Genomic DNA, 288358 nt, shown 5'->3' on the forward strand with positions numbered 1-288358 from the left:
AGCTAAACTTGATTGGTTTGGATTGATAAAAGTAATATTGATCTAAGATCAAGCAATAGAATATTGATTGAGAACGCTAGATTAAGATATGAGATAAGACAGCAGAGCAGAACAGATGAATTTTTGCGGTGAATAATCATTTGATTATGCCGGATATTCTAGATATGGAATATCAGATTCTGAAAGAGGCATATGACAACAGATGAATATCCATTCAGTTGTCTAAACATGTATGATTTACATGTAGTATTACTTGGAAATAAGTATTAGTGAAAGAAATGAAAGTAGATACGACAGAATTGACGTTACCAATATTAGAATTCCAGTAAAAGAAGCAGAAAAGAAGAACTCAAGTGAGTTATGTAACAGATTAGTTACATAAAAGTTGAAAGAAGATCAACTTTACGAACAACTTTAGTTCAAATCTACTTGAATTGTCATGATTGTGCAAATTTAGATTGTAGTCGATTTCGACATATTCAAGAATATGGTGTATTAGATATGATACAACCATAAAAGATAATGGTTATGCATTTAGCAAGATGATCAAATTACAGGAATGAGTGAAATCTATTGTCCAGATAGAGACTTTAGATTGGTTTTCTAGATTGTGGCAGTGATTGTCAGATGTTCTGAGTGTTGGGTTGTATGAGATTTCAGTATACCATCCTCTGATTAGTGGACTATCAGATGTGATTATCCAAATTTTCGAGGATATGCTCAGAACTAGAGTACTAGATTCGGTACTAATTGATTGATTATTTGCCACTTGATTACTATGATTCCTGTAAGAGCTCTTGAATAGCTATAAAGACAGTATTTTGATGATTGATTGATCAAAAACACAGAAATGTCTTTATATGAAAACAATCTTACAGAATTATCAGCTATCAGACCAGATAACAGAATAAGAATAGAGCAGCATTAACAGAGCTAGTAGATGAGTAATAGATATAGAGAGTTGAAGCCTGAACAGAATTATCAGTTAAGAAGTTCTTTTCGGAGCATCATTAGGTTCAGAAAGAGATTTCAGAATTGTTTCTTGTGAGTATTTGATCTAGCTTATTGAAGCATGAAGTATCAGATAGATGAATTGTTATCCATATGCATTGGCTGAAGAATATCAGCTAGAACATGTATGTGTATTCAATTCAGATGCAACAGAAGTTGATAAGATTGTAAGCAAGACAAAGTAATTGATGCAGAGTTAGATCACAAGAAAGAGCAACTTAGATATAAGTTGACTCAGTGATTATATGTGAATGCGAATAGATATGATTGCAGAAACAATCAGAAATAAGATTAAGCTATGATAGAAGAGAAGATATCAGAATAGATATCGATATCTCAGAGAATTGAAGTTAGTATTACTTCAGTCAGCTACACAGCCTACAAGAATCAGCAGTAAGATCGATGCGATTTCGAGGACGAAATCATTCCTTAGAGGGGAGGAAATGTAAGGCCCGTAAATATTAAGTTCTTAATGACGGGATTTAAGATTTAAATTCCGGATATGAGAAAATATTTATTTGAAGAAGTTAAGAAATGTGGAATTGCAATTTCGGGTCAGAAATATTTAATTTGAGGATTTTCGGATTTTAAGAAGTTTATTATCCGGAATTCTTAAATTAAAAGATTAAAAATATTTGCAATTGATATTTATGGAATTTAAGATGTGAATTCCAAGATGATAAATATCAAGAATGAAGTTTGAGGATAAAATCCGAGAAAGGGCCAATTTGCAAATATTGAGCAATTCAGGGACTAAAGTGCAATAATGTCCGAAATGATTTAATTTTAATCCAAGAATATTTAATTTGAGAATATTTAGAGTTTAGACTTGAATTCTAATATTCTTAAATTATTTAGGATTGAAATTGAATTAAATCGCTTGTCCAGGGACTGAATTGCAATTAGGCCAAAGTTTAAGGGCCAAAATGCAAATAAGTGGATATATATTTATGTTTAAACGTGGGAATCAGATTAAGTCACCCACAAATCCAGAAGTGGCCGAGAGAGATGAGAAAAGGGTTCCCAAAGCCATGTTCAACCCTTTAAGCTCCGATATCTTTTGATCCGCCCGGTAGAATTTCCGATTGATCATATATTTGCGATCACAGCTCCGAGTGCTACGTTTTGACGTAAGTTTTATGAAGTTCTACCATGTTTGAATTTTATGTTGTTGTTAGAATTAAGATTTGATTGTATAAACATGTTCTAGCATATACGACGATAGTATATCTAAGACGGATCGAGAAAAGATCGTCGTTTGGACATGTTTTGGAATATTGAAAGAATTATAGCAATTCTGATTTTTAGGGGATGATGTTCACGTTATTTGCTGCTAGAAGTGGTGATGATATGTGATTGATATGATTGTCTAAATGATGTTTAAGCTTTTGGATAGACCGAAATCATATCGTTACGCCGTCGGTTCAAGATTTTGAATTGATATGTATTATCAATGTCTAAAGATCATCCTTAAGTGTTTAGTGGATGACTTGAATATGCAATTGAGTTTAGAATGATATTTGAATCGAAAGAATTATCGAAGTCGAATAGTTGCGACGTCGGTTTGAATTCCGATTGTATTAGTCAGATTTGAAATGTATCAGCTTTAAAGAAACATTGATTCAGATTGGAAATTGATGTTTAGATATGTTATACATTATTTCAGATTTGACTTGAAGATTATCGAAATTGAATTGACGATTTCGAATTCGAATGACTTGAAGTGTTTGAAGTTGAATCAAGAATACCTTCAAGTGGCACTGATTGAAATAAGCAGAATTTGATGTCAGATTTGGACAGCTTGTAGTTGATCAAGAATTAACAGAGTGTCAGCTATTTGAATCAAAAATGCAGGTATGAATAGACATTAATAAGATGGACAGAATAACTTGAGATTGTTTTGCTTATCGAGTTGCCTAAAATCACATACTTGCCTGTTTTTATATATGTTATGGTTTACGTTTACATAAATGGGATAGATTATTCAGGATAGCTATTTTCTTGAATTTTCCATAACATTTATGTAAATGTTTACCTGTGTAAGCTTATTTGTATTATTTGCTGTATTGAACATGTTTTACATGTTTTATGATATGCTTGCAGATTTATTGCTATCTTTATGTGATTAGCTGCTTTGTTTTGCTTAGTTTGTTATTGAGCAAGTGTTCAAGGTGTTTTATAGCTTTTAATGCATACAGCTTATGTTGCATTCATCTTGAACTCCAGCCTTAATAGCACAGAGGGCAGCCATCGCCTAGAGTGCAGATGACATTTGGAGAGCTGTAGTGAGTGACATGGAATGTAGATTTATTTTCAGAGTCAGCTTGACTCATGGCACATAATATGGATTTATGTTCAGAGCCAGAAGACTCACTATAGTTGCACCAAAGTCAGAGGAGTAAAATACTTGATGCTGCCTCGAATGGGCGTGTCGGTAGTTTGAGAGCTATTTTATTCCTTGGGATCCCAAAGAACCAAGCTTTATTGGTATCAGCTTTGCTAGCCTATTCCTTGGCACATGCATTGCATTTATGCATTAACCTAGAGACTTCTATGGTTTAGATTATGCGTTTATAAATGCTAGCATGTTATGTTAATTCAAGATGTGAATTAGTTATATGTTTAAATGATGTATATGCATGCTATTTATACTGAGATTTATTCTCACCGGAGCTATCCGGCTGTTGCTTTGTTTGTATGTGTGCATTGCATCAGGTTGGGGGCATGATCAAGCTAGAGTTGGCTTGGATAGCAGCAAGAACAGTTTTAGCAAGTGAGGACTCGGGTTTTAAGTAGATGAAATGTATTGTATGCCAACATGTTAGAAAACAGAGATTTTGTACATGTTGTTAGTTGATAAATCCTAGTTTATATTCTCTTGAATTGATGTATTTATGAGATAGGATTTATTTGCCAATGCATGTATATTAATTGATAGCCTTTTTGATGCAGCAGATTTCCAGTATTTTGGAGCCCGCTCGATTGGTTAATATCGACGGATCGAGCGAGGCCTTATTTTGAAAAACAGAGGCTGAGCTTTTTGTTGCTCGCTCGATCGGTAACATTTCACCGATCGAGCGAGGCCATTTTTGTTCAGACCCGAGAGCAGAATATTTTGGCTCGCTCGATCGGGCAAGTTTTACCGATCGAGCGAGGGCTCATTTTAAAAAAATAAAAAAAAAATTTTAGCTCTTGGTTTGAATATTCTTTTATGCTATGATTAATTGTTTATTAATCGTTTATTGCCCTAAGATGAGATTAGCAACCCGAGGTCCCCACATTATCTTTATCGATGATATTTTGATATACTCTAAGAATCTGTGTGAACATGCTGATCATCTCCGAACTGTATTAAGAATATTAAGAGAAGAGATATTGTATGCCAAGTTATCCAAATGTGAGTTTTGGTTGCAGCGAGTTGTTTTTCTTGGTCATATAATTTCAGGAGATGGTATTTCGGTTGATCCGAGTAAAATTGAAGCTGTGATCAGTTGGCAGAGACCGACATCTATGCCAGAAATTCGAAGTTTTATGGGCTTGGCCGGTTATTATCGTCGATTCATTCGAGATTTTTCCTCGATAGCGAAGCCTATTACACAGCTTACACAGAAGAATGCACAATTTCTTTGGTCTGAGGCGTGTGAAAGAAGTTTTATCGAACTTAAGAAGAGATTGACGACAGCGCCGATTTTAATAATCCCTACAGGTACTGGTGATTTTGTTGTTTATTGTTATGCTTCTCACCAGGGTTTGGGATGTATTTTAATGCAGAAAGGACATGTTGTCGCTTATGCTTCTTGAAAACTGAAACCACATAAAGTCAGGTATCCGATTCATGATCTTGAATTGGCTGCAATTGTCTTTGCATTGAAGATCTGGAGACATTACTTATATGGCGAGAAGTTTGAAATCTTTTCTGATCACAAAAGTCTGAAGTATCTGTTCTCACAATCTGAATTGAATATGAGACAACGACGATGGCTTGATTTATTGAAGGATTTTGATTGTGAAATCAAATACTCTCCGGGAAAATCTAATGCAGCAGCGGATGCCCTAAGTAGAAAGGTATGTGCTTTATCCTTGTCTACGATAGGTGTATCTAATTTGATTGAAGATTTTTGTATTTCGGGGTATGTATTTGAGACAGATAGAAGGCCGATAAGAGTGTATGCAATCAGTGCTGAGCCAGAGTTATTGATTCGTATCAAAGAAGAACAAAAAGCTGATCAGAATGTACAAAAATCGATTGAAATGATCCGATCAGGACATCAGTCTGAGTACAAGGTTAGTGACGATGATATCTTGTATGTGAATGACCGAATAGTTGTTCCCAATATTGCAGACTTGAGACAGAATATTTTGAAAGAAGCCCATTGCAGTCGCTATAGTGTTCACCCTGGAGGCAGAAAGATGTACAACGACTTGAAGAGTCAGTACTGGTGGAAACAAATGAAGTCTGATGTGACTGAATTTGTATCTAAATGTTTGAATTGCCAACAGGTGAAAGCTGAAAGAAAGAAACCGGGTGGCTTATTACAGAGTTTATCGATTCCTGAATGGAAATGGGATCACATTTCCATGGACTTTGTAACAAAGTTACCACGATCATCTCGAGGATGCGATGCTGTTTGGGTGATCATCGACAGATTGACGAAATCTGCGTGCTTTATTCCTTATCGAATGACTTATCGTCATGATCAAATGGCGGATCTCTATATTCGAGAAGTGGTAAGACTACACAGTGTGCCAAAGTTGATAGTATCAGACCGAGATCCGAGGTTTACTTCACACTTTTGGCATAGCCTACAGGAAGCTCTAGGTACGCGTTTACATTTGAGTACTGCTTATCATCCTCAAACTGACGGTCAATCTGAATGAACTATTCAGACGCTTGAGGATATGCTTAGAGCTGTAGTACTTGATTTTGGTGTTACATGGCAAAATTCTATACCACTCGTGGAATTTTCGTATAACAACAATTATCAAACGAGTATAGAGATGGCACCATTCGAAGCATTATATGGAAAAAAAATGTCGATCGCCTTTGTATTGGGATGATGTTTCTGAAGTACCTGAGTTAGGGCCAGATATGATCAGACAGATGACTGAGAAAGTGAAATTGATACAGCAGAGAATGAGAATAGCGCAGCATAGACAGACGAGATATGCAAATATACGACGATGACCATTATCTTTTGATTAGGGATATAGAGTGTTTTTGAAGATTTCACCGTTGAGGGGAACAGTTCGATTTGGCAAACGAGAAAAATTATCTCCGAGGTATATTGGGCCGTATGAGATTCTCGAGAAGATAGGCAATCTAGCTTATCGACTCACTCTTCCTATGTCTTTATCTGGAATACATGATGTCTTTCATGTATCGATGTTGAGAAAGTATATATCTGATGCGTCTCATGTGATTCGATCTGATGAAGCTGAGTTGGATGATACTCTTTGCTATTTCGAACGACCTATTCAGATTCTTGATAGGAAGACGAAGCAACTCCGATCGAAGACCATTCCATTGGTGAAGATTCAATGGAGTCGGCACGGAGTTGAAGAAGCGACGTGGGAAGTTGAAGATGATATGAAGCAACGATTTCCTTATCTATTCCACTGATGTGAGTTCTTATTCAGTTTTCAGTTATTCTTTATTCTTATGAGCATGCAGTCTGCATATCTATACTGTTTATGAATTCGAGAACGAACTCATGTCTTAGTGGGGGAGAAATGTAAGGCCCGGGATTAATTAATATTAATTCGAATTTATTTAATTTTAATCCGAGTATATTTAATTTGGGAATATTTAGAGTTTCGATTAAAATTCTAATATTCTTAAATTATTTAGGATTGAAATTGAATTAAAATAAGGGCCGAGGACCAAATTGCAAATATTGAAGAATTTAGGGACTAAATTGCAATATGGGTTGAAGTTATCTGATTTGAAATATATTACTCAGCATATCTACGTGTGATATGTTAAGCAATTCAGAAAATTGAGAGAAAGTTGAACAGAGCAAGCCGAGATCTTTCTTTTCTTTTGATTTTCCGATCTTCAAATCCTTATAACTTTTGCACCGGTTATCCGATTTTGATTCCGTAAATTGTTCTGGAATCCTTACAAATAGGGCTTCGATCTAGTGTAAGTGTTTATATCTTTCAGTATGGTTTGAAGCTCGAAAGTTGACAGATATCAGATGTTGAGTTTTTGATTATGTTTATCGACGTTTTTGCGATTCTATATCGAAACCGGATTGATGAGTTTGTGTTATTTGTATTCAACTTTGATTCCAGCATGTATATCAATTGTTATGGCTACTGAGATGAGGTTTGGAATGATATATCAGTTGGTTTGTTGAATTGAATACACGTATAATTGGTTTTGAAGTTAGAAATGATTTCGGGATTACGTCGGTTACCGATTTTCAATCGCTACGTCGTTTAATCGAGTTTTGGAACTGTTTTGATAGCCGATATTTGAGTTGAAGTTTTTGTTGAGATGTTTTGAATGTTATAGTATTTTTCTTATTCAGTTTCAGTTAAGTTTGAAGGCTAAACGACACAAGACGCTGACTTGAACTAACGAAGAAAGAGTTGAGGTTTGAACTGAGTTTGATTGACGATCGATTAATGGTTTTGATTCGTTTCTGAAATAATAATCTTGAATGAAGTTTGATATGAGTATTTTGGTTGTTATATTTCAGATTGAAGAGTTCAGAACCGAGATATTAGAAGGTATAATGACGACATCGCGAAGTAGGGAATTTGAAACTCAAGAACGACTAATCTTGAGTTGGCCCGCAAAAACCACATACTTGTTTATGTTTTTGATTTGATTGTGATGTTGTCGATCCATCTCAGGTAGTGGATCTTTATATTCGAGTTGATATGATGCTATATTGAATCGATTCTATGCCAAGGTTGCGGTTAACCTTATTTGCGAGTCGTTTACAAACTCGTTAGATGGATATCCATGTCAAAATCGTTTACGAATCTTGATGGCACGAAGTTATATGAATCAATTCTTAGTCGAAGCGTTATTTACTCTATTTGTTGAGTCGAGTTTAAATAACGTCGATATGATTTATTTAACACTTTCTATATGTTGGTTATACTGAGAATCGTTTCTCACCGGAGTTTATCCGGTTGTTGTCTTATTTTGTATGTGTGCATGACAACAGATGGGGCAGGAGCTAGTAATCGACGTCATTGACAGCTTGGAGAGAGTCTAGCACGTGAGGACTTGGGTTGTAGATGAAGTCTTGTGAACTAGAAGCGTCAAGAAATTTAGAATCTGTTGGTTTTAGAATACATGTATGAACTTGAGATAGTTCTGTCGTCTATCGTTTGTTTATCAACTTGTTTGATGTATCAAATTCATGTATAGATGCTTAAGAGGTTGTTTATGATTATATGCAAAACTTGGATTTGATATATCATGTGTTGTTGATTTAAAATAGATGGAATCAAGCTTGACAGCAAAATGAATTGCTGATTTTTCTGGAAACAGAGGGCACGCTCGATCCTGTGAAAATCCAGGATCGAGCGCGGCCATCAATTTTGCAAAACAGAAAATTGGATATTTTGGCCCGCTTGATCGACGGAAGTTGCCCGATCGAGCGAGGCCAAAATATTATCGAACAGTGAGCAGAGCATTTGTGCTCGCTCGATCGGGTGATTTTCACCGATCGAACGAGACACTGATTTTTTTAAAAAAAAAATTTTGCTTTACTTTGCTATTGGTTTCTTACTTGATGTTTAATGAATGTTAATTGTTCATTAATTGCCCTAAGATGAGATTAGCAACCCGTGGTCCCCACATCACGCCTCTTAGGCCCCTGGCTTTGGTTCAGCTCATTACCTTAGTCACGCCTCTTAGGCCCCTGACTTTGGTTCAGCTCATCACCTTAGTCATGCCTTTTAGGCCCCTGACTTTGGCTCAGCTCATCACCTTAGTCACGCCTCTTAGGCCCTTGACTTTGGTTCAGCTCATCACCTTAGTCACGCCTCTTAGGCCCCTGGCTTTGGTTCAGCTCATCACCTTAGTCACGCCTCTTAGGCCTCTGACTTTGGTTCAGCTCATCACCTTAGTCACGCCTCTTAGGCCCCTGACTTTGGTTCAGCTCATCACCTTAGTCACGCCTTTTAGGCCCCTGACTTTGGTTCAGCTCATCACCTTAGTCACGCCTTTTAGGCCCCTAACTTTGGCTCAGCTCATCACCTTAGTCACGCCTCTTAGGCCTCTGACTTTGGTTCAGCTCATCACCTTAGTCACGCCTCTTAAGCTCCTGGCTTTGGTTCAGCTCATTACCTTAGTCACGCCTCTTAGGCCCCTGACTTTGGTTCAGCTCATCACCTTAGTCACGCCCTTAAGCCCCTGACTTTGGTTCAGCTCATCACCTTAGTCACGCCTTTTAGGCCCCTGACTTTGGCTCAGCTCATTACCTTAGTCACGCCTCTTAGGCCCCTGGCTTTGATTCAGCTCATTACCTTAGTCACGCCTCTTAGGCCCCTGACTTTGGTTAAGCTCATTACCTTAGTCACGCCTCTTAGGCCCCTGACTTTGGTTCAGATCTTTACCTTATTTACGTCACCTCGACCCTGACTTTGGCTCAGCTCATTACCTTAGTCACATTTTAACTGAAACACATCTAGTACTTGGCACATCAACCAGTACAGGTCGGGAGCTCATTCAAGCTTTCGAGCAACATAAGCCAGGTCAGGTCGGGAGTTCATTCAAGTTCTCGGGTAACCTCAGTCAGGGCAGGTCGGGAGCTCATGCAAGCTCTTGGGAAACATCAGTCAGGTCAGGTCGGAAGTTCATTCAAGCTTTCGGATAACATAAACCAGGTCAGGTCGGGAGCTCATTCAAGCTTTCGAGCAACATAAGCCAGGTCAGGTCGGGAGTTCATTCAAGTTCTCGGGTAACATCAGTCAGGGCAGGTCGGGAGCTCATGCAAGCTCTTGCGCAACATCAGTCAGGTCAGGTCGGAAGTTCATTCAAGATTTCGGATAACATAAGGCAGGTCAGGTCGGGAGTTCATTCAAGCTCTCGGGTAACATACGTCAAGTCACATCGGGAGCTCGGCCAAGACTCCTCGGCATATTTACCAGCTCGGCTCGGGAGCTCAGCTCAGCTCGGGAGGTCAGCTCAGCTGACCTTTGGATGTTAGTTTATTTTTAAGTATTTATCTTGCCTCCCTTCAGGAGCTCAGCTCAGCTCACCTTTGGATGTTAGTTTATTTTTAAGTATGTATCTTGCTCCTCTCAAGGAGCTCAGCTCGGCTCAACACTTTCGGGTGTTGGTTTATTTTTAAATGATTATTATGCCTCCCCTTAGGGAGCTTAGCTCGGCCACCTAGAGCTCAGCTAAGCTCAACGCCTTTTGAGTGTTAGTTTATTTTTAAGTGTTAATTTTGCCTCCCTCTAAGGAGCTCAGCTCATTTTAAGGTGTTAGTAATCGCAACTCAAATTGTGATAACCTAAAAGAATAATAATATAACTGAGCTTGCATAATCTGACAAAAATCTAAGTGTTTACATCAACAATTACAAAAATTAATTTTCATTCTCCCCTTCACCCTCTCCTCCCTCGGCCTCAGCCTCGTCCTCCTTGGTTGCCTCCCCTGAGGTGAGGGAGAGGGCAAATCCATCCAAGTCTAAAAAATCTACTGGGATCCCTTCAGGAGGATAACCTACTGCCCTGAACTGCTGCCTACAACCCTCGAACCCTTTGGACAGGTAGCCATAGGCTTGGACAGCAACCTCATCCATAAACTCGTCCGACTTTAGGAAGCTTTCTTTGAAGCCTTCAGCTCCTTTGGTCAGCTCGGTTCGGGATAGCTCTAGCTCTTGGAGGGCTTGAGAAAGCTGATCCTAGGAGCCTTTAAGTTCACCCTGCAGGGCTTCCTTCTGCACCTCAGAGACTCGGAGGTCGTTCAGCTGCTTCAGCCGGTCAGCCTGGAAGCCCATCCGCATCTCCTCCATTTGGGCTCGGAGATTGGCCACCTCCTTTTCATGACCAAGCTTGGTGTCCTCCGCTAACTGATTAAGCTCAGCAAAATGAGCTTCGTAACCTCGGGTAACCTTGGAAAATTACTTGCGAGCCATGGAAGCTCGGAGGGACATCTCAGCGTTCAGGACGGCGGCCTAAGAAAGAAAAAGAATAAGTAAATGAGAACATAAAAGAGGAACATGAAATAATGGAGAAATGAAAGTTACCTCAGTAGAGGCAGTGTTAGAGCGTTGCATCAGTTCAGCCCATCCAAGGCTCTTCACATAATCGGCGTCAGCCTGGGAGATCATATCTCGGAGGACTGATCCGGTCGTTGGAGTAGGGCCGACCCCCACGATGCGCAGAGCATCGTGGTACATTTCAAAGAAATTGGTCCTGTATCGGACCACGGGAGTCTGAGGTTTATCCGCCCTGAACTGGCGGAGGGGCACCACCTCAGGAATAGAGGACTTCCCTGAGTCCAGCTCTACCACTTCAGGGCGAGGGCTGTTAGTGGCCCGCCTTTTTGAGCCCTTAGAGTGAGGGGCAGAAGGCTCGGACTTACTAGCAGCTCGGGGTGAAGGGGCTTTAGGCTTGGCGGAGCTCCCTTCAGTCCTGCTCCCAGGGGGGGCAGTCGTTCTCTTCTTTTCCAGCATTCTTTTCATGGCAGCGTCCATGACTCTTTTTTCTATATATATAAGAAATAAGAGAGGTTAGTTCAGGAAATAGTGATAGTAATATGGCTAACATGTTGGAGCAAGGGCGGGGGAAGGGCCATACCTAGATTTCCTCGGACCGAGACATCGGCCGAGCTGAGCCCATGGTGGCAGAGCAGATCTTCTGCCAGAAGGGCAGAAGTATCAAAGCACCTTCCCCCTATAGCCCTTTGGGCTCCAGTAAACAATTCCCCTTGACGGAAGCCCGGGGCGGGAACAGGTAAGAGGGGGAGAGCATCCCTCCAAGTTGAGCATATATCCCAATCATCGGAGGGATGAACAAAAAAGAAAGAGTTTTTCCAATTTTTGTTAGAGCTGGGAGAGCCCTTAAAAAACTTGCAATTAGGTCGGTAAGAAAAGTAGAAGGGGCCCTCCTCAGAACGTTTGGGAAGTAAAAAATTACAAATAGTAAAACAATTTACGTCATAGCCTAAAGTCCTAAAGAGGACAATGAAACTACACAGAGTGCGAAAGGAATTAGGAGTGAACTGCGCTAAATGAAGCTCATAGTAACGGTTGAGCTGTTGAAAAAGGAGGGGGAGAGGAAACCTAAGATCGGCCTCCAGCTGATCTAAATAAAAGGTATAATACCCCTTTGGAGGATGGTCAGCTCGGGCTTCAGGGTCAGGAATGATGAACTCATAATTCTCCGGGGCGTGAGAGAGAGCTCTTATCCTGTCCTCATCCGAAGCATCTAGCTCGGATGGGTATTGCTCAAACCACGGCACCACGGGGATTTCGGGGACATTGCCCAGGTCATATTCCTGAGCAAAGGTTGAAGCATGAGCAGGGTCTTGGCCTGAAGGCTCTCCTGCGGGAGTAAGAGCGAGGGAATCAAATCGATCCACCTCACGGAATACTTCGTCAGAGCTTCCAGAATGAGCTTGGGAAGAAGTAGCCATGAAAGGAAATACTTACTTAGGAAGCTCGGAAACTTGGGAGAAAGGGAAGAAGGCGAAAAAGCTTGGAAGAGGGGAATTCAAGAGAGAATTTACAGAAGTAAGAAGTGAAGAAAGTGAAAATGAAATTTTGACAGCAAGGGGCTATTTATAGAAAGATCGGGTTAAATCGAGCCGTTGAATTTGGACAGGTGTACGGCTCAGATTCGTTGGAATTCAAAAAGTTACCGTTAATTATTGTCAGAATGACAGGAGGGCTCAGCAGGCACCTCAGGTCGGCATTCTCTTAGGGTCATCTCATAATCAAAAACGAATTTCGAGTCTTTGACCTCAATTCGACTTTCATGGGAGGGACTTGTGATACCCGGAGGAGGAAACCACCTCAGCTCATGGATGATCCTAATATAAAAGGAACATCCCTAATCAACCAGAACTGGTTCAGGAGCTCATCTCGTGAGCTCAACCAAGCTCCTCCACCATCACCTCCAGCTTGGGTTGGGAGCTCAGCTCGGGAGCTCAGCCAAGCTCTTCCACTATCACCTCCAGTTTGGGTCGGGAGCTCAGCTCGGGAGCTCAGCCAAGCTCCTTCACCATCACCTCCAGCTCGGGTCTGGAGCTCAGCTCAGCTCAGCTCAGCTCCTCCACCGTCACCTCCAGCTCAGGTTGGGAGCTCTGGAGTTCATCTCAGCCCCGATGTCAGTAGGGAGTTAGCTTAGTAGAGGGGTTGGACAACCTTGATGAGCTAGCTAAGATGTTAGGATCAGTGTTCAGGTTGAGTTCAGGGGTTCAGCAATAACTCACTCATCCCTTTTCCATATGACCCCAGGGAGAGCAGCAGTATAGCGTCCTCATGATGACAGTTCAGCTCAGATTAAGTGTATTATTATTTTCTTTGTCAGACAAGATTCGGGCGAGATCTCAGCCTAAATATTCGGGATTGTGATCCCGGGATTCGCGGATTCTTGATAAGGAAGGTAGGCGCTAAATCCGGAGCTCTTTCCTATAAATATCAGGTTCACTTTCATTATTTGGATTCAATCTTTACTTGTGCGCACACACCACTCTCTATATTTCGCTATCCGCTATCCTAGCATCTGACTTGAGCGTCGGATTTAAAAAAATCTCCGAACCCGAATGTAACGCCCCACTGTATCAAGACGAGTCTTTTCAGCGTGCTTATGTCCTCACTCACACGCACCCTGGAAAACTTACCAGGGGGTCACCCATCCTATAATTGCCCCAAGTCAAGCACGCTTAACTTTGGAGTTCTTATTGATGAGCTCCCGAAAAGAAGATGCACCTTCTTGATATGAGTAGCACATATGAAATCTTTTAAACTCTCCTCAACTATGCAGTCTCATACCTACACAGTCTCAGAATCCCTCATTCAGGCAAAATCGGTTCATTCATGTCTCCCTCCGCCTAGAAGCCTTTCAGGAGCCGCTCATTGTCCGTGCAAGCGTGCTTATGTCCTCACTCACACGCACCCTGGAAAAATTTCCAGGGGGTCACCCATCCTATAATTGCCCCAAGTCAAGCACGCTTAACTTTGGAGTTCTTATGTGATGAGCTCCCGAAAAGAAGATGCACCTTCTTGATATGAGTAGCACATATGAAATCTTTTAAGCTCTCCTCAACTATGCAGTCTCATACCTACACAGTCTCAGAATCCCTCTCATTCCGACAGAATCGGTTCATTCATGTCTCCCTCCGCCTAGAAGCCTTTCAGGAGCCGCTCATTGTCCGTGCAACCTCTTGGCACCGGCAATCACTCTCTGCCTCCTCAGCCACGCCCATACATATATTTATAAACATAAAAGAAATAATATTACTACATAAAAATAACTTAAATACTTGCTGAAAATATCATTATGCATGAAATAAAAATACTAAGTTGATAATGCGAAATTCCCATAAATAAAAAAAATGAACTTGTTTAAAAACTCAACATAATAAAAATAAATGTTTCTTAAACATCAACTAAAATCTGCGACGATCACGGGGTCCACTGCCAGCTCGCTCATACGTCCTCTCCACCGGTAGGAGAACATTATAATCATCTGACTCACCTGCACCATACAAGCGTAGTGAGCCTAGGGGCTCAACATGTCTAACCCTTTATAGCAAGGTTAAAAATAATGCATCACATAATTATACTAATACATATACATGTACATGAATGCATGCTAAAACGACCCTAACTCTTTAATTATAAATAAATATGCGGAATTTTTTTTTTATTACTTACTAAATAAAAATATGTACATACATGCCCATACATATATGCACAGAATAAATAGATTTAAAAATAAATAAGTTAAATAAAAAATGCAACCTTTAATAAATTAAATATCTGAGTCAAACATTTAATAAAATACTGTCATAAGCAAAATAAATAAAGTTTGCATGCACTGAAAAATGTTAAATAAAATGAGTAATACTTTCAACCACTGGAAATAAATAAAATGTATAATATGCAAAACTATTCGAAACATGCAAAACAGACTCAGACGTCTATCACGGTCACGGGGTCACTGCATGTCCGCTCATATGTCCTCGCCGCCGGTGGGTACTACGTCATCCTCTACGTACTCACCTGCATCATACCAGTGTAGTGAGCCTAGAGGCCCAACATGCTAACATAACAAGGGTTTAAAATAATTTAAATCACTTTAATACTAATACATAACATATACATGAATGAGCATGCTTAAAATAATATCATGACATAACATAACTTAAATTAACTTAAATATCATAATCATACATAATACATAAACATTGTTGAGCTAAGTATTTTCTAACATCGCATGGTTGTATCCATAGTGTAACCTTAAATCATACATCAAATACTGATCAGCGTGGAAACCAACGTACGTGGCGGTGACGAATCACCTCTTAAATTGGCAGTAAACTGCCCTTCAATAGTTCACATATGGGGACGAGTCCCCCTGGAATTGTCACACTACTTCAACTTCCAACATAAAATATTTTCTTTTGCTCAACCTTAAACATTAAATCATGCAAAAGATTATTTCATGAATGCATGTACTTAAATAAAATGTGTGTCCTTCATTTATATTTAATTTAATTTTATACTAACATATAAATATAAAAATAACTTCCATGCATAAAAATAATTAAATATATATTCAGGACACATGCAATTTTTCATGGGTTGTACTGAACTGCTGGCCCTAATCTCTCAAGCCCATTACTTAAATCTGGCCCAATAACACTGAGACTGGCCCATTAACATACTTAAGTCCAACATTACATTTCTAAGCCAAATTAATTAATTAAAGCCCATTAGAACATTCATGGCCCAATGACAACCTATTCTGGCCCAATGGGCTCAAAAGCCCAAAGACTGGCCCAATAACTTCCATGGGCCCCCAAGGCCCATAAAAATTAGTGAACTCACTTAATTAATTTAATTAAGCCCAATTAATAATTAAATTTAACCCAAATAATTAAATGGAACCCAAATCATTTTATTTTTAATTAATTGGCCCAAAAACCAATTAAATCATAAAATACTTTAAAATTAAAAAGACTCGAGCCCGGCCCACCTAACCCAGACCCGGACCAACTTAACCCGACCTACTACACTACTGACCCGACCCGGACCACCCAGACCCCGAATCCAGCCCACCCCGTGACCCCCTCCCTTGCTTCCTCTCGGCCGCGAGCAGCAGGCCTTCTTGGCCTGCTGCCGGCCAGCTCCGGCCGCCCCTGGCCGGAGCCCTGCCGCCCAGACATAGCCCACGTCTGGGCGGTCTAGACCTGCCCCTAGCCCTGACCCCATGCATCTCCTAAACCAAGCCCGAACCCCACTTCCCTCGAACCCTAGCTGCGCATCCATGGAGGCCGATCTGAACATTGTGGTTTCCTGGGCTCATTTGGCTCAAACCACTCGAGCCACTCGAGTCCAGGCCACTCACACACACCCTCTGAACACCTACCAGCAGTCGTACAAGGCATGGAGGAAGAAAAACATGAGCATGATGGAAGGAATACATGAACAAAGTGCATATCAATCAAAAGCCAACGTTTTTCTGAAAATTTCTTGGAACAATCTGATGTCTACACATTCACACATATAATCCCTGATATGGCACGAAAATAAAGAGAAAGAATCATGCCTTGCACCGAAGTTTGATTGAAAATATGATACGTGATGCGTATACGATGTCCGGGACGAACAAATCTTTAAACCAAGCCAAAAACTTCAAGGTTTCGGGTATGGAGGCTGCTACAATATGTTGGAACGTGAAGATGGTGATGGAGAAAGGTTGGAGGCGGCTAAGGGAGAGGGAGACGTGAGTTTAGGGTAGATAGGATAGATTTTTGGTTAATTAGAATTTAATTAGGATAATAACTTATTTAGGAAGATAATATACCATAAAACAAATATTTAAAAACCCCTAATAATAATAATAATCTGATGGGAAAAGCTAAATCCCGAAATATTAAAATAGGGAATTTTTAAAATTTAATAAAAGTCATTAAAATGACTTATTTTGGCTAAAAATAAACTCCTAAATAAATATATAATTAAATACTAAAATTTTCTTGACAAAATACCTTAAAATATTATTTTAAGGCTCATAAACTCATAAAATATTTTTGGCTAAGAATTTTGGTATCTAGTCCGTCCACGGTCCCGTCTACGCAATCAAAACAATTAAATTTTCATAAATCATGAAAATCATTAATTATGGGTTAAATGCTTAAAATAACTTAAAACATGCACAAATAATTTCACATAATTATTTAACCCATAATCTAAAATTCTAAATAAATAAATTTCCTAATTATGCATGCGAATTCACGTATTTAAAATACCGGGTGTTACATATGCTCTTAAAAATATACAATGTAACTTATTACATGCAACGACTTAATTTATAACATAGCCTCATCATACTAATCATAACATACATACATAACTAGAGCATGACTTAATCATAAATAACTGTGAAGGTTATATCCGTAAATGTGGCTCGTAAACATGAGCGACTGATCAGTCTGAGAACCATCGTACGTGGCGGTGAATAATCACCTCTATGCTGGTAGTAAACTACCTCTGTGCCAGTGGTAAAACCACTTCTATGCCGGTAGTAGAACTACCTCTGTGCTGGTGGTAAACCACCTCTGTGCCGCCACATAACTTCAATTTCCATAACAATATTTTTCATGTTCGATTCATAGACTTAAACACATCATAAAAAAAATTTCATGTATGCATGCACTTAAAATATGTTCGTAATATATATTTAATTAATTTTAATAATAAATATACTTTTACTTAAAATAGACTTCATGCATAAAAATAATTAAATATATATTCCGCACTTAGTTTATTTTCATGGGTTGGTCCAAACTGCTGATCACTCACTCTAAGTCCAATAAACTTAATTAAACTTAATTGGGGCTAAATAAAAATATTTAAGCACATTAACTTAATTAAACCTAATAAAACTCTAGACTGGTCCAAAAATCCACTGACTAGCCCAAAAATTGTCATGGGCTCCCAAGCCCATAAAAATCATTGGGCTAACTTAAATAAATTATTTAAATCCCTAATAAAAATATTTGGAAGCCCAAATAATTTTCTAACTATTTATTAAAGCCCAAAAACCATTTAAATTCATAAACACTTAAAAATTAAAATACCCAGCCCGACCCACCTAATCCGGACCCGAACTCTACTGACTTGACCCATGACCCTACTAACCCGAACCGGACCCAAGACCCAAGCCCGGCCCGCCTACAAACCATAACCCGAAATAATAAAAAAAAATAAAAATAAAAAAAATAACCCAATTTCCCAAACCCATCGTACAAACTACCCTCCTTCAACCTTTATCTTCGGCCGTGCAGCAGCAGCCCCTTTATGGCCTGCTACCGGCCAGCTCCGGCAACCCACCGGCCGGAGCTCCACCGCCTAGACGTAGCCCACATTCGGGCGATTCCAACGAGCCAAGCCTCGACTAAAACCGATCCCTACACAGGCCTAGCGAAACACTTTCGGAAATCCCGAAAAAAACTGCCGACTTGAAGCAACCAAAGTAAAAGGCTTCGGCCTTCAATCTCTTAGCCCCAAGCGACCGAACCAACATGAATCTAGACCTCTAGGGACCCTAGTACAACCCCTAACCAGTAGCAGCAGTCATGGTCGATCACATGACAAGAAAAAAAACAGAAAACGTGAGGCTCTAACATGGAAGAACATGGAACCGTAAGTATTACACGAAAACATTCAAGATCAACAAAATAATTTACGTTCAACATGCTACATCAAATCTTTTATGAGTGAATCAACAAATCAATAAAAATCTTGCATAAATGAATTAAATAGCTTATATGGTGTTAAAGGAAAGGAATTAAACATGCCTTGATGATTTATTTGAAGCTAAACGTGCGTGTATGGGTTCCGGGGCGACGAACTCCAACTTTTCTGAGGAAATCGGCTATGGAGGATGTTGGGAGGTGGCTGATCGTGAAGAGAGAATGGAGAGGAGGATGGAGTCTGCTGAATGGAGTTTAGGGTAAGGTAGGATAGGTTTTTGTTTTTTTAAAAAAAAATTTTGATAATTATAATTAATTAGGATAATAACTAATTTAGGATAAAATCATATCTAAATAAATATTTAAAAACTCAAACCCAGCCTATTAATCTGATAATAAACCAAAAATCCCGAAATAATAATTTAGAGGATTTAAAATTTAATAAAAGTCATTAAAATGACTTATTTTGGCTAAAAATAAACCCTTAAATAATTATATAAATAAATACTAAAATTTTCTTGACAAAATACCTTAAAATAATATTTTAAGGCTCATAAAACTCATAAAATATTTTTGGCTCAAAAGTTGGTATCTCGTCCGTCCACGGTCCCGTCTACGCGATCAACTTAATAAAATTTTCAAAAATATAAAAATACAATAACTGCGGATTAAATGATAAAATAAATTTAAATCATCCATATAATTCATATAATAACACATATAAGTCATTTAACTCAAATAAATTTTTTTAAATAATTATTTTTTCTAATTATACATGCGAATTTACGTATAAAAATTTTTTGATAGATAAGCCGCACCCGAAACTCTCCTCGGAACCCCGTTTCGGGTTTTTCATGGGGGAAAATTGTCATCCCTACTTCCCCATTATTCACAATTTCATACAACAATACAACAATAATGCTATTTGCATAGCGTCTCAGATCCACTGCATTTTGATTTTTCCTCGGCAGCTCAAATCTATTGCTCATTCCTATTTTTCAACGAGAAGTTTGGAGTAGAAATGGAATCGTCAACCGCGCTTTTCAATCAGCTCAAGGTGCGATGTCTGAATTTCGATCTTCTCTGTTCATTTTTCGCCATTTTGATGCTAATTACTTTGATATTTTGATGAACAGGCGGCGGAGCCATTTTTCTTACTAGCAGGTCCGAATGTGATTGAATCGGAGGATCACATTCTCTACATGGCGAAGCAGATCAAGGCTATCACTTCTAAGTAACGTCGTATATCAGAATATCGGTGTAGTTTGCTTCAAATTAATTTGTTCGAAGAGTTCATAAAACTGAGCATATGATTTCTGTCCCTTCCAGACTTGGATTGCCGTTGGTTTTCAAGTCGAGTTTTGACAAAGCCAATAGAACATCTTCTAAGTCGTTTCGTGGACCTGGCTTGAGTGACGGCTTGAAGGTAGGTATCTGTTGATATTACCATTTTGAGTGTGATTTGTTTCGTATTCACGTGTATTGTTGTCAAAGTTTAACTCAATTTTATGTAGGATTGTACGAGATGCACGTTATAGTGAGCTCTCCCGTTTTTGTGTTTGCAGATTCTCGAGAGAGTGAAAACCACTTATGATCTTCCAATAGTTACTGATGTACATGAGACAACTCAGGTTTGATTCAACAATGGAGATTTTCAATCGCTTTTATCCAATTGAGTTATTCAGTGCAGAAAAATGTTGATAAACTTTGTGCGAGCAAGCTCAGAGGAAAAATATGATTCTGTCATATTTAGTATTTGTTGAGAATTACTGAACGAATTTTCTGTGATACAGTAGGTGTTAGACATACTCCTGTAAGGCAACAGATCTCATGACTCATGAGTAAATTTCGAGCTTGAGGGAGTGTCCTTCCATATCTAGAAAGCATTAGGTTAATAGAGACATTCTTTGAGAGCCTAAATCTGTTATAGCCCTAATGGCAAGGTCCCACACTGTTAGTTGGTCCATAAAATCTACAAGCCTATTGCTTCCCTCTCGATATTCTTTCATGAACCAAACTTTTGATGAAGAACTCACTGAGCTAGCTGGCTTGTGAGAAGATCCTCTCCAACTAGCCGATGAAGGAACTTGTGCTGCTATGCTATTGCTATTACAAGAATGTTGTCCTTACTAGCTTGCCCGGAAAAAAGTGCTCTAGTCCCTGCCACAAACACCGGAACCTCCTTGGATAAGGATTTAGATGAAATGCCGTTACTGGATTCTTTTGGCAGCTGAACTACTGCCACATTTCCCATTTTCACAAGCATTTGAGTTATTTGAGCTACAATTGGCCTGGCTTTGAGTTAAATAAGGGGATGCTCCAGTAACATTTCTGTTTGCATTCCTTGTCTTGCGTCGGATTTCCTTGATGTTTCTTACTGTCCTGTGGACCACTGTCAGATTGATTTGGCACCGTAGTTCCTGATTGTCATGAATGTTTATGATTTCCTGCTAATATCTTTCAACTGTTATGTACCTTCCTTTTAATAACTGATTTTTCTCAGTGTGAAGCTGTTGGCAAGGTTGCTGACATAATTCAGATTCCTGCTTTCTTGTGCCGGCAGGTAAATTTTACTCTCCCTTGTTGGACAACCAATTATTCCTTGCTACTGTACATAATTTTGGTAATATCTAGCACTAGCCTGTAATTCAACGCGGTAAACATTATGCCTCAAGTGTCAATTGGACTTCTTGCTTCTTGGAACAGACAGATCTTCTTGTTGCCGCTGCTAAGACTGGGAGGATTATTAATATCAAGAAAGGGCAATTTTGTGCTCCTTCTGTAAGCAATCTCATCCCTGGTTCTTTCATTATTCCTCCAAACTGAAGTGGCCATGTTTTGATGTCATTTTTCAGTGCTGTGTATTATGGGCAGTTGGTTTTGTAGGTCATGGCAAACTCTGCCGAAAAGATTAGGATGGCCGGAAATGAAAATGTTATGGTTTGCGAGAGAGGCACAATGTTTGGCTACAGTAAGTTCATTAACTTCATGAGTTCCTGGTGTTCGATGAACAGCTAACATATTCATTTTCGTGTGATTGATGGATATGAAGCTTCGCTCTGGGTTTGATCCTGCAAACCTTTTCTCTAAACAAAAGCTAATCTCATCAATAAAATTTCCTTGAATCATGGTCTAAAGTATAAACCTTTTCAGTTTTGTGATAGATTGTTTGATTGTGATGGAGAAAGGTTTCTTGCAAATTTTTTTAGAATGGCCTGCGATTGAAATTACAGTGGAATTAATATGTGCATCACAGTATTGGACTAATGTCATTTGGTCTATTAAACAGATGACTTGATTGTTGATCCACGAAATTTGGAGTGGTTAAGGGAGGCCAATTGTCCTGTTGTAAGACCGTCAAACCATGTGTATATATGTACATGACACTACTTTTGGCACATTAAGCATACACATTCTCAAGAATCATTTCCTTTGTGTCACATCTTGTTCCTGCAAGAGTGTGTGTGTGTGTGTGTTATTACTTCATAGTCACTAAATTGAATAACTCTGTTTCAGGTGGCCGACATAACGCACTCATTACAACAACCCGCAGGGAGAAAGGTATGTATTACAGGCAACATTTGCATTGATTGGCACAGTCATCGACCATGGATTATTTGACTCATGTAGAACGAGTATTTCCAAACCAAATGCTTAGATCTTTTTGGCAAGCTCTCTCCCTTTCAAATCATGGCCACAAAATTTGTAGTCATTCCAGATACGTGCAACTAGGAAGTTATTAATGACATAATACAACATAAATTCAAATTATCGAATTCCTACCTAGATTTTCAATGACAATTTATGAAGAATTTTTATGCTATAACAAAATGAAAGCCTTGTACCAGTCCTCTTCGCATAGCAACCATTCTTATTTTACCATGAGCTTCATTACCCCATTGATGATTAACATTTCTATTATGTGTGCAGCTGGAAGGTGGTGGTGTTGCTAGTGGTGGTCTTCGAGAACTCATACCTTGCATTGCCAGGACTGCGGTAGCTGTTGGAGTGGACGGTATTTTTATGGAGGTATAGAACGAATCCTTTCTGGCATGGATTTGTTTCCCGGTGTTAAAATGTATCTATACCCTATTCTGATAACAGAAAAATATTTTTTATATGCCATTTTTGCATTTTAATATTTACTTTTTGATGAGTATGCTTTTATAATTTTATAATGTATCTTTCTAGGTGCATGACAACCCTTTAAATGCTCCTGTTGATGGTCCAACTCAGTGGGTAAGTTTCATGCGTTCGAAATATCTGTTATGCTCTTTTAATTCAATCCACAGAAGAATCCAAATTTAGGTATGCTGGTTGGAACGGTCTTAACTGTTTCCCATGTTCATTTATGCTATTGTAGCCTCTTCGCCATTTGGAGGAACTGTTGGAAGAACTCCTAGCCATTGCTGTAAGTTTCTTTACACTTGCCTTTTATGTCCGCGATTAGATAACCTATCGTATGGTGGGGTTAATTTATATTTATTGTGGTGTATATTACTTAAATTTGAATTATTTGTCATTTGAAATAGCATGACTACTCTTACTAGTCATGCTCCCGTTTGGTTCCACTTCCTGTCAAAATACTGACGATTTTTCAACCAAAACTCCGTTCGATCCAACAATTTCTCCCCCACACTGAATCATCTTTTATGTGGGTTCTGCAAATAATTTTTTGAAACCATTTTTGTTTTAAATTTTATTTTTGTTTATCCTCCCATCAATTGGATGTCTGGTGATGTGGCAAAAAGCTTATCCTTATCTCATACATGCATTTGTCTTCATAGAGGGTTAGCAAGGGGAAGCAACCTTTTCAAATCGATCTCACTCCATTCCGTTCGTGATTGGGACCACGTTTTTTCGGTAATATCTTATATCATAATTGTCTTACCAGCAATTTCTTGCAGTGTGGGAATTTTTCTGTTGGATAGCTCGTTTTACGTTCAAAAATTCTTAGATGCTAAGTATTTTGATTATTGGGTGATTTAATATTCCTTGATTTTTAAAACAAAAGGCTTCGTCTGTTGGTGAATCCAAGTAGATTTTCGCTGCAAAGATCTGTAGCTTTGTTAAGTCATTGTGACTATGTCATTCTAAATAAATATCTCATAAACAAAAATATCAACTTTCATGATATCTACAGTAAAAAATACACAAATTTGTTAGATATGAAATATTGTGTCAGTTTCCGGGTTTGAAAATAATTTTTTCAAGTTTTCCGTTTGTAATTTTTAAGTTGAACTTTCCATGTTAGTTTCTGGGTGCATATGTATTAGATAAAATATGTTTTATTTTATTGAATGATTTGATTTTGGAAAAGAATTTAAAAATTGATGCTAATATTAGGTGCATTTTAACATCATTATTATTATTATTTTTTTAAATAAATCATTATTATTGTTCACGTTAGAACTTAAATTTTAAGGGATCCAATTTGCCATCCTCGTTAGTTCAGTACCATAAAATATCCAACTAGGAAGTATTTGAAATATCAACTATTCAAGTCGAACACAATCTTAAATACTTGTATTTGAAATTTTTTCCAGTATTAACTGATTAATTTATACACACAAAATTCTCTCTTTTGCTTTTTCTTCTACATGAACTGTGCGCATGATCAAATATATGAACGATTTCCTTGAATTTAAACAAAAAACGTGATGACGTCTTAGTTCTTAAATAGCTCTCTAATCATTTAGTGTTCGCAAGCAAACTGACAGTTGTTATTTCGTTATTGAATTATATTTCAGTTTGAGCACAGAATTATTTCAGGGCTTAGATATTTGTTGAGTCTAATTTGATCTCAACATTACAACGGCACGATAATAAATTTGTTGATTCCATAAATCATCGAACCAATATAATTCCCCTCCTAAGTTGGGTCTCTTTTGCTTTTGGTCTTGGTTTTGCTTTTTCTTCTGCTTCAATTGTGATTAAAACAGAAAGAAAATTTACGAGACACTATTCATTTTACTACATTTGAAATTTATCATAAAGTACAATAGCAAGATAGAAAATCTTGGGCGTAATTAAACAAGTAATCGTACATGAATAGTAGTACCTTATTCGATGCCCCTGCTCGGCTAACTCTAATCCTATATTTAATAATATAAAATAGAACAAAAAATTCAGACACAGAAAAGCACCAAACTTTGTGCACCCCAATCCAATTCTCATTGCTCCCACATAAAACTGCAGCAGCATCTATTTATTGGTTGCCGCCACTAAGGCCATATGCTCTATTAGATCTAGCACACGGTTGCTGCACAACGAAAGACCAAGATAAGAGTCATTCTCAAATATCCTTATAAACTATTAAGTTTTTTTTTCCCCAAAGTTTAAAATTAAATCATTATTTAAATTTAAAATTTCAAATATCACGGTTCAAAACAGACCATCATACAATCACGCATTCATGCTATCTCAAGTTTTCTCAACCAATCATTACTTTATCTCATTCTTCATTTAATTGTGAGCCCATTTGGATGGAGTCAGGAAAGCAAAAGCACCTTTTTATTAAAAAAAATTATTTTTCTTAAAAATTGTAGAGTTTGATTACAAAAGTGGTTTTAATGAAGCACTTAGAAAAATGTTTAGAAGTTAAAATTTATAGTTTTTGGGTTTTTACTTCTAATTTAAAAACAACAAAAATAAAAACACCTTTCAACATTTATTAAATGTCAAAATCACTTCTGTTTTTTTATTTTTTTTAATAAAAGCACTTTAAAAAATGAACTTAATTAAGTGTTTTTTTTAATTACAACTTCTTTATCTAAACTGGCTCGGCTCTGCATATCACAACTTTTAAGTTTTATTTAAACACCATTTCAAAAATACTTCCAAACAAAACACCAATTTTTCGCAAACTTTGGTGTTAGATCAAGTTTGAAACCCAATGATTGAACATCAATAGTTAATGCAGAGTGAGAGATGGGAACCGCAGGTGCAATCCTGTCTGCCAGGATATTTGTCATTTGCTCCAAACAAATATCATGGCACATTCATATGATCCAGACATGCGTTCAGTTGTGCACAAATTTAACACCAAGTACCGTACAGATTCAAATAGAGAAAATGTACCTGTAACCCCATTCATTATCATACCAAGCAACTAGCTTCATGAACGACTTGCTGAGACCTATGCCAGCCTTGGCGTCAAAAATGCTTGACCTGAAATGAAAATATTTTTCAAACTTGCGACAAGTCAGTTCAAGTAATATGCACAGCTATACACTTGCAAATAATGAAAGAGATAACGAGGTGGTGTAATTATGCTAGTGAGACTATATATGAAGATTAGAAAGAACGGTCCGACGGAAAATTTTTACCTAGTGTCACCGACAAAGTCATTGGAGACAACATCCTCTTCAGTGTACCCAAGGATGCCCTTCATTGGACCCTCTGCAGCGTATCTGAAATTTTAACCCCAAATTAAGCATGTAACGAAAATTATCAGTCATATTCCATTCAAACCACGGAGAAGCCTGAAGGACTAAAACGAATTCACGTACTTAATTGCTGCTTTCACATCTTCATAGGAAGCATCCTTTTCGAGTCGACAAGTCAGGTCAACAACAGAAACATTAGGAGTTGGAACACGGAAAGCCATTCCAGTGAGCCGACCATTGAGTTCTGGAAGAACTTTCCCAACAGCCTAAAATGTCAAGTCAGAAGATAAATCCACACGTCACAAATTTTGGAGTCATTAAGGCTTTACTGTCTAAGACATTTTCATACCTTTGCAGCACCAGTAGAACTAGGGATGATGTTCTGCCCTGCTCCACGACCACCTCGCCAATCTTTCATAGAGGGTCCATCGACAGTTTTCTGCGTGGCTGAAACAACAAAAATCAGCGTAACAAAAAGTTGATTTTAAATATGCCATGTGTCAACGCATGTTTATTAGTGCTGTGATGCATACCAGTTGTTGCATGGACGGTTGTCATTAAACCCTCTAAAATACCAAACTCCTCGTGTACAACCTGTCAAGGATAACTGCTGTCAAAAACAGTGTGCAGATGTGGTGATTAAATTGCCATCGGACATTGAGGGAGTACTTTGCAATCTCAAAAAAATAGTTATTATTCACTCACTTAAAAAAGATCAGTTTTTGTATTTCTTAACTCCAATTTCGCCTATGCTTAATTTAATCAAAATCCAAAAGTTAGTCAAATGGTGCTTCTGATTTTTCAAAAGTGATTATGATATTTTGGTAAACAAAAACATTTTTCTGAGCACACTTCTAATATTTTTATCTAATCCAAAATTACCCTTTACATTCATCTCCACCATCAGACCCTATCTTTTGCAAACACTTCGATAAGGATATTTTTGGTATTTAGTTAAAAAAAAACTAGTATTAGAATCACTTATTTATCAATCACTTCAATTTGAAAACTTTTCAGCATTTATCTTTTATTTCCAAACCCTACGCACTTTGATTTTTCTCTACTTCTTCAATCTATAAACATAATCACCTCCCTTAATGTCAGATAAACTAATTCTTGATGAAATCAAACTATCCAATTGTAAGAGATCACTACTTCTCATACGATATTTTGTGAGATTTCAGTCAAACCTTGGCCACTGGAGCAAGGCAATTGGTGGTACAGCTAGCATTGGAAACAACGTCCATGCTTGGTTTGTAGTTAGTCTCGTTAACACCAACAACGAACATTGGGGCATCACCTGATGGAGCTGAGATCACAACCTTCTTTGCCCCACCCTACAAAACAAGCTCTAATGAGAATATTGGTTTAACAGGACACAAAGGATGGTGTTAAAAGCTAACTGCTTATTTACCTTTTTGTGTTCTGATGCCTTCTCAATTGAAGTGAAGACCCCAGAAGATTCAACGACATACTCAGCCCCATAGTCACCCCAAGGAATCTCTGCTGGATTCCTATACGAAACATTGGAGTTAGCATGCGTCTTCAAATGGTTAATCAAGTCACGGATAGTATTGTGATACCTTTTGCTGCTAATTTTAATCAGCTTTCCATTTATTTCCAAAGTGGATTCATCTACAACCGAGATGATCCCCTTGTATGGTCCATGAGTGGAATCATACTTGAACATGTATGCCTGAAAGAAGCAAACAGCATATATCACAACCATGATCCTTATGTAATTCATACCAAGAAACATGCATCAGCAAGCAAGTATTTTCCAGGCCATGGAAGAGATCCTGTATGCATAATGAATAATGAGGTTCGGGGTTCCAACGTCAATACTCTGAATCCCTCTTCTCAATTGTCAAGATTACATAATTCATAAAAGCAGCTACTAAAAGAACATGCATAAAAGCAGAACAAACACACTGACCATGTACTTAGCATCAATAAAAGGATCGTTAACTGCCACAACATCAATGTCATCCCTGAGGGTTGCTATGCGCAGAACAAGCCTCCCAATACGCCCAAAACCTGCAGGATAACCATCTCAGTCATGTGTGGCCACAATGTTTTCCAAACACATACTAAATCTGCTAATCATGATTGGATTCATGCAGAGATGTATATTAGAATATAACACACTCAAAACATAAATATTTACATTCCTGGATAGAAAAATAAAGTTAAGAGATATTGATAATGTTGTGATGCTTACAAAGCAAACCGGGAAAATACTGCCATACTTATTACATACCATTAATCCCAATCTTTGTTTTCCCTCCGCCTCTTGACTCTGATTAAGAGAAATGTGCAATAGAGTTAGTCAGGATCTGAATATAGAAATTACCCAAAAGCAGTGAAACATGCAAGGACCATATATTTACTTGGTATGGTTGGAGGAACTTCTGTAGCTGTTGCTTTTATAGGCTTTATGCCATGCGCAGTAATCCTCCTGCACATTTGAATATTACTCCCATATGAATTTAGGATAACACAACGCTTCCAACAGCATTTTGAATAACAACTATTGATTATTGACTCAACTGTAATGAATGCAAATCAACTTGAACATTAGTGCCACCAATGCTGGATCTGAACTTCACTGTTTTTACATTGCCGCTAAAACTCCCATAATAAGATACCTGAAATAGGTTGTTTATCAAATGCCTCAACATTCAATAAAACTTGTCCACGTTATTCATCCAACTTAAACAGATGCAACAAGAAAGGAAGAGCACTAGATCGTGGAATAATTGTTCTCTTATTTCGGAAAAATGTATCTAGTCCTGGAAATTCTATTACACATATAATTTGGTCACAATTAAGCAAAGTCCAGTAGCGAATCTGCACTACTTTCAGAAACAATTGATCTGAAAACTAAAAAAAATTCAAGATAAAATTACCACCACTATGGTGGTCGTATGACTCTCGATCAGGATTGGACTACTAAATTTCATCTATTAATACAACGAATGGCAAGTCCAGTCCCACTAGCTATTTTTTTTAAAACATAAATCGTATTATTAGTAAAAACATAAATCATGTTATCAGTAAACAGAGGAAAACTCTGGAAGCACTACACGATCTTCCGCAACGGAAAGATTCCATAAATTGCTCGAGTCTCGATTTTGCAGTACATGAACGGCCGCAGATCAGATCCGTTAACTTCTTCATTTGCGAATATTGTTCGATATACTAACAAATGGAAACACGGATTAAAAAAAACACACGCAAACAAAATTTAATGTTAGGTGAAAATGCAAGCCGCGATGTAAAAAAAAGAAAAAAGCAAAAACACAGAAAATTAGCTTATCAAACTCATCCAACCATAATAAAAGCAAAAAACACAGAAATTAAACAAAAAAAGGCTAGAAATGCAACAAAAACAAAAAAAAACAAAAAAACAGCTGATCGGTGCTCTCTCAAATTTTCGTCATTCTCGACGGATCAAAACTCTAAAAACTCCATTAAAAAATGCGAGCAACACAGTAACACACCACAGATCGATCGGATGGACGGAGTGCGTCGGAATCGAGACCAAGCGACGGCGCAGATCCGATAAGCGAAGCAGAGAACGCCGCCATACTTGAACGCCAAGTGCACAGTAGCTAATTCTCTCAGATGCACTAACTTGACTTGAATGAAAAAAAATGAAATGAAATAGAGAGAGAGCAAAACCCTAGAGAAAGAGGTGATTTGGCCTTCGAGTGAAGGAAGAAGGCGGCCTTTGACGAATATTTAAATGCTCGCGGATTCAGCAGCTGGCGGAGTTTCTCACGAGAACGTCACACCAACCACGACCACGCCATGTTGTCGTTTAAGGTGTGGGGAGGCGTCGTTTTATGCAGCTAATGTCTTCGGTAGCCACGTCAGACTCGGGTATTCCCTAGTAAATGGAAGTGGCGCTTTTTGATTTTTTTTAGGGGCCCATCGATTCTTGCGTTCATTTTTGTTTATATTATTATTATGTTATATATAATACAATTAATTATATTTATTCGCACTCGCGTAGGATATATGATATAGACGAATTATGTGAATTTTCTTGATGGCAAAAGCAATAAAACATAGATATAATATTTGATAATTTGTTTATCATACAATGCCACTCTATAGTTGGGGTAATTTGGAGTAGATTTTATCCGATTCGGCTAGCTCAGAGGAAAATGAGTAATTTTGTTGTGTTGGTGTTCTACATGATTTAATGATTTTGTCTTAAGGTGAAATATTGAAGTAACCTCATGTTATGAAAAATTAAAGTATGTATTTATACAATATTTTTATGCTTTTTTTCTCTTTATTCTGTTGCATACACTTATAGTGATAGTCTAATAGAAGCCCGGGTACATTTTAATATCAAATGTTTCATTCTATCAATTGAGTATTGATTTAATTTTGAATCTTCTATTAAATTTTTTTATTTTTTAAAAAAAAATTATTTCATCCCTCGATAGTTCATATGCGATATACACGGACTTCCATGATCCATCCCTTCCGTGCCGATTGTCATGTCTGGTATATGTTATGGTTTGCCCCACACACACATAATTTTACATATTAATTTAAAACAAAACTTTTTATAAAACATTTCAAATAATAATATAATATTATGATATTGATCTCTTACTACATCCGATCTATAAAAAAAAGTATGATTATACCAAAATATTAATTTTCGTTCTAGATAGCAATTAGTTTCATCATTTTACAAATATAATGTTAAATTGAAATCATTTTTTTGGGGGGTAATATTTTTATTTGAACCTTCTAGAGTACGCCGTTAGGCGTTCGTGTCATGCGCCAGCGCCGATCAGGTGGAGAATTTGTGTTAGGTAGACAAGGGACCAAGTTAGCACGTGTTTCAACGACCACATTTTGATACTTTTTATTTATTTATTTATTATTTATTTAGAAAGTTGACCACACTTTATTTTGCCTTGCCATCAAGTCACGTGTTTTGCGACTTCTATACAAATATTATTGTGATTATTTCCATTAATATTGTATATTTAATAGAGAATAACATCATAAATGATAACTATTTTGATCTTGTGATTTATTTATAGTACTCATAAATATCTTATTTTATAACTATCGTATTTGACATAACTAGTTCTCAACCTTTACGTACAATTTATTCGGTTCTTGTTTTCTTCACAATTTGTTTATCGAGTTAATAGATAATGTCGCCACTCACCACTTATATCTAAATTCCACGGATTTAATTTGATCAAAATTTAGTTGAATTTTACAGGAGGACTTTCAATTTTTATAGGTTATTTTCATATTATTCTATTTTTCAAGAAGTTTTATTCAATCGTTTGTAATTACCGATCATGAGCGGTGAAATATTTGAAATTTTATATTGGTTACATGCAAGTTATACATGTGATTTTGCTGCTCCAAGCCTCCAATCATATGGTAGGTCCATTTGGTACAGACTTTGCTACCCAATAGGCATTCAACTGAATATAATTGAGCCAAACTCATTAATTAAATGGGCCTGGAAATGGCCCGACTTATAATGCATACGAAAATTACATGTCATTTTTTTAATACTGAAAATTACTTATTAATTCCGAATAAATGGCATTCATTGCAGATCTTGTGTTAATGAAATCGATATGTGCCAAATATTGTTTTATTTCTCTCTGTCTTCTTTTTTTTTTTTTTTTAAATTAACATCAACTTGATTGCAATAAATCAAATACAATTAAAACAGAAAGAAAATAAGGTGATCAAAGTATAACCTGGCCTTTACAAACAATCATCTAATAAAATGCTCTAAGTGAAACATGAATAACTTGATTTACTTTATCGACGAACAAAAGTAAAAGAGCATGAGTGTAACTTAGAAGGTTTAGGGAAGCCGCAGGCCCGCAACCAACTTACATTTTGGTGAGCAAGTCATGACTCGTGAACAGCATGTGGGGGATTTCTCGGGCCATTAATAAATAAGAGGATTTATTAGATGGAGAAGTTGGAATCTAAGGTAGTGTTTGAGATAGTTTCTAAGAAACATTTATCAGTTATCTTCACAAAATTTATCAGTACACTAGACATCATTGAGTTCGGCCTCACCTTCGCAACTTGCCAGTCAATAATCCGGAACAAGAACTCGTTCAAAATCGAACATGTTAGGAGACAAGCAAATACAGCCGCTCACACCTTGGTTAAATCAGCTCTCTACAACGCTTGTTTTGGTACTTTTAATGTAATTCTGCAGTCTATTATTAATATTGTTATGGATGATTGTAACTCCTCTATTGATGATTAATAAATTATTCGGGAGTTGGTTTAAAAAAAACAAAAAAAAATCTTAATGTTGCGATTGCCAACGTAGTAAAGGAAACGACCAACACAACCTCGGCCTACTCGACACATTATTCAATATACTCTTTAGGAAATCACGATAAATAAAGGATTAGAAAGTCGCAAAAATTATTTATTGAACTACTGAATCTTCAAGGGCAACTTGGAAATAGGTACCTAAGCCAAACAAAAGTTTGAGTTTAGTACTTAGAGTTGCATTTTTCAAAAATGCCCTTGTCTTATCTTGAAGCATTATTATTTTCGAAATCATCAGATGTAGAGTTGGATTCAGATTCTGATTCACTTGATTCATCAAGGTAATAAATATTTTCATCGTCTGATGAAAATTCAATTGTTTCTATTGGATAAAATCCAAAAGTGTATAATTCTTCTAAAAGTTTAACTTTGTTTTTCTTTTCATTTTGTTTTGGACATTCATTTGCATAATGATCTTATTCATTGCACAACCAACAAGTGCAGTTCTTTCCTTTACCTTTTGGGCAAGGTGGTTTTTTATTATCAAACTTTTTATAAAATTTTCTTTTATAAGGTTTTCTGAAGAAATTCCTTCTAAATTTCTTTTCTTATAGGGAATAAATTTCCTGTTAAAAGATTTATAAGGTTTATTAATTTTATTTTGTTTATGTCGTTTTAAATTTTTGTGTGACATGTTTATTTTACAAACGTATTCTTTTACTGTAAATTTCATTTTGTCACAATAAAGTTTATTGTTTTGTTTGTAAGATTTGGATATTTTTTTATTTAATGTTACTTCAAGACATTTCTTTGTTATAACATCTTTAATAAATTTAATAGCTCCTCCTAGTGTTTTGGCATAAGCGCTAGTTAAGAATTCATCTTTACTATTTATTGGTATATTAGGTATTTTATTAAAAATACTTAATTTATAATGTTCTTTTTTATCAGCATCTATTAACTGATAATAGTTTGTTTCATAATCACATATAAATTCTTCTAGATAACATAAATTACATAATTTTATATTATCCATAATAAAGATTACTCTATTTTGTTCTATATTTTTGGCTACTAAATTAGCGTCATTATTATAAACTCCTAAAAATTATTGGTACAAGGCATCAACAAATAGTTCAAAATATCGATATCCTGTCATTCCTTGTGGTAGATTAGTAATTACTAGGTTTTCAGCCCAAGTTCTTACTGCTCCTACCAATGTCATTTTTATCATCCCATGAGTTAACACTTGAATATTCTCACTTTTATCTAATAATGGTGTTAATTGAATTTGTACTGATAGTTCATTTTCTCACTGATCTATCTTTGATTTTCTTTCTTTAGCTGTTGAACAACTTAAATCTAAGATATTCTGTTTCACAAATCCTGATGTTTTTGATTCTCTAAAAATATCTCTAACATCTTTATAAGATCCAGAGTATTGGTCTCTGTTATATTTAAATTCTTCATCATCTCTTCCACCACTACCTTCTACATTCGTTTGTAGATTTAATCATGGTCTAGAATCATCTTCAGATTCTGATTCTGAAATATCCATATCTCTGTATTGTTCTGATTTCTGATGTGAATGATATAATTCTTCTGTATTTACTCCTATTTGTTCAAAATCAGATTGGTCTGTTTCACTAAACATCTTCATACTTATGTTTGCCATAACTAAGGAGATTTCTATACCATGATTCTACTTTGAATGGTGGTTCTTCTTCCATTTTCCTTTTTCCTTTATCTATTGGAAGAACTTCCTTAAGAAAGTTTAATATTTTATTACTATGTCTTTCTTGTTCAATTATTAATCTAGTCGTTGCTAAATCAATATATTCTTTGAAATTTTTCTCTAATTCTTGTATTGATAGATTGATCTTATTAATATTATTTTCTAAATCTCCTAGATATTTTTCTAATTTTATTAAGGACGTCATTGCGATGAGGTTGACTCATTAACAATAGCTTGTTTAATTTTAAGAATATTTTGATTCATGGTTTCAATCTTTTCAAGAATATCTTCATCATTTCTAGCAAATGATAATGATCTTCTTGGTACAAACTGTTTTGTGATTTGGAGGTCATCTGAACTCCATCTTTTATAGGGATTTATTTATTCAATAAATGTTTTTCGAGGGTGTTCAATCCTTGTAATATTTTCAAACATTCTTTCAACAGGAATAGTTGGTTTTGTTGAAATTATTCATGTTTGATAATTATTAATTATTGCTAAACAACATAGTTTATATTGATTGGATGGTTTCCTGTTAACATAAGATTATTTCTATAAAAGTAATAATCTATTGTTAAAACGTTATTTATGTTTTTATCAAAAAAAGATATATTGTATTGTGGATAAATACAAAATTTCATCTTTTTGTAACATAAGTTTCCTTCAATTTTTCCAATGATAGAATCCTCAAAATTACGTATCCTTTTGTCACGAACTGTGATTTCAATTGGTGTATATATTCCTTCTCGGTAGTGAGCTGATACTATTATTTTAATTCCTCCGATATGAACATATTTTAGTTCAGATCGTTCTTTTTCACTGGTTTTTGCCATTATGGTATCAATATCTTGAGTTGTTAATAACTTCAGAGTATTAGACCTTAATTCATTGTTTATTTTACAAGATCGTTCTTTTGTACGAATCGAATAATAAATTAAATTTTTCCTAGGATTAATAAAATTTGAAATCTTGCTTAATATTCCTGGTTGATCTATTAGATTAGTTTTTGAATTAGAAAATCTTGTTTTCTGTATTTCAGCAAACTTACTTTGATTAAATATAATATTCAAAGTTTATTCTTATTCATAACAGATTGTTATGTCTTCAATTTCTTCATTTTCATAAATTTGTATTATCATTTTTCAGGTGCTTGAAAAATGTTCCTTTTTATGATTTTTGAAATATAGGGTTTGTAGATCTTTTATTCTATTACAGTATTCATTTATTTGGCGTGAATCTTTTAATAAGATTATTTTATCAAATAAATTTTTAATCTCAATATCTAAAGTTAATTCAGGCATTAATAATCTGCTTTAACCGCTCTGATACCAGGTTGCGGAATTCTTATTTATTGGTTTACAGATCTGATTCATTTATAACAGATAAATGATTTAATTCCAATTTGGTCCCATTCGTAAATTACTATTACAAAATTTAGTTGATAAATTGATTCGAATATGGTTAAATTAGAATTATTTAAACGATATTCATGAAATGTATCATATTCATGATCATCCTCTGTTTCAAACCAGTTTTTAATTATTAATCTTTCATTTCTTATAAAGGATGATGACATGATTATTATATTTTGAATATTTCTTTAATTATTATTTTCATTATCGATTTCATTATATATCTCATTTATGCTATGTTCACCAAATCGAACAATTATATATGTTTCGACAATGAATAATCGTTGATTTATTTTATTCATTTCTTTAAAGATCTGAATGTAGAGTGGATCTGTTTTTTCTAGATTTTGAATTTTGTTTCGTAGATCTCGAAACTTTTTATTTAATATGAGTACTTCTTGCTTCAGAGTCATTCCAGGCATGATAGAGTTTTTAATAATTTTAAATTAAGGGCAGCAGGAGGTTCAGGAAGGTTACCTTAATTGATTGATTCTTGGTTTTGAGCAGAGACCAAATCTTTGCTTTCCCTTAAGGATCTCCTAATCGAATGGTATTTGCTTTTCAGATCTTCAGGTTTACTCTAACCATGGATCTTCAATTATCAGCTTCCAGCCTTGTCACTCTTTTTGCCCTGTTTGTTTAGTTATTAGCCATAAGGCTTAATTTTATTTCTCATTTTATGTTTTTTAGTTTCTGATAGTTTTCATACGTCTTGTATGAATCAGATTGTAAGAAACTTAAGAAGAGAGAAAGATACTCAAACTTCACTTATCCATTTACAACACAAACGTCTCCTTTTTATAGGCGTGGAGAAACGCATACAAATTTTTAAAAATAAAGGAAGAGGGGGACCACCTCGACACTACATAATGGAAAACAGCTCATTTTACATCTGAGTGGATGTCTTTTACATGTGGTGTGGTCCACGATTTCTTTTGTTTGTACATTGTGTCACTATCGGAATCACTGGCACATTCAGACCATTTCTTTATTGGTTTATCCTCTTTGACATCTTCTTCTTCTGTCTGAATTGGTTGGAAATGTCCATATTTGTGAGTGGAAATTATTGTTCTTAGTCTTTGACATAGCATTTGTTGAGTTTCTCTGGTCATGTCAACTCTGGCTTCGTAGATCGGAGCTTCGAATTGAGCTAACAGGGCTTGATCTTTCTTTTGGATTGTCTCCTTGTGTCCATTGGTTAATAAAATTTTACTGGTTGCAAAATTTATTTTAACCTTTGAGTTTCCATCAATCTTTCCTTTCTTTGAGATCATGTCAATCAATGTCTTTATTCTTATCTCAGGAAGTGTTGAGATATCCATTACTGGTTTCTCTTCATTTGATCATTTGAATACGAACTTGTCTTTTTGTTTTCGACATTGAATATATATCATTGGTTGATAGAATTTGTTATTATCCCAATCTGGAAGGGTTGAGTGAATACTCAATGTTAATACTGGATCGTCCTTAAAGACTGTTTGCTTGAACTGGATGATACTATTTCTTAATTGATATGGAAATAGTTCTATTTCTTGATTGTTGTGACTGACTTCCAATCCACTTAATAATCCATTTGAAAATAATCTTGCAACTTCATGCGCTGGAGCACCTTGCAGTGTTCTTGCTCTTGATATGCTCTGTGTGTCACAAGTTTGTAGCCAAGATCCTGCAGATGGTTTGGTCATTCTCAAATAGTTTAATGTTTCAAAGAATTCAGTCCTATATTTTTCTGAAAAATTTGTTTTTTTCAAAAATTGGATTTTGTGGTCGTAAATTGACCATCTTTCTTTCTTTCTTTCTTTTCAAGGGCGCTTTTAAACGTCCTTTCTTCTTTTTTATTTTTCTCGGTGCTGGCTGTGTCCACCGGTTCTTTTTTATTTTCTTTTTCTTTGTCAGTGTTGGCTGTAACCACTGACTGTTTCTCATTTATCTCCATTATTTTGTCAAATGGAGTGGTTAACTTGATTGGTGTGCTTGGTGAGGATGATGACGACGAGGTTGTCATCTTTTCTTTTATCCTCTGAATTTTTCCATTTATATTCTTTTTCCTTTGTTGAAGAATCTGAATTTCTTCATCCATGTCAATCAATTGTTCTTCTAATTGATTTAATTGATCCATTCTGCACAATAAAACAAATATATAGATAAATGGTTAGAAATTTAACTCTTTATCACGAGTAACTCGGATAGTTTTATTATGCGTATCATTGCATTTATGAAATTCTTTTGCAAGAATTGAACAAATCTTCATAAATGAGATTGATTGTTTTACTCATAGAGTAATTCATGTTTCTGAATATAAATCTCATTTTCATCGATTTATATTCCCCATGCTTTCTGAGGCATGTTCGGATGACTAAAAGTCATAAAAATAATTCATGTTTCTAAATATAAATCTCATTTTATCAATTTATATTCCTCATGCTTTCTGAGGCATGTTCGGATGACTCGCAGTCATTTTCTGGATCACTTATGATCTCTTTTGTTATTTCGTTACTACGGATAGTATAGTTTGGATGAAGTTCTCTGGTTAATGCGTCGGGTAATGAATTATCCGTTCCTTTGACATGTTGGATCTCGAATTGATAATGGTTCAATTCCAATTGCCATCTAATTAACCTTGCTGCATTTCTTGATATTTTCCTTGTCTTGAAATATGTTAAATTCATATTATATGTTCTTACTAAAAACGGTTTAGAAATAAGATAAATTTCATAAGTCCTAATTGTGAATATTAAAGATAATAATTCTTTTTCATTTGAATGATAATTTAATTGTGCACCTTGAAAGTTCCTGATGTATAATTACATAATTCTTCGTTATTCCTTGTAGCTGTTTTAGTAAGTTCTTCTAAATTTTTTTCTCCTGTATAAGCTTTCAAACATGCTCCCCAGTATTCATCTAGTAACGCCCCAAATTATCTTAATTGACTTTATTTGAGATAATCAGTGATTTCAGAATTCGAAAGCCGACTTTTTATTGATCAGGGTCCATTTTGCAATTATCGGAAATTTCAGGGACTAAAACGCAAAGATGGATTTTGTTATAAGGTTGAGACTTTGACTAAGTCTTCACTTCATCCCTTCATCACCTCCAACCGTCCCCTCTTCCATTGAAGCGACAAAAGCTTCCCCAAGCTTTTGTGATTTCATTTTTAGTTCGATCCGTCCGTTGGAATTCAATCTCGAGTAGATATCTGCGATCACAGCATCGAGTGCTCCATTTGGAAGTAAGTTTCTCTTATTTCTAAGAGGTTTGAAATTTTGGATGTTGTTAGAATTGATTTAAATTCGGAGAGGATGTTCTTGAGGTGGCTGTGTTAGTATATCTAAGACGGTTCGGAGAAATTTCGACGATCGGATTTGATATGATTTTTCTTATGATTTTCGAAACTTAGATTTTTGAGATGTGTTGGGTTTGACTTGGAAATGATGTTAGATGATTAGTTTGAGTATTTGGAACTGATATTCTGCTGTATGCGATTTCGGTTTGATCAGTTTATAGCCGTTATGCCGTCAGTTTGAGTTTAGGGTTATCGTTTCTATTGATTTGATTATACCGAGTTTGATGAGGTTTTGCTATCGATATTGATCTTATAACTTCTTTTGTTAGATTGATTCGAAGTCCTTGGAGTTGCAAGATTGCAGCTTCGATCAGTTTGGAAGATTCAGACGGTATAGTATCAACTTTCTTATTTATCAATCGAAGAAGTTTGATTGAGTTTGAATTGAGAATTGTTGTTTTACAGATTGAAGATTGTGAAATGACGAGAAGGTATAAGACGACTTTGGAATGAAATAGGACGATTAACTTGAATCCGGATTGATTCGAGTGTCCTAGAGAAAATCACATATTGCATGTTTATATGCTTGTTTGAGCTTATGATGGAATTACTATTTGAGTGCACTAGATTTCATATGCATTCATATTGAACCGATTGATTATTCATTTTGAATTAGACGATCTGGAGATTACAGTTGAGTGGCCTTGGTAGGCGATTTACTACAAGTGTCGATTAACTCACTATAATGCCCTAGAGTCTAGAGGATTAAAATATACCTCGTCCACCTCGAAAGGGAAGTTTGGTGTGATTGTGGGATATTTTAACCTCGGGATCCCAAACCGAAGAAAAAAAGAAAGAAAAATTCCTTTTGATTATCTGAGTCTGTCAATCCAGAAGTTTTAAAGTCACGCATATCATTTTATTCCGCAGTAAATGAAATACTTGAAGTTTATGTGGAACTTGATTATATATCATGTTTGATATATTACATGATATTGTATGGTAGCCTCTTTTACTGGGAATATTATTCTCACCGGATTATCCGGCTGTTGTCTTTGTTTGTATGTGTACTTGGCAGCAGGTGGGGCAGGACCGAGTCAGAGGCAGCATGACTAGATGGTTGAGAGATAGAGTGAGGCTAGGATGTTAGGAGTCGTTTATGTATTCGAACTCTTTTTTGTATTGAATAAGTCCGAACTAAATGGAATTTTTATGCATGTTATATTGTGAGATTGTATAACTCTAGACCTAATCCTTTGTATCTTGTTGAATGGGTTTTTATGTTATCATTGCATGGTTTGAGTTGAGTTGGTTTTGGAGTAGAGACACCAGAATTTTTCTGGTACAGAGCACCTCTCTCGATCGGTTGAATCTTACCGATCGAGCGGGGGTCCTAAAATTTTGGGCAGAAACTTGGATTATTTTTGGCCGCTCGATCGGTAAGATCTTACCGATCGAGCGAGCACCCCCTTTAAATTTTTTTTTTATCTTTAATCCTTTTGTTTAATTGTGTTAATCATTACCCTAAGATTAGATGATTAGAATCGAGGCCTCACACATCTGAAGCGTCTGTTTCAATTATTATTATGTCTTTATTTGAAGGAAAATATAATTCGGGAATATTACTAATTATCTTTTTTTTAATAGTGTTAATATAATTAGTATCTTCTTTAGACCATTTTCACTTATGGTCTTGTTTAAGTTTTGCCTGAATAGGTTTTCTGATTTCTGCAAGTTTCTTAATGTAATTTCCAGAATAAGTTAATAATCCTAAAAATCTTCTTAATTGATCTTTATCCTTGATTTCACTAGGAGAATCGTGAATTTTCTTAAATATATGCTGTTGTAAACAATGTTTTCCATATTTTATTTGTAATCCTAAATAATTTATTTTTGTTTTAAACAATTGTGCTTTCTTTTCAGAAAGTATAATTCCATCTTTATGACAAATATCTAATACTGTCATGAGGTCTTTATAATGTTGATCTAGTGTTTTTGAATAAATTAATATGTCATCACAATAAAAATCTACATATGATTTAAAAGATTCATCCATATATCTTTGAAAGATACCTGATGCTTGTTTAAGTCCGAAAGGTAATACAGTCCATTGATATTGTCCTTTTGGACAACTGAATGCTGTAAGTAATTGTGTTTGTGGTTCTAGCTGAATTTGTCAGAATCCTGATTTACAATCTAAACTGGAAAAATATTTCATTTCTCTTATATAAGATAGTAAATCATTCTTATTTGTGATATAATATCCGTCCATAATTGTTGTTTTATTCATTTTTCGATAATCAATTACCATTCTTTTCTTATAAGTGTATCTTTCTTACTGACATAAAAGGCTGGTGAAGAGTGTGAACTTTTACTAGGGATGATTATCTTAAGTTTTAATAATTCTTGAACTTCTTTTTCGAATATTTTTACATCATCCATGTTGCATCTTCTTGGTGCTTCACGAATTGTGATATTAGGGTCTTTGAGTTTTATTGAAGCAATGAATTGTTTTCTTTTCTTAATTTTGTCATGAGAATTTTCAGAACAAATATCATGAAATTTCTTCATGATTTTTTTTTCAGGATTAATCGTTAAAATATTTTATATTTTTAGTTCTATTGGATTTGTATTTCGTTTATGAAAATTCTTTGTAAATCCTTCATTTCCTACACGAAATGCTGTTCGTATTTTAGGAATGTAAATCATTGATGATCCTTTGTTTAAATTTATGTTATCTTCAAACTGTGTAAAAGGAAGATATTCTCTTAAAAAGTTATTTCCTATTATAATGTTCATTCCTGATTCTATTTGGTATATAATGGGTATTACAAATTTTGTTTCCTCAATTTCTATTTTTAATTTTTCTGCTACTGTATCAAACATGATTATTGATCTATCTCCTATTCGAACTTTTAATCATTTATCGTATTTCTTCCAATAATGATTTGGGAGTATGTATTTACTTGCTAGACACATACTTGCTCCTGTATCTACATAAGCATGTATATGATATGATTTTTGTTCTTTAATTTTAATTTGAATTTTTATATAAATACTATTTGGGTTTGTTTTGCTTTTAGAGTCCATTCTCTCATCTTTTTTGTTTTTTTTTTGTTTATTATTAGCATCGGATTTTGTATTTTAATATTGATTGAAGTGAAAGATAATGGATAAGGGTAGAAGTGTCATTTTTAAACAAAATATTCAACTCTCATAATATTCAACTCTCATAATAATAGTGAGTGCGTCACACATGTGAAGGCACAACCAGGATAGAGTTCAACCTACCTTAAGGGTTTTATCCGAATCATAAATCCAATGTCTTATGATTTGTCACATCAACAATATCTCATTAATTATGATCATGTGTAAAAATATTGACCATCGGATGCATGATATGGGTAATACCATGGATAGGATCTCATTAACCAACAACCAGTCAGTAATCACTCGACACGTGTTAGTCTCTAGCACTGTACCTGGGTGCCCCACGCAGTGACACGTGTCTCAGGTGCCTGATTCCCCCAGAAGTCTCCTACATTCAAAACCTCTGCCCCCCTCTGCCCCCCTCTTGTCTCTTAACAGTTATCTTTACGGATATGAATATATATTGGCAGCCCGCGCTCTGTTAGGGTTTGGTTCTCTGCACGCGAGGAATCTTCCGACTGGGTATATCTTTGCTTAAGTGATTTCTTTTAATTCTTGATTTTTACTTTTTTTTGTGTTATCGAGTATTCTGCCCTGAAACTTTGCAATTTACTGCTTTTTTTAAAAAAAAAAAGAAAAAGAAAAACTGGGTTCTGTGGGTGATAATGCCACGATGTTGGTTTTTTTTATTTCCTTTGATGTGCTTTGATTCTTGGGTTGACCTTATTATGAGCTGAATTTTAAATGAGATGGGGATGATTTTAAAGCTTCGAACACGATATGCACCTCTAATATTGGATTTAAGCAGAACTTTTAGGATTCTTTTATGTAATCAGTTAAAATTTTATCTTTTCTTAAGTTTAGTCACCATATGTACCTCTAGTTTCAAGCCGTTTCATTTTTCACTATCACTTTGTGTTTGTTATAGGTTTCTTTATTTATTCAATTTTTCATTTTCATAATTTTATTATTATTAATATTATTTTTGTATGTATTTTATTGAGCAGGCAAAACTTCCATTCAATGACAAAAGGTTTCACCTCGCAGATGTTCATCTGTTTTTAATCTGTCGTCCACTGGCTGATTGTTAATTGTTATGTCTCATAACATGTAAACTTAAGTTTAATAAATAAGGTGTGTAGGAAGATTTAGTTCTGCATTTGGATCTATAGATACACGAGCTTCTTGGAATACCTCATGAATTTTTTACTAAAATCAGAATTGAAATTCATTCTTGAAATTCAAGAAAATTCTAGAGTATGAATTCGAAAGTTCTATCAAAAGTAGTCACTTAATATTTATTTATTTATTTATTTCCGAAACTTCTCCTCAAATACGTTTTCAGATCCAATTTCATCAACCCAAACATAACGGAGAGTGTATTTCAAATTATATATAGGCGTGGTTGATACTTGGAGCCACAGTGGGATTTGCTGTGGATGTTGGACGATTTTTTTAGTTTCCATCATAGTTAATACATTCTCGGTTCGATTCAATTTGCAGCAATCTGCTTACTCCAATTTTTTCTCGCAGCTCGAAATTGAGAATTGAAGCAGAAGTACTAACGCCTACAGCCATGAATAGTTCGGATCAGCAACAGCTGCCTGTTCACCAGAACCGGCAGCAACAACTTGCAGCTGCGGGAGGTGTTGCAGTGAGTGGTCAAATGGCTTATGCCACTTCTTATCAAACAACACCAATGGTGGCCACGGGCACTCCAGCCACCGCCGTTTCTTCTCCAACTCAGCTTCCAACTACTTTCCCCCCTCAACAACAGCTTGGTAGTTATCATCAAGCTCAGCAGTTCCATGGTCAGCAGCAGCAGCAGCAGCAGCAGCAGCAGCAGCAACTCCAAGGTTTCTGGGCCAGCCAAATGCAAGAAGTCGAACAAACTATCGAGTTCAAGAACCACAGTCTTCCACTAGCTCGCATAAAAAAGATAATGAAAGCTGATGAAGATGTCAGGATGATCTCTGCTGAAGCTCCGGTTATATTCGCTAAGGCTTGTGAGATGTTCATCTTGGAGCTGACTATGCGGGCTTGGATACACACAGAAGAGAATAAGAGAAGAACCCTACAAAAGAACGATATCGCCGCTGCAATTTCAAGAACAGATGTGTTTGACTTTCTGGTTGATATCATTCCTAGAGATGAATTGAAGGAAGAGGGTCTTGGAATCGCTAAAGCTACTATTCCATTAATGGGATCTCCTGCAGATGCAGTTCCATATTACTATGTTCCCCAACACAATCCACAGCTTGATCAAGCTGCACTTTATGGGGGTCAACAGTCGAGACCACCTCTCTCTTTCATGGCCTGGCCACAGTTGCATACTCAGCAGCAGCCACCAGAGCAGCAGCCAGGTGATCCATAACTTGAGCTCTTCTGAGTTCTCGCTGAGAGATGTTTATTACACTGTTTGGAAGTTTGTGCAGTATATCTAGCAGAGGCTCTGTATGATCTTAGCTGGTGGATTCAGGTTGAGGGAGTGTAATATGTAATATGTGATGTTCGGTCGTAAGAGGAACTAGAAAATCAAGAACAAGAGTGAAGATGTTTGTGTCTTGTAAATAGAAGCATGTTTTTTTGCAAAATTTGCTTGCGAATAAATTGGAGAATTACGACTGTTCTATAATTTTCCGAAGAGATACCTACATGGTAGGGCACGTCTCTAAACCGCAAGAATGGCAAGAAAATCTTGTTTTCATATCTGTAGTTCTTTCATAAAGTCTGTGTGTAATGGGTGGCATCAGCCAGATGTTGTGTAAAGCATTTGCTGATGTCTTTCATTCAAAGATCTGCAGACTTTATATTATATATTGTGATTCAAAACTATTTTAGACAATTTAAAGTATTATGTAAAACTATTTTTACACTTAGAAGTGAATCTGGCGGGGGAGATCCCTGTTCCTATGTTGTACTTTTGATCAAGGAGAAAAAGGAAAATACTTTGATGTAACCAAAATTTTTTCAGGTTGGGTCTAGTGAGCAAATTTTTAACACTTTCGAGCTCGGGTCAGCAATGGTTGTGAAATGAAGTGGGCTATGAGAAAAATGTTGAAAATAGAAGGGCTCGTAGGTAAAACCCATGTGTTTAAAAGTGTGTTTTTTAGAAAAAAAACTTTTTGGTAGCACCATATCTCTTTAACCCTGATTTCCCATTCAGACGATAGAAACGTGAAGGCCGAGATGTTGAAGTCCTCGCAGAAGAAAAGGCCTGGGGATTTCTCTGGATCTCCTCTTACTGATGATCCCAAGAAGAAATCATCAAAGAAACATGCAAGCTCGGATTTTGGGACAGCTTCAAACAAGGCGGCTCCTGACCTGTCCAAAGGAAAGTGTAAGATGGAGGAGCCATTCGTGTGCTCGGCTAGGGAGGAAAATGACCTCCCCAAGAGCCCTGGTGTCTCTTTTCTGGTCAATCCTTGTGGCCGCACTGCCCTTGACTTTCTTAAGAATTTCGCTTCTGCTAAAGATTTGGCTGTAATGCAGCAGGCCTCAGATACCGAGGTGGAGGAATCCTTGTCCAATCTATCGGGCTGGGCCTGATTCTAAATACAACCATTTATTCAAATAATAATAACAACCATTATGATCCCCATCGGGGTCAGGTCAACCCCTTTTGGAATAATAACAAGTTAACAACCATTATCTTTTTTTGACTCCGGTTAAGGCGTGTGCTATAATTGAGTTTCAATTTGTTTTATAAATATTTCAAATTTTTTCTTTCTATCTACGCAAATTATTTAAATTTTAATTAAGTTATCAGATTATTTTTAAAATATTAGGTTGAATACAAATTTTAAAAAATAAAAAATCTTTCCAGCTGTTTTTTTTTAAAAAATATCTTGCCAAGATATATATATTTCAAGATTTTATCGATCCATACAAACTTTCAAATAAACTTCCATATATATAATAAGTAGCACATATAAATGGAAAATATTTATTTCACGATCTAATGATCTGTTTTAAACTCCGATCCAAAATGTAATTAGTTAAATAAAAAAAATACGGAATTTGAAATAATTAAATTAAAATTCAACGAATTGTAATTAAATGATTTGTTCCCGGATTCTCTAGGATCCCAATTACTCTTCCACAAATATTTAAATTTTAAATTAGGAAACTTTTATATTTCATTCAGATAATTAAATAGATATTTATGGAAACTCTGAAAAACTAACATATCCTAGTAGGACTCGAAACCGCACTTCTATAAATATAACATTGATCATACCAAAATAAGTTATTATATCTCAACAAATATATTTTTTTTGCATGAATGGCATTCACCGCTTCTTCTTCCGGAGAAGAGAATCACCGCGGCCAAGCTTCTCTTAATGTTTCCACCTCCGATGCATGTTCGACAACTATCGTACTGTTCGGAGTAGCGATCACCGCCCCGATTTCGGATAGTCAAATCGACGATCATTGGACGATCAAGAAAAAGCTGCACAAGAGCGACGTGGACGGATCGTCGAGGCTTCTGCTAGGAATGAAAGCTGTTGAAAAGCATGTGTTGCCTCACGTGGGAGATTTCGACAAGAAGATAGGTGTGGATATTGTTTTCTACGACGTCGATACGAAGACGGAGCACAGGCTTACGCTGAAAACGTGGATAACTAAGAGCTACACCCTCATCAAAGGTTGGAAGAAAGATTTCGTTAAAAGACGAGGACTCAGAACGAACGACGAAATCGGGCTTCGCTGGGAAGAACAACATGGAAGATTCGAGTTTACACTACTCAACAAGGCAGAGATCGTTTTCTTTTGAAATTATATATATATTAATCATCGAATTTAGAACCAACGAATTGTTTGTATTAGGGTGTGCGTTTGATTAATCTTTCTGATCTGTGTAAATATATAACACAACATGCATGCATATGCAGGCGGCTAGCTAGTGAACTTGTTCTATATATTAATTGTTGAAATATTATGATAAAAGATTACAAACTTCCATATTGGACCACAACTTTATCAATCTTAATATATTTAATTTGTTTAATTCTTGTCAAGATCAAAAAAGAATCCAAGTTCTAAATCATTAAAAAATACCACGGAGGAAGCGGACATGGTTTACGAGGATGCTTTAACCAACTTCTCCACCGGCTACGACTCCGTCGAAGAGTCGCAAATCCTCGCATCAAAATTATCGAGAAACTACATGGAAGATAAAATAAAAAATAATAATAAATACATAAATAAAAGAAGAGCTCAAGATTTTTCCCATCCCGATTAATATCGGGAGAGGGATCGGGAATAAAACCTTATCCCGACGGGATTTCTGACCCATCCCGAAATAATATAATAATATATTTTATTAAGGAGAAATTGCATATATCACCCTTGTGAAATCCCGGGTTTGCTGATAACCCCCTATGAAAATTTTTTAAGCTAATAACCCCATGTGATTCTAGATTTGTAGCATCTACATCCTTTTCAGCTAAAAAATGACGAAAATACCCCTACATAAAATAAATGATAAATTAAAGAGTTCATAAAAGTCAAGGGTATTTTCGTCATTTTTTAATCAAAAGGGGTGTGCATGCTATAAATCTAGAATCACAGGGGGTTATTAGCTTAAAAAATTTCATAGGGGGTTATCAACAAACCCGAGATTTCACAAGGGTGGTATATGCAATTTTCCCTTTTATTAATAACTTTATTAATATAATAAGCTAAATATTATTCGGCTTCAACTCATATTATCACTTAATTGTGGACTTAATTCACATAATTTTTATTGTTGGAACGATAAAATTGTAAAATCACGAAATAACATTTTATTTTTGTGTATTTTTTTTAAAAAATAAATTAATAATTTAATTAATTCATATTTATAATTATCTAATTAGAACAAATATATATGTAGAACAAAACTCAATAAATTAATTTGACAATCTATTTAACAACATTTATTTAGTAATTGTATCCGAACATTTTATTAATAATTATCCGATACATTTTTTCTCTTAATAAAACCTTGAAACATTATCCAAAATATTTTAATATTATATGTTTTAAGTTAAATATTTATTTTTATTTATAAAATAAGTTTCTAAATAGTATATTTAATAAAATAATCACACATTTTTTATAATTCGGGATTTTCTTTTCCTACCCGACGGGATCCCGAATGTTCGGGATCCCGAATAGTCGGGTTCCGAAATGTTTCGTATGGGATCGGGAGAAAAAAAAAGTTTCCCGATTATTTTCGGGACGAGAGTTGGGTAGAGGGTTTTCGGGACGGGTCCCGACCCTATTCCACCCCTAACTTGAATGCACTATGAATGGTCACAAAATTGTGCAAATGAACGTTATACGCAAATTTTTTCATCTTTTATTCAACTATATTAAACAACCGTGATTTTTCAAACATTTTTGTTTAATTTTCTAATCATTCAATTTTTTTATCTTTTATTTTTATTTCTCCTACTTTATTTTCGATTAAATTCACAAATCCTATCATTATCTCTTATTTTCATGTGTTTTTTTCATTATCGAATTTGATGTTATTTAGTATCTTTGACACTTACCTGTTTTTTTAATTGTGATATTATTGCTTTATTTATTTGAGTTATTGTAATATACTTTTTTTTTATTTAAGTTAATTTTTTGGGTTTCTTCCCTCAAAACGAACACCCGTCCTTTTGTCTTTTGTGTTTTATTAAGAATCACTCGATTTTATCATTTTTCTCTACCGTAACTAAAAATACATCATTGTTTTTAGGTATTAATTTGTAAAATTATAAAAAAAAATTATTGTGTGATTTGTTGTTTGGTTCTTTAAAGTTTTTTCATGTTTAGACAAATAAATTTTCAACCGTCTCTTTCGAACATTCTGAACTTTTTTTACGCGAGATATATCTATGTGCAATATTATTATTATTATTATTATTATTATTATTATTATTATTATTATTATTATTATTATTATTATTATTATTATTATTATTATTATTATTAATGTATAGTTTTTCGTGTAATGACATTTCCTAATATATATATTTATTTATTTATTATTATTAGTACTACTAATACTAATACTTATTATATGTATTTATAATTATTATTTTTATTTTTATTATTATTATTATACATTAATTAATGTCTATATGAAGCTATTTTTTTATGAGAACAAACCATTCCATTAGATATTAATCTTTATTTCTACGTGCAATCATATTTTCTTATTTATTATTATTAATATTATTAACTATTATATTTATTTATTTATCATTATAATTATAATTATTATCATCATTAATTGGTTAATATTGTATAGATTTTCGTGCAATGACATTTCCTAATTTATATATTTATTATTATTATTAGTATTACTAAAATTTATTATACTTTTATAATAGTAATAGATATATTTATTTTATTAGACGAACAATATACAATTAAACTAATTTACACTTTGTTTTTAATGAGATATATCTACACGCAATCACATTTGTATTTATTTTTATTATTAGTATCACTAATAATTATTATATGTATTTATTATTATTATTATTATTATTGTTGTTGTTGTTGTTATTATTATTATTATTATTATTATTATTATTATTATTATTATTATTAACATTATCATCAATTAATTAATGTTGTATGGGTTTTCATGCAATGAAATTTCCTAATTATTATTATTATTATTATTATTATTATTATTATTATTATTATTATAAGTATTACTAATACTTATTATTATTTGGTAGAGTTCAACCTAGTTTAATTGTATGGATTTTTCATTTATAATAAATTTTATATATAAATTTGGCTAAAAACTTTTTATATACAAATTTTGTAGTTATATAATAGTTTCACATTTTATATTAACCGTTTTTATGTTCAATCATGCACACCAAAATTTATTTTTATTTTATCTCTAAATTTAATACACGTCTCTTTTAGGTTAGCTCTTAAATGAATAATTTATCCTCAATTTTCTCTACCATTCTTATCACATTTTCTCCCCATCTTCTATTTCAAACTCATCATTTATCAAGTTTTATTAAATTATCAACTTATTAAATGATCCACATAAATTTATACAATGTTTTTCTACTTTATCTCAAAGCTCACGTGTTTTTCTCAGTAATAATTTTTTGCATTGTTTTTCAAATAATTAATAACTTATAATTTTAATAAAAAAATAATATAGTTACCTAAATATTATTAAATAAAAATTCGATATATTATATTGTAAATATTAATTTTAATAATGCATGTATTTTGTATATGCTGACATTTTTTAAAATAAAAAAATTGATAACATTGTCATCATTATTTTAATTATTTTTATGCTATCACTATTTTTTATCCAATTAAGTTTCAAATGATGACTACCAAATTTATAATTTTGCATTCTATCTCCATTAAACATGATTAAAATCGAACAAATAATTTTTTAATTTAGTGAAAATAAAATGAAAAAATTTAGTAGATACATAAAAAGTCACGAATGTGGATACAAAGATCAATTTAAGAGAATAATTTAAAATTTAAGACAATTTGGATAATAAAAAAAATTATTTAGACATTGAACTTAAAAACACAATTTATTTTATATTTACACAATAAATCAAAGAGAGCATGACAAAAAAAAATTAATTGAACAATGAGAGACAAAATATATTTGTAGGATAAAAATTCATCTAACAAGACAATAAATTAATAGGAAAGCATTTAAGAGGAAGACTCACAATTAAACTCTCACCATTTTAATGTTATTATACTCACACCTAAACTCTCATCGTTTTAATGTCCACGCAAGTACAAAGTGGACATTTAACAATTAAACTCACACTTTTTAATAGAAAAAATTTATTTAGACATTGAACTTAAAAACACAATTTATTTTATATTTACACAATAAATCAAAGAGAGCATGACAAAAAAACTTAATTGAACAACGAAAGACAAAATATACTTGTAGGATAAAAATTCATCTAACATGATAATAAATTAATAGAAAGACATTTAAGAGGAAGACTCACAATTAAACTCTCACTATTTTATTGTTATTAAACTCACACCTAAACTCTCATCATTTTAATGTTCACACAAGGACAAAGTGGACATTTAATAATTAAACTCACACTTTTTAAAATATATATTAGATTTCGTGAGATGAATATCTTATATGAGTTATCGTTAAAAAATATTATTTTTATGTAACAAATATTATTTTTTATTGTAAATATTTCAAATCCGATTCGAAATCGGTAATTTTTTTGCAAAATTTGAGACTTTTTTAAAATAATTTTATATTAAATATTTTAAATTTATGTGTATGAAGCCGGTTGACAGGAATCGGTCTATAACCTATAGAATCGGACCGCGGTTCGGATTGATTCCAAGGTAATTACTTCGGATCTAGAATCGATTCCCGATCCAACCGATCCGGAATCGGAACATTGGAATCGATTTTCGATCCAACCGTTTGATTTGAGGTATGGTATAAGTAATATATAGATAAGTAGTATAATGTAATAAAAAATAAATAAGAAATAAAAGTTAAAATTGTATTGGATTTGATTGATAGATTATGATTTATTTGATTTGATTGATTAAATTTATATAAAAATGTTAAATGACTATTTTGTCCTTTTAACAATAAATAAACTAAAAATTATATTATTTATAAGGGATAATATAGTAATTTGAATTCAATGATTTGATTGATGTGAGAAAAATAATTAATGATTTGATTAATGTAAAATAAATAGTTAATATATAGATAAATAATATGATAAGAATATCGTGGGATGAGATGAGATGAGTTATACATATATTAGTAATACCGTGAACATAATGGTGCCTAAAACAACAAAATATTACCTGAGCATTTACTCTCTATTTTAACATTTTTATTGATCTTAAAAAATAGTTGCAAATGCACCTTCATACATTAGCAACTATTTTTTTAAGTAAAATTTTAATATGTTTATTTATTTAATAAAATGGGATTTCATGTTGCATACCAAAGATGATGAATTTACTAATTTGCAAGACAAATAATTTTCAAATAGTGAGATGGTTTTACGAGTCGAAAATGTTCTACCTACCATGAAAAATAATTCAATATTATAAAAAGTTATAAATTTTCAAATGTTGAGTCAGGTTGAAAAATCAACTCACAAAATTGAACTGTCTGACTACCTCATTAGAGTATTTGTCATTTTCAAAATTGTGATGAACCGGTAAATTATATTTTTTTAAAAAAAATATGTTTATTTTTATAATCTATCTTGAAAAATGTATAATCTTTTTATTTTTCTAAAAATTCAAAGTATAACTGCCAAAAATGAAATCAAATCATGACCGTCTCACTATTTGAAAATTATTCGCCTTGAAAATCAGTAAACTCAACATATTTGGTATGTACCCACAAGTCCAAATTATTAAATAAATAAACATGACATAAAATAGAAGAGAACAAAAAACAAAAAAAAAATTAAAAAAGCTTTAGCGCAGCGTTCGCTGTCGATGGGGGCGTTTTGCATTGCATTACTTTTTAGATTTTAAAAATTTTTAAATCATCAATAATTTTACCAACAATTAAACGATTTGACGTATGTTTTATGTACTTGGTTTGTTATGGAATTAATTACATATGATGACTAGATCTTTCCAATAACAAATTGTAAATATCAATTTCAATGTTTTACGGTAAATTTAATACTATGAAAATTTCATAAGATTCGATTGATCACACAAACACTCTTAAAAAACCAAGGCAATTTTGTCAAATTAGGTGTGTGGGATATTAAAAGTATTGACAAGGGTGTGGGAGCTCGAAATTTAAAAACACGGGAAGTTTCTAGCTAATACTTTTTTCACGAGGAGGATTTGAACAAAATTGAGATATCACATATAGGTAGTTTATATAATTTTTCATAAATGCTTTCTGTAATCTCATACATAAATTAAATAATAGTCTTATCGGAAAAAAATATTAAATAATAGTAGAGGACAATTTAGTAAAATCTCAACTACTTTGATCATGTGATTGGACCTGGACACATATGCAACTTTTATAAAAACACTGTGGCATTGTTTGGTTTGATGTATTATTAATCTATGTATAACTTATCACAATCAATTTCGCCTTATTTTCGTCATATTATTTATCTATTTATTAATTAATAATTTTACATCAATTAAATCAAATAAATTATAATCTATCAATCAAATCAAATAATGTATTAACTATTTTTTTTATTTATTTTTAATTTACATTATATTACTTATCTATGGATTACTTATCCTATCACTCAAACCAAACGGTGTCTGACATCTATTTAATTTTCATATGGGTGAAACATATATTTCCGATATTTCACAGGAAGTTTGGGTGAAAAAAAACTCCTTATATAATATTTTTGGGTATCTATTTTAAATAAATAAATAATACATCACTAATTTCCTAAATATATAAAATATAAAAAAAAAATGAGTGATTTTGTTACAATTATTTTGGCCCAATTTTTACCCAGTTTATTTTTTTCTTTAGCTCAAGTAGTCAAGTTAACATTTTGTAATTTTTTTTAGTACAAATTGCATTGAATATCGAAATGTTTGTATCGAGCTAATAAAATACCTAACTCTACCTAAAATAAATTAAAAATCTACCCGCAGTCAACGAAAATCGAGGTTTCAGGTTCTCAGTCTTGACCACTAGGCCAAGACCTCGTTGGCACATTTTGTATCTTATATACATATTATATTGATCGGGTTTTTCCTTCATATGACTATTACTATATATACGTTTGGTATAATGGATTACCCTTAGATTAGCTAAATATCCCACGTTTGTCTCGCGTTTTACGCCACCTCAGATAACCTAAGGCCCGGTACTAATCCACTGTTCCATCTTGAAAAAGCAGCATTAGAATCCACTCTTCCGACGTGTTATTATAAGCCGCATGTCTACAGTGTCATGGATTATTGAAGTATTTGACATTTATACCTTTTTCCCTACTACCAAATCCCAGCGTATACACCCCCAGTTACCCGGCCACTTCTCGAAGCTGCTTCTTTTGCAGAATTCATACCTGGCAATTTGAAAGTATGAAAAATGTTTCCCAATAATTTTGCTTTCTACGATTTACGAAGTCGAAGTCGAAGTCCGTTTTTCACCAAGGATTTGCTTTGAATCTACGATTTAGAAAATCACCATGGACTATAGGTTTAGTGAACAGATTTGAGCTTTGATATATATTTATCAAGGAATTGCTTGAATCCACCGGCCTCCTGTCGCTACGAACTGCAAGAATTTAAAGAAGACGTCGAAGTAGTAGTCGTTGTAAGATACGTAAATAGATCTCGCTGGAAAAAATTTACAAACATGAGTAACAGAATCTGGAAAAGAGGTGGGTTTGGATCAATGAATGATGATGAAGATTTTGATTTGTTTGGATTAACGAGACATTTGTTTTATTTAAAATTTAAAATAAAAGAAAATAAAAGAAAAAAAATGATATGTAATAATAGAAGGGATGAGGGGTATTTTAGTCTAATGAAAATTTGTCCACACTTTTATCCTTAACACAAAAAACATATCAAACAAATTAAAGTTTTATAAATATATTTTATAATTATATTAAAAAAATATACTTATCCCAGAAATAATCTTTACATTAATAATTCCATCACACATATCAAATTCCTAAAAAAGAGTATGTTGTGAATAAGTTAATCTTTACATTAATAATTCCATCACACATATCAAATTCCTAAAAACGAGTATGTTGTGAATAAGTTTTTTTGGGTGAAGCCTTTTTCATATTCCTAAATTACCATTGGCTAAGTGATATGGTTGAATTCAAAATTCCATGTTTTCTCTTCCAATTTTGTTTTCCTCAATTTTATACCATCATCGTTTATTTAAAAAATAAATTACTTCAATTTTGAAATCTGTTAGGAAATGTGCTTGCTTTTCAAAGTTACCCTGCAGCAGATTTTTTTTAAAAAAATTGAAATTTATTAATGTCCCAACAAAATATTTTCGGTTGATGACATGATCACTTTTAGTCACACACATGACACAACACACGTACGTTATAGCTAGTTGTATATATTTTATGTACATATTATATTAAACTATCTATTGTTTCACACGTCTAATTTTAATGAGAATATAGTCAAAATGATCCTGTAACTTTGCCCATTTTGTATTTTGATCCTGTAAGTATTTAATTTTGGGTTTTGGTCCTATAAGTAAAATTATAATTGATTTTTAGTCCTTTCTTCATAGAATTTTGACGTGTCATCAGAAAATGCTGACGTGGCAACAAAAAATGCTCACGTGGCATTGACAAATGATGATTATGTATGTTGTGGCTTTAACACTTAAATGTCATGTTTTCAAAAATGAACTGTATCAACCGGTGTAACCGGTTCAATCCGACCGGTCACTGGTCTGATTCGAAACACTCCAAAACACCGTTTTAACGGTTGAACTAAAAAAACCGACCAAAAATAAAAAAAAACTGGTTTTCGATTTTTTTAAAGCTTTCTTATTTTAAAAACTTAATTTAATATATTATATACATATACATGATTATTTGAAATTTTTTCTTCATTAAAAATTTGTTTATTAATATTAAAGTTTTTTAATTAATTAATTAATTTTTTAAAAAATATATAACTATAACTAATATTTTGAATATATTTATATAGTTATTTAATTTAAACTACGATAAATATATATTTTTTAGGTTTTTATAATTTAAAATATATTATTAATTATATTATATTATATAAACGATTTTCTGATTCGACCGTCCGGTTAAAACGGGCCAACCAGTTGAACCGTTTTTTTAAATTAGATTGTTTGATCACCGGTCCGGTTATAAAAACATTGTTTAATGGAAAAAGGACTAAAAACCAAACATAACTAAACTTACAGGACCAAAACCCAAATTTAAATATTTACAAGATTAAATCACAAAACAATCAAATTTATTGGACTATTTTAGCTATTATCCCCATTTTCATTTACGGCTCATATATTATACTATATTTCGATCTCACCAACTTAAATTAAAATCATTATTATTGTTCATTGCAAAGATTTAATAATTGTTTTTTAGAATAATAGACTTTTATGGAACTGATTGATTTTTATTGATTTTTATATAATTTTATAGAGTTGTAAAAGATTTTTATAGACTCATGTGAATTTACTTTGGAATATTTTCAATGACCTCTAAAGAATTTCTCACATTTCAATTATATGGATAATAAAATTTTCTAAAATTTCAATATATAGCGTAATAATTTAATTAAATAATGTCAATAAATATAATTTCAGATATGATAGAGTTTAAGGATTATAAATTATAAAATAAATATAATAATATTTAAAAACAATTTTTTTATCAGTTATATCATAAAATATTATTTAAAAAAGTTATGTTGCCATGTTTGTCATTTTTTTAACCACAATGATTTTCGAAATTAAAATTAAAAAATATAGTTTTCTATAGTATCTTTTAATGTAATTTTAATATTAAAATTAATGGTATAATTCATGTATTAAAAATAAAAGCATTAATTCTAAAATTCAAAAAAATTTGAAATTTATGGCTTTTTAAAATTGTGTTTGTGTTAAGAATTATAAGAAATACGGAGATGAGAGAATGAATAAGAATACTTTATTCATCATTGGAGGCCTCTATTTATAGAGTGCATTTACATATTTGAATATTAGATAACACGATAAAAGATAATATCAATGATCATCTACAAAAAATTATCTATAACACTCCCCTTAGATGATTATTGAATTACAGAGAGATGTGGGGCTTGAGTGCTGCCTCGTTAAAATCTTGTCAGAAAAACCCAATGGAAAAAACCTGAACGAAGGAAAAAGAGTACAACAATAGATGCCCCCTGATCTCAATCATCTAAGGTCCTTTAACTGATGCATCCCTATTTTGTGCACCAATTTCTTGAAAGTTGATGTCGGCAGTGCTTTTGTAAATAGGTCAGCTACATTATCACTTGAACAAATCTGATGGACATCAATATCACCATTTTCTTGAAGCTCGTGTGTGTAGAAGAACTTTGGTGAGATATGCTTTGTTCTATCCCCTTTGATGTAGCCTCCTTTTAATTGTGCAATACATGCAGTATTGTCTTCGAATATAACTGTCGGGCTATCTTTGGTTGTTGGCAACCCACATGATTCTTGGATGTGTTGCGTCATAGATCTCAACCATACACATTCTCTACTTGCTTCATGCATTGCCATAATCTCAGAGTGATTTGAAGATGTTGTTGTTAGGGATTGTTTCACTGACCTCCATGATATAGCAGTGTCTCCTCGTGTAAACACATAGCCTGTCTGGGATTTAGCTTTATGTGGATCGAAAAGATACCCTGCATCTGCATATCCAACTAAAGAAGACTTTGATTTTGTTGAATAAAACAATCCCATATCAGTTGTACCACGAAGGTAGCGAAAAATGTGTTTTACACCATTCCAATGTCTTCGGGTTGGACATGAGCTATATCTCGCTAGAAGATTAACAGAAAATGCTATATCAGGACGAGTATAATTTGCGAGATATGACAATGCTCCAATCGCACTTAGATATGGTACTTCTGGACCTATGATCTTTTCTCCATCTTCAAGTGGTCGAAAAAGATCTTTGTTAGCATCAAGTGATCGGACAATCATTGGTGATGCTAATGGATGTGCCTTATCCATATAAAGCGCTTTAATACCTTCTCTACATATGATGATTGATGAAAAAATATCCCATCTTGTAAATGTTCAATTTGTAGTCCAAGACAAAATTGTCCTTCCCAAGTCTTTCATCTCGAACTCGCTTTTCAAGTAATTGGCAGTTTTAGCAAGCTCTTTCGGAGTGCCAATAAGATTTAGATCGTCAACATATACCGCCACAACTGCAAAACCATTATTTGTCCTTTTTATAAATACGCATGGACAAATAGCATTATTTGTGTATCCTTCTTTTAACAAATATTCACTAAGACAATTGTACTACATGCGTCCAGATTGCTTTAATCCATACAAGGATTTGTGCAGCTTTATTGATAACATAGTCTTGGGAGTTGTATTATTTGCTTCTGATAGTTTGAGTCCTTCAGGGACTTTCATATATATATCACTATCAAGTGAACCATAAAGATAAGCAGTTACTACATCCATGAGTTGCATATCAAGACTTTCTGATACTGCTAAACTGATCAGGAATCGAAAAGTAGTGGCATCCATCACAGGTTAATATGTTTCCTCATAGTCAACTCCAGGTCGCTGCGAGAAACCCTGGGCTACGAGTCGAGGTTTGTATCTTATAATTTCACCATTTTCATTCCTCTTTCTTACAAAAACCCATCTGTATCCTATTGGGACTACATTTTCAGGTGTTCGAACTACAGGTCCAAACACTTTACGTCTTTCTAGTGTATCTAATTCAGCTTGTATGGCCTCCTTTCATTTTGGCCAGTCATTTCTTTTTTTGACATTCATTAACCGATTGTGGTTCTATGTCTCCATTATGCATAATGTCAAGGGCCACATTTAGGGCAAAGACATTATCAATAATTGTATCATTTCGATCCCACAATTTTCGAGATGATAAGTAATTTGTTGAAATCTCATTATTTTCATTGAGTTGCAATTCTTCAGGAATATTTCCTACGCCAGGTTCATCGATTTCTCTTACTATATCATCTGGAATTGCTTCTTCGGGAGCTTTTGAATTTTCTTTATCTTGTACCTTTCTTTTTTGAGGTACAATATCCTTTGAACCACTTGGTCGACCACGCTTCTTGCGTATTTTAGATTCATTTGCAGGTTGAATATTAGTTGGTCCTACAGGGACATCAATTTTCACGGGGGTATTCTCTGCATGTATATGTGACTTTGTCACATTCTTTGTATTGACAAAAGCATCGGGCAATTGATTCGCAATTCTTTGCAAGTGAATAATTCTTTCAACTTCTTGCTCACTTTGATTATTTCGAGGATCATAATGAGATAGTGTTTTCTCATTCCAACTAAATTTTTGTTGTTTTTTAGGATACAACTTTACTACCCCTAAAGTTGAAAACTCCGACTCATTAAAGTGGCAGTCTGCAAACCTCGCAGTAAAAAGATCACCCGTCAAAGGTTCCAAATATTTAATAATAGATGGTGAATCAAATCCCACATAAATCCCAATTCTACGTTGTGGACCCATTTTGGTTCGTTGTGTGGGTGGGAGAGGGACTTGAACTGCACAACCAAATACTCGAAGGTGACAAAAATCAGGTTCTCGACCGTAAGCAAGTTGTAAGGGTGATACTGGTGATAATTAGTTGGTCTTATGCGAACCAATGATACAGCATGTATTATAGCATGACCCCACGCAGAAGATAGAAGTTTCGTTCTCATCAGTAATGGTCTAGCAATCAACTGCAACCGTTTAATAAATGCCTCTGCCAAGCCATTTTGTGTATGAACATGGGCAACTGAATGCTCAACTGAAATCCCTATTGACATACAATATTCATCAAATGCCTGCGATTTAAACTCAGCAGCATTATCAAGACGAATTTTCTTGATTGAATAATCTGGGAATTGAGCTCGTAATTTAATAATTTGCGCAAGTAATCTAGCAAATGCTATATTTCGAGTTGAAAGCAAACTCACATGTGACCATCTAGTAGACGCATCAATCAATATCATGAAATAACGAAATGGTCCACATGGTGGGTGTATAGGCCCACAAATATCCCCATGGATTCTTTCCAAAAAGGTTGGAATTTCAACATCAACCTATGTAGGGGAAGGTCTTATAATTAGTTTGCCTTGTGAACAAGCAACACATGAATAATCATTATTCATAAGAATCTTTTGGTTTTTTAAAGGATGTCCATGTGAGTTCATTATTATTTTGCGCATCATTATTGCCCCAGGGTGACCAAGCCGATCATGCCATAGTTTGAAGCTTTGTTGGTCGACAAACTTCTGGTTTGTGCAAGTGTTTGCTTCAATTGCTTTTATTGTGGTAAAATACATCCACTACAAGAAATATGGGATTCAACAACACGCAATAGACAACGGTTTTGAGAAAAACCGTTGTCTTTTTTCATTTAACAACGGTTTTTAATAAAACCGTTGTTGTTGTTTATTTTTTGTTGGAAAAAAACAACGGTTTTTAAAAAATCGTTGTCTTATGTATGCCAAAGACAACGGTTTCTAAAAACCGTTGTCTTTAAATTTTAAATTTTTATTTTTTTAATCGAATTTTTTATTTTTATTTTTTTAAAATTAAACTTTTGTACTCAATATACATATACATAGACTAGGTGTTTCTTCCTATACTTGCAACCCGTTTTGAGAATCCTCTGCCTGGTGAAAATCGAAACCCTATTCTTCTTCCTCAAAAACATCAGCACGTCAGATTCAGATTCTAGATGGAGATTTCAAGCGATTGGAAGCGATACAATGGATATTTCGAGCGATCGGACGCGATACAATGGAGATTTAGTGTGGTATGGAATCGATCGAAAATGAATTGGGGATCAATCGTTTGGAAGTTGGATGGGAGATGCTCTTCGGAACCCTCATCTCCAACTACAATCAGGTTTTGTTCTCATAAAAAGTATCAGAAGCATTTGATGAAAAAGATTTTTCGGAAATTTTCCATTTCGTTTTCTTGTAGGTTGCGGGTTTATGACAAAGCAGAGATACAGATTCAATTGGTTCAGCATGAAACTCAAACTCCTTCAAATCGCGATTGCTTCTTCTCCGCCCGATCTCGTGGTTTTATTGCCGAAAATTGAACAAGGGTTTTTGAAGCACACATTTAGAGCTTCGATGTGATGCCAATTTCATAAGGTAATACTCACGTTTGGTTTGAATTCGAGAAGTTTAGGTCGCGAGTTGTTCTCTGTTTGTGTTAATCGATTTTCTTGGTTTGATTGTTATGATCGTAGTTTGAGCTGCTTATTTTCGATCTTAAGAGTTACAACTGCTAGTGTTTCTGATTTTTCTGCTGCTAGCCATTCGGGCGTCTTTGCAATTGTTTTGCCGTCTCAGAGTTATTTTTCTTGTTTATGAAAAATGCACATTGAAATAAGCAAAATATTATTATATATGAAATAAGCTGGTGCTTTAATTATAATTATGAAGAAGTAATTAGTCTACTTTTAATTCCCATATTGATCTGCGGGCAAGCCACATATGAAAGTGGTTTGCTGCAGGGCGTTATGGTTGTTCATATTTGGCCAGCATTGTTGAGCCACCAATATGATCTTCCCGCAGCATTCTGGAGTTATATCCAACTTCCCCTTCTTCAAACTAGTGATAATCTCAATGATGCAAGGCCTGAATTTCACGATCGCTGTCAAGCATCCTATCGTGTTTTTTTCACCCGATATTTCTGACGTGGTTGAGATGCTGGACCACACCAAACATGTCATCGTGATCACAAAAATTATCGAACTCTTGTTCAAAGCCATAGTAATTCCTCTTCTTTTCTTTTTTTCCCGATTGTGTAGTACGTGAGATTTTGTGGTGGCTACCTAGAAATATATATATATATGTTTTCTTTTTTCTTTTTTTCCCCAATATATGAAAGCTTTGAGATCAATTTGTGGTGGCAAAGATGGAATTTATATAGGGGCGATGGATGATTATTTTTACTCATTTGTTGTGATTTTCGTTTGTGACATTTAATCTTCTATGATATGATCGACTTGAACCAAGGGATTAGCATTGATCTCTCCAATCTCCCTTTCATGGGATATATCATATATATATATAATGATTTCAATCTATTTCCTAATTTACGTACTGTGTTATATATAATTCCATGATTTATTTGTAATCCCATTGACTACGGGATTGTTTTTATTAATTTTTGCATCTGTCATATTAAGCAAGTTTCGTGTTTATAATTTAATTATCAGTTGCTCTTTTAAGAAATTGTTTTCAGTTTGGAAATGTAAAGGTTTTGTTTTTATATTATTATTTTTCATTCCTTAAAAAATGTGTGATTTGAATTGCACTATAGTAAGTTGATTTTTTTTTTTGTTGAGTTTTCGTTTGTTTAACTTGTCAAATTTTGGTTTCGCTTGTCTAGTAACTTGTATTATTTTGAAACAAATTATGTTTCTTTTTTATTTATGCTCGAAACACAACATGTCGTTTAGATAAATTGTAGTTTCATTTTCATCACTATGTAACGTACCATTGATACATCTATTGATTGTCTGAAGATAAAATGAACGCATTATTAGAAGTATTTTCTTAGTATTATAGATTTTCTTCATGTGCAAGTAGTGCCACCAACTCTCGACTCCAAGTTATTCCATAAAAATATACAAGAAAGGAAGAAAGGAAGAAAGAAAAAAAGCAGCCAAATCAAGGATTCATGTAGGTCATTACTGGAGGTAATATAACATGTGCAGTAGTCTTCTGATGCTGAAGCGCAATTAAATAGCTTAAAGTTGAGTTTTTGGTACATAGATAGGATCACAAGGATCTATCTATGCTAGCCAAGGTGTGAGAAAAAAAAATGTGTTCACAAGATATGAAGATTAGCTTCATGGTCTATTATCTATCTCCTTGAATTTATGTTCATTTACTTCACCTCCTATTCTCTCACGCCTAATCAAAATATTTCTTTATGAGGATATGCAGGCTGCTAGAATTTTTTGGTGGTTCTTTTGTACAAGCATGAGTTTAATGTTCGTTATCAAAAGCTGGAAGATAAATTGTATATAGCTCAATTATTTTTCCCACTTGTAGGCCAGGTATTTGAGTTTATCTAATCCTTTTATCAGTTAGAATAACCTAAGCTATGTTCTATGAGGAATATGTCAATATCCCTAGATGTGATGGTCACAACAAACTTGATTATTATTTTGCAAATTATACGTAATTTGGATGATGCCTCTCTTATCAAGGCTGTAATACTGCTTGATTACTCTTGTTGCTGTCATTTCAGATTTTCCTTGTTGATTTATTGAACCGCATGCTCTCCGGCCGATTTGGGAACTTCTTTTGTAACAGGTATTGATCACTACCCGGTTTTGAGATGATATGATATGAATATTCTTTCCCTGCTATGTTTTTTTATACTTGTTTTATTGAAAAATTAGCCTGCAGATTGAGCTAAAGTATAGTATGCAGGATAATTATTTTCACAACCTTTGAACTGAAATTTCAGTATAGTATAATTGATGCAAATTGACTTTTAACTGTGAACTAGTAGCTAGCATATTTGCACAGACCATTGTTTAATAGTTTCTTGTGTGAAGTTAACCTACGACAATATAAAGTATTTGAATACTTAATATTATGCATTGATGTGGGTAACAACTTCATAGAGTATGTGAATACTTAATAAATTAATCAAGGTCAGCAACTTCATTGTTCTAATGTTTCTTTCCTCACAGGTGGTTCTAGCCAATGGAGGTATAACTTTGAATTCGCCAACTTTCTTTAAGAAAAATACAGATCACCATTCTTTAAGATGTTGGCAGGTTCTGCCTTGTTTTGCTCAAATATGTCCTTACTGAGTATTTTCCTATGATTTACTTGTGGCTTTTAAACGTGATTGAAGCGATTTTTGATTAATCTACTTTTGGAATTCATTTTAGGAGAGACGAGACAGTTCATTGAAATATAATGATGTGCAATCACAAATTGAATTAGTTTTTGGATCTCAACTTTGTTTGCTTCATATTTTAAGTTAGTTTCAGCTGTAAGTTTGATATTCCAGCTCATTTTTCCATCACTCTTGCTCATTTAATTTTAATTAGTTTGATATTGCAGCTCTTTTTTTTCACTTACAATGTATATTTTATGTTCAGGAAACTTGAGATGTATATTGTCCGAACAGACAAATCAGAAGAAAAAATGGATGCGACCTTCATGAAGAATCTCTATTAGGAAAAAGATCGATGTTGTTTCAAATTTATCAATATATGAGCATAACTCTAGTTTTTAATGTGCATGAAATTAGAATTGAAATTTGAATATTGATTAATTTACAATACTGAAAATTGTATATTAAATTTTATTTTCAAATTTCAAAATTTGAAGAATTTATAATTTTGGAAATTGTATTTTTTTTAATTTTATATCTAAAATAAGACAAGGGTGAAAAACTGTTGTTAAATGGGTTTTAAAACTGATGTTAAAGGTCTTGTTGTTAAAAGTGCAATAAAAAAGACAACGGTTTTTAACCGTTGTCTTTGTGAGCCAACGACAACGGTTTTTCACCGTTGTGAAACCGTTGTTGTTGACACAAAAAGACAACGGTTTTTAACCGTTGTCTTTGACCGCACTCTTTAACAACATGGCTTTTAATATCGGTTTTAGATCCTTTTTAACAACGTTTTTTCACCCTTGTCTATGAGCTTTTTTGTTGTAGTGATCCCAGAAGGGAGTGAACATAACTTTTCTTTTATCTGCTTCTGGCCAGATATAATAGATGTAATACCAAGGTATTCAACATTATTCTCATTTAATGTTTCAATATGATATCCATTTCGACGGATATCTTTAAAGCTGAGCAAATTTCTGCTGGATTTGCTAGCATATAGTGCATTTTCAATGTATAGGCTTGTATCATTTGGTAAAATGATTTTTGCCTTTCCATAGCCTTCAATAATTTTTGATGCACCTGATATTGTTGTAACATTATTTTCTGCTAATGTTAATTTCAGAAAATACCTTCTATTTTGAAGAATGGTATGTGTTGTACCACTATCTGCTAGACATTCATGATGATATTTCATCATTAATCTAAAAAGAGAAATAACTTAATAAGTCATAACTTCAATAAGATGTCAAATAGTAGGAAAAATTACGATAAGAAATGATCAATTATTTATTGAATAATTCTAAAACAAAACTTCAATGACAACCTAAAAGAGAAATTATGAGTAAAACAAAAACCACGACCTAAAACAATTAAAACAAAAACAAAAACAAAATTCAAAAGAAACAACTATTTTATGTCTTTCAACACACCACCACCAACCAAATGATCAATATTTCCATCTGGACGAGCAAAGAAATCTTAGACATCCAAATGAGTTATATCAACTGGATCATCATTGTCCAAAAAATTTGTCTCTATTTTTCCTTTTCCTTTTATCGAGTTTTGATAGAGGTCCACAAGATGTTTTGCCGTACGACAGGTACGAGACCAATGCCCTTCCACTCCACATCTGTAACATTTTTCTTCATGCTTATTTGAACTTTTCTCATCTGTTGTTCCATAATCGGAATTCCACTTCTGGTGGAATGTTTTATGTTTCTTACCATTTTGTTGCCGATAGTCTTTTTTTTTTTTTACTGCGACCACGTCCACGCGCATGTCCTCGCTCATGATTTTGAGTTGAGTTAGCATTTGCTTCAGGAAATGCAACTTTATTTGCTTCAGGAAATGGTGCAGATCCAGTTGGGTGCAACTGATGATTTTTCATGAGCAACTCATTATTTTGTTCAGCAACAAGTAAACATGAGATAAGTTCAGAATACTTTTTAAATCCACGCTCACGGTATTGCTGCTGCAGGAGCACATTTGATGCATGAAAAGTGGAGAAAGTCTTTTCTAACATGTCTTGATCAGTAACTTTCTCCCCACAAAGTGTTAGCATGGAACTAATCTTGAATAGTTCAGAGTTATAATCACTCGCAGATTTGAAATCTTGTAAGCGTAGATGCATCCATTCATATCGGGCTCTTGGCAAAAATACCGTTCTCTGATGGTCAAATCTATCTTTCAGATTTGTCCAAAGCTCTTGTGGCTCTTTCACAGTGAGATACTCAACTTTCAACCCATCATTGGGATGATGACGAAGGAAAATGAGTGATTTTGCACGATCCTGCAGGGATGTTTTGTTTCCTTCTTTTATAGTATCTCCTAAATTCATAGAAACAAGGTGGATCTCGGCATCTATTATCCATGACAAATAGTTTTTTCCGGACAAATCAAGTGCTTCAAATTCAAGTTTGGTGATGTTCGACATGATGAAATCTATACATAACATAAAAATCATGAATATTCATTAATACACAATAAATATAAATATAAACATGTATATACGAGTTTAAAGTCGAGAATGAAAATTTAACAATGAACATAAATTATAGTACATGCATAGCAATCATACGTGTGAGATAATTCATGCTTCAATATTCTAATTATTGGATAATGATGTGAATTCTAAATTCATGCAATTTATATATATGTGTACATTATCAATCTACATCAATATTATAATATTGAAACAAGAGAAAAATATTATTTTAAATCATAGACTTTGAAATAAGTCAAAGTCTTTGAAAGAGGATCAATTTAAATAGTTATTTAAATAGATCATAATTTTCATCAATATTCTAGAATACAAGCATCATCGTGAATTCCAAAAAAAATGAACAAATTTATATATCATACATATATTTCAAACAAACACACACACACACACACACACACACACACACACACACACACACATATATATATATATATATATATATATATATATATATTTAAAACCGATATCCTTCAAGAACATCGAAAATATTTAAGATCTTAAATCATAGATCTTGAAGATTAAATATTGTGTCACTTCAGGGACACCAATATAGAATAAAAGTAATGCTACTTCAGGAGCATTAATAAAAGTTATGAATTTGCGTTCTTCAAGAACATCAACATAACCTAGAGCTTGTGTTACTTCAAGATTATCAATATCAAATCTGAATATTGTGCTACTTCAGGAGCATTAATTTAAAACAAGAAGTATTAACATAAGACCAAAATTTATGCGATTTCGATGGCATCAATATTAATTTAAATATTGTGCTTCATCGATAGCATTCATAGAAGAAATTTTTTTTTGTGAGTTTTACCTCAAAGAGCACTCGTGCTGATAACGTGTTAAGAATTATAAGAAATACGGAGATGAGAGAATGAATAGGAATACTTTATTCATCATTGGAGGCCTCTATTTATAGAGTGCATTTACATATTTGAATATTAGATAACACGATAAAAGATAATCTCAATGATCATCTACAACAAATTATCTATACTTTTTTTTTCTTCAAATTATACAAATTTAATTAATCAATAATTTAGAAAATATTTATTAAATAGGCTAAAAACGAGAAAAGATGGAAGAGAAAATATGTATTTAGAAATGTGATTTGAAAGATAAAAGGGAGAAATATGTGGAAATATGATTTGAAAGAAGAGAGAATAGATTGAAGAAATGAATAATTAGAAGTCTATATAAATCTTGAGGTCGAATGAGACAAATTTTGACATTTTAGTATTGTATTTTATGTTTTTATGTTTGTAGTTTAATGATTTGATGGAGTAATTAAAAATCCATTGAAAATTTGAATACCTCTAAATTTTTATGAAATTTTTAAAAGTTAATGTTCAATACCACATAACTTTTTGGCAAAAACTCCTATGAGACGGTCTCAAGGGTCATTTTTATGAGACGGATCTCCTGTATGGGTTATCCATTAAAAAATATTACAATTTATGCCAAAAATATTACTTATTATTATAAATATGGGTAGGATTGACCCGTCTCACGGATGAAACCGTCTCACAGGAGTGTTACTCTAACTTTTTAAAACTCAACGAAAGTTTATTTTGAATAATTCTGGATGTAGTTTAAAACTACATGGAAGTCTATTTTGGATATATTTGGATTCGTAAAGTTTATAAAAGTTTAGATTGAATACATATTCATTTTTAAACTCAACCAAACTATTTCAAAATAATTAAATCTCTCACTTTGAATACACTTCCTACATTGAATCTATTAATGTGCTAAATATAAGGTTTTTTTTTTTTAAAAAAAATTTGGAATAACTTAGTAGGACCGAAGGTTTATCGCTTTACCAATCGTGCAACTCTGATTTTTTTAAACCACACAACATTCAAAGCGCCATAGTTCGATAATTCTATCTAATAGAGACAATTATTACATCCAACTAACGTTTTTTGTAACTATAAAACCGTATATTTGTCCGAAAACATTCAAAATTGTTATTCTAATTTTATTTGAAAAATAACAATTTTTTTTTTTAAAAAATTGTACCCAAACTTTCGATATCAATTTTACGAAAAAAAAACCGACCAAACACGACTATACTCGAATTATTCGTCTTGAATTTTTGGTTGGTTAGAAAAGAGTTATTTCAACCAATTAGATGTGGTCCAAATGGGGTGCTATGTAAATTGTAATCATTAAACGCCTAAAAGATTGGCGGAGAACATAAGTCCAAGCCTAGTGAACCAGGCCGGCAACAGCCGATTGGGACAGAGACGACACGAAGTTATATGCTACGCTGAACTCTGCCTTTGTCCGATCACCTGACCCAACATCTCCGGTGGTATGCACAGAGCCAACAAATCGAAGTAGAAGAATCAAATGAGCTGTATATTAGCGCCATCCAAGAAGAATTTGTGAAATGGAGTCTCCATTCAAGCCGGATATTCTCAGAGGCAAAGTAGCTCTGTTGACCGGAGGCGGGTCGGGAATCGGGTTCGAGTTATCTACCCAGTTCGGTAAACACGGAGCCTCCATCGCAATCATGGGCCGCCGCAAGAACGTCATCCACGACGCCGTCTCCGTGCTTCAATCCCTTGGAATCCCCGTAAAAATTCTTCCTTTCTGATCAGTAATCTCCGCCATTGTTGTAGTTCTTTAATGGGTATATTTAGCAGCCATGCTTTAATTTTGTCAAGTGTTTTTTCAGGCGGTTGGATTCGAAGGGGACGTTCGGAAACCGGAAGATGCACGGCGAGTGGTGGAGGCAACTGTGGAGAAGTTTGGAAAGCTGGACATCCTCGTGAACGCAGCTGCCGGAAATTTTCTCGTACCCGCAGAAGATCTTTCGCCTAATGGTTTCAAAACAGGTTTGGCCTGGCTTCGGCTTCCACTTGTCATTCATATGGTCACAAAAACTCGTGCTCGTTAGAGACGGTCTTACATATCAAATTTTTTATGAGACATATGTAGTATTGGATCACTGGTGAACAAGATATATAGATTGTCTGAGAAATGAATATTGAGTTTTTAAGTATTCAAGAGCATAACCACAAGTTTGTGTTGGAAAATGATGACCAAACCGAATCTGTTACTAAAAGAATTTGACTTAATCATCACTCACTTCCCTGCAAGTTTTTAAACAGAACAAGGTATTGTTTTGGAGAGCTGCATTTCTCGGCTTTTATTTAACAAATTCTGAAATTTTCTGAAATTTATTTAGAAAAAAGATAGAATGCTTTATACAAGCTTTCCCAAACATTATTCAAGTATGATAAGCTTTTGAATCTAATCAGCCTCAATCCAGCTTGAAAACACGTGGAATAGACCGTTTTGCTTGATGTTTCTTCAGACAACTTTTGATCATTGATACCATTTTTGTCTGTCATTTGTATGAGAAAAGCAACAAAACTACCTGATTGTATCCATATATGCAGTGATGGATATCGATTCCGTTGGAACATTTACTATGTGTCACCAAGCGCTTAAATATCTCAAGAAAGGCGGACCGGGAAAGGACTCATCCACGGGTGGATTTATACTAAACATCAGCGCCACTTTACACTACACGGCGTCTTGGTATCAAATCCATGTATCTGCAGCTAAGGTCTCTGATTTTCATCCTATCTGTTCAAATGCTTTGGCTTTCTTGAAAGTTTATTAAGTTAGCAACTTCTATCTCTAGGCTGCCGTCGATGCCCTCACAAGAAATTTAGCTCTTGAATGGGGTACGGACCATGATATTAGAGTCAACGGGATTGCACCAGGACCCATAGGAGATACCACAGGCATGAGTAAACTTCTGCCTAAAGAGATAAATGACGGAGGGTATGAAACTATGCCGCTTTATAAAGTTGGTGAGAAGTGGGATATTGCAATGGCTGCTATATATCTTGCCTCTGTGGCTGGTGCGTAATCTTGGCACTTGTGGTTGTTTCTTGATAACTGTTTGTACCCAAGGTAATCTTGACCACTTTGAATTGTGCATCCAGGCTATAAACGGAACGACCCTCATTGTTGATGGAGGGCTATGGTTGAGCCAGCCACGCCACCTGCCCAAGGAGGCAGTCAAGCAACTATCTCGGACCCTGGAGAAACGATCGCGTGCTGAACCAACTGGAATTCCTTCCAGCAAGTTGTAGGCCTGTGAAGAAAACTTGCAATATTGTTTTGTGAATTATTTTTCTCTGTATTCAGTGGAATTGTGGGATGTAAACATAAAACTTTCACACCTTTGAGTTCAGAGATTTCAGTGCTTGTTCATGAAGACAGTATAATTTTCCTATTTTGCATTCTAAAAATATGATCAAGAATCAACTCAAGATCTGAGATACGAACAACCTTAAATGAAAACTTGTAAAATGTCATAAACTGTTCTTCTAAAAACAGTAACTAAAGAAATAAACTTTTTCCATAGAAAATATATCTTACTTTTTTGTTTTGAAAAAAACAAAAAAACAACTGATTCGAAGTTTTTGTGGTGAGATGGTTGTGCATATATGTGTGTGTACAACAATTTAGATTGGCCCATAACATAGATCACAAGATAAAAGAGAAAGATAAAATAAAATAAAATAAAATAAAAAAATAAATAAATAAATAAAATAGTACAAGATAAGTGAAAGAGCTTCAAAACCATATAACATCGCTTACCTCAATCTCCCCAAAAGAGTTAAACTCATATCCACACATAACTCACCTCTCCCCTTATTCCTCATTCATTCCCCGAGCACACGCAGAGGGAGTGCTAATGGCATCGGCACCAGCTTCTCCTGCATTCTGTGGCATCCCCAAGTCTTCATCCGCCACGGCCAGGGCTTCCCTCAGTGCCCCCACGACCCGTTTCTTCGGAAACGTGCCGCTGCGTCGTCTGGGCTTCGCCGCCACCGCCGTGGACCCGTTATTTTCTCATCACATTGCCAATAAACTGCGATCACTGTTATTTGGAACGGCCCAATGGGAGTGTTTGAGTTTGAAAAGTTTGCCTTTGGCACTGAGGCCCTTTAAACCAGTGCAACCGGAATTTCCAGTTGTCGCCACTGATTGTGAATTTCATACATATCCAAATAAAAAAGTAGCATAAATCAACATCATGTTTTGAACCTGTAATATCTTGGTCGAAACCTCAATGTTTTGAAACTCTTTATGTTGCCTACATGATACTGCACATCTGACATTATGGCACTAAAATTCTTAAATTAAAACGAGTTTGTGGCTAGTGAATGATTGAAATTTGACGTTGAATTGGTGCATTGTATAAATATCTGAGTTACATTCACTACAAGAAAATTCAAAAACAACACCACTTAAAAGACAACGGTTTTTATTAAAACCGTTGTCTTTTACTCTTTAACAACGGTTTTAATGAAAACCGTTGTCTTTGAGCTTTTTTTAAAATTCAAAAACAACGGTTTTTTAAAAACCGTTGTCTTTGAGGGGTAAAAGACAACGATTTTTTAAAACCGTTGTCTATGAGCGTGTTTTTAAGGTTTCTTTGATTTTTTTTAATAATTAAATATTTATTAATTTTATACCTAATATTTTCCACCCCTTCAATTTTCTAGGATCGCTTCTCTCTCCTCTCTCTTCAAAATCGCGATGCCTCACTCCTTCAAAATCGCGATGCCTCTTCGTCGCCAATCTCGCGGCTGTTCAGCGCCAAAACCAAAACTTGATTGAGGGTTTTTGTAGTACACGTTTAGAGCTTCGATGTGATGCCCATTTCAAAAGGTAATACTCACGTTTGGTTTGAATTCGAGAAGCCTAGGTCGCGAGTTGTTCTCGGTTTATGTTCATCTATTTCTTCATTTGATTGTTGTTAGGATCGTAGTTTGAGCTTGGAAATGGGCTGTTTTCGATCCTAAGACCGAGTTCTCTTCGAGTACAGCTGCTTGTTTTCTATTTTTCTGTTTCTAGCCACCCTGGTCTCACCGGGAAACTGCCGTGCGACTTCTTGCTCCAAATCTGGGGCTTCTTCTTCGATTTTAGAGAATTCCAACCTTGGATCGATTTCCGGTAAAATCTTGTTGGCTTTTTCTTCTTTAATTTCTGTCTCATCTATTCTCTTTTATTTGTAGTTTCTTCCCAAAGAAATGTGGTAAACCATGATTATTAGAATAAGATGATTAAAAGTTCAACTAAGCGATCGAGTATGCCTTTGATGTTAATGGACGGTTCATATTATTTTGCCATCTTTCTGCCATAAATTTCTCCTTGTTTCCACAAAGCATTTAATTTTCTTGTTTTTCATTGTAGATTATGATTATTTCTTGTAGTTTACTATCATCTTTATCATACTAGCCATTCTCGTATCATACTTATGTGCAACTCGAGCTACCAACGTTTGTAAGTGTTTCCATCCTAGATAGGACAAATACCAACACTTTTCTTTTCGTATGTTCCTCCTCAGATTGTATCGTTCCTTGAAAATAGGACCTTAAATAGTCAAATGTTTGAACTGCCTTTGAGGTTTCTTTTTCTCCACTGCTTTCACATCTTCTCAACTCACACTGGGGTGAGTTCATGACATTTTTTCATTTCTCTTTTTGCAAAACACAGCCTTCCCATTAGCTATCTCTATTCTCTACGGTAGAACATGGAGGAAATGTTCATGTTCTGTTTTTAAAAATTAAGCTTTTCATACTGGTCATTACCTTCACCTTAAAGTTAAGCAGTTAAGTTTTTGTGTACATGCCAGTTTGTGCTCGACTTTAAATGAGTGCAACAATTCGATTAATCAAATTTTGTTTGTGAACTAAATGCTTCATCAGGGAAAAGCAGACAATGCTGCTGTTGAAAAAAGTGAGCTTCATGACAATTGGGATGACGCAGAAGGGTACTACGGTATGTGTCTAACCATCAACACGATAATCTGTTTTCTATATATGTACTTCCTCTTAGCTCAATTGGACTCGAAGAGCCCATCTGTTCCTTTCTCTTTCTCAAAAGCATGTAGTATATTCATAGGTGTCAATACACTGTTCTAGCTCTTTGAGGTTGCAACATAGCATACTGGTGTCATCAACTGAAGAAGAACGGAGAATGTTAAGTTTGACAACAGTTTACATTTCTGTCATTTTATTCCTATTTTCAAATTTTTTTTTTGTCCAGACTCCTTGGTAGCGCTTATCGTGTACGCCCAAATTACCCGACTCAATCAGATAAACAATTAATGCAGTAGTGTGAGTAGGGATCGTTCCCATGAGGAAAAGCAAATTCAATGTGTTCTAAATAAATAAATAAAGGGGGTTTTGAGGTTGAGATTAACTATTGAAACCTTTAGACAATTAAAATTTACTAACATGCAAAGTTAAATAAAAGACTGGAGAAAATCGATAGGAGACGAGACTTGGTATCGGTCGACTACACCCTTGACATTCATTCATTCAATCATTGATTCTCTAAAAATAATTAATCTTATTAAATATTCGCCATTGAAAACTCAATTCCTGTTTCACCGTAATTTTAGTTAATTAGAAAACAGCATTCAAAATTAACCCTTACCAATGAATTAACCCGATAACAGCAATCTAGATTTAAATACACGATAGCATTCAAACTAGTAAAACTGACGAATCTAGACAACACAAATACCAGCGGTTGTATTTAGCCTAGTCAATAATTGATCCTACGAAATAATAAATTCAACAGCAGAAATTATCACACGTAGTTGCTTCGCAAATTAGTTTATTCAAACAATTACGGATTTGAACTCTAATTTAGCTATCGCTCGCAATACAAAATCCTAAAATGGCCAATCCTAAAATCTCGCATACAAACATAAAATAAAACAGATCAAAGATTGATACTTAATAAAGATTAAACACTACGAATCAAATCTCATGAACAAAATATATCAAGGTTTCGTCTCCCTCAACCAAGTAAAAGAGTTTAGCTACAACGATTCATAACTAAATTCATAAAAATTCAAAGAAAAGAAGAAAACCAGAGAGTAAAATTCAAGAATAAAACCTAGCCTCCAAATTATTCTCAAAAGTCTGATAATAATCCTCCCAAAACGGAATTAAAAGTCTAATAGAGGCTAGGAACTAAAATAACAAAATTACCAAAATTAAAACAAACTTTCCGGAAAACAACGTCCGCTCGATCTGCAACATCCTGCGGATCGAGCGGCGTAAAAAGTATCAACTCTCTGCCTCGCGTAAATATGTGTCGCTCGATCTGCAAACTTTTGCGGATCGATCGGCACAAAACGTCCAAGTCTACTGTCTTCAAAATATAGGCGCCCGCTCGATCTGCAGACTTTTGCGGATCGATCGACGTGAATTCTCCAGAAATTCTTCAGCATTTCTCCATTCCTCCGAGATTCCATCTTAATCCGCAAAATAAGCGACCTAACCACAAAAACACGAATCCCATCATGCAAACACGGAAAATGCAATACTAACAAAATGCTAAAATAAAACATGCAACTAATGCAAAACAACAACAAAATGACACTAACAAAAGCAATAAAAACATAATTATCAAATACCCCCACACTTACTCCTTGCTCGCCCTCGAGCAAGTTATGCAAAAACAAAATGAAACATAACAAACACATAAGCGAGGACGAATCACGCATATCATAGCCTCAGAGAACACCACTTTCATCTAAAAAAATAAGTTCATAGCAACTCTCAATCATCAGTGATACACCTTCAGTCGAATGCGAATGTGTGTGTGTGCCATGTTACCCCAGTTACATGCAACTTCAAAAGAAACAAAGTTTCAAGACTGTTCGCCGACCTATAACAATTCAGTGTAAGTTTCACTTTTCAAGTGTCCATTCCTTCCAATGACCTCTATACATATTCACTTCTCTTGAGATATTGAATTACACACCTCTGGATTTTGCACCCGGTATTGCTTTAGCCCCAATAATTACCCGCTAACTTAGCTACAATTAAGACAGGATTAGAATTTCAATCCCCTCGTCTATAGCCCGGATGGAGCATCAACCCCATTTAATTCGCATACTTAGCCTTGAATTTAATCTTTTAGGATTAGGATTTCAATCCTTTCTAGGCCCGGATGGAGTTGTATAAAATTTATTATTTTTTTTTCTAGGTGCGCCCAAGATCATAAGTGTCTTACTAGAGTCTCATCAAAATTCATAGAACACAATCAAGATCCACAACCCACCTATTGTCGTGTAATAGTCCAACAGACATCCACGATATCTAATACATCGCTACACTTCACCAGGTAAACATGCGTGCTTAAAATATTCAACAAACAACTTCCGGTTTCTCATATCCAATCAAGAGTAAATTTTTTTTCAAAAATTCATAATTTTTCAACTATCTCATCATAGGCTAGAAATCGTCATCCTTTTCTTATGCACACAAAACACACATGAAACAATTTACGAACTATATGCAAATACGCAACAAACACAATGATGCAATGAAATGTAATGCATGAATGCACCCCCATACTTAAACAACACATTGTCCTCAATGCCAGAGAACAAAAACTTAACCAAACAACTAAACAGAATGAAATGCAAAAACTAAAAACGTGACTCCCCTGGTTTACAGGTCTGCGGCGTCTTCATCTTCAGCCTCCGGAGGAATGACAGGAGAGGCATACTGGAAAGGGAAGGGCGGTGGATACGGCAGAGCAGCCGGAACAGCATTTTGATCAAGACCAAAGTGCAATGTGAGATTTCCCATCATAGCATCCAAAGCTTGCGAATTATGCGCCGCCACCGTATTGTATGCATCCTGATGTTGAGCGAAGGCGGTGAGTTCACGGATGGCATCGGCTTGGGAACGACGAGGAGGTGGAGGCGGCCTTTGAGGGGCTGGCAGTTGTTGGAAGTGGCCGTCTCTCATAAAATGCTTGACACGATGTGCTCTCTTGGCTTCGATAAAGGCGGAGTCGAGTGGGCGCTGAGGTTGCAACCACTCTTCATCATTCCGAACAACCACCCCGGTGCGTATGCATAGACAGGTGATAATCATGGGAAAATAAAGACCCACCGTGATATTATGGATGGACTTGTGGATCTCACTATGAAGAACACGGCCCACATTAATTGGTGCATCCACTTCAAGCTCATAAAGAAGGGTGACGCGCTCTAGACTGACATCGCTGGAATGTAATATCGGCATCAGACGCCAAATCACGAAAGCATACCACGATGCAGGAAGCACACGTAAGAACCGCTCCTTGAAGTTAACGAAAGAAATTGGGTCAACCCATGTAGCCCGGGGTATGCCAGTTGTTCAAGCAACTCGTCCAAATCCGGGCTGGCTTGTAGGCTTTGGTAGAGCAAATCGTCTACCTCCGGTATTTCAAATAAAGCATTCAGCTCATGGGGTAAAAAGGAAATCAGCTTCCCCCGAACAAATGCTTTGCTATCGGTTCTCTCCGCTGCATTTGCATAGAATTCGCGGACAAGCGGCACTACATCGGGTGGAGGTGACTCACAGAATTTTGCCCAACCACGCTCATGAATCGTCCGAACGATATCTGGATAGGCCAAGTCTGCCTCAAAACCACGTTCAGGAATGGGTGAACGACTTACCTTGGCTTCGATGTACCGATCACGAGCGGTGTCATTGACAAAGAGCCTGGTGAACTCGGCATAAGAACGATCAGCAGCCCGAGAAGAGGATTCGCCTTGGCTTCGGACACGTTTAGGCCCCATTGAGATTAGGAAGATGATAGCAAAAGGGAAAGATGCAATTTGTCGAACACCTTGCGTGCGAATAAGAATCCGGCAACTCCTTGAATAGCACAAGAGCAACAACGAAAAAAGACGTCCGGTAAATGCCTAAGAGTAGAAAAGCCCGATGAATATAACCCACGATGAGAAAATATCGAGAAATTCGACTGGCGGCTGAGCAAGGTTCCGACGAGAGAGAGGCCGGAGAAGATGATTGGAGAAGATTGCGTCCGATAAGTTGTTGCGTTGCCTCCGAGAGATCCCTGTGGATTGAAAAAAAAACGAACAAAGAATTAAAAAGAGAAAAATTTTGTAGGTAAGAATTTGGGGGTTTAGGGATTTGGAACGAGAGAAGGGAAAGAGGTGAAGGAAAGAAAGAAAAAGAAGGGCAGTCTGTGTTATAATTAAGGTAAAAGTGTTGTCGCTCAATCTGCAAGATGTTGCGGATCGAGCGACACAAAAATGTGTAAAGCACTGCCCGAGCAAAAGTGCTTTCGCTCGATCGGTAAGAAGTTGCCGATCGAGCGAGAGAAAATGTTCCAACTTACTTTCCCGAGGAAAAGAGCTCTCGCTCGATCTGCAAGATGTTGCGGATCGAGCGAGGGAAAAATGGCCAACTTACTGACTTGAATTAAAAGAGCTCTCGCTCGATCGGCAAGAATTTGCGGATCGAGCGGGAGAGAGAAAAAAAAATATTTTTTGATTTTTCAAAATTACGGAAAAACAAGAAAAACTGGGAAATAAACTTAAGGCTGAGGAAAAAAGAAACAAAAATAAAGCAAAAGCATAAAAACGAGCAAAAACAAAAGGGAAAGAAACACTGGGTTGCCTCCCAGTCAGCGCTAAATTTGCAGTCAGTCTATAGCTCGACTGCATGCCATGATTTATTCGACATTTGGCGGGGCATCGAGAGTGATATCGTGCTCGTCCCCTCCGACGTTCACTTGGACTCCTTCATAGTAGTGCTTAAGCCGGTGGCCATTCACCTTGAATGTTTTGGATGTGTCCAAACTTTGAATTTCGACTGCACCATGAGAAAAGACATTAGTTACAACAAAAGGTCCATTCCAACGCGAACGTAACTTACCTGGAAACAACCAAAGTCGTGAATGATAGAGCAAGACTTTCTGACCGACTTTGAAGTTCCGTCGAGAGATCATCTTGTCATGGAAGGCCTTTGTTTTTTCCTTGTAAATTTTAGAGCTGACATAAGCATCATTTCGGATCTCTTCCAATTCTTGCATGTAGTAGCCCGTAACCAAATCAGTAATTAAGGAATTAATCATAATTACTTGGGTAGAGTTCGGAAGCTCCGAAGGTGAGATCGGAAGCTCCGATCAGGATCGGAAGCTCCGAACAGGATCGGAAGCTCCGATCAATATTACGTCAGGCATGACGTGTGGCAAGATCGGAAGCTCCGATCAGGACCGAAAGCTCCGATCACCCCTATCCGGAGTCAACTAGTGATATTTTGACACGTGGCAGATCAGGATCTTCGGAAGCTCCGATGGCAGGATCGGACGTTCCGATCGAGGTTCGGACGTTCCGATCAAGGATCGGAAGTTCCGATCGTTGTCTATAAATAGAAGGCCGAAGCTTCACTTTCATTTGCCAATTTCGAGTTCTCCTTTCCATTCTAGTCCTTTTGGAGCTGTTCTAGTCTTCTTAGGCTTGGTCCGGAGGTCGGCGAGGCGTTCGGTAGTCGTAGCGGAATTGTGCCCAAGTTCTGGAGGCATCGGCATCAAAGGGCTAACGACGGACGAAGGTATAGCGTTTGCTTCCTATAAATATTTAGGAGTATGCAATAGCTTAGTTAAGGCTTTAGAGCACTTTAATGATAGTAGCATCATTTGGCAGTGTAGAGCAGACTATAGGCGTGGACCTAGAGTTGGTAGAGCTTGCACTGTTTTGAGGTACGAAAGTACTGTTCGAGATATCCTGACTGAGTATGCATGTATTATGTGACTGCATGATATTATGCTGCATTCATTTGCATCTTGCTGTATCTCTTTCGAGATGTCTGTTAGTAGGGTTGTACCCTATCCTGTTAGTGGATGGACTTCCATCGATTTGGGTCCGGCGTATCCACGGTTATCTCGGTATGGGAGCCACCTCCTGAAGCGACGGCACAGCGTGCTACATACCAGGGCCCGGTCTGTCTCTGTTATTTGATCATTGACCTCGAGTCTATAGGGAGTTCACTTTGCATGCATGTATACTCATACTCTCGCACTGAGCGTTTTATGCTCACGTCTTGTACTCTGTGTTTTCTGGACACCCTATTCCATGGGGCAGGTTTGCGATTGGACGAGGAGGGTGGATCCAGGAGGGGCTAGTCAGTGGTTGGCCAGCTGAAGCTTTGTCTAGGTTTTATTACTGTTGTTTGGGTTATACAGCTATTCGATTTGGTTGTATATTATTGGATAAATTACAGATTCCTTTACTTGGGGTTGTAAATTATTTTTGGTTTCCGCAGTTTTATTCTGATATCTGTTTAATTAAGTAAATTGCATGCATAAGTTCTGTTTAGTAGGTGATCCGGGTAAGGGTCACTACATTGCAACTGCAGCTTTCGGTGCTCGCCGCTCTCATCCATCTGCATGTTAAAATTTTTGATAGCCCAATAGGCTCTATGCTCCAATTCCACTGGCAGATGACATGCTTTCCCAAAAATCAACCGATATGGAGACATTCCAATCGGTGTCTTGAATGCGGTTCTATATGCCCACAAGGCATCATCCAACTGTAAGCTCCAATCCTTTCTTGTAGGATTCACGGTCTTTTCTAGGATAGATTTTATCTCTCTGTTTGAAACTTCAGCTTGACCATTGGTTTGTGGATGATATGCCATGGAAATCCTGTGCGTCACATGGTACTTTTTAAGCAAACTCGCCACAGTTCGGTTGCAGAAGTGCGTACCTCGATCACTGATGAAGGCTCTCGGAATTCCAAACCTAGAAAAAATGTGATGCTTGATAAACTCTGCAACAACTTGAGAGTCGTCAGTACGGGTGGCCTTTGCTTCCACCCACTTCGAGACATAATCCACAACATGTAATATATATATATATAACCATGTGAATTCGGAAAGGGTCCCATGAATTCGATGCCCTAAATATCAAAGATCTCACAAACTAGAATAGGTTGTTGGGGCATCTCCTTTCGTTGGGAGATGTTACCTGTCTTTTGGCATTGAGCGCACGACTTACAAAACAGGTAAGCTTCTCGAAATAAGGAAGGCCGGAAGAATCCGCTGTCCAATACTGTGAGACCTCGGTTCTAAACAACTAATCTCGGTATTAGAACAACAAATAGTCAATCAAGAACCAAGATTAAAAGCAATAAATTTTTTTTTTAAATGAACAGTGCTCCGCTCGATCTGCAAGATCTTGCAGATTGAGCGAGCCAAAAATCTCAAGCTTCTGTCCGAGGCAAAACAGCCCTCGCTCGATCCGCAAGATCTTGCGGATCGAGCGAGACACAAAAAAAATAAAAACAGAGAACAACATAAAAAGCTCTCGCTCGATCCGCAACTTTTTGCCGATCGAGCGAGGACAGATACAGAGCAAGAACAACAGAATTTATGCTAAAACTCAAGTCCAAAACCATCAACTAATAATCATGCATTATAATCATGAATTCTCCAACTAATACATGAAGTTCTAGAGTTGATCAAATTTCCAAAAGGCTAGAACATGCAACGATCATATCTCGACAAGGCTATTACAATACGAATACAAACATAAGAAGTTCGAATTCTAACATGCTACTATCTAAACTAGACGAACATGCTGACACGACTTCTAAACCGAGTCTCACTACTAGCTCTCCCTCTTGAAGCTAACCATGCCTCTTCTGACTTGGTCCTGCCCCACCTGTTGCCAAATACACATACAAAACAAAGCAACAGCCGGAAAACCGGTGAGAATGATAATTCCAGTAAAAGCAACATATCAAATAATGGATATACAACATGCTATCAAAATAACATATTCAAGTCGAAGCTAAAGATATGCATGTCTTTAAAACCAGGATATCGATTCTGATAAACAAGGGATTGCTGCTCTGCTTTTGGGATCCCGAGGATGAGATCACGTAACGACTCACCGACTCTCCCAATCGAGATGGTGCCACGTGTCCCACTCCTCTAGACTTTGAGCAATCATAATGAGTATGCTAGTGTAAGAGTGGGTGCCCAGTGAGCCAACTGTGTGGCTATGGGCTTTGTTGACTCTTTGTATAAACAATCTTTTGTTTAATATTATTTACACTTTTATGGCAATGACTTTATATTACTTCATATTGTTATATTGTGATATACTATTGTTGTTTTGATAAAGACCTTGAATATACTATAGTGTATGTAAGATGTGGTAGAACATGGAGATGTCTATCATGAAATACATCTTATAGTCACTGTATATTCTAAAACCGTTCCTAGTCGATTGAGCCGTCCGATAATAAGGATAAGGATCGCTCGAGTTTGAGACTAGCATTTGCGATGCGGAGTACCACGTTTCATTGGTAGGGAACATGGAGATGTTCGAAGCATGCAAATGGATATTCATAGGATGAATAGTCGAACTACCCTATCCGGACTTTCCAAGTGGTTATCACTTATCGAGTGGATAAAGTCCGCGGTTTTGGTTGTACACCATTAGTCCTTACGACTTGAAACATCATGGAGACTCTATATGCTAGCACTGTGCTTTGACTCGTTTACCGACTCTGAGGGGGTCATCAGGTGTCGAGATTGGGTACAGTTACGACACATATAGGAGTCAATGCATTGTTGTCAAGGATTCACCACATACTTGCGAGTGTGGATATCCTATGCGATCTGAGGAGATATTAGTGTGACAAATCTCTGGCCAGAGTACTTGATGTGATTTAAGAAATGGTTTCTTAGTAGCACATGCGATGTCACTAATTTGATCTTCAAGATGTATTGCATAGTTATCGAATCTTGAGCGACTCTCGATATACCAATGGTTGTTGATTCGATCGGGATATATGGATGAAGGGACCGTACTGTACGCTAACCAAAATCTACTGGTTCTTGTAGGCACTATCAGTGATACCTAGGGAATCATGGGGCGATGTTGCTAGGCGCTTTACCATGATTCGTTGGGCAAGTCGGAAAGTGTTGTTCCGAGTCACAAGGAGTTGTGAGCCCACGGCTAGCTGTATCCCTGAACCATTGAGGGTCACACAGTGTAATGGAGTTTTAATCCCCGTTGAGATAGTTAAATTTAAAGAGTTAAATTTAATGAACTAAGGAGTTGGACTTCTTAAATAAGAGTAAGGGAGTAGGATTTCCTAAAATGACATAGGGATGGACATTTTTGGAAACCACTGAATTCGGATTCAGGAAAATTTATTTTGACTTTAAAACGTGCAGAAATGGTTTCTGTGCACATTGGTGAAATCGTTTCATCAATCGGAGTCACGATGAATTTTATATTAATTTCTGAACGAGTGGGCTTTGCTTGTCGGGCCCCAGCTTATGACTAATGGGCCCTAAGGTGTTAGTGGCCTGCATTATAAATAAGTTATTTCAGTACAGAAATTACACACAATAGGTCATAATTTTTGAGACAGAGCAAAAATCGAAACCCTTCTCTCTCAAAGAATTTTCGGCCGTCCCCCTCCTGCTCTGCCCGAGAAAATTCCGGTCTGTGATTTTGAATCGCAGTAAGGAATAACGAATCAAATTCGTGTATTCTCTTCGCAGAAAACTTCTGATAGATTTTCTAGTGCAATCTATCAGAGGGATTAAACCTCTGTTCGTGGACCTGATTGAAGGCGTTCATCGGTTCCAGGGAGAGACAACAAGAGCAGAATTGTTCTGTTGGTGTCCATTAATCTCGTTGCGAGATTTGAGGTAAAATTTATTTAATTGTTATTTAAATTTTACACACACACGTAATTCAATCGATGAACGGTTGATACCCATACCATGGAAACGTTCCATGAAAAATTTTTAAACTTCCGCTGCACCGGGTATCAATCGTAATTGGTCTGGGAACTCGCCAGTTTTCCAACAGTGGTATCAGAGCCAGGTTGCTCAGATCAATCGATTGAATTAATCAATTGTACAAAATTTTTGAGTCTCGGTTTTTGAAACAAAATAAATATTTTTAAATAAAAAAAAAAAATTTTTTCGGGGCAAAACCCGGGCAGCGATTGGATCGCTGCCCGGTGGGGCAGCAATTGTTGCTGCCCCGGGCGGCGCACGGCGCCGCCCAAAGGGGGCGCACGGCGCCGCCCAAGGCGGCGACCGTCGCCGCCCAGGGCGGCGCACGGCGCCGCCCAGGGGCGGCGCCAGGCGCTGCCCTAAGGGGCAGCCGGGCTGCCCCCGGCCCGCGCCCCGGGTGCGGGCCGGCCCGGGAGTGTCCCGGGTGGCCCGCGGGAAAATTATATTTTTATTAATTTTAATATTTAAAATTTTATTTTTGGTCCGGTCAAAAATTGTTTTTGATTGGTTCACGAGATTTCGGATCGAATTGTTCGAGTCCGTAAATTTTAAAATTGATTTTGGATAAATTTGAATTTTTGGAAAATTTTAATATTTTATCCGTAAATTGAATTTTGAAATCAATTATTTTGGTACAATTGATGATAAGATATGATCTTATGATATATTGAGTAAAATATGATTTTATTTGTAAAATTGGATTTTATAGATAAAATATGATTTTATTTGATATGGAGATAAAATATGATTTTATATGTGAAATGTGATTTTATATATAAAATATGATTTTATCTTGTTTAAATTTGAATTGCCACAGCATGTTATCCAATAAATTAATTTTGAATTAAATGTTATTGGATAAGGATGATCGATTGCCATGACCAATTTTGTAGGTGTATGTTAGGAATTTACATTTTGTCTTTATTATTGTTGGTTTTATTAATGGGCCTGGTTTATGGCCCGATATGAATGTCATATGTAATAAAAGTGGGCTTGGTTTATAGCCCGTTCCCACCCCCTAAAAATGTATCCCCTACTTGTCATTGTTATTTATTGTAAATACATTAGATTTAGTGGGAGATCAAGATTTGAAGATGGTGGGCCCAGCAGACAATGAAGACTGAAGAAATGTAAATTGGAAGCATATGTAATAGGATTGCATTTGCATACTGCATATTACCTAGGATTGGACTAAGACCCGTGATTGGCAACCACGGGTCAATTAGAAATGGAATCGATCATCCTATATAATATGTGATATTATGATTGTATGCATGTTTAGACATAAATTGCGTGAATCCGGCAATGCATGCAATAAATTAAATATGATGAGACAAATATTTTTATAAATAAAATCCCTCATTTTAAATATGATTTAAAATTTATATCAAGATAAATAAAGGAAATTTAAATATTGTTTAAATGTTCCTACCTTCCATCAACGGTCAATGTATGTGATGCTACCCGCGGATACGGTCCGGCTCATATTATTGGGGGGCCCGTCCGTCGGAAAGCTGTACATTGGATCGACAAATGTTGTAAGTTGGGTGGAACTCCCATGGGATCGGCTCATATTATTGGGGGATCCACATGGCGACCGTCCATCACAACTTAATATTGATGGGTCATCTTGACATGTCACTTTAAACGGCGTCATATTATTGGGCCCTTATTGGACATGAGGTAAATACATGGGGGTTGCTTTGGAAGCAATTGGGCTCTACCTTTTGAGAATTATGGTTGGCTGATATTATTCGGGACCATAAGTTTGTCAATTGGACTCCATGTTCTCACTAAGGAAAAAGTTTCCCGTTTTCACTAGAGGGTGGTGAAATCGTTAAAATAGTGGGAGTGAGATTCATAAAATTAAATTCGCCTATTTTATGTCTTAGTAAATTGTTAAACAATCATTGATATATGTCTGTTTTCCTTTTCAGTATTTCATACAATGAATTCGCGAAATCCTTTATTCTCGATCCTCGAACAAAACAAGCTGACTGGCGCCAACTATACGGAATGGTTCCGGAAGTTGAAGATTGTCTTAACTTCGGAGAAAATGCTCTATGTGTTAGAGAAAGCACCTCCGAAGAAAGCACCAGCTGATGTTAGTCCGGAGGAATTGGCCAAGCTTGATGCATGGTGGGACCATGACATCAAGACCAAATGCTATATGCAAGCCTCGATGTCTGATGAACTCCAGAGGCGATTTGAGGACACGGTGAATGCTGCTGACATTCACGCGCAACTCAAGGAACTTTTTGGGGCTCAGTCGAGGGCTGAAAGGTTCTCTACTGTTAAGGAGTTGATGACGTGCCGCATGCGTGAAGGGACTTCGGTCCGTGATCATGGGGTACGAGTGATTTGGCTCATACAGAAGTTAGCGACCCTTGATTTGGTGTTGGAGCATGAACTCAATGTGGACTTGCTGCTTCTATCTCTTCCTTCTTCATTTGATGGATTCGTGATAAATTTTAATATGAACAAGATAGAGGCCACCCTTGAAGAGATGGTCAATATGCTCGTTACATATGAATCCACACTTAAGAAAGATAAGCCAGCTTTCTTGGTGGGCTCCTCATCTTCTGCTAAGAAGGGGCCAAGTATGAAGGGCAAGAAACGTTCTGCCCCACCCAAGAAAGTGGAACCCGAGAAGAAGCAAAAGACAAAGGCTTCAAACAATGGAAAATCCAAGGATGTTTGCCATTACTGCAAGAAGCCGGGTCATTGGAAGCGCAACTGCAAGGAGTATCTTGAGCAGTTGGGAACTGCAAAGGGTATGTTCTATATCGAAATAAACATGTCACTTAATACAACTTCTTGGGTATTGGATACCGGATGTGGATCTCACATTTGCAATGATTTGCAGGTGATGACAAGAAGTCGCAGGCTTAGAATGGGTGAGACCCAGCTGAGGCTCGGGAATGGTTCCAGAGTTGAAGCTACGGCCATTGGAGATGTTTGTTTGATATTGCAGAACGGTTTTAAATTATTGTTGAGAGATGTTTTATTTGTGCCAGATTTAATTAAAAACATTATTTCTATTTCTATGCTTGATAGAGATGGTTATTCTTGTAATTTTGTGAATGGGATTTGCAATATTTACAAGAATGAATGTTTAATTGGAAATGGACAACTTGAAAACGATCTATACAATTTAAAACTAAAAGACGTTCCAGTAAATTGTATTGACAAACCGGCGACAACAAACAAAAGGAAAATCGATAGTCAAAACCCGGCAAACCTTTGGCACGCTAGACTAGGTCATATTTCCTCAAGGAGGATGAACAAGCTAGTGGGAGAGGGCATGTTTGATATGTCTGATATTAACTCTCTACCTACTTGTGAATCCTGCCTAAAAGGGAAAATGACTAAATCTCCTTTTAAGGGGAAGCCTGAACGTAGTCAAAATCTGTTGGATTTGATCCATACAGATGTTTGTGGTCCATTTAGAGTAGGGACTCAACATGGCCACACCTACTTCATTACCTTTACTGATGATTATTCTAGGTATGGGTATTTATATTTAATGAAATATAAGTCTGAAGCATTTGAAAAGTTCAAAGAATTCAAGGCTGAAGTAGAAAACAAGCTAGGTAAAAGTATTAAAGCACTTCGATCGGATCGAGGTGGAGAATACTTGAGTACCGAGTTTTTGGACTATCTAAAAGAGAATGGGATTCTCTCTCAGTGGACTCCTCCTATGACACCACAGCTTAATGGTGTATCGGAGCGTCGTAATCGAACTTTGTTGGACATGGTTCGATCCATGATGAGCTTCACTGAGCTTCCACCTTCGTTTTGGGGCTATGCGCTTGAAACTGCGGTATTGTTGTTGAATAACGTCCACACTAAAGCAGTGGACAAAACACCATACGAGTTATGGAATGGCAAAGCTCCTAAGTATTCATACTTGAGGATTTGGGGATGTCCTGCTTACGTGAAGCGGACAGTGGGAGATAAGTTGGATAGTCGATCCAGCTTGTGTTATTTTGTGGGGTATCCGAAGAATTCAATCGGATATTATTTCTATTATCCTGCTGAAACAAAGGTGTTTGTTTCACGGAATGCCACCTTCTTGGAGAAGGAGTTCTTATTGGATAAGAAAGGCGAGATGATGGAACTCGAAGAAGTTCGAGAAGAACCCGAAATACAAAATAACGATCCCACACCTCAGGAACCATTGCTGGACACGCCTGCACCTAGAAGATCCGAAAGGACTTCTAGACCTCCAGTTCGATATGGTCTTCTTCTTGAAGGGGATCAAGATGAACCCGACATTGGATGTGATCCAAGAAACTTCAAGGAAGCAATTTCTGATGCGGATTCGAATTTATGGCTTGAAGCTATGCAGTCAGAATTGGATTCGATGCATACTAACCAAGTCTGGTCTTTAGTGGATCCTCCCGATGGAATTGTTCCAATAGGGTGTAAATGGATCTACAAAAGAAAGCTTGGGCCTGATGGTAAGATATTGACTTACAAGGCGCGATTGGTGGCGAAAGGTTATACTCAAAGGCAAGGAGTTGACTATGATGAAACCTTTTCACCAGTCGCAATGTTCAAGTCCATAAGAATCCTAATTGCCATAGCTGCATGGTATGACTATGAGATATGGCAGATGGATGTGAAGACTGCTTTTCTTAATGGAGACATTAAGGAAGAAAACTATATGAAGCAGCCTGAGGGGTTCACATCCATGGGAAGCGAGCATAAGGTATGCAAGCTTCAGAGATCAATTTATGATCTAAAACAAGCATCAAGAAGTTGGAACCATAAATTTGATGAAACAATAAAAGATTTTGGTTTCATCAAGAACCCGGAGGAACCTTGCGTGTACAAGAAAGTAGTTAAGGATGCGGTAACATTCTTAGTACTTTATGTTGATGACATCCTACTCATTGGGAATGATGTAGGGATGTTGCAGTCAACAAAGATATGGTTATCAGGTAGATTTTCGATGAAGGATTTGGGTGAGGCATCCTACATTCTTGGGATACAGATCTATAGGGATAGATCTAAGAGAATGATAGGACTCACTCAATCAACCTACATCGATACCATATTGAAACGGTTTTCAATGGATGGGTCCAAGAGAGGACATCTACCCATGTGTCATGGAGTTTCTCTATCCAAGTCTATGTGTCCCAAGACTGAAGCAGAGATAGAGAATATGACACATGTACCATATGCGTCAGCTATAGGTAGTATCATGTATGGGATGATATCTACCAGACCGGATGTAGCATTTGCTCTGAGTGTCACGAGCAGATATCAGTCTAATCCTGGTCAGATGCATTGGAAAGCCGTGAAGGACATTCTTAAGTACTTGCGAAGGACTAAGAATATGTTCATGGTTTATGGAGGACGAGAACTCAAACTGGAAGGCTATACCGACTCTAGCTTCCAAAGTGATGTGGATGACTCGAAGTCAACCTCTGGATTTGTGTTCATGCTCAATGGTGGTGCTGTCTCTTGGAAGAGTTCCAAGCAGGACACCACAGCGGATTCCACCACTGAGGCTGAATACATTGCAGCATCAGCTGCTGCTAAAGAGGCCGTTTGGATGAGGAATTTCGTCCAAGAGTTGGGCGTCATTCCTGAATTTGTTGGTCCAGTCCCGGTGTACTGCGACAACACGGGTGCCGTTGCTCAAGCAAAGGAACCAAGGTCTCATCAAAGATCCAAACACGTACTGAGGAAATACCACATAATCCGGGAGATTGTGGAAAGAGGAGACATCAGTGTCGAACGAGTGGCCTCTGCAGACAATATCGCTGATCCACTTACTAAGCCTTTGCCAGGACCATTGTTTGACAAACATCGCGAAGCAATGGGTCTACGTAGTATGACTAGTTGGCTATAGGGCAAGTGGGAGATTGTAAGAGTGGGTGCCCAGTGAGCCAACTGTGTGGCTATGGGCTTTGTTGACTCTTTGTATAAACAATCTTTTGTTTAATATTATTTACACTTTTATGGCAATGACTTTATATTACTTCATATTGTTATATTGTGATATACTATTGTTGTTTTGATAAAGACCTTGAATATACTATAGTGTATGTAAGATGTGGTAGAACATGGAGATGTCTATCATGAAATACATCTTATAGTCACTGTATATTCTAAAACCGTTCCTAGTCGATTGAGCCGTCCGATAATAAGGATAAGGATTGCTCGAGTTTGAGACTAGCATTTGCGATGCGGAGTACCACGTTTCATTGGTAGGGAACATGGATATGTTCGAAGCATGCAAATGGATATTCATAGGATGAATAGTCGAACTACCCTATCCGGACTTTCCAAGTGGTTATCACTTATCGAGTGGATAAAGTCCGCGGTTTTGGTTGTACACCATTAGTCCTTACGACTTGAAACATCATGGAGACTCTATATGCTAGCACTGTGCTTTGACTCGTTTACCGACTCTGAGGGGGTCATCAGGTGTCGAGATTGGGTACAGTTACGACACATATAGGAGTCAATGCATTGTTGTCAAGGATTCACCACATACTTGCGAGTGTGGATATCCTATGCGATCTGAGGAGATATTAGTGTGACAAATCTCTGGCCAGAGTACTTGATGTGATTTAAGAAATGGTTTCTTAGTAGCACATGCGATGTCACTAATTTGATCTTCAAGATGTATTGCATAGTTATCGAATCTTGAGCGACTCTCGATATACCAATGGTTGTTGATTCGATCGGGATATATGGATGAAGGGACCGTACTGTACGCTAACCAAAATCTACTGGTTCTTGTAGGCACTATCAGTGATACCTAGGGAATCATGGGGCGATGTTGCTAGGCGCTTTACCATGATTCGTTGGGCAAGTCGGAAAGTGTTGTTCCGAGTCACAAGGAGTTGTGAGCCCACGGCTAGCTGTATCCCTGAACCATTGAGGGTCACACAGTGTAATGGAGTTTTAATCCCCGTTGAGATAGTTAAATTTAAAGAGTTAAATTTAATGAACTAAGGAGTTGGACTTCTTAAATAAGAGTAAGGGAGTAGGATTTCCTAAAATGACATAGGGATGGACATTTTTGGAAACCACTGAATTCGGATTCAGGAAAATTTATTTTGACTTTAAAACGTGCAGAAATGGTTTCTGTGCACATTGGTGAAATCGTTTCATCAATCGGAGTCACGATGAATTTTATATTAATTTCTGAACGAGTGGGCTTTGCTTGTCGGGCCCCAGCTTATGACTAATGGGCCCTAAGGTGTTAGTGGCCTGCATTATAAATAAGTTATTTCAGTACAGAAATTACACACAATAGGTCATAATTTTTGAGACAGAGCAAAAATCGAAACCCTTCTCTCTCAAAGAATTTTCGGCCGTCCCCCTCCTGCTCTGCCCGAGAAAATTCCGGTCTGTGATTTTGAATCGCAGTAAGGAATAACGAATCAAATTCGTGTATTCTCTTCGCAGAAAACTTCTGATAGATTTTCTAGTGCAATCTATCAGAGGGATTAAACCTCTGTTCGTGGACCTGATTGAAGGCGTTCATCGGTTCCAGGGAGAGACAACAAGAGCAGAATTGTTCTGTTGGTGTCCATTAATCTCGTTGCGAGATTTGAGGTAAAATTTATTTAATTGTTATTTAAATTTTACACACACACGTAATTCAATCGATGAACGGTTGATACCCATACCATGGAAACGTTCCATGAAAAATTTTTAAACTTCCGCTGCACCGGGTATCAATCGTAATTGGTCTGGGAACTCGCCAGTTTTCTAACAGCTAGCACTAGGCGAAATACTACAACCTAGGCCACTCAATCATAGTTCCCAAACGTCTAAACAAAAAGGGCGGTTCTGCCCGCTGAAAACAAGATTGGCTCAAGATGAATGTATAACAGAAACATAAAACATAAGCCATTTAACAAAAGCCAATACAATCAAACGAAACACAGTCCCTCATGCTAGAACAAGTGTAGATGCAAGTATGTGATTTCGAAAGGAAAAACTCGAGAACCACAGTCCCGAGTATGCTATCCCGCTACGATGACTGCTTTTACCTTTCAATGCAGTAGCTCCCAAGTCTGGATACGCTACAAAGAGATTGTATCAAAGTCTAACCAATCTATACAACAACAAGGTAATGGTTCAAGGTAAACTCTTTATATCGTTCTTCGTTCAAATCTCTGAAACGATCAAACAGCTGCTAACTCAGGGCTTGAAAACTCCAAATGAATCTGTTCAGATACAAGAGATGATTGATCAATAACCACGATCAACTTACAAGCCAAGTTCATAACTCAAAAATGGTTCGAAATCTCCAAAACTCAAACCGACGGCATAACGGCTATAACTGAACAAACCAGCAACGCAGACAGTAGTTCAATACCGATAACAACTCAATTCAATGCTAATACAACAACAAGAAGACAAACCCAACAAATCTCAAAACCATGATTTTCGAAAATGGCTTCCAAAAATCATAACAATTCCGAACGTCGCTCTATTTCAAAACCGACAGATAATAAACGATCAGAACTCTGTCAAGAACAACATACTCGAATCTAGAACGATTCTAACAACATCCAAAAACTAGAATGTATCGGATCAAAGAAGAACTTACGATATAACAGAGTTCTCACTGCAGTGATCGATAATCTGCCTTCAGAAATAAATTCCAACGGCCGGATCGAGCTCGGAAGGAAATCTGAAAGCTCAAAACTCCAAAAGGGGCGGATCTAATGGAGGCTCATGGTTGGAGAGGAAGATGAAGGCTTCTCCAATTAAATTCCATGTGTAGATAATATATAAAAATCAATATTTGCGTTTTAGTCCCTGAAATTTCCAAAATTTGCAAAAAAGACCCTGATCAAAATCAAGTCGGCTCGTGAACTCTGCAATCTCCGATTAACTCAAATAAACTCATTTATGATAAAAACGGGGCGTTACAATTCTCCCCTACTAAGAAGAGATTTCGTCCTCGAAATCAACGAGAACCACAACTCATAAGATAGAATAAAGAACTAAAGACAGTAAGAAGAACTCACGTCATCCGAATAGCTCTGGAAAACGCTGTCTCATGTCAGACTCTGTCTCCCAAGTCGCTTCCTCGACTCCGTGACGGCTCCACTGCACTTTCACCAACGAAATCAACTTGGTTCTGAGTTGCTTTTCTTTTCGATCAAGGATCTGAATCGGTCGTTCAAAGTAGCTCAGAGTTTTGTCTAACTCGGCTTCGTCAGGCTGAAGGATATGAGAAGGATCTGGATGATACTTTCGCAACATAGAGACGTGAAAAACATCGTGAATACCAGATAAAGATGGAGGAAGTGCAAGTCTGTAAGCAAGATCGCCTATCTTCTCGAGAATCTCGTACGGCCCGATAAATCTCGGAGATAACTTCCCTCTCTTATCGAATCTGACAGTGCCTCTGAACGGAGAGATCTTAAGGAAAACGCGGTCTCCCTGCTCGAAACTCAGAGGTCTACGTCTGACATTCGCATACTTCGCCTGTCTATCTTGAGCTGACTTCATTCTGGTCTGAATGATCTTAACCTGCTCTGCCATATCTCGAAGCATTTCCGGCCCCAAATCTGGTGACTCGGACAAATCATCCCAAAACAGCGGAGATCGGCACTTCTTGCCGTACAAAGCCTCAAAAGGCACCATACCAATACTCGCTTGGAAGCTATTGTTGTAAGAAAACTCGACAAGAGGCAAGGAATCCTGCCAACTAGTGCCAAAGTCTAGCACCACCGCTCGCAGCATATCCTCTAACGTCTGGATAGTCCGCTCTGACTGTTCATCTGTCTGAGGATGATAAGTTGTACTCAGACGCAATCGAGTACCAAGTGCCTCCTGAATACTATGCCAGAAGTGCGAAGTGAATCTAGGATCTCTGTCTGAAACGATTGACTTCGGCACACCATGCAATCTCACAACATTGCTAACATACAACTCAGCCATCTGATCATGACGATACGTCATCCTGTACGGAATAAAACAAGCAGACTTCGTCAATCGGTCGATCACTACCCAAATAGCATCGCATCCTCGAACGGATCGTGGTAGCTTCGTGACAAAATCCATAGAAATGTGATCCCATTTCCATTCAGGAACAGATAGACTGTGCAAAAGACCTCCTGGTCGCTTCCGCTCTGCTTTCACCTGCTGACAATTCAAACACCGAGATACAAACCTTGCTACGTCGCTCTTCATTCTCTTCCACCAGAACTGACTCTTCAGATCGTTGTACATCTTACGACCTCCAGGATGAATACTGAACCGACTGCAATGAGCCTCTCGGAGAATACGCTGTCTCAACTCCGCAACATCAGGCACAACAATACGGTTATTCACAAACAAGACGTCATCTCTAACCTGGAATTCTGACTGATGCCCAGATCTGACTTTCTCTACTGAAACCTGAATGCTCGGCTCAAACTTCTGTGCTTCTCTGATCGCAACAAACAACTCTGGCTCGGCTTGAATAGCAAATACTCTGATAGTATTCCTATCTGTTTCAAACTCTAAACCAGAAGTGCAACAATCATCGACCAGCTGAGAAACACCGATAGTAGAAAGAGATAAAGAACAAAGCTTTCGGCTCAAGGCATCTGCAACTGCATTCGACTTCCCCGGATAATACTTGATTTCGCAGTCAAAATTTTTCAACAGATCTAACCATCTTCTCTGTCTCATATTCAGCTCCGCCTGTGAAAACAAATAATTAAGGCTCTTATGGTCAGAAAAGATCTCGAAAGACTCACCATAAAGATAGTGACGCCAGATCTTCAGTGCAAAGACGATCGCAGCTAGTTCAAGATCGTGAACCGGATAACGGGTCTCGTGCGGTTTCAGCTGTCTCGATGCATACGCTATCATATGCTTATGCTGCATAAGAACACAACCCAAGCCTCGGTTAGAAGCATCACAATAGACTGTGAAACCTCCAGTACCCTTCGAAATAGAAAGAATTGGAGCACTGGTCAGTCTCCTCTTCAGATCAACAAAGCTAGCCTCACAATCTGGAGTCCAAACAAAAGGCGCATTCTTCTGAGTCAGCTGGGTAATAGGCTTGGCAATAGACGAGAAACCCTCGATGAATCGGCGATAATAACCAGCTAAACCCATGAAGCTTCGAATCTCGGGTACTGATGTCGGTCTAGGCCAATTCATGACCGCTTCAATCTTGCTGGGATCGACAGAAATCCCATCTTCAGAAATGATATGACCGAGAAAGACAACTCGATCTAACCAGAATTCACACTTGGACAACTTGGCAAACAACTGCTCAACTCGCAAAATCTGCAAGACGATTCTCATCATCGATGAAAATAATGATGAACTCATCTAAATAACGCTGAAAGATACGGTTCATCAAACCCATAAAAATCGCTGGAGCGTTGGTCAAACCGAACGGCATGACTATAAACTCAAAGTGACCATACCTCGTCCTGAATGCAGTCTTAGGAACGTCTTCCTCTCGCACTCTCAGCTGGTGATAACCTGACCTCAGATCAATCTTAGAGTAGACAGAAGAACCCTGCAGCTGATCAAAAAGGTCATCTATTCGGGGTAAAGGATGTTCTTAACTGTAGCCTGATTCAATTGGCGGTAGTCGATACAGAGCCGCATACAACCATCCTTCTTCCGAACAAAAAGCACAGGAGCACCCCAAGGCGATACACTAGGTCTGATGTATCCCTTGGAAATCAAATCCTCAAGCTGCTCCTTCAACTCTCTCAATTCAACAAGTGCCATACGATAAGAAGCTTTTGAAATAGGTTGAGTACCTGGCACTAAGTCAATGCTGAATTCAATTTCTCGAATAGGTGGCAAACCAGGAACATCTTCCGGGAACACGTCAGCAAAATCTCTAACCACCGGTAAATCTACCAGAGCTGGGCTAGATTTCAGTACATCAACCGCATAAACCAAAAATCCTTCTGCACCTCTATGTAGCAAACGAGTCATAGATAACACTGAAATCAAAGGAATTCTAGATCGAGAACCCTTACCAAAGAATTTCCACTCGTCTGCCATTTCAGGTCTGAACCTGACAACTTTCTGGAAACAATCGACTGTCGCCCTGTACTTGGTTAAAGCATCTATCCCAACAATACAATCAAAATCTGACAGTCCAAGTGAAAGAGTAGGTGCCCGGTGAGCCAACTTGTGGCTAAGGGCTTTGATGACTCTTTGTATAAACAATCTTTTGTTTAATATAATTTACACTTTTATTAATGGCAATGACTTTATCTTTCTTCATATTGTTATATTGTGATATACTATTGTTGTTTTGATAAAGACCTTGAATATACTATAGTGTATGTAAGATGTGGTAGAACATGGAGATGTCTATCATGAAACACATCTTATAGTCACTGTGTATTCTAAACTGTTCCTAGTCGATTGAGCCGTCCGATAATAAGGATAAGGATCGCTCGAGTTTGAGACTAGCATTTGCGATGCAGAGTACCACGTTTCATTGGTAAGGAACATAGAGATGTTCGAAGCATGCAAATGGATATTCATACGATGAATGATCGAACTACCCTATCCGGACTTTCCAAGTGGTTATCACTTATCGAGTGGATAAAGTCCGCGGTTTTGGTTGTACACCATTAGTCCTTACTACTTGAAACATCATTGAGACTCTATATGCTAGTACTGTGCTTTGACTCGTTTACCGACTCTATTGGGGTCATCAGGTGTCGGGATTGGGTACAGTTACAACACATATAGGAGTCGATGCTTTGTTGTCAAGGATTCACCACATACTTGCGAGTGTGGATATCCTATGCGATCTGAGGAGATATTAGTGTGACGAATCTCTGGCCAGAGTACATGATGTGTTTTAAGAAATGGTTTCTTAGTAGCACATGCGATGTCACTATTTGATCTTCAAGATGTATTGCATAGTTATCGAATCTCGAACGACTCTCGATATACCAATGGTTGTTGATTCGATCGGGATATATGGATGAAGGCACCGTACTGTACGCTAACCAAAATCTATTGGTTCTTGCAGGAACTATCAGTGATACCTAGGGAATCATGGGGCGATGTTGCTAGGTGCTCTTACCATGATTCGATGGGAAAGTCGGAAATTGTTGTTCCGAGTCACAAGGAGTTGTGAGCCCACGGCTAGCTGTATCCCTGAACCATTGAGGGTCACACAGAGTAATGGATTTTTAATCCCCGTTGAGATAGTTAAATTTAAAGAGTTAAATTTAATGAACAAAGAAGTTGGACTTCTTAATTATGAGTAGAGGAGTGAGATTTCCTAAAATGACATAGGGATGGGCATTTTTGGAAACCACTGAATTCGGATTCAGAAAAATTTATCTTGACTTTAAAAGGTGCAGAAATGGTTTTTGTGCACATTGGTGAAATCGGTTTATCAATCGGAGTCATGATGAATTTTATATTAATTTCTGAACATGCGGGCTTTGCTTGTCGGGCTTGAACTTATGACTAATGGGCCCTAAGCTGTTAGTGGCCTACATTATAAATAAGTTATTGCAGTACAGAAATTACATACAACAGGTCACAAAATTTTCGAAAAACCCTAGTATTTTTCCTCTGAAGTGGCCGCCCCCTTTTCCCCTCTGCTCGGTAAAATCCAGTCTGTGAATTTTGAATTACAGTCTGGTTTAACGGATCAAATTCGTTAATTCTCTTCGTAGAAACTTTTGATAGATTTTCTAGTGCAATCTATCAGAGGGATTAATTATCCGTTCGTGGACCTGATTGAAGAACAGTTCGTCCATCAGTTCCAGGGATATACAACAAGAGCAGAGCAATCTGTTGGTGTCCATAATCTCGCTTCGAGATTGGAGGTAAAAATTTATAATTGTTATTTAATTTTTACACACACAATTTAATCGTAAGGTTTTGATACCCATTATGGAATCGTTCCATATAAAATTTTTTTAAACTTCCGCTGCACCGGGTATCAATCCTGATTGATCTGATCGCCGTGTTCTCCAACAGTGGTATCAGAGCCAGGTTGCTCAGATCAAGCGATTAAATTAATCGATTGTACAAAAATTTTTAAGCCTCGGTTTTTGAAACAAAATAAATATTTAAAAAAAAATAAAATTTTTTTTTCGGGCAAAAACCCGGGCAGCGATTGGATCGCTGCCCGGGGGGGGGGGGGCAGCGATGGTCGCTGCCCCGGGCAGCGCACGGCGCTGCCCATGGGCAGCGATGTGATCGCTGCCCTACGAGCCCATTAGGGCGCGGGCAGCCCGGGAATGTCCCGGGCGGCCCGCGGAAAAATTAATTTTTTAATTTTAAATTAATTTTAATATGTTAAAATTCTATTTTTGGTCCGATCGAAAATTGTTTTTGATTGGTCCACGAGGCGTCGGATCGAATTGTTCGAGTCCGAAAATTTTAAAATTGATTTTTGGATAAATTTGAATTTTTGGAAAATTTAAATATTTTATCCGTTAAATTGAATTTTGAAATTAATTATTTTTGGTACAATTGATAATAAGATATGATCTTATGGATATATTGAGTAAAATATGATTTTATGTATAAAATTGGATTTTATAGATAAAATATGATTTTATTTGATAAAAAGATAAAATATGATTTTGTATGTAAAATAAGATTTTATATATGAAATATGATTTTATCCTTTTAAATTTAAATTGCCATTGCATGTTATCCAATAAATTAATTTTGAATTAAATGTTATTGGATAAGGATGATCGATTGCCATGACCAATTTTGTAGGTGTATGTTAGGAATTTACATTTGTTTTTATTGTTGTTGGATTTATTAATGGATCTGGTTTATGGCCCAATATGAATTGTCATATGTAATAAAAGTGGGCTTGGTTTATGGTCCGTTCCCACCCCTTGAAAATGTATCCCCTACTTGTCATTGTTATTTATTGTAAATACATTAGATTTAGTGGGAGATGAAGATTTGAAGATGGAGGTGGGCCCAGCAGACAATAAAGACAGAAAAAATGTAAATTGGAAGCACAATGTAATAGGATTGCATTGCATACTGCATATTACCTAGGATTGGACTAAGACTCGTGATTGGCAACCACGGGTCGATTAGAAATGGAATCGATCATCCTATATAATATGTGATATTATTGTTGTATGCATGTTTTAGACAAAATTGTGTGAATCCGGCAAGCATACAAAATTTTAAAAAATGATGAGACAAATTTTCAAAATTAAAATCCCTCATTTTAAATATGATTTAAAATTGATATCAAGATAAATAAAAGAAATTTAAATTTGTTTAAATGTTCCTACCTTCCATCAACGATCAATGTATGAGATGCTACCCGCGAATACGGTCCGGCTCATATTATTGGGGAGGCCCGTTCGTCGGAAAGCTGTACATTGGATCGACACATGTTGTAAGTTGGGTGGAACTCCCATGGGATCGGCTCATATTATTGGGGGATCCACATGGCGACCGTCCATCACAACTTAATATTGATGGGTCATCTTGACATGTCACAATAAACGACGTCATATTATTGGGCCTTTATTGGACATGAGGTAAAAACGTGGAGGTTGCTTTGGAAGCAATTGGGCTCTACCTTTTGAAAATTATGGTTGGCTGATATTATTCGGGACCATAGTTTGTCAATTGGACTCCATGTTCTCACTAAGAAAAACAGTTTCCCGTTTTCACTAGAGGGTAGTGAAATCGTTAAAATAGTGGGAGTGAGATTCATAAAATAAATTTCGCCTATTTTATGTCTTAGTAAATTACTTAAACAATCACTGATATTTGTCTGTTTCTTTTCAGTATTTCATAAATATGAATTCGCGTAATCCACTTTTCTCGATCCTCGAACAAAATAAATTGACTGGCGCAAACTATACGGAATGGTTCCGTAAGTTGAAGATTGTCTTGACTTCGGAGAAGATGCTCTACGTGTTAGAAAAATCTCCTCCGAAGGAAGCACCAGCTGACATAAGTCCGGAAGAGTTAGCCAAACTTGATACATGGTGGGACCATGATATCAAGGCCAAATGCTATATGCAAGCCTCGATGTCTGATGAACTCCAGAGGCGATTTGAGGACACCGTGAATGCTGCTGACATTCACGTACAACTCAAGGAACTTTTTGGGGCTCAATCGAGGGCTGAAGGGTTCGCTACTGTAAAGGAGCTAATGACGTGTTGCATGCGTGAAAGGACTTCGGTCCGTGATCATGGGGTATGAGTGATTTGGCTCATACAGAAGTTGGTAACCCTTGATTTGGTGTTGGAGCATGAACTCAACGTGGACTTACTACTTCTATCTCTTCCTTCTTCGTTTGACGGATTTGTGGTGAATTTCAATATGAACAAGATAGAGGCCTCCCTTGAAGAGATGGTCAATATGCTTGTGATATATGAATCCACTTTAAAGAAGGATAAACCGGCTTTTTTGGTGGGCTCCTCTTCTTCTGCTAAGAAGGGGCCAAGTACAAAGGGTAAGAAACGTTCTGCCCCACCCAAGAAAATCGAACCCGAGAAGAAGTACAAGACAAAGGCTTCAAACATGGAAAAATCCAAGGATGTTTGCCATTACTGCAAGAAGCCCGGTCATTGGAAGCGTAACTGCAAGGAATATCTAGAGCAGTTGCGAACTGCGAAGGGTATGTTCTATATTGAAATAAATGTTTCACTTAATACTACTTCTTGGGTATTGGATACCGGATGTGGATCTCACATTTGCAATGATTTGCAGGTGATGACAAGAAGTCGCAGGCTTAGAATGGGTGAGACCCAGCTGAGGCTCGGAAATGGTTCCAGAGTTAAAGCTAAAGCTGTGGGAGATATTTATTTAATTTTGCAGAACGGTTTTAAGTTACTTTTGAGAGATGTTTTATTTGTTCCGGATTTGATTAAAAACATTATTTCTGTTTCTATGCTTGATAGAGATGGTTATTCTTGCAATTTTGTGAATGGGATTTGCAATATTTACAAGAATGAATGTTTGATTGGACATGGACAACTTGAAAATGATCTATATAACTTAAAACTAAAAGACGTTCCAATAAATTATGTTGATAAACCGGCAACAACAAACAAAAGGAAAATCGATAGCCAAAACCCGGCAAACCTTTGGCATGCTAGGCTAGGTCATATTTCCTCAAGGAGGATGAACAAGCTAGTGGGAGAGGGCATGTTTGATATGTCTGATATTAACTCTCTACCTACTTGTGAATCCTGCCTAAAAGAAAAAATGACTAAATCTCCTTTTAAGGGGAAACCTGAGCGTAGTCAAAATATGTTGGATTTGATCCATACAGATGTTTGTGGTCCATTTATTGTTGGTACTCAATATGGCCACACCTACTTCATTACCTTTACTGATGATTATTCGAGGTATGGGTATTTATATTTAATGAAATATAAGTCTGAAGCATTTGAAAAGTTCAAAGAATTCAAGGCTGAAGTAGAAAACAAGCTAGGTAAAAGTATTAAAGCACTTCGATCGAATCGAGGTGGAGAATACTTAAGTACCGAGTTTTTGGACTATCTAAAAGAGAATGAGATTCTCTCACAGTGGACTCCTCCTATGACACCACAGCTGAATGGTGTATCGGAGCGTCGTAATCGAACTTTGTTGGACATGGTTCGATCCATGATGAGCTTCACTGAGCTTCCACCTTCGTTTTGGGGCTATGCGCTTGAAACGGCGGTATTGTTGTTGAACAACGTCCACACCAAAGCAGTGGACAAAACACCATACGAGTTATGGAATGGCAAAGCTCCTAAGTATTCGTACTTGAGGATTTGGGGATGTCCTGCTTACGTGAAGCAGACAGTGGGAGATAAGTTGGATAGTCGATCCACCTTATGTTATTTTGTAGGGTATCTGAAGAATTCAATCGGATATTATTTCTATTATCCTGCTGAAACAATGTTGGATGTGATCCAAGAAACTTCAAGGAAGCAATTTCTGATGCGGATTCAAATTTATGGCTTGAAGCTATGCAGTCGGAAATAGATTCGATGCATACAAACCAAGTTTGGTCTTTAGTAGATCCTCCCGATGGAATTGTTCCAATAGGGTGTAAATGGATCTACAAGAGAAAGCTTGGGCCTGATGGTAAGGTATTGACCTACAAGGCGCGATTGGTGGCGAAAGGTTATACTCAAAGACAAGGAGTTGACTATGATGAAACCTTTTCACCAGTTGCAATGTTCAAGTCCATAAGAATCCTTATTGCCATAGCTGCTTGGTATGACTATGAGATATGGCAAATGGATGTGAAGACTGCTTTTCTTAATGGAGACATTAAGGAAGAAATCTATATGAAGCAGCCTGAGGGGTACATATCCATGGGAAGCGAGCATAAGGTATGCAAGCTTCAGAGATCAATTTATGGTCTAAAACAAGCATCAAGAAGTTGGAACCAGAAATTTGATGAAACAATAAAGGATTTTGGTTTCATCAAGAACCCCGAGGAACCATGCGTGTACAAGAAAGTAGTTAAGGATGTTGTGACATTCTTAGTACTTTATGTTGATGACATCCTACTCATTGGGAATGACGTAGGGATGCTGCAGTCAACAAAGATATGGTTATCAGGTAGATTCTCAATGAAGGATTTGGGTGAGGCATCCTATATTCTAGGGATACAGATCTATAGAGATAGATCTAAAAGAATGATAGGACTCACTCAATCAACCTACATCGACACCATATTGAAACGGTTTTCAATGGATGGGTCCAAGAGAGGACATCTACCCATGTGTCATGGAGTTTCTCTATCCAAGTCTATGTGTCCCAAGACGGATGAAGAGATAGAGAAAATGACACATGTACCATATGCGTAAGCCATAGGTAGTATCATGTATGGGATGATATCTACCAGACCGGATGTAGCATTTTCTCTGAGTGTCACGAGCAGATATCAAGCTAATCCCGGTCAAATACATTGGAAAGCCGTGAAAGACATTCTTAAGTACTTACGAAGGACTAAGAATATGTTCATGGTATATGGAGGAAGAGAACTAAAATTAGAAGGCTATACCGACTCTAGCTTCCAAAGTGACGTGGATGACTCGAAGTCAACCTCTGGATTTGTGTTCATGCTCAATGGCGGTGCTGTCTCTTGGAAGAGTTCCAAGCAGGACACCACAGCGGATTCCACCACTGAGGCAGAATACATTGCAGCATCAGCTGCTGCTAAAGAGGTCGTTTGGATGAGGAATTTTGTCCAAGAGTTGGGCGTCATTCCTGAAGTTGTTGGTCCAGTCCCGGTGTACTGTGACAACACGGGTGCCGTTGCTCAGGCAAAGGAACCAAGGTCTCATCAAAGATCCAAACACGTACTGAGGAAATACCACATCATCCGGGAGATTGTGGAAAGAGGAGACATCACTGTCGAAAGAGTGGCCTCTGCAGACAATATCGCTGATCCACTTACTAAGCCCTTGCCAGGACCATTATTTGACAAACATCGCAAAGCAATGGGTCTACGTAGTATGACTAGTTGGCTTTAGGGCAAGTGGGAGATTGAAAGAGTAGGTGCCCGGTGAGCCAACTTGTGGCTAAGGGCTTTGATGACTCTTTGTATAAACAATCTTTTGTTTAATATAATTTACACTTTTATTAATGGCAATGACTTTATCTTTCTTCATATTGTTATATTGTGATATACTATTGTTGTTTTGATAAAGAACTTGAATATACTATAGTGTATGTAAGATGTGGTAGAACATGGAGATGTCTATCATGAAACACATCTTATAGTCACTGTGTATTCTAAACTGTTCCTAGTCGATTGAGCCGTCCGATAATAAGGATAAGGATCGCTCGAGTTTGAGACTAGCATTTGCGATGCAGAGTACCACGTTTCATTGGTAAGGAACATAGAGATGTTCGAAGCATGCAAATGGATATTCATACGATGAATGATCGAACTACCCTATCCGGACTTTCCAAGTGGTTATCACTTATCGAGTGGATAAAGTCCGCGGTTTTGGTTGTACACCATTAGTCCTTACTACTTGAAACATCATTGAGACTCTATATGCTAGTACTGTGCTTTGACTTGTTTACCGACTCTATTGGGGTCATCAGATGTCGGGATTGGGTACAGTTACAACACATATAGGAGTCGATGCTTTGTTGTCAAGGATTCACCACATACTTGCGAGTGTGGATATCCTATGCGATCTGAGGAGATATTAGTGTGACGAATCTCTGGCCAGAGTACATGATGTGTTTTAAGAAATGGTTTCTTAGTAGCACATGCGATGTCACTATTTGATCTTCAAGATGTATTGCATAGTTATCGAATCTCGAACGACTCTCGATATACCAATGGTTGTTGATTCGATCGGGATATATGGATGAAGGGACAGTACTGTACGCTACCAAAATCTATTGGTTCTTGCAGGAACTATCAGTGATACCTAGGAAATCATGGGGCGATGTTGCTAGGCGCTCTTACCATGATTCGATGGGCAAGTCGGAAATTGTTGTTCCGAGTCACAAGGAGTTGTGAGCCCACGGCTAGCTGTATCCCTGAACCATTGAGGGTCACACAGAGTAATGGATTTTTAATCCCCGTTGAGATAGTTAAATTTAAAGAGTTAAATTTAATGAACAAAGAAGTTGGACTTCTTAATTATGAGTAGAGAAGTGAGATTTCCTAAAATGACATAGGGATGGGCATTTTTGGAAACCACTGAATTCGGATTCAGAAAAATTTATCTTGACTTTAAAAGGTGCAGAAATGGTTTCTGTGCACATTGGTGAAATCGGTTTATCAATCGGAGTCATGATGAATTTTATATTAATTTCTGAACATGCGGGCTTTGCTTGTCGGGTTTGAACTTATGACTAATGGGCCCTAAGCTGTTAGTGGCCTACATTATAAATAAGTTATTGCAGTACAGAAATTACATACAACAGGTCACAAAATTTTCGAAAAACCCTAGTATTTTTCCTCTGAAGTGGCCGCCCCCTTTTCCCCTCTGCTCGGTAAAATCCAGTCTGTGAATTTTGAATTACAGTCTGGTTTAACGGATCAAATTCGTTAATTCCCTTCGTAGAAACTTCTGATAGATTTTATAGTGCAATCTATCAGAGGGATTAATTATCCGTTCGTGGACCTGATTGAAGAACAGTTCGTCCATCAGTTCCAGGGATATACAACAAGAGCAGAGCAATCTGTTGGTGTCCATAATCTCGCTTCGAGATTGGAGGTAAAAATTTATAATTGTTATTTAATTTTTACACACACAATTTAATCGTAAGGTTTTGATACCCATTATGGAATCGTTCCATATAAAATTTTTTTAAACTTCCGCTGCACCGGGTATCAATCCTGATTGATCTGATCGCCGTGTTCTCCAACACCAAGTACAATACAGTCGAATTCTAATAAATTTCCTTCAAAACACAGTTCACAGCTCCTGACTAATCTGACAGAAACAATTCCTCCACCCAAAGGTGAAGTAACAGCTACTACTGTAGGCAACAATTCAGTTGGCAAAGCATGCAATAATATGAATTTCTCAGAGATAAAAGAATGGGAAGCACCTGTTGAAACGACCCTAACTCTATAATAAATAAATATGCGGAAAATTTTTTTTTTTTTTATACTTACTAAATAAAATATGTACATATATGCCCATACATATATGCACAGAATAAAAATATTTAAAATGAATAAACAATTAAATACTTAAATAAAAATACATTCTTAAAAATATAATAAATATCTGAGTCAAACATTAATTAAAAATATACTGCATAAGTAAATAAAAGTTTGCATGCACTGAAAATATTAAATAAATATTCTAGACCCTCAATCACTGAAAATAATAAAAATGTATCATGCTGACAAAAACAATAACATGCATAGCGACTCAGAATATTTCACGGTCACGGGGCCACTGCATGCATGCTCATACGTCCTCGCCTCCGGTGGGTACAATGTCATCCTCAACGTACTCACCTGCACCATACCAGTGTAGTGAGCCTAGAGGCCCAACATGCTAACATAACAAGGGTTTAAAATAATTTAAACCAATTTAATACTAATACATACATATACATGAATGAGCATGCTTAAAAAATTACATAACATAACTTACTTAAATAAACATAATACATAACATAATACATAACATTATTGAGCAATTTATTTTCTAACATAGCATGGTTGTATCCGTAGTGTAACCTTAAATCATACATTAAATACTGATCAGCGTGGAAACCTACGTACGTGGCCGGTGACGAATCACCTCTTAAATTGGCAGTAAACTGCCCTTCAATCATATGGGGACGAATCCCCCTTAAATTGTCACACTACTTCAACTTCCAACATAAAATATTTTCTTGCTCAACCTTAAACATTAAATTATGCATAAAATATTATTTCATGAATGCATGTACTTGAATAAACTGTGTGTCCATCATATATATTTAATTTAATTTCTTATTAACATATAAATATTAAAATAACTCAAATGCATAAAAATAATTAAATATATAATCAGGACACATGCAAATTTTCTCATGGATGGTCCTGGACTGCTGGCCCTAACACTCAAGCCCATTAACTTAAAACTGGCCCATTAACATACTTAAGCCCATTATTTCAAACTTTAAGCCCAAATAATTATTCTAAGCCCAATTAAATTAATAAAGCCCATTAAAATTACACTAAGCCCAATAACACTTAAACTGACCTAATGGGCCCAAAAACCCATAGACTGGCCCACTAACTTTTATGGGCTCAAAAGCCCATAAAATTAATGGACTAACTTAATTAAAATTTTAAAAGCCCAAATAAAATTATTTTGGGAGTCCAAATAATTTTATTTCAATTTAATTTACTCAAAAACCCATTAATTCATAAAATATTTTAAAAATAAAAAGACTCGAGCCCGGCCCACCTAACCCGGACCCGGACTCACTTAACCCGACCCACTAACTTACTGACCCGACCCGGACCCCTGACCCGACCCGGACCATGCCTCAAACCCTAGAACCCGACCCCCCCTTCCTTACCTTCCTCTCGGCCGCCGAGGGCTTGGGCAGCAGGCCTTCATCGCCTGCTGCCGCCCTGCTCCGGCCACGACCGGCCGGAGCGCCGCCGGCAGGACCTTCCCAGGGTCCTGCCGGTTCGAACCATACCAAGCCCCCGACCCCATGCACCCTGAACCGCCAAGGCCGAGCCCAAAATCCCGAAACCCTAACCTGCGCTCCTCTTGCCCTTCTAGCCTAACCCTGTTCGGCCGAGCCCCAACCCAGCCTTAGCCCGACCATGGTTCAACCCCAAGGCCCCTACCAGACCCAAGGAACATCGGCCAACAGCCCTTGACCGACCTATATAAAAAAAACGTGAACATGAAGCATTCATGGCAAAAATTCGAACCCTTCAAACCATTTTTCTAAAAAAATTTGAAAGCTTTAATGCATACACCATCCACACAATATATATATCTGATTGGCACAAAAAGTTGAAAGAAAATCATGCCTTTCACCGTAGAAGTCGATTAGCACGCACGTAGGACGTTTCCGGGACGACGGGGCGACGAAAACGAGCTTTGGACCTTCAAAAGTGTGGCTATGGTGTTCTTCCTTGGCTTGCTAGGTGAAGAAGACGAAGGTTTGTGAGGGTGGCGGCTGATGGGGGGTTTGAGTGCTCGGCTAAGGGGTTTGGGGTAGATTAGGTTTAGAGTTTTGGGTTAATTAGAATTTAATTAGGATAATAACTTATTTAGAATTATAATATACCATAAAACACTTATTAAAAAAAATCCCTAATAATAATAATAATCTGATGGGAAAGTTAAATCCCGAAATATTAAATTAAAGGAATTTTAAAAATACTAAAAAGTCAATATTTTGGCTAATTTTGGATAAAAATGGACTCCTAAAATTATATAAAATTAAATACTTAAAATTTTGAGATAATAAAACTCAAAATAATATTTTAAGGCTCTAAAAAGGCTCATAAAATAATTTGGCTAGAAAGTTGTCATCTCGTCGGTCCACGGTCCCGTCTACGCGATCAAATAATAAAAATACTAAAAATCATAAAAATCACTAATTATGGGTTAAATGCTTAAAAATAAATTAAACCATGCACAAATAATTCACATAATTATTTAACCCATAAATCATAAATTTAAATAATTAAATATCCTAATTATGCAGGCAGATTTACGTATTTAAAAATACCGGGTGTTACAATTCTCCCCCCCTTAAATTGAATTTCGTCCTCGAAATTAAAGTACTTACCCGAACAACTCCGGGTAGCGAGTCCTCATGTCTGCCTCGGTCTCCCAAGTAGCTTCCTCCTCCGAGTGATTCAGCCACTGGACTCTGACCATCGGTATGACCCGCGTCCTAAGCCTCCGCTCCTCTCTAGCCAAGATCCGCACTGGTCTCTCCTCGTATACAAGATCCGGTGGCAACTGTAAGGGCTCGAAATCCAACACATGCGACGGGTTGGAGACATATCTCCGAAGCATGGATACATGGAAAACGTTGTGCACTGCCGCTAGCCCTGGAGGTAGAGCTAAACGATAGGCCAACGTGCCAACTCGCTCCAAGATCTCGAATGGCCCTATATATCTCGGATTAAGCTTGCCTCTCCGCCCAAAACGCGCTACTCCCTTCATAGGTGACACCTTCAAGAATACGTGATCGCCTACCGCGAACTCCAAATCGCGTCGTCTGGCATCCGCATAACTCTTCTGCCGGCTCTGCGCAGTCCTCATCCTATCTCGAATCTGCGTCACAATGTCAGCTGTCTGCTGCACAATCTCTGGACCCAACAAAATCCTCTCACCAACCTCATCCCAATGCACCGGAGATCTGCATCTCCTCCCATAAAGTGCTGCATATGGAGCCATACCTATAGACGACTGAAAGCTGTTGTTATAGGTAAACTCCACTAATGGCAGTCTAGTCTCCCAAGATCCTCGAAAATCGATGACACAAGCTCTCAAGAGATCCTCGAGAACCTGGATCACTCTCTCGGACTGACCATCTGTCTGGGGATGAAAAGCTGTACTGAACAAAAGTCTAGTCCCCAAAGCTGTGTGCAGACTCTTCCAAAACGCTGAGGTGAACCTCGGATCTCTGTCTGACACGATAGACACTGGTATGCCATGCAGTCTAACAATCTCTCTGATGTAAAGCTCTGCATACTGTGTCAAGGTGTAATTAGTCCTTACCGGCAAGAAATGAGCTGACTTGGTGAGTCTATCCACAATCACCCAAATCGCTGTACAACCTCTGGCACTCCTCGGTAAGCCAACCACAAAGTCCATCGTAATATTCTCCCATTTCCATTCCGGAATAGGAAGAGGTCTAAGAAGTCCCGCTGGACGCTGATGCTCTGCTTTGACTTGCTGACAAGTCAAGCACTCTGACACTACTCTCCCGATGTCACTCTTCATTCCGGGCCACCAATACAATAGCTGCAAATCTTTGTACATCTTCGTACTTCCCGGGTGAATGGAGTACGGAGATGTGTGAGCCTCTGCTAAAATCTCAGCTCTCAACTGATCGACGTTCGGTACCCACATCCTACCACGGTACTGAACGATACCATCCTCCACTGTATACAAGAGATTACCTCTAGCCTCATCTCTCTGTCTCCATCGCTGTAACTCCTCATCAGTGGACTGTCCCTCTCTAATCCGATCTCTCAAAACCGGCTGCACCGTCAACACTGACAAGCTCGGTGCATGGCCGCTCGGATAGCACTCCAAACCAAATCTCTGAATCTCGGTCTGTAGTGGTAACTGCACAGTCAAACATGATACCACTGACGACTTCCGACTCAAAGCATCTGCCACTACATTAGCCTTACCCGGATGGTAGCTAATGTCACAATCATAGTCCTTCACCAACTCCAACCATCTGCGCTGTCTCATGTTCAACTCCTTCTGGGTGAAGAAGTACTTGAGGCTCTTGTGATTGGTGAAAATCTTGCACTTCTCGCCGTAAAGATAGTGCCTCCAGATTTTCAAAGCGAAAACCACTGCTGCCAACTCCAAGTCATGCGTCGGGTAGTTCTGCTCATGAATCTTCAACTGTCTCGACGCATACGCAATAACCTTACCACACTGCATAAGCACTGCGCCTAAACCAAGTTTAGACGCGTCGGTGTAAACCACTAACTCCTCATGTGGTACTGTCATCGCTAACACTGGTGCTGTAGTGAGTGCTTCCTTCAGCTGATCGAAGCTCCTCTGACAGTCTGAACTCCAGATAAACTTCGCATTCTTCTTGGTCAAGGAAGTCAAGGGTACTGCAATAGAGGAAAAACCCTTGATGAACTTCCTATAATACCCCGCCAAACCCAAGAAACTGCGAATCTCTGAAGCATTCTTCGGAATACCCCAATTCTGCACTGCCTCCACCTTAGACTGATCGACTGCAACTCCATCTCTTGAAATAATGTGGCCAAGAAATGCCACCTGCTCAAGCCAAAACTCGCACTTGCTGAACTTGGCATACAACCGATGCTCCCTCAAAGTCTGCAATGCGGTCTGAAGGTGCTGTCTATGCTCCTCGATGCTCCTAGAATAGATCAAAATATCATCAATAAAGACTATGATGAACTGATCCAGATATGGCTGAAAGACTCGGTTCATGAGATCCATGAAAACCGCTGGAGCATTGGTCAAACCAAATGGCATCACTAAGAACTCGTAATGCCCATATCGTGTCCGGAAAGCAGTCTTGGACACATCTGCATCCCTAACACGCAACTGATGGTAACCAGATCGCAGATCGATCTTGGAGAACACTGAAGCTCCCTGCAACTGGTCAAACAAGTCCTCTATCCTCGGCAGTGGATACTTGTTCTTCACTGTGACTCTGTTAAGCTCTCGGTAATCGATGCACAGTCTCATACTGCCATCCTTCTTCTTCACAAACAACACCGGAGCTCCCCAAGGAGAAAAGCTAGGTCGAACAAAGCCTTTCTCTAACAACTCCTGAATCTGCTCCTTCAACTCTTTCATCTCGGTAGGAGCAAGCCTGTACGGTGCCTTAGAGATAGGCACGGTGTCTGGCACTAAGTCAATACTGAACTCCACCTCTCTCACTGGTGGAATTCCTGCAACATCCTCCGGAAAGACATCCGGAAAGTCACGAACCACCTCTAACTCTGATAATGATCTGCTAGATGGCTCCGAAGTCGTGACGATACTCGCTAGAAACCCCTGACAACCCCGTCTCAACAACTTCCTCGCCTGAATATAGGATATCACCTGAGGAATATCACTGCTCTGAGATGCATGAAAAGTGAACGGGTCGCCCCCTGTAGGTCTCACTGACACTGATCTCCGACGAAAATCAATCGAAGCTCCATTGACTGTCAACCAGTCCATACCCAAAATAAGATCAAAACCACTCAACGGCAAGACTACTACATCTGCTCGAATGGAGTGTCCCTGCAGCTCTAACTCCAGTCCTCGAATAACCTTCGAGGTAGACATAATCTGCCCTGACGGCATAGTAACATCATACCCACTGTCACTACTCTCAGGTGTGATGCCTACTCGCCTGATAAACTCCAGGGAGATAAACGAATGCGTAGCCCCTGAATCTAGCAACGCAAACGTGGAGTTGCCTCCAACTAGAATTCTCCCTGCACGCAGAAAATTCCCAACAGTTTCATACCACTTCTAATTTTTCCAAACGAGTCACTACAAGTTCTTAATTCTAATCACAAGTAAAACATGCTTCCTATTCTAACATGCAGTTAAATGACCCAAATAACAAGAACTTCAAATTAAATACTAAATCTTTAACCAAAGGAGAATTATTAAAATACTAGGGATAGGATGTACCGGTGATCAAGGAGGTGTCTGGATCGACCTCCTCAGCCTGCATCACGAACACCCTACCAGCGGTGTTCTTCTTCCTGGGGCAGTTAGCAATCTGATGCCCCGGCTCTCTGCAGTGGAAGCAAACTCCTGCTCCCAATAGGCAAGGTCCCGAATGCATCTTCTGGCACTTCGGGCAAGTGGGATGAGCTATGGCATTAGGGGCCCCGCCCCTCTGCTGCTGTTGCGGCCTCTGCTGCTGTGGCCTCTGCTGCTGATTCGGGCCCTTAGCCGGCCCTGTATACTGCTTCTTCGCAGGTGGCTGCGAAGATGGTCGCTGATACCCTGTCTGCACAAACTGCCTCTTACCCTGCTGCTCTCTCTGGATCGCTCTCCGACCCTCCTCAGAACGCAAAGCCCTGCTGACTGCAGACTCATATGTAAACACGTCTGCCATGCGCACGTCATGCCTGATCTCAGCCTTCAGGCCCTCAACAAACTGTCGCAGCTTCTCCTGCGGACTATCAGCAATCATGGGCACAAAACGACAGCCCCTCTCAAACTGGCTTATGTACTCCACCACAGATCTGTCCCCCTGACGGAGACTCATGAACTCTCGGATCATGCGACTGCGCACATCCTCAGTGAAATATTTGGCGTAGAAGATACGCCTGAACTCAGCCCATGTCAGAGTCGGTAGATGGACTCCTCTAACTGCACCCTCCCACCATGAGGCTGCATCGCCTCGCATCATGTATGTAGCACAGCTCACCCTGTCGGCGTCTGTGATCCCCATATAGTCAAAGATGGACTCCAAAGATCGAATCCATCCCTCAGCCACCAACGGATCGGTGGTCCCCAGAAACTCCTTAGGCCCCTTCTTCTGGAACCTCTCGGCGACGTCCTCCTCGTGGGACAGTCTGGGACGGGCTGCCTGCTGCTCCAGCAAGGCAGTAATACCCGCCATCATCGTGGCACTGGCCTGCTCCAGTGCTGTCATGGGGTGCTGCTGAGGTGGCGGTGGAGGTGGAGGTGGAGGTCCCCCACGTCGGTTCACTGGTCTGGGAGGCATTCTGCACCACCACATATTTATTTACGTAAATCGCCTTGCATAACTAAGTGTTTAAAAATTAAGGCTAACTTAAATTCTAGAAATTTAAATCATACTATAAACATTAAAACTTACAGACCGGTAGCGTGGATTTCTGAGCTATTATAGCAGTAGTGACCCCTCCAAGGACCGTGCTCTGATACCAACTGAAACGACCCTAACTCTATAATAAATAAATATGCGGAAAAATTTTTTTTTTTTTATACTTACTAAATAAAATATGTACATATATGCCCATACATATATGCACAGAATAAAAATATTTAAAATGAATAAACAATTAAATACTTAAATAAAAATACATTCTTAAAAATATAATAAATATCTGAGTCAAACATTAATTAAAAATATACTGCATAAGTAAATAAAAGTTTGCATGCACTGAAAATATTAAATAAATATTCTAGACCCTCAATCACTGAAAATAATAAAAATGTATCATGCTGACAAAAACAATAACATGCATAGCGACTCAGAATATTTCACGGTCACGGGGCCACTGCATGCATGCTCATACGTCCTCGCCTCCGGTGGGTACAATGTCATCCTCAACGTACTCACCTGCACCATACCAGTGTAGTGAGCCTAGAGGCCCAACATGCTAACATAACAAGGGTTTAAAATAATTTAAACCAATTTAATACTAATACATACATATACATGAATGAGCATGCTTAAAAAATTACATAACATAACTTACTTAAATAAACATAATACATAACATAATACATAACATTATTGAGCAATTTATTTTCTAACATAGCATGGTTGTATCCGTAGTGTAACCTTAAATCATACATTAAATACTGATCAGCGTGGAAACCTACGTACGTGGCCGGTGACGAATCACCTCTTAAATTGGCAGTAAACTGCCCTTCAATCATATGGGGACGAATCCCCCTTAAATTGTCACACTACTTCAACTTCCAACATAAAATATTTTCTTGCTCAACCTTAAACATTAAATTATGCATAAAATATTATTTCATGAATGCATGTACTTGAATAAACTGTGTGTCCATCATATATATTTAATTTAATTTCTTATTAACATATAAATATTAAAATAACTCAAATGCATAAAAATAATTAAATATATAATCAGGACACATGCAAATTTTCTCATGGATGGTCCTGGACTGCTGGCCCTAACACTCAAGCCCATTAACTTAAAACTGGCCCATTAACATACTTAAGCCCATTATTTCAAACTTTAAGCCCAAATAATTATTCTAAGACCAATTAAATTAATAAAGCCCATTAAAATTACACTAAGCCCAATAACACTTAAACTGACCTAATGGGCCCAAAAACCCATAGACTGGCCCACTAACTTTTATGGGCTCAAAAGCCCATAAAATTAATGGACTAACTTAATTAAAATTTTAAAAGCCCAAATAAAATTATTTTGGGAGTCCAAATAATTTTATTTCAATTTAATTTACTCAAAAACCCATTAATTCATAAAATATTTTAAAAATAAAAAGACTCGAGCCCGGCCCACCTAACCCGGACCCGGACTCACTTAACCCGACCCACTAACTTACTGACCCGACCCGGACCCCTGACCCGACCCGGACCATGCCTCAAACCCTAGAACCCGACCCCCCCTTCCTTACCTTCCTCTCGGCCGCCGAGGGCTTGGGCAGCAGGCCTTCATCGCCTGCTGCCGCCCTGCTCCGGCCACGACCGGCCGGAGCGCCGCCGGCAGGACCTTCCCAGGGTCCTGCCGGTTCGAACCATACCAAGCCCCCGACCCCATGCACCCTGAACCGCCAAGGCCGAGCCCAAAATCCCGAAACCCTAACCTGCGCTCCTCTTGCCCTTCTAGCCTAACCCTGTTCGGCCGAGCCCCAACCCAGCCTTAGCCCGACCATGGTTCAACCCCAAGGCCCCTACCAGACCCAAGGAACATCGGCCAACAGCCCTTGACCGACCTATATAAAAAAAACGTGAACATGAAGCATTCATGGCAAAAATTCGAACCCTTCAAACCATTTTTCTAAAAAAATTTGAAAGCTTTAATGCATACACCATCCACACAATATATATATCTGATTGGCACAAAAAGTTGAAAGAAAATCATGCCTTTCACCGTAGAAGTCGATTAGCACGCACGTAGGACGTTTCCGGGACGACGGGGCGACGAAAACGAGCTTTGGACCTTCAAAAGTGTGGCTATGGTGTTCTTCCTTGGCTTGCTAGGTGAAGAAGACGAAGGTTTGTGAGGGTGGCGGCTGATGGGGGGTTTGAGTGCTCGGCTAAGGGGTTTGGGGTAGATTAGGTTTAGAGTTTTGGGTTAATTAGAATTTAATTAGGATAATAACTTATTTAGAATTAATATACCATAAAACACTTATTAAAAAAAATCCCTAATAATAATAATAATCTGATGGGAAAGTTAAATCCCGAAATATTAAATTAAAGGAATTTTAAAAATACTAAAAAGTCAATATTTTGGCTAATTTTGGATAAAAATGGACTCCTAAAATTATATAAAATTAAATACTTAAAATTTTGAGATAATAAAACTCAAAATAATATTTTAAGGCTCTAAAAAGGCTCATAAAATAATTTGGCTAGAAAGTTGTCATCTCGTCGGTCCACGGTCCCGTCTACGCGATCAAATAATAAAAATACTAAAAATCATAAAAATCACTAATTATGGGTTAAATGCTTAAAAATAAATTAAACCATGCACAAATAATTCACATAATTATTTAACCCATAAATCATAAATTTAAATAATTAAATATCCTAATTATGCAGGCAGATTTACGTATTTAAAAATACCGGGTGTTACAATTCTCCCCCCCTTAAATTGAATTTCGTCCTCGAAATTAAAGTACTTACCCGAACAACTCCGGGTAGCGAGTCCTCATGTCTGCCTCGGTCTCCCAAGTAGCTTCCTCCTCCGAGTGATTCAGCCACTGGACTCTGACCATCGGTATGACCCGCGTCCTAAGCCTCCGCTCCTCTCTAGCCAAGATCCGCACTGGTCTCTCCTCGTATACAAGATCCGGTGGCAACTGTAAGGGCTCGAAATCCAACACATGCGACGGGTTGGAGACATATCTCCGAAGCATGGATACATGGAAAACGTTGTGCACTGCCGCTAGCCCTGGAGGTAGAGCTAAACGATAGGCCAACGTGCCAACTCGCTCCAAGATCTCGAATGGCCCTATATATCTCGGATTAAGCTTGCCTCTCCGCCCAAAACGCGCTACTCCCTTCATAGGTGACACCTTCAAGAATACGTGATCGCCTACCGCGAACTCCAAATCGCGTCGTCTGGCATCCGCATAACTCTTCTGCCGGCTCTGCGCAGTCCTCATCCTATCTCGAATCTGCGTCACAATGTCAGCTGTCTGCTGCACAATCTCTGGACCCAACAAAATCCTCTCACCAACCTCATCCCAATGCACCGGAGATCTGCATCTCCTCCCATAAAGTGCTGCATATGGAGCCATACCTATAGACGACTGAAAGCTGTTGTTATAGGTAAACTCCACTAATGGCAGTCTAGTCTCCCAAGATCCTCGAAAATCGATGACACAAGCTCTCAAGAGATCCTCGAGAACCTGGATCACTCTCTCGGACTGACCATCTGTCTGGGGATGAAAAGCTGTACTGAACAAAAGTCTAGTCCCCAAAGCTGTGTGCAGACTCTTCCAAAACGCTGAGGTGAACCTCGGATCTCTGTCTGACACGATAGACACTGGTATGCCATGCAGTCTAACAATCTCTCTGATGTAAAGCTCTGCATACTGTGTCAAGGTGTAATTAGTCCTTACCGGCAAGAAATGAGCTGACTTGGTGAGTCTATCCACAATCACCCAAATCGCTGTACAACCTCTGGCACTCCTCGGTAAGCCAACCACAAAGTCCATCGTAATATTCTCCCATTTCCATTCCGGAATAGGAAGAGGTCTAAGAAGTCCCGCTGGACGCTGATGCTCTGCTTTGACTTGCTGACAAGTCAAGCACTCTGACACTACTCTCCCGATGTCACTCTTCATTCCGGGCCACCAATACAATAGCTGCAAATCTTTGTACATCTTCGTACTTCCCGGGTGAATGGAGTACGGAGATGTGTGAGCCTCTGCTAAAATCTCAGCTCTCAACTGATCGACGTTCGGTACCCACATCCTACCACGGTACTGAACGATACCATCCTCCACTGTATACAAGAGATTACCTCTAGCCTCATCTCTCTGTCTCCATCGCTGTAACTCCTCATCAGTGGACTGTCCCTCTCTCTAATCCGATCTCTCAAAACCGGCTGCACCGTCAACACTGACAAGCTCGGTGCATGGCCGCTCGGATAGCACTCCAAACCAAATCTCTGAATCTCGGTCTGTAGTGGTAACTGCACAGTCAAACATGATACCACTGACGACTTCCGACTCAAAGCATCTGCCACTACATTAGCCTTACCCGGATGGTAGCTAATGTCACAATCATAGTCCTTCACCAACTCCAACCATCTGCGCTGTCTCATGTTCAACTCCTTCTGGGTGAAGAAGTACTTGAGGCTCTTGTGATTGGTGAAAATCTTGCACTTCTCGCCGTAAAGATAGTGCCTCCAGATTTTCAAAGCGAAAACCACTGCTGCCAACTCCAAGTCATGCGTCGGGTAGTTCTGCTCATGAATCTTCAACTGTCTCGACGCATACGCAATAACCTTACCACACTGCATAAGCACTGCGCCTAAACCAAGTTTAGACGCGTCGGTGTAAACCACTAACTCCTCATGTGGTACTGTCATCGCTAACACTGGTGCTGTAGTGAGTGCTTCCTTCAGCTGATCGAAGCTCCTCTGACAGTCTGAACTCCAGATAAACTTCGCATTCTTCTTGGTCAAGGAAGTCAAGGGTACTGCAATAGAGGAAAAACCCTTGATGAACTTCCTATAATACCCCGCCAAACCCAAGAAACTGCGAATCTCTGAAGCATTCTTCGGAATACCCCAATTCTGCACTGCCTCCACCTTAGACTGATCGACTGCAACTCCATCTCTTGAAATAATGTGGCCAAGAAATGCCACCTGCTCAAGCCAAAACTCGCACTTGCTGAACTTGGCATACAACCGATGCTCCCTCAAAGTCTGCAATGCGGTCTGAAGGTGCTGTCTATGCTCCTCGATGCTCCTAGAATAGATCAAAATATCATCAATAAAGACTATGATGAACTGATCCAGATATGGCTGAAAGACTCGGTTCATGAGATCCATGAAAACCGCTGGAGCATTGGTCAAACCAAATGGCATCACTAAGAACTCGTAATGCCCATATCGTGTCCGGAAAGCAGTCTTGGACACATCTGCATCCCTAACACGCAACTGATGGTAACCAGATCGCAGATCGATCTTGGAGAACACTGAAGCTCCCTGCAACTGGTCAAACAAGTCCTCTATCCTCGGCAGTGGATACTTGTTCTTCACTGTGACTCTGTTAAGCTCTCGGTAATCGATGCACAGTCTCATACTGCCATCCTTCTTCTTCACAAACAACACCGGAGCTCCCCAAGGAGAAAAGCTAGGTCGAACAAAGCCTTTCTCTAACAACTCCTGAATCTGCTCCTTCAACTCTTTCATCTCGGTAGGAGCAAGCCTGTACGGTGCCTTAGAGATAGGCACGGTGTCTGGCACTAAGTCAATACTGAACTCCACCTCTCTCACTGGTGGAATTCCTGCAACATCCTCCGGAAAGACATCCGGAAAGTCACGAACCACCTCTAACTCTGATAATGATCTGCTAGATGGCTCCGAAGTCGTGACGATACTCGCTAGAAACCCCTGACAACCCCGTCTCAACAACTTCCTCGCCTGAATATAGGATATCACCTGAGGAATATCACTGCTCTGAGATGCATGAAAAGTGAACGGGTCGCCCCCTGTAGGTCTCACTGACACTGATCTCCGACGAAAATCAATCGAAGCTCCATTGACTGTCAACCAGTCCATACCCAAAATAAGATCAAAACCACTCAACGGCAAGACTACTACATCTGCTCGAATGGAGTGTCCCTGCAGCTCTAACTCCAGTCCTCGAATAACCTTCGAGGTAGACATAATCTGCCCTGACGGCATAGTAACATCATACCCACTGTCACTACTCTCAGGTGTGATGCCTACTCGCCTGATAAACTCCAGGGAGATAAACGAATGCGTAGCCCCTGAATCTAGCAACGCAAACGTGGAGTTGCCTCCAACTAGAATTCTCCCTGCACGCAGAAAATTCCCAACAGTTTCATACCACTTCTAATTTTTCCAAACGAGTCACTACAAGTTCTTAATTCTAATCACAAGTAAAACATGCTTCCTATTCTAACATGCAGTTAAATGACCCAAATAACAAGAACTTCAAATTAAATACTAAATCTTTAACCAAAGGAGAATTATTAAAATACTAGGGATAGGATGTACCGGTGATCAAGGAGGTGTCTGGATCGACCTCCTCAGCCTGCATCACGAACACCCTACCAGCGGTGTTCTTCTTCCTGGGGCAGTTAGCAATCTGATGCCCCGGCTCTCTGCAGTGGAAGCAAACTCCTGCTCCCAATAGGCAAGGTCCCGAATGCATCTTCTGGCACTTCGGGCAAGTGGGATGAGCTATGGCATTAGGGGCCCCGCCCCTCTGCTGCTGCTGCGGCCTCTGCTGCTGTGGCCTCTGCTGCTGATTCGGGCCCTTAGCCGGCCCTGTATACTGCTTCTTCGCAGGTGGCTGCGAAGATGGTCGCTGATACCCTGTCTACACAAACTGCCTCTTACCCTGCTGCTCTCTCTGGATCGCTCTCCGACCCTCCTCAGAACGCAAAGCCCTGCTGACTGCAGACTCATATGTAAACACGTCTGCCATGCGCACGTCATGCCTGATCTCAGCCTTCAGGCCCTCAACAAACTGTCGCAGCTTCTCCTGCGGACTATCAGCAATCATGGGCACAAAACGACAGCCCCTCTCAAACTGGCTTATGTACTCCACCACAGATCTGTCCCCCTGACGGAGACTCATGAACTCTCGGATCATGCGACTGCGCACATCCTCAGTGAAATATTTGGCGTAGAAGATACGCCTGAACTCAGCCCATGTCAGAGTCGGTAGATGGACTCCTCTAACTGCACCCTCCCACCATGAGGCTGCATCGCCTCGCATCATGTATGTAGCACAGCTCACCCTGTCGGCGTCTGTGATCCCCATATAGTCAAAGATGGACTCCAAAGATCGAATCCATCCCTCAGCCACCAACGGATCGGTGGTCCCCAGAAACTCCTTAGGCCCCTTCTTCTGGAACCTCTCGGCGACGTCCTCCTCGTGGGACAGTCTGGGACGGGCTGCCTGCTGCTCCAGCAAGGCAGTAATACCCGCCATCATCGTGGCACTGGCCTGCTCCAGTGCTGTCATGGGGTGCTGCTGAGGTGGCGGTGGAGGTGGAGGTGGAGGTCCCCCACGTCGGTTCACTGGTCTGGGAGGCATTCTGCACCACCACATATTTATTTACGTAAATCGCCTTGCATAACTAAGTGTTTAAAAATTAAGGCTAACTTAAATTCTAGAAATTTAAATCATACTATAAACATTAAAACTTACAGACCGGTAGCGTGGATTTCTGAGCTATTATAGCAGTAGTGACCCCTCCAAGGACCGTGCTCTGATACCAACTGAAACGACCCTAACTCTATAATAAATAAATATGCGGAAAAAAATTTTTTTTTTTTATACTTACTAAATAAAATATGTACATATATGCCCATACATATATGCACAGAATAAAAATATTTAAAATGAATAAACAATTAAATACTTAAATAAAAATACATTCTTAAAAATATAATAAATATCTGAGTCAAACATTAATTAAAAATATACTGCATAAGTAAATAAAAGTTTGCATGCACTGAAAATATTAAATAAATATTCTAGACCCTCAATCACTGAAAATAATAAAAATGTATCATGCTGACAAAAACAATAACATGCATAGCGACTCAGAATATTTCACGGTCACGGGGCCACTGCATGCATGCTCATACGTCCTCGCCTCCGGTGGGTACAATGTCATCCTCAACGTACTCACCTGCACCATACCAGTGTAGTGAGCCTAGAGGCCCAACATGCTAACATAACAAGGGTTTAAAATAATTTAAACCAATTTAATACTAATACATACATATACATGAATGAGCATGATTAAAAAATTACATAACATAACTTACTTAAATAAACATAATACATAACATAATACATAACATTATTGAGCAATTTATTTTCTAACATAGCATGGTTGTATCCGTAGTGTAACCTTAAATCATACATTAAATACTGATCAGCGTGGAAACCTACGTACGTGGCCGGTGACGAATCACCTCTTAAATTGGCAGTAAACTGCCCTTCAATCATATGGGGACGAATCCCCCTTAAATTGTCACACTACTTCAACTTCCAACATAAAATATTTTCTTGCTCAACCTTAAACATTAAATTATGCATAAAATATTATTTCATGAATGCATGTACTTGAATAAACTGTGTGTCCATCATATATATTTAATTTAATTTCTTATTAACATATAAATATTAAAATAACTCAAATGCATAAAAATAATTAAATATATAATCAGGACACATGCAAATTTTCTCATGGATGGTCCTGGACTGCTGGCCCTAACACTCAAGCCCATTAACTTAAAACTGGCCCATTAACATACTTAAGCCCATTATTTCAAACTTTAAGCCCAAATAATTATTCTAAGCCCAATTAAATTAATAAAGCCCATTAAAATTACACTAAGCCCAATAACACTTAAACTGACCTAATGGGCCCAAAAACCCATAGACTGGCCCACTAACTTTTATGGGCTCAAAAGCCCATAAAATTAATGGACTAACTTAATTAAAATTTTAAAAGCCCAAATAAAATTATTTTGGGAGTCCAAATAATTTTATTTCAATTTAATTTACTCAAAAACCCATTAATTCATAAAATATTTTAAAAATAAAAAGACTCGAGCCCGGCCCACCTAACCCGGACCCGGACTCACTTAACCCGACCCACTAACTTACTGACCCGACCCGGACCCCTGACCCGACCCGGACCATGCCTCAAACCCTAGAACCCGACCCCCCCTTCCTTACCTTCCTCTCGGCCGCCGAGGGCTTGGGCAGCAGGCCTTCATCGCCTGCTGCCGCCCTGCTCCGGCCACGACCGGCCGGAGCGCCGCCGGCAGGACCTTCCCAGGGTCCTGCCGGTTCGAACCATACCAAGCCCCCGACCCCATGCACCCTGAACCGCCAAGGCCGAGCCCAAAATCCCGAAACCCTAACCTGCGCTCCTCTTGCCCTTCTAGCCTAACCCTGTTCGGCCGAGCCCCAACCCAGCCTTAGCCCGACCATGGTTCAACCCCAAGGCCCCTACCAGACCCAAGGAACATCGGCCAACAGCCCTTGACCGACCTATATAAAAAAAACGTGAACATGAAGCATTCATGGCAAAAATTCGAACCCTTCAAACCATTTTTCTAAAAAAATTTGAAAGCTTTAATGCATACACCATCCACACAATATATATATCTGATTGGCACAAAAAGTTGAAAGAAAATCATGCCTTTCACCGTAGAAGTCGATTAGCACGCACGTAGGACGTTTCCGGGACGACGGGGCGACGAAAACGAGCTTTGGACCTTCAAAAGTGTGGCTATGGTGTTCTTCCTTGGCTTGCTAGGTGAAGAAGACGAAGGTTTGTGAGGGTGGCGGCTGATGGGGGGTTTGAGTGCTCGGCTAAGGGGTTTGGGGTAGATTAGGTTTAGAGTTTTGGGTTAATTAGAATTTAATTAGGATAATAACTTATTTAGAATTATAATATACCATAAAACACTTATTAAAAAAAATCCCTAATAATAATAATAATCTGATGGGAAAGTTAAATCCCGAAATATTAAATTAAAGGAATTTTAAAAATACTAAAAAGTCAATATTTTGGCTAATTTTGGATAAAAATGGACTCCTAAAATTATATAAAATTAAATACTTAAAATTTTGAGATAATAAAACTCAAAATAATATTTTAAGGCTCTAAAAAGGCTCATAAAATAATTTGGCTAGAAAGTTGTCATCTCGTCGGTCCACGGTCCCGTCTACGCGATCAAATAATAAAAATACTAAAAATCATAAAAATCACTAATTATGGGTTAAATGCTTAAAAATAAATTAAACCATGCACAAATAATTCACATAATTATTTAACCCATAAATCATAAATTTAAATAATTAAATATCCTAATTATGCAGGCAGATTTACGTATTTAAAAATACCGGGTGTTACACCTGTATCTATCAAGACATGAGCAGAATAACCGAAAATCGAACATTTACCTGCTATAACATCGTCAGGTGCTGCTTGAGCCTGATCCTCTGTCAGAGCAAAGACTCGTGCTTGCTGTCTCGGAGGCTGATTTGCACTGGTACTACCTCCTTGTCTGTTCTGCTGCTGAGGCTGAAAAGAGTGCACTGCAGACGACTGCCTCTCCGGCTGAACTGCAGGTCTTGACGAACTCCCACTCTGAGCTCTATCTCTGTTACGTTGAGGGCACACCTTAGAGAAGTGTCCCGGTTGCTGACATGTGTTACAATTGCCAAAGACTCCCACACACTGATCCGGTGAGTGTCTTCCTCCACACTTGCTGCAGTACAAGGATGATGACCCAGAACTCGGTCCTGAACCGAATTGCTTCGAACCACTGGAACTGGACGAACTGTTCCCCTGCCTTTTGAATTGTTTACCTCTTGCCTTGTATTGATCCTTTCTGTTTCCCCTACTGTTTCCACCTTCATACCTCTGCTGCTGGTTCTGATGTTGAGGTGGCTGATTCTGGTACTGAGATGGTTGGTTCTGATACTGCCTCTGCTGCTGAGGTGCCCCCTGATTACCTCTTTGCCTCCACAAGCGTGCTTCTGCTCCCTTTGCGTGATTCATGGCATCCGCAAAGTTGTCTGGCCTAGCAGTGTTCACCAAAGTGAAGATGTCAGGATTCAAGCCATTTATGAAGTGATCTGCCTTAGCTTCTTCATCTCCGGCAATTAGTGGTGCAAAACGCAACAGACTATCAAACTTGGAAACGTACTCTTCGATGTTCAGATTCCCTTGTCTCAAATTGGCAAATTCTGCTCCCTTGTCCTTACGGTACAAGATAGGGAAAAATCGCTTATAAAACTCAGATTTAAAAAGAGTCCAAGTAACTTCCGTACCTCTATTCTCTATTGCTTTCTTTGTCATGATCCACCAGCTCTTAGCTACCCCACGTAGCTGATGAATGACTAACCTGATTCTGCGGTCATCTGTGTAATCAATGGAATCAAACAGCTGATCAATATCATCCAACCAACTTTCACATTCAACTGGATTTTCTGAACCCATCAACAACGGCGGATTGAAAGACTGAAACCTCTTCAGCAAGGTTTCCATAGGCGTTGCTGAAGCATCCAACTGATCAACTTCAGTGCTAGCTTGCTCAGTCGCAGGGATAACTGGCGGTGTGACTCGACGAGGACCCATCTGATAATCAAAGGTTAGGACACGAGATATCTCAATCGCTACAATCAGTGCCCTTACAATCTCTTGGAATACCGGATACCAGTCGATAACAGAAACAGATATATCTCAAGTAGATCATGCTTTATTAATTTAAATCACACAACCATGTAATTCAAATAATGCTCAAACAATAAAGCATGCTCGCATGGAATTAAGTACACAATAAAATAATTCAAACACATGCGAGGAGCCAATACATGCAGACTCGATCTACCCGCTCACTCTAGTTCGACCAAGAATCTTAACTCTCTGATACCATTTAATGTGAGACCTCGGTTCTAAACAACTAATCTCGGTATTAGAACAACAAATAGTCAATCAAGAACCAAGATTAAAAGCAATAAATTTTTTTTTTTTAAAATGAACAGTGCTCCGCTCGATCTGCAAGATCTTGCAGATCGAGCGAGCCAAAAATCTCAAGCTTCTGTCCGAGGCAAAACAGCCCTCGCTCGATCCGCAAGATCTTGCGGATCGAGCGAGACACAAAAAAATAAAAACAGAGAACAACATAAAAAGCTCTCGCTCGATCCGCAACTTTCTGCCGATCGAGCGAGGACAGATACAGAGCAAGAACAACAGAATTTATGCTAAAAACTCAATTCCAAAACCATCAACTAATAATCATGCATTACAATCATGAATTTTCCAACTAATACATGAAGTTCTAGAGTTGATCAAATGTCCAAAAGGCTAGAACATGCAACGATCATATCTCGACAAGGCTATTACAATACGAATACAAACATAAGAAGTTCAAATTCTAACATGCTACTATCTAAACTAGACGAACATGCTGACACGACTTCTAAACCGAGTCTCACTACTAGCTCTCCCTCTTGAAGCTAACCATGCCTCTTCTGACTTGGTCCTGCCCCACCTGTTGCCAAGTACACATACAAAACAAAGCAACAGCCGGAAAACCGGTGAGAATGATAATCCCAGTAAAAGCAACATATCAAATAATGGATATACAACATGCTATCAAAACAACATATTCAAGTTGAAGCTAAAGATATGCATGTCTTTAAAACCAGGATATCGATTCTGATAAACAAGGGAGTGCTGCTCTGCTTTTGGGATCCCGAGGGTGAGATCACGTAACGACTCACCGACTCTCCCAATCGAGGTGGTGCCACGTGTCCCACTCCTCTAGACTTTGAGCAACCATAATGAGTATGCTAGCACTAGGCAAAATACTACAACCTAGGCCACTCAATCATAGTTTCCAAACGTCTAAACAAAAAGGGCGGTTCTGCCCGCTAAAAACAAGATTGGCTCAAGATGAATGTATAACAGAAACATAAAACATAAGCCATTTAACAAAAGCCAATACAATCAAACGAAACACAGTCCCTCATGCTAGAACAAGTGTAGATGCAAGTATGTGATTTCGAAAGGGAAAACTCGAGAACCACAGTCCCGAGTATGCTATCCCGCTACGATGACTGCTTTTACCTTTCAATGCAGTAGCTCCCAAGTCTGGATACGCTACAAAGAGATTGTATCAAAGTCTAACCAATCTATACAACAACAAGGTAATGGTTCAAGGTAAACTCTTTATATCGTTCTTCGTTCAAATCTCTGAAACGATCAAACAGCTGCTAACTCAGGGCTTGAAAACTCCAAACGAATCTGTTCAGATACAAGAGATGATTGATCAATAACCACGATCAACTTACAAGCCAAGTTCATAACTCAAAAATGGTTCGAAATCTCCAAAACTCAAACCGACGGCATAACGGCTATAACTGAACAAACCAGCAACGCAGACAGTAGTTCAATACCGATAACAAATCAATTCAATGCTAATACAACAACAAGAAGACAAACCCAACAAATCTCAAAACCATGATTTTCGAAAATGGCTTCCAAAAATCATAACAATTCCGAACGTCGCTCTATTTCAAAACCGACAGATAATAAACGATCAGAACTCTGTCAAGAACAACATACTCGAATCTAGAACGATTCTAACAACATCCAAAAACTAGAATGTATCGGATCGAAGAAGAACTTACGATATAACAGAGTTCTCACTGCAGTGATCGATAATCTGCCTTCAGAAATAAATTCCAACGGCCGGATCGAGCTCGGAAGGAAATCTGAAAGCTCAAAACTCCAAAAGAGGCGGCTCTAATGGAGGCTCATGGTTGGAGAGGAAGATGAAGGCTTCTCCAATTAAATTCCATGTGTAGATAATATATAAAAATCAATATTTGCGTTTTAGTCCCTGAAATTTCCGAAATTTGCAAAAAAGACCCTGATCAAAATCAAGTCGGCTCGTGAACTCTGCAATCTCCGATTAACTCAAATAAACTCATTTATGATAAAAACGGGGCGTTACAATTCTCCCCTACTAAGAAGAGATTTCGTCCTCGAAATCAACGAGAACCACAACTCATAAGATAGAATAAAGAACTAAAGACAGTAAGAAGAACTCATGTCATCCGAATAGCTCTGGAAAACGCTGTCTCATGTCAGACTCTATCTCCCAAGTCGCTTCCTCGACTCCGTGACGGCTCCACTGCACTTTCACCAACGGAATCAACTTGGTTCTGAGTTGCTTTTCTTTCCGATCAAGGATCTGAATCGGTCGTTCAAAGTAGCTCAGAGTTTTGTCTAACTCGGCTTCGTCAGGCTGAAGGATATGAGAAGGATCTGGATGATACTTTCGCAACATAGAGACGTGAAAAACATCGTGAATACCAGATAAAGATGGAGGAAGTGCAAGTCTGTAAGCAAGATCGTCTATCTTCTCGAGAATCTCGTACGGCCCGATAAATCTCGGAGATAACTTCCCTCTCTTATCGAATCTGACAGTGCCTCTGAACGGAGAGATCTTAAGGAAAACGCGGTCTCCCTGCTCGAAACTCAGAGGTCTACGTTTGACATTCGCATACTTCGCCTGTCTATCTTGAGCTGACTTCATTCTGGTCTGAATGATCTTAACCTGCTCTGCCATATCTCGAAGCATTTCCGGCCCCAAATCTGGTGACTCGGACAAATCATCCCAAAACAGCGGAGATCGGCACTTCTTGCCGTACAAAGCCTCAAAAGGCACCATACCAATACTCGCTTGGAAGCTATTGTTGTAAGAAAACTCGACAAGAGGCAAGGAATCCTGCCAACTAGTGCCAAAGTCTAGCACCACCGCTCGCAGCATATCCTCTAACGTCTGGATAGTCCGCTCTGACTGTTCATCTGTCTGAGGATGATAAGTTGTACTCAGATGCAATCGAGTACCAAGTGCCTCCTGAAGACTATGCCAGAAGTGCGAAGTGAATCTAGGATCTCTATCTGAAACGATTGACTTCGGCACACCATGCAATCTCACAACATTGCTAACATACAACTCAGCCATCTGATCATGACGATACGTCATCCTTTACGGAATAAAACAAGAAGACTTCGTCAATCGGTCGATCACTACCCAAATAGCATCGCATCCTCGAACGGATCGTGGTAGCTTCGTGACAAAATCCATAGAAATGTGATCTCATTTCCATTCAGGAACAGATAGACTGTGCAAAAGACCTCCTGGTCTGCTTCCGCTCTGCTTTCACCTGCAAAAGACCTCCTGGTCGCTTCCGCTCTATTTAATTAAGTAAATTGCATGCATAAGTTCTGTTTAGTAGGTGATCCGGGTAAGGGTCACTACATTGCAACTGCAGCTTTCGGTGCTCGCCGCTCTCATCCATCTGCATGTTAAAATTTTTGATAGCCCAATAGGCTCTATGCTCCAATTCCACTGGCAGATGACATGCTTTCCCAAAAATCAACCGATATGGAGACATTCCAATCGGTGTCTTGAACGCGGTTCTATATGCCCACAAGGCATCATCCAACCGTAAGCTCCAATCCTTTCTTGTAGGATTCACGGTCTTTTCTAGGATAGATTTTATCTCTCTGTTTGAAACTTCAGCTTGACCATTGGTTTGTGGATGATATTCCATGGAAATCCTGTGCGTCACATGGTACTTTTTAAGCAAACTCACCACAGTTCGGTTGCAGAAGTGCGTACCTCGATCACTGATGAAGGCTCTCGGAATTCCAAACCTAGAAAAAATGTGATGCTTGATAAACTCTGCAACAACTTGAGAGTCGTCAGTACGGGTGGCCTTTGCTTCCACCCACTTCGAGACATAATCCACAACATGTAATATATATATATATAACCATGTGAATTCGGAAAGGGTCCCATGAAGTCGATGCCCTAAATATCAAAGATCTCACAAACTAGAATAGGTTGTTGGGGCATCTCCTTTCATTGGGAGATGTTACCTGTCTTTTGGCATTGAGCGCACGACTTACAAAACAGGTAAGCTTCTCGAAATAAGGAAGGCCGGAAGAATCCGCTGTCCAATACTGTGAGACCTCGGTTCTAAACAACTAATCTCGGTATTAGAACAACAAATAGTCAATCAAGAACCAAGATTAAAAGCAATAAATTTTTTTTAAAAAAAAAATGAACAGTGCTCCGCTCGATCTGCAAGATCTTGCAGATTGAGCGAGCCAAAAATCTCAAGCTTCTGTCCGAGGCAAAACAGCCCTCGCTCGATCCGCAAGATCTTGCGGATCGAGCGAGACACAAAAAAATAAAAACAGAGAACAGCATAAAAAGCTCTCGCTCGATCCGCAACTTTTTGCCGATCGAGCGAGGACAGATACAGAGCAAGAACAGCAGAATTTATGCTAAAACTCAAGTCCAAAACCATCAACTAATAATCATGCATTATAATCATGAATTCTCCAACTAATACATGAAGTTCTAGAGTTGATCAAATGTCCAAAAGGCTAGAACATGCAACGATCATATCTCGACAAGGCTATTACAATACGAATACAAACATAAGAAGTTCGAATTCTAACATGCTACTATCTAAACTAGACGAACATGCTGACACGACTTCTAAACCGAGTCTCACTACTAGCTCTCCCTCTTGAAGCTAACCATGCCTCTTCTGACTTGGTCCTGCCCCACCTGTTGCCAAGTACACATACAAAACAAAGCAACAGCCGGAAAACCGGTGAGAATGATAATCCCAGTAAAAGCAACATATCAAATAATGGATATACAACATGCTATCAAAACAACATATTCAAGTCGAAGCTAAAGATATGCATGTCTTTAAAACCAGGATATCGATTCTGATAAACAAGGGAGTGCTGCTCTGCTTTTGGGATCCCGAGGATGAGATCACGTAACGACTCACCGACTCTCCCAATCGAGATGGTGCCACGTGTCCCACTCCTCTAGACTTTGAGCAATCATAATGAGTATGCTAGCACTAGGCGAAATACTACAACCTAGGCCACTCAATCATAGTTCCCAAACGTCTAAACAAAAAGGGCGGTTCTGCCCGCTGAAAACAAGATTGGCTCAAGATGAATGTATAACAGAAACATAAAACATAAGCCATTTAACAAAAGCCAATACAATCAAACGAAACACAGTCCCTCATGCTAGAACAAGTGTAGATGCAAGTATGTGATTTCGAAAGGGAAAACTCGAGAACCACAGTCCCGAGTATGCTATCCCGCTACGATGACTGCTTTTACCTTTCAATGCAGTAGCTCCCAAGTCTGGATACGCTACAAAGAGATTGTATCAAAGTCTAACCAATCTATACAACAACAAGGTAATGGTTCAAGGTAAACTCTTTATACCGTTCTTCGTTCAAATCTCTGAAACGATCAAACAGCTGCTAACTCAGGGCTTGAAAACTCCAAACGAATCTGTTCAGATACAAGAGATGATTGATCAATAACCACGATCAACTTACAAGCCAAGTTCATAACTCAAAAACGGTTCGAAATCTCCAAAACTCAAACCGACGGCATAACGGCTATAACTGAACAAACCAGCAACGCAGACAGTAGTTCAATACCGATAACAACTCAATTCAATGCTAATACAATAACAAGAAGACAAACCCAACAAATCTCAAAACCATGATTTTCGAAAATGGCTTCCAAAAATCATAACAATTCCGAAAGTCGCTCTATTTCAAAACCGACAGATAATAAACGATCAAAACTCTGTCAAGAACAACATACTCGAATCTAGAACGATTCTAACAACATCCAAAAACTAGAATGTATCGGATCGAAGAAGAACTTACGATATAACAGAGCTCTCACTGCAGTGATCGATAATCTGCCTTTAGAAATAAATTCCAACGGCCGGATCGAGCTCGGAAGGAAATCTGAAAGCTCAAAACTCCAAAAGGGGCGGCTCTAATGGAGGCTCACGGTTGGAGAGGAAGATGAAGGCTTCTCCAATTAAATTCAATGTGTAGATAATATATAAAAATCAATATTTGCATTTTAGTCCCTGAAATTTCCAAAATTTACAAAAAGGACCCTGATCAAAATCAAGTCGGCTCGTGAACTCTGCAATCTCCGATTAACTCAAATAAACTCATTTATGATAAAAACGGGGCGTTACAAATACCTTACTTGACGTCCTTTTCGGCCCAAAGTGGCCACCACACGCATAAGAATGATAAAACGTGAGAATAGGGATTACCTCGCTCGCGGGGTACACATCGACGTATTACTTGATCAGCGCAGTGTTTCCACAAGTATGGATCATCCCACACATAGTACTTCGCATCGCTTCTCACTTTGTCTTTTTGTGCCTTGGAAAATTCAGAGGGGAAACCATTAGTAACTAAATAATTCACAATATTTGCGTACCATGGTAATTCGGCGCTCGCTGTAAACAACTGTTCGTCAGGAAATTCGTCTTGAAAATCTAGCTCCTCATCAACATGAACTAGACGACTCAAGTGGTCAGCGACTTGATTCTCGGACCCTCTTTTGTCTTTGATTTCTACATCAAATTCGCTCATCAGTAGTATCCACCGGATTAGCCTTGGTTTTGCCTCTTTCTTCGCCATCAGAAAATGAAGAGCTACATGGTCAGAGTAAACAATAACTTTAGCACCAAGTAAATAGGAGCGAAATTTTTCTAAAGTAAAAACTACTGCTAAAATCTCCTTTTCAGTAGTGGAGTAGTTCGTTGGGCATCGTTCAGAATGCGCGAAGCGTAGTAGATAGCGTGCGATGCCTTCCTAACTTTTTGTCCCAATACCGCTCCTACGGCATAGTCACTAGCGTCACACATAATTTCAAACGGCTGGCTCCAATCCGGTGGTTGGATTATTTGTGCAGATGTCAAGGAGTTCTTCAATTTGTCAAATGATGATTTTCATGACTCATTAAACTCGAATGACACATATTTTTGTAAGATCTTGCACATGTGGGACGCGATCTTGGCAAAATCTTGAATGTATCTTCTGTAAAAACCTGCATGGTCAAGAAAAGAACGCACTTCCCGCACACATGTGGGATAAGGGAGAGACTGAATGATATCAATTTTAGCCCTATCTACCTCTATTCTCTTAGATGGCACAACATGACCCAAAACCACACCTTGCCCAACCATAAAATGACATTTTTCAGAATTTAAAACTAGGTTGGTTTCGACACACCTCTTAAGGACAAGTGCAAGGTTAGATAGACAGTTTTCAAAGGAATCACCATAGACAGTGAAGTCATCCATGAAAACTTCTAAGATATGCTCAATAAAATCTGAAAAAATACTAACCATACACCGTTGGAAAGTGGCCGGTGCATTGCAAAGTCCAAAGGGCATCCGTCTATATGCAAAGGTGCCAAACGAGAATGTGAATGTCATTTTTTCCTGATCCTCTGGCGCGATAGCAATCTGAAAATAACCAGAATATCCATCAAGAAAACAATAGTAAGGATGACACGCTAACCTTTCAATCATTTGATCAATAAAGGGTAAAGGAAAGTGGTCCTTTCAGGTTCCGGCGTTCAGCTTCCTATAGTCAATACAAACCCTCCACCCATTTTGAATACGGGTGGGAACCATCTCATCATCCTTATTCTTTACCACAGTAATTCCGGTTTTCTTGGGCACCACTTGAACCGGACTGACCCACTGACTGTCAGAAATTGGGTAGATGACCCCAACTTCAAGTAGCTTCAGAATTTCAGCCTTTACCACCTCCATCATTGGTGGATTCAGTTTGCGTTGCGGCTGACGTGAGGGGTTTGCTCCTTCCTCCATCAATATTTGGTGCATGCATGTGGAAGGGCTGATTCCCTTAATGTCTGCTATGGTCCATCCAATAGCAGTCTTGTGCTCTTGTAACACCTTGATTAATTGCTCCTCTTGATTGACTTACAAACTGTTGGAGATGATAACCGGTAGTGTTTCTCCTTCACCAAGGAAAACATACTTTAGATGGTTTGGAAGCGTCTTCAGTTCGACCACTGGTGCCTGCAAAACAGATGGAAGGCGCCTAGTATTAGAGATTGGCAAAGCTAAGTAAGAGACATTACCTGACTGCGGTAGCTCAGGCGAACTATTCAGAAGTTTCTCAATCTCTTCCACTTCTTGACTGCATCGAACCCCATCATCTGTCTGCATAATGGGTTCTGTAATAGCCACCTCTAACTTATCTTCCCCTACATGCTCACAATACTCTTGTGCCAAGAAATCCACAATATCAACAGAAAACACACAATCATCACTGTCAGGAAATTTCATGGCATCATAAATATTAAATTTCACAACATTGCCATCGAATTCCATAGTAAGTGTGCCACTGTGAACATTAATTTTTGTCATGGAAGTTTTCAAAAACGGTCTGCCTAACAAAATAGGATTATTATGATCACCGTTTTCCATGTCTAGCACATAAAAATCTGCAGGAAACACCAATTCATTCACTTGCACCAATACATCTTCTACGACTCCCCTATGATATGCATTAGACCTATCAGCTAACTGAATCACGATTCCAGTTTTGTTCAATGGACCAAGTTTCAAAGAAGCATAGATAGAATAAGGCATAACGTTGATTGATGCTCCTAGATCTAGCATGGTCTTCTCAAGTCTAACATTCCCTATAGTGCATGGGATAGAAAACATACCTGGATCCTTACATTTTGCGGGTAGTTTCCTTTGGATCACAGCAGATATGTTCTCACCAAGTTCCACTTTTTGACAGCCCTTCAATGTCTGTTTCCTCTTTGCTGTGCACAGTTCCTTCAAGAACTTCGCGTATCGAGGCACCTGCTTAATAGCATCTAGCAACGGAATATTTACCTCACATCTACGAAAAGTTTCATAAAGGTCCTTTATCCCTTCATCTTTTCTAGACTCTTTTAGCGCTAAGGGAAAAGGGGCGACATGCTTATATTCAGAAAGGGGAGGAAACTTACCTCTTGGCGCTTTTTCCTTGGATGCTTCTCCATCAGTCGCCTTCAGCTTTTCTTGTGGTTTCTCCTTGGGTGAAGCCTCCACCTCTTTTTCCTTGATCTGCAACTCCTTCCCATTCCTTAGAGTAATTGCACTAGCGTTTTCTCTTGGGTTTGGAATTGTTTGAGATGATAGAGCATTTGAGTGTTGTGCTTCTAACTTATTAATGGCGGTAGCGAGCTGTCCCATCTGGGTGCTCAAGTTTTGGATACTTGTTCTGGTATCCTGTTGAAAAGCTGCAGTGTTAGTGGCAAGTTCCTTAACTATATTTTCGAGGAACTCACCTGGTGTTGGTATCTGAGGTCTCTGCTGTTGTTGTTGAGGATACGGCGGCCTATAATTTTGATTATGCGGTGGTGCTTGCGGCCTCGATTGATTAGCTTGAGGTTTCCCATATCTCAGATTTGGATGATCCTTCCAACCAGGATTGAATGTGTTGGAATAAGGATCATATTTTCGCTGGGGTGGTCCAGGAAATCCTCCAGTAGCGTTGACCTGTTCAACTGCTTCTTCATGAAGTGTGGGACATGTATCAGTAGCATGTCCCATTGCAGCACAAAATCCACACGCCTTTGCAGGTTGTCCATTCCCTACAGCCATCTGACGCACAATAGTCGTCAATTCAAGTAATTGTTGTTCAAGGGAAGAGACATTTACCTCGTTGTTCTTTCTTTGTGGATGCTCGTTCCTGATGGTGCCAAATTGTTGAGAATTGGCAGCCATATTCTCTATCAAATTTCTTGCTTGCACCGGAGTTTTGTCAACAAAAACTCCTCCACTGGCTGCGTCCAGCATGCTCCTGTCATGAGGTAACAAACCTTCATAGCAAAATTGGATCAATTGGTTTTCACTTATCTGATGCTGCGGACAGCTAGTGCAAAGCTTCTTGAACCGCTCCCAGTATTCATGCAGTGATTCCCCGGAGTATTGCTTGATCCCATAGATTTCCTTTCGGATATTTGCAGCTCTAGAGGCTGGGAAGTATTTCTCCAGGAAGGTTTTTTTCATCTCCGTCCAAGTTGTGATGGAGCCAGAGGGCAAGTAGTATAGCCAATCCTTAGCAGCACTCTTCAAAGAAAAAGGAAAGGCTCTCAGCTGAATCTGTTCCTCTGTCACTCCATGGGGTTTCATACTCGTGCAGACCACGTGAAACTCCATCAAGTGTTTGTTGGGATCCTCACCTGCAAGTCCATGAAAAGAGGGAAGTAAGTGAATTAATCCAGACTTAAGCTCAAAAGTTGCATTATTTTCTAAAGTAGGAAAAGTAATGCATAAATGTTGTTGATTGAGATCAGGAGTGCCCAATTGTATAAGACTCAAGTTCGCATTAGCAGCCATCTCTTCTTCTTCTTCTGGAAAAGCAGCTCGAGCAGCTGCCTCTTGTTGTTGCCTTCGAAGTTCTCTCCTTCGCCTATGCAAAGTTCTCTCAATTTTCGGATCGTAGAGAAAATCTTCTTCAGCAAAATCTCCTGAAAGCATGAACTAGAGAGAACTAAAAACAAATAAAAGAGAAGAGAGTGAGATTATTCAGAACAAAATAAAACAAAAACGAAAAAGAACACAAAAAATTAACACCGTTCCCCGGCAGCGGCGCCAAAATTTGGCAGCGCTTATCGTGTACGCCCAAATTATCCAACTCAATCAGATAAACAATTAATGCAGTAGTGTGAGTAGGGATCGTTTCCACGAGGAAATGCAAATTCAATGTGTTCTAAATAAATAAATAACGAGGGTTTTGAGGTTGAGATTAACTACTGAAACCTTTAGACAATTAAAATTTACTAACATGAAAAGTTAAATAAAAGACTGGAGAAAATCGATAGGAGACGAGACTTGGTATCGGTCGACTACACCCTTGACATTCATTCATTCAATTATTGATTCTCTAAAAATAATTAATCTTATTAAATATTCGCCATTGAAAACTCAATTCCTGTTTCACCGTAATTTTAGTTAATTAGAAAACATCATTTAAAATTAACCCTTACCAATGAATTAACCCGATAACAACAATCTAGATTTAAATCCACGGTAGCATTTAAACTAGTAAAACTGACGAATCTAGACAACACAAACACCAGCGGTTGTATTTAGCCTAGTCAATAATTGATCCTACAAAATAATAAATTCAACAGCAGAAATTATCACACGTAGTTGCTTCGCAAATTAGTTTATTCAAACAATTACGGATTTGAACTCTAATTTAGCTATCGCTCGCAATACAAAATCCTAAGATGGCCAATCCTAAAATCTCGCATACAAACATAAAATAAAACAGATCAAAGATTGATACTTAATAAAGATTAAACACTACGAATCAAATCTCATGAACAAAATATATCAAGGTTTCGTCTCCCTCAACCAAGTAAAAGAGTTTAGCTACAACGATTCATAACTAAATTCATAAAAATTCAAAGAAAAGAAGAAAACTAGAGAGTAAAATTCAAGAATAAAACCTAGTCTCCAAAGTATTCTCAAAAGTCTAATAATAATCCTCCCAAAACGGAATTAAAAGTCTAATAGAGGCTAGGAACTAAAATAACAAAATTACCAAAATTAAAACAAACTTTTCAGAAAACAATGCCCGCTCGATCTGCAACATCCTGCGGATCGAGCGGCGTAAAAAGTATCAACTCTCTGCCTCGCGTAAATATGTGTCGCTCGATTTGCAAACTTTTGCGGATCGATCGGCACAAAACTTCCAAGTCTACTGTCTTCAAAATATAGGCGCCCGCTCGATCTGCAGACTTTTGCGGATCGATCGGCGTGAATTCTCCAGAAATTCTTCAGCATTTCTCCATTCCTCCGAGGTTCCATCTTAATCCGCAAAATAAGCGACCTAACCACAAAAACACGAATCCCATCCTGCAAACACGAAAAATGCAATACTAACAAAATGCTAAAATAAAACATGCAACTAATGCAAAACAACAACAAAATGACACTAACAAAAGCAATAAAAACATAATTATCACTCCTTCATTCATGAAGCATCAAACTTTATATACACCTTGTTCCAATAAATAATTTGCTAGCAAAATTTGATGATATGCAGTAAACCAATTATATTCCGGTATTTTTCTCTTTATTTATTAGTATGAATAACACCCTTGAACATCTAATTAGGAATTTAATGAGCGATTTTATCATGTTTGGATCTTATATAAGATAGAAGAAGAAAGAAAACTTGAAGCCGCAATTGCAGAAACAGAAAAACAATGCAGGGAAGTGACCAGCGAACTAAAAGAACTAGAGTTGAAGTTTGCCCGTTTTAAGGAGCTGGAAGAGCGGTGATGCCCGAATGAACTTCAAATCATAATTGTGTTTTGAGTTATCCAGATTAGTTGATGTCATGATGAGATGATGCCTTCCTTATTCTTTTCTCTTGGATTCTTGTTAATATCTCTAAATAAGATATCAGAATCTAGGCTATTGAGGTACTGTAGGCTGCCCGGAAATGGGTATCAAATGCTTCGAATTTAATTCATTATCGACTAGTTTATGACACTATATCGATGTATTAAATTGGTTTATGTTGAAGGTTATATCATCGGTCGAGTTCGAGGTATATTTCGACGAACTTATAATTTATGTCGAATTGTTTAATGTGATATTTGGAAGATGTTAGTGTTGTTTGATATCCTTGAGAATATTTCAAGGGTAAAAGAGCTAAGAAGAAATATCGCAAATGATGTTTTTTTTTCCTGTTTGTGAAGAAATGATGCGTTTTTTTTTCTATATAGTTTCTAAGTTGTATGGTTATTCTCTTCACAGTTTGAAGTGGTGATGGATCTCTTGTCTGGGGTGAAGTCTTCAGCAAACATTGAATTGCTTAAAAGTCATTTTGCCTGTTTTCAGACCTTATTGATTCAGGCTATAATGGTAGGCCTGCATTCTGTGTATTGGGATAAAATTTCACCTTGACATGTATTTTTTCCGACATTCTTGACAATACCATGTGAATATTTGAATATGAGCGGAGTTTTATTAGGTTGGTTGATTTATTTTTGTCTTTTCTCATATTTGCAGTGAAGAGATATTTGCAAAAGCGTTTTCATTTGTGCTTATGTAGCTCAATTCTCTTTCTAGTCAAAAAAATTATTGGTTCCTCTTCCTTGTCTGTAGCAGAAAATTGGTATGTATTTGTGCAGGTAATGTTGGCCTGTGAGAAGTACAACTTGGTCCATGATTTTTTCAAGAAAGTACAGAAGTTATACATTCCAAATGCTTTGATATATAAATTAAAGGTAATTGTCGAATTGCATCTTTATCCAATGCATAGGAGATTAATCCACGTCATTTTTTTATTTTTAATTTTTTAATATAGATTTGTTTGCTTGATCAATTGTGTTAAGAGTAATATGTTGTGCATGCCATGCTTCCATTTTCTTATCTTTCTTTGTCCAGAAAACCTTTCTCAATGACAAGAAAGGTCATTATATGCAACCCTATTTTATTAAATACATTCACTCTTATTTATTTTGACACCATTAAAATAAAATTAATAATTTATCATTCATCCACACACTACATTCTAACATTTCTAATGAAATAACAAAACTTACTGGGATATTAAAATTTTTAACTTAATGATATGATTTTTAAATCTTACCCAACAATAGAAATATCAAAGATACATTCTTCTCATTCAGATCTTCCTTGGCTAATTTCATATGGTGGTTCCATAAATTTCTTTACTATTTCCGCCCATGTTTATCTAAATACACCATTCATAGTAAATTAGCTTAATAAGCTCAAAAAAGCTAATCGTAACACTACATTGCTTGTTCATGGAAACTATTCTACTTTTCGATGATAAATCAATGCATCTTACTGCCTAGTGACTCAAAATCAATGGTTTGAACTCTAGTTGTAGTAACTCAATTTTTTATTTGAAAAACTTTTTTCTTAAGTTCTTACTGATTTTATCTTCTGATTTCAGATAAATATGCTATAAGAACGAGGTAAGATGGAGAGTTTTTCTGTCTTTCAGAAGATGATGAAAATTATATTAGAATCAAATTTATGGATATCTGTTCTTGTGCAGAATGACTGGAAGGTTTGTATAAGATCTTCCTACACCAACAGCAGCAGGATGAAGTCGTGGATTTATCATAGTCAAAAACCAAGAAAGAAAGTGCAAGACTATTCTATGAGATACTTGTATTATCTTTAGTCTCTAGCTCATTCTTTGGAACATCACTCAACGATTGTACCAACGACCAATTTCTGCTCATAGGTTAGTCTTATGCTAAACGTTTCTTAGAGTCACTTTAGGTAGCATCAAAAGCCATCTGAGTTTTGGGGCTCCTTGAAACTAATGTGAAATTAGTTATTTGTTCAATTTATGTTATGATTTGCAATGTCTCTGGTTCCTCTAATATGGTGTTTAAATCTTCAGTTCTTTTCCTTCTGTATTTTGCCACGTTCTAGTATTCTTGAAACAAAATTCGCTCATTGCAAGCTCTGTGTTTGATGAAACACTTTTGTGTGACTTTATGATATACATGATTCATCTAATTTTAAATGTGTTGGGATGAATTGGAAGGCGTCTTTGAATGTTTGAAGGGTTGTATTTGAATAGTTGGTGGAAATGAATGGAAGAGCAAGTCAATTCCATCCGTTTAATGTATCGGTGAAATCGTATTAAATTTTGTTGCAATATTTAGAAGATAGATGTCGTCAATGTAAGTGAAATCTCATATCATTCAGACGAGTTGAAGAAGGTTTGAAGTTAGTTTGAGTGATTGTGTTGTCATGACTTGGAGCATAATTTGAGTTTCTGTCCAAGAATGTAAATATTCAGTTTACATAAACCAGCATTATAATGACTTCGACTTTTGCCTTTTGGGATTTGCAGGTTTCTTGACACGGCATAGAAGAATCCAAAGTAGGTCGTGTGAGGGAGGGACTCTGAGTTTCTGTGAAAAAGTGAGATTATATTTGAAAAATAGAGAAAATTAAGAGGAAGAGGATAGATGGTTCTTACTTGAGTAGAGGAAGAGCAATCATTGAAAAATGATTCGAATTTTTAATTTTGATACTGAAAAATTGGGTATAAATTTTATTTTTGAATTTTGAATAATTTATAATATTAGAAAATTGAATTAATTTTTTTTTGTTTTATAACTGAAAAAAAAAAAACAAAGGTGAAAAAACGTTGTCTATTGTCGATTTAAAACCGATGTTAAAGGTCTTGTCTTAAAAAATACACTCAAAGACAACGGTTTTTTACCGTTGTCTTTTGAGCCAACGACAACGGTTTTACAACGGTTGCCGTTGGCTCAAAAGACAAGGGTGAAAAACCGTTGTCTTTGACCGGACTTTTTAACAACAGGGCATTTAACATCGGTTTTAAAAGGCAATAGACAACGTTTTTCCACCCTTGTCTTTTAGCGTTTTCGTTGTAGTGATTATTTCCACTACTTGTAATAATTAATATGGTGGATTGGTGGTATAAACTCGCAGCTACATCTTTTTTTTTTCTAAAATATAAATGACACTTTATATATGACTCTCCAAGTTTTGTTATAGCAAACAACTTTTACTTTTCTTTATAGGGAATAAAAAATCATTTGGTTTTGAATGCGAATTTGTTTGCAGGCAATTGCAAATAAGCTGGCTGAACTTAGTGTGAAAGGAGTGACGACCATTATTGGAGGTGGGGACTCCGTTGCAGCTGTCGAGAAGGTTGGAGTTGCTGATGTAATGAGCCACATATCAACTGGTGGTGGTGCCCGTTTGGAGCTTTTGGAAGGCAAAGAAATTCCTGGTGTCCTTGCTCTCGATGAAGCCGTTCCACTTTTAGTTTCAGTGCAAACGCAAAGGCGTCGTCCTAATTGATTGATTGTACCATATGTATTGTGTAACTTGATGCATTCCGCTTTGTAAACGAGGAAATATAGTAGAATATGAGTTCATGTTGTACATTTTCCACTTTTCTTGTTGAATCACAATAATAGATTAATGAAAATTTGAGGGGGTGATGTGCATTTTTTTCTCTCTTTACTCTTTAGGAGTTTTTTTTTAAAAAAAACTTTCTTTACGAGTTGCTACTTTGTTTGTTAACCAATTCCCCTTGTGTCTGTATTTTCTGTGCCATAAAACCAATTCCCCTTTATATTTTTATCAGTCTGTGTGATTAATGTATGATATTTCCTAAAGCGTGCAATTCTCTTACCATATTTGGTGCATCTATTTACTATTGCATTGATAATTGATTTTCTTTCTTTTCTTTCTTTTTAAAAAAATAAGGAATAAAAAATGGATAAATTTATATGTTTTCAGGGGCGTGTCTAATGACTGAGTTAATGGAACATATAGCTTTGTATTATAATAACATTTTTGAGTCAACATTATATATTACTCCTGAGATTATTTATTTGAACATTTGTTTATGACACATGACTAGCAATAATAAACTAGCCAATAAGCATGCATTGTGACGTATTATAGCTTTATTCTCCTGTTTTTTCAACGCTAACTATTTTTCTGAACCTCTTTTATCATTTAAAATAAAAAAAAAGTGTTTCTTAAAATAATTGGATCAAAGTTGTTTATTTAAATTTAATTTAATTTTAGATCTCAATTTGTGTGAAAACGTGGAATAAAACAAAAGGTTTTATAAAATACGTACGTGGAGGGAGGAATATACGAATATACTCGTTTGATGCAGAACAGAACAGAAGAAAAGAGACACTCCACTACTCTAGGGGCTATTATGTCAATTTACAGAGCGTGCGCATTACGGGCCGCGGTTCAATTTAGCAAAACCCAGCTCAACCTACGCCCGGTTCTCCACCTCAAATATATAAAAGGCGACGAAGCTTTCTCCTCGTCCTCGATCTTTCCATCTGCCCTCTCGTGATCTCTTTACAACATCTTAAACATTGAACTGAAGTGAGGTATCGATCTCTCTCCTATTTACACTATCAGCGTAAGCTCCTTTAGCCGATCATTTCACAATTTTATTCATTTTTTTGATATAATTTGTTCGTATTTTTAATATAATTTTAGCTATTGATTTTGTGTGCGTGTCTTTGTTTTGTTTTGTTTTGTTTTGTTTTTTGTTTTTATTGATTTACTGTGTGAATTTAAGAAATGGCGACGAAGAAGAGCGTTGGATCGTTGAAGGAAGCCGATCTGAAGGGGAAGAAAGTTTTCGTTAGAGTGGATCTGAACGTGCCTTTGGATGATAACTTCAATATTACCGATGATACCAGGATTAGGGCTGCTGTCCCCACAATCAAGTACTTGATTGGACATGGTGCCAGAGTCATCCTCTCCTCCCACCTCGTACGTGTGTTGTTCAACTTTATTTCTTGTGGATGGATTTGCCATTTTTTGTTGTAGTTGCGTTTCTCAATTCTTTTTATACTTAGATCAGTGGTGGATGGTTCATAGATTCGTGGATGATTTATAATTAGTATCTTGTAAAGATTGATAAATGGAAGGAAAGTTGAAGGTTCTCTTCTCCTATGCTAAAATGAGTGATGTGGTGATGTTGGAAACAATTCTATAGAGATGTTTTACGATCTGAAGTGGTTAAATAGCATTAAAATGGGTTTCAGGGGCGCCCTAAAGGTGTAACTCCAAAGTACAGTTTGAAGCCTCTTGTTCCTAGACTCTCTGAACTTCTTGGAGTCGAGGTACGCCGGTCCTTAAGTTTTAAAGGCCATCAATTTCTTGTGCAAAGTTTTCTTTTGCTTATCTGGTTTGATATATATTTTTTCAACTATTTCTAGGTCAAGATGGCTAATGACTGTATTGGTGAAGAAGTTGAGAAATTGGTAGCTGGGTTGCCTGAGGGAGGTGTTGTTCTCCTAGAGAATGTTAGGTTTTACAAAGAAGAAGAAAAGAATGACCCTGGGTTTGCAAAGAAGCTTGCATCACTTGCTGATTTGTACGTTAACGATGCATTTGGGACTGCTCATAGAGCCCATGCTTCAACAGAGGGAGTGGCCAAGTATTTGGAACCTTCTGTTGCGGGATTCCTTATGCAGAAGGTTTGTGTCATCTGAACTTTCTGCTTGGATGTATTTAAGCTGTCGTCCATATGTTGATAGATCTATTAATGACAATGTTTACTTGTCAATATAGATTCTTTAAACAGTTTGATGCTGTTTACTGTCGGAATAAGAAGTTGTAATGTGATTTTATTCTCTGACTTCTATTAAGATGAAGTAGCAGCTTTTCCTTCTCATGATTGTTGGTGATGGTTATTTTAAAATGGTGCTAGTATTACCCAGTTATATTCTTGCTACTTGATTTTGTTTTCAGGAGCTCGACTATCTAGTTGGAGCTGTGGCCAACCCCAAGAAGCCTTTCGCCGCAATTGTTGGCGGCTCAAAGGTATCCAGCAAAATCAGTGTTATAGAGTCTCTGTTACAGAAGGTGGACATTCTTTTACTGGGTGGAGGAATGATCTTTACCTTCTACAAAGCTCAAGGATATGCTGTGGGATCCTCACTTGTGGAGGAAGACAAGCTTGATCTGGCAACTTCACTTATGGAGAAGGCCAAGGCAAAGGGGGTTTCTCTCTTGCTACCTTCTGATGTGGTTGTCGCTGACAAGTTTTCTGCTGATGCCAACAGCAAGGTAGGCATTGGGATATTTTTGTATTTCACCGACAAATTACCATTAAAACGATCATTTTGTAATCATACATTTCAAATGTTACCATGCTCTGGTAGGTAGTTAACATTGAAAATGGTTGCAGTTGAAGAGTATTTGTACCAATATACTTGAGAATGAAATGTTTCTATTTTTTTGTTTCTTTTAAGGTTGTTCCAGCATCTGGAATCCCTGATGGCTGGATGGGCTTGGATATCGGACCTGATAGTATCAAATCATTTGGGGAATCTTTAGATACCACCAAGACGATCATCTGGAATGGACCTATGGGTGTGTTCGAGTTTGAAAAATTTGCTGCTGGAACAGAGGTATGACTTAAGTTTCTAATGATCAATGACACTATAGTGGATTTTGTTCAAGGGTGTTAGGTTGGGGTGGGGGGATTGAAACCGAAATTAGCTGGATTTTCTATTGTGTTGGGTTATCATCAAATTAGCTTATCATGTTATAAATCTTTCTGGCTTGGACTATCTGGTTTATTTATTTTATTTTATTTTTAAATTGAAAAAGAAATATTGACTTAGTACTTTTTTTCCCCGGTCATACTGAGCTACAAAAATGTTTTGAGAGAATTATAAAAAAATTATTTCGGCTTTAAAATATTAGAATATTTCCTAATAAGGTGTGCCTTTTCATGGACCAAAATAGCCTGCGATGTTAACAATATCGAGTCGTGCTTAATCTGGTTCTGACTTCTGAGTGAACACTCTATTTTTCATTGACGTCACCAGCTGAAAAATCACTTCTTTTGTTCTATTTCAGGCTATTGCCAAGAAACTAGCAGAACTCAGTGGAAAGGGAGTGACCACGATCATCGGAGGAGGCGACTCTGTTGCTGCAGTCGAGAAGGTTGGTCTTGCAGACAAGATGAGCCATATTTCAACTGGAGGAGGAGCCAGCTTGGAACTTCTCGAGGGGAAAGTGCTTCCGGGAGTTCTTGCCCTCAATGATGCTTAAGTTGCTACTTGCTGTTTTGAATTTTTCTTTGTCCTGTCTTTGGTTGTAGTCATGCCTGGTTTTTACCAGATCGTGTTGAGATAAATGTTGTAATAGCTGGTTTTGTAGGAACTGTAGTTGCAATTTTTAATAATGAGCCACTACCATAACTCAAGATGAATAATAAATTATCTTCATTATTCTCTGTCATGTATTGGCAACATCATCACTGCGTCAAATGGCACCATATTTATAGCTTATTATTATTACGTTTCATGTGAGCAAATTTGATTTCCATGCGACAAATTTTCTAATCCAGAAAACCAGTATGGTTAGTGCTGTATGTACCTGTGTAAATTGGGCCGCCGTGCGAATATTATTGCATCCTTTTACTGGTCCTCATTTTTATAATTTTATAACATAATTATACGCAAATTTAAGAGTAAAAATTAATTTGGTACATAAATTATTGTCAAATTGGTACACGAATTTTTTTAATGGCTTAATTGGTACATGTTCACCTGATTTTGACTAAATTATGATGAAAAAAGGGTATGATAGTCTTTTGATGATACAAATTAATTAAAACATTAATATTATTTTAGTTTCAAAACCAGCTTCATCAGTTTTGTCCGTAATAAAAATCGAGAACGACTTTCAATTTTTTATTAGTCATGTTCTCTTATAAAATTATTGTGTTTAAATAAACTTTCAATTTTTTATTTTTTATTTTTTATGACATGAAAATCTGCAGCCGCTATCTTTTAGTGCGCACTAGGTAAACCCTCGGACTAACGCAATTCAATTTTATTTGTTGATTAAAAAACATGTGGCACGTTATAACGAAGTTTAATTGGTGTTTCGATGAATTTTTCTTATAATTATGATTTGGAAATTAATATTAATTTTTAGTAGAACTTACGTAATATTTTTATTAAAATATATATTCATAAAAAATTTTATTTAGTTAAAATATTAAAAAATATTTTATCACAATCACTATTTATTTAATATTTTTTTTCAAAATATTATCGAGGAAATTATGTATACAAAAATAGAATTTTAGCTAAAAAAATATTTATTTATTTTCTATGGTATCAATTTATTTATTTACAATTATTTAGATATTGTATGTCTTAATATAATTTATTTAATTCTTCTCGTTGAAATATATAATCTATCTAATATAATAAATATTATGTACAAATAAAATTTTTAATCAAATCAATTTTTAAGTATAAAATATAATATACCAATATATCTAATTAAAATCAAAAATAAAATATGAATTTTTTGTAATAAAGGGCAAATTGGATATTCTACATAAATGTCACTGAAAATTGACCGGAATCTGGCAGACATGTACCAATTAAGCCATTAACAAAAGTTTGTGTACCAATTTAAAATTTAACCAATAGATCGCATAACAAATTAGATTTTATGTTATAATTTAACTAATAGTTTGTGCATAAATGTTAAATGGCGCTTTAAGGTTTAGGGATTGTTTGGTCGCCGGGGTCTCAGACACTGCGGAGTGCGTAGGGGTGCAAACGAACCGAATCGAGCCGAATAATGGTAAAATTTTAAGGTTCAAATTCGGCTCGATAAGAGTATATTCGAGTTCGAGTTCGATTCGAAGTTCGATAATTTCAAATATTTTTGCTCGAGTTCGGCTCGAAATGAAGTTCGAGTTCGGTTCGAAATATTCGAACCTATTCGTGAACTATTCGGATATTATGGTTCGAAAAGCTCTAAATGTATATATATTATTATATAATTATATTATATTAATTAAATATTAAGGCTCGCGAACTATCGAACAGAGTAATTTCGGCTCGAGCTCGGCTCGAAAAAAATTCGAACATGTTCGAATTCGGCTCGAGCTCGATAAGCTCGAATACGAATCAAATATTTATCGAGCGGACTCGTAAAGCTCACGAATAGGTTCGGTTCGTTTGCACCCCTAGGAGTGAGGCCTCTACGTTTCGTTTTTTATGTTTGATTTTTTCAATAAAAAAATTTCCTACCACTTCTTTTAATTATTTTAGAGGAAAATTAAAATCATTTGTACATTTTTTAATACGATCACGTGTGAGATTTGAACCAAATACCACTAAAGTATTGGGCATCAACTCATTGTATTTTTTTTAACAATACTAATTAATCGTTTCAAAAAAAATACTAATTAATTAATAATCATAAAAATTATCAAACTTTAATTTTAACGGTGAAATGGTCAAATTATTATTATCGTTGGACATCAAATAATTGTATATTTTTTATAATATTAATTATTAATAATTTTTTTTATCAAAATTTAATATTTAACGGAGAAGGGTGAATTATTATTATTACTAGCCTCTCGAAGCACGCGTTGCGTGCTCGTACAATTACAATTTTGTTTTTTAATTTATTTTTGTTTTATAAATATTTTTAATTAAATTATAAAATAAAAATATTTGTAAAAAAAGGTAAATAAAAATTTGGAAAACAAAAAAACTAATTAAGGGTATTATTGACATATTAAAAAAACCTCACCAAAAGTTAGTTACTGTTCACCCCTCTCCCTTAATTAATAGTATAGATTAAGTTATGGTGAAGGGTAATTCAATGCTTTGTTAAAGTAGTTTCATTTATGATATTTTAAATCATTTTACATGATCAATGTTTTCTCGTTATTGTCTGTTCCTTACAATTGTGTTTGTGTGTGTGTTTTTCTAATCTTATTTTTAAAATTAGTTTCGACTTTCGAGATTACGTGACCCCTTTGATGACCTTTGATATCAAAAACCAGACTAAAAAATAAAAAAAAAAGTGTTTTTTAGTTAATAAGGTATTTGGATGACAAAATAAATGCTTAAAAAAGTACTTTTTAAGTCAAAATTAAAAATTTTTTAAAAACAAAAAATTATAACTTAAAAAAACATTTTTTAAAAAAAAAATATCCACCAAATTCAATTGGGCTCTACTTTGATCAATTCCTCAATATCATTGTTTTTTTTTTTTGGACCCAATTAAAAACCTCAATATCATTGTTTATGCAAGTATGCAACCATATCAGTCTAATTTCTTAGCTGCTCATTATGAATTTATGATTTCCATTTGACGAAAGTATCATGGGTTCCATTGGAGGGTACCCAAATTCCATTGTTTCATCACTGCCTGAAAGATTCGTTCAATTACGGAACTGCCTCAGATTCTACTTTTCCACCCCTTCATCCAAGTTTGCTTCGAAATTACAGCAGAGCCCTAGGAAAGCTTCCATGTTTACGAATTCCATTGCTCAAGACTACGTTGCTACGTCCAAGGATAACTTTCGCACTTCAATTCCCCAACCCCGTGATTCCTTCCTTTCAGGTTCCCATTGTTGGCATTGCAACGGTTGCGTTGAAAGATTTTGTGCTTAACTTCGAGATTTCTTATTATAATTTTTCGTATTTTTTCGGTGATAATTCAGGATTGGAAGATGTTGTGACAGGATACATATTCGGCAAGAAGAAGGCCACTGAAGTTGCTCACTTGTAGGTAGTTGTTGATTCTCCGGTTGAATTAGAGCTAGGGGCGAAAACTTACTAGCGTCTTTTTTGCTAATTATAGTGCCTTTGTTATTACCTGATACTGAATTTGGTGGTGTTTCTTATGTTAGGATATGGAAGAATGTGGTTCGAAAAGGAGATGTTGTTGTAGATGCCACCTGTGGCAATGGGTTTGATACCTTAGCGTTGCTCAAGTTGATTGGTGATAGAACGCACAACGGTCGTGTTTATGCAATGGACCTTCAAAAAAATGCTTTGGAAAGCACTTCTTCTTTGTTGGATCAGTCCGTCAGCCCTGATGAGGTTATTTTGTGTTTGTGTATTTGATGCTATGCTTGCTATTGATTCCTAAATGATTGAAAATGATGACTGCTATTTTGTGTCTCTTAAATTTTTTATGGCATTCGGATCCAAGTCAATAGTTGATCATGGATGGACACGGTTTGGCTCAACTTAGGAAATGCAGCTTTGAACTGGTGCTGAGTTATGCTTGAACTATATGCATTATGTTATTGTCTAGGAACATGAGCTATTTGCTGGTGTGCAATGGCTTGTGATATATTATTATGTGATGTGCTTTATTTTTATCAATGCTAAACCTTGCTATGCATCATAAATGTCATGCTGTGGTCTGTTTTGTGCACATGGACTTTGTTAGGGGATGATCCAGCTCTTAAGAACTTGGAAGAGCCCAATCCATTCCACGAGTCAGGAAAGACTTTCTGTTTGAATGACTGGCAAATTAGGGATATTGTCATCCAGTGATTTAGTGTGGTTTCTTGTGTACATTGCTCAGATATTATGGTAGAGACATAGCGAAAACCATTTTAGCCCTCTTCCAAATTTCGTGCCTTGAATGATCCAAAGAAGTCCCAAACTCATTTCTTTCTTTTCATGTTTGTTAAAAACTGATGCTCTGTATAAGCTCTGACAACCTGTTTTGGTTTTCCATCGATGCTTGGTTTTTTCTTTACCCTTTGAGAGAAGAGACCAAGTTAGAGATTTTTCTTGTGGCAATGCAGAGAGAACTTGTAGAACTGTATGCCCTTTGCCATACCAAAATGGAAGAAATTGTTCCCCAGGGTGTCACAGTGAGGTATTGTCACAACTTTGTGATGAAAAAAGATAAATGGCGCGGACATCAATTTGGACTGTCATTTTCTCCTTGTTCTTTAGGTTAGTTGCATTCAACTTGGGTTACCTTCCAGGAGGCGACAAAAGGATTAAAACGCAATCAGAAACGACCCTCCTTGCGTTAGAAGCTGCAGCAAAAATACTTGCACCCGGAGGCCTCATTAGTTTAGTGGTCTATGTGGGACATTCTGGTGGAAGGTAACAACATGCACGCAATTTATTGGATTTTATCATCATGATGATTCGTCTTCTAAATTATGATTCCTTTATTCTGTAGGGAGGAGTTGGACACAGTCCAGTCTTTTGCTTCTGGATTGCCTGCAAACTATTGGACATGCTGCAACCTCCAAATGTTAAATAGACCCTCAGCTCCGGTACTTGTTTTGTTATCAAAAAGATGAGAGCGGATGTATCATTAATAATTATACAATTTTAAGTCTGTATTTTGATACCTTACATCTGTACATCCAATTATATTTTATCACCTCTAGGGATTCTTTTATCTTGGAAGTTGACTAAACATTTGGTGCTTCTTGTTGTTCCTTGTCATCTTAGTTGCTGAGCATCATCCGCTAGACCATACTTTCCATAGTATGTGGAAGTTCAAGATTGGGTTTGAAATTACCCTTGCCTTGTCGATCTATGGACATTTCATTTTTTCATATCTACGAACAACTAGTTCTCATGTACCCGGCAATACCCCGTAAATCATAGAATGTGAACTTGTATCGATACTTAACTGTTATATCTGAGTGTTGACGAAACATGAAACTAGACCATTTTAGTCTATTTCGGTTTTTTTTTTTTTTTTTTTTCCTGATGAAAAGTCTATTTCGTTGTTGAATAAGCCATCAATGATTGGAAGTTACATGATTCCCCTGGTGACATATTTATTTGTTGACGAAGCTTGCTAACACAATGCCATATGTCTATGACCTTTTTAGATCTGGGTCTTTTCTAATGTTATCGTATTTTATGGTTATACTGAATTGTTGATTCCCGTTAAATTTTCTCAATTTGAGTTTCGATTTTGCTAGTCTTGTCAAAATTAGTGAGGGGTATGTTTCTATAATTTTCTTTTTGTTTTTTTTTTTCAAAAAAAAGTGGAAAAATATGTCACGATCGCGATGGGACTCGAACCCACAATCTCCCGCTCCGGAGGCGAGCGCCTTATCCATTAGGCCACGCGATCCCCGATTGCAATGTGTAGTCAAATATTTTTATTTATTCTTTATTAAATTTCCATAGCACGGTTAGCATTTCGAATACAATTTCATTTTATAATAATAATTTTAAGCTTTTCTGACTCTAATAATGATAATTATTGATGATTTTAATTGAAATAATAATTATTCCACCTTATTAAAGCAAATACATTGACGGACATATTTCTTCTCTCAGGACTTCATCAGTTTGTCAACAATAATATCCAAACGAGAAATTTTAAGAAATAAAATCCACTGAAAAAATTATTTATCTATAAAACTTAAAACATAATTAGTTAATTAAAAAATTTGTTAAATGATTATTCAACATTAAATAAAAATACTCCTTTTTGATCAAAAAAATAAATAAATACCCCTTTTACGAAAGTGTGAGCTACGGACTACCAGAATAACGGGGTTGAATCAATAAGGCCCGAAGATATTGTACTCAAATAGTATGGGCCCATATTATTTCGGGCCAACATAATGGGCTTGTTGCAAGTTTTGGATCAAAGCATCTTCCTTCTTCTCGCACAAGAAATCTGTCTCAAAAACTCAACCCCCGAAGTTCTACACTGCAAGACCGTGAGCACTTTCGGCAGCAGCATTTCAATCTTTCGTATGATGTTGCCCCTTGATCTTTGATATTTTGCATTGATTCTAGGAACTTTATTGCTGATTTTCAGTCTTTGTAGGTCTAGTGATCAGAAAAAAATACTTATTTTTGGGCTATGAAACTTTGGGTTTCAATCGGTGCATTTTCCAGATTACCGTATTGTTAGATCCTTAGAGGGTAGGGTATTCAAGCCTAATTTTTTGGAGAAAAATAAACATTTCGGCTCATTTCTGTATCCACTTCAAAGGCTAATTGTCGATTTTGAATCTTAGGGCCTAGTTTTTGTTTCTAGTGTCTCGAAAATAATTCAGTCAGCCTTAGAAGGTTCATGTTTTTGCGAATTCGTATTGATAATGGCAGCTGAAATAGTGGGTATGAATTTACGTTTTGTTTTTGTTTATTCTGCAGTTACTTCTTCGAATACTAAAGTTTAAATCTAGAAATCATGGGCGATAGCCAGTATTCCTTTTCTCTCACTACTTTCAGGTATGTGCTAGTGGCTTGATGATTGGTTGTTTTTATGTTGTTTGTTTCAAGTTAATGTTTATAAAGTGTTGTTGTTTCCCAATAATTGTGCAGCCCTTCAGGAAAACTCGTTCAGATTGAACATGCCTTGACTGCTGTTGGATCTGGTCAAACTTCCTTAGGAATTAAAGGTGAATTTTGAATTTTATCCCCGCACATTATTTATATAATTAATTGCAACAAACTAGGATTTTCATTAGTGTTAACAGGGTTAAAGTGAAATGTTGAATGGGTATGGCATTCATTACTTGAGAAAGTATTGTAGATAGTTATGAACATGAGAAAATGCTAAAGCGTCAGTAGGGCGTGACTTTGGGTTTCTTAAGTTCAAGCTTTAAGATTTTGCATTTTGATAGGCTAAGATCAGCTCAAAACTTTAAGATTATCATGTTTAGTAGCTATTCCTAATTATTTAAAGGTTTGTGTTTTGTGTTTGAATTAAATTTTGACGAGGAAACTTATTAGGATCTCTATCCTGAAGTCAACATAAAAAGAATTATTATGGTGCTCGTGGATAATATTTAGTACTATTTCCATCATTTTTTAAGTAATCCGTGGCTCGCGCAATGGAAAGGAGAACATTTGATAAAAAAAAATCTCATTATCCTTATGTTTTGGTGGTTGCAGCTGCTAATGGTGTTGTTATTGCAACAGAGAAGAAATTACCTTCAATTTTGGTTGATGAGACATCTGTAAGTATCTTAGTCATAATAATGGGATTCAAGTTTTAATACTTGGAACTTTGAGACATTTTTTGGTTGTATTCTGGAATAGTACAGATGGACTATCAATGAGATTCAGGTAGTAATACTTTCAACTTTGAGATCTTTTTTCCAGTTGTATTCTGGAAGCGTGCAGATGTATATCTGTTTTAATTATTATTGTCTGTCTTAAACCGAACCAATCGATCACACCCTCATTGTTATATATACCAAATTACTTTTCAATGTACAACTCTGTATACCTAGTCACCTGTTGGCAGTTTAGACCACAAAACTTAAACAAGCCCTATTAATTTTTTTTGCCCAATCTTTCCTTATGACATTGTTTTCTACACGTAGAGTTTGGTGGTTCAAGGTTAACACATGGTAATTTCAACTTGTAACCATCTATTGACGATCTCTTGCGTAAACTAAGTGCCTACTCTTGGGATCATATTCACTATCGAGAACTTTTTTGGTTGCCACCGAAACAATGTTTTTCCTGCTACCTGTCCTATAAAACATACTAATCCACATCTTTTATTTTAAGCATGGGTTATTTTTTCTACCTTGTGTTATTTGCTGTGCTCTGGCTCATTTTTATCACCGCCTCACATTTTACCATGTTTTGAAATTGAAGTTAGTTATGTTGGATGCGATGTCCTTGGTTTCTGAGGGTCAATACTTTTGCAGGTGCAGAAGATTCAGATTTTGACTCCAAACATTGGAGTTGTATACAGGTTGGCGTTCATCATCTGACTCCTATCCATTGATCTTAAACATGTGTATCCTTTTCTATTTAAGGAATGTTTGAATGTAATAAGCATTTCTTGCAATGATGAGCCTTTGATTGATGAAGTAAGAGTATCCTAGAGGTGATTTTCTGGCCATAAGTTTTACTTCTGCTAGGCTAATGTGGATGTGCACCAGTCTCTATTTTTCATGGAGGGATTTGCCAAAAAGAATTAACAAAGACCAAATATTTTTCAGTTTTTGTTTGGTATCTTAGGGTCTCACAGAGTTAGAATCTGCTGCTTTTCCCAAATAAGCTTGGAGCTTTCCATTTTATTATTAAGCGAGCCTCCACTTCCTGTAAATGTTTGAATATCAAATATCTTCACTTGTGTTTATTTTTATTCTGAATGTATTGTTGATTCATTTCTCAGATGGGTTGACTAATTATTTTTTCATGTTGCAGTGGAATGGGCCCCGATTCTCGAGTTTTGGTTAGAAAAAGTAGGAAACAGGCAGAGCAATATTATCGCCTATACAAAGTACTTATCTGCTCCACATATTGACTTTTCTTTTCTTTTCTTTTCTTTTTTAATACTGCTAAAACCACTTGCTTCATGCTTCTATACAAATTTACTGGTCCGAAGTTGATTTGTCTTTGTATATGTATCTTTGAAGCTTGACTGGGAGCCAAAAGTTTAATATTTTTACACGCATTTGAATTGCATTACTTCGACGTTAACCATCTCGAAATTCTTGTTTTTGGTTGTTAGTAATCAAATCAATCTACACTGAAATGAATTAAATATTCATGGAGGATGATATGATCTATCTGTTTCATATTTTTTCCATTACCGTTCATCATGGTGTTTTCATGTAGCTTTGGGCTGATTTTCATTTTCGTCACTTAGCAGGAGCTGGCTGTAGCTTTGTTTATGTTCCACGTAATATGAAAAAGTGTTTCTCCCCCCCCCTTTTTCCTTATTTGTGGAGTTCGATGTGTGGTGTCATTGGGGGTGAATAATTTTTGGAAGTAAGTTGTGTAGTAGCATGACACTAATATCTTCTGCTCATACATTTACCTTTTCTACTATCAACTACAGGAACAAATCCCAGTGACTCAACTAGTGAGGGAAACTGCCACTGTTATGCAGGAATTCACTCAGTCGGGGTAGGTGTTACATGTTCTCGCATGATTTATCTGGTGCTAATAAGGCAAGATTATTTTATGGATAACGAGACCTTCACAAATGGCCAGTCTACAATTGACGACTTTAAAAATATTTTATGATTTTTAGATGAAGCGTTTCCCTACTTAGTTACCACCTCTGGTGGGACTTGTGAAAATGCATATTTCCACGAAATGATGGGTCGGAGTGTATAGTAACATTAGATTATGCTTCTATTGAGGTCCAACAAAACTTTTTTCAACCTCTCTTTCCATTTGGTAATATTATTCTCAGCCTTCTTTGCTGATGCAAGTCCATCCTTAAATTGTGAAATGATCTATTTCTAATTGATTTGGAGAGTAGGAATTTTAACCAGCTTCTGGAGATTGACCAGGCAAAACCAGTAAAAAAAAAGTCAAGACAGTTTTTTCTTCATGATTGTGGCTGTAGTGTAGATGGATTTTTCTTTCTTATGATTCCCTGCCACCCTCTCCATCATGTTAGAACAGTCAGTTAGGACACCTGTGAAAATTCTCGGGAGATTTCTTTATAGGTTCCAAATGATCGATAAGGCAGGAAATATCCTGAGAGAGCCCTTTTTGGTAGTTGGTGCTAATGAATCCCTAAAAGAAACAACATGCATTTCAGCTGAATCTTCCTTGACGCTCTCGTGTTGACGACAAGAAAGCTTGAGGAACTTATTTTGAATACAGTTTCATTCTGCTAATGTTTATTCATGTTTTCTAAATCTACGCGCCTTAAAACCTAATTTGAATCATCCTGTACTGTCTTATGGATGATTATAGGATTGGCTGGGTTTTTATTTCTTAGTGCGTCAGTGTGCTTGTACCATATTTTCTTAGTTTTCTGGCTTTTATGGCAGGGGTGTGAGACCATTTGGTGTTTCACTCTTGGTTGCTGGATATGATGACAAAGGTCCACAGCTTTATCAGGTATATTAACAATGTTAAGTATTGGAATTGTGTGTTGCATTTTCAGTGTGAATTTCATTATTACGAAGGCTGATCCTTTTATTCCAGATATGGCCAAGATATGTGTGTACAGTGCATCTTCGTCTCATTGCTTTTATCCACAGTTTTTTGTTGATTTTATAAAAATAGAGTTACATAACTAGCAATTTCTTTTTCCTTTTTGGTCACAATCACATAGGTGGATCCATCTGGTTCATATTTTTCCTGGAAGGCTTCAGCCATGGGAAAGAATGTATCAAATGCAAAAACTTTTCTGGAGAAGAGGTTGGTTGTCATTATCTTTTCACACTACAAAAAAATTCTGCTGCATCAAAATTCGTGTGGCTTTTCCTTGTGCTGTGATGATAGTTAGGGCATAATGAAATATCTGTCCTCTTCGAGTATGATTTCATACTTATTTATCCACTACTTGGCCATGTGTATTATACTAATCGTTCATTCGTTTGTTGAGGTATTTTGACAATACTATTTCAGTGATTTGTGATTCATTGACACACTTCTTTCAGGTACACTGATGATATGGAACTTGATGACGCTGTGCACACTGCAATCTTGACACTGAAAGAGGGGTAAGGCATCTACATATTCTAGTATTGTTATAAAAATAATTGTGTAACCCATGAATTTTTGTTTGCAATGGCCAACGGGGGAAGTGAGCATTCGATATGTCATTTTTTCTCCATTTTTTATTGGGAAAGGAACAAGCTGGTACTTTTCTCCTAGGGTGCATTTTTCTTAAATTTCATTTTTTTTCACTTAAAGCCCCACCACAAATGGCCAATGGATTACTTCAGTAAATCATGCCCTGAGTTGTAGGAGAAAACAGTAGTCAATATTTTATCTGCATGCTCGACAATTTTTTCTGCCCTATTGGCTACATTAACATGACGCACTTTCCAGATTCGAGGGACAGATATCTGGCAAGAACATTGAGATCGGTGTGATTGGCAACGACCAAATCTTCAAGTATGAATCACTTTTCTCCCTTTTTCTAATGCACATAAGCTACTGTTGTACGTCTGTAGCTTGCTGACAATGGAACCTGCATCTCTTTGCAGGATTCTGACCCCATCCGAGATCGAGGATTATTTGCAGGAAGTGGAGTAGTTTTATGGATTAATCAGGTTGTAATCGATTTGAAAAACATTGTAAAACGAGAAATCCTAAGCAGTGTGTGTCGTGTATGGAGACTTGTACTTCGCATCGTTCGACTAGTTTTTCCCTTGCGGAAGGAACATGGATGGCTGAATCATTTCTTGACATTCAATGACACCTAGAAAATAGCTTTTTTCTGCCTGATCAAGGAAGGAATAACATTAAGCGAATTGTGAGCGGCTTGATTGTGCTATAGAGTATTTCGACTCTCCTTGGTTATTGCTCTGAGTGGTGCTAATGTGTGTTGTGTTCTACATGGTTCCGGTACTTGTCCAACTATTCAAGTAAGAATTAATATATATCTTTTAATTTTCAAAAAATTAAATTATTACTTTGCTTTATTTCTCGACATTAATTGAACTGTTCCAAGCACGGATAATGCTATATGTACATATAGTTTTATATAGACGGTTACATGCCCTATTAAATTAGGAAAATATCTCAATTTTTTTTAAAAAAATTCTTTCTTTTCAATCTACAATTAATTCTTTGTCTTGCTAAATAAATATTTTAACAAAAATATTATTATTTTTTATCACTTACTTATAGAATTAATTTTATTGAGTTCAACAAAAATAAATATTTAATAAAATTTTAAAATATAATTATGAAAATATAATTATTTACTGAGTTCAACAAAAATAATAATTGTTTATTTTTTTTAGTAAATATATTTTAAAATTTTAAAATTAAACTTTCAAATTTACATCATATATAAGTGACATTTTATTATTATGTATTTAAATTAAAAAATATTTATTTATTATTATGTGTAATAATTAATTATTTTGTTAAAAAAACAAAATAAAAAATCAAATCATTAGGTTTGGGTTGATTGAGTTCGAGTAGATCGTTATTGATTTATTCGGATTTGATTTGAGAAATTTTTAATTTTTTTTATTTATTTATAAAATTAAAAAATATTTACTATATTTTTATATATTGTATGTTTGAAAACAATTATTGTATATTGTATCATAGATTTTCAACATGTAATAATTATTTTGTAAAATATTGATTTTTAAAAATAATTTTTATTTTGTGTATTAAGTATATTTTAAACTTTGTACACTTGAACTTTCAAATTTAAATTATATAGAATTATATAAGTGAGATTTTTTATTATGTATTTAAATCAAAATATATTGATTATTATTATGGTTATTTAATTATTTTGTTAAAAATTTAAAATATTCAAATATTTCGGATCTAACCTGAACCCCAAAACCTCCACCTTAATTCGATAATTATCTGTCAACTGGTGTCGGGTTCAATTTTGACACCCCTAATACTACACAATAAATAATAAAATAAAAAATAATAATTTTTTTGTTAAGAGTTTTTTTGAACAAGAAAAATAATTGTAGGTTGAAAATAAAAATATTTTAAAAGAATTTTGATACACTTTTCTAATTTAATAGGACGTGTAAGCTTCTTTGTAAGATTCTATGTACATATAGCATTATCCTCCAGACACATATGATGTGCTTTGGATGGATGCTTAGTTCACGTGATATGTTCCGATTATTATTATGGTGTTTCATTTCATGTAAATACATATAATTATGTGCAATGGAAGGATGCACGTCACTCACATAATTATATTTATTTACATGAAATGAAACACTAGAATAATAAATGGAACATATAACGTGAACTGAGCATGAAAGATACATGAAACATGTGGTAACATATAAATACTTTGCATTCAATTTTTATGTCATTTTGTTTCACGCAGGTAATACACACGCATATATGATATATGAGTCTATATATATATACATACAATAAATAGATTATACGAACAAGTAATTTCTCGATGTGCATTGAAAGGTACATTAAATTTAAAATATGGATGATGATAATGATACAGCAAACAAAAATACAATAAAATTATGTCCCTATTTTTTTCTTTGAGAAATCTCTCATATTTCAACTGTTGGTGTAAAATTTGCAATATTTATTGCATCAATAAAACATTTTTAAAAAAATATATATATAATCTTTATTTTATTAAAAAAAATAATCTATTTTCCTATATCTCGAGTCGAATGCATGATCATGAAAAGTATAAAATTAACACTTAATACTGAGAAAAATTAAATATTCCAACCTATATCTATGCGTTGATTTGTTGGTGTTAATAATTGATCAATACTATACTACATCTAAAATGTTGAAATCTCTCACAATATGAATGCATAAATACATAATATGTGCCAATTGCCTAATTAGCTGCACATATACTTACACACCAACATTAAACGTAGACACAAGTAGGGACGGAGCCAAAAAAATCATTTCGCCTGTCTCTCGACAACAGCGAAGTAAACAGACGTATCAACCGTAAAACCAATCATAAAACCCAATCACTTATAAGACTAATGAACTTAAAGTCGAAGTGGGAAATATCACCTACCCACTTGCTTATTTTAGGCGGTCAATTCCATCTTAAAGCCACAGTCCCACGGCAAAAGTACACTTCCAATTCATTATTTTCAAGGGATATATCATTTACATACCATACACACATAAATTATATTATTGTTTATTTTTAAAAATTTTAAAATATGTGTCACCGTCAAAGTCACTACGATCATACGGGTCACACATATTTTGTGAGAGACTCGCTCCTTATTTTATGCATCCAAGGGGTTTATTTCCTTCTTCACTGTATGAGTTGAAATTCACCACGTGTTAGCATCGAATTTACCCTTAATTGCCAAGAATTGGAACTTACAAAGATCCAATGTGCAGCCTTGATATGAAATACATGTAATTATACAAAATATTATAACTGACGATAACGATTTGATTAAAGCATTTTAAACGATATAAAAGAGTAAATATTATATCTTGATCAGTATACAGAATAGTAGGAACAATTATTGTTCCTAACAATCGAGGAATATTGTTTTTAACCATTTGAAAAGGATGTCATACCATTTTACTACTGTTTACAAGTGAGAATATACCTAATATATGGACTAATTAAATTGTTTAAAATCATGCCCAAATTTGACACGATTCCTAAAACTAAACATTAATATTTTAATTTATATCCCAAGGTTTAGAGGTGAAGGGGGCCAGATCGGAAAAGAATCCAATGCAACACTAATTTCTTGCTCCAAATTCACCCCCTCGTGCTGTGGAATTGTTGAAACTATTTCTTGTTCCTTTGTCTCATTATCAACTCCACTTAGTCCAAGTTCATTTTCTAAGTACTCTAACCACCTTTTGCATTCAATTTCATCACCATCACTTTTTTCTCCACTAACTTCACTTTTAGTACTGAATTGTAAGGGATCCAAGCTATCCAAAAAGTCCCAAAAATCGCCGTCGGACTCGAGGGGCATATCGCCTTTTCCTTCGTTCGACGGACCCGAAGGGTCGATGATAATGATACTGACATCAGATTTGGGATGCCCCGTTGCTTCATTTGGCATCAAGACAGTGCTGTCCTTAGTAGAGTTGGGGTAGTTTGATGCGTACGATGATGTTGGGGAATCAATTGTCGTCGTCGTTTCTTCGACGGACTCGAGTTTCTTGCTACCTTTATCCACGTTTGATTGTTGGACCATTTGATCATGATCAATCGAGTACTTCTCGATTTGCATTTGTCGTGTGCTTGAACTAGATGTACGAGATTGAGACGACGAATGCTCCATGTTATTAGCACTTAATTTCCTTGTCAATCTTTTCTTTAAATGTGTGTTCCACACATTTTTTATCTCATTGTCCGTTCTTCCGGGCAAATACGAAGCAATTTTAGACCATCTGTAATAAATTGATCGAGTTAAATTTAATGGCATGCATGTCGAGTCATTCTATCCTACGAGAGAAATGACTCCGCTTAGGTAATTTTTTCATTTCTTGATTGAACAATATGTTACTATACAAAGGTAAAATTGAAAAAAGGTTTAAACTTTATGTTTAATATTGTGTAAGTTGGTTAGTGGCTGAATTAATCATAGTAATAATAATTATTATTATTATTATTATAATGGTGATTAATGATAGTGAGTTAGTGAGTTGCTGTCACGTACTTGTTTCCGATAGAATTATGGAGATTGATTATAGTTTGCTCTTCTTCAGACGTAAAGTTTCCACGTTTGACGTCAGGACTTAGGTAATTAATCCACCTCAATCGACAACTCTTCCCACATCTCAACAATCCTGCAAACCACACACTCATTTTTAATTTCAAAAAAAATATAATTCAAATATTTTTAAATTAAATCCAAATGATTGCCTTCCAATTCTCGTTATTCATTCTTTATTTGCCCACCTATTTATTTTAATTTTACTATAACTTATGCATTTGGATTTGATATTGTATTTAATTTCTATGACGTTAACTGTTCGTTCACCGGATCTTATCACAAGCTGTGAGGACAAATATAAAATATGTGTGTGTGTGTGTGTATAATATGAAATACTTATATTTTATTTTTATATATATTTTACTAAAGGGAAGCACTTCTGAAAATTAGAGAATAACTTCACGTGGTTAATTTCAGATATGAAAAAGGGAAAAAGAAATTAATTACCCAAAAGAAGATCTTGATGAATTTAATTTATTGGATTCAGTACTCTAATAATTAGTGTAAGCAAATGATTTTTTTTTTTTATGTGCAGGGAAGTTAATTAAAATGTCAAGTATTTAGGGGATCAATTTTGATGTGAATTTTTCGAGCACTATAACAAAATGCAATGCATGCATAATGGGAGATTCAATCACCAAAGACCATTTTATCAATAAGCATGATACAAAAACATCAAAGTGATCATACATAAACAAATTTTTTGACCATTTAATTTCTTCTCAATTCGATCATCACCCCTTTTGTGGAACCAAAATCAAATAAACACGCGTTTTTTCTCTAGATATAAACGCAAAAAAGAGAGTTTTCATATACGCACGCACATACCAGCTTGTTTAGGGAGTGCGCGCCAATTGCTATGCCCATTCTTCTGAACAAAATTGATGAGCCTCAAATCTTCTGCAGGGCTCCATGGTCCTTTCTTGACCTTGCTCTTATCGCAGCAAGGGGCTCGGCCTCTACCCATTTTCGTGTTCTTGAGCAATCGGGATTTTGGGGATTGTTAATCATAAAAAATGGAATAAGGTGCAACCACCTCGAGTCTTCTTGGTGATATCTCTCATCATTTACACATTCGCTCTTTATATTTATAGGTATACTTGTAGTAAGGAAATCATGAGAGTGGTCGTGATTTCCTACCTTAATAGTCAGTGGACAAGGGATTTGGTTATTTAATAATAATTAGGTATAAAAAATTATTTTTATATATAAAAAAAGTTAGGAAGATACTGATCATAATATTTTAATTCTTGAGTACATACTTTGTCAAAGATTCAGATAAATGTCATTTTTAGTTTAGGAAGTTAAATATACGGTCTATTCTAGTAGATAAAAACATATCACAATTCACAAAGCATTCAATGCACCACAAATAATAATAATAATAATAATAATAATAATAATAATAATAATAATAATAATAATAATAATAATAATAATAATAATAATAATAATAATAATAATAATAATCAAAGTGGTGATTGAGCAAATAAATATTTTTAATTTGTGCAATTAATAGGGTATAGATTCGCAATTACCAATCTGTAATGTTATTTCGCGACGGCTAATTAACATTACATGTACCTAATTATTGAGGACTAACAGCTTATTTATAATAGGTATATTTTAAAGACGTGATTAATTTGTATACATATACATGTGAAATTATATAATAACCAACTGTAGCGTTCCAAAACTCGAGGACACTACTAAACACGTACACATACTTTTTCATATTAAAATACATATATATATATTCGATTGGTGGTTTCAAAAGCATTTAAAACTTGTCTGAATGCTGATGTTTGGATTTAATTTGTATCTTGGAAACGATCTAGCTTCGAACACTGAAGAACTCGCTTCTAACCTTGGATGATGTTTGAACGTTAAAAGGGAGATGGGGAGAAGAAGGGGGAGTTCAAGATGGGAAAAAGAATTGAAAATCTTTCATAATTGAAAATTATGCGTGCTAATTAAATAAAAATGAGTACATCATCTTTACATTCATAAAATTGCATGCTTTTAATGAACATAACTTTCGTTATCAAAACACACTAGCATATAATGCATTACATAACTAAACCGATCCACGTGAGTCGTTCTTTCCGTTATTGACATTAAAACTTGAAATTTTTTACATTGAAACTTTTAAAAATACTTAAAACAACTTAAAATATCATAAACATGAATTTAGGACATCAAATACGTAAAATGATATGCTCGGGATGGAACCGCGAGCGCTGAGGCGCCAAAAAGCGAATTTATTTAAAAAATATTGTTTATTCTGATAACTTATAGTACCAAGATGGTATCAAATTTTAACAGATATCTCGGATTTGATATTCAACTGCTATAAGCTCCCCTCCAATTTCTTTTTGTATATATTTATATAGAGAGAGAGAGCGAGGGATAGACATGTTTATTGAGTGTGTTTCTAGACAGGGAACTATTATTACATTTAAGCAATAATTATGGTCAGTGTCCATCAATTGAAAAACAGTAAATATTTTATCTAATTACCTTAAAAATGCAGCTCCTCCCATCACTTATATTTGCAATATATTTTTTATTTACTTAGTCAAATTCATTAAAATTAAGTTTCCCTGAATCAAAAAGGGCAAGCTTTTAGCCGTGGTCATGATGTGATCGGTAAATGATAAAACTTAATTCTATCTTCTCCTCTCGACATAATTACGTATTGACATTGATTGACTCGTGAATGAGATAAATTATTCGTAAAATTTGAGGCAAACATTGAACAAATCAAGAATTAATAATAAATCAATGTATATCATCTTGGTGTGTCTAATTAAAGACACCTTTGATATAAATAACGAGAAATTAATTACTTTCAAGATTTGACTCGAGTTCTACAAATTAATTACATTATCCATATATACGGATTCATCATCCACATATTACATCCTTCATTCTTCAACGTCTCATATATCACATTATCACGAGCCAATTTCAGTGCTTAGCTTATAATTAAAACTCATTTTAAGTCTTTTTGATAAATACAGTTTCCCAATTATATTTATACATCCTCTACATAAATATAATGCATACTTCAACTATTTGTCTGCTATATACTGCATTTATTTTTTCAAAACAAATGCAACGTACGAACCTTTTAATTTGCATATCAATAAATTTAAGAGGGGATTCTTATAGTGCAAGATGATGCTATTTATTTTTTTATACACTTGTATAAATTTATGTATTATGGGTGAAAATATAGTTTCGTTTTCTCTCCAATAAAAAATTAGTAAAAATGCAAACAATTATAGGATTTTTTTTCTGGATTAAAAAAAAATCCAAAAAAAAAAAAACAAAACAAATATGATATATATATATATATATATATATATACTCGATTCGTAGAAGTGGTGATTTGCTGCATGCACACGCACGGGCTGCAGTCGTGTCCAAGTAAAGTAAAAGGGAACCCCCAATTCCAAGTCTCAAGTGATTTAGGTCACCTATTGCACTTTTTGTTTTATTTATAACCTTTTTATTTTATTTTATTATTATATTTACAAGTGCATGTAGCGTAGAATATATAATATATAACTCCACTCCACTTGAAAAAATGACCCGGTCATGCAAAAGTCTCCTCTCAGATATAGCGACTTAATTCTCATATATATTAATCTTTTATAACTTCTTATAAGTTACTACAACACAAAAATTTCTACCAGATGATCTAACAAGTTAATTTTATTAGACGAATTTCTAACTCAACCCCATTATATGTTAATTGATTTCGTTGCCGTTCATCTTTCGCATGAGATTGCTCAGGAGAAGCTACACAAATTAATCTAATATCAATGGGGCTTCTAAATTCTGAGTTCGGTAGAGATATGTTAGTTATAAGTACTCCCTTTTGTTCTTGACATTGCTGTTTACATCATTGTTTAGCTTGACCTCTGCTGTAGATTCTATTTTACTTCATATAGCACCAAAAATATAGATTAATAAAATTTTCTAAAACTGAATTATTTCTGTACTTTGAAGTTTAGTGCTGTTGAAAGTTCATTTGGGTTCACTTATTAGAATTTAAAAAAAAATTATTTCATAATATATATAAGGGCACGTACTTGTACGTACGTTATGCTCTATTAATTATATCATCCAATTACTAAAGCTAGCTCCCTCCGCTCTCTTTAATTAAGTCTTGAGTTAGGGAAGCGAACAATATTATTAAAGGCTCTCTTTTTTTCACCATTTGACACCTAAAATTTGACATATTTCCTTTGAGTTAGTAGGGTTTTTCACTAACTTGAAGACTTTTTGTTGCGAACAAGTCAAATCCAAGAAGAGGGATTTTAAATTCATCGCGTAGAGATCTAAGCATTATGCATGGATGACGTGTGTTTCAAGCATGATTCGATCCATGAAATTTCAAGTGTTATATATATATATGTGTGTGTGTGTGTGTGTGTGTGTGTGTGTGTGTGTATATATAATATATAGGGTTGATTCGGTACGGTATACCAACTTTATCGAATGATACCGCATACCGTACTTCGGTACCAAAAAAATAGATACCGATATCGTACCGATTTTTCGGTATACCAAAATTTCGTTACGACATAAATTCCATACCGTTCTTACCGAAAATTTTCGGTATATCGAAATTCGGTACGGTTTCAGTATAATACCGTCTATACCGATATTATAAAAAATATATTTTAAAATTCTTACATATAATTAAAATATATTTTGTTATAAAAAAATTTCAATATTACATACCGAAATACCAAAATTTTGTAAATCTCATACCGATACCGATATCGAAAATTTTGAAAAATTTCAGTATGACGATTTTAACTGTATGTACGGTATATTACGGTATGGTAAGTGCGGTATACCAAAATTTTCGGTATATTTTCCCACCCTTATATATATACTCTCACTTATAAGTTGTAACTTAAAATTAAATGTAGTATGATTATTTTAAAATAAATAAAATTTAAGAAACTAACAATTGAAAAATCTAAAATTTTCTCCAACAGGTATACAAGAAAATTTGATATATATATTTTCCCAGAAATCCCTTTTGGGAGGGATAATTAATAGATGGAACACATCTTTATTTTTTTTAATCGGTAAATAGATTTATTGTACATTTTGGAGAGCGCAATAATTTTTCATAATAGGTAAACACAATCAAAATGTGGTGCATAGATTGTGTATAGTTTTAATGATTTGAGTTGTCCATTTACCACCACTTATAATTGTTCATGAAGCAGTAAATGTTGGTCCTACAATTGATTTAAGAGCTAATGTCATGGGTTCGCTTCTCATAAATTACAACGAGTGTAATCATTTGAAAGAATATTGTTGGGTGAAATAATTGTTCCTAGCATATAAAACAATCGAAACGTGACCCTTGGATTGCTAATTGAGTGATGATTTGGAGGAAGATTGTTGCGTGAAATAATTGTCCCTGCCATGTAGAACAATCGAAACGTGATTGTTGCAGCACTACTCGTATCGATTTGTTTTTTTTAAAATTAATATATAATAATATTTAACCATAAGGATAAAAGTAGTACTTAAAACATTGTAACCGACTTTAATCAAAAAATGTAATGTAACACAAACTAAAAAAATTCTGAAAAATCCTAGCTAATCAACTAAAAACTTTAACACACTTAAAAACTTAACTTGGAGACAAATTAATCTGGTCCAAGTATTGGATTTTAATTGTTACACAACATTCTTGGTCGAATTTCACCTTTTGGGTTGGTAAGTTATTGGTGGAAGGACAAAGGCAAATCAACAGCTGAAGACAACATAAAGCAAAACAACATCGATCCATCATATATATTTCTTAATAACGACGGGCCATGATTTATATATTATATGATTTCATAAATTTCTATGCCTATTAAATTAAAATAAAAGCAGGCTATCCTTAAAGTATTTCCTTTTTTATAAAGTACATGAAATATTATTATGGGAAAATTGCATATATCACCCTTGTGAAATCCCGGGATTGCTTATAACCCCCTATGAAAATTTTTTAAGCTAATAACCCCCTGTGATTCTAGATTTGTAGCATACACACCCTTTTCAGCTAAAAAATGACGAAAATACTCCTACATAAAATAAATGATAAATTAAAGAGTTCATAAAAGTTAAGGGTATTTTCGTCATTTTTTAATCAAAAGGGGTGTGCATGCTATAAATCTAGAATCATAGGGGGTTATTAGAATAAAAAAATTTCATAGGGGATTATCAGCAAACCCGAGATTTCACAAGGGTGATATATGCAATTTTTCCTATTATTTATCCTTTGTATTTAAATCGGATGTTGAATTGCCCACTACTCTAGAAGTTGAGATTTATGAATTAAGTGTAGACAATTAGAGCAACCATAGTCAAAAGAAGTGCGAATTGTAGATTTTGTGGGCAGATATTATATGACGGGAGTTGTACTTTTATTTATCTCTTCATTTAAATTAAACAGACTAAGTCAATAAAAAGAATTTGTTTTCCCTTTTTTGACATAAAGATAAAGAAGTTGAATTAGGCGTTGTGTCGTTGCGTTAGTTTCTTAAAGTCATGATTCATATGTATTACGCATTTCTTGCCCTCAATGTGTGAACAAGATAACATGCTCAATCCGAATGACTAATACATTCATTCTGAAGTTTACTCAATATATATCGACGAGAAGATGAGTGAATCAAGGTTCCCACGTTTTTTTTTTATTAAAATCGGAATTTTTGAGTAAGTAGCGAACATTTAAAAGTGATACAAAACATGTGATATAATAAAAGACAAAAACCAATGGCGATAAAATTTTGAGATGAGAATACTATAATATTACATCTTTTCTCACTCGTCGGGTTCAACAGGTGACTCGCGGATTGGTTAGTAGAATTTCAGATCATCGGAAAAGACTCACAAATAGGTTAAGGCCAACTCGGTCCACTAGCAACGACGAATCGTGTATATATATTATATTTTTTAAAAATGTATTACATAAAATTCTGGATACGTAAAAATATTCACGTATAATAACGTGGACAATAATCGAATAATCTACATTATACATCAATTATGTTTCACTTAATGTAATATATATTTTATATTAATTCCCCGCTTAATGTAACAGCTATACGGTGTCCCATTCATGGAATGGTTAAAGCTATGATGTGAATAATAATATAATACTTTGACAAAAGGAAGATAATCAATTAATGAATTTAACTCTTAAATGGGATCGACGAAAATTAGATCTAGTTATTGAACAAGTCCCATTTATATTAATTTGATTTGATGTTAACTTTTAGGTGACAGTTTTTTGCAATATTAGGTTTCTTCGAATAACAAAGTAATTAATGGCATCCTTCCTTCTTTGGATATACTAATTAAACTGGTAGGGGTATTATTAGGGCATGATAATAATTAAACCGATGTTTGGTTCAACTTTCATTCTTCGTTTGATAACCCAAGGGCCCGACTTAATTGACCTAGAAGGCCTGAAATACACGGACAATAAATCCACGTGAAAGAGCAGGTATTGTGAATATTTTGTAAACAGTACTTGAGATTGTGCAGTGTATTTACCCTATTATCCATGACCCTAAATTCTTGTCTTCTTTCTAAAGCGTAATAATTGAGTGTAAATTTGCATATGGTTAAAGGATATATTTGTCAAACAATGTATGTCAGTAAATGATATTCTAACTTTAAAAAACGAACCAAACAACTTTCTTATTAAATGGTATTATTATATATTTTCTCATATTTTTTATTTATCCACTCTCCTTAATAATCTTATCACATGTATCAAGCGGTTATAGTATAATATAATAATTATTTTGATATCCGATGAAACACACGAAAAAAAATTAGTCAATTGGTCATATTTTTTTGGTTCATAAACTATTATAATAAAAATTTATCACATACATAAAATTTGTAACTGTTAGATGTGTCTCTCAAAGTTGGATAGACATAAATCAAGAAATCACAGCTTTCCATTCAAAGTGAAGTCAACCGGATACTACTGAAAGTTATAAGCAGTTAGTTGGTTTCTCTGTTTTTGGAAGCTTAAATTCAATTGGTTTTGTAATTGATTTAGATGACTGGAAACTTGGAGTGTTAACTGGGAAAGACCATTATATATACTCTGAGGGAGATCATTGAGAGGCATCGAAAAACAATCAGATTTTCAATTCCAAAGGAGATTCAAGAGTGATTGTAATATAGTTGGCTGAGAGGTGTTCTTTCTGTGATTGATCTTGGAACGAAGCTTTGTAATTAAACACTTGTCTTGATCAATAAAGTGGTGACTATTCCTCCCGTGGATGTAGACTCAACAAAAGAGTCGAACCACGTAATTGCTTGAGCGTTCTTGTTTTGTTCTTATCTTTGTCATAGTGTGAGCTCTCGTGTGTGTGTTTTTGATTCATCAAGGAGTTTGAAATCGGTAGTTTACACTAACAGTAACATTTATATACTGTATTATACACACAACACGTGTATCTCGTCTACTATAAAGAAATAATATCCCATCTTTCATTATATATCTTCCCGCCGTCTGCCACGAGAGTTTGATTACTCTTGTCTGAAATTTTCAGTTGGATTTGTTTTGTTCATTTTTCCTCGATTATGCCTTGGTTATATTTTTTTTCCTTGATTTTGCTGAAATATTTGAAGGAGGCTAGTATACACTTTGTTCTCTGGAACTTGCTACGTTTTTTCTTTTTTATAAACTATGCTTTTTCAAATTTTTGTTTCACTTCATGTGTCACGCATATATTTAATTGCTAGATGCCATTTATTTATATAAATATATATTTTTTGAATCTATTTATATAAATAGTTGAAAGTTGAAAGTTGAAACTGAGAATATAACAAAAAAACCAAATATATGGGCTTGTGTTTATGTAACTTTACCTAATAGTCCAAGAGTACTTGGGCCAGAGGCCTTTTCCTAAAAGGCTCATAATTATACTCACAACACGTGTATGGGTTGTGTCAAAATCGAGTTACTACAAATCTGCATCTCCAACAAGTGTGAGATGCATTGGGAAAATGAAAATCCTTCAAGCAACAACTATCCAAAGAGATTCAATAGCCCATATGTGAATGGGTTGTGTCAAAATCAGTTACAGGTTCCATGGTTAAGTGGCTCATACATATAAAATGTGTGAATTATTATGTTGGAAATTTCTCTAGCCATTAAAAGGGGTGTCAGCCCACTCCATCACATAAAATAAGTAATTTGTGTTAGCAATATTTTGACCCGCCAAAATAGTGGACCGTCCTGCTCATTAACATATTCTGATAATGTTAATGAGAACTTACCTTGCAAATAAGAAACTCGAGCTATTTATATGCTCAGAAAAATTTGTGGGCTTAGGTCCTGTTTGAGCCTATCCTCTAATCTTGGTGGGCTTAAGTAATTAGCCTGAATAATTAAATAGTAATAAATTTCATTCTAATGATCCTAATAATTAATCTGAGCTATAAGTTATCATATATCCCATATTTGATAATCGAAAACCATTCCAGAAAAAAAATGATGGATATATATTCCAAAAACTCTCTTATCATTGAATTATATGTGTAAATGTGAAAAGAAGAAAAAGAAAATCAAAGTGTCAGTGTATTAATTATGACTAGGGATGGCAATACGTACATAAGCCAGGTCTGGCGAATGTCATTTTCACACAATATTTAACGACCTTCGCGGGTAGCTAATTAATTATTAATTGTTAATTAATAGTTAAAAAGGACTTTGAGATTAGCGGATTTATTGTCACGTTTGTTTGGACATTTACTTTAAAATTTTAATGTTTTATAAGCGAAAAAAATTTAAATATTTGTTTAGATAAAACGTAACATTTGTAAAATATTTTAAAAAAAATATTTTATAAAAATATTTTTCCAAATATAATTTTTAAAGAACAGATGTTTTTAGAATAAAATTATGAAAGACAAAGACGAACAATATTAATTTTTCAATGTCAAAATATTTTTATAGAATAGTTGTTCAAACACATATTTATTCTTAAAATAAATTTTAGAACATTTTATAATTTTTTAAAAAAAACCACTTTTATAAAAACGTTTTATAAGTATTTATCAAAATATAACCTTAATTATGTATATTTAAGTATATTTTACACTTTTTTTAAAAAAAATATATCTATTTTTCTCTCAATTCAATATTAACAACTTATTTTAACTCAATCTTGCTAACTATATATTATCGCCTTCGTCATTCTTACCATATTATATAACGTCTTTGTATATTTTAAGTAACTATATCACCAATCACTTGAATTTAATTTTACAAAAAATAATACGCAGCATGTGCACGTTAGGTATGTTTCAGATCAACTCATTTCACGGACCATATCATAAGACTATATATATCTATGAAAAGGATTGATCTGTTCCCAATGAAAAGTAATACTTATAATGAACAACCGAGTCGAAAATCCATCTCATAAAATTGAATTCAATATCATCTCGTGGAAGTTTTTATGTTTTATTATGTAATTCAAAAACACAGTGTGAGTCTATTTTTATTTTTTGAAATATAGTACCGTGATAATAATCTATCTTCTTAAATCTCGGACATCTCAATTCTACCAATTGATCAAACTATTTAAATTTTTGAAGAAAAATCAATAATAAATTATTTTTAACGGTTGCAAACACTCTCTTATAGTATCTTGGACATCTTATTTTGTTGATATATGTCTCACATCGATTAGATAGAGTTCCTGGAAGTTCAATATATGATCTTGGACAACCTTCCCCCTTGAGCTAGCTTTCGGGGTTGAGATATGATCAAGTCTAATTTTTTAACATGGTATCACAACATATATATATGTCTAACGTTATGTGTAGGACCGCCCACAAATAGGCTGTCGATAATTTGGTCACCCGTTAATATCTTCACGCTCCAGATTTTCATTCCTGAAGGTGTATTGAAATATGTCTCACATCGGTTGAATAGTGTTCCAGTGAGTCATTTATATAGACAATGACAACCCTCCCTTGAACTAGCTTTTGGGGTTGATTTATGTTCAAATTCATTTCTAAATATGGTATCAGAGAGTTCAGGCCCGCTGTATGTATTAGATTGTCCATAATTGGGTTGCCACATAGTTGAGTCACCCATTAATATCTCAACGCTCAAAATGTTCATTCATGGACGGGTGGGGTGTGTGATAAGATACGTGTCATACGGGTTGGATAGAGTTTCTGAAAGTTCAATATATAGTCTTGGACAACCCTCCCCTTGAGCTAATTTTTGGAATTTGGTTAGGTTCAAGTTAAATTTCTTAACACAATTATACCAATTGATCAAGCTATTTAATTTGTTCGTTTTTAAAAATCTAATGTCATAAACATAGTTACATTTTTTTTCGAATTAGTAAAATTAATTATTTCAACCACGTCTACACTAACAAGGGACATGGCTAGCTACCACTTTTGTTATTGCTAACTGTGATGGCATAATGTTCATTGAAGAAGATACGGTTAGTTCCTATTTCAAGACAAAAAAAAAAAAAAAAAAAAAAAACAAGGGGGGTTAATTCCACCATATTTTTTTGATATCAATGTAACATGGATATTTGGATCAATTAACATGTTTAATCATTTTTTTAAATGATTTCCTCAAATGTATTTGAAATAGTTAATTTTAGATAACAAAACGCCCCAATGTAACATGCAAGTCCATATAAAGAAAAAAGTGACCCTTTGCAACTATTTGTCTTTCCTTTCAACCATGATCAATACTAGACTAGTATATATAACGTTTGAGGACTAAATTAAGGGGGAAAATCGAATTGAATGACTTTACATGTCCAGCTAACTGTTGCTTTCAATGATTAAAGGGTAGAAGAAAATAAAATTTATATTTTAAAAAAAGAATATGATAGATGCAGCGGTTTTCAAGGACATTGGTAGAGAATGTTATGGTATGGATGTAAACGAGCCGAGTTTTATTTAACGAATATATTCATGGTTCACGAGCTTATTTGAGCTTTTATCGAGCCTAAACGAGCTTAATATATTTAAAATATAAATTTAAATATTCATTAAATTAATTAAAAACTAAATTTTATATTTGAAAAAATATAATATTATTATTAAAATTTGTAAATTTATTCTAATAAATTAATTTTTATAGATTTTTTAATATTTTTCATAAGTAAAGTGTAAATTTATAAATTAAAAATCAATACTATTATTTTTTCGTCTAAGAGATTACTTACGAGCTTGTAACGAGCCTGTTAATGAGTATGTTCACGAGCTAACGAGCCGAATATTGTAAAGCTCGAGTTTGGTTCGTTTGCGTTAATGAGCCTCATTAAACGAGCCCGAACGAGCTTTTAACGAGCCGAGACCCGAACAGTTCGCGAACTGTTCGTCTTATTTACATCCCTAGTTATGGGTGTATTATCGGAAATGATCTTGGAGAAGTTACAAAAGCCGTTCACTGCAGTATTTCAGGGATCTGCGATCCATTGATAGCTGAAGCAATAGGAATCCGGGAAGCTCTAAGTTGGATCAAAGAATTGAATCTCACGAACATAATCATTAAATCAGATGCATTGGTGATCATTGAATCTATAAAATCTGCAGCCCAACACTTATCCACGATTGGCTTAGTTGTTGAAGATTGCAAGCTTCCTCGCTTTGGAGATTCAATCTTTATCTTTTGTTTTTGTTAAGAGATCAGCAAATCATGCAACTCATGCTTTAGTTAGGGGAGTTGTTTCATTGTCTCGTCCAAAAGGACGGGTCGTCCCTTCGCCTTCTTTTATTTATGATTAACTGTTTCTGACTTAGTTTGAATCTATATATTATGTTTCTTTCAAAAACAAATGATAAAATACAATTAATATATCGTACAATAATTATATTATGATATTTTGCTAATATCTTGTTAGATTTTGTATTAATGTACAACGAGATTGGATAAATTAAATTTGATACAATATAAAAATTGTTAGTATAAATTTCGGTAGAACTTGACTTTTTAAGATAGATTTTTTTTAAGAGTGAAATTAGATATATTAGATATCAAATACTTCCGTACTTGATCAGAGGCAGCAACAGCCAACAGAGGACAAAGGACGCCGAAATTTGGTGTCTCATCCATTTTCCGCTCCCCAACAACTCAATTTCCCACAAGATGAGGATGCAAAAAAAAAAAAAATAATAATAATAATAATCATACGATTTCACTCCTTCAAATTGCTAATCACATAGTATTTACCAAGAAGCTGAAGCCAGTGCACCTGAAAAAAGAATCGGTAGACTCTGTACGCGAGTATATCCACGGCGCCGCCGTGCCGGAATAAGCTAATGCAGTTCGTCGGAGAGCGAGTTGATGATTTCGAGGAGGTCGCGCGACTCACCACCGACGCGTAGGGTCTCGAGCACGCGTTCGAAGAGGAACACGTGGCAGGGAATCCGGAGCACGCCGGTCTGCCTGTAACCGTACTCCTGCGCCGATCTATTGAGCAGCTTGACGAATATCGGGTGATTCAAAAACTCCGCACTCACGACGAATCGTTCCATTTCTTCTCCGACGTACACCGGCAAATGACCCTCGGGCACGCCGCCGCCGCCGCCGCCGGAAGTATTTCGAAAATCATCCTCCGAGCGCGGGTTTAACAAACGGTACTTAGAAGAATCGGCTACTTTCGAGAATCTTCTCATGAGCTTCTTCATAATTTGGTGACGTTGGAGTTTTTTGGATTTGGTTTCAGAGAGAGAGAGAGAGTGAGTGAGTGAAGCGGAGGCGTGAGGGAAGAGAGTTTTGGGGGTATAAATATAGTAATATACAAAGTAAAAGGGAACACAGATGAGCGTACTCGCCGGGTACAACAATTATAATATTATTATTATTTTTTTTAAAATTGTTATTTTTTTTATTACTCCTTTAATAGGGGTGTCAAAATGCAACACGACCCGTCAACCCGACACGAACCAACACGAAAAAAATCAGGTTTAGGTTGGGGTTTTTCGGGTTCGGGTTAGTTCTAGGTTAGGCGGGTTCGGGTTGGGTTTTGGAAAATATTACATATATTTTTATATATTGTATGTTTGAAAAAATTTATTGTATATTTATATGATAAATTTTTATCATTTAATATTTATTTTGTATATTTTTTATTTTTTAAACAATTGTTTATTTGATTTAGTAAATATACTTTTAATTTTTTACAATTAAACTTTCAAATTTAAATCGAAGATTTTGTTATAATGTGTTTAAATTAAAATATTATTATTATTTTTTATTTTTTCGAATTATTTTCATTAATTTTTTTTTAAAAAAAATTAAAAAAATAAATAAAATTCGGGTTAGACGGGTTAGACGGGTTGAGTCGGGTTAGACGGGTTCATGTTCGGGTTGAGGGTGGTCTTCGGGTTGATCCGGGTTCGGGTTGGGTTCGGGTTGAAAAAAAAAAATAAAAGTTTTTTGCGGGTTAACCCGAAACCCGACCCACCCGACCCGATTGACACCCCTATCCTTTAACCTTTTAACGGGGCCGAAGTTCCAGAAGTCATGAGATTAAAAAAAGGATATATCTTTTTTCCAAAAAAAAATTATTTTTCTTAAATACAAAAACTCTTTCTGATTTGAGTTTTCACTTTCATCCTACACATTTTATTATTTTTTATGTTAAAATATTATTATTTTTGTTGTAAATATGATTCAGACCGATCGTTAAACAAATTTTGATCCGCCTGGACAAATTTTTTAAAAACGTTTTTAGTGTTTTACAAATAAAAAATTTAAAATATTTGTTTGGAAATTATTTTTGTAAAACGGTTTTGAAAAATGTTTTTTAACAAAACGTTTTTCAAAGTATAATTTTTAGGTAATAAGTGAGAGGTGTTTTTTTTTCAGAAATTTAATATTTTGATTTGAAAATTTGGATTTGAAATTTTTTTCAAACATGGACTTGAATAGATGTCTATCTTTTAACCAAAATTTAAAAAAACGCGAAGCGTGACGAAGCGTCACAGTCAAGCTTCAAGCTTCACAAGCTTAAGTGAGGAAAAAACAAGTTTAAGTGTGAAAAAAAACGTTTTTCATTATTTGTATAATTTTATATATTAAATTAATTAATAGAATAATTAACATATAAACTTAAAGATTTTAAAAATAAATACATAAATTTTCAATTTATAAAAAAACGTAAATCTCAAAATAACAAATTATTTGAAGTAAAATATTTGTGTTAGGTCAGGTTTTATCTTTTAGTGGCAAAGAAACGAAATAAACGAAGCAAATTGAATTTTGACGCGTTGAATGTTTTAAAAAAATAAATAATATTATTAAATATTAATCATTTAAAATAAAATTTGAAAGTTAAAAATATTAAAAAAATAAAAATTAAACTTAAATATTAATTTCAAAAATTATTTTTTCAGGTATTTTCGCGTTTTTTCGCGTTTTTTTGCGTTTAATGTGGTCAATCAAAGAGTTGATATTTTTTCACGCTTTTGTCCAAAACAAAGCTTTTTGTTCACGCTTCACGCTTTTAAGTATTGGGGGTGATGGCTAAGCGGACACGACTTTTGTTTACGAATTGCGTTTTTAATTGATTTTGTAAAGTTGTGGAAAGTATATTTTGGATAATTAATTAAACTGGTATATGATTACTGAAAGTGTAAGTAAAATACATTCGTGAGTTGCCGAGAGTGATAAGGATTGAATCAGAAAGATGCATCACTTATCTAGAAGAAAGAATCAAAATGGGAGAGCGTTTAATTACCTGAAATTAAGTTGTATAAAAAATAATATTCGAATTGATGAAATATGTGAATATTTTAGCAATAATTATTAAATTCAATTAATTACTTAATAAAAAGTTTTTTATCATTCCCGTAAAAAAAAAAAAAGATTTTTGATAATTCATTATGTCTGTAGTTTGAAACGTCACATATGAAACTAAATGGATGTCAAAACTATGTTATAACGGATATATTTGATATTCTAAAATCAACCTATTTTCTTGTAATCTATCTGTTTATATACAACAAATTTTTTCGAGTTCAAAAACCATCACTCACCAATTTGTTTTTTTTTTTTTTAAAAAAAAAAACTAATCTTTTTTCACATAATTATCAGCCAAAAAAAATAACTTAAAAAACTTTAAATGAAGGTTGCAATAAAGTGTCCTATTTTATTTTTTTTTTCTCTTTTCATATTACGTTTGAATATTTATTAATTCTCAAGATAGAAGATAAAAAGTAAAGGCGGGATGGGGAGAAGAGAACACAAAACATACAATGTCTTATAAATAAAAAAGAAAATTGGCTTCTCTTAGTTAATTTTTAGAATTGTTTTTAGAAAACACTTTTGAGCTTTTACTTCAAAATAAAAAACTTAAAAATATTTTCTAAAAAAATAATCCCAAACACTAAGATTCGTAACATCCACAATTCATTTAAGAAAAGTACACTTTGATCATGAAATAATAGTTTTAAAATGCGTCTAAAAATTTAAACAAAAAAAAATTAAATTGCCTATAATTCCACGTTATCACGTGGAGGGGTGACATCCAACTAACCTAAAGGCTAAAGCCACGCCTAGACTCCCTAGTTAATATTTCGAAAATAGGTGATAACACATCAAATCACAATTAGAGTGGGGGTTCATCTTTAATCCTACAAATGGAACACGTTTTATTGTTCTGTTTATGTCTGTGTCAGCTTAAGTGATTTTAAATATGAATTATGGTGGTGTAAAATATTAAAAGAAAAAACCACACACACTAAAAAAAAACCGCTAAAACACATTAAAATTATATGCAAATGCATGTCAAATTCAGTGATTCTTCGATAAAAATATTTATAAGGTTTTTTTTAAAACTTCCAGAGTCAAAGGGCACACGACAACTCGAACTCAAATGTTTTGAATAAAATAAAATCTTAAACTTTTTATTTGCTTTATTTGTAAAAGGATTAATGCTAAGTTCACATTTCATGCATAATAATAACTAGCTATACACGCACACGGGGGCGGATCTATATGAGGATTGGGGGAGGGGGGCACGGCCCCCCAGAGAATTTTAAAATTTTTTAGTATTATATATGAATATTTTGTAGATTACATATATATATATATATATATATATATATATATATATATATACTAATAACTAAATGAATAACAATTAAGTCTTCAGGCTAGATGTCTTGCAGAATCATAGTAAGGCAAAAGTTCACGGGTTTCGAGACTTCTTCCCCCTCATTTAATTTCTTTTTTTAATTATTTCATTTATTTGTATTTTCTTCTTGATCCATTGTTTTATTATTTATTTATCTTGGACTCATGAATTGATATATTTTCAATTTTTTTAGTTGATTTTTTTTTTCATTTATTTGTCTTGTTCTTCTCAATCCATTGTTTTTTTTTATTTATCTTGAACTCATGGATTAATTAACACATTTTCAATATTTTTTAGTTGAGAAAATTTTAATGTCTATTATTAAGCCTTTATTAAATTGAATTACTTCTTCCTATGTATAGTATTTTTAATTTATTTTTCATGGACTCATGAATTAATGTTTTTTTTATTTATTTATGTCTTGTTCTTCTTATCGACTAATGTTTTTTTATTCATCTTAGACTCATGGATTAGTTGATACATTTTCAATATTTTTTAATTGACACAATTTTAATGTCTAGTATTAAGTTTTTATTAAATTGAATAAATTTTTTTCCCATGTATATACATTAAGCATGAGCTTTTCTTATAAAACTAAAATTTTACTTTTAAAAATTTATGTTACCTCACTTCTCTCTTATTGAAAAAATTCTAAAAAATTATTTAAAAAATAGGAAAAATTGCATATATCACCCCTGTGAAATCGCGTGTTTGTTGATAACCCCCTATGAACTTTTTTTGAGCTAAAAGCCCTTATGATTCTAAATCTGTAGCATACACCCCCTTCTGGCTAAAAAATGACTAAAATGCCCTTAATGTTATAATATAATTTAATATTAAAATATATTTCGTGTATGACAAATATTGTGATAAAATAATTATATATAATTTTCATAGTTATTTAAATAAAATTTGATTACTTTAATCAATTAAATATAAAATTATAAAAAAAAATTAATTTAATTATTTATTTAAGCAAGAGTATTTTTGTCAATTTTTAACTGAAAAGGGTGTGTATGCTACAAATTTTGAATCACAGGGGGTTATTAGCTTAAAAAAATTTCATAGTGTGTTATTAGCAAACTCGGAATTTCACAGGGGTGATATATGCAATTTCCCCTAAAAAATATCTCTGAACTTTAAACTAATTAAGAATTAAATATAAAATGACAAAAAATTAGGTGTTTTATTAAGTTAAAATTTGATTTCGTTAATAATGACAAACCTATATGACCCTCGAACATAAAATTTCACAATTTCGGTTCTTTTATATTTCGTACGAAAAGAGAAATTTTTATGAAAATAACAAATAAACTACAAGTCAAAGTAGCGAAATTAATAGTCATTATTGGAAATTAATAGCTCTAATGCCGTCGCACATTGTCGTTACATAATATGCGCCCCCCAATTTTAACGTCCTGGATCCGCCACGCACACACATTATGCGTGAAATATAATATATAGAAAATAAAGAGTAGTTGGAAAAATGAAAAGAACATGGGCTTGGGATGATAAGTTGGATTTAAAATGAGTAATGTAAATTACCATATTGTCATTCAATTATTTTTATCAATAAATAAAATTAAAGTGTATTTTAGTCTACACACATAAATTACAAAATCAGTTACTATAAGGGGTTGAAGTTTTATTAAACGGTAAAATAACAACAATTATTACGTCTTTTGTTGGGATGTTTCGTGGATTTTTATTCTTGATAAATGTCGACCTAACTCATAATTATTATGAAAAATTATATTTTTGACATAAAAAATAATATCTTTAATAGGTGAAATCGAATAAGATATTTGTATTATAAATGCATGAAATCTGTTGGGAAAACATATTTTGGTTTTCAATGTTAGCAATGTGGTCAGCACAAGACGCACATATAATAAATTTATATTAATTCATTCACAACCAATATTTAGGTACTGTTTGCAACCTCTAAAAATAAGTGATTATGGAGATTTTTCTAACAAATTTGTTAAGAAAATTTTCATAATCATTTATTTTTAGATATTGCAAACACTACCTAAATGTCATCTAGAGATTGGGAGAGGAGAAACATTAAACGGAAGCCATTTTCCTTTTCTTTCCATTATATTGCATCTCAAATAATCACGGTGTGCATATATATATATATATTATTTTATTTTTGAAAAATATATAATTTTTTGGCTAACTATCTAATATAAAAAGAAAAATAAAATTACAAAATTAATAATAGAGGCCCACATTAACCAGAGTGAGGTTAGAACACCCGAAGAGCCGTGGCCTTTCCGTGGGTTTTCGTACGGTCAAGTCGAGATTCCTCATCATATAATTTTCCCAATTTATATATATAATTTAAAACTTGAAGAAGGGTATGTTGTACGAGATAGAGAAAATAGCCGACAAAACTGCACTCAATTCACATTATGGAGGCGAACGGGATGGAACCAAGAAATTTAATTTAAGGACCGAGAAATTCAATTAAAGAAGGCAAATGATTTTTTTTTCAACTGGACGAAAGAGTCACGTGAATAATTCATGTAGAAGGTAATATATTATAGATGAGACAAAGTTAAGGAGAGGATGCAACCACTGGCCCGTAACTCGTCTCTGGATGCATCGATGAGTACGACTTATAGCTCATCTAAAATAAATTTGTCAATTTTAAGACGAGGTATTGTACTCGAGATCAACAATAACAATATTGAGAAAAAGAAAACAATCTAAAAAGTCATAGGATGGATATCGACAAATTGGTGGGCCCATATAATAGTCACTAATTGGCGAGAATGACGGGTTAAAGTCTAGTATTTGGTTTCACACTTTTCTTGGAATGGGTTCTCTATGATTTTGGAGCATCATGTTTTTTTTTAATAGAACAGAGCATCATGTATTTGATCACTTTTGTTTTTTATAACAAAAAATAATTATGATAATGGCAAGTAAAATTTTTAGAAACTTATGTTTGATTTTATGCCACTATGTAGAAATTGTATAAATATTTTGAGCTCACGGAACTCGTCGTTCCGAATATATCTAGATCGTTTTTTGTTGGTTTAAGTAGTGTTTGGAAGAGCTTTTATAAAACACTTTTCAGCTTTTTTTCACAAAAATTTACAAAATTTTATAATTTTGTAAAGAAAAAGCTGAGAAGTGCTTCCTAAAAATTCTCTCAAACACATCTTTAGTCTCGTGTGGACATGTTGATAGAAATCATTCACGACTTTTCTAAAATAATAATAATAACATTAAAAAATAAATCATTCTCGAATATACATTAGAATATGGTGTTTTGAGTAGTACGAATTAAGAATCATATTGGATACTTAGGTCGTGTATGAAAATGTTTATGTGAAACGCTACTTAACTTTTTCTTAACAAAATTTTGAAATTTTGAGAAATTTTGTTTTAAAAAAAAATTGAGAAGTATTTCTTAAAAATTCTTTCAAACATTACTTAAATAAATCATTGTAAGTCAATCTAATCATCACGACACTATCATTTTTTAACAAACTAGGTAACTAATACTTCATTAATTCGTCTTACGAGTCATCGATGTGTCGATGGCCATCACTTTGTATGTTTGAGTGTGAGGGGGGCAATGTTTGGTTAATTGGTTTGTTCAGCAAATAGACGAGTTTTGGTATTCATGAAACCGTGACGCAAATTCTCGTAGTTTGGCTATCTCCGTGTGTAACATAATTTCATTCACAAACATGCAATGTTAATTGTTATTGTTGTGAAATGGTGACTCGGGGGTTTCCCCCAAAATTAGTTAGCTTTCGCTCTCTCTGTTTGCGTACAAATAAAGAGAGGACACGTAACTTCTACTCTAGAAACTCGTACTTAATGCGATTGGAAGACTGCCTTTTCAAGCCTATTCCAAATCTTCAACATCCAAGTCTCAATCCTTGCACTTCACCAATTACTTTTTGCACACCTCCTTATTCCCCATATATATATATATATATATATATATCCATCGACAGTACAATTAACAATATGTGGATATTTGAATTCGTTGATAAAGGTATTTTCGTAAAAATCAATTGGTCTCACAAAGTCAAGTCGTTAGTTGATATAATAGTAACACTTTAAAGGAATTCGATTGTGGGTTTTTGCAATGCTTGGCACTTTTATAGGTGTCCTTTAGAGGGTACACAGAGCCAGAGTTTGCGGTTTTATTTGACAATTGTTGAAAGTAAACGAAGGGGAATATATATATATAGTGGGGTTCAGTGTTGAAAATGAATACCCAGTGGGCAAGTTACAGGGGTTTGGGTCCATCATTTGCTGACTTTAATTTGGAGCTTTGTCTCATCGAGGATCACCCGACAAATCCCATTCATTACATTTGGATGCATTAATTCAATTCTCGCATATTTTTTTCAATATATATATATATATATTGTTTATATACAAGTCGTTCGAAATTGCTGATTGCGTACTAATTTTGATTTTGGACTATTTTCGTGGGATTTCCATCGAGTCAAAGTTTTGACCGAAATCTCACTCCACAATTCTAAAACAATAACGAGAATGCTCACGTAAGTGTGCGTGCTGCAGCATTAGATCGTGGAAATTGTTTTATTTAAATACAATTCAAAGTTGAGGATACAAAAATGTTAAATTGAAATAATTTAGACATCGAGTTAGGTAGTGTTTGCAACCTCTAAAAATAAATGATTATCGAGATTTGTTAAGAGAGTCTTCATAATCACTTATTTTTAAAAGTTTTCGTATCCGATATTATGCTGTGCGTGACGTATATTCACGTGGGTATGTTGATAGGATATGGGCCACTGTGTTATTGGGCCTATCGTAATGTTTGATCCATCGATGTGTAAACAGCCCAAATAAGATGGAAATTGCGAATATAATTAAACTCCATACAATTTGATGGCTAATAGAATTTATAGGTGGCTTATTCCAAAGATTTATCAAGCCAAAAAAGCTGAACAAAATGTTCCCCAAATTACTTGCTATATCAGGAATTAAACATGAAAGTTTAATTCAAAACAAAACTAGAACTTAATTAAGCTAATAATGATATAAATAAAAGAAATGAAAAGCCCGATAAACGAATTAAATTAACCTCACAAAACAGCCCTGGTGAGAGCCAGAGCCAAACAGCCCGCAGCAAAGAAAAATAGCATCACAAAATCCCGGCCCGACCATCTCCGAACGGGCTCAGATCCGACCCGCAAACTCTTGGCCCTCCTCAGAGCATCCACCTCCTTGAGAAGATCGAACTCCAACCCCTTCCTCTTCAATTCGTCCACACATTTCTCCAGAAGCTTCGAATCCTCTTTCTCCCTCTCCAGCATCTTCTCCAGATGGGACTCGACGTCGTTTTTGTACCGGATGGCCCATATGAATCCGAGGGTGCACAAAAGAGAGCAGACCGATGGGACCCACGATCGGCGGCAGAGGTCGGTCTGGGTCCCGCGGGAGGTTGCGCTGAAGAGGAGGATCAAGGCGGTGGAGTGGAAGAGGAAGAAGAGGCAGTAGAGCTGGGTTATTTCCTTTCGGGTTGAGTCGATCTGGGTTTGTTTCAGGGAGATGCGATTAAGGATCAGCTCCTGTTCTTTGAGCCATTGCTTGAGGAGAAGCTTGTGGGTCGGGTTCTCGGCGATTTGGTGGAGCGGGTGCGGAGTTTTCGGGTACATTATCTGTAGATTGGGGCTTCCTGTGTTGCTTGAATCGGCCATGGATTTGGAGACGATTTACAGTAGAGAGAGCATTAATTTTGAGAGAGAGAAATTAAGAAGGTGGGGATAACAGGGGAGGAACGCTCTTGGATATCAACGGTCAAATTTATTTATTTATTTTTTTGAATTTTGCAACGGTCGAATTCACCAATCACTATTCCATAATAAGGGGATCTGATTTCTTCAAATAATAATAATAATAATAAGGGGATAATTAATATAAGTTTTGTACGGAAATTAAATTGGGCGTAGCTTATATTTAATTAATGGACTCCTTTATTAAAGGGACTGAACTTAAACAAGGCTCATGTAGGGCCCAAGCCCAATAAACTCTGGAAAGTCCTATAAATAGGCCCAAACTCGCACATTCAAGGCAAGTTTTCACTTCATATTTCATTCTCTTGTTTTATTGGGAGGATTTCATCATGTGATGTACTTGACTATCGACTAGTTCACACGAAAAATTCAGAAAATGAATTAAGATGTATCATTATTAAAAAAAAGAAAAAAATAAGATGTAACCAAAAAATGTGTCTTACGCTGAACAAAAATTTAAAATAAAAAATATCGGCAACACGAGTTTTACTACAATTTTAATTAATATTGTGATATTTTAACTCATTGATTTCTTATCGATGACGTGTAGCTCATCTTACACCAAGATCTCAAATACGGGACAAGTTATCGAGTTCGAGATCCAATTATAACAACAATCTCCTCCTCCAATCGCACATGAATGATGTCTACTCGTAAAAGCGAGTATAAGATGAGAAAAAAAGTTAATATTACAAATCATTGAAGTGTGAATCTATAGTTTATTTTTTTAGGAAAAAAACAAGTTATCGAGTTCGAGATCCAATTATAACAACAATCTCCTCCTCCAATCGCACATGAATGATGTCTACTCGTAAAAGCGAGTATAAGATGAGAAAAAAAGTTAATATTACAAATCATTGAAGTGTGAATCTATAGTTTATTTTTTTAGGAAAAAAATTTAATACATGAAGATCAGAAGGTGTCTGGTATGGTTATTCTTTAAATTTCGAATTAAGACATATGAACACTTTGAAAGATATTTCAAAACACTTTCAAAAAACATAAATACCTTCCATGGTGTGTGAGCATATATGTTTGGAAAAAATGTAGAAAATTCATCAAAACGTGATATTTCTGTTTTAATTATATATGTTTTCTTTCTTTTTCGGGACATGATTCATAAAAAAAATGTCTATATTTGAGATTTTGATAATAGATTAAGAAAGTGTATTGTAAATCTTTTAGGAAGCACTTATTAGATTCTAGCTGTATGAAAGTATTTTTGAGTGTTTGTGGATATCAACTTTAGCTTCAACTTCTATAACTTTTAACCAAAAACTAGAACCAAGAGTTTTTTTTTTTTTTTTTCTGCTTCTACTTTTTAGTTTAGAGTTTAAAACTACAAGTTGACATTTATATCATTAAAATATTACAAAATTATATACTATTAATTCATTTAACCTAATTTTCAATTTCCATAATTTTAATAGTTTCTAATAAAATTTATAAATTTTCAATAATATTCTATTACAATAATTTATTTTTAAAATTTTATTTTACATTTTTATATAATTTACATTTTTAGAATTATTTTTATACATATTTTTGTATTCATACAAATTTTGTCATTATATATATATATATATATTAATCTTATATATTTTTTCAAGCATTCTTGTTATAAAAAAAAATTAATACAATATTCATAATATAATAATAATAATAATATAAATAAATTTTTGATGATGTGAGTATTAAAATTTAATTTAAATAATGAAAAGAGATCGATTTTATGTAAATAGAGGTATGATAGTCATTTAACAAAAAATAAGCTTGGAAGCAATTATTATCAAAACATTCAAACTTTAGCTTGTATTAGCTTTAAAATTCTATTTCCACGCACCCCTTACTTTAACTTCTCACCAACTTCAAAATAATTTCTAGAAAAATCACTTTTAAATAAGTTAAAGCTCTACAAAACACTCCCTGAATAATGAATAAACACCAATAAATAAAAACATATGTGACATGAAGTTGAAAACGAACTATGTTGAGAAAATAAAAGTCGGGTTTTTTTTCACTATTCATACTTTACCACATTGAATAAAAACAAGCACCACTAGTAAATTGATGTTCACTCCCTGTACCCAAATTCAAATACATGATCAGTCTTAGTTAGAAAAAAAAATAGTTGTTTACACATCCTGGGTTCACATGATTTTTTTCGTACGAAATCCAGTATAAAATATTGAAAATATGGTACGAATACATGATATTCAAGCATCATTGGTTTAGATCTGGTATTAAAAAAAATAAGATTTTGAGTATAAAATCCGAACATTAAATTTTTAAAAATAAATATGAATTGGGCCAGAAAATAAAATTGATTAATAACCAATAATGTTTCTATATTTGTGAATTTATAGTTTCTGATAAAATTATGAATATAGAAATACTGTTTGAAATGAATAATGTTTAATATTTATTAAACATTTAAAACTTGATAGAGACCAAATGACCAATAAATAAATTGATTATGCCAAGAGATCATGCAAATTTTTATAAATATATAGAATTTCAGATTTTTTTAGTGAACTGAGTGTAATTTTAATAAATTTAATTACCATTCTTCATTTTATTTAGAATATCAACATAAGTTCCTTCTTGTTGTGTGTTTTAACATGTCATGGTTGCAGTAATTTTAATTAGAAGAATGATTGTGGGGTAACTTATGACGAGAGTTATACTAGATAACTAACACATCGATCAAACACAAAAACTTCTTTGAGATGTTGTTAGTTGACCGTTGTTACGGACAGAGGTGGAACTAGAATTCTATGTTAGGTGGGTCGTGTCAATATAAAAAATGACAAAAATAATTATTATATGTTTATTTATAACTTTCAATAACAATAATACAATAAATAAAAAAATAAATATTATGACATCCCTTGGTTTTTATTGATGCTTATGAAAATATGAAATATAGAATAATATTTTGATTTTTTTAAAAATGCGTTGTGTTCGTAGGTATAAAATATCATGCATAAAATTAAGTTCGATCAACGAGTCAAAAATAGTATGACTTAAAACTTGTTTAAAATATCGTTGAACAAAATGATACTAATGTATACAGTAACGCAAAACTTCCACTTACAGGCAACTCGAAATTATAAAATACGCGATCTTGAAATAAAGTATTTAAAATATGATTTGATCTTAAAAATATCATGCTAAAACATTATTTCAAATAAGCATGCATAACAGTAATATAATGCATAAATTTTATAATGTATTTTTTTAATTTTGGAGACACGAGTGGATATGAGTTTGTTAAAATAATGAAATTATTGACTACCAAAAGCCCCAAAATTTCAAATCTTAAAATCAATTCAAATATATTAAAAATCGAGCAAGATATTGTACATTGAAGCTGAGTAAAATAAGAACTTTAAAAAATTTAAAAAATTCTCAAATTTTGTAAAATAAAAGATGTTATTTTTTCAAACAATAAAAAAATAAAAGGTTATAATAGGGTTTTAAGGTTATAATAGGGTTTTAAATAATAAAGGTGTTAATTTTTCAAATAAAAAAATAAAAAAGTGATAAAAGAATTTTAAATAAAATGAGTAAAAAGAGTAATTAAAAATTTTTAAAAAGTTTTCAAGTTGAAATTAAGTGTCACGCAGAATCGAACTTTCATCTAACAATAGTTGTGTAAGGCCCAACCACTAGGTAGACCAACTTATGAATTTTGGTATTTTGGACGAAATTAATCTTTGTTCTATTTACAATTACCACGCTAACCCAATTTTTTTTTAAGCCACGCTATTCCCACTCTTCTACCAAATAAAATCCATGGGCTCCTCAAAAATTAATTCAATCACGTTGGGCAAGATGGATTCTTGTTTTGAAGTTTTGAAGCCTGATATTTCTCACTTCATCAAGGAATAATTTCATCCTACTTTTACAAGCATTTGAAATGAAATATCTAAGAGTGAAGATTTATTAATATGTGTGGGATTCACTGAAAAAATAGTAAGCATCACATATATTGATAAATCTAAGGGCCCGTTTGCTTTCAGTAGATTTTTTTTAAAAATAAGTGTTTTTTTAAGTTAACTTTTAAAAACACTTTTTAAAGTAAAAGCTGAAATAATTTTGTGTTTGCATAAATATATTGAAAGTACTTTTTTTAAAGTTGAGTTTTAAAAAAACATTTGAAAAATTATAAATATGGGCTTTTAAAAAAACACTTATTTTGACCTAAATAAGCGCTTTTAAAAGCACTTAAAATTTATCCAAACACATTTGAATTAATAAAAGCACTTTTTTTTTTAAAAAAATTCATTTTTTCTTTATTGTATACTGAAACCAAACGGGCTCTAAGTCCTTAGATATGCATTGAGGCAGTGTCTATGTAGATAGAATCTCATTTTCGTCGTCAAGACGGACATAATGAAATCATAAAACAAGATAAAGAACAAAATGGACAAATATATAAATCATAAAAAAAAAATTTGACACAGAATTACATCGAATCCAAGCAACTGAAATGGACAAAGAAGGAAAGAACGAAATCAGGTTTTCTATCAAAACCGAAAACCAAATTTCATTTTTTGCAACACCATATTAAAAAAAAAGTAGTCGTAAATCAAGATTTTTCATTGAGTTTTACTTGTGTGATAACTACTCTGATTCCTGATGTTCTCGCACCTATACACAGCTTTTTCCCTTTCACCATTTACATGGAGCAGACAACATTTTGGGCTTTTCTTTTGGGTAGTGTAAAGGGTAATGATGGAATTATGATATCTGATTAAGAAAGAGATTGCTACTCAAAGTGGTGAACGTGGGTTTAATTTACTCCACTTAAATGCCATCTAATCCGTTCCATGGTAGATTGACTAGACGTTTATTAAAAAAATCCATTAAAAAGGCTACCAAACGTTTTAGTGCGGAGGCCCCCTTGGGCTAAGGTGGGCTTCAGCCCCACCCATTTTTTTTTAAAAAAAATTTAGTAGTCTCAAATTTATTTATTTTTTTAAAAAAAAGCCCCATGTAAAAAAAAAAAAATTAAAATAGAACAATCTATTACAATTTTTTGGTTGATTTATTATCGTAGTTTTTGAAATTATACGATTTGAGATAAATCGACAACTCTAAAATTTTGTCTAATATTTAATTGCGATAATATTGATTTATGATACATATGAATTTTCAAGTTTGGATTTTTACCATAAAAACTATTTTTGCGACATTTAGAAAAAATAATCAATTGATTGAAAATTGAAATATTTGAGAATTATTGAATTTGCAATTATTATTGAGCTTGTATTGAGATTTTTCTAGTTAGAATAAATGAAAATTCAATAATTAAGAGATTTGGTAAATGATCGTTTGTTGTAAATTTTTGGGATGATTGAAATTTTCTAGTTATGTATTTCAGGAATTAAGAAAATAAAAATTTAAAATTTATTTTTAAACGAAAGAGCATATATCGACATATCAGAGGCACACATCTGAGCAGAAAATATCAATTTCAATTGAAATAACCTACCGAGTTGAATTCATATGAAAAATCGGTTCAGTTTTTTTAGAAGTTCGGTTTTAGATTTTAAAAATATTGGTTAGGTCGCTTTGGTTTCGGATTTTAACGTAATAGTTGTTTGTTTTCTGAACAAACCTAATATTTATAAAAAAAATTAATATTGTTAAATTTTCTAATAAAATTTTATTGGACAATAGAACTAGATTTGAAAATATATTTTTGAATAAATAATTTAAATTCATATAATTCAATTTTTAGCTACAATTTTAAAAGTAGAAATTGATTTTTTTAAAAAAAATTCTAAAAGATCGAGATCGTTTAATTTGGTTACGGATCAAAATAATAATTTTTTTGGGTATTTATAGTAAAGTTCGATCGATTCGTTTTATTGAAAAATGTTAATTTAATTTTAGAAAGTTCGATTCGATTTTAACTGACTTTTTATACATATATATATTGTCTAACACGGGGCGAAACCAGTCTCATGTAATTTTCAATCCTGGCTCCACCAGTTGGTTTAACTAAGAAAACCAACTACAATTCTTGTCAATCCAGAGTATCAAACGCACCGTAAAAGTATTACATTTTATGCTAAATGTATAACTTTTTATTATAAATATGAGCAGTATTGACCCGTCTAATGTCTAAATATCCATTATATCGTGTCACAAAAGATCTACTTTACATTGAAATATTTGCAATTGTTTCTTTTTTCTTCTTTAAATGCAATAGTATTTGAATTTTTTAAACGGTAATAGTATTTGAAGTTTGATTTATAATAAAATGGTGGATTTTTAAAAACATAAATTGTCTAATATTTTGAGAGTTGTCTAATGGTATTTATTGAGTACATCTCTAAAGTTGATACATTTACAATTAATGTGACATTTTTCTGACATATATGCACAGACTTGGAAAGACTTAAAGAGTGTTTAAATATAAGTGCTTATAATTTTTTTTACAAATTAGTTAAGAAAAAATCCATTTTTTTTTAGATTATGATTTGATCCAAGGACGTATTTACATTTTCATATAGCATCTAGTTCACTACTTCTTTGTTCCAATATGGTTTAGTGTAGAAATTTTATTTATGCAATTTAAATTAGTAACCTTCTTTTGTACTTAGTATAGTTAGTTCTCTTAATTTAGCGCTTTATTAATTAGATCTTTGCTATATTTTCATGTACTTTATCTTATTATATATTTTCAAGCTTATTATTATTAATAAAGAGGCAAATAAACTCAAATGCAAATATGCAATTATACAATACCCCTCAAAGGAAAAGCATAGGTAAGCAAAAAATAACATTATTCAAATATTTAGCTTCACATGACGAGCAATTACTTACCACATTCAGTCATATTATCTAAAATTGCAACAACGATTCAGAATATCATCAAAGTATAACAGAATATTCAGTACAAATTCCTTTTGGACAACTTCACTCTCAATCCCTGTTTCATCTGAATTATGATAGAATCGCTTGCTGAAACCTTGTGACCTTTCACCACTTCAATGTTGTAATGGTATATAACAGTCGCAGCCACCATTTTCATCTGAATAAAGGCCATTTCTTTACCTACACAAGTTCTTGGCCCGGCGTTGAATGCCGGGAACTTGTAAGATGGCTCGTGTTTGATACCTCCACGTTGCGAAATCCATCTCTCCGGCTTGAAATCCAGGCAATCTTTCCCCCATATCACCTTCATTCTTCCCATTGAATAGAAAGAAAGCAGGACAATTTTGTTCTCAGGAATGTAGTTTCCTGTAGGAAAGACATCGGGTCTAATCGGAGCTTTATGTTCCAATGCCACCGGAGGGAATAGCCTGAGAGACTCACATAGAGCTCCATGGAGGTATCTTAGCTTCTTGGACTCTTCCACGCTGAAGTTCCTCCATTTCTTATCCTCCTTTTCGTGCAATTCGTCCTCGATTTCTTGTCGAATCTTCATTTCGGCAGACGGGTTTGAAGCAAGTAACCAGAAAAGCCATGCGAGACAAGTACTTGTTGTATCTCTTCCAGCAAGCATCAAACTTAACGAGGTGTCCCTCAAGAAATCTCTCGAGTCACCCCTGGAAGAAGAGTTGTTTATCTCTTCATATTTCCTTTTGAAAGATTTCAACAAGTTGAAACCATATTCCTCGTGATCTTTTTCTACTCCATCATTAATCGAAACACGGGGATATATAAATTCGTCGAACGATTTCCAGGCTTTCATCAAAGTCTTCTCTTTACCAATTTGCAGCCATTTCAGGAGCTTCCAGATCCTCTCAGGCAATATATGCCTATGCAACAGGGCTTCCACAGCGCCATTGAAGGCCTTCTCGCAAGGAATATAAGGCAAATCAAGGGACAAACTCTGTGGATCATAATCAAGAACTAATTTACAAATGCTGTCAAAAGTGAATCTCTGGAAAACATCCTGCAAATCAAACTCAACCCCTGTTTCCAGGAACCCGTCCAGAACCGCAATCAATCCTTTTTCAATCTTCTCCCAAATGTTCTTCTCCAAGAAACTGTAGAAGTTGGGCTGAGTCATCAGTGAAAGCGTGGCTTTCCTGTGAAATTCCCACAACTCGAAATCAGCATTGAAAATCCCATCTCCCAAGATTTCAAAAATCTTCCTGAATTCAGGACCCTTTGGGTAGTTGGAAAAGTTTTTGCTAAGAACATGATGAATATTTGCAGGATCACTGGTGACCAACATATCCATGTTGGAAAACCAAGGCCCTTTGAACTCAAATGTCCCATTGGACTCTGTTAAGACCTCTGTTGCATACTCGTGGATTCGATGAGAATTTTGAAGAACAGCCGGAAGCATTCCGAGAACTGGCCAATTAGTCGGCACCGAGCTCTTTTTGTGGGCTCTAAACGTCAAGAAACACACACAAATTACACAGATGGGAATCAAAAAAATCTCAAGAAATGCATAGAGGGCCATTGATTGAAATTTGAATAAGAGATTTTTTGAGCTATTTCTTGGAGAGCAGTTGCGGATGACGTTAAATGGTTGGAGTTGAGAGTCCTATAGTTGTCGCTTTGCATAATAGTATGGTGATTATTGCGGTGTCTGTTGGGAAGGTAGAATGCTTCCAGATAAATTATGGTCTTCTTTGGATAAATTATTTAATAATATCTTTATATTTTATAAAAACTATTTTTTAATCTCTCCAGCTGATGCCTGCAGATAGTGCACGTTTGTAAAGTTTTTTAATATATAAATTTTGGTTTTGGGACCCCCCTACTGTGAGGCATAACTCACGGGGTAAAGTCTAATAAAAAAAATCAAAATTTAATTATTTATAATTAAGTTAACTATATATTTTTTTACAAAACAGAAAAAACGAATTGGTTTAACTGAATTTTTTTTAAAAATTAAAATCGAATTTCCAAATTAATCGAACTGAAATTCGGTTCAGTCGGTTAATTCGATTTAACCGATATAATATTTACTTCTAATTTTCTTGAAACCATGAATTTTCATTCTTGAACAATATAATTGTCTTTATTTTTGAAAATATAATGACGCTAGTCTATATATATATATATATACCTATTTAAAATATATATATATATATATATATATATATATATACTATATACCTATTTAAAAGTGTGAATAAAAGGTCAAAGTTTTACAATTGTGAAATAACAACTTTGTCCTTTTATTTACACTATAAGCAAAATCATATAAAAATATATAGGGTTATAAAAGTAAAAACAACATTTTAGCTAGGGCATAAACGTAAATCAATATTTATATTATATGTAAAATTGATTATTATGACAAGGTTAAAATTGACAAAATGTGTGCATATTAGATAAGGATTCAGTTTCCAAAAAAATTAAAATATCAAAATACTTTATTTTCTATTTTTTTTGTAGATAAAGTGTATATATTTTTCCCCAAATATTAAAAAAATTCAACAAAAATCTTAATTAAATACTAAGAGATTGAAACACCATATATTTGATTTTTATTTTTTTGTAGACTGGATAAACGTATTTTTTTTAAAAAAATATTATATATTTTAATTTAAGGATCTATTGAGATAAATAATTATATCATGAGTTCATATTTAAATATAAAATATTATTAGATTTTTAAAGTTATTAATATATATATACATATGTTAATTAAATTAAATTACACACTCATGTTGAAATAAATCAATTCAAGTAGAGTCAAGTTTTAATCTAAAATAATAAATAAAAAATACACCAACACACACATATCATATATACAAAAGTTGAAATTAAAAAAAGTTAACTAATTTTCCTCCTCATAAAAGCTAAAACCATTAAAAAAAATTATGAGATAGTCTTACAATTAATGAAGGAATATTAAATACACCAAAATAAATAATAATATGCATTTACTCTCAAAATAGAAAAAAGGTTGAAATAAAAGATGAAATGTAAACATTTTTAACTAATGACGTTGAAAATTCAATCAAAAATTTCGGCAACGAAAACATTATAAGCAAAAAGAGATAATTAGATTTTGAAAAATAATAAATTAAAAAGAAAAGAGGATGTCCAACAATTACATCAATCATTAACGATATTGACATACAAGTAATACAAGACGATACATACCAGAATGTAGTTGGGAACGATGAAATTATTGTTATTCTTGTAACTAAAAATTTTTAGTAATAAAAAAATATGTCCAACGAAAAAATAAAATAATAACGATAACAAAATGTAATGATTGATAGAAAAAGACATCATCACAAAAATTCTATTAAGATGATGTGTATATTGATTCTTTTATAGAGAAATAAAAACGGATGGTAAATGGAAAAAAAAAATGAGAGAGAAAAATTCAAAATATAAAAGGAAAAAAGAATTGCGCAATAATTTAAATTAAGGTTTAGAATGCATTATCTATATTACATTTTTTTTCCATAAATCAATAATCACAAAATAAATAATCAACACATAAAATAAGAAATTACAAAATAAATATTTAATTTAATTAACTTATCTCACTTATTAAAAAATACAAAAAAAATAATATTGTTTGAAAACATATATACATGAGTTAAAAAATAAGACGAATTCATGATAAAAAAAAAAGACCATAATTGCACAAGAATAATAAAAAAAAACAATAAAAAACACTAGATGTATTAATTGCATAGGTTTCAATATCAATGTTGTGACAAAGTAAAACTACATTAAATACTATATTTATAATCTTACATGAGTTATTGATAATGTCTTATTCTAAACTGTTAATGTAGATATAAAATAATGATGATCATAAATGAAAAAATTATTGAAACTCAGGTGTTACGTACATTGTTCGAAAATATTGTAAATTTTTTTATTAGTTGCAATATTAAAGATTATATTGATTTCATAACTAAACATGTAATAGTTTTTCTTTCAAATAGTATATATATTATTGTTGGGATCGGTTCAGAGGGTAGAGGGGGGGTGAATACACTCTGAAACTTTTCTTCTTCTTCTTCAAAATGATCAAGTGAGGTTTAGTTCACTTAATCTGTTTTCTCAACTTCTAAAACGGTTTGAACAACTTAAATAGTGCGGAAATAGTTCAGAGGTTTTAGTGATGCAAAGTTTATAATGCAATGTATGAGCAGAATGTAAGATAAATAGCAGTAAAGACTAAGGCACGATTTATGGAAGTTCGAAGGCTTAATCCTTCTACGTCTCCCCTTCTTCCACTTAGGAAGGAATTCACTAGAAGACTTTGGTTATTACAACGTCTTGTAATACACCCACTTCAGACTTAGGACTTATCCAATGCCTAATCCGAAACTCCTAGATTTACACAGATAAGATTCTCAGTTCTTATCAGACTGGTGGAAGCTTTCAGAGTAGCTTCAATTCTCTTCAACAATGAGTATAGTTGAGTTGAGCTTCTCAAACTGCAGAGCGGTCGAGAGGCTTGAAAACCCTAGGATGATCCTTGACGATCAGATATGTGAACTGTAGGCGAGAGTTTATTTGAGCAGCAAATGAATGATCTTGTAAGTGTGCTCAAGTATATCAGATGAGGACTTCTGATATTATTCAAGTGATTGAGTTGATTGATATTTTTCTGAATTGCTTGTCTCTCTTTGTTGTCTACCCCCTTTTTTTTTTGTTGTTCTGTTCTTGAGCAATCTTCCCTTTATATAGGTCAATCATCAACGTCTTTATTTTGAACGTTCTGATGCTGCATTGAATGCACATTTAATGCTCATAAATGCATTGATGATTCTGCATGAAGATCGTACACTGCAGACAACTTCCAGGGTCCAAAACTGGAATAAACGGTCGAATGCTTTATCTGTAGTCATTCTGTGTTTTTTGCCATTTTGGTGCAACCTGTTGTCTCGATTGCAGGAGTCAACATATCTTCTGACACGCCGGTTCTGCTTTTAATAAAAGATCTTGCAAAGAACATCTTGTCACAGGTACTTGTCTTGAGATATCCTGATAAGCAGTTGGCATTCTACCTGTAGAGATATTTGTCCTCTGCTGGTTTGAATAACCAGTCGATAAGCTTGTGACTTCAACCGGTCGAGAGACAAAGGCGGTTGACAAGCTTCCGGTAGATAGATTTATCCTCTGCTGGTTTTGATAGCCAGTCGATAGGCTTGTGACTTCAGCCGGTCGAGAGCAAAGGCGGTTGACAAGCTTCCGGTAGAAGTTGTAGTAGATTCCTGAAATACAATGGTTGGCAGCACATTCCTATACAATGAGTTGTTGTTTGTTATCACCAAAATATCGGATTCAACAATTTCCTCCTTTTTGGTGATGACAAAACTTAAGTGCTCCAAGAACAATATGAAAGCATTAAAATGAACTTCATTGAGAGAATGAATTTCATTAAGTACAATAAGCATTTTTATTACACCTACAGAAAAAAATAAGATGCAGCTGCGATAAGTAAAGAAGAGATAAGTTGTTCATCTTTTGAACCAACTGGCTCCTCCTGACCTATCGCCTTCTCTTCTTCTTCTGTCGGCTTCTTCTTTTCTTCTGGACTCTTCTTCACGTCTTCTTGCCTCTGCTGCTCTACGTTGCTCTTCTTCCCCCTTTTTGGCATCACCTTGGTTGAGTCGAAGGATGACCTCAGTGAGTTGAGTGCCAAGGCAGGCTTGCATAGTGTCTATTTTTGCATCGATTTGAGCAAGTAGAGTGGCTTGCATAGTGTCCATCCGATCATTCAACTGCTTATGAAGGCGGTTTTCGGATCGGATAACTTGTTCGGAGACGGTAGAGAGCGTGTTGATTTGAGTGCGATGATGATTAGTGATCTCTGTGGACAGACGAGCAAGGTCTCGAGACACGGTCTCGAAATGCCGAATCATCATCTGGCGTGAATTATCGACCGATAAGGATGAGTTTGTTATGTCTTGAGAGAAGGACCTAACCGTTTGCATGAGCTCATGAAGCCGATTTATCAAGGTATGATCTAGAGCTGCGGCCATGGCTTCAATTAAAGAATCATCAGTCTGAAGCATTTGCCCTTCTGGGTCATTTCTTGGTGAAATCGGGCTAGACTCACGATGATGTGGTGCGGGTGAACTGGCTGGAGAGCTACCCGATGGACCTTCCAATAATGGTACAGTTGGAGATGTAATAGTTTCGACTGCAGCCAATATGGTTGGTGGAGTACCAGGATCAGCACTTGGTTCATCCATAATGAGATCTTCCATAAACTTTTCAGTAGATGGAGACGGTTGAAGTGCTGGATCAGCATCAGTCACTTGCTGTTCTGGAGATGCAAGTGATACAATAGTGCTTGATATCTCCGTTGGGGGCACTGTTGCTTCACTACTGCAAGGAGCCTCTGTCACAGAGGTGACAGGTATCTCTTGTGCAACCACTTCTAAAACATCTTGTGAATGACCGGGAGAAGTGTGAGCGGTTGTCACTGGAGAGGAGTGAGCAATCACAACTGCTTCCGGTTGAGTAACTGCTTGGACTGCGGTTGAGGAGGGGTCGACCGATGAAGATGCTGCCACACTCGATCTTAGAGCAGATGATTGAAAGAGGTCAGCAGTGATGAGATCGGTCAGAATCCCATCTGAAGAAGGGAGAGCATAGACGTCTTCTTCACCCTGATCTTGAGTGAGAAAGGTTTTCATCATCACTTGTGCTTCCAGCACATAAGCTTGTAAACAGGCTGCTGAAGCTGGTGTTTTGACATTGTTGAGAGCTTGGAAGTGCTGAAGTAGTTGAGTGATTTGACGTAGACTATCCTGTAGTCCAGTCAAAATCACAAAGTCATCGGCAGCGGTAGGACTCTTGGATTTGAAATTCTTGACACGCTCATTAATTAGCAGAGATAGCAGGCTTCCTCGAAGCTTCAAGTCTATGAGATGTCTTCTTCCCAGAGCCTCCACGATGTCTTCAGTATCAGCAAATAGAAGCATCTTCTGCTCAATGACGTTTAGAGATTTCCATTTAGGAAATATTTGAGCGAGTGTCAAGTGAGTGCGGGAGTGATGCCATCTGTCAAAACGTTGTAGATGACGCTTGACAGTACGGAGCACGTGAGAGATGATCACATTGAGTTCTATCGTAGCTGCTGGTTGAGCCTTGGGTGTGTAGATCATCACACCTTTCCCTTTGTCTTTGGGATCAGCTAGAGTGACCTCAGGAGCTGATGAGGCACCTTCCCGGATTATCACACCCTTTGTAGGACGAGGAGCAGTAGAAGCAACAACGGTAGTAGTCTCGACCGTTGGCAGGGTAGGAGCAAGTCCAGAAAGAGACTTTAGCTTCTTGTGCTGCCTCTTCTTCTCGCCTGCAGGCGTGGATGACACAGCTGCTTTGGAGACCGAAGGGGATGACTTGCTGAAAGCTTGAATCAGTGGAACATTCTCACGTGATTCATCTTCAGAGTCAGATTCGATGATCAGTTGACGCTTGGCAGACTTTTTGGTATGGACTGGTTTGGCCACGACCGGAACCGTTGAAAGCGGTTGAGGGATAGCAATAACCTTTGCGGTTGAGGGCAAGGTGTCGACCGCAGTCTCTTTCTTGTTCAGGAATTTGAGAATCGTAGACTTGTTGAGCCATTTGGTGGGATGCAGAGGCTCAGTCTTGGAAAAGTCCACTCCAAGGACGCCCAAGATGTGGCAGATTTGCAAAGCAAATCCCTCGGATTGCCCTTTGCCCCTGATCATTTCACATAGAATATTGAACAGAATGTCTGACCAGTTTATGTTGATCTTGGAGGCAATACAAGCCATGTATTGAAATTTCTCCAGCGTCACCTTGTCGTAAGATCCAGCCTTGGCCAGAAGATTCTTGGCCACGATATTAGTCAGTAGCCTGAATGGAGCTTTGAGAGATGTCTTCTGGGCCGGCAGTTTGATCGGAGCATCAGTAGTTGAGAACTCCTTCAACCAATAAGAGCAGTTACCATCTGGAAGATCCGTGCATTTTTTCAAACCCCTGGAGGGCAGATCAAATGTGCTGGCGAAGAACTTCTGATTGAAGGAGTAGACCTCTGTCTTGATCAAGCATTTGATAGTCCCATGCTCGATTTGAGCGGTTGCGAAGAACTCCTTCAAAACAGGCAAATCGCAGATGGCGCTGCATTCCAGAAATTTCTTCAGTCCAGAGGCTTCAAGCATGGTGAAGACCTCAGATATTCCTGCGTTGTTTGCCTTAACAACGAAATCAAAGTTGATTGCGAGGCAAGTCTTCTGGATCGACATGATAGCTGTAGATAAGAACTCGAGCAGAGATTAAGCAAAATCTAGAGAGTAATTCGATGATGCGTTTAATACAATATGAAAGCTTTTAGCAAAGGTGAAAGATTGATATACGAGTGTAAAGAAGTATATATAGGAACCTATGGGCCATAGGGTGACGTCATGAAAAGTATTTTTGAAATTCAAAAAGTTTTGAAGAGCATAATCACGGCGCCCAATTAATGTCATTTGGTTCAAAGCACCAAGCTGCTAGTACGAAGCCTGTCAGAGACTAGTTAAAGGCGGATGATATGCCAATATTTATGGCAACGTAACAGCTAATCTATTAATGTCATATTGACAATCATTCCCCCTAAACACATGCATACTAACTTAAATCTACTAAGCCAAGAATATTTCGAAAATATGAAAACTTAGCGTCCGGTAGAGGCTTGGTGAATATGTCTGCTGCTTGCTGATCGGTAGAGATGTATTCCAGCCTGATTTCTTTCTTTAAGACATGATCTCGGATAAAGTGATGCCTGACATCAATGTGCTTTGTCCTAGAGTGCATCACTGGATTGTGAGTGATGGCTATGACACTTGTATTGTCACAGTAGATTGGAGCTTCACTCGACCGAATCCCATAATCATTAAGCTGCTGTTGAATCCAGAGTATTTGAGCACAACAGCTGCCAGCAGCAAGGTATTCTGCTTCGGCGGTCGAGGTAGCAATTGATGTCTGCTTCTTACTTGACCACGAAATTAGTCTATCTCCAAGGAATTGACATGTGCCACTTGTACTTTTGCGATCAATTCTACAACCTGCATAATCTGCATCTGAATAGCCAATAAGATTGAGATTTGAATCTTTGGGATACCAAAGACCCACATTAGTAGTTCCTTTAATATATTTAAGTATTCGTTTGGTAGCAATGAAATGAGATTGCTTAGGTGCAGCTTGAAATCTAGCACATAAACAAACTGAATACATGATATCCGGTCGACTGGCAGTCAAATAGAGCAGTGAACCAATAAGGCCTCGATACATGGTTACCTCGACCGGAATTCCCCCTTCATCTTTATCAAGCTTAATTGATGTACTCATGGGGGTAGATACAGTTGAGCATTGTTCCATTCCAAACTTCTTTACCAATTCCTTGGCATACTTGGACTGATTGATGAATATTCCAGTTTCAAGTTGCTTCACTTGAAGTCCAAGAAAGAAGTTTAGCTCGCCCATCATGCTCATTTCAAACTTCTCCTTCATCAGTTTAGAGAACTTTGAGCACAACTTGGGGTTAGTTGACCCAAATATAATGTCATCAACATAAATTTGTACTAGTAACACATGATCACCTTTTACAAATTTAAACAGGGTCTTATCGACCGTTCCAATTTGGAAATCATGTTCCAGTAAAAATTTTAGTAATGTGTCATACCAAGCACGCGGTGCTTGTTTTAATCCATAGAGAGCTTTGTCAAGTTTATAGATATATTGAGGATGAGTAGGATTGACAAAACCTGGTGGTTGTTCAACGTACACCTCTTCTTGAAGTAGACCATTGAGGAATGCAGACTTCACATCCATTTGATAAACTTTAAAATTCTTGAAGGCTGCATAAGCAAGAAAGATGCGGATTGCTTCTAGTCTTGCAACTGGCGCGAAGGATTCCTCAAAGTCTATGCCTTCTTCTTGTCTGAATCCTTGAGCAACAAGTCGAGCTTTGTTACGCACAACAGTGCCATGTTCATCGAGCTTGTTACGAAACACCCATCTAGTTCCAATCACATTTTGATTTTTCGGTCGAGGAACTAGATGCCAAACATTGTTGCGGGTGAATTGATTCAACTCTTCTTGCATAGCTTCAATCCAGCTGGCATCTGATAGAGCTTCATCTATTTTCTTGGGCTCTACCTGAGATATGAAAGCTGCATGCAAGAATTCATTAATCATTTGACCACGTGTTTTTCGAGGAGCAGAAGGGTCACCTATGACCAACCCAGGTGGATGATCTTTGTTCCACCTAAAATAATTCCCTAAAGGGTTGTCATCAATTGGTTGATGAACGTCCTCGTTTACTGGATCATCATTGGCTGGAGGATTGTTATCAACCGGTGGATCCACTTCTGGCCTTGTTTGATCACACCCGGTAGAGGGAACTGGATCATCCTTCTTTGGAGGATATAGATCACTGTCACTCTCTTCCTGTAGATTTGTGTTTTCCAGTCTATGACTCAGATCATTTATGCTCCCTTGAGTTTGTTCTGTACAAAGAGTAGATTCATCAAAAACAACATGAATGGTTTCCTCGACCGTTAGTGATCTTTGATTGAACACTCGATAAGCTCTGCTAATGGCTGAGTAACCAATAAAAGTTCCTTCGTCTGCTTTGGCATCGAAGGCTGTCAAATGGTTTTTGCCATTGTTGTGGATAAAGCATTTGCACCCAAAAATTTTGAAGTATGAAATATCAGGTTTTGTGCCATTCCAGATCTCATATGGAGTTTTGTTAAATCGTTTATTAATCATAGATCTGTTTTGAGTATAGCAAGCTGTGTTAACTGCTTCTGCCCAAAGCCTTTGAGAAACATTTGAATCAGCAATCATAGTTCTGGCTGCTTCTTTTAAAGTACGGTTCCTTCTTTCAGCCACCCCATTTTGCTGTGGGGATCTAGCAGCTGACAACTCATGCTTGATTCCCTGATCATCTAGATAAGTCATAAGAGTGGTGTTTAAAAATTCAGTCCCTCTATCACTCCTGATTCTATCTATCACAGTAGATTGTTCATTTTGCAAGCGTTTAAAAAGCTTAATCAGGTGAGGTGCAGTTTGATCTTTTGAAGAGAGAAAGATGACCCAAGTAAATCGAGAAAAGTCATCTATAACAACAAGAGCATATCTCATTCCCCCTATGCTTCTTACTGGTATAGGACCAAATAGGTCCATGTGAAGTAAGTCTAAACATTTGGAAGAAGACATACACCCTTTATTTTTAAAGGTTGCTCTCACCTGCTTTCCTAGTTGACAAGCAGGACAAACTTTGTCTTTTATAAAATCTCCTTCGGGCAGACCAGAAACCAAATCATGCTTCCTCAAGTTAAAAATGGACTTAAAATTTAGATGATTTAACCGCTTATGCCACAACCAATGTTTATCATGATGAGCAGTAAGACAAGTAGGTGAAAAAATATGTGAGCAAGACCAGTTTACCTTGTAGGTGTTTAGGTCTCGTACACCGGTCATAAGAGTCTCACCTTTGTCATTTTTTATGAGGCAAGTGTGTTTGTGAAACTCGACCGAATGATCATTGTCACATAGTTGACTAATACTTATCAAATTATAGCATAGTTTGTCAACAAGTAACACATCTTTAATAATGATGTTACCATGGATAATCTTACCCTTACCCACGGTTTTACCTTTGGAGTTGTCTCCAAAGCTGATCTTTGGTCCTTTGCACAACACCACTTCTGTTAGAAGTTCTGGATTCCCTGTCATGTGTCGTGAGCAACCGCTATCTAAATACCAGGTAGTGTCCTTGATAGAAGTGGTTTTCTCGCCCGTTTGTACTTTTAGTACCTGCAAAGAGTGAAGAACTTTTGGTACCCATATCTAGTAGGGTCCAGGTCGGATTAGCCCTTTCGGGACCCACACCTGGAACACCCTTACAGGTTTGCCCGTGTGTGTGTCCAGAAATCTGTGCGGTCGATAGGCAGTAAATGTGTGTGCTTGCGAGGTTGCTGTGTGCTGCTTGCCTTTTTGATTTTCATCAGTTAGCCTGTACCTCTTTTGAACTGGCCTGCAATTAAAGTACTGGTAAGGCTTCTCCTTTGACCATCTTTTCTTAGAGTAGTTAGACTCATTCCATGGCCTTTTGAAATTAGATTGGTTTCCCTTTCTTCTTTCATTAGGTTTTGGTTTGATCCAAGTTCCTCTTTGATTAGAGGTCTGGGGATCCACATATCTCAGCCCTCTATGCTTAGAGCTTCGTTCGTTAGATACTTTCTGATTTTTGTCAAAGCTGCACTTATCGTGTTCATATATCGTGCTGGACCTGACAAATCTTATTTTGTTAAGATTGCCTTTGTCCAGGCTTGACTGAATACAGGATTCCATAGACTGTTCATTTGTTCCAAACCCTAGACCGGTTTTATCATGTACCGGTCTTTGGATTTCTTGAATCTTGTCAATGGTTACAGAAGATTTATTCCAAGCCTTAATGGTTTCAAGTAGTTTTTTATTCTCAATCAAGGTAGCTTGGAATACTCTTTTCAAGGTGTCGTTCTCAGTAGCCAGCAGACTTAGCTTGACCTTAAGACCATCAAGCTCTTTTTGCTGCATGCAGCTTGATTTGCTTGACTTATCTTTTAGGTCAGCTCTTTCTGCCTTTACTTCCTCGAACTCCTTGGATAATGCTTTGTATTCATTAGCCATTTCGTGTAAAGCAGTAACTAAATCACTGTGAGTAAATTCAGGTGAGCCAAAGTCAAATACCTCCTCAGCTTCTTCTTCGATGTCGGCCATAAGGCATTCCACTTTTTCATCATCGCTGTCATCTGAAGAGCTTCCGGTATTGGAGTTGTCAGAGTCAGACTCAGCCCACTTGCTTTTGCTTTCGTCTGCTACTAGAACCCTTTGGTCTCTTCCTTTTCTAAACGTCCTTTTATCCTCCTTACCCCTTCTTCTTTCGGAGAATTGCTTCTGATCATTGTTCTTAGGCTTGGTGCAGTCTGCAATGAAGTGGCCTGACTTGCCACAGTTAAAACAAGTAGGACCATCCTTTGTATGGTCCGATTTATGATAATTTTTAAATTTAGAATTGTTTTTACGCATAAATCTATCAAATTTCTTGACAAAGAGTGTCATGGCTTCATTGCTGATTTGCTCAGCTGATCTCTTTGGAGCTTCCTCGACCGGTGGACATATCACGGTTGAGGTTAAGGCCTTGGTTGGTTGAGAAGTAGATGGTTCATCTTCTGTTCTCATGTTGAGCTCGAACTCGTAGGCTTTGAGATCTGCAAAGAGATCATGCAGTTCAACCTTGCTTAAGTCTTTTGACTCTCTCATGGCCACTGTCTTGATCTCCCATTCTTTGGGTAAAGCTCTCATAACCTTCACAGCAATTTCACGGTTAGTATAAGTTTTACCTAAAGCAATAAGATCACAGATGATACTACTGAACCGTTCATCAAATTCAGCCATGGTTTCCCCTGGCTTCATTTTGGCGTTGTCATATTTTTGAATGGCCAAAGTGAGCTTGTTTTCCTTTGTCTGGTCATTCCCTTCACATAGCTGAGTGAGCTTCTCCCAAATCTCCTTTGCTGTGGAACATGACTTGATTTTGCTGAACATATTCTTATCCAGTGTTTTGTATAGGATGTCCCGGGCCACATTGTCAAGATTGGCCTTCTTTTTGTCCTCAGTGGTCCACTCAGCTCTTGGTTTCTCAATCATTTGTCCTGCACCATCGGCTAGAGCTGGGTTGACCTTCATAATTTTGATAGGACCGTCTGTTATGACATATAGCATGTCATCATCCTGTGCTGCAAGATGTGCCTGCATGCGAATTTTCCAATCATCATACTCTTCTTTAGAAAACATAGGAATTCTGTTGAAAGAAGTCATGATTTGAAAACTTCAGATCAGCAGTTGAGAAAGGAACCCGCTCTGATACCACTTGTTGGGATCGGTTCAGAGGGTAGAGGGGGGTGAATACACTCTGAAACTTTTCTTCTTCTTCTTCAAAATGATCAAGTGAGGTTTAGTTCACTTAATCTGTTTTCTCAACTTCTAAAACGGTTTGAACAACTTAAATAGTGCGGAAATAGTTCAGAGGTTTTAGTGATGCAAAGTTTATAATGCAATGTATGAGCAGAATGTAAGATAAATAGCAGTAAAGACTAAGGCACGATTTATGGAAGTTCGAAGGCTTAATCCTTCTATGTCTCCCCTTCTTCCACTTAGGAAGGAATTCACTAGAAGACTTTGGTTATTACAACGTCTTGTAATACACCCACTTCAGACTTAGGACTTATCCAATGCCTAATCCGAAACTCCTAGATTTACACAGATAAGATTCTCAGTTCTTATCAGACTGGTGGAAGCTTTCAGAGTAGCTTCAATTCTCTTCAACAATGAGTATAGTTGAGTTGAGCTTCTCAAACTGCAGAGCGGTCGAGAGGCTTGAAAACCCTAGGATGATCCTTGACGATCAGATATGTGAACTGTAGGCGAGGGTTTATTTGAGCAGCAAATGAATGATCTTGTAAGTGTGCTCAAGTATATCAGATGAGGACTTCTGATATTATTCAAGTGATTGAGTTGATTGAGATTTTTCTGAATTGCTTGTCTCTCTTTGTTGTCTACCCCTTTTTTTTTTGTTGTTCTGTTCTTGAGCAATCTTCCCTTTATATAGGTCAATCATCAACGTCTTTATTTTGAACGTTCTGATGCTGCATTGAATGCACATTTAATGCTCATAAATGCATTGATGATTCTGCATGAAGATCGTACACTGCAGACAACTTCCAGGGTCCAAAACTGGAATAAACGGTCGAATGCTTTATCTGTAGTCATTCTGTGTTTTTTGCCATTTTGGTGCAACCTGTTGTCTCGATTGCAGGAGTCAACATATCTTCTGACACGCCGGTTCTGCTTTTAATAAAAGATCTTGCAAAGAACATCTTGTCACAGGTACTTGTCTTGAGATATCCTGATAAGCAGTTGGCATTCTACCTGTAGAGATATTTGTCCTCTGCTCGTTTGAATAACCAGTCGATAAGCTTGTGACTTCAACCGGTCGAGAGACAAAGGCGGTTGACAAGCTTCCGGTAGATATATTTATCCTCTGCTGGTTTTGATAGCCAGTCGATAGGCTTGTGACTTCAGCCGGTCGAGAGCAAAGGCGGTTGACAAGCTTCCGGTAGAAGTTGTAGTAGATTCGTGAAATACAATGGTTGGCAGCACATTCCTATACAATGAGTTGTTGTTTGTTATCACCAAAATATCGGATTCAACAATTATCAATTATTATAAAATATATTTTATTTAAAGAACGACAACACTTTAATAAAGGGATGATAATTGATCGGTTCTAAACTTAGCCTTGTATTAAACCTGCCCCAGAGAGACGAGTTTAGAATCACGCAAACATGTTCACAAACAGGTCCGCGTGGTTTTTCGCGTTTGGCCAGACCCACCATAGGAATTTTTATTAATAAAGATGATAAGAATATTGATTATTTCATAGAGAATAAATAATGCATCGTAAATGAAAAAAATCGTGAAATAGATAAAAATTCAACATATAGAGGAAAAATATTTATTAATAATTTAAATTAAGGTTTAAAACTCATTATTATTATTATTATTATTATTATTATTATTATTATTATTACATAAATCAGTACTCATAAAAATAGTAATTAACACATAAATTAGAACATTACAAAATAAATATTTTATTTAATTTGATTAACATCTCTCACTTATTAGCAAATACATAATAAATCATATTGATTCATAGCATAGATACATAAGAAAAAAATAAAACAAATGCATGGTACCAAACATATCATACTTGCTCAATATTAATCAACCAAATTATGGGAACTCGAGTTAATAATTGATTCCTTCACAGAGAAATAAAAAACGGATGGTAAATGAAAAAAAATTGAGAGATAAAAATTCAAAATATAAAAGGAAAAAATAATTGTGCAATAATTTAAATTAAGGTTTAAAATGCATTATCTATATTACATTTGTTTTCCATAAATCAATGGTCACAAAATAAATAATCAACACTAAAGATAAGAAATTACAAAATAAATATTTAATTTAATTAACTTATCTCACTTATTAACAAATATAGAATAAATAATATTGTTTGAAAGCATACATACACGAGTTAGAAAATAAGACGAATTCAAGATACGAAACAAACCATAATTGCTTAAAATTACTCAAGAAAACAATAAAAAACATTAACTGTAATAATTGTATATGTTTCAATATCAACATTGTGACAAGGTAAAACTACATTAAATACTATATTTATAAACTTACATGAGTTATTGATAATGTCTTATTCTAAAATGTTAATGTAGATATAAAATAATGATGACCATAAATGATAAAAATATTGAAACTCGGGGGTTATATTATTCGAAAATATTGCAATTTTTTTTATTAGTTGCAATGTTAAATATTATATTGATTTCATAACTAAACATGTAATAGTTTTTCTTTCAAAGTATATATATTACCAATTATTATAAAATATACTTTATTTAAAGAACGACAACACTTCAATAAAATAATGATAATGAACTGGGTCTAAACTTAGCCTTGTATTAAACCTGCCCTGGAGAGACGAGTTTAGACTCGCCCAAACGTGTTCACAAACAGATCCGGGTGGGTCTTCGCGTTTGGCCATACCACTATATAAATTTCTATTAATAAAAATGATAAGAATATTGAATTTTCATAGAGAAAAAATAATGCATGATAAATAGAAAAAAAATCGTGAAAGAGATAAAAATTCAACATATAGAGTAAAAAAAATTTATTAATAATTTAAATTAAGGTTTAGAATGCATTATTATTATTATTATTATTATTATTATTATTATTATTATTATTATTATTATTATTATTATTATTATTATTATTATTATTAGTACATAAATCAATACTTGTAAAACAAGTAATTAACACATAAATTAGAACATTACAAAATGAATATTTTATTTAATTTGATTAACATATCTCACTTATTATCAAATACATAATAAATCATATCGATTCAGAGCATACATACATAAGAAATAAAATAAAACAAATGCATGGTACCAAACATGTCATACTTGCTCAATATTAATCAACCAAATGATGAAAACTCGAGTTAATAATTGCATAAGAATCAATATCAATATTTTGAAAAAAAAAACTACATTGAATATTATATCTATAAGCTAACATGAGTTATTGATAATGTATTATTTTAAACTGTTAATATATATAACTATAGAATAACGGTGACTGTAAGTGATGAACATTGAAACTGTAAGCTTTTGGTAAAGTGACAAGCGATCGGTCCTACAATTGGTATCAGAGCTAAGGTCATGAGTTCGATTCTCATTGATTACAAGGAGTGCAATGAATATTGTTGAATGCAATAATTGTCCTTGCTGGGTAAAACAATCGAAACATGACGCTTGGCTGCTGTGCGATTTAAAAGATTTCAGTTGCACTATTACCGCCAGTTATATTTTTTGGTAAAGCAGCAAGCGCTCGGTCCTATATATTGTTACAAATTATTAATAAAATTAATCTTTTTTATTTATATGACAACATCACTTCAATATACTACAAGATTTTAGAGACACAAAATAAAAAATATATACATTTATTCTCAAAATAGATAAGACGGTTGAAATACAAGACAAAATGTTAACAATTTTAATCAAAATCATTCAACATTAGAACAAAAATTTAGCAAAAAAAATTATTGCAATAGTAGATTTCGAACAACTTACCATGAAATTTAAAAATAGAAAAAACGTCCAATAACACATTGATTTTTAACGATATTGACTTACAAGTAATATAAGATAATAAAACAAGAATGGAGTACAATGAAATTATTTATACTCTTGCAAAGAATTATTTCAGCATGATCCAACAAAAAAATCAAAGAATAAAGATATAAAAATAAAAATAATTGATAGAAAAAACATCACAAGAATTATTATCGAATATGATGAGAAAATAATTTTTTTAAAGAATAAATAATAGATGGCAAATGAACAAATTGTGAAAGAAGAAAAAATGGTTATGTAAAGAAACAAAAAAAGACGATGTAAATTAATTTAGAGTTTAGAATGCATTATCTATATTATTATTATTATTTTCTCAAAATCAGTAGTGGTAAAATAATTTTTCAACACTATGTATTATTTATTATATTTTTTCTTAAATTTTATATATTAAATATGTCATGAAATCAAATTATATATTTTTCTCAATGTCTAATTTATAAAAAATTATAGTATTTGTTACAACCATTATTTGCAATAACGTCTATAAATTCAATTAGACTTGTAACATATAAAATATTTAAACAAATATTATTCGTACTCATTTTATAAAAAATGTTGTAAATATCATATTACATTTAATTTAATATTTACTAAAATATCATGAAGATTATTAACTAATTGCACGTTTATCTCTTCTCATCTCAACTCATTTATTTAACAACATTTATCGATAATAAAAAGTTGTTCCCACGTGCAATGCACGTGACTTTTACTAGTTTTAAAAAAAATGCACAACATGCGAAATATTTATTTTTGTTTCCATATTAACATTAATAAGTTGGTGCATTATTATATTGTATATAAATATAAATTCTAAGTTAAAATAAAATGATATAAGAAAAATCGATAAAATAAAGAAAAGAGATTTTTTTTAAAAAACATATAATATTTAATAAAAAATAAACAAACTCACAATTTTATTTTAAAAATATATAAAAAATCAAAAAAAATTGAAAATTGAAAATTTCTAGTCTATGCAATTTATTATCGATAGATTTAGAGTAACTAATTTTTATATAATTATCTATTTTTTATTATCCAAAAATGGTTTTTTGTCCTCACATTACAAAATATTTTATTTTTATTAGAATAAAAATTTCATTAAACCTATTTCAATAAATTTTCATTTGATACGTAAAATTTTTGAATATATAAATTTTTTCTTGCTAATCTATATATACAATTATTAATATTGATAGACCTAGAATATATAGTTTTGATATCATTGTCTACTTTTTGATTATCCAAAAATGTTTTTTTTTTCTAAAATTACAAAATATTTTATTTTTAATTAATAAATATATCATTAATACTATTTTAGTAAATTTTCATATTATCTCTATATACAAAATATTTCTATACCTCTATCTATATTTTGAATTTTAAGTTAAATAATCATATGACTCATAAGATTACGAATTAATATAAAAAATGATTTCAAGTTTAAAATAATCTCTCGAATTCAAAAAATATTATTTAAATCAATTTTGTAAACATATATATATGTATGCATCGTGTATAAAGAGATATCGGTGTTAATTAATTTTCATGTTATTTTTAGTACTTATATGATGAATTAAAATTTTAAAAGTTAATATCAAAATAAAAAAATATTTAATAATTTAAAATTTCTGAAAAATATATATAAAATATGATAAAAATGATATATGAGTGATGATATATTGCTGAAGATAAGTTGAAGGGAAGGTTAAAAGAAAATTAGAAATTGAGATTATTTTCCTAAAATTAATTAAAATTTTACCAAATTGATTGAACATTTGTTAGTAAAAAAAATTAGATTTTTAACTTTGCAGTAATATATATATATATATATATATATATATATATATATATATATATATATATATATATATATATGAGTTATTTACACCAAACACCCTTGTGAAATATTGAAAATGCACACTTCTCCCCTGTGAAATTTTAATAGACATCTTCAACCCTAATCTTTTAAAAAATTAGCACACGCACCCCTTCAGATGAGTGATTGTTGCGCACGCGCCCCTCATGCAACTGAGCAAATATTTTGATATTTTTTTTTGCAACAAATACCCCTGTGAAATATTAAAAATGCATATTTGACCTGTAACATCCCAATTTCCAACACCTGAACGTTACTCAATCATACATACTTAAAATCTTGATAAAAATAAAAACTTTGCGGAAGCATCATCTTATTTATTAAAAGAGCATATTATAAATGCACAAAATAGAATAGCATCTAAAAAATATTTGCCAAACGTGACCATCAACTTCAAAATCAAAACTTGTTTGCCTCTCATCAAATAAAAAGGTTTAAAACATCTTCCATTCTAAAGCGTTCACACTCATGCATTGCCCGTTGGACCGACCCCTGCCTCTTCTTCATGTCCGCCCACATAATCATCAATAAAAGCATCCACATCATCGTTACCTGCACCATTCAAGTATAGTGAGTCGAAAGACTCAGCAAGAACATGCAGAAAAAGGATTTTCCAACTTTAAAAGAAAAACATTAACTTAAACTTCCATGCAATAAACGTAACTTTAATATAGCCATATCATAAAAATGTTTGGGGTGATGAAGTATGAGTAGTGTGGCAACCGTCATAATGAGCCATTTATAGTTTCCTGTTGATCAACAAGCATATGGCATTACGCCCGTAAACTTTCATTTTTGGATAGCCGCTTCGGAGCTCACCCCGAAGTGCATACCTCGTATAACCATCCCGTGAGCTGTGTTTGGATAGCCGCTCTGGAGCTTATCCCGAAGTGCATACCCCATATAATCACCACAAGACGCATAAATCATCAAAATATTTTCCATGTATCATATCATTCATGTCATTTCCATAAATCTCGTAACATGCTCATAAAGTTTTTCGTGATGTTACATGCTTATAATCCTTCAAAACATTTCATGAGAATTTAGCTTTTATAAGAAAATCACATAATCATGCAATACATAACTTGATCGATCCACGTGAGGCATTCCGTCCATTTGGGACCTTGAAAACTTTAAAATTCTTCATGAACATTCTTAAAAATAATTAAAATACATTAAAGTATCAAAATCATGATTTTTAGGACTCAAAAACTCATAAAATGGGGTGGGAATTTCGAACCTGCGGCGCGGCCGCGCTGCCTCAACAGCGCGGCCGCGCCCTCTCGGTGCTGCCACCGGCGCGACCGCGTGCACAACCAGTGCGGGCGTGCCGTCCGCTCGCAAAAGTGCGGGCGCTCGGCGCGGGCGCGCCTCCTGTGCGCAGACTTACGCGACGCAGGCGCGGGCGTGCTGCTTGGCGGCGCGGGCGCGCCGTCGCGACTCCTTTTTCCGAAAAATGATCTTTGCTGCACTTTTTCAAAACCCACAATACTTAGGGACGATTTTCCATCAAAAATACCATTCAACAACATCAAAATTTCAAAATAACTTGTACCAATACATCAAACATTCCAAAAATGTTGAGTCAAAAACCTTCATAACTACTTTTACCCAAAAATCTGATCTATTGCATTCATATCTTTCAAGACTCAATGAACATGAACCGAACACCTCAGGAATGCTTCACGTATCACAATCAAGCAACATACTCATAAAGATTTTCAAGACAACAATCATAGATCATCAATCAAACACCTAGGTTTTTACCTTCAAAATATCTATATTCTTGAATGGGTTTAAAAAAAACAGTAAAAACTTGCCTGGATAGATTCAATTGGAAATAACCTGAGCGGTAGGACGATCTAGCCTCGAGCCTCTGAAGAACCCTTGATGCAGCGTTTGAGAGAGATTTTGAGAAAAGAGCGTTAGAAAAAAAATAAGAGTTCAGAAGAAGATTCTGAACGTTTATTTTTTTGTAACTAATGGGCTCCAACACGGCCCATTAGTTATATTTAAAAATCTCTTTTAAAATTTTTACTCTTCTTTTGAATAAAAAAAAACACTGCATCCCTTTAAAATTAATTTAAAATATTTTCTTAACTCGTTCAAGGCTAGACTCGTTCCTGCGACCCATGATTAATTCCAACAATTCACATAATTAAACATAACAATTAAGCATACTAAATAACATGCATTAAATCACATAATTTAATTATCTTAACGTGATTAAGCTAGTGGACTTTTTGGATCTTACATGACCCCTGTGAAAATAATTTTTAAATCTATTCAACCCATAATACACAATTTTTATTAAAATTTAATTATAAAATATTTAGCATACACTTTTTGTTTTATTAATTTTATTTTTATTTTTAAATTTATTATGATTATATAATTATTTTCTAAAAATATTATTGTTTTATCTTGTTATCATTATTTTATTAAACTTTCTTCTTGTTTTCAATTTTTTCATTAAACATGCATTCATAAACAAGTATTTAAATAATTTCAAGTACCAAAATATTGAACTAATCCGATAAGTTCAAACATATTGCTTTTTTGATTTAGGACTATATATTATTGAACCAAAATTTAAATTTTTTGAGAATATGCATTGCACAATTTGTAATAAATAATAAAAAATAACGTGCTTATATAATTCTAAATCGAAAAAGTAACATTCATGAACTTATCATTTGGTTCAATATTTTGGTATTTTTAGATATTTAAATCCTTATTTATGAATCATGTTTAATGAAAAAGTTGAAAATACGGAGTGATTTGATAAAATAATGATAACGAGATAAAATAATAATTTTTTAGAAATAAATTAATTAAAAAATATAAATTTAAATTAAAAAATAAAAATAAATAAAATTAAAAATGTTTGAAAAATATTTTATAATTAGATCTTAATAAATATTGTGTATTATTATTTAATGAAAATTCTGCAATTCATTTTAAAAAAAATTATATTTTGGTTCAAAAATATATAATACTAAATTGAAAAGTAATATGCATGAAATTATCATTTTGATTTAATATTTTGGTACTTTTAGGTATTTAAATCTCGTTTATGAATGCATTTTTAATTGAGAAGTTGGAAACAAGAAGAAAGTTTAATAAAATAATGATAACAAGATAAAATAATAATACTTTTTAGAAAATAATTATATAATAATAAATTTAAAATTCAAAATAAAATTAATAAAACGAAAAGTGTTTGCTAAATATTTTATAATTAGATTTTAATAAAATTTGTGTATTATGAGTTGAATAGATTTAAAAATTATTTTCACAGGGGTCAAATATGCATTTTTATTATTTCACAGGGGTATTTGGTGCAAAAAAAATATCAAAATCTTTGTTCAGTTGCATGAGGGGCGCGTGTGCAACAATCACTCATCTGAAGGGGCGAGTGTGCTAATTTTTTAAAAGGTTAGGGTTGAAGATGCCTATTAAAATTTCACAGGGGAGAAGTGTGCATTTTCAATATTTCACAGGGGTGTTTGGTGCAAATAACTCATATATATATATATATATATATATATATATATATATATATATATATATATATATGAGTCTTGTTATGCTGCCCACCAATCATGCCCAACTCCATGCCCACCATGTACAAGTCAACTTATCTATTGTACTGGTCAACTAAATTATTGTACATGGTGGGCACGGAGTTGGGCATGGTTGGTGGACACCATAACAAAACTCTCTCTCTCTCTCTCTCTCTCTCTCTCTATATATATATATATATATATATATATATATATGCTCATATGATTCTGAAAAGATAATTAATACTGAAGAGACCACAGGTAAACAGTGATATCGAAAACAGACAAAATTTTTTATAAATATGGATTCAAGTTTCAGTAGATCTACTTCTTTAAACTCTGTTACTACGAGCTCATATGATTCTAAAAGGATAATTAATACTGAAGAAATTATTATAGGAAATTTTGAAAAATCTATAGATAATTGGGAAATCCCTAGAGTTAATAAAGATCAAATTTATAAGCATTCAAGATTTCAACTTTTTTAAAACCGACTTTTCTATTAAAACTGAAAAAATAGATATACAACTTACAAAACCTTTTGAAACAATTAAGTTATTATCTCAAAATTCCTTACAAAAATATAAAGATAAAAATTATAAATATATTCATATTGGATTAGTCCAAGTAGGAATAAAACCTTTAACTAAAGAAGGATTGAATACTTCGATCCTTGTTATTTTAAGAGATGCCAGATTTACAAATTTTGAAGATTCTTTACTAAGTTCAGTTGAATCTAGTCTATGTACTGGACCAATCTCTTTTGATTGTTATCCTAATTTTTCAGTTTCTTTAAGTGACAAAAATATTTTAAAATCTTTAGTTTTACAAATAAAAACTCACAATTACAACATGCTTAAAGGATCAATTCCAGTGGCAATAATTTTTAGAATCCATTACAAAGCTATGATTTCTGCTTTTGCTACAAAAGTAAAAAATCATAGTAAAAAAGGTGAAACCCTTTTATTACAAGCAGATTTAACTAGATCTAATACTGTAATCCCCAAACCAATTCAATGGAGTGATATAAATTTACCAGAAGAATGGGTCTTAGAAGGAGTTGCTAAACCTGAACCAATAGAAGATCCAAAACCAAATACCCAACTAAAAGAAATAACTCAATATCTAGATGGAAAAGTTAAAATTTTTTTTGAAAGAAAAAATAGTAGTGACAAATCTGAAAATTCTTCTACCTCAGATACTATAGATTTAGGTAGAGTTTCTCAAATCCCTTCAGTAGTAAACACTCCTTGTAAAACTAAACATAGACATTCCACTTCAGATATACCAAATTCAATTATAAGAAATGTTGATTATACTTCAGAAATTCCTAGACCAGTCTATAACAGCAGTAGAATAAAAACTTATTCTACTCAAAATAATAAACAAGATCTAGAGCCTACTAGCCCTACATTTTCTTCTATCACAGAAAATTTTAATGAATTAAATGTTATAGAAAAAGAGTTTGAAATAAATAAAAAATTCCTACATAATGATTTTTATGCAAAATATAATTTAAAAAAGAGATTATGGTTTTTTGAAAATTTCCTAGAGTCTAGAAAAATTATACAAAAACAGTTTTATGAATTTGTTAATTCAAATAAAATACACATACTTTTCTTTGATTGGTTTGAAATATATGCTTCAAAAAATTTCCTAGAATATCCCTTTTCAAAAAATATAAATCCTCTTACTAAAGAAACAGAATGAGAAACTATTTCTGATTCTCGAAAAATTCAATCAAATCATCCTCCTTTACAAGGAATAAAAATAAATATTCAAAATCAACAAATTGAAGCTATTCCAATAAAAACTCCAGGAGATAGCGATAAAAATAATATTAAAAATATCATAAAACAAAGTAATTTTACAAATACAAATTTAAATACCATAGAAAAATAATTAGATAGAATAGAAAAACATCTACAGAAACAACCTATAGTTAGTATTGAAAATCTTAAAAAGATGGATATTAAAAATCCAGTTTTTAAACCATTTCAAATTTCAAAAACCAGTGTTAAAAATATTCAAGATAATAAGTCTGAATTTATAAAAACCGTTCAAGATCAGTTGAGTAGAATGACCGCTACAACTAGTAGCTCCAATGAACCAACAGATCTTGTAGCCCCTGATACCCCAATATCTAATCTAAGAGTAAATGTTTTAAATAATGAATCTGATATTAGTGAAGCTTTAGAACAATTTCAAAATCCTACAAATGTTAATAAAATAACTTGGGATTTACCCATACAACAACCATTACAAATAATTCCTGCTCCAGATCTTGGAATAGTTAAACCTTTAGCACAGTATCGCTTCAATGCCTCTTCTGTCTATGATTGGAACATAGATGGAATGACCGAGTATAATATTCTTAGTCTTTTACAACAAATGACTATGGCTGCAAATGCTTATAAAACCCAGATTGGGACTCATGATAAAACCATTGCAGAACTCCTCTTCTCTGGTCAAATAAAAGGATGGTGGGATTATTATCTCACAAACCAACAACAAGAAGAAATTTTAAATTCTATAAAAACAGATGAAGAAGGAATACCAGTTCTTGATGAAAACGGTAATCCTCAACAAGATGCTGTAGCAACTTTAATCTTAACAATTTCTTTACATTTTATTGGTGATCCTACACATTTAAAAGATAAAAACTCAGAATTATTATCAAATTAAAAATGTAAAAAATTAAGTGATTTTCAATGGTATAAAAATACTTTCTTAACAAGAATAATGTTAAGAGAAGACTCTAATCAACCTTTTTGGAAAGAAATTTTTTTTGCAGGATTACCCACTCTCTTAGGAGAAAAGGTAAGAAATAAAATTAGAGAAACTAACAATAACCATATAATATCTTATGAAGATTTTACTTATGGACAATTAATAAGTTTAACTCAACAAGAAGGATTAAAAATCTGTCAAGATTTAAAATTACAAAAACATTTAAAATGGGAAATGAAAAGAACAAAACAAGAGTTAGGAACTTTTTGTAAACAATTAGATATAAATACCAATAAACCATCTTCTTCAAAATGCATAGGAGATTGTCAAGAAACCTTTAAAAACTCAAATAAAAAACCTTTTAAGAAAACCCAAAAGAATTTTGATAAACCAAAAGAAGAATATTATAAAAAACCATATAAAAGAATTTACAGAAAACATTTGAAAAAACCAGACAATTCTAAACAAAAAACATCCTTTAAAGATATTGAATGCTATAGATGTCATAAAACATGTCATACAACAAAGTATTGTAGATTAAACAAAAAACTAAATGAATTAAAATTAAGTGAAGAAATTTTAGATAAAATCTCTAATATTTTAATAGATTCCTCTGATAAAGATACAAAATTTGAAAATTCTAACCACGATGAATGTTTACAAATTGATGATTTAATCACAACTAGTGAAAAATCTGAAAATAAAATTAATATGCTTTCAAAAGATCAAGTACTTTTTCTAGATGTTTTAAAAAATATTGATGGTCCAAATATTCAAAAAGACTATTTAGAAAAAATTCTAAAAACATTAAAAGGTAAAGAAGAAAATAAAATTTTACAAAGTACTACTAAGAAAGCTTACGACTTAACTAATATTTTAGATAAAAAAAATTAAAAATAAAAATGTGTCCATTCAAGATATACAAAGAGAGATAAAAGAAATTAAATTAGAAATAAAAGAATTAAAAGAAAATCAAGTTCAAAATACTGATGCAATAAAATTAATTCTTCAAAATATTAATACCGACAATATTTCTGAAACTGAAGAAGAAACACAAGATATTCAAAACATTGAAAAAGTTCCAGAGGATTTTCTTTTTGTATTAAGAGAAATAACTTCTAAAAAATATTTCTTAAAAATAAAAATTGTTTTCTCAGAAAAATTTGAAATTGATACTATAGCTCTTTTTGATACTGGTGCAGATTTAAATTGCATAAAATCAAAAATTGTGCCTAAAAAATTCCATAAAAAAACTCATGAAAAATTATCTACTGCTAATAATTCAAGATTAAATGTAAATTCTAAAACAGAAGCTTCGATAGTAAAAAATGGTGTTTATATAAAAACTGCTTTCATTCTTGTTAATGATATCCACCACACTGTAATCTTAGGAACACCTTTTATTAATTTAATTACCCCGTATATAGTAAATAATGATTCCATAGCTTTTGAAATTAATCATAAAAAATTAAATTTTGATTTCTTAGAAAAACCTAAACTTAGAAATGTAAATCTGATTAAAGCTTGTTCAATTTATAAAAATAGTATTAATGTAATTAGAAATAACAAAAATATTGAAACCAGCAATGATCATTTGAAAAATGATTTATAGATGAAAGACCAGCACAGCAATCCAAAAAATTGGATTCCTTCAAAAAAGCAAAAACCTTACACAGCTCCTTTCCAAGGAATTATGAGATCATTGGAAACTGCCGAACCTTACCAACCAGGTAGAAGAGGTAATTTCATTCAAGTCTTGGACAACACGTAAATCATTTTCAGCAAAATATATTGGATAATATTTGGAATTTGGATAACCAAAGAACAGCAAAACTCCAAGTTTGTAATGCTTTGACAAATTATTTTATGATTGGAGAAAATTGTGGAATTAGTAACAATCCTCCAAGAATAAATTTCAGTCATTATGTAATTTTTTCTGGAAATATTCTAGGAATGTTTCATGAATGGAAAGCAATAGCCAAAAATATAAAAAATTACCCTAATCCTTTATATAAAGGATACTATTCTTACAGCGAAGCATTAGCTGCTTGCAGAAAAACCATTTGTTTAAATTTTTATATCCAGCCAGGATGTAAAGAAAAAATTTGTGAAAATCCTTTAGCCAGCACAGATTGTGCATCCACATCACACACTCAAGATACTTCCCAAAAGGTATCGACTCTTGAAAAAAATATTGAATCATTGAGTGAAGAACTTGAAATTTTGAACCAAAAATATTCTGAACTCAATGAAAAGAACCAATACTTAAAATCCCAAAATAATTCCCTTTTTGCCCAAGGAAATTATGAAAAACAAATCATCCCTGAAAAACATCTAAAAACCAGATTGATATTAAAAACCCAAGATACCCTATTCCCGGACTTTCCATTTGGCAAGATCTCAATGAATATTATTTTGAAAATAGTGAAAAAATCGAGACTATGGGACTATTAACAATCGAGCTTGATTTATCTATTTATGACCATTCAAAAATGACTATTGGTCGTCTTATGGATTTCGGAGTAGTCCGTACTTTTAGATTTAGTAATATCTCTCAACTAGAATCATTGGGAGATAGAACTAAATTGGTTTTAAATGAATATCACAAAGCAACATATTTAAAAAATAAAAAAACTCAACTTTTCCAAGTGTTTTCTACAGTTCCTAAAATAAAAGGGTTTGCAATAAAACCAGCGAGACACAGAATATTTATGGATAGTGCTGTTGGAGGAAGATACAAATTCCCAATACAAGATCTGAGATATAATCATATTGAATGCCATGAATTTTATGAAATGCTCGGAGCACGCCCATACAATTACCTAGTCAACTGGCCAGATTACAGATTAATCTCGAAAACATACCTAACCCAAATTTTTGGGCCAAACAAATTCAAGATCTTGATACCACACGTACAAGATAAAGAAGATGTCTGTTACGAGGCAAATCCCTATAACAGTGATGAACATGAAGAGGTGGATTCCGATTTAGAAGAATTCATACAAGAAATGCTTGATCGATGACCAAGGCGGAGACAGTGAAAAATAAATTTTGCTTTATGAATTGTATATTTTTATTTCTTGTATTTTTATTAGAAGTTGTAAATATTGTAATTTTGAAAAAAAAAACGAAAATAATATAAAATATAATAATATAATATAATATATTATATTATTCCACCTCTTTACTTTGCCTATAAATAACCACTCATCACCCCATTCTAAACCACTTGAAAAAATTGGAGACACTTGAAAACACTCCAACACTTCTAAATTCCTCTCAAACCTCTCTTCCAAATTCCCTCAACCTTTCTTCAAAACCTTTTCCTTTCTTCTTTTTCTTTCTTCATCCTTGTTCTTCATAAAACCTTTTTGATCCCTTCAACCTTCTAAATACCTTTAAAAACTTATTTATATTATGCATCAAGTTCTTCAAGAATCTTGAAGAAAGTTGTAAATATTTGAAGATTCCAAGTGTTGTACAAATTCCAAGGTTTGTAATGAAGTTTTAATTATTATTATTCTTGTGTTATTTATATTATCTATTTAAATACCTATATAAATATATTACATGGACGGTTCTACCACCTAAGCACTATATAAATATATATATATATATATATATATATATATATATATTTATGTATACTTATATATATAAATATTATATGGTCGGTTCTACCGCCTAACGAGTCCGTTAATATTCGTGGTGTTCTTTGCAAAAGTATGCTCTGCATATAATCTTTGATTATATGTATCAGAAACTGGAGGAACCACAATATTATCTGAGACGTTTAAATTCCAGCTTTTAATTTCTGCAATTTAAATTCCAGCAATATATACATATATGTATATATCAGTGGTGTTATAAAACCCACTATATTTAAATTCCAGCATTTAAATTCCGCACTATATTATATATATATATATATATATATATATATATATATATATATATATATTATCATTGGATTCCTTTCATTAGGAACCATTTTAAGCTTTAATATATATATTACTAGCTTTGTGGTGTCCTTTCAAAGGAACCATCACATTATTTTATGATATATATATATTATGCTTGGATTCCTTTCATTAGGAACCATTTTAAGTTTTAATATATATTACTAAGCTTTGTGGTGTCCTTTCATCAAGAACTGGTATTCCTTCTTCATCTGTTTTTATAGAATTTAAAATTTCTTCTTGTTGTTGGTTTGTGAGATAATAATCCCACCATCCTTTTATTTGACCAGAGAAGAGGAGTTCTGCAATGGTTTTATCATGAGTCCCAATCTGGGTTTTATAAGCATTTGCAGCCACAGTCATTTGTTGTAAAAGACTAAGGATATTATACTCGGTCATTCCATCTATGTTCCAATCATAGACAGAAGAGGCATTGAAGCGATACTGTGCTAAAAGTTTAACTATTCCAAGATCTGGAGCAGGAATTATTTGTAATGGTTGTTGTATGGGTAAATCCCAAGTTATTTTATTAACATTTGTAGGATTTTGAAATTGTTCTAAAGCTTCACTAATATCAGATTCATTATTTAAAACATTTACTCTTAGATTAGATATTGGGGTATCAGGGGCTACAAGATCTGTTGGTTCATTTGAGCTACTAGTTGTAGCGGTCATTCTACTCAACTGATCTTGAACGGTTTTTATAAATTCAGACTTATTATCTTGAATATTTTTAACACTGGTTTTTGAAATTTGAAATGGTTTAAAAACTGGATTTTTAATATCTATCTTTTTAAGATTTTCAATACTAACTATAGGTTGTTTCTGTAGATGTTTTTCTATTCTATCTAATTATTTTTCTATGGTATTTAAATTTGTATTTGTAAAATTACTTTGTTTTATGATATTTTTAATATTATTTTTATCGCTATCTCCTGGAGTTTTTATTGGAATAGCTTCAATTTGTTGATTTTGAATATTTATTTTTATTCCTTGTAAAGGAGGATGATTTGATTGAATTTTTCGAGAATCAGAAATAGTTTCCCATTCTGTTTCTTTAGTAAGAGGATTTATATTTTTTGAAAAGGGATATTCTAGGAAATTTTTTGAAGCATATATTTCAAACCAATCAAAGAAAAGTATGTGTATTTTATTTGAATTAACAAATTCATAAAACTGTTTTTGTATAATTTTTCTAGACTCTAGGAAATTTTCAAAAAACCATAATCTCTTTTTTAAATTATATTTTGCATAAAAATCATTATGTAGGAAGTTTTTATTTATTTCAAACTCTTTTTCTATAACATTTAATTCATTAAAATTTTCTGTGATAGAAGAAAATGTAGGGCTAGTAGGCTCTAGATCTTGATTATTATTTTGAGTAGAATAAGTTTTTATTCTACTGCTGTTATAGACTGGTCTAGGAATTTCTGAAGTATAATCAACATTTCTTATAATTGAATTTGGTATATCTGAAGTGGAATGTGACAACCCGAGTTCTAATCTCTCATTCATCAACTCAGTATAATTAATAGACAAGAATCAAAGTCCAAACAAAATAATTTTTTTTTTTTCAAAAGTGAGCACCTCGCTCGATCGGTAGAAAGTTACCGATCGAGCGAGCACAAATGCTCAACTCTCGGATGAGAGTAAAATTGGCCTCGCTCGATCGGTCATTTCCTACCGATCGAGCGAGAGCAACTTTGCTCAGCTTTCTGCCCAAATATTAATGGCCTCGCTCGATCCGCAATACTTCACCGATCGAGCGAGCCCATTTTCAGAAAAACAGCAAAAATCCCTTTGCTGTCAAATGAGTTCCTTTCCTTCATTTTGTTCATCTAGCTTCAGTTCACACATGATCTAATCAAAATCAACAACTAACATGCATTCTAACATGATATATTTAGATCATAATAAAGCCTTAAAATCATCTCAAGATAGGCTAACATATCAAACAAGAATCATTGTTATAGAAAAGGCATAAAGCTACAACATCATGTTGTCTTTAGGATTTATACATCATCTAAAATCCTATATACATCAACAAGACAACAACTTATTAAACAACAAGTCTTGGTACAAGTAGCTATAACATGTTCATGTGTTTGGACTCAACACTATCATTGACAGCTCAATCAACCATCTAAACTCGGATCATCACGCTATTCCTCTCCTCCCTTGTTCTTCATGTTCGCTTTTGCCCGGTTCCACTCCCGCCTATTGCCATGACACATACAACACAACAATAGCCGGATAACTCCGGTGAGAAATAGATTTCCCAGTAAAAGCAACTAAACATGCATAACAAATATATATCAAGATCATGATATAAGGAACATAACTTCAATGCATGTTTTTAAAACAAGGTCATCTCTTCATTCGTCGGTTGGGATCCCGAGAAGTAGATATCATAACTAATCCATCGACTCTCCCGATCGAGGTGGGGCTACTTATCTCACTTCTCTAGACTTTGAAGCCATTATATATGTAAATCAGACGCTAGGCTAAACAACCACCTAGGCCATACATATACAATCCCTCAAATCGTCTATTCGAACGTTTCCGTTCATTTCGAAATCAAAGAACAAGTCTTACAAGATGAATGCAATATATATCATTCAAATCACATTCATTAACATCAAGACTTATTCAACAACTCAAAGGAAAGCACATAAGAGCAATTAAGCAAACAAGTATGTGATTTAGGGGAACTCGATACAAACCATCTCGAGTTATAATCCCAATCAAATAGTAGTCCACTTTTACCTTTCAAATGTGATGTTTAGGATGTATTTTAGCTTGTCCAAATCTGTAAAAGTTAACCACCAAACCTATCTCAAAATCTGCTCAAGTTTCAACCCAAATGTCAAAGCAAAACGCTACCAACCTTGTGCTTTCTTCTTTCGGTTTCAAGGTCAAGATTATGGAGTTGAAATGCCCTGTTTATGCACTGAAATCACAGCATAACAAGCAAGTAATCATCAGCTAATAATTCAGCCACTTCTTAGTCCAAGAACAATAGCAAATCACTTCAAATCATGAGTTCGACGGCATATCGGTATAACTCGGTGATTCCAAACACATCTATAACATTTCTAACATGCATATCAGCTGTTAAAGCTTCGAAACCAACATATCAGCAGGTATATAGATCAAATCATAGCTGGGAAATCATAAGAACATGAAATCATAGCTGGGAAATCATAAGAACATGATACAACAATCAATCCTCAACCCAACTTCAATATTACAAAAGATAGAAGCTCATCAACAACAATTCAAACACAAGTCTGATCTCTGTCCATTTCGAATTCTCAAACCTTGATGAACTAAGAGAAAACTTACATCAAATTGAAGGTTTCGTTGCGAGGATTCCAGAACATCTTTCGGAATCAAAAACGGATATCCGAGGCTCAAGATATCTCAATTTGAAAATGAAGAAAAAGCTTGGAAGTTCTTTGGTTTTGCTCTCGGTTTCTTCCTTTTCCAATTCTGAAGCAATCTGATGGAAATGTGTTGTATCCCACGTTCCAACTCACATGCAAGACAAGTGTCCCCATAAAATCTGAAAATTGCACTTTGGCCCCTCAATTCTTCCAAAATTGCAATTTGGTCCTCAATTTCTCAATTCATTCAATTTCAATCCTAATCAATTTAAGAATATTAGAATTTAAATCAAAACTCCAAATATTCCCAAATTAAATATTCTCGGATTAAAATTAAATAATTCCTGGCGTTACAATTCTCCCCCACTAAGACACGATTTCGTCCTCGAAATCTCAAGTAGTATCTACAGATCATATAACAGATATCAGATAACAGAAAACTAAAGGAGACTCACATCAATGAAACATCTCTGGAAATCTTTGTCGCATATCTGATTCAGTCTCCCAAGTTGCTTCTTCAATACCATGACGACTCCACTGAACTTTCACAAGTGGAATAGTCTTCGTTCGTAGTTGCTTCTCTTTTCGATCAAGAATCTGAATTGGCTTTTCAAAATAACTCAAAGTCTCGTCGAGTTCAGCCTCATCAGATTGAAGCACATGAGATTCATCAGCCAGATATTTTCGAAGTATCGATACATGAAAGGCATCATGTATTCCAGATAAAGATGGAGGAAGAGCTAATCGATAGGCAAGATTGACTATTTTCTCCAGAATTTCATAAGGACCAATGTAGCGTGGAGACAACTTCCCTCGCTTGCCAAATCGTACGGTGCCTCTGAACGGAGAAATCTTCAAAAATACACGATCCCCCTGTTTAAAAGACAAAGGTCGACGTCGAATGTTGACATATTTCACTTGTCTATCTTGAGCTGTCTTCATTCTTTTCTGAATAAGCTTCACCTGTTCATTCATATCACGTATCATATCAGGGCCAGTGTCAGGTACTTCAGAGATATCATCCCAATACAGAGGAGATCGACATTTTCTTCCATATAAATCTTCAAAAGGAGCCATTCCAATACTCGATTGATAGTTGTTGTTGTACGAGAATTCACAAAGAGATAGTGATTCTTGCCAACTAGTGCCAAAATCAAGCACTACAGCTCTCAACATGTCCTCCAATGTCTGAATAGTACGCTCAGACTGTCCGTCAGTCTGTGGATGATAAGTTGTGCTCAAGTGTAACTGAGTACCCAAAGCACTCTGTAAGCTGTGCCAGAAATGTGATGTAAATCGAGGATCACGATCTGATACAATAGATTTCGGCACTCCATGCAATCTGACAACTTCTCTGACATAAATCTCTGCCATCTGGTCATGTCTATACGTCATACGATAAGGTATAAGTCTATACGTCATACGATAAGGTATAAAACATGCTGATTTCGTCAATCTATCAATAATAACCCAGATAGCATCGTAACCTCTAGAAGATCGAGGTAATCTCGTCACGAAGTCCATGGAAATATGATCTCATTTCCATTCAGGCACGGATAAACTCTGTAATAAACCAGGCATTCTCTTCCTTTCAGCCTTTACCTGCTGGAAATTCAGACATCGAGACACAAAATCAGTGATATCGGACTTCATTGGTTTCCACCAGTATCGAGTCTTCAAATCGTTATACATCTTCCTACCTCCAGGATGAATACTATAACGACTACAATGCGCCTCTTTCAGTAGTTTTTGTCGCACATCAGAAATATCAGGCACTACAAGGCGATTGTGAACATAAAGAAGATCATCTCGAACCCGGTATTCAGATACATGCCCTGATCGGACTTTCTCAATCGAATTTTGCACATTCTGATCATGTTTCTGAGCATCTCTAATTCGCAACAATAATGTCGGTTCAACTTGAATTTGATAAAGTTGAAGAGGTTGATAATTCGTATCAAATACTAATCCAGATAGATAACAGTTTTCAATCAAATTCAATACACCAATCGTCGATAAGGATAAAGAACATACCTTCCGACTCAATGCATCAGCTGCTGCATTCGATTTCCCCGGATAGTACTTAATCTCACAATCAAAGTCTTTGAGCAAATCAAGCCACCTCTGCTGTCTCATATTCAATTCTGACTGTGAAAACAGATATTTCAGACTCTTGTGATCAGAATAGATTTCAAACTGTTCCCCATACAGATAATATCGCCAAATCTTCAAAGCAAATACAATGGCGGCCAATTCAAGATCATGAATCGGATATCTGGTTTCGTGAGGCTTCAACTGTCTCGAGGCATAAGCAATCACATGCCCTCGCTGCATCAAAACACACCCCAAACCTCGATGAGATGCATCACAGTAAACAGTGAAACCACCAATACCTGAAGGAATCGTCAAGACTGGTGCACTGGTCAATCGCTTCTTCAACTCAACGAAACTGGATTCACACGCTTCAGACCAGATAAAAGGAGCATTTTTCTGAGTCAACTGAGTAATCGGCTTCGCAATACTGGAAAAATCTTTAATAAAACGACGATAATACCCAGCCAAACCCATGAAACTACGTATCTCAGGAACAGATGTTGGTCTCGACCAACTGATCACTGCCTCGACTTTACTTGGATCAACAGCTATAACATTTCCGGATATAATATGTCCAAGAAAAACAACCTGTTTCAGCCAAAACTCACATTTCGACAGTTTAGCATACAGTTTCTCAGATCTCAGAGTCTTCAACACAGTTCTCAAATGCTCAGAATGATCAATCAAATTCTTCGAATATATCAGAATATCATCAATAAAAATAATAACAAAGTCACCGAGATATTTCTGAAATACACGGTTCATCAAAGCCATGAATACAGCTGGAGCATTTGTCAAACCAAACGGCATAACTATAAACTCATAATGGCCATACCTGGTTCTAAACGCAGTCTTAGGAATATCAGAATCCCTGACTCTCAGCTGATGGTATCCAGATCTCAAATCGATCTTGGAATACACAGAAGAACCCTGCAACTGGTCAAATAAATCATCAACACGAGGCAAAGGGTATTTATTCTTTACCGTTGCCTTGTTCAGTTGCCGGTAGTCGATGCACAATCTCATTGAACCGTCTTTCTTCCTGACAAACAGTACTAGGGCTCCCCAAGGAGAAACACTGGGTCGAATGTATCCCTTGGCCAGTAAATCTTCTAACTGATCTTTCAACTCTTTCAATTCCACTAGTGCCATTCGATAAGGTGCTTTCGAAATCGGTGCAGTTTCTGGCATCAGTTCGATGTTGAAATCAATCTCACGATACGAAAGTAATCCTGGAATATCATCAGGGAAAACATCCGCAAATTCACTAACCACTGGCAAATCAGCCAGGTTCGGGCTAGTTTTCAAAATGTCAACTGCATAAACAAGAAATCCCTTCGCTCCTTTCTGCAAAAGTCGGGTCATAGCTAACACAGAAATAAGAGGAATCTTAGCACGTGAACCCTTACCATAGAATTTCCATTCTCCAGCCATCTCGGGTCTGAATCTCACTACCTTCTGAAAACAATCGACGGTAGCTCTGTACTTGTTTAGCATATCAATTCTGATAATACAGTCAAAATCAGACATACCAAGTACAAAACAATCTATCTCGATCTCATTACCATCATACTGTAGCAAACAATTCTTAACTGTCTGAATTGATATAAGACCTTTCCCCAAAGGAGAAGAAACAGATACTACAACAGGTAATGTTTCAACAGGCAAAGAATGCAATGAAACAAATTGGGCAGAGATAAACGTATGGGATGCACCTGTATCAATCAATACATATGCAGGATAACCATAAAGAGAACAGTTACCTGCAATCACGTCATCTGGTGCTCCCTGTGCCCGTTCCTCTGTCAATGCAAAGACATGAGCCTGCTGTCTCTAGGGCTAACTGCCTGTCTGACTTCCTCCTGGCCTTGATTGTTGCTGTGAAGGTGACGGTTGAAAGGAATGGACAGAAGAGACTTGTCTTGCGGGTTGAGCCATTGATCGTGATGACTCTGCACCTCGTGCCTGTCTAGAACCTCTCTGAGGACATACCCTCGCAAAATGGCTAGTCTGATGGCATATATGGCACCTCCCAGATATCCCTCGACACTGATCGGTTGGATGTCCTCCACCACAATTGTTACAAAACACTCCCGACTTCGGTTTCGTGCCACTGGAACTCGAAGAAATGCTCCCAGACTTCTTAAACTGTTTTCCTAGGGCTTGCAAATATCCTTTCTTACCACTGCTGCTGCCACCACTTTCAAATCGAGAAGACTGTTGCGGAGTTGAAGCTGAAGGTTGTGACTGTCTAGGAGGCTGAGCAACATACGAAGCTCCTCGCTGCTGTATCAAGCCAGCTTCCGCTCCTTTGGCACTGTTCAAGGCATCAGCAAAATTATTCGGTCGCCTTGTGTTTACCAATGTAAAAACATCAGGATTCAGTCCATTAATGAACTGATCAGCCATAGCCTCGTCACTATCAGCAACATGTGGAGCAAAACGTAGCAATGTCGTGAATTTTGCAACGTAGTCTTCAATATTTAAGTTTCCCTGCCTCAGATTAGAAAATTCGGCACCCTTGTCTTTACGATAAGACACTGGAAAGAAGCGTTGGTAAAACTCAGTTTTGAAGACATTCCAGGTCAGTACAGTTCCTCGACGCTCCAGAGCTTTCTTAGTCGTGAACCACCAGCTTTTCGCAACCTCATGCAACTGATGACCAATAAGTCTGACTCTCCGCTCATCACCGTAGTCAAGTGAATCAAATAACATCTCCATGTCATCAAACCATCCTTCACATTCAACTGCATTCTCGGTACCTTTCAGGGTTGGCGGCTTGTAGGATTGAAATCTTTTCAGTAGTGTTTCCATTGGAGTCGCAGTCATATCGGTCATGTCTCTCGAAGTACTTCCCTGTTCGTTACTCGGGACTGTAGCTTGAGGCACAATCGGTGTTACCACTGTCTGTTCTGGCAGATGTATAGGAACCTGTGGTCTAAGAGGAGGTCGTCCTGGTCTTCGAGACATATCTGATTATCAAAATGGTTAGGATACCAAATCATCAAATTTATCTCAGTCCTCCTCTGATCATCTTACCTCTGATCAAGACTCGGTTCTGATTCAATCTTAAATAAATAAATAATCATAGTCTTCAGATAAAACATGCTTCCAATCAATTCAGATAATCCGGTAGCATGTCATAAATCATCAGAATACATGCCTCTATCGATTCAGATATTCCAGTAAGCATGCATCTTAATCATCGTAATCATACTTTCAAATAAAATAAATACAACATCATGTAATAAAATACTTGAAAGTAAACCATGCTAGCATTTACAACATGTAATTCAATCATGTAATTAAATCATAGCATGAATCCATAAATAAGTAAGGCAGAAGACTCGATCTACCCCACTCACAGTCTATCTAAGTCCAAAATTTTCTTGCTTTGATACCACCTGTTGTGACAACCCGAGTTCTAATCTCTCATTCATCAACTCAGTATAATTAATAGACAAGAATCAAAGTCCAAACAAAATAAATTTTTTTTTTCAAAAGTGAGCACCTCGCTCGATCGGTAGAAAGTTACCGATCGAGCGAGCACAAATGCTCAACTCTCGGATGAGAGTAAAATTGGCCTCGCTCGATCGGTCATTTCCTACCGATCGAGCGAGAGCAACTTTGCTCAGCTTTCTGCCCAAATATTAATGGCCTTGCTCGATCCGCAATACTTCACCGATCGAGCGAGCCCATTTCCAGAAAAACCGCAGAAATCCCTTTGCTGTCAAATGAGTTCCTTTCCTTCATTTTGTTCATCTAGCTTCAGTTCACACATGATCTAATCAAAATCAACAACTAACATGCATTCTAACATGATAGATTTAGATCATAATAAAGCCTTAAAATCATCTCAAGATAGGCTAACATATTGTTGAATCCGATATTTTGGTGATAACAAACAAACAACTCATTGTATAGGAATGTGCTGCCAACCATTGTATTTCAGGAACCTACTACAACTTCTACCGGAAGCTTGTCAACCGCCTTTGCTCTCGACCGGCTGAAGTCACAAGCCTATCAACTGGCTATCAAAACCAGCAGAGGATAAATCTATCTACCGGAAGCTTGTCAACCGCCTTTATCTCTCGACCGGTTGAAGTCACAAGCTTATCGACTGGTTATTCAAACCAGCAGAGGACAAATATCTCTACCGGTAGAATGCCAACTGCCTATCTAGATATCTCGAGACAAGTACCTGTGACAAGATGTTCTTTGCAGGATCTTTTATTAAAAGCAGAACCGGCGTTTCAGAAGATTTGTTGACTCCTGCAAATCAAGACAACAGGTTGTACCAAAATGGCAAAAACACAGAATGACTGCAGATAAAGCATTCGACCGTTTATTCCAGTTTTGGACCCTGGAAGTTGTCTGCAGTGTACGATCCTCATGCAGAATCATCAATGCATTTATGAGCATTAAATGTGCATTCAATGCAGCATCAGAACGTTCAAAATAAAGACGTTGATGATTGACCTATATAAAGGGAAGATTGCTCAAACAACAACAAGAAGTGATACGAGACAACGAAGAGAGACAAGCAACTCAGAAAAATTTCAATCACTTGACTAATATCAGAAGTCCTCATCTGATATACCTGAGCACACTTACAAGATCACTCATCTGCTGCTCAAATAAACCCTCGCCTACAGTTCACATATCTGATCGTCAAGGATCATCCTAGGGTTTTCAAGCCTCTCGACCGCTCTGCAGTCTGAGAAGCTCAACTCAACTATACTCAGTGTTGAAGAGACTTGAAGCTGCTCTGAAAGCTTCCACCAGTCTGATAAGAACTGAGAATCTTATCTGTGTAAATCTAGGAGTTTCGGATTAGGCATTGGATAAGTCCTAAGTCTGAAGTGGGTGTATTACAAGACGTTGTAATAACCAAAGTCTTCTAGTGAATTCCTTCCTAAGTGGAAGAAGGGGAGACGTAGAAGGATTAAGCCTTCGAACTTCCATAAAATCGTGCTTTAGCATTTACTGCCACTTATCTCACATCCTGCTCATACATTGCATTATAAACTTTGCATCACTAAAACCTCTGAACTATTTCCGCACTATTTAAGTTGTTCAAAACGTTTTAGAAGTTGAGAAAACTGATTAAGTGAACTAAACCTCACTTGATCATTCTAAAGAAGTAGAAGAAAAGTTTCAGAGTGTATTCACCCCCCCCTCTACCCTCTGAACCGATCCCAACAAGTGGTATCAGAGCGGGTTCCTTTCTCAACTGCTGATCTGAAGTTTTCAAATCATGACTTCTTTCAACAGAATTCCTATGTTTTCTAAAGAAGAGTATGATGATTGGAAAATTCGCATGCAGGCACATCTTGCAGCACAGGATGATGACATGCTATATGTCATAACAGACGGTCCTATCAAAATTATGAAGGTCAACCCAGCTCTAGCCGATGGTGCAGGACAAATGATTGAGAAACCAAGAGCTGAGTGGACCACTGAGGACAAAAAGAAGGCCAATCTTGACAATGTGGCCCGGGACATCCTATACAAAACACTGGACAAGAATATGTTCAGCAAAATCAAGTCATGTTCCACAGCAAAGGAGATTTGGGAGAAGCTCACTCAGCTGTGTGAAGGGAATGACCAGACAAAGGAAAACAAGCTCACTCTGGCCATTCAAAAATATGACAACGCCAAAATGAAGCCAGGGGAAACCATGGCTGAATTTGATGAACGGTTCAGTAGTATCATCTGTGATCTTACTGCTTTAGGTAAAACTTATACTAACCGTGAAATTGCTGTGAAGGTTATGAGAGCTCTGCCCAAAGAATGGGAGATCAAGACAGTGGCCATGAGAGAGTCAAAAGACTTGAGCAAGGTTGAACTGCATGATCTCTTTGCTGATCTCAAAGCCTACGAGTTCGAGCTCAACATGAGAACAGAAGATGAACCATCCACATCTCAACCAACCAAGGCCTTAACCTCAACCGTGATACGTCCACCGGTCGAGGAACCTCCAAAGAGATCAGCTGAGCAAATCAGCAATGAAGCCATGACACTCTTTGTCAAGAAATTTGGTAAATTTATGCGTAAAAACAATTCGAAATTTAAAAATTATCATAAATCGGACCATACAAACGATGGTCCTACTTGTTTTAACTGTGGAAAGCCAGGCCATTTCATTGCAGACTGCACCAAGCCTAAGAACAATGATCAGAAGCAATTCTCCGAAAGAAGAAGGGGTAAGGAGGATAAAAGGACGTTTAGAAAAGGAAAAGACCAAAGGGTTCTAGTAGCAGATGAAAGCAAAAGCAAGTGGGCTGAGTCTGACTCTGACAACTCCAATACCGGAAGCTCTTCAGATGACAGCGATGATGAAAAAGTGGAATGCCTTATGGCCGACATCGAAGAAGAAGCTAAGGAGGTATTTGACTTTGGCTCACCTGAATTTACTCACAGTGATTTAGTTACTGCTTTACACGAAATGGCTAATGAATACAAAGCATTATCCAAGGAGTTCGAGGAAGTAAAGGCAGAAAGAGCTAACCTAAAAGATAAGTCAAGCAAATCAAGCTGCATGCAGCAAAAAGAGCTTGATGGTCTTAAGGTCAAGCTAAGTCTGCTGGCTACTGAGAACGACACCTTGAAAAGAGTATTCCAAGCTACCTTGATTGAAAATAAAAAACTACTTGAAACCATTAAGGCTTGGAATAAATCTTCGGTAACCATTGACAAGATTCAAGAAATCCAAAGACCGGTACATGATAAAACCGGTCTAGGGTTTGGAACAAATGAACAGTCTATGGAATCCTGTATTCAGTCAAGCCTGGACAAAGGCCATCTTAACAAAATAAGATTTGTCAGGTCCAGCACGATATATGAACACGATAAGTGCAGCTTTGACAAAAATCAGAAAGTATCGAACGAACGAAGCTCTAAGCATAGAGGGCTGGGATATGTGGATCCCCAGACCTCTAATCAAAGAGGAACTTGGATCAAACCAAAACCTAATGAAAGAAGAAAGGGAAACCAATCTAATTTCAAAAGGCCATGGAATGAGTCTAACTACTCTAAGAAAATATGGTCAAAGGAGAAGCCTTACCAGTACTTTAATTGCAGGCCAGTTCAAAAGAGGTACATGCTAACTGATGAAAATAAAAAAGGCAAGCAGCACACAGCAACCTCACAAGCACACACATTTACTGCCTATCGACCGCACAGATTTCTGGACACACACACGGGCAAACCTGTAAGGGTGTTCCAGGTGTGGGTCCCGAAAGGGCTAATCCGACCTGGACCCTACTAGATATGGGTACCAAAAGTTCTTCACTCTTTGCAGGTACTAAAAGTCCAAACGGGCGAGAAAACCACTTCTATCAAGGACACTACCTGGTATTTAGATAGCGGTTGCTCACGACACATGACAGGGAATCCAGAACTTCTAACAGAAGTGGTGTTGTGCAAAGGACCAAAGATCAGCTTTGGAGACAACTCCAAAGGTAAAACCGTGGGTAAGGGTAAGATCATCCATGGTAACATCATTATTAAAGATGTGTTACTTGTTGACAAACTATGTTATAATTTGATAAGTATTAGTCAACTATGTGACAATGATCATTCGGTCGAGTTTCACAAACACACTTGCCTCATAAAAAATGACAAAGGTGAGACTCTTATGACCGGTGTACGAGACCTAAACACCTACAAGGTAAACTGGTCTTGCTCACATATTTCTTCACCCACTTGTCTTACTGCTCATCATGATAAACATTGGTTGTGGCATAAGCGGTTAAATCATCTAAATTTTAAGTCCATTTTTAACTTGAGGAAGCATGATTTGGTTTCTGGTCTGCCCGAAGGAGATTTTATAAAAGACAAAGTTTGTCCTGCTTGTCAACTAGGAAAGCAAGTGAGAGCAACTTTTAAAAATAAAGGGTGTATGTCTTCTTCCAAATGTTTAGACTTACTTCACATGGACCTATTTGGTCCTATACCAGTAAGAAGCATAGGGGGAATGAGATATGCTCTTGTTGTTATAGATGACTTTTCTCGATTTACTTGGGTCATCTTTCTCTCTTCAAAAGATCAAACTGCACCTCACCTGATTAAGCTTTTTAAACGCTTGCAAAATGAACAATCTACTGTGATAGATAGAATCAGGAGTGATAGAGGGACTGAATTTTTAAACACCACTCTTATGACTTATCTAGATGATCAGGGAATCAAGCATGAGTTGTCAGCTGCTAGATCCCCACAGCAAAATGGGGTGGCTGAAAGAAGGAACCGTACTTTAAAAGAAGCAGCCAGAACTATGATTGCTGATTCAAATGTTTCTCAAAGACTTTGGGCAGAAGCAGTTAACACAGCTTGCTATACTCAAAACAGATCTATGATTAATAAACGATTTAACAAAACTCCATATGAGATCTGGAATGGCACAAAACCTGACATTTCTTATTTCAAAATTTTTGGGTGCAAATGCTTTATCCACAACAATGGCAAAAACCATTTGACAGCCTTCGATGCCAAAGCAGACGAAGGAACTTTTATTGGTTACTCAGCCATTAGCAGAGCTTATCGAGTGTTCAATCAAAGATCACTAACGGTCGAGGAAACCATTCATGTTGTTTTTGATGAATCTACTCTATGTACAGAACAAACTCAAGGGAGCATAAATGATCTGAGTCACAGACTGGAAAACACAAATCTACAGGAAGAGAGTGACAGTGATCTATATCCTCCAAAGAAGGATGATCCAGTTCCCTCTACCGGGTGTGATCAAACAAGGCCAGAAGTGGATCCACCGGTTGATAACAATCCTCCAGCCAATGATGATCCAGTAAACGAGGACGTTCATCAACCAATTGATGACAACCCTTTAGGGAATTATTTTAGGTGGAACAAAGATCATCCACCTGGGTTGGTCATAGGTGACCCTTCTGCTCCTCGAAAAACACGTGGTCAAATGATTAATGAATTCTTGCATGCCGCTTTCATATCTCAGGTAGAGCCCAAGAAAATAGATGAAGCTCTATCAGATGCCAGCTGGATTGAAGCTATGCAAGAAGAGTTGAATCAATTCACCCGCAACAATGTTTGGCATCTAGTTCCTCGACCGAAAAATCAAAATGTGATTGGAACTAGATGGGTGTTTCGTAACAAGCTCGATGAACATGGCACTGTTGTGCGTAACAAAGCTCGACTTGTTGCTCAAGGATTCAGACAAGAAGAAGGCATAGACTTTGAGGAATCTTTCGCGCCAGTTGCAAGACTAGAAGCAATCCGCATCTTTCTTGCTTATGCAGCCTTCAAGAATTTTAAAGTTTATCAAATGGATGTGAAGTCTGCATTCCTCAATGGTCTACTTCAAGAAGAGGTGTACGTTGAACAACCACCAGGTTTTGTCAATCCTACTCATCCTCAATATATCTATAAACTTGACAAAGCTCTCTATGGATTAAAACAAGCACCGCGTGCTTGGTATGACACTTTGCTAAAATTTTTACTGGAACATGATTTCCAAATTGGAACGGTCGATAAGACCCTGTTTAAATTTGTAAAAGGTGATCATGTGTTACTAGTACAAATTTATGTTGATGACATTATATTTGGGTCAACTAACCCCAAGTTGTGCTCAAAGTTCTCTAAACTGATGAAGGAGAAGTTTGAAATGAGCATGATGGGCGAGCTAAACTTCTTTCTTGGACTTCAAGTAAAGCAACTTGAAACTGGAATATTCATCAATCAGTCCAAGTATGCCAAGGAATTGGTAAAGAAGTTTGGAATGGAACAATGCTCAACTGTATCTACCCCCATGAGTACATCAATTAAGCTTGATAAAGATGAAGGGGGAATTCCGGTCGAGGTAACCATGTATCGAGGCCTTATTGGTTCACTGCTCTATTTGACTGCCAGTCGACCGGATATCATGTATTCAGTTTGTTTATGTGCTAGATTTCAAGCCGCACCTAAGCAATCTCATTTCATTGCTACCAAACGAATACTTAAATATATTAAAGGAACTACTAATGTGGGTCTTTGGTATCCCAAAGATTCAAATCTTAATCTTATTGGCTATTCAGATGCAGATTATGCAGGTTGTAGAATTGATCGCAAAAGTACAAGTGGCACATGTCAATTCCTTGGAGATAGACTAATTTCGTGGTCAAGTAAGAAGCAGACATCAATTGCTACCTCGACCGCCGAAGCAGAATACCTTGCTGCTGGCAGCTGTTGTGCTCAAATACTCTGGATTCAACAGCAGCTTAATGATTATGGGATTCGGTCGAGTGAAGCTCCAATCTACTGTGACAATACAAGTGCCATAGCCATCACTCACAATCCAGTGATGCACTCTCGGACAAAGCACATTGATGTCAGGCATCACTTTATCCGAGATCATGTCTTAAAGAAGGAAATCAGGCTGGAATACATCTCTACCGATCAGCAAGCAGCAGACATATTCACCAAGCCTCTACCGGACGCTAAGTTTTCATATTTTCGAAATATTCTTGGCTTAGTAGATTTAAGTTAGTATGCATGTGTTTAGGGGGAATGATTGTCAATATGACATTAATAGATTAGCTGTTACGTTGCCATTAATATTGGCATATCATCCGCCTTTAACTAGTCTCTGACAGGCTTCGTACTAGCAGCTTGGTGCTTTGAACCAAATGACATTAATTGGGCGCCGTGATTATGCTCTTCAAAACTTTTTGAATTTCAAAAATACTTTTCATGACATCACCCTATGGCCCATAGGTTCCTATATATACTTCTTTACACTCGTATATCAATCTTTCACCTTTGCTAAAAACTTTCATATTGTATTAAACGCTCCATCGAATTACTCTCAAGCTTTTGCTTACTCTTTGCTCGAGTTCTTATCTATAGATATCATGTCGATTCAGAAGACTTGCCTCGCCATCAACTTTGATTCCATTGTTAAGGCAAACAACGCAGGAATAACTGAGGTCTTCACCATGCTTGAAGCCTCTGGACTGAAGAAATTTCTGGAATGCAGCGCCATCTGCGATTTGCCTGTTTTGAAGGAGTTCTTCGCAACCGCTCAAATCGAGCATGGGACTATCAAATGCTTGATCAAGACAGAGGTCTACTCCTTCAATCAGAAGTTCTTCGCCAGCACATTTGATCTGCCCTCCAGGGGTTTGACAAAATGCACGGATCTTCCAGATGGTAACTGCTCTTATTGGTTGAAGGAGTTCTCAACTACTGATGCTCCGATCAAACTGCCGGCCCAGAAGACATCTCTCAAAGCTCCATTCAGGCTACTGACTAATATCGTGGCCAAGAATCTTCTGGCCAAGGCTGGATCTTACGACAAGGTGACGCTGGAGAAATTTCAATACATGGCTTGTATTGCCTCCAAGATCAACATAAACTGGTCAGACATTCTGTTCAATATTCTATGTGAAATGATCAGGGGCAAAGGGCAATCCGAGGGATTTGCTTTGCAAATCTGCCACATCTTGGGCGTCCTTGGAGTGGACTTCTCCAAGACTGAGCCTCTGCATCCCACCAAATGGCTCAACAAGTCTACGATTCTCAAATTCCTGAACAAGAAAGAGACTGCGGTCGACACCTTGCCCTCAACCGCAAAGGTTATTGCTATCCCTCAACCGCTTTCAACGGTTTCGGTCGTGGCCAAACCAGTCCATACCAAAAAGTCTGCCAAGCGTCAACTGATCATCGAATCTGACTCTGAAGATGAATCACGTGAGAATGTTCCACTGATTCAAGCTTTCAGCAGGTCATCCCCTTCGGTCTCCAAAGCAGCTGTGTCATCCACGCCTGCAGGCGAGAAGAAGAGGCAGCACAAGAAGCTAAAGTCTCTTTCTGGACTTGCTCCTACCCTGCCAACGGTCGAGACTACTACCGTTGTTGCTTCTACTGCTCCTCGTCCTACAAAAGGTGTGATAATCCGGGAAGGTGCCTCATCAGCTCCTGAGGTCATTCTAGCTGATCCCAAAGACAAAGGGAAAGGTGTGATGATCTACACACCCAAGGCTCAACCAGCAGCTACGATAGAACTCAATATGATCATCTCTCACGTACTCCGTACTGTCAAGCGTCATCTACAACGTTTTGACAGATGGCATCACTCCCGCACTCACTTGACACTCGCTCAAATATTTCCTAAATGGAAATCTCTAAACGTCATTGAGCAGAAGATGCTTCTATTTGCTGATACTGAAGACATCGTGGAGGCTCTGGGAAGAAGACATCTCATAGACTTGAAGCTTCGAGGAAGCCTGCTATCACTGCTAATTAATGAGCGTGTCAAGAATTTCAAATCCAAGAGTCCTACCGCTGCCGATGACTTTGTGATTTTGACTGGACTACAGGATAGTCTACGTCAAATCACTCAACTACTTCAGCACTTCCAAGCTCTCAACAATGTCAAAACACCAGCTTCAGCAGCCTGTTTGCAAGCTTATGTGCTGGAGGCACAAGTAATGATGAAAACCTTTCTCACTCAAGATCAGGGTGAAGAAGACGTCTATGCTCTCCCTTCTTCAGATGGGATTCTGACCGATCTCATCACTGCTGACCTCTTTCAATCATATGCTCTAAGATCGAGTGTAGCAGCATCTTCATCGGTCGACCCCTCCTCAACCGCAGTCCAAGCAGTTACTCAACCGGAAGCAGTTGTGATTGCTCGCTCCTCTCCCGTGACGACCGCTCACACTTCTCCCGGTCATTCACAAGATGTTTTAGAAGTGGTTGCACAAGAGATACCTGTCACCTCTGTGACAGAGGCTCCTTGCAGTAGTGAAGCAACAGTGCCCCCAACGGAGATATCAAGCACTATTGTATCACCTGCATCTCCAGAACAGCAAGTGACTGATGCTGATCCAGCACTTCAACCGTCTCCATATACTGAAAAGTTTATGGAAGATCTCATTATGGATGAACCAAGTGCTGATCCTGGTACTCCACCAACCATATTGGCTGCAGTCGAAACTATTACATCTCCAACTGTACCATTATTGGAAGGTCCATCGGGTAGCTCTCCAGCAAGTTCACCCGCACCACATCATCGTGAGTCTAGCCCTGTTTCACCAAGAAATGACTCAGAAGGGCAAATGATTCAGACTGATGATTCTTTAATTGAAGCCATGGCCGCAGCTCTAGATCATACCTTGATAAATCGGCTTCATGAGCTCATGCAAACGGTTAGGTCCTTCTCTCAAGACATAACAAACTCATCCTTATCGGTCGATAATTCACGCCAGACGATGATTCGGCATTTCGAGACCGTGTCTCGAGACCTCGCTCGTCTGTCCACAGAGATCACTAATCATCATCGCACTCAAATCAACACGCTCTCTACCGTCTCCGAACAAGTTATCCGATCCGAAAATCGCCTTCATAAGCAGTTGAATGATCGGATGGACACTATGCAAGCCACTCTACTTGCTCAAATCGATGCAAAAATAGACACTATGCAAGCCTGCCTTGGCACTCAACTCACTGAGGTCATCCTTCGGCTCAACCAAGGTGATGCCAAAAAGGGGGAAGAAGAGCAACGTAGAGCAGCAGAGGCAAGAAGACGTGAAGAAGAGTCCAGAAGAAACGAAGAAGCCGACAGAAGAAGAAGAGAAGGCGATAGGTCAGGAGGAGCCAGTTGGTTCAAAAGATGAACAACTTATCTCTTCTTTACTTATCGCAGCCGCATCTTATTTTTTTCTGTAGGTGTAATAAAAATGCTTATTGTACTTAATGAAATTCATTCTCTCAATGAAGTTCATTTTAATGCTTTCATATTGTTCTTGGAGCACTTAAGTTTTGTCATCACCAAAAAGGGGGAAATTGTTGAATCCGATATTTTGGTGATAACAAACAAACAACTCATTGTATAGGAATGTGCTGCCAACCATTGTATTTCAGGAACCTACTACAACTTCTACCGGAAGCTTGTCAACCGCCTTTGCTCTCGACCGGCTGAAGTCACAAGCCTATCAACTGGCTATCAAAACCAGCAGAGGATAAATCTATCTACCGGAAGCTTGTCAACCGCCTTTATCTCTCGACCGGTTGAAGTCACAAGCTTATCGACTGGTTATTCAAACCAGCAGAGGACAAATATCTCTACCGGTAGAATGCCAACTGCCTATCTAGATATCTCGAGACAAGTACCTGTGACAAGATGTTCTTTGCAGGATCTTTTATTAAAAGCAGAACCGGCGTTTCAGAAGATTTGTTGACTCCTGCAAATCAAGACAACAGGTTGTACCAAAATGGCAAAAACACAGAATGACTGCAGATAAAGCATTCGACCGTTTATTCCAGTTTTGGACCCTGGAAGTTGTCTGCAGTGTACGATCCTCATGCAGAATCATCAATGCATTTATGAGCATTAAATGTGCATTCAATGCAGCATCAGAACGTTCAAAATAAAGACGTTGATGATTGACCTATATAAAGGGAAGATTGCTCAAACAACAACAAGAAGTGATACGAGACAACGAAGAGAGACAAGCAACTCAGAAAAATTTCAATCACTTGACTAATATCAGAAGTCCTCATCTGATATACCTGAGCACACTTACAAGATCACTCATCTGCTGCTCAAATAAACCCTCGCCTACAGTTCACATATCTGATCGTCAAGGATCATCCTAGGGTTTTCAAGCCTCTCGACCGCTCTGCAGTCTGAGAAGCTCAACTCAACTATACTCAGTGTTGAAGAGACTTGAAGCTGCTCTGAAAGCTTCCACCAGTCTGATAAGAACTGAGAATCTTATCTGTGTAAATCTAGGAGTTTCGGATTAGGCATTGGATAAGTCCTAAGTCTGAAGTGGGTGTATTACAAGACGTTGTAATAACCAAAGTCTTCTAGTGAATTCCTTCCTAAGTGGAAGAAGGGGAGACGTAGAAGGATTAAGCCTTCGAACTTCCATAAAATCGTGCTTTAGCATTTACTGCCACTTATCTCACATCCTGCTCATACATTGCATTATAAACTTTGCATCACTAAAACCTCTGAACTATTTCCGCACTATTTAAGTTGTTCAAAACGTTTTAGAAGTTGAGAAAACTGATTAAGTGAACTAAACCTCACTTGATCATTCTAAAGAAGTAGAAGAAAAGTTTCAGAGTGTATTCACCCCCCCCTCTACCCTCTGAACCGATCCCAACACATATCAAACAAGAATCATTGTTATAGAAAAGGCATAAAGCTACAACATCATGTTGTCTCTAGGATTTATACATCATCTAAAATCCTATATACATCAACAAGACAACAACTTATTAAATAACAAGTTTTGGTACAAGTAGCTATAACATGTTCATGTGTTTGGACTCAACACTATCATTGACAGCTCAATCAACCATCTAAACTCGGATCATCACGCTATTCCTCTCCTCCCTTGTTCTTCATGTTCGCTTTTGCCCGGTTCCACTCCCGCCTATTGCCATGACACATACAACACAACAATAGCCGGATAACTCCGGTGAGAAATAGATTTCCCAGTAAAAGAAACTAAACATGCATTACAAATATATATCAAGATCATGATATAAGGAACATAACTTCAATTCATGTTTTTAAAACAAGGTTCATCTCTTCATTCGTCGGTTGGGATCCCGAGAAGTAGATATCATAACTAATCCACCGACTCTCCCGATCGAGGTGGGGCTACTTATCTCACTTCTCTAGACTTTGAAGCCATTATATATGTAAATCAGGCGCTAGCTAAACAACCACCCAGGCCATACATATACAATCCCTCAAATCGTCTATTCGAACGTTTCCGTTCATTTCGAAATCAAAGAACAAGTCTTACAAGATGAATGCAATATATATCATTCAAATCACATTCATTAACATCAAGACTTATTCAACAACTCAAAGGAAAGCACATAAGAGCAATTAAGCAAACAAGTATGTGATTTAGGGGAACTCGATACAAACCATCTCGAGTTATAATCCCAATCAAATAGTAGTCTACTTTTACCTTTCAAATGTGATGTTTAGGATGTCTTTTAACTTGTCCAAATCTGTACAAGTTAACCACCAAACCTATCTCAAAATCTGCTCAAGTTTCAACCCAAACGTCAAAGCAAAACGCTACCAACCTTGTGCTTTCTTCTTTCGGTTTCAAGGTCAAGATTATGGAGTTGAAATTCCCTGTTTATGCACTGAAATCACAGCATAACAAGCAAGTAATCATCAGCTAATAATTCAGCCACTTCTTAGTCCAAGAACAATAGCAAATCACTTCAAATCATGAGTTCGACGACATATCGGTATAACTCGGCGATTCCGAACACATCTATAACATTTCTAACATGCATATCAGCTGTTGAAGCTTCGAAACCAACATATCAGCAGGTATATAGATCAAATCATATCTGGGAAATCATAAGAACATGATACAACAATCAATCCTCAACCCAACTTCAATATTACAAAAGATAGAAGCTCATCAACAACAATTCAAACACAAGTCTGATCTCTGTCCATTTCGAATTCTCAAACCTTGATGAACTAAGATAAAACTTACATCAAATTGAAGGTTTCGTTGCGAGGATTCCAGAACATCTTTCGGAATCGAAAACGGATATCCGAGGCTCAAGATATCTCAATTTGAAAATGAAGAAAAAGCTTGGAAGTTCTTTGGTTTTGCTCTCGGTTTCTTCCTTTTCCAATTCTGAAGCAATCTGATGGAAATGTGTTGTATCCCACGTTCCAACTCACATGCAAGACAAGTGTCCCCATAAAATCTGAAAATTGCACTTTGGCCCCTCAATTCTTCCAAAATTGCAATTTGGTCCTCAATTTCTCAATTCATTCAATTTCAATCCTAATCAATTTAAGAATATTAGAATTTAAATAAAAACTCCAAATATTCCCAAATTAAATATTTTTGGATTAAAATTAAATAATTCCGGGCGTTACATGGAATGTCTATGTTTAGTTTTACAAGGAGTGTTTACTACTGAAGGGATTTGAGAAACTCTACCTAAATCTATAGTATCTGAGGTAGAAAAATTTTCAGATTTGTCACTACTATTTTTTCTTTCAAAAGAAATTTTAACTTTTTCATCTAGATATTGAGTTATTTCTTTTAGTTGGGTATTTGGTTTTGGATCTTCTATTGGTTCAGGTTTAGAAACTCCTTCTAAGACCCATTCTTCTGGTAAATTTATATCACTCCATTGAATTGGTTTGGGGATTACAGTATTAGATCTAGTTAAATCTGTTTGTAATAAAAGGGTTTCACCTTTTTTACTATGATTTTTTACTTTTGTAGCAAAAGCAGAAATCATAGATTTGTAATAGATTCTAAAAATTATTGCCACTGGAATTGATCCTTTAAGCATGTTGTAATTGTGAGTTTTTATTTGTAAAACTAAAGATTTTAAAATATTTTTGTCACTTAAAGAAACTGAAAAATTAGGATAACAATCAAAAGAGATTGGTCCAGTACATAGACTAGATTCAACTGAACTTAGTAAAGAATCTTCAAAATTTGTAAATCTGGCATCTCTTAAAATAGCAAGGATCGAAGTATTCAATCCTTCTTTAGTTAAAGGTTTTATTCCTACTTGGACTAATCCAATATGAATATATTTATAATTTTTATCTTTATATTTTTGTAAGGAATTTTGAGATAATAACTTAATTGTTTCAAAAGGTTTTGTAAGTTGTATATCTCTTTCTTCAGTTTTAATAGAAAAGTCGGTTTTAAAAATTTGAAATCTTGAATGCTTATAAATTTGATCGTTATTAACTCTAGGGATTTCCCAATTATCTATAGATTTTTCAAAATTTTCTATAATAATTTTTTCAGTATTAATTATCCTTTTAGAATCATATGAGCTCGTAGTAACAGAGTTTAAAGAAGTAGATCTACTGAAACTTGAATCCATATTTATAAAAAAATTTTGTTTTTGAAACCTATTTTCTCCCTACAATCCCAAGCACTTTGTAGGATTTACAGCCTTCACTCGAGGACTTACGACCCAACCCTCTTGGGCAAAAATATAAAATAATATGATGGTTCCTTTGAAAGGACACCACAAAACTTAGTAATATATATTAAAACTTAAAATGGTTCCTAATGAAAGGAATCCAAGCATAATATATATATATCATAAAATAATGTGATGGTTACTTTGAAAGGACACCACAAAGCTAGTAATATATATATTAAAGCTTAAAATGGTTCCTAATGAAAGGAATCCAATGATAATATATATATATATATATATATATATATATATATATATAATATAGTGCGGAATTTAAATGCTGGAATTTAAATATAGTGGGTTTTATAACACCACTGATATATACATATATGTATATATTGCTGGAATTTAAATTGCAAAAATTAAAAGCTGGAATTTAAACGTCTCAGATAATATTGTGGTTCCTCCAGTTTCTGATACATATAATCAAAGATTATATGCAAAGCATACTTTTGCAAAGAACACCACGAATATTAACGGACTCGTTAGGCGGTAGAACCGACCATATAATATTTATATATATAAGTATACATAAATATATATATATATATAGATATATAATATATTTATATAGTGCTTAGGCGGTAGAACCGTCCATGTAATATATTTATATAGGTATTTAAATAGATAATATAAATAACACAAGAATAATAATAATTAAAACTTCATTACAAACTTTGGAATTTGTACAACACTTGGAATCTTCAAATATTTACAACTTTCTTCAAGATCCTTGAAGAACTTGATGCATAATATAAACAAGTTTTTAAAGGTATTTAGAAGGTTGAAGGGATCAAAAAGGTTTTAAGAAGAACAAGGATGAAGAAAGAAAGAGAAGAAAGGAAAATGTTTTGAAGAAAGGTTGAGGGAATTTGGAAGAGAGGTTTGAGAGGAATTTAGAAGTGTTGGAGTGTTTTCAAGTGTCTCCAATTTTTTCAAGTGGTTTTCTAATGGGGTGATGAGTGCCCTTTTATAGGCAAAGAAATGGGGTGTAGTATAATATTTTATATTATATTATTATATTATATTATATTATATATATATATTGATGCGATCATGGATGGCTCGCATGCTGATAAAGTGACTAAGGATCCGTTGGAGATGCCACGAGGACCGGTTACGAGAGGCCGAGCTCAGAAGTTCAAGGAAGCACTTCAATCCTTGATGTTGAAGTCGCAAGAGGGCGTTGGATTTCTTGATATTCAATTCGGAGGTAGTTATCACCTTATTGAGGTCAAAGGAGGTCAAGAAAGTGAAGAAATTGAAGACCTTGTTCGCAGCCCAGGCGCGCCCGCGCATTTATTTTGCGAAGAAGAAGCGCGCCCGCGCTTACGGATGCCAAATTGACGAAGAATTGTGCGAGCCCTCGGCGCGCCCGCGCCTTACAATTGGCGCGCCCGCGCCTAGCCCTAGCGCGCCCGCCCCGATTATTTTACATGCACCGAAGGTGTTTTGTGTGTGTGTTCGGGATTTTTAATATTTTGGCATTATTTTGCTTATTTTAGGTCTTTTATTCCTACTAGGAAACTTTAGAAGATATCTTTGATATCTTTTTGATTTATTTTGCATTATCTTTCAATATTTTGGGTTGTAATATAAATACTACAACATTCATTATTTTAAGAACAATTAAGATTTTCAGATTATTGAATTATTCAATACAAAATTCTCTCTAGAATTTTATCAAAGCTTTTGCTTTACCCAAAATCAAACTTATCAAAGTTTCATAGCTTTGTGGCGTTTGTCAATCGATTTTCAATTGGGTTGTCAAAGACAGGTTCCTTTGAAGGTCTAATTGAATCTTTGATTGTTTTCTATCGTGAATTCTCTGTTGCTAGTTACAGGTTCAACTAGAGGTGGAGATTTCAAAATTCTGTTACTTGTTTCAAAGTCGGGACAAAACCTTTGAATTCTTTTGTTATCGAATTGAGGTGCGATTCATTGAAATCGTGTTGCCTTTCATACAGAAGATTCATATCATTTGGTATCAAAACAAAGGTTTTGATTCAAGTAAGTCTATCCTTCTTTAATCTATATTCTTTCTTCGTTCTTCGTTCTTCGTTCATCTTTCCTTGTTCTTCGTTCTTCATCTCTCTCATCTCAAATTTTTGTGTCTTTATTTCAAACTTGTTACCCAAGTCTCGTGTCTTGTGCTACAAGTTATAAATTCCAAAAAAAAAAAAAGTCAAAAAAAAAAAATCGGTCAAAAAAAAAATTTGAAGGACCAAGAAAAAAAAAAATCTTCAAAAAAAAAAAAATTATAAGAAGCAAGATAACTTGTGGACAATTTTTGTTCTTGTTCATCCTTAGGTGCAAGTCAAAATTCAAGCATCCATAAATTTCTTTTTCTTGTTTTTGTCAATCTTTGAGAGTCGATCTTCGAGCGTCTAAAAGCTGTGAATTTGAGAGTTTGATTCACTTTTACACAAAGCTAAAACCTACTTAAATTTTGAGTGGAAAGAAAAAGAGTGTTTGAGTGATTCGTTTGGAGTGAACTGTGAGAACTTGTGTGAGGAATTTTATCACTAACCTTTTCTTGCAGGTACCATGAATCCTAATAAAGATTCTAGTGAAAGTGTGAACCAAGGAATTTCCAAGGTTCAAATGGATGCATTGATGGGGCAGTTTACTAGGGTGATGAGGTCGGAGTTGGAACCTCTTCATGAGCGGATGAGTAGATTGAAGGAGAGTAGTGGTAGTGAAAAAAAAAATAAAGATAGGAAGGGGAATAATTTTGAAGAAGATGAGGAGAGTTTTGATGAGAGTTGGGATGGGAAGAGGAGAGTACATGGGGGTAGACATAGGCGAGAAGCAGTACGGGGAAAATATGCGGAGGAAAGTAAGGAGGATGGAAATATTAGTAGCATTAAGATGAAAATTCCAGCGTTTCATGGGAAATCTGACCCAGAGGCGTATTTGGAGTGGGAGAAGCGCGTGGAGTTTGTGTTTGATTGCCATCACTATTCTGATCTTAAGAAAGTGAGGTTGGCAGTGGTTGAGTTTGTAGACTACGCGTTAATCTGGTGGGATCAATTAGTGACCACTAGAAGAAGGTGTGGGGAGCTGCCTATTGAGACGTGGGAGGAGATGAAGCGTGTCATGAAGAAGCGGTTTGTGCCTAACTATTATTATCGTGACATGTACATGCGATTACAAACTCTGAAGCAAGGTCCAAGGAGTGTGGAGGATTACTACAAGGAGTTGGAAACCACGATGATCCGGACCAACATTGAGAAGGATAATGAGGCTACAATGGCCAGATTTTTGTGTGGATTGAATAGAGAAATTCAAGATCAAGTGGAGCTTCGCCACTGTTTTGATTTGGATGAGATGGTGCAGACGACCATGAAGGTAGAGCAGCAGCTCAAGAGGAGAGGAGCTGGTCGACTTCCTACAGGTGAAGGATCGTCGACTTCTTGGCGTCCAAATGTTGCAAAATGGGAGGACAACAAGCCGGTGTCCAAACCAAAATTTGACACCAAATTGGAGGCACCAAAACAAGTGAGTAAAGGTACACCTGAAACTACTAATACTCGTTCTAGGGATATTAAATGTTTTAGATGTCAAGGACTTAGTCATATTGCCAGTCAGTGTCCTAATAAAAAAATTATGATTATGAATGCTGGTGGTGAGATTGAGTCGGAGAGTGAGGAAGAAAATTATGATAATATGCCTGCGTTGGAGGATCCTGATGAGGAGGGATATGATGCGGTGGTTGGAGAATTGTTAGTGACTAGGAGAGTGTTGAATGTGCAACAAAAGGAGGAGGAAGAGACTCAAAGGGAAAATTTATTCCATACTAGATGCTTTGTGAATAACAAAGTATGTAGTGTTATTATTGATAGTGGGAGTTGCACTAATGTGGCGAGTTATGAGCTGGTGGAAAAGTTGAGTTTGCCTGTTATAAAGCATCCTCAACCTTATAAATTGCAGTGGTTTAATGATAGTTCTGAAGTGAGAGTAACTAGGCGAGTTGTGGTACCTTTCTCAATTGGTAAGTATGTAGATGAAGTGTTATGTGATGTGGTGCCTATGAAAGCTTGTCATATTTTGTTGGGTAGGCCGTGGCAATTCGATAGGAAGGTGATACATGACGGTTTTAAAAATCGTTATTCTTTTACCTTGAAAAAGGAGCCTATTGTATTGTTACCGATGTCTCCAAAGCAAGTGTTGGAGGACCATTTGAAAAAGAAAAAGAAAGAAGAGGCCGGAAAAAAGAGTGAACAAAAAAGTGAGATGGCCTTAGAAAAAAAAATGAGAAAAAAAAAGATGAAAAAAAAATTTAAAGAAAAGAGGCCGATAAAAAAATATACATGGCCCAAAAGAGTGAGTTGCGAGAGATTCTACATGAGCATACTCCACTTGTGTTGATTTTCTATAAGGAGTTTCTCCTTAACACAAGTGATATAGCCGGAAATCTTCCGAGCAATGTTGTTTCTCTTTTGCAGGAATTTGAAGATTTATTTCCGGAGGATTTGCCTCAAGGATTACCACCTTTGAGGGGAATTGAGCATCAAATTGATTTTGTGCCCGGAAGTGCATTGCCGAATCGTCCAGCCTATAGGAGTAATCCGAAGAAAACAAAAGAGCTACAAAGGCAGGTAAGTGAACTTCTTGATAAGGGGTTTGTACGTGAGTCTATGTCTCCTTGTGATGTACCTGTTTTGTTAGTGCCTAAGAAAGACGGTTCATGGAGAATGTGTGTTGATTGTAGAGCCATTAACAATATTACCATCAAGTATAGGCATTCCATTCCTAGACTAGATGATATGTTGGATGAATTTCATGGTTCTAACATATTTAGTAAAATTGATTTGAAAAGTGGTTATCATCAAATTAGGATGAGAGAAGGCGATGAGTGGAAAACTGCTTTTAAAACCAAGTATGGCTTGTATGAGTGGTTAGTTATGCCCTTTGGATTAACTAATGCACCTAGCACTTTTATGAGATTAATGAATCATGTCTTGCGTGCTTATATTGGAAAATTTGTTGTGGTATACTTTGATGATATCTTGGTATATAGCAAAAATTTGAATGAGCATGTTGAACACTTGAGAATTGTGCTAATCACACTAAAGGCTGAAAATTTGTATGCTAATTTGAAAAAATGTGTGTTTTGTACAAAAGAACTTGTGTTTCTTGGTTTTGTTGTGAGTGCTCAAGGAGTCAAGGTTGATGAGGAAAAGGTAAGTGCAATTCGAGATTGGCCAACGCCTACTTCTATTGGTCAAGTTCGAAGTTTTCATGGTCTTGCAAGTTTCTATAGGAGATTTGTGAAAGATTTCAGCGCTTTGGTGGCACCTATGACTGCGGTGATCAAGAAGAACGTTCCATTCCATTGGGGCGAGGAGCAAGAGAAGTCTTTTGATATTATTAAGCAAAAATTAATTAATGCTCCTTTACTTGTTTTACCTGATTTTTCTAATACCTTTGAAATTGAATGTGATGCGTCAGGTATAGGGATTGGAGGCGTCTTGATGCAAGGTGGGCGACCAGTTGCATACTTCAGTGAAAAGCTAAGTGGAGCAGCATTGAATTATCCTACCTACGACAAGGAATTCTATGCCTTGGTTCGTGTGCTTGAGACTTGGCAGCACTATTTGAGGCCAAAAAAATTTGTGATTCATACGGATCATGAGTCTTTGAAGCATCTCAAAGGACAACAAAAGCTGAACAAGAGACATGCCAAGTGGGTGGCGTTTGTGGAAACTTTTCCCTACGTTATCAAGTATAAGCAAGGGAAGGAAAATGTGGTAGCGGATGCTCTATCACGAAGGTATGTACTTTTATCTACTCTAGATTCTAAATTCTTAGGATTTGAGTATGTGAAAGAGTTATATCCTAGTGATCTTGATTTTGGTGAGATGTACGCGTCATGTTTGCATGGTCCAAAAGATAAATTCTTCATACATGATGGGTATTTGTTTAAGGAGGATAAGTTGTGTGTTCCTAAGTCATCTATTCGTGAATTACTTGTTAAGGAATCACATGGGGGTGGTTTAATGGGGCATTTTGGAGTGGCTAAAACTTATGGAGTTTTGCATGAACATTTTTATTGGCCACATATGAAGCATGATGTTGAGAGAATTTGCGAAAGATGTGTGACTTGTAGGAAAGCGAAGTCTAGACAACAACCACATGGTTTGTATACTCCACTTCCTATTCCTAGTGAACCGTGGGTAGATATCTCTATGAACTTTGTTTTAGGACTACCAAGGTCTAAGAAGGGGAGGGATTCAATTTTTGTAGTGGTTGATAGATTTTCTAAAATGGCTCATTTTATTGCGTGTCATAAATCTGATGATGCATCTCATGTTGCGGACTTGTTCTTTAATGAAATTGTTAGATTGCATGGCATGCCTCGGAGTATTGTGTCTGATAGAGATACTCGTTTCTTGAGCTACTTTTGGAAAACGTTATGGTGCAAATTTGGTACTAAATTACTGTTTTCGACTACATGTCATCCCCAAACGGATGGTCAAACTGAAGTTGTTAATAGAACGTTAGGAACTTTGTTGCGTACTATAATTAAAAAGAATTTGAAGAATTGGGAGGAATGTTTGCCATTTGTTGAGTTTGCATATAATCGTAGTGTGCATTCTACTACAAATTTTTCACCTTTTGAAATTGTGTATGGTTTTAATCCTTTAACCCCATTGGATTTGATGTCTTTACCTATGAGTGAAAGGGTTAACATGGATGGTAAGAAAAAGGCGAAATTTGTGAGAAATTTACATGAAAAAGTGAAGGCGAACATTGAGAAAAAGAATTTGCAGTATACAAAGCAAGCAAATAAGGGAAAGAAGAGAGTTGTGTTTGAACCAGGAGATTGGGTGTGGTTGCATTTGAGGAAAGAGCGGTTTCCTGAAAAACGGCGCTCCAAGCTTCTACCTAGAGGCGATGGACCGTTTCAAGTATTAGAGCGCATCAACGACAACGCCTACAAATTAGATTTGCCAGGTGAGTATAATGTCAGTGCTACTTTCAATGTTTCTGACTTATCTCCGTTTGATGTAGGTGATGAACAAGATTTGAGGACAAATCCTTTTCAAGAAGGGGAGGATGATGCGATCATGGATGACTCGCATGCTGATAAAGTGACTAAGGATCCGTTGGAGATGTCACGAGGACCGGTTACGAGAGGCCGAGCTCAGAAGTTCAAGGAAGCACTTCAATCCTTGATGTTGAAGTCGCAAGAGGGCGTTGGATTTCTTGATATTCAATTCGGAGGTAGTTATCACCTTATTGAGGTCAAAGGAGGTCAATAAAGTGAAGAAATTGAAGACCTTGTTCGCAGCCCAGGCGCGCCCGCGCCCTTATTTTGCGAAGAAGAAGCGCGCCCGCACCCCTTGATCGTGCGCCCGCGCTTACGGATGCCAAATTGACGAAGAATTGTGCGAGCCCTCGGCGTGCCCGCGCCTTGCCCTGCGCAATAAAGGCGCACCCGCGCCTAGCCCTAGCGCGCCCGCCCCGATTATTTTACATGCACCGAAGGTGTTTTGTGTGTGTGTTCGGGATTTTTAATATTTTGGCATTATTTTGCTTATTTTAGGTCTTTTATTCCTACTAGAAAACTTTAGGAGATATCTTTGATATCTTTTTGATTTATTTTGCATTATCTTTCAATATTTTGGGTTGTAATATAAATACTACAACATTCATTATTTTAAGAACAATTAAGATTTTCAGATTATTGAATTATTCAATACAAAATTCTCTCTAGAATTTTATCAAAGCTTTTGCTTTACCCAAAATCAAACTTATCAAAGTTTCATAGTTTTGTGGCGTTTGTCTATCGATTTTCAATTGGGTTGTCAAAGACAGGTTCCTTTGAAGGTCTAATTGAATCTTTGATTGTTTTCTATCGTGAATTCTCTGTTGCTAGTTACAGGTTCAACTAGAGGTGGAGATTTCAAAATTCTGTTACTTGTTTCAAAGTCGGGACAAAACCTTTGAATTCTTTTGTTATCGAATTGAGGTGCGATTCATTGAAATCGTGTTGCCTTTCATACAAAAGATTCATATCATATATATATATATATATATATATATATATATATATATATATATATATATATTACAATTACATACAATTACAGGAAATCATAATATACAAATTTTTATACTCCACTGTTTCCAAAGATCTTTTCATCTTCAAGATCGTCTTCATCGTCCAGATTGATTGAATGTTCTGGAGATTGTGGTTCTTTGGATGTTCCTGCTGAAAATTTTTTCATTACTGCTAAAACTTCTTCACGAGTATTTGCTGATGCAAGTAGGGCTGCCATCTGAGATTTTTGTGAGGAGAAAGATGTTTGTTGTAATGGCTGTAGTAATGGTTTTTTATAGATGTTTTGGGTAGGAATTCTCATTTTGTTGTTATTTTGAATCCAAATTTGTTGAAAGGCTTTGGGGAATTTTGAACTTGTCCCACCATTTGATTCTGAACCTTCTTCTGATTTGAGAAGCATTATCATCTGAGTATTCCACTGTCCAAGAAAGTACCCATGGAAGGTAGAATTTTGTACAAAATAAAGCTAGAGGTTGGAAACGTTTTTCTTCTTCTGAAGGTTTATACTGGGATTTAAAAACCTTGAAAGAATGTTGGACTGAATATTGGAGAATCTCATAGGCTGAACCAAAAAATTCCCACCAAAGGTTCCACCAATTTGGGAATTGTCTAAGATCACAGGTTTTGTTATCAAAATAGAATAACCATGTGTGCTTATGCTTTTGGTTTTGTATCAAAAAGGCGTTGTACCAGGCTTGTTGGTAGTCCCAATAATTAAAAGAAATATCAAAGAACGAGGCTTCTTTATATTTTTCAGTGAAAAGAATGGCTTCTGATAGATGGTGACCCCAATCAATGGGTGCTATAACTTTTAAAATTTTGCATGTAGAGTAAGCTGGATCTTCATGCTTTGCATCAATGAAGAAATGTTTGAATATTGCTGAATCCGTGGATTCTAATATTGCTTGGTAATAGACAGGATTTTTCATTTCATCCCAAGGTTTATAATATCTCCCTTTTCCAAAATAATTTTGAAGAGTATGAAAAGGATTTTGCTCACGAAATCCTTTTTCTGTTTGTATAATTGTTTGACACATTTGTTTTTTAAAAAATTCAGAAGGGGATTTCAAAAACCTTTGGGTAAGGGCAAGCTGGGAATTTGTAGTATTTTCGAAATTTGAAATAAAGGGATCTTTGATAGAAACCTCTTTTGAGGAGGTTTTGCTAGAAGTTTCTTTTTTATGAGCTTGATCTATAGCAGTTTTTACTTCCGGATTTTTCAGAAGGCTTTCCAGGAATTTAAGTCTGTTTTCGATATCACTGTTTACCTGTGGTCTCGATTGAGCAGTGTCCTTTAGTTCTTCTTCTTCTTCCTGTTTAACAATTTCATACCAAGTCTTTTTCTTGACTTGATTTGTATAGGATTGGACAGGCTTTTTATCTTTTTTGGATGTCATTGCTGTTTTGCAAAAATTCTCGAGTAAGAAAATCAGGTAAATAATTTGTATCTCCTTTAATAAATTCAATATTAAAATCAAATATGCTTAATATTGCTTGCCATCTTGCAAAAATTTGTTTTGAAGCTAGATTTTGAACGTCCTTTTGTAAAACTTCTTTTGCACTTTTACAATCTATTCTTAATAAAAAATTTTGATTTAAAAGATCGCTCTGAAATTTTTGTATACATAAAACAATGCTTAGAATTTCCTTTTTAATAGTAGAATAATTTTTCTGAGTATTATTCCAATGAGCTGATGTATATTGAACTATTCTTTATTTATCATTTTGTTTTTGTTTTAAAATTCCTCCGTATCCTAGATCTGAGGCATCAGTTTCAACTATCTTTGGTAAATTTGGATCAGCAATGTTTAAACAAGGAATTTCTAACACTTGTTTTTTAATGATTTTTACAATCTCGGTATGTTCTTCAGTCCATGGTACTGGGTTTTTCTTTAACCTATCATGTAAAGGTTTTGCTATTTTATTAATATTTGGGCAAAAGTCTAGAACATAATTCAAACTTCCTAAGAATCTTTGTAATTGAGTTTTATCTAATATTTTATCAGGAAATTTGTTTGCAAAAATTAAAGATCTTTCAATAGGAGTTATAGTTCCTTGAGATATATAATGTCCTAAAAATCTTATTTTTGTTTGAAAAAGACTTATTTTTGTTTTTGATAAAACCAAACCATTTTTCTTGGAAACATAAAAAAATGTTTTTAGATGTTTAAAATGTTCATCTAAGTTATTAGAGAATATTAAGACATCATCTATGTAAACTATGCAGAATTTTGAATAATTATTAAAAATATCATTCATGATTCTTTGGAATTCAGAAGGAGCATTTTTTAATCCAAAGGGCATTACATTCCATTCGTATTGACCGAAAGGAACTGTGAAAGCAGTTTTATATCTATCTTTTTGAGAGATTTGAATTTGCCAAAATCCAGATTTCATATCAAATTTAGAAAATATATTCTCTTTATATAGTTTTTGTAATAAATTTTTTTGTTCGGGATGGGATATCTAATCCATTTTAATGCTTTATTTAAAGGTTTATAATTTATTACTAATCTTGGAGTTCCTCTTTCTATTTCAGAATTTTTATTGACATAAAAAGCAGCACAACTCCACGGAGATCTAGATTTGGAAATCAATCCTTTATTTTCTAAATCTTGTATTTTTTTTTTGCAATGTTCTTCTAATTCAAAATTCATTTGTATAGGTCTGGCTTTTGTGGGTATTTGTTTATCATCAAAACCTATTTCATAGGGAAGATCTACGATATGTTGCTTTCTATTCCAGAAAGCATTAGGAATATCAGAACAAATTTCTGATTCTATTAAATTTTGAAATTTTATTTTGAAATTCATGATTTTTTAATTGTTCTTGAATTCTTTTTAAAGAAATGTATTTTTTAATATTGTCTAATTGAAAATTATTCTTTTGTATTTCAATATTAATATTATTTTCATAGATTGAACAAGCTTGAATTAAATTAAGATTTCTAGTTTTAGGTTGTTCTAGAAACTTAAATTCTAATTTTTTATTATTAAGTTTAAAATGTATAGAATCATTTTTTACTTTATAAGGTGTAATGAGGGTAATAAAAGGTGTTCCTAAAATTATAGCATGATGAATGTTATTAATAAGAATAAAAGTAGTTTTAAGAGTAACACCATTATTTTCAATTAACGCTTCTGTTTTAGAATTAACGTTTAGTTCAGAGTTGTTAGCAACAAATAATTTTTCTTTAGTTTCTTGTTGAAATTTAGTAGGTACAATGTTGGATTTTATACAATTTAAATCTGCGCCCGTATCAAAAAGTGCAACGATATCAATTTTATAGTCTTCTGAAAATATAATTCTTATTTTAAAAAGGTATTTTCTAGAGGTTATTTCTTTTAAAACAAAAAGAAAATCTTTTGAAATATTTTCAATATTTTGAATATTTTGTTTTTCTTCTTTACTAATATTTTTAAAGATTAATCTTATTGTTTTAGTATTTTGAATTTGATTTTCTTTTAAACCTTTTATTTCTAATTTTATTTGTTTTATATTCTTTTGTAAGTCTTGAATGGTTATATTTTTATTTTTTATTTTCTTATCTAATATATCAAAAGTATTATTAGATGTGTTTGGTAAAATTTTATTTTCTTCTTTTAAAGAGTTTAAGATATTCTCTAAATAGTCTTTTTGTATATTAGCATCATTTATATTTTTTATTACATTTAAGAGAAGTAATTGATCTTTCGAAAGCATATTGATTTGTTTTTCCGATTCTTCATTGTTTGAGATTAGAGATTTATGAGGATTTTTAAAATCTGTTTTTTCATAAAAATCAGAAGAATCTATTAAAGGATTAGAATTTTTGTTTAAAATTTTTTTATTTAATTTTAAAACATTTGGTTTACAATTATTTGTAGTATGACTCGTTTTATGGTATTTAAAACATTCAATATTTTTAAAGTAATTTTTAAGACTTTGTTTGGAATTTTTGTGTTTTTTGAAAAGTTTTTTGTGACTTATTTCATAAGACTTTTCATAATAATCTTCTTTTGGTTTATTAAAACTCTTTAGATTTTTCTCAAAATTTTTTCTTTTTGAAAAATTATAGGTTTCTAGGCAATTTTCTAGGTATTTTGAAGAAGGAGATTTATTAGTTTTTATCTCAAATTGTTTACAAAAAGTTCTTAATTTTTGTTTTGTTCTTTTTATTTCTCTTTTTAAGTGATTTTGTAATTTTAATTCTTGGCAGAATTTTATACCTCCTAATTGAATTAGATTTATTAATTGACCAAAAGAAAATTCAATGTAAGATATTATATGGTAATTATTATTTCTAATCACCTTTTCTCCAAAGAGAGTAGGTAGACTTGCAAGGAATTTTTCTTTTAATATTATATTAAAGTCTTTTCTTAACATCATTAAAAAAGTATAATGAAAATTACTAAATTTTTTACATTTTATTTTTGATAATGAATCGGAATTTTTATCTTTTAAATATGTAAGATTAATAAAATATAAAAAATTTGTTAAGATTAAAGTTGCTAAAATATCTTGTTGTATGGGAAAATTCCAAGTTATTATATTAACTTTGGTAGGATTTTGGATTCTTCCTAAACCTATAGTATCTGAGGTAGAAAAATTTTCAGATTTATCACTAATATTTTTTCTTTCAAATGAAATTTTAACTTTTCCATCTAAATATTGAGTTATTTCTATTAGTTCTAGATCTTCTATTGGTTCAGGTTTAGTAACTCCTTCTAAGTCCCATTCTTCTGGTAGATTTTTATCACTCCATTGGATTGGTTTAGGAACTACAGTATTAGATCTATTTAAATCTGTTTGTAATAAAAGGGTTTTGTTTGGGGTATTAAGGGCTACAAGATCTATTGTTTTACTAGAGCTATTATTATTATTATCAGTCAATCTTCTTAACTGATTTTGAACAGTTTTTCTAAATTCAGACTTATTATCATGATCATTTTTAATACTAGGTTTTGATATTTGAAACGTTTTAAAAACTGGATTTTTTATATCTATTTGTATAGAATGTTTTTTAGAAAAAGGATATTCTAAGGAATTTTGAGTAGCATATATTTCAAACCAATCAAAAAATAGAATATGTTTTTTATTAGTATTAATGTAATCATAAAATTTGTTTTGTATTTGTTTTCTAGAATCTAAAAATCTTTTAAAAAACCATAACCTCTTCTTTAAATTATGTTTAGCATAAAAATCATCATGTAAATATTTTTTATTTACTTCAAAATTTTCTATAATAATTTCTTCAGTATTAATTATCCTTTTAGAATCATATGAGCTCGTAGTAGCAGAGTTTAAAGAAGTAGATCTACTGAAACTTGAATCCATATTTATAAAAAAAATTTGTTTTTGAAACCTATTTTCTCCCTACAATCCCAAGCACTTCGTAGGATTTACAGCCTTCACTCGAGGACTTACGACCCAACCCTCTTGGGCAAAAACACTCAGGAGAAACTAAACTTCTCGACTCAAAATTTTATAAATATAAAAAGCAAACTTCAACAAACACTACCCCTCGTGGCTCTGATACCAAGAAGACACCACATAAATTTATGAAATAATACGACGAATCACATAAATTTAATCATTTTAAAAAATAAAATTACATTGTTAATTAAAAAAATAAAAATTGTTGACCATACAATCACGTTAATTTTAAAAACAAATATTTACCAATCAAAATGTACTGGTTAAGAAGTACTAAAAAAATTTAGTCCCAATAAACTCTTCTTGAATTGTAAGTTAGCTGAGAGAAAATTATGTATTAAACCTTATCAATAAGGCTCTTAAAAAAGAAGAAAAATTATCCATAAGAAAAGGCAAATGAACTTAAAAATATAATTAATAATATACCCTAAAATAATGAACAATTTTTTTGCAATAAAATTACAAGATTTACGGTCACAAAAATAATACACCCTAAAAATATCTACATTTGTAAGCACAAATTAACATGAATCACGTATCACACACATCCAAATATCGACTTGAAACACCACCAATTTTGATATCCAATGATCCATTATTCAATTATTTAGCTTTACATAATAAATTACCACATTCAAATTTATACTAGATATATGCATGTCTACGTACTTAGGTAGTGTTTGAGAGAACTTCTAGAAAGCACTTCTCAACTTCTCGTTAACGAAATTTCAAAAAAATTCAAAATTTTGTTAATGAAAAGCTGAGAATTGCTTCTTAGAAGCTCTGGCAAACACTACCTTAATATAGTATGTAGAAAATATATCAAGTATAATATAATATTTGGAGGGATCAATTAGTACACATTCCTTTTGGACAACTTCACTCTCAATCCATGTTTCATTTGAATTATGACAGAATCACTTGGAGAAACCTTGTGACCTTTCACCACTTTAATGTTGTAATGGTAAATAAGAGTTGCAGCCACCATTTTCATCTGAATAAAGGCCATTTCTTTGCCTAGACAAGTTCTTGGCCCGGCGTTGAATGCCGGGAACTTGTACGATGGCTCGTGTTTGATACCTCCACGTTCCGATATCCATCTCTCCGGCTTGAAATCCCGGCAGTCTTCGCCCCAAATCGTCTTCATTCTACCCATTGAATAGAATGCAAGCAGGACAACTTTGTTCTCGGTGACGTGATTTCCTGTGGGAAGGACATCGAGTCGAATCGGAGCTTTATGTTCCATCGCCACCGGAGGGAATAGCCTGAGAGACTCACATAGAGCTCCATGCAGGTATTTTAGCTTCTTGGACTCTTCCACGCTGAAGTTCCTCCATTTGATCTTATCCTCCTTTTCGTGCAATTCTTCCTCGATTTCTCTTCGAATCTTCATTTCCGCTGAAGGGTTTTCAGCAAGCAACCAGAAAAGCCATGCGAGACAAGTACTTGTTGTATCTCTTCCAGCAAGCATCAAACTTAACGAGGTGTCCCTCAAGAAATCTCTCGAGTCACCCCTGGAAGAAGAGTTGTTTATCTCTTCATATTTCCTTTTGAAAGATTTCAACAAGTTGAAACCATATTCTTCATGATCTTTTTCTAGTACTCCATCATTAATCGAAACACGGGGATATATAAATTCGTCGAACGATTTCCAGGCTTTCATCAGAGTCTTCTCTTTACCAATTTGCAGCCATTTTTGGAGCTTCCAGACCCCCTCAGGCAAAATATGCCTATGAAACAGGGCTTCCACAGCGCCATTGAAGGCCTTCTCGCAAGGAATATAAGGCAAATCAATGGACAAACTCTGTGGATCATAATCAATAACTATTTTACAAATGCTGTCAAATGTGAATCTCTGGAAAACATCCTGCAAATCAAATTCAACCCCTGTTTCCAGGAACCGTTCCAGAACCGGAATCAATCCTTTTTCAATTTTCTCCCAAATGCTCTTCTCCAAGAAACTGTAGAAGTTGGGCTGAGTCATCAGTGAAAGCGTGGTTTTCCTGTGAAATTCCCACAACCCGAAATCGGCATTGAAAATCCCATCTCCCAAGATTTCAAAAATCTTCCTGAATTCAGGACCCTTTGGGTAGTTGGAAAAGTTTTTGCTGAAGACATGATGAATGTTTGCTGGATCACTGGTGAACAACATATCCATGTTGCAAAACCAAGGCCCTTTGAACTCAAATGTCCCATTGGTTTCTGTTAAGAGTTCTGTTGCATACTCGTGGAGTCGATGAGAATTGCGTAGAAGGGTCGGAAGCATTCCGAGAACTGGCCAATTAGTCGGCACCGAGCTCTTTTTCCGGGTTCTGATCGTCAAGAAATATAGAAAAATTACAGTGATGGGAATGAAAAGAATCTCAAGATATGCGTAAATTAGAGCCATTGATTCAAGAATTAATGAGTGTGTTTTTGCGGATGACCTGAAATGACTGGAGTTGTAGGCCTTTTATTATGGTCGCTTTTGCCTAACAATATGGGGATTGTTCGGGAGGTGCATTGATATTGATTCCAAATAAATTACGGATTTCTTTCTATATAATAGTTAATGATAATAACAATACTATTATTTTTGAAAAAAATTATAAATTTGATGATTTCATTAACTTTGTTAATCACAAAAACTCCAACCAGAATGTCCAATAATATAGTAAGATATTACTTCTTATAAATAATATTATAAAATATTTTATTTTTTAGGATAAACAATATAATCTTTTTATAGTTATCGAAGTGTTTGTGTGACTCATCAATGCATAAATCATTTATTGTCTTTATCCTATCAGCGAGTTTCATAATTTAACCATAGCATCACTAAATATTTAATTTTCTTTTCTTTTCTTTTTTTTCGTTTTTGGAAAACTTCTTTTCTTTTCATTTTTAATCACCAACATATGCATCCTTCCTTTTATTCGCTCTACATTCCTCTAGGCAACCTTCATATCAATATATATATATATATATATATATTCGTATCACTAAAACCCACTACCAGATTTTAGTTGTCGGGGACGAGTTGGGCATCATTGGTTGGGCAGCTGAAAATTTCTATATATATATATATACATGTGTACGTATGTATGACAAAAAGTTTGTTATTTTACCGAAAATTATAGTGAGTGAAAACAGTGTGAGATTCTAATATTTTAAATCGTTTAATAGTTCAAGTATCACGTTTCGATATCTTTCTTAGCAAAAATATGATAAATAATACACAGATAAATAATGTAATTTTATAAAAAAAATAAATATGAAATGATAGTTAATATAATATTTGATTTGATTGATAGATAATAGTTTATTTGATTTGATTCATTAAATTTTATATAAAAATGATAAATTACTATTTTGTCCTTTAAACAATAAATAAAATATGAATAATATTATTTATAAGATGTAATATCTTACTATATTGTTAAAGTATAGACCCTATAATTAACAAACTTTCAATTAATTGGTGAAGTTTGATTTGAAATTACCATTATCTTCTAACTTAATTTTCAATAAAACCAAAATTATTGGGAAAAATAATCATTTTATACAGTTTCATCTTTTTTAGCCATTAAAAGCTCACTTTGTGTCATTTGATATTATTTTATTTACAAATATGACACTCACTTATATATTTTTTGTGAATATTTATTTAGGAAAACGTTATATTTTTATTATTTTTTAATTATACAATTTATTATTTATTGTTTTATTGTTTTTTAATTTTACAATTTATCATTTATTGTCTTTTTTTAAAAACGAAATGTACGAACACGCAACACGTGCAACGGAATACTAGTAATAATTTAAATTCAATGATTTTATTAGTGTAAGATAAATAATTAATGATTTGACTGATGTAAAATAAATAATTAATAGATGGATAATAAATAATATGACGAGAAGAATGCGATATTGGATAAAATAAGTTATACATAGATTAATAATAACCGTACCAAACGGAGCCTTACAAAATCAGAAAACCCTAAAAATAAAATGATATGATTCTGAAAATTGCTGTTAACTGATAAGTATTTTTTTAAAAAAAGAATACTATTCACTAATATCGAAAGAACATGAAATAAATAAAATAAAAAAAAAAAAAAAAGACGCGATGTGGCATTTGAAGTGGTCTCATTTTAAAGAAGTATTGCATTCGTAATATATATGTAGTTGTTTCCAAATTAATAACAACTTGTTTCAGAAAAATTCTAACTGAATCTATAGACTCTAAATACTCTTTATCACGCAAAGCTTTAGTAGCCAAAAAGTGTGATACTCTATTAGTTGTACGCGGACATATTTTGGTAGAATATAGGGGAAAGCTTTTAGAAAGTAATTATCAGCTTTTCGTTCACAAAATTTCAATTGTGAATAAAAATCTGAGAAATGCTTCATAAAATCTTTCTCAAACACTAACTTAATGTATATTTCAGACTCATGATCGAGCTACATAGGAAAAATACTTCACATGCAGTTAACACACAATATTTCCAACACATAAAATTTAGGGAAAATAAGTTTTTTGGTCCATTAACTTGTTCATGTTTTGGTTTTGGTCCATTATCTTTTTCGATGTAGGTTTTGGTACACTAACTTTGCTTTTTCAGTGTTTTTTTGTCCAACTGCATACATTTCAATTTTTGATTGGTCCAAAATGATGACGTGGACCAATCAGAAGCTGACACGTATGCAGTTTGACCAAAAAAGACGGAAAATGCAAAGTTATTGTACCAAAATCCACATCGAAAAAGTTAATTGACCAAAACCCAAATGAGGTAAAGTTATTGGACCAAAAAACTTATTTTTCCTAAAATTTATATGTATTTTTGTATAAAGCTCATAGTTTGAAGCACCAAATGAAAAATATATCACACAATGCAAAGTAAAAAAAAAAAAAAACAAGACTCTTATGTCCTCTAACCTCTATTGAGTAAAGCATATATATATGGTCTACGGGAGGTTCATTTGTATAAGTACTTTAAAAATATTTTTGGTGTTTTATAAGTTAAAAAAAATTAAATATGCGTGTGGACAATTTTGGAACATTTTTTTAATTTTTTTTTAGAAAGTGTTTTTCAAGTAGTTTTCAAAGAACAGTTGAGATCATGTGTTTTATGATATTTGAATTGAAAGCAATGATGAAAAACAAAACATACTTTTTAATTGTAAAAATATTTTTATAGAATAGTTATCCAAACACATATTTATTCTTAAAACAACTATTAAAATATTTAAATTTTTTTATTTAAAAAAATATTTTTATAAAAATGATTCATAAATACTTGTTCAAACGAAACCTAAATGTTTATTTGTAGAAAGTTGGAATGACATTGATTATCTTTAAATCGGGTGAATGGTGGAGGCTAATATTTAGGTGGTGTCCACTCTTAATCAAGTAGATACGGTATGTTTCGTTATTTTGTGCCAAATTCGTGTACGCTTCTCTTATTTCAGAAGACCCGATAAGTTAATTTCGTGATTTGGATTCTTGTGAAATCAAATTGTCCTCCGCACACTTTACAATCAAAACCTTATAAATAAACATCAAGTGTTCAAATATTTTAAGTGTTTATTACGTACGTATATATTCTACGCTCACCAAAAAAAAAAAAAAAAGGCAAGGTGGAGATCGAGTGGGAAAACTAGGATTTTATAAAACACTAGTATTTCACCCCGTGCGATGCACGGAGTATTAATATTTTAATAAATAAAAAATTATTATTACTTTTTTAGAATATATATCATAAAAAATTTATATCAAGTTTATAATTAATATACATATAAAATTGATTTACTAACAATCAATATACCAAACATTCACAACGATACTCTTTTAAAAATTCAAAAATATAATATTATATAATTTTTTTTATATATTTAATATGATAAATATTAGTGAGAACTAAACATATAAAAGTAACACAACACTCAAAATAATAACATAAATTGAATAAAATGATACATCATTGTATATATTTTAATGCATTCTATATTTTTCAGGTGGGTCCAGCCATAATATCGATTATCTTAAGCAAAACCTAATTATCATTTATAGCATTTATGTAAATTTTAACATATACAGGGGCAACAAAAATTTAACTGAAATTAATTGAAAAATAATGATATATAATCAAATTTTGAAAAGAAATTGATACATTATTATAAATAACATTTTTGAAATTTTTTACATATATATAACACAAAAATTCAACCAGAATTAAGAATTCGTGATAACTTTCTATCAAATTTTTAATTTTGAAACAAAAAAATTGATACATTACAATATATATAGTATTTATGAAAATTTTCATATATGTACACAACAAAAAATTGAAATTAAATTAAAAAGTATTGATAATATCTTGTCAAATTTAAAATTTGAATAAAAAATTGGTACTACATCATATATTGCATTTATGAAAATTTTCAAATATACATAGACATAAAAAATTTAACTAAAACTAAAAAGTAGCAATAACTTCCGATCAAATTTCATTTTTTTAAATTGAAAAATGTTACATCGTCATATATAATATTTATCGAAATTTACACATATACATGGTTACAAAAAAATTAGAAGAAATTATAAAGTATTAATAGCATCCTTTGAAATTTCAATGTTTAAACCGAAAATTGGTACATTATTATATATAAAATTTACAATTTTTTTTTTATACATATTTGACCAAAAATTAATTAAAATTATAAAGTATTGATAACATACTAACATCCAATCAAATTTCAAATTTGAACAAAAAATTGGTATATTATCATATATAACATTTATGAAAATTTTCACATATATATATGAACATAAAATTTAACTGAAATAAAAAAATAGCGATAATATACGATCAAATTTCAAATTTTAAACCGTACATTGGTACATTAAAAATTTTCAAATTTTGAAACATCAGATAAATTTTGAAACATCGGATAAATTTTGAACAAAAAAATCATGATATAAAAAAATTTGAAACCTAAAATATTGAAACAATCAATAAAATTTTAAAATTTGAAATATCCAATCAAATATCAAATTTTGAACCGAAAATTATCATATATATACAATTAATGAGAATGTTCACACACGTACATAATTGACTGAAATTAAATTAATAATATTTCAAATAAGTATTTTAAATTTTATTGATAATACTTATTTTATTTAATGAATTATAAAAATTCTTAAAGACGGATCAAATTATTTATTACAATTTTGTTATTATTTGTTGTATAGCTGGTAGTTATTATTGATAACATGTATATGCTGGTCACGATTCACGCATGCAAATATATTAATATTATTTTGTTTAATATTATTTCAAAACCAATATATTCACATAAATATATGAGAAATAATTATGAATGTTATTAATTTTTAAAAAAATACATCAATTAAATAATAATAATAATAATAATAATAATAATAATAATAAGAAAACAATCGATAAACCTAAAATAAAAAAATTAATGAAATATTATAATCGATGCAGATATTTAAAGTTATTTTATATTTTCAATGTTCTTAATTTCAATCTCAATATGAATTTGAAAAGTTTTGAAATTAATTTTATATTTGGTAGGTGAATATTTCTTACTATTATATTAAAGATGTGAGTCTCATACTAATTTTTTTTGGTAAGTTGGTATAACCTTTTCTAATTTTCAAATAATTCCTTACTATTTTACAGAAAAACAAACAATGGAAAAGTAGATAATATTGTAAAATCCACATTTCAAAAAATAACTTCCCACATCCATTTTCTTTGTATATAAAGTTATTTTTTCTCTTTTCTATTACTTAGCATTATATTTCTCTTTCTTATGCAAAACAAAAAAAGAAAACCAAAACTAACTCAATTTTTGAAACACTATATCAAATATGTTTAAATTAAGCACAAACGCATTTATCACATTTTTTGTTACACACGTGTGTGCCAATGTTGCTAGTAATTAATGGAAAATTTTGCATATATATAGGCATAAAAAATTAGCAAAAATTATCATATTAAACTATAACACACAAATATATATATATATCATTTATGAAAACTATATGCAAGCATATATAAATGTTTTAGGTTGTGTCGTAAGTTTTTTATTATTAATTTGATATATATATACACGATATTTAAATTATTTACGATATTTTTGGTAAGATTAATTTGTATATGGACACAATAAATCAATTGAAATTAAAAAACAAACATTGATAAAAGTAGTAAATATAAATTTATTTTTACAAATTTAACCAAAAATATTATTAGTATTATTTGAACCGAATACATTATCTATAGTTTTAACAAAATTTCATCCATAATTTTCATTTATAGTAAGTATGTTTTGGCGGAAAACTACTATATTTAGTAAAAACTCTGCTTTTATATATAATATAGATATAGATTATTTGTATAGATTTTAAATTATATTTTAGAGCGTATTTCGTGGAGATCTATATAGAATCCAACCTACCATTTAAGTGGTATCTAATGATCCAAATTTAATTTTACATGTGTGGTCAATAATTTTTATATTGATCTCACATATGAGAATAAATAAAGACATGACATTAGACAATTATAATTATAATGATAATACCATAATGCTAACATCTCAGTGACTCGGGACATGATTAATTAGTTGCACCTGTTTTTGTTTATTTTTCAACAATCTAAGTACTAATTGTCTCTTTTACAAGTCCCATCCCCATCTCGTATACATATAGATGTGCAATTAAATGAATACATGTGATTTTAACCTAACAATGAAGTTGAATTTTGATACAACGGAATAGACATGAATTTGGTTGTACGGCCAAAACAATCGCCAAAGTTTATGAATTTTCATTTTCTCCTTACACATTGCATGTTATAGTTTAATGAATTGGTTTTATAAATTTTAGTTTACATTAATAAATCGTTTTCAAGATAACTTGTTTTATATCATAGTTTTAATTTTCATCTCTTTCAATATTTAATTAGTTTAGTTAATAAGAAGATTGCAATTTAAATTGAAGCAGTATTTGTCCTCACATGTTGTGTGTAAAATAATAAATATAATATAAATTTATATACTTTAATTCATATATATATATATATATATATATATATATATTTTACAATGTAAATAAAACTGAAAAAATATTAAAAAACATAATTGGTATTTCTGATAAGATTTTCAACCGAAAATGGATTATTGCTAGGGAAAAAATATGTAGAGAGGGAAGAAGAAGAGACAGTGGGGAAGAAAGTTTTTTTAACAGTTAATAAGGGTGAGAAAAAATATCGATTTTCAATATTTCGGTTTATCATTAAAAAAAAATATCGAATTTCGGTACGATACGGTATGATAACGATATTGATTTTTTCAGTACATAACGGTATGAAATTTTGAAAACTTCGTATATATACAGGAATATAGAAAAAATATATAAAATTTAAAGCTATATAATATTTTAAAATTATATATTTATTTAAAAAATATAAGATTTTTTTGGTATAAAACGGTATATACCGATACCGTAAAGAAATTTCGGTATATCGTAAATTTTCTGTATGGTAACGATATAAAATTTTCTTATACCGGAATTTTCGATACAATATACGATATATAATTTTCGGTACGGTATAAAGAAAAAGTGAAAGTTTCATATCTTGGCATAGATGATCCAATTAACTCACTTGGATTATAAGGGCTTCTCATAATATTAATTAGAGATGAATTGGATCGAGAAGTTTATAAACAGGCAATTTGACCCAACAAACTAATGCAACTAAACAAAATAGTTATTCACTAGTAGAAACCTATTAAAAAGCTTTTGGTCTATTGGTATGCCAATAAATTGAAAAAAAAAAAATTGTTCCTTCTACTATTTCAATTTTTTTCCCTCCATTATGATTTATTTTTTTCCTTTTTAATTTAACTATTTCTTTTCTTTTCTCTTCAATTTTTGTATTTAATATATAATACAAACATTTTAATTGACAGTTTTAATTGAAATATAATTTTATTATAAAAATAAACTATTTAGCACGTAATATGTGCAACAAGATGCTAGTTTTATTGATGTTGGAATTGTTCAAATGATCTTGGTCACATACAATTGTTGAAAATTTTAAAGCCACGATTTTATCGTTGAAAATTCAAAATATTTTTCAAGTATAACGTTGGCAGAAAAATTCTGCATTGTCTTTACTGAAAAACAAAACAAAACAAATCATCCACATAATAGAAAATTTTGAACACACATATTCTTGTTCAATAAATTCCCACAAATCATTAGCATGTAGATCAGCTTTCATTCTAATTCAACACATGCTTCATAATTGTGTGTTTCTTATGAGTTATGAGCGAGCTACAATCTCTTTTTGACAAAAAGAAAATGCTTTAATTATATATATATATATATATATATATATATATATATATATATTATTTCGTATTTCAAATCAAATAAAATAATCTAAATATAATATATAACAGCAACTAAACAAAATAGTTATTCAGAATATCCCGATACAAATTAAAATATGAGAAAATTTCTTTTTTGATCATGTATGTTTGTCACTTTGCGATTTCAGTTATTTATATTTTTAGATTTCATATTTAGTCCGCTATTTTTATTTTTTTTTTGCAATTTTAGTCTTTTTCCGACGTGGCGCAGACGTGGCACCAATTCACTGCTGATGTGGAGCTGACGTGTACAATGTCATGTAAGCATTTTCGAATAAAAAAGACCGAAATTGCCAAAAATCGAAACATGTAGGACTAAAATTGAAATATGAAAACATAAAAAACCAAAATCGCAAAATGACAAACATACATGATCAAATTTGCAGTTTTTCCTTACAATATTTTCACATTTTTAATTTGAATCAATAACATATTAACTGTTTACGATACAATCACGTTAATTTTAAAAATAAATATTTATGAACCAACCATTTTTTACATATGTACTGATTAAAATACTACTCAAAATTTTTAATCCTAACAAACTTTTCTTGAATTGTCATTAGTTGAGAGAAAATTAAAGGAAAATGTTACAATACACAATGAGTCATACATTGAGTTCAAATTTAACTTGAAATTACAAAATTATCACTCCACTTTATTTGAAAAAACTCTTTCCAAAACAAATTAAGGAGATTTATGTAATTTCAATCATGTAATATGTAACTTAACGTGTAACTCTCCGTGTACACGTAACGATCACTTAAATATTAAAGCTTATTTATTGGTAAGCACCAAAAATAACATTGATCTCCAGTGATACCCTAAAAAAAGGAACTGCATTGCCACAGCCCACATTGGTAAGCACAAAAAAACACTGATCGCGAGTCATATACCCATCCGAATATCAGCTTTGAAATACCACCAATTTTGATATGCATTATTCAATTACTTAGCAATACATAATAAATTACCACATTCAAATTTATACTGGATGCATCTCTACGTACTTAATATTGTATGTAGAAAATATATCAAGTATAATATAATATTGGGAGGGATCAATTAGTACACATTCCTTTTGGACAACTTCACTCTCAATCCATGTTTCATTTGAATTATGATAGAATCACTTGGAGAAACCTTGTGACCTTTCACCACTTCAATGTTGTAATGGTATATAACAGTTGCAGCCACCATTTTCATCTGAATAAAGGCCATTTCTTTACCTATACAAGTTCTTGGCCCGGCGTTGAAGGCGGTGAACTTGAAGGATGGCTGGTGTTCGATACCTCCACATTCCGAAATCCATCTTTCCGGCTTGAAATCCAGGCAATCTTCCCCCCATATCATCTCCATTCTACCCATTGAATAGAAACAAAGCAATACCACTTTGTTCTCAGGAACATGGTTTCCTGTGGGAAGAACATCGGGTCGAATCGGAGCTTTATGTTCCAACGCCAGCGGAGGGAATAGCCTGAGAGACTCACATAGAGCTCCATGCAGGTATTTTAGCTTCTTGGACTCTTCCACGCTGAAGATCCTCCATTTCTTATCCTTCTTTTCGTGCAATTCGTCCTCGATTTCTCGTCGAATCTTCATTTCTGCTGAAGGGTTTGCAGCAAGTAACCAGAAAAGCCATGAGAGACAAGTACTTGTTGTATCTCTTCCGGCAAACATCAAACCTAAGGAGGTGTCCCTCAAGAATTCTCTCGAATCACCGCTTGAAGAATAGATGTCTCTCTCTTTATATTTCCTTTTGAAAGATTTCAACAAGTTGAAGCCATTATCGTCCTTTTCTAATCCATCGTTAATCGAAACACGGGGATATATAAATTCGTCGAACGATTTCCAGGCTTTCATCAAAGTTTTCTCTTTACCAATTTGCAGCCATTTCAGGAGCTTCCATATCCTCTCAGGCAATATATGCCTATGCAACAGGGCTTCCACAGCACCATTGAAGGCCTTCTCGCAAGGAATACAAGGCAAATCAATGGACAAACTCTGTGGATCATAATCAAGAACTAATTTACAAATGCTGTCAAATGTGAATCTCTGGAAAACATCCTGTAAATCAAACTCAACCCCTGTTTCCAGGAACCTTTCCAGAACCGGAATCAATCCTTTTTCAATCTTCGCCCAAATGCTCTTCTCCAAGAAACCGTAGAAGTTGGGCTGAGTCGTCAGTGAAAGGGTCGTTTTCCTGTGAAATTCCCACAACTCGAAATCAGCATTGAAAATCCCATCTCCCAAGATTTGAAAAATCTTCCTGAATTCAGGACCCTTTGGGTAGTTAGAAAAGTTTTTGCTAAGAACATGATGAATATTTGCAGGATCACTGGTGACCAACATATCCATGTTGGAAAACCAAGGCCCTTTGAACTCAAATGTCCCATTGGACTCTGTTAAGACCTCTGTTGCATACTCGTGGATTCGATGAGAATTTTGAAGAACAGCCGGAAGCATTCCGAGTACTGGCCAATTAGTCGGCACCGAGCTCTTTTTCTGCGTTCGAATAGTCAAGAAATACAGAAAAATTACACTGATGGGAATCAAAAGAATCTCAAGATATGCATAGAGAGCCATTGATTCAAGAACGAGTGAGATTTTTTAAAAGACAAAAAGGGGGAATGAGATTTTTTTTTTTTTTTGTGTGTGTTTGTTATTTTTATTTTTTACTGTTTCTTGAAGTGGTCTTGTGGATGGCTTGAAATGGTTGGAGTCTTGAGGCCTTTTATTGAATACAAATATTAGGGATATATAAGGATCCCCTACTATGGGCATCTCCACAGTAGGGGTGCTGTGGGGGTAAACGACCATGTTTATCCCCACGATGTTTTAGCAATGCATATTATATCTATCTAAGTTCGATTTCGATCCCTTAATGTGGGCATCCCTATAGTAGGAGGTGCTGTGAAGGTGAACGACATCTCCACATCACAATTTTTACTTGATCCAATTGATGTTGAGTTAATGATGTGGACGACAATATCATGATAATGTTAAATTCGTAAGCCTAAAATTTGTTACGGATTACTTTCTATGCCATTTTTAATGATACCTAATTCCATGTGCTAGTTGTGGAGAACGTGTGTATATATATATATATATATATATATATATATATATATATATATATATATATATAGAGTTCTTTTATGCTGTCCAATACTATATGCCAACTTCATATCCATCATGTACAAGTCAACTCATCTATTGTACCGGTCAACTCATCTATTGTACATGGTGGGCATGAAGCAGGCATATAGTGTTGGGCACCATAAAAAAACTATATATATATATAATAGAAAAAATAAATTATTTATTTATTTATATAATCTTTATCATATGAGTTAAGATACATGCTATTATTTACATATCTAATTTTATGTTAAATGTATCAATATTCTATATATATATATATATTGGATGTGACAAAAGATGTGATAAATTATATGTCCAATAGAATAGTGACACATCATTGGTGGGCATGATAGATGGGTCATGCCCATTACCATGCCCACCAATGATGTGTCACTATTCTATTGGATGTGATAAAGATGTGATAAATTGTAGGTCCAATGGAATAGTGCCACATCATTGATGGGCATGATAGTAGACATGATAGGTGGGCACTTGAAAGAAACTCTATATATATATATATATATATATTCGTAAGCCTAAAATTTGTTACGGATTACTTTCTATGCCATTTTTAATGATACCTAATTCCATGTGCTAGTTGTGGAGAACGTGTATATATATATATATATAAATCACTGCGACGATTACTAATTAATATATGTATATATATAATAGAAAAAAATAAATTATTTATTTATTTATATAATCTTTATCATATGAGTTAAGATACATGCTATTATTTACATATCTATTTTTATGTTAAATGTATCAATATTATATATATATATAGAGTTTCTTTCAAGTGCCTACCTACCATGCCCATCACCATGCTCACCAATGATGTGACACTATTCTATTGGATGTGATAAAGATGTGATAAATTGTAGGTCCAATAGAATAATGTCACATCATTGGTGGGCATGGTAGGTGGGCACTTGAAAGAAACTCTACATATATATATATATATATATATATATATATATATATATATATATATATATATATATATATATATATTGAGTAAACACTTGTTCAATGGTATGAAAATGTTGGTGAGATCAAACTCTTCTAATATCAACGTTAATTAATAACTTATTCTCATGGTTATGTGAAGATGAGGCAATGTTTGAGAGATTATATTGAAATATTAAGTTTTTTATTTCATAAAATAAATGGGTATTCAAAAACAAAATAAAATTACGCATAATTTTTAAAAAAGAAAAATAAGTTTTTTGGTCCATTAACTAATTTGTCCATGTTTTGGTTTTGATCCATTAACTTTTTCGATGTGGGGTTTGGTACACTAACTTTGCATTTTCAGTGTTTTTTTGTCCAACTGCATACGGGTTAACTTCTGATTTGTCCAAAATGACGACGTGGACAATCAAAAGCGGACACGTATGCAGTTGGACCAAAAAACACTGAAAATGCAAAGATACTGTACCAAAACATATATAGAAAAAGTTAATGGACCAAAACCTAAAGAGGGTAAAGTTACTGGACTAAAAAACTTATTTTTCCTTTTAAAAAATAATTAAAAGAACTACACACATATATAATTAAAAAAACATACATAATTAATTATTCACTCTTTTATTTTTCTAATAAAAATGTACTATTTATTTTATTTTTATTTATTAATTTTAATTTTAAAAAATAAAAAAGAAGCATGCGGACTTTCACCGTGATATCGAACTATTATTCATTTTAGATTTGATTATATCAAACTATATATATTATTCGTTCTAGATTAGATCTTTTGAAATTCATGATATCGAATTTATTTTTATTATCAAATCAAATATTATCTCATTATCAACCAACCAAGTTAATAAAAGAATAATATTTACTCGGGAACTCAAAAACGAATTAAGGACAGAAGCTCTTAAACTTGAACACGGGCCCTCGAGCAAAACCTAAAGAAGTAAGGTAGTGTTTGGGAGAGCTTTTAGGAAGCACTTCTCAGTTTTTTTTTAATAAAATTGTAAAATTTTGTGAAAGAAAAGCTGAGAAGTGCTTCTAGAAGCTCTCTCCAACACTACCTAAGACTGTTTACGGCATTACGTCTATAATATTTGCAAGCATTTGAAATGGTCGTTCATCATATCACAGCATTTGAAAGTACTTTTTTCATGTGTTTGCATATATTATATTTCCCAAACATGCACGTACATGCATGAATTTAGGATATTATGTTGGAATATTTTTCAGAATATTTTCAGAAATTTTGTTGTCGATGACGAATAAAGATTTCCGCTGCGAAAATTACGGAGATCACGACTGTTCGCGAGTGGATGTTTTGGTTCATGAACGGATGCATTGTTTGACTAAGAGTCACACCCATTCAGATACGTCTTTTCATTCTCTATAAATAAAGGTGTATCATCAGATTCAAATGTCTTGAATCATTTTATTATTTTCATTGTATCCTGAGAGATCTTAAAAACATCTTTTAAAAGATAGCGTTTAAAACGTGCCTTGAAGTTCATCATTAAATCCTTTCTAAATTTTCGAAATTCTTCAACATATTACAAATCTGCAGTGCAGTTTTATAATATATATGCTACATTGAAAAATACTTCATATATATGTAACAGTAACACACATCATTTCCAAGACACAAAATTTATATGTATTTTTGAATTAAAAAACTCATATTTTGAAACACCAAATGAAAAATATATCACGTACACATCATTTCCAAGACACAAAATTTATTGTCTTACGTGCTCTAGCCTCTATTGAGTAAATATATGGTCTATATAAATGTTTAAATGTAGAAAGTTGGAATGAAATTATCTTTAAATTGGGTGAATGAAGAGGCTAATATTTAAGCGGCGTCCATTCTTAATTAATGAAAAACGGTATATTTCGTCATTTTGAGCCAAATTCATGTACTTATTCTAGAAGACCCAATAATTAGCTGATTATTTCGTCAATTAAATTCGAATTTTAAGAATATATAAAATAATTATGTGGTGGAAAACCAATATATATTAAGGATTAGTGTCGTAAAATTATTGGCTTTACATGCATGACGTGCAATTAAATGAATACACGTGATTGTAGCCAACGACAATCTTTTAAAATCGATTATTGCTTCATATGACGTATATACATTGCAATAGGCATGAGCCACTCATAGATATATATCTCATGAGTTGGTCCATCACATGCTTAAAGACAATTTGAATTCAGAGCTGAGAACCAAGGTTTGGGTTCAGAGGGTAAGCTCAACCATGGGGGTAGCTAGGTGCATCAGGGGCGGAGTCACCTTTGGGCTAGGGTGGGCTTCAGCCTTATCCAATTTTTAATTTTTTTAAAAGTAGTTTCAATTTTAAAAAAATTAAGCCTCATGCAAAAAAATTAAAAATAGAACAACCCATTACATTTTTTGGTTGATTTATTGTCGTTGCTATTTGAGATAAATTCAACAACTCTAAAATTTTATCGAATATTTAATTGTGATAATATTGATTTGTGATACATATGAATTTTCAAGTTTAGATTTTACCCTAAAAACTATTGTTGCGAAATTTAGGGAAAATAATCAATTGATTGAAAATTGAAATATTTTAGAATTATTGACTTTGCAATTATTATTGAGCTTGTATTGCGATTTTTCTAGTAAGAATAACTAAAAATTCAATAATTATGAGATTTGAAAAATGACCATTTATTATAATTTTTGGGATGATTGAAATTTTCTAGTTAATTACAGTCTAGATGAGCAGAAACCTCAATTTCAATCGAAATAACCTACCGAGTTGAAATATTAATCTGAAAAATCGATTCAGATTATTCCGAAGTTCGGTTTTAGATTTTAAAAATATAGGTTATGTCGCTTTGGTTTTGGATTTTAACGTAATAGTTTTATTTACTGAACAAGCCTAATATTTATAAAAAAATTAATATTGTTAAATTTTCTAATAAAATTTTTTTGGACAATAGAACTAGATTTGAAAATATATTTTTTAATAAATAATTTAAATTTATATAATTCAATTTTTAACAACAATTTTTGAAGTAGAACTTGATTTTTTTAAAAAAAAAATTATAAAAGATTAAGATCGTTTAATTTGGTTACTGATTTAGGAGATGTGGTCGAAAAGATCAGGTACACTAGTTTCCGAGCATGAGACTCAATCTCAACAAGTTAGACACTAGCTTGGAGGCCCCTTTATGAGTTAAGACTTCATGGCGACATATATTTGTGAAATGAGAAGGGGAGCTTTATACTTGAAGATGTGAATAGAGGAATTAAATGGAGAATGGAGAAGTAGAAGAGGACGATGATGATGAAAGAAGGTATTTAGGGTGGAGCTCACCCAGGGTGGGCGAGCCCCCTAGCTCAGGCCTCGTCTCGAGGGCAATCCTCAAATGAAGAAGCGCGTGAGTTACACGCACGTGGTCTCCTGCATTCCCTCCTACATATATCGGATTTTGCTCATTTCACTTGTAACTCAATAATTTTATTTCGAGGTGTTCCCAAGCTCTCATCTTTGCTTATTCGTTTACATCTCTGAGTCGAGCGTTGGAGGGACTACGCTGGAACACCCTTCCAGCCCCCTCTAACACTTTTTGTTTGGGTTCAATTTCATCTCGGACTTGAAGTTTTGGGCTCGAGTTGGATTCGGATCTCGGACAAACACCCTTAAATTTTAGTGAGTATCAGCTGACTTAAAAATCGTCGCAAAATTTATAACGGTTTTTGTAACACCCGAAAATTTTAATACGTAAATTTGCATGCATAATTAAGAAAAATAATTATTTAAAATTTATATTTGGGTTAAATGACATTTATGTGTTATTATGTGAATTATATGCATGATTTAATTTATTTTAACATTTAACCCGCTATTTTAGAATTTTTAGATTTTTAAGAAAATCATTGGTTTTGATCGCGTAGACGGGATCGTGGACGGACGAGATACCAAAATTCTTAGCCAAAAATATTTTATGAGTTTTATGAGCCTTAAAATAATATTTTAAGGTATTTTGTCAAGAAAATTTTAGTATTTAATTATAGATTTATTTAAGGATTGATTTTTAGCCAAAATAAATCATTTTATTGACTTTTATTAATATTTAAAAATTCCCAAAATTATTATTTCGGGATTTTGGTTTAATATCAGATTTATTATTAATTTTAATAGTTTAAAAATTTTATATTTTATGTCATATTATCTACCTAACTATATTATATTAATTAATATCCTATTTTAATTCTATTTAATTTATTTAAAACCTAAACCTACCCTACCACTATCTCCTTCAGCCGACAACTCCCTTTTCTTCCACCCTCCTTCACGCCTCCATCATCCTTCTTGGCAGAAAACCCCATAGCCGATCATTCAAGCTTCATTCCTTGAAGAATTTTGGTCCGTTCGTCGTCCCGGAGACCCGTAGACGCGATATTCTTCGTCAATAATTTAAAGGCATGTCTAAATTCTTTTTCTTGGACACCATATGAGCTATTACAAGTTTGTTACTGTTTTTTTTATGATTGATTCGGATTACATGTGAATGGATGCAAAAGTTGATGATACACCATGCATGTCCCTCGTTTCCTTCAAATTTCTTGATGCATATTCACGTTTTATTTATACATGGATCGGTCCAGGACTGTGGCTGATGGTTCGTGGGTCTGATAGGATTCCTAGAGTCGAACCATGGCAGGGCTTGGGTCTGAGAATGACTAGGCCGATCGGGTTTTGTGGTTAGGTGTGCAGATCGGCGCAGGTTAGGGTTTGCTTGGAAGGGGCTCGGTCTCTCCTTCCTGGGTTGCATGGCTTGGGTTCAGGGGCTAGGTTAGGACCGCCCAGACGTGGGCTACGTCTGGGCGGCGGTGCTCCGGCCAGGGGCGGCCGGAGCTGGCCGGCAGCAGGCCATGAAGGCCTGCTGCTCACGGCCGAGGGGAAGACGGGTAAGGGGGGATCGGGTTAGTGTTTAGGGGTTGCTGGGTCGGGTCTGGGTGGTTCGGGTCAGGTCTGTAAAGTAGTGGGTCGGGTCAGGTCGGTCCGGGTCCGGGTTAGGTGGGCCGGGCTCGAGTATTTTAATTTTTAAATATATTATGTTTTAATTGGTTTTTGGGCCAATTAATTAGAAATAAAATTATTTGGGCTTCCAAATAATTTTGTTTGGGCTTTCAAAATTATTTTTAAGTTAGCACAATGATTTTTATGGGCTCGTGGGCCCATAGGAATTTTTGGGCCAGTCAATGGATTTTTGGGCCAGTCTAGAATTTTATTGGGTTTAATTAAATTAATGGGCTTAAATATTTTTATTTAGGCCCAGTTAAGTTAATCAAGTTATTTGGGTTAAGATATGATTATTGAATTTTATTTAAGTTTAATGGGCTTAGAGTGAGTGATCAGCAGTCTGGACCAACCCATGAAAAATAAATAAGTCCGGAATATATATTTAATTATTTTATGCATAAAGTTTATATTTTAAGTATAAGTATATTTATTATGAAAATAAATTAAATATATATTACGGACATATTTTCAGTGCATGCATTCATGAAATTTCTTATGTATATAATTATGTAAATGATGAGTAATAAAATATTTTGGTGGAAATTGAAGTATGTGTGACATATGGGTGGTTTTCCACCATATGATTCGATAGTTTTACTACCATAGGGGTGGTTATCCACCATATGATTCGGTAGTTTACTACCATAGGAGGTGATTTATCACCGCCATCGTACGTTGGTTTATGAGACTGATCAGTCGACACATGAGCGTCACACTTATGGATAGGACCATCTACAAGTTTCAAAAGCATTGCTCTATTATGTTATATATGATAAAGAAATAATATGTTTATGATTATGGTTATGATTCAGTTTATGATTCAGCAGTTTTATTATGTGATGAAAATATTTCCATGCATGCTCATGTACATGTATATGTAGTAGTAATTATGTGATGCATTATTTTTAACCTTGTTACAAAAGATTAGACATGTTGAGCCCCTAGGCTCACTACGCTTATATGGTGCAGGTGAGACAGATGACTTTTATGTAGCTCCTACCGGTGGTGAGGACGTATGAGTTCACGGAGCAGTGGACCCCGTGACCGTCGCAGATTTTAGTTGATGTTTAAGAAACATTTATTTTATTATGCTGAGTTTTTTTAAACAAGTTCTTCTTTTTTTATTATTTTAATTATGGAAATTTTGAATTATCAAACTTAGTATTTTAATTCTCGCATAAGGATATTTTCAGCAATTGATTAAGTTATTTTTATGTAGTAAAATTATTTATTTTATGTTTATACATATATGTATGGGCATATATGTATAATATTATTTATAGATTATTTCAAAAAAAATAAAAAATTTCCGCATTTAAGTTTAAAGAGTTCTAGATGTTTCATTTGGTATCAGAGCGCGGTCCTTGGAGGGTGTCCTACTGCCACGTGAAGCTCAGAAATCCTACTACCGGTCTGTAATTTTTAAATTGTTTTCTTATGATTTATAAGGAGCATATGTAATGATTTAAGATTTTCATGTTAGAAAAGTTTTAGAACCCTTAAGTTATGCATTGCGATTTACGTAAAGAAATATGTGGTGGTGCAGAATGCCTCCGAGACAGATGAATAGGCGAGGGGGACCTCCACCTCCACCTCCACCTCCACCTCCACCTCCGCAGAATCCGCTTGCAGCATTGGAGCAGGCCAATGTGAATATGATGGCTGGGATTACTACCCTGTTGGAGCAGCAGGAGGCACGTCCTAGGCTCACCCATGATGAGGATGTTGCCGAGCGGTTTCAGAAGAAGGGACCTAAGGAGTTTGTCGGCACCACTGATCCACTCATTGCTGAGGGGTGGATTCGATCACTGGAGTCCATATTTGACTACATGGGGATCACTGATGCTGACAGGGTGAAGTGTGCAGTGTATATGATGAGAGGTGATGTAGCCTCTTGGTGGGAAGGTGCGGTTCGAGGTGTGAATCTACCTACATTGACTTGGATAGAGTTCAGACGCATGTTCTATGCCAAGTATTTCACTGAGGATGTGCGCAGTCGCATGATCCGGGAGTTTATGAGTCTCCGCCAGGGAGACAAGTCTGTGGTGGATTATATCACCCAATTCGAGAGAGGGTGTCGTTTCGGGCCTCTTATTGCTGACAGTGCGCCGGATAAGTTGAGGCAATTTGTGGATGGTTTGCGGGCTGACATCAAACATGACGTTCGCATGTTGGATGTCACCACATATGAGGCGGCAGTTAGCAGAGCATTACGTTCTGAGGAAGGGAGGCGAGAGATGCAGCGAGAGAAGCAGAGTAAGAGGCAGTTTCAGCCAGGGTATCAGAGGGCGACTTCGCAGCCTCCTGCGAAAAAGCCGTATACTGGGCCGTCTAAGGGCCCGAATCAGCAGGGACAACAGCAGAGGCCTCAGAGGCGTCAGCTACAGCAGCAGCAGAGGGGCGGGGCCCCTAATACTGGAGGAGTTCCGATCTGCCCACAGTGTCAGAAGCCGCACACCGGGAAGTGTTTAGTGGGGTCCAATGTATGCTATGTTTTCAAGGAGCCAGGGCATGTTTCATATAACTGCCCGAAGAGGAAGAACACCACTGGGCGGGTGTTCGTCATGCAGGCTGAGGAGGCAGACCCAGATACCTCCTTAATCACCGGTATTTCCTAAACTTCTTCTTTTAAGAAAATTTTTGGGAATTTACTTCATGATTTTAAATTGCATGAATTATCTGTTTGTTTGGTTAGAGTAGGATGCTCATTTTATTCGTGTTTAATTAAGAGAAATAATTTTGTAACTTGTATTGGGAGAAAAGTAAGTTTAGTATGCGATTGTTGAGATTTTCTGCGTGCAGGGAGAATTCTAGTGGGAGAAAATTCCACGTTTGCGTTGCTAGATTCAGGAGCCACGCATTCGTTTATTTTCCTAGAGTATATCAGGCGGATAGGCATCAAGCCTGAGGTTGCTGTTACAGGTTACGATGTCACTATGCCGTCTGGTCAGGTTCTTACTACCACTAGTGTCTGCAGAGATTTGGAGATGGAGTTACAGGGGCATACTATCAGAGCAGATTTTGTGGTTTTACCGTTGACTGGATTCGATCTGATTTTGGGTATGGATTGGTTGTCAGTCAACGGAGCAGTGATTGATTTTCGGCAGAGGACAGTGGCATTGAAACCAGTGGTAGGCGACCAGTTTGTTTTCTATGCATCTCCGAGCAGTGAGATCTCGCATGTTATCTCTTATACACGTGCGAGAAAGTTATTGAGACGTGGTTGCCAGGGGTTTCTCGCCAGTGTAGTCACTTCATCAGAACCACCTAGCAGATCATTGTCAGACATAGAGGTGGTTTGTGACTTTTCATATGTCTTTCCGGAGGACTTTTCGGGAGTCCCACCAGATAGAGAGGTGGAGTTCAGTATTGATCTGATACCAGGTACTGTGCCTATCTCTAAGGCACCGTATCGACTTGCTCCTACAGAGATGAAAGAGTTGAAGGAGCAGATTCAAGAGTTGTTGGAGAAGGGCTTTATTCGTCCTTGCTTTTCTCCTTGGGGAGCTCCAGTGTTGTTTGTAAAGAAAAAGGATGGTAGCATGAGACTTTGTATCGATTACCGAGAGCTCAACAGGGTCACTGTGAAGAACAAGTATCCACTGCCGAGGATTGAGTATTTGTTCGATCAGTTGCAGGGAGCTTCGGTTTTCTCCAAGATCGATTTGCGATCTGGCTATCATCAGTTGAGGGTCAGAGATGCAGATGTGACCAGACTGCTTTCCGGACGCGCTATGGGCATTACGAGTTCTTAGTAATGCCGTTTGGATTGACCAATGCTCCAGCGGTCTTCATGGATCTCATGAACCGCGTATTTCAACCGTACTTAGATCAGTTTATCATAGTATTTATTGATGATATCTTGATCTACTCGAGGAGCATTGAGGAGCATAGGCAGCACTTGCAGACAGCATTGCAGACTTTGAGGGAGCATCGACTGTATGCGAAATTCAGTAAGTGCAAGTTTTGGCTAGAGCAGGTGGCATTTCTTGGCCATATAGTTTCGAAAGATGGGATAGCGGTGGATCAGACGAAAGTGCAGGCAGTGCAGGATTGGGGAATTCCGAAGAATGCTTTAGAGATTCGCAGTTTCTTGGGTTTAGCAGGCTACTACCAAAAGTTCATCAAGGGTTTTTCTTCTATTGCAGTACCCTTGACTTCCTTGACCAAGAAAAATGCGAAGTTTATATGGAGTTCAGACTGTCAGAGGAGCTTCGATCGGCTTAAGGAAGCACTCACATCTGCGCCAGTGTTGGCGATGCCTGTTCCACATGAGGAGTTAGTGGTTTACACGGACGCATCTAAGCTAGGGTTGGGCGCCGTATTGATGCAGAGTGACCGAGTCATTGCCTATGCATCGAGACAGTTGAAGATTCATGAGCAGAACTATCCGACGCATGACTTGGAGCTAGCAGCAGTGGTTTTTGCTTTGAAAATCTGGAGGCACTATCTGTATGGTGAGAAGTGCAAGATTTTCACAGACCACAAGAGTCTCAAGTACTTCTTCACACAGAAGGAGTTGAACATGAGACAGCGCCGATGGTTGGAATTAGTTAAGGATTATGACTGTGACATTAGCTACCATCCGGGTAAGGCTAATGTAGTGGCTGATGCGTTGAGTCGGAAGACTTCAGTGGTATCTTGTGTGACAGTTCAGTTGCCACTTCAGGAGGAGATTCAGAGATTCGAGCTGGAGTTGTACTCGAGTGGTCAGGCACCGAGTTTGGCAGTGTTAGTGGTACAGCCGAATCTTCGGAATCGTATCAAAGTTGGACAGCCTGCAGATGAGGAGTTGCAGCGATTGAAGCAGAGAGATGAAGCCAAGGGCGGGCTTCTTTATACAGTTGTTGATGGTATCGTTCAGTACCGTGGTCGTATGTGGGTACCGAACGTTGATCAGTTGAGGATTGAGATCTTGACAGAGGCTCATACATCTCCGTACTCCATTCACCCCGGAAGTACGAAGATGTATAGAGATTTGCAGTCATTGTATTGGTGGCCCGACATGAAGAGAGATATTGGCCGATTTGTATCAGAGTGCTTGACTTGTCAGCAGGTCAAGACAGAGTATCAGCGTCCTGCAGGGTTACTTAAGCCTCTACCCATTTCGGAGTGGAAGTGGGAGAACATCACGATGGACTTTGTAGTTGGCCTTCCGAGGAGTACTAGAGGATGTACAGCTATTTGGGTTATCGTGGATAGACTCACCAAGTCAGCTCATTTCTTGCCGGTGAGGACTACTTACTCATTGACGCAGTATGAAGAGCTTTACATCAAGGAGATTGTTAGACTGCATGGCATACCAGTGTCGATTGTATCGGACAGAGATCCGAGATTTACGTATGCATTCTGGAAGAGTTTGCACACAGCTTTGGGGACTCAGCTATTATTCAGTACAGCGTTCCATCCCCAGACAGATGGTCAGTCGGAGAGGGTGATCCAAATTCTTGAGGATCTACTGAGAGCTTGTGTCATTGATTTTCAGGGCTCTTGGGAGACTAGACTGCCATTAGTGGAGTTTACCTATAACAATAGTTTTCAGTCGTCTATAGGTATGGCTCCTTATGCAGCTCTCTACGGGAGGAGATGTAGATCGCCAGTGCATTGGGATGAGGTTGGCAAGAGGATTTTACTTGGTCCCGAGATTGTACAGCAGACTGCCGATATTGTGACACAGATACGGGATCGTATGAGGACAGCTCAGAGTCGTCAGAAGAGTTATACTGATACTCGACGACGAGATCTTGGGTTTGTAGTAGGTGATCATGTGTTTTTGAAAGTATCACCTATGAAAGGGGTGATGAGATTTGGTCGCAGAGGCAAGTTGAATCCGAGATATATTGGGCCATTTGAGATCTTGGAGAGAGTTGGCACTTTGGCATACCGTTTAGCACTACCGCCAGGGCTTGCAGCAGTGCACATGTAGTAGCCCGTAACCAAAATCAGTAATTAAGGAATTAATCATAATTACTTGGGTAGAGTTCGGAAGCTCCGAAGGTAGGTTCGGAAGTTCCGAACAGGATCGGAAGCTCCGATGCAGGATCGGAAGCTCCAATGCAGGATCGGAAGCTCCGATCATATTACGTCAGGCATGACGTGTGGTGGGATCGGCAGCTCCGATCAGGATCGGAAGCTCCGATCACCCCTATCCGGAGTCAACAAGTGATATTTTGACACGTGGCAGATCAGGATCTTCGGAAGCTCCGATGGCAGGATCGGACGTTCCGATCGAGGTTCGGACGTTCCGATCAGGGATCGAAAGTTCCGATCGTTGTCTATAAATAGAAGGCCGAGGCTTCACTTTCATTTGCCAATTCCGAGTTCTCCTCTCCTTTCTAGTCCTTTTGGAGCTGTTCTAGTCTTCCTAGGCTTGGTCCGGAGGTCGGCGAGGCATTCGGTAGTCGTAGCGGAGTTGTGCCCAAGTTCTGGAGGCATCGACATCAAAGGGCTAACGACGGACGAAGGTATAGCTTTTGCTTCCTATAAATATTTAGGAGTATGCAATAGCTTAGTTAAGGCTTTTAGAGCACTTTAATGATAGTAGTATCATTTGGCAGTGTAGAGCAGACTATAGGCGTGGACCTAGAGTTGGTAGAGCTTGCACTGTTTTGAGGTACGAAAGTACTGTTCGAGATATCCTGACTGAGTATGCATGTATTATGTGACTGCATGATTTATATGCCATGATATTATGCTGCATTCATTTGCATCTTGCTGTATCTCTTTCGAGATGTCTGTTAGTAGGGTTGTACCCTATCCTGTTAGTGGATGGACTTCCATCGATTTGGGTCCGGCGTATCCACAGGTTATCTCGGTATGGGAGCCACCTCCTGAAGCGACGGCACAGCGTGCTACATACCAGGGCTCGGTTTGTCTCTGTTATCTGATCCTTGACCTCGAGTCTTTAGGGAGTTCACTTTGCATGCATGTATACTCATACTCTCGCACTGAGCGTTTTATGCTCACGTCTCATATCTCTATATTTTCTGGACACCCTATTCCATGGGGCAAGTTTGCGATTGGACAAGGAGGGTGGATCCAGGAGGGGCTAGTCAGTGGTTGGCCAGCTGGAGCTTCGCTTAGGTTTTATTACTGTTGTTTTGGGTTTATACAGCTATTCGATTTGGTTGTATATTATTGGATTATTTACAGATTCCTTTTCTTGGGATTGTATATCGTTTATGGTTTCCGCAGTTTTATTCTGATATCTGTTTTAATTAAGTTAATTGCATGCATAAGTTCTGTTTAGTAGGTGATCCGGGTAAGGGTCACTACATTTATGGTATCAGAGCATGCAAAAGAATTCTTGGGATTTAGTCTCATCTTGAGGTATTTTTGTAGATGTCAAATCGTGACGACCGGAGTTCTCATGGCAGTGTTGGTGGGCATTGGGGTGATGCCGATCGGGAGCCTCGTCGAGAACGGCGTCATCGTCACCATGACGACAAGCGTTTCACTGTGCGTCGATTCTTAGCTATGGGTCCTAAGCCCTTAGTTGGAGGTGAGTCTCCGGAGGATGCGGAGAACTAGTTAGACCGCATGGAGACGACTTTTCAGACTTTCCAATGCACCGAGGAGCAGAAGGTGGAGACCCTTGGCTATCTTCTAGATGGACGTGCGCGCAGGTGGTGGAGGTTTACTTCTGCACCTTTTGTTGCGGCGAGAGGAGTGGCCACCTGGGCCGAGTTCCGCACAGCTTTCCAAAAGCGGTATTTTCCTCCGGCACTCCGTCAGTCGAAGGCAGGCGAGCTACTGAGTCTGCGACAGGGAGCCATGTCTATTGATGAGTATCAGCAGAGGTTCTTTGATCTGCTATCCTATTGCCCCGAGATTGCTGATAGCTCAGAGATGAAGTATAATCTGTTCCTTCAGGGCCTTAACCCTGAGATCCATGACCGTGTGGCGGTTGGCGACGACATGTCCTACGAGGGTTTGGTGAGCCGTTGTCACCAGGCGGAGGACAGCATTCGGCGGAACAAGTCTTTCTCTCAGTCGAGACCTGCTAGTTCTTTGGGTCCCCGTGCCCAAACTTTCAAGAAGTCTGGATCTTCTTCTTCCTCTGGTTCTGGAGATGTTGTCCGTTACGGTAAGAAGGACAAGTGTGATCACTGTGGGAAGAACCATCCATCCGACAAGTGCCATAGAGCTTCTGGAGCTTGTTTTCGCTGTGGAGAGACTGGTCATATCCGGAGAGATTGTCCACTGTCTGGGGGAGGCGGTTCTGGATCTGGTTCAGGATCGGGCTCTCAGACCACCGTACACTAGAGGTCGCAGGGACAGTCTGCTGGGAGTTCTCATTTGAGGCCACGAGCTTCTGGTCAGGTGTTTGCCCTGAGACATGATCAGGCTGTGGAGGAGAATGAGAAAGTTATCGCAGGTACATTTTTGCTTTATGGTATACCTGCTCTTGTACTTATTGACACTGGTGCATCTCATTCCTTCATTTCTGCACGTTTTGTTAAGAGGCACAAGTTACCATGCATTGCACTAGACGTAGTGATGTCTGTTTCTACTCCGACGGGCCAATCTGCTTTGGCTAAGCGTCTAGTGATGGGTTGCCCTTTAGAGTTCGAAGGGAACATTCTGTTAGCGAATCTCATAGTCCTGGCGATGGACGACTTTGATTGCATTCTGGGAATATATATGTTGACTACCTATCGAGCTTCAGTGGACTGCTATCAGAGATTAGTACGCTTTCATCCGGAGGGGAGTGAGAGCTGGTTTTTCTATGGTGAAGGAGCGCGACCCCCAATGCCTTTGGTATCAGCTTTGAGAGCCTGTCGAGCTCTAGAGTCTGGCGGGAAAGGCTACCTTATCTATGCAGTTGATTTGTCCGCTGAGAGTATTGGGATAGAGAGCATTCCTGTTGTGGATGAATTTCCAGATGTATTTCCTGATGAGATTCCGGGTTTTCCTCCTGCTAGGGAAGTCGAGTTTGGCATAGAGTTGATGTCGGGTACTTCGCCTATTTCTAGAGCACCGTATCGTCTGGCTCCGTCAGAGATGTGGGAGTTGAAGAATCAGCTACAGGATCTTTTGGACAAGGGGTACATTCGTCCTAGTGTATCTCCTTGGGGAGCTCCTGTTCTCTTCGTGAAGAAGAAGGATGGGTCGATGTGGCTGTGCATTGACTATCGGCAGCTGAATCGAGTCACTGTGAAGAACAAGTATCCGTTGCCTCGTTTTGATGACTAGTTTGACCAGCTGCAGGGCACGTCAGTTTACTCCAAGATTGACTTGAGATCTGGGTATCATCAGTTGAGAGTCCGTGATCAGGACGTAGCCAAGACTGCATTCCGTACTCGCTATGGGCATTACGAGTTCCTAGTGATGCCATTTGGTTTGACTAATGCGCCGGCAATATTCATGGATTTGATGAACCGTGTCTTCAGGGAGTTTTTGGACAAGTTTGTCGTGGTCTTCATTGACGACATCTTGGTGTATTCACGTAATACGGAAGAGCATGTTTCTCACTTGCGGTTGGTACTGCAGACCCTTCGAGATGAGCAGTTGTACGCTAAGCTGAGTAAGTGTGAGTTCTGGATGGATAGGGTGGTCTTTCTTGGCCATATCATATCCAGGGAAGGGATTTCTGTTGATCCAAGCAAGATTGAAGCGGTACTTAATTGGTCGCGTCCGACTACAGTTGCTGAGATCCGTAGTTTTCTGGGTCTAGCAGGGTATTATCGTCGCTTCATTCTGAATTTCTCTCAGTTAGCTCGACCGTTGACGCAGCTAACTTGCAAGGGTGTGGATTTTGAGTGGTCCTCCGAGTGTGAGGAGAATTTCCGTGAGCTTCAACGGCGGTTGACTTCTGCGCCGGTGTTGGCATTACCGTCAGGATCTGGAGGGTATGTAGTTTACACGGATGCTTCTCTTCAGGGGTTGGGTTGTGTCCTGACTCAGAATGGGCATGTGATCGCATACGCTTCTAGACAGCTGAAGCTTCACGAGGACAACTACCCAGTCCATGATTTGGAATTGGCAGCCATTGTGTTCGCTTTGAAGATCTGGCGTCATTATCTTTATGGCGAGAAATTTGAGATCTTCACCGACCATAAGAGTCTCAAGTATTTGTTCACTCAAGCGGAGTTGAACATGAGGCAGAGACGTTGGATGGACTTGCTTAAGGACTATGATTGCGAGATTAAGTACCATCCGAGAGCTGCTAATCTCACCGCTGATGCTTTGAGTCGCAAGGTGCGACTATCCGCACTTCAGACTTGTTCGATGTCTAGTGCGATCAGTGACTGTTGCACTTCAGGTTATACCTTCAAGCATAAGAAAGGTATGCAGAGTATCCAGATGTTTGCGATATTATCTGAGCCAGCCTTGTATTCGCGGATTCGAGATGCTCAGATGTCTGATTCGAAGACCCAACGTTTAGCTCGTCTAGCTAACGAGGGTAGCTTGTCTGGATTTCATTATCAGTCAGATGGCTTTCTGTGTTTGTCTGGTAGGCTTGTGATTCCACAGGATGAAGAGTTGCGATAGGAGATTTTGTCTCAGGCACATCGCACTAAGTTGAGTATTCATCCTGGGAGCAACAAGATGTACAAGGATCTACGTACTCGTTTCTGGTGGAAGGGAATGAAACGCAGTGTTTATCAGTTTGTTTCGAGATGTTTGGTGTGTCAACAGGTCAAGGCAGAGCACCAACGACCTGGAGGATTGCTTCACGGTCTGCCTATTCCTGAATGGAAATGGGAGTTTATCACTATGGACTTTGTGACCCATTTGCCGGTATCCCAGAAGAACTGTGATGCTATCTGGGTTGTGGTGGACCGACTCACCAAGTCAGCGCATTTCATTTCCTATAGCCGAGAGTACTCTGTGGATCGCATGGCACGGATGTACATTCAGGAGATCGTCCGACTTCATGGAGTGCCTGTGAGCATTGTCAGTGATCGGGACCCCAGGTTTACTTCTAGATTCTGGGGGAGTGTTCAGCGTGCGATGGGTACTACTCTCTATTTGAGTACAGCCTATCATCCGGAGACTGATGGTCAGTCAGAGCGCACTATCCGTACGTTAGAGGATATGCTTAGAGCGTGCGTCATGGATTTTGGTTCAGCCTGGCAGGATCATTTGCTGTTGATCGAGTTCGCTTACAACAACAGCTATCACACTAGTATTGGGATGACACCTTTTGAGGCGTTGTATGGGCGACGTTGTCGTACTCCACTCTTCTGGGAAGAAGTGGGGGAGAGACAGGCTGAGGGACCGGAATTTATTCAGCAGGCGATAGATATTGTTGATCAAATCAAGAAACGGATTAAGACTGCACAGGATCGTCAGGCCAGCTATGCTAATATCAAGCGTAGGCCTTTGCAGTTCGAGGTCGGGGAGAAAGTGTGTGGGGACCTCGGGTGCTAATCTCATCTTATAGGGCGATTAATAACAAGAAATATTCAATCAGAATATTAATCTGCTTAAAAATCAAATAAATAATACATGACATTTGGCGACGCAAAAACACGTCGCAAAAGATCAACAAATTTTTTTTTTTTTTTTTTAGTAGACCTTGACGCGCGGGCGCGCATAGAGCTCGGTCCAAGGCACCCAAGGTGCCTTGGTTAGGCGCGGCCGCGCCTCTGGGCTGGGCGGGCGCGCCTGGCCCTCTGATTTGCCTTTCAAACAGCTGAAAAATGATGTCTTTGTCCCTGTTTTGATTCTCAAACATTGAAAAACACATATAACATGAATTTAACATCAAAATCTAGATGAAAACATGCAAATCCATGAACTAATCAAGTAACTAAACATGGAACTTGACATACAACCATAAGATCTTACATACTCTTGTTCTTGACAACATACATATCTATATGCTCAAATGTTCTTATTCTTGTCATTCATACAAGTCTTTATATGCAAGTGTTTATAACAAAACATAGACAAGATCTAAATACAAAGGTTGACATCAACTCTACTGCATAAACCCGAGTTCACCACATGCTACTCTTGCTCTCGTTCTTCTTACAACCTTCTTTGTCCTGTGCTCGCCCCATCTATTCCCATGCACACATACAAACATAGAAATAGCCGGATATCTCCGGTGAGAATTGAATCCCAGTATAAAACAACTATATCATGCATATCTTAAAGTTTAAGGAAACACTCATATAAACATCTCAACAAGCATTAAACCAATCTATAGCAATGCATGACTTAAAAATCTGCTATCAAATTCTATATCGGTTCTTGGGATCCCGGGGAATAAGAACACAACAAATCTCCCACCTACTCTCCCTTTCGGGGTGGCGTTGAGCTCTTTTCCCGGACTTTGGCATACTATATCAAGTTTCTAACCATAGGAGTTGATCTATCTCCTAGGTTCCTTTATATATATCCAAACATCCGTATTCTTTTGGCGAATCTGCCATTTAAAATCTCAAAGGGTTGTTGGCTCAAGATGAATGCATCAAAATCTAGAAGCATAAGAGTAAAAGCCAACTAATAACAAGCTAAGTCAAACAAGCAAGTAAATGTGCAAATACAACACATATATGCACATAGTATGTGGTTTTGGAAAGGGCATTCAAGCAAAATCTCTTGAATGTACAAGCCCTTATTCAAAGGTTGTCTTATACCTTTCAAACTTGGTTTCAAAGCTCTTCCAATCTGATATAGCTGCACAACAAGAACACAATCAAAATCTGCTCATTCTCTTCTCAATCTTCAAGGCTAACAAGTCACAAACCTTGTTCTTCCGTCGATTGGTTTCGAAGTCGTGATTCTTAACTTGAAGTCCCCTGTTTTCAATCTGAAAATACATCAAACATGTCTAAGAACATCAGCAAGAACTCACATCATACTC

The 288358-nt window shown here is 35.6% G+C and overlaps 17 protein-coding genes, 1 long non-coding RNA gene and 1 other non-coding gene across 26 annotated transcripts; 9 read left to right on the forward strand and 10 right to left on the reverse strand.

The window, feature by feature from the left end:
* The first annotated feature begins 19756 nt into the window (after window positions 1-19756).
* Window positions 19757-24767, forward strand: LOC140875192 (2-dehydro-3-deoxyphosphooctonate aldolase). The gene is made up of 13 exons (XM_073278791.1): window positions 19757-19970; window positions 20050-20147; window positions 20243-20339; window positions 20479-20544; window positions 21417-21476; window positions 21620-21694; window positions 21800-21884; window positions 22203-22261; window positions 22430-22474; window positions 22844-22942; window positions 23105-23152; window positions 23277-23324; window positions 23701-24767. The coding sequence occupies exons 1-13, from the start codon at window positions 19935-19937 to the stop codon at window positions 23755-23757; spliced, it is 873 nt and encodes a 290-aa protein (XP_073134892.1). The 5' UTR covers window positions 19757-19934; the 3' UTR covers window positions 23758-24767.
* A 110-nt stretch (window positions 24768-24877) lies between these two features.
* LOC140875191 (glyceraldehyde-3-phosphate dehydrogenase GAPCP2, chloroplastic-like) lies at window positions 24878-30118 on the reverse strand. The gene is made up of 14 exons (XM_073278790.1): window positions 29805-30118; window positions 28852-28949; window positions 28692-28759; window positions 28562-28600; window positions 28238-28338; window positions 27885-27997; window positions 27716-27815; window positions 27492-27638; window positions 26835-26895; window positions 26651-26748; window positions 26425-26567; window positions 26242-26325; window positions 25994-26083; window positions 24878-25175 (listed from the first exon to the last, which is right to left on the reverse strand). Exons 1-14 carry the CDS (start codon window positions 29889-29891, stop codon window positions 25118-25120), a joined length of 1287 nt encoding a protein of 428 aa, XP_073134891.1. The 5' UTR covers window positions 29892-30118; the 3' UTR covers window positions 24878-25117.
* Window positions 30119-42578: 12460 nt separating this feature from the next.
* On the forward strand, window positions 42579-45021 carry LOC140874569 (nuclear transcription factor Y subunit C-4-like). Of its 3 annotated transcripts, XM_073277869.1 has the most exons (3): window positions 42579-42697; window positions 43183-43208; window positions 43709-45021. In XM_073277869.1, exon 3 carries the CDS (start codon window positions 43752-43754, stop codon window positions 44547-44549), a length of 798 nt encoding a protein of 265 aa, XP_073133970.1. In that variant the 5' UTR covers window positions 42579-42697; window positions 43183-43208; window positions 43709-43751; the 3' UTR covers window positions 44550-45021. The 3 variants fall into 3 exon arrangements, with proteins under 3 accessions (XP_073133970.1, XP_073133969.1, XP_073133971.1); XM_073277868.1 differs by lacking the exon at window positions 43183-43208 and having other exon boundaries at window positions 42581-42697; window positions 43709-45019; XM_073277870.1 differs by lacking the exon at window positions 42579-42697 and having other exon boundaries at window positions 43183-43309.
* Window positions 45022-46460: 1439 nt separating this feature from the next.
* LOC140870609 (B3 domain-containing protein At2g33720-like) lies at window positions 46461-46952 on the forward strand. Its single transcript, XM_073273025.1, has one exon. The coding sequence runs from the start codon at window positions 46461-46463 to the stop codon at window positions 46950-46952; it is 492 nt and encodes a 163-aa protein (XP_073129126.1).
* A 10146-nt stretch (window positions 46953-57098) lies between these two features.
* On the reverse strand, window positions 57099-57908 carry LOC140870614 (secreted RxLR effector protein 161-like). The gene has a single exon (XM_073273031.1). The coding sequence runs from the start codon at window positions 57906-57908 to the stop codon at window positions 57099-57101; it is 810 nt and encodes a 269-aa protein (XP_073129132.1).
* A 2662-nt stretch (window positions 57909-60570) lies between these two features.
* LOC140876516 (uncharacterized) lies at window positions 60571-63370 on the forward strand. 2 transcript variants are annotated; one of them, XR_012148823.1, is made up of 4 exons: window positions 60571-60795; window positions 60874-61049; window positions 62856-62968; window positions 63163-63370. It is a non-coding gene; the product is annotated as an uncharacterized lncRNA (long non-coding RNA). The 2 variants fall into 2 exon arrangements; XR_012148822.1 differs by having other exon boundaries at window positions 60571-61049.
* Window positions 63371-65172: 1802 nt separating this feature from the next.
* LOC140870629 (uncharacterized) lies at window positions 65173-66199 on the reverse strand. The gene is made up of 2 exons (XM_073273032.1): window positions 65524-66199; window positions 65173-65243 (listed from the first exon to the last, which is right to left on the reverse strand). The coding sequence occupies exons 1-2, from the start codon at window positions 66197-66199 to the stop codon at window positions 65173-65175; spliced, it is 747 nt and encodes a 248-aa protein (XP_073129133.1).
* A 2235-nt stretch (window positions 66200-68434) lies between these two features.
* On the forward strand, window positions 68435-70511 carry LOC140874952 (peroxisomal 2,4-dienoyl-CoA reductase [(3E)-enoyl-CoA-producing]-like). 2 transcript variants are annotated; one of them, XM_073278455.1, is made up of 5 exons: window positions 68435-68852; window positions 68955-69114; window positions 69682-69851; window positions 69930-70159; window positions 70239-70511. In XM_073278455.1, exons 1-5 carry the CDS (start codon window positions 68667-68669, stop codon window positions 70384-70386), a joined length of 894 nt encoding a protein of 297 aa, XP_073134556.1. In that variant the 5' UTR covers window positions 68435-68666; the 3' UTR covers window positions 70387-70511. The 2 variants fall into 2 exon arrangements, with proteins under 2 accessions (XP_073134556.1, XP_073134555.1); XM_073278454.1 differs by having other exon boundaries at window positions 69930-70152; window positions 70237-70511.
* A 665-nt stretch (window positions 70512-71176) lies between these two features.
* On the forward strand, window positions 71177-139582 carry LOC140882493 (phosphoglycerate kinase 2, chloroplastic-like). Its single transcript, XM_073288542.1, has 2 exons — window positions 71177-71242; window positions 139259-139582. Exons 1-2 carry the CDS (start codon window positions 71201-71203, stop codon window positions 139496-139498), a joined length of 282 nt encoding a protein of 93 aa, XP_073144643.1. The 5' UTR covers window positions 71177-71200; the 3' UTR covers window positions 139499-139582.
* Window positions 139583-140421: 839 nt separating this feature from the next.
* Window positions 140422-143424, forward strand: LOC140882482 (phosphoglycerate kinase, cytosolic). 2 transcript variants are annotated; one of them, XM_073288533.1, is made up of 7 exons: window positions 140422-140559; window positions 140754-140950; window positions 141226-141303; window positions 141400-141660; window positions 141935-142252; window positions 142438-142596; window positions 143051-143424. In XM_073288533.1, the coding sequence occupies exons 2-7, from the start codon at window positions 140756-140758 to the stop codon at window positions 143243-143245; spliced, it is 1206 nt and encodes a 401-aa protein (XP_073144634.1). In that variant the 5' UTR covers window positions 140422-140559; window positions 140754-140755; the 3' UTR covers window positions 143246-143424. The 2 variants fall into 2 exon arrangements, with proteins under 2 accessions (XP_073144634.1, XP_073144625.1); XM_073288524.1 differs by having other exon boundaries at window positions 140439-140591.
* A 2885-nt stretch (window positions 143425-146309) lies between these two features.
* LOC140875875 (tRNA (mnm(5)s(2)U34)-methyltransferase, chloroplastic) lies at window positions 146310-148575 on the forward strand. Its single transcript, XM_073279698.1, has 6 exons — window positions 146310-146581; window positions 146682-146745; window positions 146871-147063; window positions 147783-147856; window positions 147937-148092; window positions 148172-148575. The coding sequence occupies exons 1-6, from the start codon at window positions 146341-146343 to the stop codon at window positions 148293-148295; spliced, it is 852 nt and encodes a 283-aa protein (XP_073135799.1). The 5' UTR covers window positions 146310-146340; the 3' UTR covers window positions 148296-148575.
* Window positions 148576-149013: 438 nt separating this feature from the next.
* On the reverse strand, window positions 149014-149086 carry TRNAR-CCG (transfer RNA arginine (anticodon CCG)). The gene has a single exon. It is a non-coding gene; the product is annotated as a tRNA-Arg (tRNA).
* A 531-nt stretch (window positions 149087-149617) lies between these two features.
* On the forward strand, window positions 149618-155165 carry LOC140874130 (proteasome subunit alpha type-2-A). Of its 3 annotated transcripts, none has more exons than XM_073277412.1 (12): window positions 149618-149718; window positions 150124-150201; window positions 150295-150371; window positions 150868-150932; window positions 151635-151681; window positions 152140-152215; window positions 152777-152844; window positions 153726-153795; window positions 154013-154098; window positions 154341-154403; window positions 154735-154800; window positions 154893-155165. In XM_073277412.1, the coding sequence occupies exons 2-12, from the start codon at window positions 150161-150163 to the stop codon at window positions 154939-154941; spliced, it is 708 nt and encodes a 235-aa protein (XP_073133513.1). In that variant the 5' UTR covers window positions 149618-149718; window positions 150124-150160; the 3' UTR covers window positions 154942-155165. The 3 variants fall into 3 exon arrangements, with proteins under 3 accessions (XP_073133513.1, XP_073133516.1, XP_073133522.1); XM_073277415.1 differs by having other exon boundaries at window positions 149628-149684; XM_073277421.1 differs by lacking the exon at window positions 149618-149718 and adding an exon at window positions 149978-150039.
* A 2774-nt stretch (window positions 155166-157939) lies between these two features.
* On the reverse strand, window positions 157940-160089 carry LOC140874123 (transcription factor MYB58-like). Its single transcript, XM_073277403.1, has 3 exons — window positions 159921-160089; window positions 159036-159165; window positions 157940-158766 (listed from the first exon to the last, which is right to left on the reverse strand). The coding sequence occupies exons 1-3, from the start codon at window positions 160057-160059 to the stop codon at window positions 158046-158048; spliced, it is 990 nt and encodes a 329-aa protein (XP_073133504.1). The 5' UTR covers window positions 160060-160089; the 3' UTR covers window positions 157940-158045.
* An 11942-nt stretch (window positions 160090-172031) lies between these two features.
* Window positions 172032-172889, reverse strand: LOC140875811 (auxin-responsive protein SAUR71-like). The gene has a single exon (XM_073279605.1). It carries the CDS (start codon window positions 172815-172817, stop codon window positions 172446-172448), a length of 372 nt encoding a protein of 123 aa, XP_073135706.1. The 5' UTR covers window positions 172818-172889; the 3' UTR covers window positions 172032-172445.
* An 8349-nt stretch (window positions 172890-181238) lies between these two features.
* LOC140879504 (uncharacterized) lies at window positions 181239-182000 on the reverse strand. Its single transcript, XM_073283283.1, has one exon. The coding sequence runs from the start codon at window positions 181969-181971 to the stop codon at window positions 181357-181359; it is 615 nt and encodes a 204-aa protein (XP_073139384.1). The 5' UTR covers window positions 181972-182000; the 3' UTR covers window positions 181239-181356.
* Window positions 182001-188844: 6844 nt separating this feature from the next.
* LOC140875193 (alkane hydroxylase MAH1-like) lies at window positions 188845-190580 on the reverse strand. Its single transcript, XM_073278792.1, has one exon. It carries the CDS (start codon window positions 190499-190501, stop codon window positions 188975-188977), a length of 1527 nt encoding a protein of 508 aa, XP_073134893.1. The 5' UTR covers window positions 190502-190580; the 3' UTR covers window positions 188845-188974.
* Window positions 190581-256385: 65805 nt separating this feature from the next.
* Window positions 256386-258387, reverse strand: LOC140875385 (alkane hydroxylase MAH1-like). Its single transcript, XM_073279051.1, has one exon. The coding sequence runs from the start codon at window positions 258288-258290 to the stop codon at window positions 256755-256757; it is 1536 nt and encodes a 511-aa protein (XP_073135152.1). The 5' UTR covers window positions 258291-258387; the 3' UTR covers window positions 256386-256754.
* Window positions 258388-267375: 8988 nt separating this feature from the next.
* LOC140875587 (alkane hydroxylase MAH1-like) lies at window positions 267376-269147 on the reverse strand. Its single transcript, XM_073279311.1, has one exon. The coding sequence runs from the start codon at window positions 268937-268939 to the stop codon at window positions 267419-267421; it is 1521 nt and encodes a 506-aa protein (XP_073135412.1). The 5' UTR covers window positions 268940-269147; the 3' UTR covers window positions 267376-267418.
* Between the last annotated feature and the right edge of the window lie 19211 nt (window positions 269148-288358).

The sequence above is a fragment of the Henckelia pumila genome, chromosome 1 (genome assembly GCF_033568475.1).
Source record: "Henckelia pumila isolate YLH828 chromosome 1, ASM3356847v2, whole genome shotgun sequence".
In the NCBI taxonomy this organism is placed as follows: Eukaryota; Viridiplantae; Streptophyta; class Magnoliopsida; order Lamiales; family Gesneriaceae; genus Henckelia; species Henckelia pumila.

What these genes read in the sequence shown, in the direction of transcription:
- LOC140874569 (XM_073277869.1), top strand. Translation starts at nt 43,752, where the DNA reads ATGAATAGTTCGGATCAGCAACAGCTGCCTGTTCACCAGAACCGGCAG.
- LOC140875192 (XM_073278791.1), top strand. Translation starts at nt 19,935, where the DNA reads ATGGAATCGTCAACCGCGCTTTTCAATCAGCTCAAG. An exon ending in ATCAAGGCTATCACTTCTAA is followed by an intron (nt 20,148 to 20,242) that starts GTAACGTCGTAT and finishes TGTCCCTTCCAG; the next exon opens with ACTTGGATTGCCGTTGGTTT. An exon ending in AGGCACAATGTTTGGCTACA is followed by an intron (nt 21,885 to 22,202) that starts GTAAGTTCATTA and finishes TCTATTAAACAG; the next exon opens with ATGACTTGATTGTTGATCCA.
- LOC140879504 (XM_073283283.1), bottom strand. Translation starts at nt 181,971, where the DNA reads ATGGCCGATTCAAGCAACACAGGAAGCCCCAATCTACAGATAATGTAC.
- LOC140870629 (XM_073273032.1), bottom strand. Translation starts at nt 66,199, where the DNA reads ATGTCGAACATCACCAAACTTGAATTTGAAGCACTTGATTTGTCCGGA. An exon ending in TGCGCGTGGACGTGGTCGCA is followed by an intron (nt 65,244 to 65,523) that starts GTAAAAAAAAAA and finishes TGGATGTCTAAG; the next exon opens with ATTTCTTTGCTCGTCCAGAT.
- LOC140882493 (XM_073288542.1), top strand. Translation starts at nt 71,201, where the DNA reads ATGGGAGTGTTTGAGTTTGAAAAGTTTGCCTTTGGCACTGAG. An exon ending in AGTTTGCCTTTGGCACTGAG is followed by an intron (nt 71,243 to 139,258) that starts GCCCTTTAAACC and finishes ATTTGTTTGCAG; the next exon opens with GCAATTGCAAATAAGCTGGC.
- LOC140875875 (XM_073279698.1), top strand. Translation starts at nt 146,341, where the DNA reads ATGGGTTCCATTGGAGGGTACCCAAATTCCATTGTTTCATCACTGCCT. An exon ending in CCGTGATTCCTTCCTTTCAG is followed by an intron (nt 146,582 to 146,681) that starts GTTCCCATTGTT and finishes GTGATAATTCAG; the next exon opens with GATTGGAAGATGTTGTGACA. An exon ending in CCCCAGGGTGTCACAGTGAG is followed by an intron (nt 147,857 to 147,936) that starts GTATTGTCACAA and finishes CTTGTTCTTTAG; the next exon opens with GTTAGTTGCATTCAACTTGG.
- LOC140875385 (XM_073279051.1), bottom strand. Translation starts at nt 258,290, where the DNA reads ATGGCTCTAATTTACGCATATCTTGAGATTCTTTTCATTCCCATCACT.
- LOC140870609 (XM_073273025.1), top strand. Translation starts at nt 46,461, where the DNA reads ATGGCATTCACCGCTTCTTCTTCCGGAGAAGAGAATCACCGCGGCCAA.
- LOC140882482 (XM_073288533.1), top strand. Translation starts at nt 140,756, where the DNA reads ATGGCGACGAAGAAGAGCGTTGGATCGTTGAAGGAAGCCGATCTGAAG. An exon ending in TCATCCTCTCCTCCCACCTC is followed by an intron (nt 140,951 to 141,225) that starts GTACGTGTGTTG and finishes AATGGGTTTCAG; the next exon opens with GGGCGCCCTAAAGGTGTAAC. An exon ending in CTGAACTTCTTGGAGTCGAG is followed by an intron (nt 141,304 to 141,399) that starts GTACGCCGGTCC and finishes AACTATTTCTAG; the next exon opens with GTCAAGATGGCTAATGACTG.
- LOC140875811 (XM_073279605.1), bottom strand. Translation starts at nt 172,817, where the DNA reads ATGAAGAAGCTCATGAGAAGATTCTCGAAAGTAGCCGATTCTTCTAAG.
- LOC140875191 (XM_073278790.1), bottom strand. Translation starts at nt 29,891, where the DNA reads ATGGCGGCGTTCTCTGCTTCGCTTATCGGATCTGCGCCGTCGCTTGGT. An exon ending in GTTGATTTGCATTCATTACA is followed by an intron (nt 28,760 to 28,851) that starts GTTGAGTCAATA and finishes TCAAATGTGCAG; the next exon opens with GAGGATTACTGCGCATGGCA. An exon ending in AGTTCCTCCAACCATACCAA is followed by an intron (nt 28,601 to 28,691) that starts GTAAATATATGG and finishes TCTCTTAATCAG; the next exon opens with AGTCAAGAGGCGGAGGGAAA.
- LOC140874130 (XM_073277412.1), top strand. Translation starts at nt 150,161, where the DNA reads ATGGGCGATAGCCAGTATTCCTTTTCTCTCACTACTTTCAG. An exon ending in AACTTCCTTAGGAATTAAAG is followed by an intron (nt 150,372 to 150,867) that starts GTGAATTTTGAA and finishes TGGTGGTTGCAG; the next exon opens with CTGCTAATGGTGTTGTTATT. An exon ending in AACATTGGAGTTGTATACAG is followed by an intron (nt 151,682 to 152,139) that starts GTTGGCGTTCAT and finishes TTCATGTTGCAG; the next exon opens with TGGAATGGGCCCCGATTCTC.
- LOC140870614 (XM_073273031.1), bottom strand. Translation starts at nt 57,908, where the DNA reads ATGGATAAGGCACATCCATTAGCATCACCAATGATTGTCCGATCACTT.
- LOC140874952 (XM_073278455.1), top strand. Translation starts at nt 68,667, where the DNA reads ATGGAGTCTCCATTCAAGCCGGATATTCTCAGAGGCAAAGTAGCTCTG. An exon ending in GCCTAATGGTTTCAAAACAG is followed by an intron (nt 69,115 to 69,681) that starts GTTTGGCCTGGC and finishes CCATATATGCAG; the next exon opens with TGATGGATATCGATTCCGTT. An exon ending in GCCTCTGTGGCTGGTGCGTA is followed by an intron (nt 70,160 to 70,238) that starts ATCTTGGCACTT and finishes GTGCATCCAGGC; the next exon opens with TATAAACGGAACGACCCTCA.
- LOC140874123 (XM_073277403.1), bottom strand. Translation starts at nt 160,059, where the DNA reads ATGGGTAGAGGCCGAGCCCCTTGCTGCGATAAGAGCAAGGTCAAGAAA. An exon ending in CGCACTCCCTAAACAAGCTG is followed by an intron (nt 159,166 to 159,920) that starts GTATGTGCGTGC and finishes TGTGGTTTGCAG; the next exon opens with GATTGTTGAGATGTGGGAAG. An exon ending in CATAATTCTATCGGAAACAA is followed by an intron (nt 158,767 to 159,035) that starts GTACGTGACAGC and finishes AATTTATTACAG; the next exon opens with ATGGTCTAAAATTGCTTCGT.
- LOC140875193 (XM_073278792.1), bottom strand. Translation starts at nt 190,501, where the DNA reads ATGGCCCTCTATGCATTTCTTGAGATTTTTTTGATTCCCATCTGTGTA.
- LOC140875587 (XM_073279311.1), bottom strand. Translation starts at nt 268,939, where the DNA reads ATGGCTCTCTATGCATATCTTGAGATTCTTTTGATTCCCATCAGTGTA.